Below are 288,358 nucleotides of genomic sequence, written 5' to 3'. Positions count from 1 at the left end.
GCGATTTTTCAGGGAAGACTTATGCGAAATAAAGTTCTAAAAAGTAAAAATTGCTGGCTTCAGGTTTTATTTAGATTGCTCCTTAAAACTTGCCTAGCAAAAAGGAAGAGTTTTCATGTAATAGTGACCGTAGCTCCATTTACTGAGTATTTACTATAGGCCAGGTACCGTGCTATTTAATTTTACCTGCCAACAGCCCAGTGAAATAGATATTATTCCTAACTTACAAGTCAGGAAACTGAAGCTCAGAAAGGCCAAGGAACTGTTTAAGGTTTCTCTGGGAAAAAGTGGCCGAGCGAGTGTGAATCTCATACTGCTCAGAAACACTTAGCCACTGTGCTATTCTGTATGTAAAACTGTTTTGTTTTGTTTTTTAACAGTTTGGTTTTTGTAAGTTCATAAATCAATTAATAAATACTTATAAGACAGTGAGGGCCCTGGTATATAGATCAACCTTTAACGTCTCCTCTTACATCTGTTAAGAAGTATTTATTGACCTGACTGTGTGCAGGGCACAAAGCTGCTAGGCTAAGGCGGACAACCCAGAGATGAGGAAGTCTTAGCCCCCCATTTGGTTCAGGGCTTTGCAGCAGTGTCTCAGCAGAGGAGAAAGACATTGCCGGGAGTTACTGGATAAGCCGGTGCTTTGAGACAGATGTTGTCTAAGAGCCACTTGGGGGAGGGGCAGACTTCAAGGAGAAGTGGGCTTTGGAAGAAGACCTTGAAAGATGAGTAGGATTTCCGCTGGTAGAGACAGGGAATGGAGAGGCTATTTCCTCTTGAGGATGAGTGTGAAAGGAAGGCAAGGAAGAGAGAGTAGTGGGGTATTGGGCTGGAAAGGAAAACTGCTCTAGAAGGGAAAGTGTGTGAGTGCCAGGTTGAGTGACTTGAACTTTTTGCACTAGGTAATTATATGTTCATTAGCATTTATCAAGCATCTCTTATGCTCAGTCGCTGTTTTTATATTAGGAAATCAATAAACTATTGTTTTTAGGGTTGTATAGCTTTTCTTCTCACTAAGGAAGGCTCTTCAATAGCCTTTATTTAGGTCAGGATTTCTTTCATTTCTAAGGTCTTGACTTTTGTCCTTGGAATTAAACACTAATGGAAGAAAACCATCTTTTAAAGACAGGGACTAATTTCTCTGTTTAATTTTGATACAGTTTCAGGTGCCATATAGTAATTAATCTGGCATTTTGAGCTATATTAGCCTGGAGAACTGCTCACTTGGATATTACTTTTTGCTTCTCTAATAAATCCCTACACCTACCACAATCTAGAATACTACAATACTAAATAGCAATTGCTCCGGGAGAGAAAATTGAATTGTGTGATATTTTAGAAGGTCCACTTTTCATTTTTTCTTCCTGTGTTGAATAATTTGAGACTCTTCTATATACTTAGTCTCAAAAAGTAATATTGTATGGACAACAAAGGAATTAAAGTGAATATAATTTGAAATTGGATAGTTTTTGGCATGGCCTCATCTTAAAGCTATTCCCTTTTCCTATATAGACTGTTGAGTCTGAATTGACTTGTTCTAAATTCCAGCAACTTGTGTTTGTTTTTTACAACTTGGTCTTTGTGCTTTGGCTTGTGATGGCTATTTCAGACTGGTGCTTTTAAAAACCCCTTTTAGACGATAGCCAGAATTCAGTGTGCGCTTTCAGAGGCAGAGATGGTAATCCTGGTTTTGGAAGTTTTGAGTGAGATCATTTTATTGTTACACATTTGCCAGTAATAACTACACATGAAAAAATGAATCAAATCTGTTACTTCTGTTCAGGAGGGATTCTCAAGCTTTCTGTGGAAGAGTAAATGGAGTTGTGATTGTAACCCAGAAAGCTACAATCTGTATCTGGAATGTACATCTGGAATGTTGGATGTAGCTTACACACTCAGTGTGGTTATTAACGAAGAAATGCCAGTGTCTCATTCTCAATAAAAGCATGAGCTTTGGCATTAAACATCTGACTTTGAACCCTGGCTTCTCCACTTCATAGCTGTATGACACTGGGCCAGTTACTTCAGCTTATCTGTAAGCCTCAGCATCCTCATCTTTAGAATGAGAATAGTGATAATATCATCTAGATTTGTGAGAGGGTTAAATGAACTAATCCATGTGAAAGCTCAGCACAGTGCCTGACACGTTAGGTTCTCAGTAAAAGTAGTTTTTAGAAATCACTGTGATCTTTTACTTGCATTTCATTTAAAATTTGGTGGATACTTTGTATACTGAGAGTTGCAGTACCACTTTCCTGTTTTAATGGTCATATTGTGTAAAGGTATGTATATACTCTGCAGATCATGACTGAAGGGTTATTGGAGGGACAGGTACTAAAGAATTACAGAATCTTGTGTTGTTGTTGTTACAAGAATGCATAATATTATTGCAATAAAACAACCAATATTTAACTATTGAAAGCAATGTCAGTTGTTTTTCTTCGTCATTTTGACATAACTTTATTCTTCCCAGTGCATATTTGTCTTTATTTTTAACATAATTATAGTGAGATTATGTGCTATGATTTTAACATAATTATAGGGGTTATAGTGTTGTATCTTCCCATTTAATGTTATGTCTTAAACTCAACACAATTTTGAATGGCTACACAGAAACATCCCACCAGATGGAGCAGACCATTCTTACCTCCCTATTGTTCTTTCTCCATCAAATAATGTAAGAGGCAACGCCAGGCTCTTGAAATAGATCACTGTGATGGACATTATATATTACTGAGTAATTTGATTCTGCTGTTTCAATTGATTTTTGGGTTTTTTTTGGCGGTACGCGGGCCTCTCACTGTTGTGGCTTCTCCCGCTGCGGAGCACAGGCTCCGGACGCGCAGCCTCAGCGGCCATGGCTCACGGGCCCAGCCGCTCCGCGGCATGTGGGATCCTCCCGGACCAGGGCATGAACCCGTGTCCCCTGCATCGGCAGGCGGACTCCCAACCACTGCGCCACTAGGGAAGCCCCTTAATTGATATTTAAATGTTCTTGATGAGCCAAGAAATCTGTCTCATTTATAAGAAGCTGAAATTATGAAAAGAAAGAACATTTACTTAGACTCAAGGATTAATGATATTTTTTTGCAATGCTGAGGCTATTTCTCTAGTAACTCATTTTGAGCGTGTCTTATAAAAAAGAAATATTTACACTTTAACAAAAGAAACATTAATGAAATGTTTTTCTTCCTGTAAAATGGGGAATTTTATATTGTTTTTAGCTCCTGGATTTAATGCAGTATAACTACCTTAGCATTTTAATTGTAAAATGTTAAAATTAAGTTAACTTAGATGATATGAAATTCTGTTTTAAAGATATTACTTTTTTTTTTTTTTTTTGCAGTGGTTTATCTGTCTTAAGAATAGCCAAATCTGTTGTGGTATAGAATAAAGCCTTTTAGAGCCAGTTGCAATTTTACAAAGTTTTAAAGAAGCCTGTGTAATCATGCTAATGAAAACAGACTTCTGACTTGAAGTAAGCCACTTAAATTCTAAAAAGTGAAGATAATTTCCACTTTGGTAATAAAAGAAAATTAAAGCAGCAAGATACCGGTTTTTGCCTAATTAGCAAAAAAAAAAAAAAAATCTTTAATGGTAAAATTCAGTGTTGACCTGGGTATGAGGAGAAGGGCACTCTCACTGCTGCTGGGAACTGACACACCCTTTCTGGTGAACATTTTTGTTTGGGATTCCTGTGATTATTCTTCTAGTCATCTTTCCTGAGGACATGGTCTAACTCAGACATAGAAGTGTGCACAGAGATGTTTATCAAAGTATTATTCAACCAGAAAAATATTGGAAACAATTCAAATGACCAACAAGATATATCCAAATGATGAAATATGATGTAGCTATTAAAATGATGTACTTAAGCATAATTAATAACATGGGAGAATTGTCACAGTGTGATGTACATTATATATTACAGTATTATACCAATTTTGTGATAGTCAATGTATTTGCACAGAAAAAAATTTATAGACTTTACAGAAACAAAGTAAAATGTTGTTAAAATGTCCTCAGTTTTTTTCATGAGCTTTTTATTCTGTAAGCAGAAAGAAGTGAATAAACATTAGTATAAAATAATGATTTTGAACAAATGGCCCTAAGTGGGTTCACTTTAGATGGCCAGAGTTTTACTATATAGATCACAATACATTATCCTTAATGGAAGAACTATTTGGTAGCATTTAATAATTAATGTTTACCTTTATCTTGGAGCCATTCATTAAAAAAATGAAAGATTTCACATTTAGATGGCCCAGACAAAGTCCTGAGAGCTTGCATCAGCAAGCAAGTGGCAAATCAGTGTAAGTGAACCCTAAACTTTGATGAGAACTTTGGCAAAATTTCATCAGTTCTATGAAAATACTTCTGCATTGCTGAGTAAATGATATGAGGAAGTAACATGGGAAGAGGACTAAGTAAGTAGCTCCAAAAGGGGAAAACTTTTTAAAATAGAAAAAAAAAAAAGTCCCTGTCTTTAATTTTTTCCCCCGTTACAACCACCCCCTTGCCTTGGCCTAGCTGGAATGCACAGTAACATTAAGTGATCCCTTTCCCTTGGACCAGCTCTCTTGGTTAAAGTTCAGATAGCCATCTAGTGGAAAGAAGACTCTTGAAGAATGACTTTCCTCTAGACATCCAATATCATGTTTGTTCAGTTGGCTTGTCCAAACAATTTTTCTGTGTTTTCACCAGAGAAGGATCAACTTAGCATGAAGATTAAAGCTGTTCTCCATCTGCTTTATCTGCCGTTCTTAATTAGAACCTGATGACAGAAATCGACTTGGATTCAAGGCTGATTGTTCCCGAAGAATCTCATTATTATTGTAGAAATCTTTTTTATTTTTTATTAACCACATTGATTCTGAGCATCTGTATGACAGAAATGTAGGGGAGAAAAGAGAAATAATTTTCTTCATTTAAACATTCAGCATCTTCTATTCAAGATGCTGTGGGGCATATTAAAGTTGCTTACAGTGTGGTAGAGAAGGTAAAGCAGGCACGGAAATAATCTTAATCCACAAAGAAGATAGTGTTTAAAGAGACAAACACAAAGTGTGTGGAAACTCAAAGAAGGCAGTTATTTCTGGTCACAGAATCATATTTTTTGAGTCTTCTTTTGGAAATTAAGCAAATAAACCATTGTTTATTGCTTTCCTTTACTTTAGGATAAATGAAGGAAAGATGCAAATGTTTGGATGCCAGTCTTTTAGGTAAGGAACCTCAGAGAGGCTTAATGGATTTTAAAAAATATTCTACAAATATTTATTGAGTCACTTCTCAAGGAATTTGTAGTCTACCAACTGTAATGAAATGTAATTTTATGCATAAAGTAATACTGAAAGTTACTTATAGAAAATGTTCACTTAATTGGCTAATTAGATGTTTTAATGGAGAAATCAAGAGAGTAGTATTGGTGTCAGGTGTCCTGTAATTAATTAACTGGCAATGAGAGCTAGTTAACCGCACAAACTGTTCAGCTTAGGGAGGTGGTGTGAGATGGTAGGAAAGACAGAAACTTCGGTTCTGCTACTTACCAGCTTTGGGCCTTGTTAAATTTTACTTTGCCTTTCTGTTCCTCAGTCTTCCCCTCTTTAAAACACCTCGTAGGAGTCTGGTTAGGATTACATGAGATATTATATGTAAAGCACCTGACACATAGTGAGTTCTCAATAATTGTGGTTCCTCCTCACTCTGTCTGGGCTTGTTTGGAGCATCAGCCATTAAAGGATGCAAAGTTAAAAATGCTTTCAATATTTTTCCCCCTCTTACTCCCATATTGGGATGGCTTATGTTTATTTAATAAAATCACAGATAGTACTAGAGGGTTTACACTTACTACAATCACAGATGTTTAAAATAGGTGTCTGATTATTAGCAGGTCTGAGTGAAAAGGCAAGTGGCACTAGCTACTGTAGCCACTTTTTCACTAGCTGTAGTTGTGTGCCTCTTTCCCAGTGGTGTGTAATCACTTCAGACTATCTTCACAGTTAATATTTGCTATTTGACTGGAGACTGAACATCTTAAAATCTCAGATTTCTTTCTTGAAGATTACCAGTAGACGGTTTTTAGTCCCTCATAGCGTCTGCTTCACTGTTTTAAAGCTTGTTTTTCTAAAATCTTGAGTCAGCTTTTTTATCCTTATCAGTGTTTGGCCTTTATGTACTCTATCTCAGTGCATCATTTTGGGGAGAGTTAAATTCCATCTGACGCAAGTTGTGACTTTAAAAAGAAATTGCCTTGTCTTACCTTCTTTGAAAATAAGAGCAAATAATTTTCAGAAGTCACTTATATATGAAGTTAAATAACCAAAGGCCAGTGTTTGAGAAGTCGTAGAGTTGCTAGAACATTTCTAAACTTCAAGGTCTCTGTGTTGTCTGTTTCAGGCAAAAGTGACCAGTGAAACCGAGTCCCCCTAAAACCGAGTTCCCCTGCCGAGTTTATGATTAACCTCTCTGTTCAAAACTTTATTCTCTTTCTTTTCCCTCCCCCTATTCTCCTCAGGATTGAAGAGTATCAAAGAAAAGGGGGGACTGAAACAACGCTGGACCCTGCAGGGCCCTCCCGGGTACAGAAGCCCCTCTGGGTCCCCATTTCTTGTTTGTAGAAAAAGACTTTGCTCTCTTAGGCCTTCCCTGAGTTCCAAAGAGCAGACTCAAGCAGTTACTAATTAGGGAAGTGAGGGATGCAGAAACAAAGGAAAAGCAGTGGAGAAACAGTAGTAGTGCAGTGATAAAACAGAGTCCTAACTCCCTCCTCAAGGGATGTGCATAGCAATCTGACACTTATCTTTGAGTTGTTCTGCTGGAACTAAGGCCTCCCCACCCCCACCCAGGTGAAGGATGGTAACTACATGCTGAGCACAAGCACATAGACCCCAGACTGGTTGAAACCAGTTTAGGTCGATTCCTAAAACACCACGTGTTACCTCTAACCCATCAGAAGAAAGTCATGCGCCCTGCGGCTCTCACCCCACGTTGCCTTTAAAAACCCTTCCCTGAAAGCCGTCAGGGAGTTCGAGTCTTTTGAACATGAGCTGACAGTTCTCTTTGCTGGACCCTGCAACAAACACTGTACTTCCTTCACCACAACCCGATGTCAGTAAACTGGCTTTGCTGCGAGGCAGGCGAGCGGACCCAAGTTCGGTTTGTAACACCAGTACTAACACTTCTTAAGATAAAAGGTAGCCTCTGTCACAGCTGAGGATCTTCGTTTCAACCAGGATTTTGCCAGAAAGGCTTCTAAAGATATTTTTTTCTAGTTTGGGAATTTTATATGGGTTGAAATTTGTATTTGGTTGAGGTATATGGAACCATATTTCCTTGTGTCTCATTAAGTTTTCACTGACTTGCAGATTTCATGCCTGGCTGTCAAGTTTGTTTGTGCTCAGCATTGAAATGTGATTCGTGATTCCTGTATTTGCTTGATTAAAATGGAAAAGTCTGGAATGAGCCTACTAGAAATGTTTTCTGAACGATTGGAAGGGATATAGATAATGGTTTGCTGAAGGAGGGTGGGGGAGGTAGGAGTATGAGTGAGTTTTAAAGGTTTAGATTTTTGCCACTTTTCATGCTAACGTACAGGAGGGTTTTGTTTAGCACCTAATCCCATAGATTTTGTGACTCAATATTACAAATATTCATTGAGTGCCTGCTCTGTGTAGGGTGTAATTAAGAATAGATAGATGAATGACACACAGTTCTTTCCTCAAGGAATTTATCACAGAATAAGCGGTTAGGACTAAAGGTGACTAAGATAAAAGGTCTGAGCACAGAGTGCTGGGAAGAGTCAAAGCAGCAGCCACCTCCTTGGGAGTGAAGTGGGGGTGGGTTAGAGTTTCCAGGAGGACTCGGTTAAGTAGGCCTTCCAGCTCCCAGAGCAAAGGCACAGAATCAGGGAAGTGCCTGGGACATGCTGAGAGCTGTGAGCCACCTGGTGGGTCCACTGGGCTATCTTCGGTCTCTCTCCCCCATTTATTATTCTACTTATTTACTTTTTTTTATTTTTGCGGTACGCGGGCCTCTCACTGTTGTGGCCTCTCCCGTTGCGGAGCACAGGCTCCAGACGTGCAGGCTCAGCAGCCATGGCTCACGGGCCCAGCCGCTCCGCGGCATGTGGGTTCTTCCCAGACCGGGGCACGAACCCGTGTCCCCTGCATCGGCAGGCGGACTCTCAACCACTGCGCCACCAGGGAAGCCCTATTTATTTATTTTTTAGGTGCAAAAGTCAAATTGACTCTATAAAAGTGAATTTGTAGAGCTGTGTGGCCATCATCCCAATCTAGCTTTGGAACATTTGCTTTCTTCAAAACCCCGAAGTTCCTTCCTGCTGGTTTACACTTAATCTCTGCTTTTGCCTCCACAAGGCAATCACTGATCTGCTTTCTGTCTGGATAGATTTGCCTTTTCTAGAAATTTCATATAAGTGGGAGTCATATAATGTGATACTGTGATGTATAGTAAGAAATAAATAGTTGGTCTTCATCCCGTTTCTGGCTTAGAGCTCCTAAAACTCTTGGAATTTCCCAAGTGATAAGAGTGTTAAAGATGTCTGGATATTCATAACTGATCCCTCTCAAACACACCTGCGTTTATGTTAATGACGTGACTTCTGGAAAGCACTTAAGGATGGGGGCTGGTTGCCGGGGGACCAACTTTGTGATTGGAGGGTTGAAACTTTCAGTTCCACCCCCCTCCCCGTACCTCCCTCTAGAGGTTGAATTGAATTGGTTGGAGATGGAATTCAATCGCCAGCTGCCAATGATTTAATCAATCATGAAGCCTCCATAAAAACCCAAAAGGATTGCGTTTGGAGAGCTCCCGGGTTGGTGAACCAGAACGCGCGCAACCTTATGCTGGGCCCTGAACCCCTCCGGTACAGAAGTTCCTTTGTGTTTTTTATGTATCTCTTTATCAAGCTGTTGTTGATTTGTGTCTTTTAATATCCTTTGTAATAAACTGGTAATCTAGGGAGTAAACTACTTTCCAGAGTTCTCTGAGCCACTCTAGCAAATTAATCGAACCCACAGAGGGGGTGATGGGAACCTCTGATTTATATAGCCAGTTGGTCAGAAGCACAGGTAACAATCTGGACTTGTGGTTGGCATCTGAAGTGGGGCACAGTGGAACTGAGCCCCAAACCTGTGGAATCTGCTACTCTCTCTGGGTAGTGTCAGAATTGAATTGAATTGTAGGACACCCAGCTGGTGTCAAAGAATAGCTGGGTGTAGGGGTAAAAAACTGACATGTTGGAATTGGGTACTGAATACTATATATTACATAGTCCTTTATGTCTGGCTTCTTTCACTTAGCATGTTTTGTTTAGCCATGTTGTTGCATGTGTCGGTAGCTTGTTCCTTTATATTGATTAATTGTATTATACTGTGTGGGTAAACTCCGTTTATTATTTGCTAGTTGATTGCAGTTGTATAGCTTCTAGGTTTGGGGCTATCATGAGAATAACACTCCTATGGACATTTGCATAAGTGTCTTTGTGTGGACGTATGTTTCCGTTTCTCTTGAATAGATGCTTAGGAGTGAAGTTGCCAGATCATATAGTAAGTATATATTTAACTTTCTAAGAAACCACCAAGCTGTTCTCCAAAGTGGCTGTACTATTTTACAAACCAGCAATATTTGAGGGTTCTGGTTTTTCCACATCTTCAACATTTGGTATTGCTAGTCTTTTGTATTATAATCATTCTAATGGAAGAGTAGTGATACCTTATTGTGGCTTTAATTTGCATTTCTCTAGTGACTAGGAATCGCTTTTAATATAAATTCTGTCAGCTATTTGAGAGAAAGCTCCTTTTATAATAGTGGTAATTGGTACTGTGGTTCACTATTTGTATTTAAAGCTCTTGAAAAAAATTTTCTCTAGTAAAATACTGTCTGGATTTTTTTACATAGAATTGTTTGCTTGTTTTTACTCTTTGAGATTTGTAAAATTACTTTCTAATGCAAACTACTGCCTGTGGCCTACCACCTGCTTTTGTATGTCTGCAGAGTAATGAATTTTTTTCACTTTTAAATGGTTGAAAATCAAAAGAATAGTATTTCATGACATATGAGAACTATATGAAACTAAGATTTCAGTGTCACATTCTGATGGGAACATAACCAAGCTTATTGGGTTAGGTATGATCTCTGATTGCTTTGGTACTATAATGGCAAGAGTTAAGTTGTGATGACAGAAACTATGGCCTGTAAAGCCTAAGATATTTACTCTGGTCTTTACAGGAGATGTTTGCCAACTTCTCGCTCACCTGTTCCATCTCTTGCTTGGTCTCAGAAAAGATTTTACTACTGACTGTCCTTCTTGTTCAGTTCTTGTGTTGGTTCTGCAGTTTGTTACTGAAAAACCCAAGTCCATTTGCAGACTGTTGCCCTGGAAGGGAAAAGAGACTGAAATATTGAAAGACTCATTTGTTAATGAGCTCTTTCCTGGCAGGTGGCTCTAGTTAGAAGGGTTAAGTTAGAAAAATCACCCAGAAAACAAAGGGGGGAAGGGACAGGAATTTTATAGATGAAGGTATCACGTTAACTGTTTGTATTAAGTTTGGAAAGTGATGATTTGCAGCTGATACGTTTTCATTAATTGGGAAATTAAAAAAAATTGCTTATTGTAAAAATTGAAACAATAGAGAAGTACAATATATAAAGTAAGAGTTAAGTCTATCACCCACCCCCTCACCTTACTCTTTCTTATTGGTAATTACTGTTAAGAATGAGGTCTGTTTACTTTTAGACCTGTTTCTGTATGGATATAAACATACCCAGTTGGATTTTGTGGTTTTTACAAAAATGAAATTGTAGTATACATATTTTAACTTCAAAGTGTTTTTTTTAGCTTGGCACAGTCTATGGTGGCCATTTTTTCCACATGCATACAGGTTTGCCTAATTTAGCACCTGCAGAGCTTTGTATGATTCTACTATAATTAACCATTGATGAATGTTTGATTCTTCTATAGATAATGCCTATATGCTTCAGGTAGCCTTACCAAGCACTGGCTGTTATTCATCTTTTAAAATTTTTGCCTATTTGATAAGTGAAAAATAGCTTATTGTTACTATTTGCACTTCTTTAGTGAAACTGACCATGTTTTCTTGTATTTATTAGCCATTTGTACTTCAAATTGCCTATTGCTTTGCTTATTTTTCTTCTGGGTTTTTTCTAATTAATAGGTCTTTATATATTTTGGCATTAACTCAATCTGCAAGTATTTTCTCACAACTTATTTTTCTTTATGGTGGTTTTTTTAAAATCTATTTATTTTTGGCTGCACTGGGTCTTCCTTACTGTGTGTGGGCTTTCTCTAGTTGTGGCAGGTGAGGCTGCTCTTCCTCGGGGTGCACGTGCTTCTCATTGCAGTGGCTTCTCTTTGTTGTGGAGCACGGGCTCTAGGTGCGTAGGCTGCAGTAGTTGTGGCACACAGGCTCAGTAATTGTGGCTTGTGGACTCTAGAGCGCAGGCTCAGTGGTTGTGATGCGCAGGCTTAGTTGCTATGGTGGAGTTTTTCCTTACAGAAGTTTTATATTTTTATGTTGTCAAATTTGCCAACCATTTATCACTTTTAGGTTAACTCCTTTTAGGAGTTAAGCTTAAAAAGAGTTTACATGCTTGAATATTTTAAGTGTAACTATCTTTTAATTTAGTGGTTCCTAAACAGAGGAGCAGCAGAATAACTTAAGGGAGTTTTTCCAGTACACATGCTGTGATTTCCTACTAAGATATTCTTACTTGGTAGATCAGGTGTGGGGTACAATTCTGTGTTATGTTTTGAAGGGAGAGGAAGAAGCTGCCTCATGATTGATGTCAAACCCTGGTTAAAAATCACAGTACGTAAAGCAGATGTCTTTTCTTAGAATGAAGGGAGTGGTACTGGTTGGTTACTTTCACCTAAATCCATTGAATTCCTGTGACAGGTCTGGAGATTTAGTAAGGAGAGACTTTATGTGCTTGATAAAAAGAAAAACTGCTGTGTATTATATCCTGAAAATAAGCAAGTTTCTTGATCTCGAGCCAATTGTGTTAAATCCAAAACTGTAGGCTGTATTTCATTGTAAATGTACATTTTTTTTCAGATTTTAACATCTATGAAATTGGGAGGATAGCGTGTCATAGTTTACTTGGCAACATTTTTTTAGTTGTACATAAAGTAATGGTGCATTTTAAAATCATCTTAGATTCAATGAAATATGGATAATTTTCTATTTTCACTTTTGGATCTATCGTACATCAATACAATTTTTTTCTCTGTTGGTCTTCATGTTCCCGAGTGGTCTGTTCTCTAGTATTTCTATTTCTCTAGTTAGTTTTATACACTGCTTTCAGCTCAATCTGCTCAAACTGTGATTCTGATTAAATCACTACTTTACGCAGTAACTTTCAATGGCAAACAACTCTAGCAAAGTCTAGCCTTCTTAGTGTGGCATTTTAGACCTTCTGAATGAAATATTTGTTCTTTTGCTGTTCTCTGTGTACTCCAGTTTTTAGTCACTAAGCGAACAGTATCTTTCATATGTACTAGTTTTTGTCCTCTCTATACTTACTTATTGAATCCTTATGTGGAATTGCTCCCTACAGCCTTCCAAAATTGCTGTGTTTTAAAATTCTACTCATCCTTTACAGCTCAGCTTCTCTGTCACCCATGTCCTTCTTGCAGTTGTTGCTGATACATTATTGGGGGTGAAAGATAACTATTGAAAAAGAATGAGGAAACTTTAAAAAAAAATTTATTTTCAAAAATTTTATTAATTTTTTTGGCCACACCACTATGTGGTTTGCAAGATCTCAGTTCCCTGACTAGGGATTGAACCTGGGCCATGGCTGTGAAAGCTCAGGATCCTAACCATTAGACCACCAGGGAACTCCTGGGGAAACTTTTTTAGGAGCGTTGCAGTTAGAAAGACATTGAAGGGACCAGGTAATACCATTTCCTCGCCTCTTCCTCTTGCTGATTGCGGTTTTGAAGAAGAGCTGAATTCCAGGTGAAAATGTTTGAAATGATTTCTTTTTGGCTTGAAATGGAGGGGTTGGAAGGGATGTTTAGGTTAGTATGTGTGAGCCTGAAGCTAGGTCATCTGATCAGTCCTTTACTTTGAATGGAAAGGGAGAGAGAAAAGCACAAAAAACAGATCTAAGATCTAGAGGACATGTACATGTCCAAATTGGAATTGTCATGTTTTTGCCAAAATAAGTTGATGGAGTGGTTAAAATCAGATGAAATTTAACTTTTTGGCCCATAAAGCCAATTGTATAAGTAAGCACAGGAGGGGGCTTCCCTGGTGGTGCAGTGGTTATGAATCCACCTGCCAATGCAGAGGACACGAGTTCGAGCCCTGGTCCGGGAAGATCCCACATGCTGCAGAGCAACTGAACCCGTGTGCCACAACTACTGAAGCCTGCACACCTAGAGCCCATGCTCTGCAACAAGAGAAGCCGCCTCAGTGAGAAGCCTGTGCACCACAAGGAAGGGTAGCCCCCGCTCGCCGTAACTAGAGAAAGCCCATGTGCAGCAACGAAGACTCAGTGCAGTCAAAAATAAATAAATTTATTTTTTAAAAAAAGTAAGCACAGGAAGATGTTGAGGGATACGTGGATGATAGTAGCACTTTGGGACATCGGTCAACAGCTGAGTACTAGTCAGTAGTGAGGTGTGGCAACAAAAAAGTCAACCTCAGGTGCATTATTAAAAAAGGAACATCTAGAATTGGGGGAGAAGATAATTGTATTTTATTCTGTACTAGAGTGGATACAACTATTGAGTCCAGGTCCATTTTGGAATACAGATTCTGGAATGTGTTCAGAGGTGGTAGACAAGATGGCGAAGGGACTACAAGCCACATACAGAAGAATGATTGAAAGAATATTTGGTTCGGAGATGAGAGAACTTGGGGCATGGGGGAGGCCACAATCAAACATTTGTAAAGGAAGAGGGTTTGTACCTTGTGCTTCCAGGGGATAGAACTAAGGCCAGTAGATGGAAGCTACGGGAAGAAAGACATAGCTCAATTTAAGGAATAATCAGTGAAAGCTGTCTAACGATGGAGTGGAAGATAAATTTCTGTTGCTAGAGGTGTGAGGGCGTTGGTTGACCAAACACTTGGCAGCCATGTTTTAGGGGAATTTAAGTCAAATTGCTAACAGCTGCTCACTCTTAAAATTGAAAAGACAATAAACATCCAAAGTTTATCATACTCGGATTTTAATAGGCTATCATGACATAAGGTTATCAAGTTCATTGATTATTTTGCAACTGATAGTAATGCCTTTAGAGAGCATGAGCCAGCAGGTGCACTTCAGCTTTCTTTGAGGCCCTGCTCAGTTCAGTGTCAATGAGTGAATGGATAGCAGGTTTACCTAAGTGGATTGTGTGGGCTGGAATCTTTACAAAGGCCCTCCACAGAGTTACAGCCTTTTCTCATCACTGACACAATTATAAGAACCTGCAAGTACATGTGCATTGAGGAGGCAGGAGGAGCTTTATGCCAAGGTCTTCATAAAACTGAATGAGTGAATTCTTCACATTAAAATTTGAGTGTCTGTGTCAGCAGGGCCTGTGAAGCACTTCTCTGGAACAATCTGCAAACCACGGCAATAACTGATCTCTAAGGACTCCTTCCAGTTGTAAAATTCTTTGGTAAATGATCTTGTAATAAATGTTAGGCAGTAGTTTAGGGTTACAGAGTAACAGAAGCATAGCCAGTTAAAATTGAGGAAAATGTAGGTGGGTTGTAATTGGCTCTTCTGGAGTTTGGCGACAGCTCTGGGAATCACAATTACAATGAAGTCAGCAGTTTGAAACATGGCCTCACCATAGGGGAGAAGGGGATCTCCTTGCGGTAAACGCCTCTCTTGGTTCTGTGAGCCACTTCCAGCCTGAAGTGAAATTCTGCTCCCTTCTTGGGAAAGAACCTTACTGGGTATTTTCAGCTGAGAAACCTCGATGTTCTTAAGAGAAGGGGAGAGAAATTTGGATGATTAATGAAAATAACATTTGGTGAGTATGAGCTCATTGAGCAGACCGAAGGGCTTAGAAGCTGAAAGATCTTGAAGCAGTCTCAGCCCCAAATAGACTAAAACATACCTCCTTATGCTAATTTTCTTTCAAGTTCACAAACTCTTTGGAGGGATAGTGGATTTAAAAGGAGAAAAAGCACAGTGCGTGGAATCTTATGACTAGTGAAAGAAGAATGTAGTAAAGAGTGATGCAGAATTGCTGCCCTCAGCAAATTCCTCCTCATCCTTCCTGTTTTAGCCTTCTCCCAGCCTTCGAGTCTGGGTTAGGTGCTCACCTGGTACTTTACTTAGCCTGTTATAACATGTCTTACACTACTTTGTAATTGGCTGGTGGTTTTCACACCCCCTAGACTGAAAGCTTCAAGAAGACAGGGACCAAGCTTGTGTCTTCGGACTCTAAGGGTTGGTTGGGTGTATGGGAAGCTTTGGTAAATGTTTGTTGACCGAATAAATAGGAGCCCGTTTACCTTTTCTTTCATTGTGCTGCTTACTTGGCTTGGCGCTTCACTGAGATGTTGCTGGTATCCTCATCGTGCAACTTGTCTTGGCCGTTAAAACTTAACCTTTGCAAGCCAATAATTGGTCAGGTGGAGTGTTGGGTACAGGGGGGCTCATTGTATTATTCTCTCCCTAATAAGATTTTAAAAAGACATTGACCCCTGTGAAAGTAATTTTCTGAAGAGCTATTCTCATCTGACTACAGGGTGGAAAGCATCTGATAGCTAAATTATAAGAACTTATTAATTACTCTCTCATGGCTATTATTTTCAACTGGGAATAGTTTGTTTCTCAAGCTAGAGTTCTCTGATGGTTTGGGAACTTACTCTCAGGATCCTTGTTGTCTAAAAAAAAAAAGTTAATTTCAAGAATCTTTCAAAATTAACATAAATGTAATATGGACCTTCTGGACGATCACATTGTCATTGAGCCCTGGCACTTCATTTTGGGTCTGTACCAGATTATGCTGCCATTATTATTGTGTGTTAATGAGAAAAGGTCTTAATGGAATGCTGTCTTCCTGCCTAATGGCTGTAAAGACACACTGTACAAATGAGGATTTTACAATTGTTTGACTAGAGGAAAGTGGCAGGACTCTGTGCTGTGTAAGCTGGTACCATATTCACATTGTGAATGGTGGTTTAGTTTTAGGAGGACATTCCTTATCTCACTAAGTTTATATCATTAATTTGGATATTTTTATTTTTTATATTTGTAAAGAGTTTTTTTTATATCTAGTTTATATTGAACACTTGGAATCTTCTTTCCTTGTTTAAAAAAAATTCACATTTGAGAAATCTCTCCTTGAATTCACAGGCATCAATCTCTTAGTGATCTTTGAGGCCTAAGTTAACAGGCAGATTAGTGAGGGAGGTCGTTTGGACCAGGAGGCTTAGATCCTTTTCCAGTTTTACTGTGTAGGTACAGAGAGATAGGAACCAAGGACAAGTGCAATCTGACTTCAGATGTTGGTTTTTTTCTATTTTTTTATTGAAGTATAATTGACTTATTAGTTTCAGGTGTACAACATAGTGTTTTTTTTTTTTTTTTTTTTTTGCGGTACGCGGGCCTCTCACTGCTGTGGCCCCTCCCGTTGCGGAGCACAGGCTCCGGACGCGCAGGCTCAGCGGCCATGGCTCACGGGCCCAGACGCTCCGCGGCATGTGGGATCTTCCCAGACCCGGGCACGATCCCGTGTCCCCTGCATCGGCAGGCGGACTCTGACCACTGCGCCACCAGGGAAGCCCCAACATAGTGATTTGATATCTTTTTTTGATTTAATATTTTTATACATTACAAAATAATCACCAGAATAAGTCTCGTTATTGTCTGTCACCAGTTATTACACTATTGCTGACTATATTCCCTATGCTGTATATTACATTCCCATGAACTTATTTTACCCCAGATATTTTTTATTGGAGTATAATTGCTTTACAATGTTGTTAGTTTCTGCTGTACAACAAAGTGAATCAGCTGCATGTATATACATATCGCCTCCCTCTTGGACCTCCCAGATGTTGTTTAAAGTGGTTCTAGGACCAAGATAATCACGGAGAGTCAGAAGTATCATGGCTTATAAAGGGTAAAGGGTCAGGAAAAGAAAGGATCAAATAAGAGACCCTGAACTCAGATCTGTGCTGTCCAAATAGTAACCAGTAGCCATGTATGCCTATTTAAGTTTAATTAAAATTATATAAAACTAAAAATTCAGTTACTCAGTCACAATAGACACATGGCAAGTGCTCAGTCGCCACATGGGCCTTGGGGCTACTGTATTAGTCAGCCCAGGTGTAGAGTATTTCTTTTCATCCTCACTTAAACTTCTGTTGGACAGTGCTGCCCTAGAGGGAGCCGACTGAGTGGAAGCAAGGTCAGAGGCAGTGTGAAGGTAAGAAGGAAGAAGTGAGAAAATAGGTGATGGGAGGAATGAAGCTAATAGGCAGAATCCCCAGTTCTCACATTTTCCTTGTTTTTGAGGATCTTGACAGTTTTAAGGAGTACTGGTCAGGTATTTTGTAGAAGGGTTTGTTGGGAGTTGAGGGTTTGGGGAGGAAGCCACAAAGTGTCACTCTCATCACCTCGTATCATCACTTCATATCAAGGGTACATACCGTCAACATGACTTATACTGAGTGTTGATGTTAACCTTGATCACTTGGCCGAGGTAGGCAGTCCCTTGGTTTTAAAACTATGTGCTTGTGCTAACAACTCCCAAATTTATTTTCCAGCCCAGATTTTCTTGATCTCTGGATTTATACATTTATACATCCAATTACAGGTTTAACAGCTCTACTTGGACCCTTCACAAAAAAAGATGCTCACAAATAGACCCCCCCCACCATGCTCTTCAGGTCTACACTTTCTGTAGTCCTGTAGTCTTCTCCACTTCGGTTAAGGCACTTCTGTTTTCCAGTTGTCAAGGTAAAAAAATCTAAGTGTTGTCCTTGCTGCTTTCACTGTTCCGTAGAGTCTGTCAGGAAATCATGTTGACTTAAACTTCAGAGTATTCCCGGATGTGGTCACTCGACACCATCTCTACCTCTCCCACCTGAGCCACTATCATCTTATACTGGAGCATTACCCTAGCTTCCTAACTGCTCTCCCTGTTATTTCTTCTTTGCCTCCTTAGAATCCATTTTCCACACAGCAGTCGGATTCATGTTTTGAAAAGAACTTTACTGACATTGATATACACACAGAAAAGTGCACACGTTATGGGTTTGCAGTGAGTTTTCACAAGCTGATCACACCTCGAAGTCCAGCACCCAGAGCAAGAAGCAGCACATGACCAGCAGCTCCTCACATTCCCTTGCAGTCAGTGATCCCTCAAGGATGACCCCTGTCTTGACTTCTAAGAGCATAGGTTAGTCTTATCTGTTGTTTATGTAAATGACATCATACGATGTATAAGTTTTGAGTCTGGCTTCTTTTATGCAACATTATGTGTGTGAGAGTCATCCATGATGGTGCATGAAATTTGGTTTCTTCATTGCTGTGAACTATTCCATTGTGTTAATATACCCCAATTTATCCATTCTACTGTTGATGGGCATTCAGGTAGTTCCCAGTGTTTGGCTATTATGAATCATGCTGCTATGAATGTTCTAGTATGTGGCTTTGGGGAAATATATGTATATATTTATGTTGGGTGTATACCCCAGAGTGGGATTTCTGGTTCAATGTGTACTAGCCTTGGCCTTAGTATATGTCACCAATTTTTTTGCTAGTGATTGTACATCAGCAAGTGATCTTTTTTTTTTTTTAAATTAATTTATTTTATTTTTGGCTGCATTGGGTCTTCGTTGCTGCGCCTGGGCTTTTCTCTAGTTGCGGTGAGCGGGGGCTAGTCTTCGTTGCAGTGCGCAGGCTTGTCATTGCGGTGGCTTCTCTTGTTGCCGAGCACGGGCTCTAGGCGCACGTGCTTCAGTAGTTGTGATGCACAGGCTTAGTTGCTCCACGGCATGTGAGATCTTCCCGGACCAGGGCCCGAACCCATGCCCCTTGCATTGGCAGGCAGATTCTCAACCACTGCGCCACCAGGGAAGCCCAGCAAGTGATCTTTTAAAAAATAAAAGTTAACTCCTATTACTTCTCATTTGAAAACCCATCAATGGTCTATTAGCTCACTCAGGATAATAGCTAACGTACTTACAATGGCACATAAGGCCCTATATAGCTGGTTTACCAACTTGTCTTTGAACATGCTGAGGACAGTTACATCTTAGGGCCATTGCATTAGCTACTATCTCCATCTCCTTTGTCCTTCTGACACATCTGCATGGCCTGCTCCCTTATTAACTTCAGATGTCTGCTTAAATACCACCAACGTACATAAATAACCCTTCCTACCCATTTGTTTACTTTGCATTACTTTTCCTCTTACCACTTACTTCCTGGCCTATCTATATTTATATATTTTTTGATGTGGACCATTTTTAAAGTCTTTATTGAATTTGTTACAATATTGCTTCTGTTTTATGTTTTTTGGATTTTTTGGCCACGAGGCATGTGGGATCTTAGCTCCCCAACTGGGGATTGAACCCACAACACCTGCATTGGAAGGCAAATTCTTAACCACTGGACCACCAGGGAAGTCCCTATCTATATGTTTAATATATCTAAAATATTATGTGTGTCCCCACTAGAGACTTAGTTTTTTGTTAATTGCTTATCAAAAACAGTGGATATTAGTAGCTGTCCAATAAATAGTTGAATGAATAAATGAATTCAGGAAATAATTCTAGTTGTAATAGACATAAGGTGTCTAGAAATAGAAATTTGGGGAGAATGGAAGTAAGGCAAATGAGGTTAAAAATTGATTAAAATTTTAATTTTTATTAATATAAGAGCTTTAAAGGACACTGGGCTTATGATTAAAAGTTGCAGCCCTCGGGCTTCCCTGGTGGCGCGGTGGTTGAGAATCCGCCTGCCAATGCAGGGGACGTGGGTTCGATCCCTGGCCCGGGAAGGTCCCACATGCTGCGGAGCAACTAGGCCTGTGAGCCACAACTACTGAGCCTGCGCATCTGGAGCCTGTGCTCCGCAACGGGAGAGGCCGCGACAGTGAGAGGCCTGCGCACCGCGATGAAGAGTGGCCCCCGCTCGCCGCAACTAGAGAAAGCCCTTGCACAGAAATGAAGACCCAACACAGCCAAAAATAAATTAATTAATTAATTAAAAAAAAAAATAGCAGCCCTCTGTCTCCTCCCAGTTCCCACTCCCCAAAGTTGACTACTTTCAACTTTTTTTTTTTAAATAAAATTTTTTTAAATCATTGTGTTCTGAACTCACAGCATTTTAAAAAAAGTTAATTTTTATCTTATTTATTTTTGGCTGTGTTGGTTCTTCGTTGCTGCATGTGGGCTTTCTCTAGTTGTGGCGAGTGGGGGCTACTCTTCCTTGCAGTGCACGGGCTTCTCATTTTGGTGGCTTCTCTTGTTGCGGAGCACGGACTCCAGAGCACAGGCTCAGTAGTTGTGGCACATGGGGTTAGTTGCTCCACAGCATGTGGGATCTTCCCAGGCCAGGGCTCGAACCCGTATCCCCTGCATTGGCAGGCAGATTCTTAACCACTGCACCACCAGGGAAGTCCCAAAAGTTGAGTACTTTCAATGCTTAGCTGTTTCTTATGCTATTAAATTTGATATTTTAAAAATTTGTGGTTAAATTGCTTTTTTTTTTTAAATTTCAGTTTTAGATGTTATTTAAGGGCTTCCTACACTGGAAGATAACGATCTGCTTTTCCTAAACTTCCTTCCTCCTTCTAATACACAAACATCTTTCTCGCTATCCTCCCAGTATAATTATCCAAAATTTAAAGACATGCTTTCAGTTGGCTTCAGATGCCACTTTCTCAGGGAAGCATTCCCTAACTTCTCATATCAAACTAATGTTTAGTGTGTACATTATTATGAACATGTGAAAATTGTTCACTGTGAGCCAGATAATGTATTATCACATCTTATAGTTTTTTTCCTTGGAATTTTCCATAATTCTTATTTTTTTGCTTACTCTTCTTCACATCACTAGCTTATTAGCCCATGCTCGTTGCCAGAATTCTAAAACACATGGGGTCATGTATCAGTTCTTTAGGTTGTTCTGGAGGCATCTGTCCTAGAATTGCCAGCAGGAACTATAGAACTGTACAGCCTGTTGCTCTGAATCTTCCCTTCACAAACTAACCTAAAAATTCTCTTTATCTTTTTTCCTATGTTTAAATCCTTCACTTCTGGATCCCAACTCAGAGTCTTTCTTAGTAGGAAGAGTAATTTTTTAAGGTCTTGTATATCAGTTATCTGTTGCCATAGTAATGCTGCATAGCAGATAACTGAGAAGCCTTAGTTGCTCACAATAAGTATTCTTCACATTTCTGGGGTGCTCTGCTGACTTTGGGAGTTGTCTGGCTTTCAGCTGGTCTTCGGTGGTCTTGGCTGGGACGACTGGGGTGACCTAGCTCTGTTTCAGGTATCTCATCCTCCTTGGGGTCCGCCAGTCTAGCTAAGGTGTGGTCTTCACATGGTGATGGCAGAGGGCAAACAAAAATGCTTACGTGCTTTTCTTGTATTTTAAATATACCTGCTGACCGTTTTTTTTTTTTCTGATTTACCAACATATACTTTATTATAGTTTTAAAATGTAAACAACTATTTGAAGAAACAAGGAAACAGTATACATTGAAAGCAAAACCTGAAATTACAACACTAGGGAAATTTAAAGGTCATCTGTCAGTAGCTGTCTTTCTGGTTGCAACTGCAGAGACCTCTCCTTGCCCTGAGAAATCACTGATATGTGGGGCTTTTGCTAGGAGTATGACAATTTCACTTTATCCCTTGTCTGCCTTGATTGTCCCAGGAATGAGGCAGAAGCCAAGAGGAGTTATTAAGAAGGAGAGTTTTACAAGCAGTGGTGTACTGGTGAATGGGTTTTCCAAAAAGAAAAGCCCTGATTTGTAGCATTTGCCAGTTCCCATGGCCTAAATAGTCCCACCATGGCCAATTTCAAGGATGACTGTATTTAATAAACAAATTGTGCAATTTGTGAAAATTTAACAATCAGTTCTTAGGAGCTAGTACTGGCCCACTCCAGCACACTGCTGCTTAGTTCTAAAATGGGGTGTTTTTAAATATGCAACTTATTTGACCAAAAACAAGTATCTGTGCAAATGTGCAGAGAAAAAATTAAGATGAGTAACTTCCTTCAGCTGTCTGATTAAATGTCACTTTCTCCGGGGGGGGGGGTGTTTTTTCCCTTTCTATATTATGTAAGATTCTCCTCTAAGTCTTTTAACACTGTTATTGTTCTTTCACAGTATTTATCACACTGATTATTTGTTTCATATTGGTCTATCCCACTAGACCTTAACCTTCAGGGAAGATGGGGACCATATCTATCATAGGGTTAGCCTGGATCCTGCAATAGTGAAGTGTATAGTAAATGTCAGATAAACGAATGATTAAATCTCAGGAATATGAAATTTTTTTAGGGTTCTTTTTATTGAATTGTATGTGAATTGTGTTCCTCCTTCAAGGATTTGGCAGAAAAGAGAGGAAAAACATTACTAATTTGCGGGAGAGATAAGCTGGCTTCCCTTTGGGCTTTTTGCTGGCCTCACCACATTCCCCTGTGTAATCAAGGCTGTAAAGCTTTGATTAGTAGTATGTTGTTTGTGGCTTTAGGGCCTTCGGATACTAGTAATTGTTTTCATCAGTGTATTAGTTATGACTCTGGGACTTGTAAGCAGCTGGAAACAAGAGTGTTCCTACTGGTAAATATGAATGTTTATTGTTCTGAATTAGATGACAGTACTTTCACTGTTATTTCAGACGAGTGTTTGAAGAACATGTTTTTAAACTTGGTGACTGAGTTGCAGTACAGTTTTGTGATTGGTATTGCATTCAGTAAACTTCTGCAGCATGAAGTTTTGAAAGAATGAAAAATTAACATTAATTAAACTAACCTAAGTTATAGAAAGCCTTCTATAAATGAACTAAAAAACTAACTATAAAAAACTGTTTCTAAACATGAGCTTATGTAGGTTTAAATTACCGATCTATAATGTTATATTTAATCATTTCAGCCTTTTCATAATTTGGAAAGAGATTCACATATTTGTGACCCATTGTTTGGTCATTACAGGCATTGACTTTGTTTGGACAGGAACTTGTGATAGAGCTAGAAATTTGCTCCCCAGACTGAAGCAGACCTTGCTTGTGTGTGGTCTAAATATTTATATTTCTTAATGACAAGTTTTTGTCCTTTTTTTTTTTTTTAGTAATAGTCCTTTAGGAACTTTTTTTTTTTAATATTTATTGGCTGTGCTGGGTCTTGGTTGCAGCATGCAGAATCTTTTTAGTTGCGGCATGCAAACTCTTAGTTGCGGCATGTGGGATCTAGTTCCCTGACCAGGGATTGAACCCGGGCCCCCTGCATTGGGAGTGCAGAGTCTTAGCCACTGGACCACTAGGGAAGTCCCTGTCTTCTGCTTTTTTGATCCAATTAAGTGGTAAATGTAAGTGATCTTTTATATCATGAAATTTTAGGTCTTAAAGGGACAATAACATCTTAGTCTAGCCTTTTCATTTTGTATAGCACTTGGATTGTAAGTTTTATGAGACTGCTGTTGGCTGGCAGTAGTTGTCAGTAAATATTTGTTGAATGAGTGAATAAATGACTGTACCTTGTGGATAAAGAATGAAGACCAGAGAGATTAGAAAACTTTCATGCTTATACAATTAGTGGAATAGCCAAGGCTATTTAATGGCCATTTTAAGAAAGCTGAAGAGTAGGATGACTATAGACGGTGCTATAAATGAATAGATTTCAGAGAAACACTAATAAAAATAATTTCTACTATCATAGTTCCCAGTAACTATTAAGGGAATTCCAATATTTTAAGCTATAGCAATGGCTCCAAGTCTCTCTGTGTACGAGGTTGTTGCAGGAAAAAAATTTTGATGCGATTAGTGATTTTAAAGAAGTATGTGTAAAAAGCTTAGGAAATATTCTCTCTAGAACAAGATATTTCATTGACAATCCAAGCTCAGAATATAACTTAAATATAATTGTGTGATTACATTTTAGTCGCTGTTAGGGACTGAAAGACTAAATTTTACTAATGTTTTCTAACATGTAAGAAATATGAAAGAGAAAGATCTTTCTTTTCTGCAGCAAGTGGACAAAATTCTTGCTTTGTGCAGGAAACCTTGGCAGACCTTGAGAATTCTAAATTGCTGTTTTGCCCTTTTTTTCCTCAGAAGAATTTGAATAGTTTTTTTTTCTTCTATCTGAAACATGTTTTTCTTCTCCTCACCCTCATGTTTAACTTAATTAGGACTCCTCTTCTGTATCTACATATTTTTTTCTGATACAGCCAAGTCTTTTTAAAACATCATTGAGAGCTCTCAAAGCTTTTTAAAAAAATTTTATTTATTTTTGGCTGTGTTGGGTCTCTGTTGCTGCGTGCGGGCTTTCTCTAGTTGCGGTGAGCAGGGGCTACTCTTTGTTGCGGTGCGCGGGCTTCTCATTGCAATGGCTTGTCTTGTTGCAGAGCACGGGCTCTAGGTGCACAGGCTTCAGTAGTTGTGGCACACGGGCTCAGTAGTTGTGGCTCGCAGGCTCTAGCGTGCAGACTCAGTAGTTGTGGTGCGTGGGCTTAGTTGCTCTGCGGCATGTGGGATCTTTCTGGACCAGGGCTCAAACCCGTGTCCCCTGCATTGGCAGGCTGATTCTTAACCACTGCACCACCAGGGAAGCCTTAGAGCTCTCAAAGCTTCTTTTACTACCAAGTTCCTCATCCTCAGAGCTAGATATGGGAAGTCTTTCTTGTCCCTTGCTTCCAAGTGAATGGCCCTAAACAGACCAGAAGGGCACAGTCTCATTTGCATTCTCTTTGGTATTCTCTAGGTATATTCCTGGCAGACATGTCACCCTGCACTATTTCGGATTCTTCCTTGGGTTTTTACTGTCAGCTCTTAGTCATATTCCTTCTAGCCATCAACTCGTCCAACATCATGACCAAGTCATGAGTACCCAGAAACTCCTCGTGTTTAAGTAAGCCCTTTAGGGCTTATTCTACAACAGAGAGTATGTTTTTGTTTTGCTTTTAAATTGCTAGATCAGGTTGATGGAAAAGCTTTTTTTTTTTTTAATATCTTTATTGGAGTATAGATGGAATAGCTTTTTAAGCTAGCGTGTATTCAGTTCACAACATGTCATCAAGGGACCATCGTAAAAGTAGGATTGGGAGCATGGAGGACTTGCCTAGTTCCCTAACCAGAATGAACGCGCCCCATCAACTGAAGAGAGAACTCAGACTTGGTATCATCCATCACCTTAGAGATCCACAGTTTCTTATATCTGCTAGACTATGTCTTAGTCCTGGACATTGTTCTGTGCTTGCCCTGATTTACCTGTAGTATTCATTGCCTGTTTTGGTTTATAGGGTGCAAATTAGCTTTGATATTCACCTGCCCTATTTTACTTGGAGAAGGTCGTCATGTCTTGCCACTGAAACTCAAAGATTACAAAGATAGTGCATTTGATTTAGATTTGAGTGTGGGTAGTGAGACCTCAGAAGCCAAAACTAGAACCAATATGGAAATTACAGGGAAGTCAGTTTCAGCTTAATATTAGTAGAATTTCTAATAAGTAGAGCTGTTAGAAAATGCTCTGTATTGTTCCTAGATGTGTAGTTACTTTACTAAGGGTGATTCAGCAGAAGCTAGGTAAACAGTTGGAGGGTTTTGTGTGGGCACTGACAGTGTGGGTGGGGTGGGCTAGATGATACACCAGTGGTGAGATTTTTGACTCCGATGTAAATGTTCAGTGGTTATAGACTAATGCAGAGAGAGAACAAGCTGAGAAGACTTCTGGCAGTGGTTAGTCACTGAGCAAGATGAAATTGCCAAGGGAGGATGTACTTGGAAGAGCAGAAGGCCATACCTCAAAGCCCGTATTTAAAAGGTGGAAGCAGGAAGTGGAACTACTGAAGGAAAACACTGAGAGGAAGAAAACTGGAATAGTTTAGAGTACAGAGGCCAAGGGGAGAGAGATGGAAGGAGGAAGGAGGAATTCGAGAATAACATAGAAACTGGTTTACTCTAAGGCAGTCGTCCGCAAGGTAAGTTGCATGCACAGCCAACCACTAGGATGTAGTAGGACTCGCGTGTCTATTCAAACATAAATAGCTCGCAAAAAAAAACAAAAACATAAATAGCTTTATAGAAACACATTTATACTGATTATTCTTGAATTTATTTTTGAAGGTATTTCATGATGTACATAATGTATTAATATAGTAATATTTGTGTATAACTTATAAATACATACAGTATATTGGAGGAGGTGTGGCCAACATTTAACTAATAGAATACACAGTCAAAAAATGATTTGGGTCCTCTGTCCAAGAAAGAAAATGCTCTAGGTCTCTTCTATGCTTATAGGTATCCCATTTAGGTTTTTTAAAATTTTTTTTATTGTGTTAAAACACATAAAATTTACCATCTTAACTATCTTTAAGTGCACAGTTCAGTGGTATTAGATATATTCACATTGTTGTGTAACCATGACCTTCTTCTATCTCCATAATTCTTTTCATCTTATAAAACTGCAACTCTATACCCATTAAACAGTAACTCCCATTTCCCCCTACCCACAGCCCCTGGCAGCCACCATTCTACCTTCTTTCTTCATGATTTTTTTGACTATCCTAAGTACCTCATATAAGTGGAATCAGACAGTTTTTGCCTTTTTGTGGTTGGCTTAATTAGCATAACATCCTCAAGATTTATCCATGTTGCAACATATTACAGAATTTCCTTCCCTTTTAAGACTTAATAATATTCCATTATGTGTATATACCACATTTTGTTTATTTTTCAGTCCATGGACACATGGGTTGCTTCTATGTTTTAGCTATTGTGAATGATGCCGCTATAAACATGGGAGTACAGATAGTTCCCCCACACCCTCCTTTCAGCTTTTCTTTTTAGAATAGACCCAGAAGTAGAATTGCTGGATCATATGGTGATTCTATTTTTAATTTTTGGAGGAACTACCATACTGTTTTCTACAGTGGCTGTACCATTTTACATTTCCACCAACAGTTCACAAGGGTTCCACATCCTCGTCAACACTTATCATTTTCTGTTTTTTTGATAGTAGCCATCCTAATGGATATGAGGTGGTATCTCATGGTAGTTTTGATTTGCTTTTACCTAATGACTAGTGATGTTGTGCATCTTTTCGTGTACTTCATGGCCATTTGTATATCTTCTTTGGAGAAATATCCATTTAAGTTCTTTGCCCATTTTTAAATGGGTTGTTTTATTGTTTGAGTTTTGGGAGTTATATGCTGGATACTATTCCTTTATTAGATAAACTACTTGTAAATATTTTCTCCCATACTGTGGGTTGCCTTTTTACTCTGTTGATTATTATCTTCTGATGTACATCAGTTTTAGTTTTCTTGAAGTCCTATTTGTCTTTTTTTCTCGTTTCCTATGCCACTGGTGTCATATCTAAGAAATTATTGCCAAATCTAATGTTGTGAAGCTTTTGTCCTATATTTTCTTCTAAGAGTTTTATACTTGTAGGGCTTATATTGAGGTTCTAGATCCATTTTTTGAGTTGATTTTTGTATGTGGTGTTAGATAAGGATCCAACTTCATTCTCTTGCATGTGGATATCCAGTTTTCCCAGGCCTGTTTGTTGAAAATAATATCCTTTCCCCATTGAAGGTTTGGCACCCTTGTAAAAAATCATTTGTCCATATTGCAAGGGTTCATTTCTGGGCTCTTTAGTAGATTACATTTGTGTATATGTCTGTCTGTTCACTAATACCACACTGGTTTTATTACTGTAGCTTTATGGTAAGTTTTGAACTCAGGAAGTATATCCTCAAGTTTTGTTCTTTTTTAAGATTGCTTTGGCTACTTGGGGACATTTTGAGATTCCATATGAATTTTAGGATTTTTTTTTTCTATATCTGCCAAAAACATGATTGGGATTTTGGTGGGAATTGCATTGAATCTGTAGTAGCTTTGGGTAGTATGGACATCTTAACAGTATTAAGATTTCCAATTAATGAACATGGGATGTTTCTATTTATGTCCTTAATTTCTTTTGTCAGTGTTTGTAATTGTACAATCTTTTTCCTTCGTGGTTAAATTAATTCCATATTCTTTTTGATACTATTGTGAATAGAATTGTTTTTGTGAACAGAATTGTTTTTGTAGTTTCCTTTTCAAATTGTTCATTGTATATAGAAATGCAACTGATTTTTCTGCATTGGCTTTATATTTTGCTACTTTACTGAATTTGTTAGTTTTAAGTTTTTTTGGTGTGTGGAATCTCTAGGGTTTTCTTACATATAAGATCATATCATCTGCAAATAGAGAATTTTACTTCTTCCTTTCCAATTTGGTTGCCTTTCTTTTTCTAGCCTAATTGCTCTGGGTAGAACTTCCAGTACTGTATTGAGTAGAAATGCTGAAAGTGGGTATCCTTGCCTTGGTCCTGATCTTAGAGGAAATGCTTTCAGTCTTGGACCATTGGGTATGATGTTTCTTGTGAGTTTTTCACATATGGCTTTTATTATGTTGAGGTAGTTTCCTTCTATTCCTAGTTTGAGTGTTCTTATCATAAAAGGGTGTTATTCTATCAGATTCTTTTTCTACATCTATTGAGGGATCGTGTGGAATTTTTTCCTTCATTCTGTTGATAATGGCATATTACTTTTTTTTTTTTGTTAAGTCTGTTGAACCATGCTTGCATTTCCCACTTGGTTATGGTATTTAATCCTTTTAATATGCTGCTGACTTCTGTTTGCTGCATTTTGTTGAAGGTTTTGGCATCACTGTTCACAAGGGATATTGGTCTGTAGTTTTCTTGTTGTGTCTCTGACCAGATTTGGTATCGAGGTGATGCTGGCCTCACAGAATGAGTTTGGAAGTATCCCCTCCTCTTCAGTCTTCTGGAAAAATTAGAGAAGAATTGGTGTTAGTTCTTTAAATGTTTGGTAGAATTCATCAGTCAAGCCATCAGGTCCAGGGCTTTTCTTTGTTGGAAGACTTTTGATTACTGATTCAATCTCCTTATTAATTATAGGAATAGTCAGATTTTCTAGTTCTTCATGATTTAATCTCGGTAGATTTTGTGACTCTAGGAGTTTGTCCATTTCATCTAGTTATGATTTGTTGGCATCCAACTGTTCACAGTACTCCTTTTTTTTTTTTTTTTTTTTTTTTTTTTTGCGGTACGCTGGCCTCTCACTGCTGTGGCCTCTCCCACTGTGGAGCACAGGCTCTGGGCTCACGGGCCCAGCCACTCCGCGGCATGTGGGATCCTTCTGGACCGGGGCACGAAACCGCGCCCCTGCATCGGCAGGCGGACTCTCAACCTCTGTGCCACCAGGGAAGCCTTACTCCTATCCTTTTTATATCTGTAGAACCAGTGCTAATGTCCCCACTTTCATTTCTGATTTCAGTAATGTGAGTCTTTACAGCTTTGTTCCCCACCCCTTTTGGTTGGTGATGTCAGATAATTAACATCTTTATACATAGTACACTCAAAAACAAAGTTATGATTCTTTAAAATTATAAATTCAAAGTTATGATTCTTTCTCAAATTATGTAGAAAACAAGATTTGGAGTGAGAAACCTAAGTTACAGTAATACTAGCTTTTACACTGATAGTTTTTTTTTTTCTTTAAATGTATTGGTCTCTTAAGTCATGTAGAAAAAGTGTAGTTACAAACCACTGTTACAATAATACTAGCTTCTGCAATTACCAATGTACTCACCTTTACTGAGATCTGTATTTCTCTATAGGCTTCAAAATACTGTCTAGTGTCCTTTCATTTCACCCTGCAGGACCCCCTTGAGCATTTTTTTGTAGGGCAGGTCCAGTGGTCACATACCCCCTCAACTTTTGTTTATCTGGGAAAGTCTCGATTTCTCCCTCACTCTTAACAGTTTTGCCAGATATAGGATTCTCGTTTGATAGTTTTTTCTTCTAGCATTTGACTATATCGACCTATTGTCTTGTGGCCTCTGAAGTTGCTGACAAGAAGTCTGATAATCTTACTGAGGATCCCTTGTATGTGATGAGTCACTCCTATTGTGCTTTCAAGATTCTCTTTGTCTTTTGAAAGTTTGATTATAATGTGTCTTGGTGTGGGTCTCTGAGTTCTTCTTACTTGGAGTTTACTGAGCTCCTTGGATGTTTATATTCATGTATTTCATTAAATTTGGGACATTTTCAGCCATTATTTCTTCAAATATTCTCTGCCCTTTTCTCTCTCTCTTCTCCTTCTGTGACTCCCACTATGCTTATGTTGGTCTTCTAAATCATGTCCCATGGGTCCCTTAGTCTCTATTGGCTTTTCTTCCGTTCCTTTTTTCTTCAGACTCAGTAATTTCCATTGTCCTATCTTCAAGTTCGCTGAATCTTCTGTCTGCTGAAATCCGCCTTTGAATCCTTCTAATGAATTTTTCATTTCAGCTATGTATCAATACTCTTCAGCTCCAGAATTTCCTTTTGGTTCTTTCTAAGTTTTCTATCTCTTTATTGATATTTCCATTTTGTTCACACATTGTTTTCTTGACGTTTTCCATATCTCCCTTTAGTCTGTTGGGCGTCTTTAGGACAGTTACTTTGAAGTCTTTGTCTAGTGTATCAGCCGTTATGTGTTTTTCAGAGACAGCATCTGTTGATTTTTTTCTTTTATTTATTTGGCTGTGTGGGACCTTTCGTTGCGGCGTGTGGGACCTTTCGTTGTGGCACGTGGGCTTCTCTCTAATTGTGGCATGTAGGTTTTCTCTAATCTAGTTGTGGCACGTGGGCTCCAGAGCACGTGGGCTCTGTAGTTTGTGGCACATGGGCTCTAGTTGAGGGCTGTGAGCTCAGTAGTTGTGGTGCGCGGGCATAGTTGCCCCACAGCATGTGGGATCTTAGTTCCTCGACCAGGGATCGCACCTGTGTCCCCTGCGTTGAAAGGCAGATTCTTTACCACTGGACCACCAGGGAAGTTCTGATAGTTTTCTTTTTCTTTGAGTGAGCCATACTTTGCTGTTCCTTTGTATGCCTTGTGATTTATTTTATTTTACTGGACTTTTGAATTTAGTAATGTGGTAACTCTGGAAATCAGATTCCCCCCTTCCCTAAGGTTTGCTTGTTTTTCTTATTGTTTGTTTTTTGTTTTTGATTGTTGTAGACGGTCTCTTTGCTGAGGATCAGTCTGAGATGTAAGCTGAAGGTCTTCCCAGGTCTTTTCTGAGCCTTTCCCTGGGCGTACACAGTCACTTTCTAATTTTCTCCATATATGCAGTTGTTTTTAAATGTCCTAGTCTTTAAAGTCTGGCTCCAAAAGGGGAAAAAGTGAAATATGAAGGGGGAGAAGGGGTCTGGCCTTTTAATCCCCCTGGAAGTCATTTCAGCCAGAGGGAAGGGGCTGCAATAGGGTCAGGAAGGCACAGTGACAGTGGCCGCCCACCTTCTTGTCTGCGCTCTGTGATCAGAAGCAGCACTCAGAGCAGAGATGCCGATATTTGGAGGACAGGGTCCTTTTTGCCCACCCTAGCTCCCACAAGCTGTGGGCAGTGGTTCTAGGAAAACATGCACAGTTGTCTGCCAAGGGGCTGGGGATGGAGGATGGGTAGCTCCTACTGTGCTAAGAGCCCAAATTGACTGACATTCACCACAATTTACCATCTAAGTCTTCCTGTGGAAGTTGCAAGCCTTCAAAGTTCCAAAATGGTTGGATGAGACAGATTCTACCAATGCAGTTGTTGTCTAGGTGGGAGATAGATTCCTGGTGCTTCGTACTGCAGCATCTTCCCAGAATCCCCTCCCCCATTTAGTTTTATGAATATTCCCTCGTCAGATTTTGACTGGATGTTTCCTTTTTGCCTAACCATAATGGACATAATGAAGGCTTAGAAACATGCAGAAGATGCCACCCCTGGCTCTGGTTAAGAGCACTGTCTTGTTAAGGCTAAGCTGTTGCTGCCTAACAACAACTCCCCCTCCCGGCCCTCCAAATTTAGTGGCTTGAAACAACCCCCATTTTATTGGTCGTGATGCGGAAGTTCAGGAATTTATCATGGGGGGTGACCTCTGCTCCAGTGATGTTTGCTGGGCTCACTCACGGGGCTGCGTTCACTTGGTGGCTGGAAGGTCTGAGGTGGCCTCACTCAGGTGTCTGCGGCCTCATGCTGGCTGTCACCCGGAGCGCCACGGTTCTCATCCTCGGGGCCTTCTCTCCGCATGGCCTTCTCTCTGGCAGGATAGGCTGAGCTTCTTTACATGGTACCTGGTTTCCCAGGCAGCGGGAGCTGTCAGGCCTCTTAGGGCCCAGGCCCAGAACTGGCACCGCAGTCACTTCTGATGATTCTGCCGATCAAGTCACAGGGCAGCTCAGGTTCAGGTAGAGAGGAAATAAGAGTCTACCTCCTGACAGGAAGAGTAGTCCTATGTCTGCAGGTTTAGGAGGAGTTGTTGGTACCCATCTTTGCAGAAGATCTCCGACAGGAGTCTAGACAGTCACTTGACTCGATATAGACTCAAAACAACTCAATTATAATGAAGTTCAAATTGAATGTGAGATTTCCAGGGCACCCCCCTTCTCCCCTATTAGAATGTATGCTCCAGGCGGGCAGGGAGTTTTATCTGTTTGGTTCATTGCCTCGTTTCCAGCCTGAGAGCAGTGCCTGGCTTGTGATAGAGGCTCAGTGAGTATCTGTTGCCGGAAGGACTGCTTGATGGTGATGGTAGTAGCAGAAGGGTTGGTGTAGAACAGGTCCATCAGAGAAGGCTGCAGAGACAACGTGAATCTGCCGCCAAGTTTGCGAAAAGCGTGATGGACGTGAATCAGTGTCTCAGAGGTGGGGACACAATGCTTATTCACTGTTCCGCAACATTGAGGCCCGCCCGTGCCAGATGTGAGGGGGAAGTAAGAGACCTTCCCTTGAGGAAGGGGATCCCAACATCGCAGTGTATGACATGTGCTAAATCATAGAAAAGAGAGGGGTCTTCTTGGGATGACAGTGGGAGGCTTCAGCATGGGTGTGCTCGGATAGGAGTGAGTAAGGTGAGTGTGACTGAAACTGAGCTGAAGACACGACTAAAAAATGATGGTTATGGGGTGTGCATGTGACTGAAAAATTTCCAGAGGCTTGAAAACAGTCACCTTCAGGATATATTTTTACACCCTGAAATGGTAAGGGTCTCCCCCTCTAAGTCCTTAAACATGTGTTAATTGCTGAAAACTAGATTTGAGAGTTTCTGAATTTGGTGTAAAATTTTTTAATATCAGTGATAAGGAGGGACTTCCCTGGCGGTCCAGTGGTTAAGACTCCGTGCTTCCACTGCAGGGGGAACGGGTTCCATCCCTGGTCTGGGAACTAAGATCCCACATGCCATGCAGCATGGCATAAAACAAAAACAAAAAACAGTGATAAGGAGAGTGTCAAGGGAGACCATTCATTATTAGGATTGGTGAGTTAATTGATGGTGATTATTCACCTTACTGTAGTTTTATAATGCTTTTAGAAGTTTGCAGAGATCATTGCCAAATACATGTGCCACGGTGAAAAGCAAAAATATAAAATTATTAGTATGTAGTAGTATCTTCCCTCCCTCCCTCCTTCTGCCGGGGAAGTGATCTCAGCCCTTGTTTGTGGTGAGTGAACCAGGAGAGGAGATGGATAAAGGAATGAGATGAGCATTCTGAACATTGAGTTCCATTAGGTAAGCAGGAGTATTTTTAAAGTCCTCTCCCCTGAATCACTTCTGTCCATACAAACAAGCAAAGCACTGTCGCTGAACCTGTGGCAGCATGTCCGGATGAGCGGGGGAACCTTTTATTATCTTTTCAGTCATCTTGAACAGCTCCTGAAGAAAGTGACTCTTGCTTTCGTGAGTAACTTTTCCCTTGTCTATAACCTTAGTTGTGGTCTTCTTTTTTCTCGCCTTTTTCTCCTGAGGCCACTTCAGCAAATAAAATTTTTAAAAGTTGAGGCTTGCCTGATGTGCCAGGGAAGAAAAAATACTTGTTTTGTGTGAGCTCTTTGTTGAAATGAGTCATGTCTAACTACACTAAGAAAATGAAACACTTAAAGGCACTTTGGGTTTTTTTAAATGTCCTCTTCACTCGTTGAACTCTAGGGCTCCTGGCTCATTGAAGGTTATTAGTATGGTAGGAATAGTGTCATTTATATATTTATTTACTCTTTTGGCTGCACTGTGCAGCACGTGGGATTCTGGTTCTCCAACCAGGAATCAAATCCGTGTCCCCTTCAGTGGAAGCGTGGAGTCTCAACACCTGGACCACCGGGGAAGTCCCCCGTGTCATTTATAATAGCAGTCACCACAGCCCCTTACATTTCATGTCCATTGGGCTTTCAGGTGGACAGGGCACAAGGCCAGTGAGGGGGGAAGGAGAGAACAAGCCCAATTCCTAATCTAGAACACTCCTCACCAAAACTTTTTGTGTAAATTTTTTTTTTTTAGTTTACTAGCTCGTGTCCTTTGTTAATCAGTGTACAATTACTTGTCTTCTGGTTTCTTGAAACAATAGATTAGATCACATTTGCCACAATAGCGTCTGTCAAAGTGGCTGGCCGTGGAAACTCCAGCACCGCCTTCCTCTGAAGGGCACTCCCTGCGAAGGTGGCTGATTTTACCGTTCTCATCCACCTCACGTTATTTTAGGACAGCCAGCTTAGCCTTCTTTCTCTTATGCTTGCTTTTCTTGGGAGCGGTGTAAGACTTCTTCCTTTTCTTAGCACCACCACGAAGTCTCCACACAGATGAAGAGTGGACTCCTTTGAATGTTGTAGGCAAAGTCCATCTTGCAGTTGCTGGCCAGCAAAGGAGTCTGCTGATCAGGAGGAATTCCTTTATTTAATTTTTTTATTTTTTGCGGTACGCGGGCCTCTCACTGTTCTGGCCTCTCCGGTTGCGGAGCACAGGCTCTGGACGCACAGGCTCAGTGGCCATGGCTCACGGGCCCAGCCGCTCCGCGGCATGTGGGATCCTCCCAGACCGGGGCACGAACCCGCGTCCCCTGCATCGGCAGGCGGACTGTCAACCACTGCGCCACCAGGGAAGCCCAGGAATTCCTTTCTTATCCTGGATCTTGGCCTTTACATTTTCTGTTGTATCCCAGGGTTCAACCTCCAGAGTGATGGTCATCACAGTAATCTGCATCTTGGCTGCAGTTCCTCTGTAATCTTGGTCCTCTTTCTAACCCTTCCCGCTTTTTGATTTGTGAGGTGTGAGGGAATGTCTCTGTCCCTTCCTTAATGTGCATGCCTTGAAGGGTTGTTTGAGGGTGTGGAACTTTAAAGATCTTTGCAGAAATGCACCTTCTTGTTTTTTTTACCCCATCCTCCAACTAGATGGAGAATTTGCATTATTGTTGGAGCGTAAGACAAGATCTCTGTCTTTTCAAGACTGAGACCCGTCAGGGAGGAAGAAAACTCTCCTCTACCCTTCTAGGTTCTTCTGGCTGGTCTAGGAATTAAATTGACATGAGTCAGATCAACAGGAGAAAATCAAATTTAATTTTGGGTTGCCGGATAGGATGGGGATGTGGGGAGGGGAGAAATAAGTAAGGGATATTAACAGGTACAAACTTCCAGTGCAAAATAAGTGAGTCACGGGTTTGAAATGTACAATGTGGGAATATATGTAAATCTTTGTGTGGTGACAGATCATAACGATTTATTGTGGTACTCCTTTTGAAATGTCTAGAATTATCAAATCACTATTGTGTAGTATTAAACTATGTTAGTTCCTAGGTCAACTATATTTCAGAAACAAACAAATTCATAGAAAAAGAGATCAGATTTGTGGTTACCAGAGGCGGGAGGGAGAGGGAAGAGGAATTGGATGAGGGCAATCAAAAGGTAGCAACTTCCAGTTATCAGAAAAATAAGTACTAGGGATGTAATGTACAACATGATAAATATAATTAACATTGCTGTGTGTTACATATGAAACTTGTTAGGATTTACTATCAAGAATTCTCATCACAAGGAAAGAAACTTCTTCTGTTTCTTTAATTTGTATCTATGTGAGATGGTGGATGCTCACTAATCTCGTGATAATCGTTTCATGCTGTCAAATCATTATACTGTACATCTTAAACTTACACAGTGCTGTATGTATGTCAAGTATATGTCATTAAAACTGGAAGAAAAACATTTGTTATGTATGGGAACTGCATATACATGAGAGGCTGAGAGACAGAAAGGTAAAAGGAAGCATACATGCCATCCTGAACTAAGGAATGGGATAAGGGTCTGGGGCCTCCAAGGACAGGAGGGTCACTTACCAGACAAGAAGAGTAGACATCTGGTGATTAGATGTGTGTTCTCCATGTGGATGGGGGCCACTTAGATAAAATTTCTCAGATAATAACCTTTTCTAAAAAATAAATCTCCAATATAAATTCTTCTAGGTAGTTAAGGGAGGGATAGAGGTTTCTCCTGAACCTGCAGGATCTTGATTGCCTTTAGCTCAATTGCCTCATGCAAAAATGGCACAGTTTTGGGAGGCTTGTTCTGAACCCCTTTAGACCCAACTTTTTATATTTTCCATTGTGGTCCTAGGAAATTTGTAATTTTGAAAGAGTGTGCCCCCTTTGTTTACTCTTCTCCCTCATGAAACCCTTTCTAGCTAAAATGGGATAGAAATAATTGAAGAAAATAAAATATTGATTACAATGGATATTTTTATTCTTTGGGGTTACTTCGTTTTAAAATTGTGGTATATGGTCTCCGGATTTGAACTGTGACATCTAACGTTTTCCATTATGCTGTTATGCCACTTTCTCCTAATTGGTTTGCTTAGGTCTTAGAATTTTCATTACTTTATTTCTTAAATTCCATCATATGTAGTAAAGCCATACTAACTTGAGGGAGTAGAGGGAAGGCCAGTCTAAACTAGCTTAAAATCTTAAACACAGTAGTTTTCAAGGAATGTTATATTGTCATTTGTGTGTATGTGCACATGTACATGAAACATAAATCACATGTTACCTAGCATGATCCTTAAGGAATTTGCAATTACCTGAGCCTTGGTTTTGCATGTAAATGGATACTTCTAAGTGCTTGAGGCTACTTTGAAAGAGTTCTTAATAGTTTAACCAGTAACCCTTAAAGTCTTGGTTATACTCATAGTAAACTTAAAAAAAAATTCTCATAGCTAGGGTGAGAGTCCATTTAGCTCAGCTGTGAAGTATTACGTTATTAAGTAGAATGGCGCTACTAGGATTTTTTTTTTAGAGAAAATCTATACTGTTCTCCATATACATGTGCATTTACATGACTATTATATCTACTATACACACACTGATGTGTATGTGCACATGTATTACAATCCCTGAGCACACCACATATTTGCGGACAATTTGAGGACATGATCTTTGGGTATAAACTAGACTAAGCTTTCTGAAGGCAGAAATTGTGTCGCTTGGCATTCTTCTTCCAAAGTAAACATATCTGCCAAAGACTGTGCTCTGGTACCCACATCAGTTGCGGGCATCCTTTACGAGGAGCAGCTCCAATTCCTTTCTGCCTTTCTGTTTGGGTGCTAATGGATGGGAGGGGGGAGTATGTGTCGGGGGAAGGCTGGGAGGTTGAGCTGTGCACTGTCTACACACTTGTGAGTGGGAGTGTGATTCCTTGCCCGACCCTGATTCTCTTGCCTGCCACATCATAATCACAGTAGTTAATAGCACAGGCCCTGGATTTGAACCTTGGCACTCTCATTTTCCAGCTGTGGAATCTATCTAGAGCAGATCTAGTTGATCTCTCTAACCTTCAGTTCCCTGATCTAGAAAATGGGGATCATAATTGCACCCTCCCAGGTATAAGTACCCCAGGTTGGATTTTTGATAGTGGCAGATGGGTAATCCATGTGTCCCCCATCCGTGTATGCAACAAACTGGTGGGTATAAAGTATTCAAAAAATTTCCAGAAATTTCCAAGAAACAAAACTTATTTTTGCTGCTTGCTAGCAACTATTTACATAGCATTTATATTGTATTTACATCTGTTTACATAGCATTTACATGTATTAGGTATTATAAATAATCTAGAGATGATACAGAGTATCAGGGAGGATGTGCTTAGGTTATATGCAAATACTGTGCCATTTTGTATGAGGTAGTTGAGCATTCCTGGATTTTGGTACGGAGGGTGGTGTGCTGGAACCAACCCCACCCCCATACCAAAAGACGACTATATAACACACGTTTCTGTATCTCCTTTCTAGGTAGTCATTTCTTCTAGGACATTGTCCTTGGCTTATTTGTAACTGACTTATAGAACTTGATATTCAGAAACTGTTAATTGAATGAATGCGTACTCCCCTTTGAGCTTACCATACTATTTGGATTTTTGATAATTATATTTACTACTTGTGTGCATTAAAAAACATATAGTAGAAACACACCATATAGGATGGTGTGTTTCATACATTTCCAATGGCCAGAGTAGATTATTGGCCTGGTTTGGCTAGACGTTTGTTAATTCAATCATTCCTTGGTATCCTCAGGGGATTGGTTCCAAGACCGCGATGGATACCAAAATCCTAGGATGCTCAAGTCCCTTATATAAAATGGTGTAGTATTTGCATATAACCTATGCCATTCTCCTTTATATTTTATATCATCTCTAGATTATTTATAATACTTAATACAATATAAATGTTATATAAGTAGTTTAAATATAATGCAAATACTGTGTAAATAGTTGCCTGTGTGAAGGAAATTGAAGTTTTGTTATTTTTTTGCTTTTCTTTTCCTGAAATCTTTTTTTTTTAACATCATTATTGGAGTATAACTGCTTTACAATGGTGTGTTAGTTTCTGCTTTATAACAAAGTGAATCATTTATACATATACATATGTGCCTATATCTCTTCGCTCTTGCGTCTCCCTCCCTCCCACCCTCGCTATCCCACCCCTCTGGGTGGTCACAAAGCACCAAGCTGATCTCCCTGTGCTATGCAGCTGCTTCCCACTAGCTATCTATTTTTAAGTTTGGTAGTGTATATATGTCCATACCACTCACTCACTTTGTCCCAACTTACCCTTCCCCCTCCCCATATCCTCAAGTCCATTCTTTAGTAGGTCTGTGTCTTTATTCCTGTCTTGCTCCTAGGTTCTTCATGACCATTTTTTTCTTTTTTTTTTAGATTCCATATATATGTGTTAGCATACAGTATTTGTTTTTCTCTTTCTGACTTACTTCACTCTGTATGACAGACTCTAGGTCCATCCATCTCACTACAAATAACTCAATTTCGTTTCTTTTTATGACTGAGTAATATTCCATTGTATATATGTGCCACATCTTGATCCATTCATCTGTTGATGGACACTTAGGTGGCTACCATATCCTGGCTATTGTAAATAGAGCTGCAATGAACGTTTTGGTACATGACTCTTTTTGAATTATGGTTTTCTCTGAGTATATGCCCAGTAGTGGGATTGCTGGGTCGTATGGTAGTTCTATTTTTAGTCTTTTAAGGAACCTCCATACTGTTCTCCATAGTGGCTGTATCAATTTACATTCGCACCAACAGTGCAAGAGGGTTCCCTTTTCTCCACACCCTCTCCAGCATTTATTGTTTGTAGATTGTTTGATGATGGCCATTCTGACCAGTGTGAGATGATATCTCATTGTAGTTTTGATTTGCATTTCTCTAATGATTAATGATGTTGAGCATTCTTTCATGTGTTTGTTGGCAATCTGTATATCTTCTTTGGAGAAATGTCTATTTAGGTCTTCTGCCTATTTTTTTTCTTTTTTCGGGGATTGATTTTATTTGGGCTTCTCACAGTGGTTAGAGCCACTCCGTCTTCAGAACAATCACAGCACAGGAAATGCATCACCGAGACTGCCCAGAAAAGTCTGACCAGCTGAATCTTATTGCTTAAAATACACATATTCACAATAACTGACAAAAGGTGATGTGCCTCACACGGGAATGTGTTAGCATTTGCAAATCTTCCGACTGCAGCACCAAACCCTCGACCAACCCCTTTCTTCTCGTTCACCTGGAACACCAGACTCCCTCACATCTCCCCGGCCCCCTCCCGAGTCCTTCAGCTCCCTACTTCTGCCTTTCGTCACGCAGGGCAGCCTCGTGTAGTAGGGGCCAGACTGTGACGCTGGACTCAAGCCCAGCTCCACCCGTTGCGTTTTCTTCTTCTCGTGCCTTTTGGGTTGGATGCTGCAGTGAACCCAGCAGTAAACACGTGGACCAGTTCCCCACTCTGACTGGAGAAGGAATCCTGAGAGGGCCAGAATCCATCCCTTCGACCAGTTAACTCAAGCAGGGTTCATTTTGGTAAAACTTGATCTCCTTTGAGACACTTCAGTGAGTTGTTTGAGACAAAAACAAAAAACAAAAACCAAAAGGTGTTCTGCCCATTTTTGGATTGGGTTGTTTGTTTTTTTGATATTGAGCTGCATGAGCTGCTTGTAAATTTTGGAGATTAATACTTTGTCACTTGCTTCATTTGCAAGTATTTTCTCCCATTCTGAGGGTTGTCTTTTCGTCTTGTTTATGGTTTCCTTTGCTGTGCAAAAGCTTTTAAGTTTCGTGAGGTACCATTTGTTAATTTTTGTTTTTATTTCCATTTCTCTAGGAGGTGGGTCAAAAAGGATCTTGCTGTGATTTATGTCATAGTGTTCTGCCTATGTTTTCCTGTAAGGGTTTGATAGTGTCTGGCCTTACATTTAGTTCTTTAATCCATTTTGAGTTTATTTTTGTGTATGGTGTTAGGGAGTGTTCTAATTTCATTCTTTTACATGTAGCTGTCCAGTTTTCACAGCACCACTTATTGAAGAGGCTGTCTTTTCTCCACTCTATATTCTTTCCTCCTTTATCAAAGATAAGGTGACCATATGTGCGTGGGTTTATCTCTGGGCTTTCTGTCCTGTTCCATTGATCTATATTTCTGTTTTTGTGCCAGTACCATCTTGTCTTGATTACTGTAGCTTTGTAGTATAGTCTGACGTCCGGGAGCCTGATTCCTCCAGCTCCGTTTTTCTTTCTCAAGACTGGTTTAGCTATTCGGGGTCCTTTGTGTTTCCATACAAATTGTGAAATCTTTTGTTCTAGTTCTGTGAAGAATGACATTGGTAGTTTGATAGGGGTTGCATTGAATCTGTAGATTGCTTTGGGTAGTATATATAGTATCATCTTTAATTTCTTTCATCAGTGTCTTATAATTTTCTGCATACAGGTCTTTCGTCTCCTTAGGTAGGCTTATTCCTAGATATTTTATTCTTTCTGTTGCAATGGTAAATGGGAGTGTTTTCCTAATTTCACTTTCAGATTTTTCATCATTAGTGTATAGGAATGCAAGAGATTTCTGTGCATTAATTTTGTATCCTGCTACTTTACCAAATTCATTGATTAGCTATAGTAGTTTTCTGGTAGCATCTTTAGGATTCTCTATGTATAGTATTATGTCATCTGCAAACAGTGACAGCTTTACTTCTTCTTTTCCGATTTGGATTCTTTTTATTTCTTCTCTGATTGCTGTGGCTAAAACTTCCAAAACTGTGTTGAATAATAGTGGTGAGAGAGGGCAACCTTGTTTTGTTCCTGATCTTAGTGGAAATGGTTTCAGTTTTTCACCATTGAGGACGATGTTGGCTGTGGGTTTGTCATATATGGCCTTTATTATGTTGAGGAAAGTTCCCTCTATGCCTACTTTCTGAAGGGTTTTTATCATAAATGGGTGTTGAATTTTGTTGAAAGCTTTCCCTGCATCTATTGAGGTGATCATATGGTTTTTCTCCTTCAATTTGTTAATATGGTGTATCACATTGATTGATTTGCATATACTGAAGAATCCTTGCATTCCTGAGATAAACCCCACTTGATCATGGTGTATGATCCTTTTAACGTGCTGTTGGATTCTGTTTGCTAGTATATTGTTGAGGATTTTTGCATCTATGTTCATCAGTGATATTGGCCTGTAGTTTTCTTTCTTTGTGACATCTTTGTCTGGTTTTGGTATCAGGGTGATGGTGGCCTTGTAGAATGAGTTTGGGAGTGTTCCTCCCTCTGCTATATTTTGGAAGAGTTTGAGAAGGATAGGTGTTAGCTCTTCTCTAAATGTTTGATAGAATTCTCCTGAAATCTTTGATCCACAGTTAATTGAATTCAGATGTGGAACCCACCGATAAAGAAGGCTGACTGTATTATGTTGAGAAATTTTGCATATAAGTTTATAAGGAAGGGATACTTGTCTGTAGTTTTACTTTAGTGTTTTGGTCTGGCTTTGGAATCAGGTTGATGCTGGTCTCGTAAGATGCGAAGGGTACCTACCTCTTATATTTTCTGTAGAGATTATATATATTTAGTGTTACGTTTTTAAATGTTTGATAGAATTCACCAGTGAAATCATAGGGGCCTGGAGATTTTTTCTCCAGAATGTTGTTGTTGTTGTTTTTTTAACTGAAGTATAGTTGCTATATAATATTTTATAAGTTACAGGTGTATGATATAGTGATTCACAATTTTTAAAGGTTATACTCCATTTATAGATACTGTAAAATATTGGCTACATTCCCCATGTTGTACAGTATATTTTTGTAGCTTATTTTATTTATTTAAAATTTATTTTATTTTTGGCTGCATTGGGTCTTTGTTGCTGAGCGCGGGCTTTCTCTAGTTGCGGCGAGCGGGGGCTACTCTTCATTGCAGTGTGTGGGCTTCTCATTGTGGTGGCTTCTCGTTGCAGAGCATGGGTTCTAGGCACATGGGCTTCAGTAGTTGTGGTGCACAGGCTTAGTTGCTCTGCGGCATGTGGGATCTTCCCAGACCAGGGCTCGAATCCGTGTCCCCTGTGTTGGCAGGCGGATTCTTAACCACTGCGCCACCAGGGAAGCTCTGTAGCTTATTTTATACCTAACAGTTTGTACCTCTTAATTCCCTACCCCTATATTGCCCCTTCCCCACTACCCTCTCCCCACTGGTAACCACTAGTTCTCTATATCTGGATAAAGAGATAAAAACAGAAGGTTTTTATCTACAATTAAATTTTGTTAAATGTTAGGGTTATTTATTTCATCTTGGATGAGTTTTGCTAGTTTGAAGTTTAAGGAATTGGCCTCTTTCACCTAAATTGTTGAATTTATGTGTTGTAGCATTGTTTGTAGTATTCTCTTCTTTTAATGTCTTATTAACTTTTTAATGTCTGTAATGAAATTCCCTCTTTTCATTCCTGATAAAATTTGTGTTATGTTTTTCTCTTTGTTACTCTTGCTAGAGATTTAGCAATTTTTTTGACCTTTTCAAAAAACTAAAGTTTGGTTTTATCAGTTATTTTTTTCTGTTTTCAATAGTTAGAACAGTAGTGCCTCTACCTTTTTTTCATCTTCCCTCTTATAATTCCAATTTGTGGAGTCTTTTTACATTTTGTTATTAAAAGTAAAGGACTTTTATCAATATATTATCAAAGCTGGTGAGATTTTGATTTCATTCTGTAAGGTAACTACGGTTGTCTTAGATTCAACCTATATACAAATCAATAAATCACTTACATTATTATGACTGTATAAATACTGTTCACTTCTCATCCTAGTACTGTACCTTGATTACATTTCCTTTCTTGTATAGTGTCTTATTTTTTATTTATTTATTTTTGGCTGTGTTGGGTCTTCGTTGCTGTGTGCGGGCTTTCTCTAGTTGTGGCGAGTGGGGGATACTATTTGTTTTGGTGTGCGGGCTTCTCATTGTGGTGGCTTCTCTTGTTGCAGAGCATGGGCTCTAGGCGTGCGGGCTCAGTAGTTGTGGCTCGTGGGCTCTAGAGCTCAGGCTCAGCAGTTGTAGTGCATGGGCTTAGTTGCTCTGCAGCATGTGGGATCTTCCCAGACCAGGGCTCAAACCTGTGTCCCCTGCGTTGACAGGCGGATCCTTAACCACTGCAGCCACCAGGGAAGCCCTGTATAGTGTCTTTTTTTCTGCTTTTCTTGTTCTTTGAGGTGCTTGCCTTTATTATATTGTCAATTATTTTCAATCTCTCCATTTCATTATATAATCTACTGAGTTCTACTCTCCCTTCCTCCCTGAAACCTCCCTGGAGCCCATTGTTGCTCCAGACGAGACTGATTACTCTTTAGGCATTTACTTCTAGTTATCACCCTGTGAATTCCCATTATTGCTTTCCTTGCTTGTTTCCTGAATCCCGTATTTCCTCCTTTCTTGACATACTCCCTGATAATGATGGAATATATCCTTAAGGACCATCTTATTGAAAGATGTGAAGAAAGTACACTTTGAGTCCTTTTATTCAGCCTGTACATGTAATGGCTAGTTGGGTGTGAAATTCTAGGTTGAAAAAATTTTCCCTGAGACTTTTGATGGATTGCTTTATTGTCTGCTAGCATCCAGTCTTTTTTTAAATTTAATTTATTTTTGGCTGTGTTGGTCTTTGTTGCTGTGCGCGGGCTTTCTCTAGTTGCGGTGAGCGGGGTCTACTCTTTGTTATGGTGCTCAGGCTTCTCATTGCGGTGGCTTCTCGTTGCAGAGCATGGACTCTAGGTGCACGGGCTCAGTAGTTGTGGCGCACGGCTTAGTTGCTCCACGGCATTTGGGATCTTCCCGGACCAGGGCTCAAACCCATGTCCCCTTCATTGGCAGATGGATTCTTAACCACTGCACCACCAGGGAAGCCCTGCTAGTATCCAGTCTTAATGGTGAGGAGGCCAGTCTTATCCTAATTCTTGTTCCAATGTAGAGGACTGATTTTTTTTTTTTTTTTTTTTTTTTGCGCGGTACATGGGCCTCTCACTGTTGTGGCCTCTCCTGTTGCGGAGCATAGGCTCCGGACGTGCAGGCTCCGCGGCCATGGCTCACGGGCCCAGCCGCTCCGCGGCATGTGGGATCTCCCCAGACCGGGGCACGAACCCGTGTCCCCTGCACTGGCAGGCGGACTCTCAACCACTTCGCCACCAGGGAAGCCCTAGAGGACTGATTTTATACTTGATCTTGAAAGACTGCAATATGTCTTGACATAAATCTTTTAAATTTGTTGTATTGGCCATTGGTAGGCCATTTTAATTTGAAGATGCATGTTCTTTCTAAATACTACTTTGCTAGTTTTCTTCTCTTTTCTCTATTTTCTTTCTGGAATTCATTAACTGGGAACTCTATTACAGTTATTGGTTGCCGTGTAACAAAGTACCCTCAAATGTTAGTGGTTTAAAAAATAATCATTTTATCATACCCACAGATTCTGTGGATTTCAGACACGGCATAACAGGGATGGCTTGCTCTGTACTCCGAAGTCTAGGGTTTTAGCTGAGAAGACTTGAAAGGCAGAGTCAAACAGCTGGAGGCCAGAATCATCTGGAGACTTCTTTACTCACGTGTCTAGTGTCCAGGCTGGGATGACTTGAAGGCGCTGCTCAGCTGAAACTGCTGACGGGAGCACTTATACATGGCCTCTCTATGTAACTTGAATCTGTACGCCTGCTGGCTGTATTCTGAGAGGGAGAATCTGCGCTGGGAACTTTTGGAGATGGCCTGTCTAGAGATCAAACATCCCTAGAGAACCAGAAGAAACTGCTAAGGTTCTTCTGACCTAGTCTCAGAAATTGCATCAGTTCTGCTCATTCTTTTGTTTACTGGTAAGTCAGTAGGGTCAGCCTAGACACAAGGGGAAGGGAATTAGACCCCATATCACTCCATTGCAAAAGAGATAAACAGCACAGTGCTGGATTTCTAGTCTATTTGGAAAAATAACACCTTTGTATGAATATTGAAACATTAAAAATTTGATGATAGCTTCAGGTGAGTCTTTGTTCATGAGGGGTATTTTCTAGTTGTAGGGCCCACTCACGAAAATAGGTAGTAAAGTATAAAGAAACAGAATGACCAAATGATCCATTTAGGATAAGCAGTAAAAGTAAGGTAGTGGGAAAAGAGAAAGTAAAAGTGAGGTTGAGCATTTGCTAAGGCATGTTGTAGGGAAGTGATTGGGAGGGCTGCAGTAGCCCTAGGTTCACAGGGCAAAGGGAGCAGATTGTACAAACAAGCCCTGTTAGGAGCCGTGTGCGCCTGGCCTGGAGAGCTGATGCTTCAGTTAAGGAACATTGCACCATATTCCCTCAGTAACCTGTTATTACAAGGCAAATCCAAGTTACTTAATGCCAGGGGAAAGGAATGACTAGGTTTCAGGTTACGTTGTTGTATGTTTGTTCTTCATTTTGAAGCCAAATATTTCTTAAAGAACAGAGATGAGAAGTGTTCTTGTCACCTGAGTGGAAAAACCTCACTGAGCATCTGGAAATGTAGATGAGGTAAATAAATGTCTTCTTGAAAGTAAGAATGAGTGGGGTTTTTTGTTTGTTTTTCTTTTTAAATTTATTTTATCTTTATTTTTGACTGTGTTGGGTCCTCTTTGCTGTGTGCGGGCTTTCTTTAATTGCGGCGGGCGGGAGCTGCTCTTTGCTGCGGTGCGCGGGCTTCTCATTGTGGTGGCTTCTCTTGTCGCGGAGCACGGGCTCTAGGTGCGCAGGCTTCAGTAGTTGTAGCACGCATGCTCAGTAGTTGTGGCTCATGGGCTTCAGAGCGCAGGCTCAGTAGTCGTGGTGCATGGGCTTAGTTGTTCTGCAGCATGTGGGATCTTCCTGGACCAGGACTCGAACCCGTGTCCCCTGCGTTGGCAGGTGAATTCTTAACCACTGCGCCACCAGGGAAGCCCAGAAAATGAGTGTTTTCATGATAGTAAGTAATTGTTTATCTGACCATATACAATGAATCCACTGATATTTAATGTACCCCCAAATAGAAGATAAAGATTTTTATGTTTGAATTTGAAATACCATTGAAGAAATATAGTACAGGCACTCTGAAATACAGGAAGCGCATGACTCATGAACATCTTGCATGAACATTACCACCATGTGCTTATGCACATTCTTCAGTTTTGTTATTGCCGTGTGGTCATAGCCATAGCAAAAGGGGTAAAGAAGAAAAGTTGTGTTCCTAAAGTTTCAACTTACTTTGCTTTTTCCCCGTGAAGGAAATAATATTATTTATGTTTTTTCCAATTAACTGCTATTGTATTAGTTTACTTCTTTCTATGTTTTTTCTTAGCATTGACATTATAGACATTGAGGACCTCATCAAATCAATTTAAAAATGAGTGTGAACTACCAAATGTAAAACCGATAGCTAGTGGGAAGCAGCCGCATAGCACAGGGAGATCAGCTCGGTGCTCTGTCACCACCTAGAGGGGTGGGATAGGGAGGGTGGGAGGGAGGGAGACGCAAGAGGGAAGAGATATGGGGATGTGTGTATATGTATAGCTGATTCACTTTGTTATACAGCAGGAATTAACACACCATTGTAAAGCAATTATACTCCAATAAAGGTGTTAAAAAATAAATAAATAAAGCTGACCTGTAAGCTCATCAGCTTGAGATTATCTCAGCACTTGCTGTATAACCTATTATTCTTCCAAAGTATCCCTGAATTTATTTGTATTTCTTCTCAAAGCATTAAAAGACTATAATTAGATCTGAAAAAAATGAGTGTAAAGGGGGAACAAAAGTCAAATTATTTTTAAAATATCTTAAAAAATAATGCCTTTGCTAAGTATTAAAAATAACGTTCCATTTTATCACAATTAATGCTTAGGTTACTAAGCCCACAGAAGTTTATTGACTCAATATTATTGCTGAGTCCGATACTGTATTTTACATAGTAGCTTTTAGCAACTCTAATAAACAGGTTTTTATGAAAAATCTTATCACAATTTATGACATTATTCCTCTGGGAAATTTTACTTCTGATTTAGAAACATAGGAATACAACCTGCTTATAATTTAGATACTGAGTGTATGTAAAAGTTTGTTTCAAATTCTGATGAACAATTTAAATATAATGGAAAAACAGATGTGAAGTCTAGTGTTTTGGTTTTAATATTTACACGTGCAGCATCTAAAATGTAAATTTCACATGCTATAGACCAGCTGTATTTAAATTGTTTAAATATTTGTAAAGCATAATTTCTATGAAAAAGCAGTTCAGGAAAAAGACCCATATAGTATAGATGAAAGGTACCATTGTGTGATCCTGTATGAAGTTTCTAATCAATGTAATGTATTTCATCCAGAGATAAAGCTACAATATTAAGCAAGAAGGATATGCTTACTTTTCTTGGCAGTCCCATTAGATTTCTTGTTTTTAAAAAAATTATTTATTTTTCGCTGCATTGGGTGTTCATTGCTGCGTGCAGGCTTTCTCTAGTTGCGGTGAGTGGGGGCTACTCTTCATTGCAGTGTTCAGGCTTCTCATTGCGGTGGCTTCTCTTTGTTGCGGAGCACGGGCTCTAGGCACGCAGGCTTCAGTAGTTGTAGCACACGGGCTCAGTAGTTGTGGCTCGTGGGCTCTAGAGCACAGGCTCAGTAGTTGTGGCTCGTGGGCTTAGTTGCTCCGTGGCACGTGGGATCTTCCCAGACCAGGGCTCGAACCCTTGTCCCCTGCATTGGCAGGCGGATTCTTAACCACTGCACCACCAGGGAAGCCCCTGGCAGTCCCATTAGATTTCTAACATGATTTTATAGTTCATTTCCTCTCCCTTAAAAAAAAATGGCTGAGTATATCATAATATGTAGCAACTAAAAGAATAAAACACTGAAAGAATAAAAGAATAGTGACATTACCCCTAGACTACATGAAGGTTTAGAACAGATATCTCCTTGAGCATAAAACATCATATATTTAACGTGGCTTGTACTACACAGGACATATACCACCTTTATAGCCTTAGGTCAGCATTCAAGTTTTATTTTTTCCCCCTGCTTCTGGATATCTCTAAGTTATAGAGAGTTTGTAAAATCTATTTTGATGCCCCATAAAATTGTACCCACCTAGTTGGCTTTTAGAAAAACATTTTCATGAGTGCTTATGTAAAAACAAGATTATTTCCTTATTTATACTGAAGCCCCATTTGTGGCTTTCTTACTCATAATGCACATGTGACTTCAGGCAGTGGGATGGGAGCTCAGTGAATGCATACTTACATTTGCAGAGTAGTTTTACCAGCATCTAGAGCAAGGAAGCCCATCAGGGCTTTATTTAGTGTAGTAGCAAAGGAAATTAGAATGACCTGGCTAACTGCATCAATATGCATAATTGACAAGCTACTTAATACCCCTAAAGATAAGTACTTTCCACTCTTTTCTTTCGCTATCAAATGTAACCCCATGTGAGTATTATATTATTCCTAGGCTACTATTTTGTTCTAGAAATTAACATGTATCCTTAATGTGTGTATGCTGATTCAGAGTGAACAACTTCAAGGAACTTGAAAAATACTGTGTTGCCTCTAGGCAGGATGGTCTTTAAGACAGCTTATTCATCACACATTACCATCACATTAATATCTTTTTTTAAAAAATAAATTTTATTTATTTTTGGCTGCTTTGGGTCTTCCTTGCCGTGCGCGGGCTTTCTCTAGTTGCGATGAGCGGGGGCTACTCTTCGTTGCAGTGCACGGGCTTCTCATTGCGGTGGCTTCTCGTTGCAGAGCATGGGCTTTATGGTGAGTGGGCTTCAGTAGTTGTGGCACGTGGGCTCAGTAGTTGTGGCTCATGGGCTCTAGAGTGCAGGCTCAGTAGTTGTGGCGCATGGGCTTAGTTGCTCCGTGGCATGTGGGATCTTCCTGGGCCAGGGCTCGAACCCATGTCTCCTGCATTGGCAGGCGGATTCTTAACCACTGCGCCACCAGGGAAGCCCTCTTCTTAAAAAACAAAATATTTATTTATTTTTGGCTGTGTTGGGTCTTCGTTGCTGCGTGGGGGCTTTCTCTAGTTGTGGTGAATGAAGAGTAGCCCTTGCACGCAGCAACGAAGACCCAACGCAGCCAAAAAAAGAAAAAAATCAATGTGTGATGAATAATCTATAGCCCCTTGGGCTTCCCTGGTGGCGCAGTGGTTGAGAGTCCGCCTGCCGATGCAAGGGACGTGGGTTCGTGCCCCGGTCCGGGAAGATCCCACATGCCGTGGAGCGGCTAGGCCTGTGAGCCATGGCCGCTGAGCCTGCGCGTCCGGAGCCTGTGCTCCACGACAGGAGAGGGCACGATGGTGAGAGGCCCGTGTACCGCAAGAAAAAAAAAAAAAAAAAAAGAGGAATAATGTGTAGCCCCTAAAGAAGGATAAGGTAGGTACCCAGATTGGAAAGGAGGAAGTAGCACTATGTTTGCCGATGACACGATCTTGTATGTAGAAAATCCTAAGGAATCCACTACAGAACTATTAGAATTAATAAATGAATTTAGCGGGATGGCAGGGAGGATACAAGAGCAACAGTATAGGAAAGTCACTTGTATTTCTATGCATTCACAATGAACAATCAACAATGAAATTAAGAAAATTTTATTGACAATAGAATACTTAGGAGTATATTATATTTAACAAAAGAATTGTAAAACTTGTACTCAGTAAACTACGAAAAATTGTTGAATGTCCAGCATAGGCAAATCTGTAGAGACAGAAAGTGAATTAATACTTGCCTAATGGTGGGGGTAAGGGGTTGGGAGACATGGGAGTGACTGCTGATTGGTATGGGTTTCTTTTGGGGGTGATGAAAAAGTTCTGCAGTTTTAGATAGTGGTGATGGTCATACAACTCTATACTAAAAACCATTGAATTGTATACTTTGGGTGAAATGTATGGCCTGTGAATTATGTCTCATAGCTGTTTAAAAAAAAAGAGGGGAGAGGATAAGGTAGATTTTAAAATATTGACATGAAAAGATATCTATAGCTTAACAATATAAAAGTAACATATTTCTGGTTAAAATTTTTTCTAACACCACAGAGCTCAACTTGAGTCATTGAAATTTTGTTTGTATTTTCTCTACTAAACTAGCTGGGTTCCTCTTTTCTTTAGGAACTTTTTGAAAACTAGAAAACATTATGGTAATTCATAGAATAAATTTTGTTTCAGTTTGCCTTGTATGTAGGTGCCATAAATTAGATTTTAGAAGTAAAATGTTTTTATTCAGTTATAGTAAGAATTACTTAGTTTTTGAATGGTTTCCCAGTGTCACTGAAACCCTTGGGAGGTCACCACTAGGGATAATCTCCCAATCTTCCTCCACAAAAATTTGTAAAATAACTTATTAAATTAGTGTCCTTACTGGTAGAAAGTAAGAAATGAGAAACTTAGAAGAGTAAACAAAAGAAAACCATTATAAATCTTATCTCCCAGAGATAACTATTTAGATTTTAGTGTATTTCCTTCCAGAACTTAAAAAAAAAAACAAAACAGATTTATTGAGAGAGAATACATTTTCTATATAGTTGACCCATTTAACCTTCTGGTACTTCTTAATGAAAGTTTTAAAAAGTATAACATATATACAGAAAGTACACAAAATGCAAGTATATATACAGCTTGATGGATTTTCCCACCCATGTAAAACTATGCATATCAAGAAATAGTAACTAAGAGGGAATAATGGTCCCACGTCACCTAAAGGTCATAACCACTGCCCTGACTTCAGCATTGATAGTTTTTCCTTTTTTTGTATTTCATGTAAATTAAAACATACCAGGTGTATTCTTTTGGTCTGCTTCTTTTATGCAGCATTGTATTTGTGAGTTGTAGTTACGAGTGTTCCTTCTCATTGCTGAATAGTACTCTATTTTGTGATTACCCCACAACTTACTCTTTCCATTGTTCAGCATTGGGGCAGTTTTTGGTTTTGGCTATTAATAGTGCTATTATAAATACTCTTGTACATGTCTCTTGGTGGACATCTGTATGCATTTCTGATGGGCATATGTATACCAGTGAATGAAATTGATGGATCCTAGGGCAGTGCTTCTCAAACTGTCCTGTGCACATCAATCACCTGGGGGTCTTGTTAAAATGCACATTCTGCTTCAGTAGATTTGGGATGGGGCTTGCATTTTTAACAAGCTTAAGGGAATTCCAGCTGTACTGGTTCTGGACCACACTTTGAGTAGCAAGGTCTTAGGATATACTTACATTCAGTTTTAGTAAATAATGCCAAACAGTTTTCAAAGTAATTGTGTCAGTTTACATTCCTACCAGCATTTTATAAGATTCCTTTGTCTATGTTTGTTTGTTCTGTTCCACTGATCAGTTTCTCTGTGCCAGTACCATACTCCTAATTACTTCAGTTTTGTATGAGACTTGATACTTGCTAATATGCTAATTAAGTCCTTGAACTTTGTATTTCTTCTTCAACACTGACTCAGCTTTTCTTGGACCTTTGCATATTCATCTAAATTTTATAATTAATATCAGTTTCCACATACATGAACCTGCTGGAAGTTTCATTGGGATTGTATTGACTCCAGAGATCAGTTTGAGGAAGAACTGATGTCTTTACAACATTCAAATCTCTGAACATGGTATATCACCCTCTGTTATTGATGTAGTCTTTAATTTCTTTCAATAACACTTGTAGTTTTCTGTGTAGAGGTTTTATTTTGCTAGTTTATTCTTAAATATTTCATTTGTAAATGCTGTTGTAAATGGTTCTATTTTTGGAATTGTTGGTAGTTGATATGTAGAATAATTGACTTGTATATTGACCTTTAATCAAACATATTGGTAAATTCACTTAATTTTCATTGTTTATAGATTGTTGTGGATTTTTTGTGTGTGTGAACTCAATCATGTCATGCAAATAATGAGTTTTATTTCTTTCCTTTCCAAACTGTATACTGTTTGTTTTTTCGCCTAAATGTGCTGCTTAGGATCTCCAGTATAGTGTTGAATAAAAGAAATAATGGGTATCCTTGTCTTATTTTCCATTTTGGGGGAAAGCTTTTACTATTTCACCGTTAAGGATGATGTTTGCTGTAGATTTTATGTAGATATCCTTCATCAGATTAAAAAAGATTCCTTTTTTTTTAAATGGTACAGTTACTTTTTAATTTTATTTATTTATTTACTTTTGGCTGTGTTGGGTCTTCGTTTCTGTGCGAGGGCTTTCTCTAGTTGTGGCAAGCGGGGGCCACTCTTCATCGCGGTGCACGGGCCTCTCACTATCGCGGCCTCTCTTGTTGCAGAGCACAGGCTCCAGACGCGCAGGCTCAGTAGTTGTGGCTCACGGGCCTAGTTGCTCCGCGGCATGTGGGATCTTCCCAGACCAGGGCTTGAACCCGTGTCCCCTGCATTGGCAGGCGGATTCTTAACCACTGCGCCACCAGGGAAGCCCCATACATCATTTTACACTTGTGTAAGTTTATCTGTAGGATGAATTCCTAGAAATAGAATTGATAAGTCAAGGAATGTCTGCAGTTTTGGTAGATTTGGCCAAATTGACCTCCAGTGAAGTTAAAGTACTTAACACTTATACCAGCAATGTCTGAGAGATTTTATATGTTACAGTTGCCTAGGTATCATTGGAAATGTTTGAGAATTTTTTATGTGCCTACATTAGTGATCAAACTCTTGACATTGTGGACAAGGATAAAGTATATACTTTTTGTCAGAGGAATATGAGCTAAGACTTATTATAAACCATGTTCTAAAAACAATGGTTCAGTACAGTTTGGATGAAGTGCTGGGCATTAAGAAATATGAAACCTGGGCTTCCCTGGTGGCGCAGTGGTTGGGAGTCCTCCTGCCGATGCAGGGGACAAGGGTTCGTGCCCCGGTCTGGGAGGATCCCACATGCTGCAGAGCGGCTGGGCCCGTGAGCCATGGCCGATGGTGTCTGGAGCCTGTGCTCCGCAACGGGAGAGGCCACAGCAGCGGGAAGCCCACGTACCGCTAAAAAAAAAAAAACAAAAAAAACAAAAAACAAAACAAAACAAAACAAAAAGAAATATGAAACCTAACGGAGGCACCATCCTGGTCATATATTAAAATGAAGTATCGGTTTATTTATTACATCTGAAGTATCGGTTTCAGTTTTGGATACAATAATACAGGAAAAACATGATTGAGTTGGAAAAGGATAACTAACATAGTTAAGAGGATGACTTGGGCTACAAAGTATTCTTGTTTAGAAAAACAGATGACAACTAGTGAGGGTGGAATAGATCTAAACTTTTTAAAGTCATGAAAAATATGAATGTGATACACTTTTTGATCAACTTAGAATTTTAGAATTTAGGAGTATATACGACACTCAAAAGAAGGAGGTGGCCACCTCTTGGGCCAGAACAAATTGCAGGTAGATCAACTGCAGGAGAATACATTGTTTTTATACTTGTGATTGGAAGGCCTTTCTAAGATTACACAAAACCAAGAATTCATGAAGGAAAAGATTAATAGTTTTTGGGTTATAGCCAAATCTGTTAAAAGACAACCACAGATTAGGATAAATATTTGCAAAACAAATGATAGCACAAAATACTTAATTTACAAAGCGCTTTTAAATAAAACTTTAAAAGGATAAATATGCCAGTAGAAAAATAGAGGATATGAAAAAAAGAATACCAGTAGTCAAAAACATGAAACTATGTTAAGTCTAACCTAGTAATCAACAAGACATCATATTTTACACATTTCATTAAATGAAATGCGAAGATTGACTATCCGTTGTTAAGGGTATAGAAAAGTAGGCTTTCATTCTTCCTGGAAAGCAGTTGCATGCAATATATATCAAACTAAAATAAACCTTTCTTGTCTATTTTAAACATTGTCTAATAGAATTATAGTCAGTTTATACTATTAATATACAATAAACTATTTGCTTAGTAAAGTAAATTTTATATCAGTCCTTAATTAGGGAGATGTTAATTTATGTGATTAGGACATTATTTGGGCTCAATTTTGTGAACACCTTTAAGCTGCAGAATTGAGGATACTTTTGCACTTTTTGTGTAAGATTAGATTGCAACATACAGCTGTAGGTTTCAGGTCAGGAGTATTTAATAATACAATTTTCTAGTTGGAATGTTAAATTATTGAGCTCAATGAAAGTTTGATAATTAGTAAATACTGCATGAGTGCTCCTTGAATTCCCATTTTAAATTCTAAGCTCATTTGAAAAAACAAATACTTAAAACAAAACAAACAAAAAAACCCAACAAACCTTGCTAGAGATACTGTTATTAGGAAATAACCTGGTATAACTGATTTTTTAAGAGTTAAATTGAACATTGAACACTAGGTTGAATTTTAAAAATACTTTCTGTCAGTAAGAATTACAGAATGAGAGCTTCTAAAAATGAGTGCAAGTTCATCAATCAAAACTGGGCTGTTGCAGAATAGCATATATTTGGGTTTTGAGAGAAAAGACAGGTGACTTGACACATGTATTAAAAATAAAATCTTGGGGCTTCCCTGGTGGCACAGTGGTTGAGAGTCCGCCTGCCGATGCAGGGGACACGGGTTCGTGCCCCGGTCTGGGAAGATCCCACATGCCGCAGAGCGGCTGGGCCCATGAGCCATGGCCGCTGAGCCTGCACGTCCCGAGCCTGTGCTCCGCAACGGGAGAGGCCACAACAGTGAGAGGCCCGCGTACCGCAAAAAAAAAAAAAAAAAAAAAAAAAAAAATCTTAAGTTGAATTGCAAAAAATGGTTGAATTTATTAACCTGGAAGTAAAGCAATTTACTGAAGTTCTAAAGACATTGAAGAATGTTCTAGAAAGAGTTCAGTACTTAATGATTTCACTGTGATCCTAGTCAGTTTGGTATAATCTGTTTTATTTTTATTTTATTTTTTTAAGTTTACATTTTATTTCTATCGGACAGTGCCAGTACAGCTAATGTAGATGCTTTTCTCCCTTGCATCTGTGTTTCCCCCATACGTGGCTTTGTCACCTTTGATTTGCTCTCTGCCTTTATCCAATCCCCCTTCTATCTCTCAGCCGGAAAACCACCTCCTCCCTCCAGGAAACAGTATTTCTTTCTTCAAGGGGAGTTTTTTCCCTCTTGGTTCCTTTCCATGTTCTGGAGTACCTAGGAGTCTACCCAAATGAGCACAGATATTCTTCTCTGTTCAGTATCACAGGTTGGAAGGATGGGCTCTAGTCATGCAAATTGGAGTTTTAGGATCTTTGGGGTCTTGTTCATGTTCCTCATCAGAAAGGGCCTCAGGCTGGCACCGAGTCCAAGCTCGCTCTGCTCGCCCCATGACAGGCCAATGAATCAGAGACAAGGTGTAGAGATAAGGAATATGACTTTATTTGGAAAGTCGGCAGACCGAGAAGATGACAGACTAGTGTCTCTGATAAACCATCTTATCTGGGTCTGGATGCCAGTTTCTTTTATCTAATCTGCTGTTTTAAATAAGAGCTTCAGACCCTTCGGAGACAGAAGTTGCCGTAGCCTTTCCTTCCTTCATTTTCCTTCTTTTACAATACAAAATAGAACCTTTTCAGGCAGATTTTTCATTCCTTAGCTGAGAGTGGAAGGAGGTTCTATGAAAGGCCTTATTCAGTTGTATAGATAGCATAGCAAGATAATTAACAAGATGGATTTTGGAATCAATTAGAATTCATGTTTGTCTGTGTACTTCTTAGCTATAAAACCTTTGACCTTCCATTTCTTATAAAATGAAGACAGTAGTTCAGCAGGCCCTATTGTGTGTGAGGAAACGTTTTGAGTAATCTACTTAGAGTCCTTTGAAGGGAGGACAGAAACCCAGGGAATGTTAGTCTTTTTAAGTCTCAGTTTTGTGATTTATAAAATGGAATTAATATCTTCTTCATGGGGTTCTTGTATAATTAAATGAGATATACAAACACAGTGCCTAACATACACAGGCCCTCAATAATGACGAATTATTACTATTACTGCAGTCATGTGATGTCTGTTGATGGAATTAGAACCTCTTTGGCCTTAATCAGTACTCTAAGGAAAGGTAAATCTACTAACTTGGCGGGTTAGATGAAGCATGTTGCTTTGAAAGGTCATTTGTAGAAGGTAAGCACAGGGTGTACTCAATGAGGTGTGACTATGGGACGCCAAGAAAAATTGGGGTTTGAAGTAACAGCCCCCTTTATCCAAGCAGAAAACAGAGTCTGACGCAAGCACTGCTTTCTAAATGGCTATGAATGGAACAACCTACCAGGAAAATTTTCCATCTAGAGTACTGGTAATTAACCCAAATGAGACTAAACTGCTGGAAAATCCAAGAGCAATGGAAAATCAAAAGGGTGTCCCGAATTGAATGGGTTAAGGCTGTATTGTACTTTAATTCAGAAACAAGTTTTGGTGGTTGGAAAAAGTTAAAGTAATTTAATTCTACAGGGAACTGTTAGATTACATTTATTGTGGGGGAGAATCTCATTCTTTAGTGAATCTAGTGTAATTCTAGACTGAGGGTCTAGATTTTTTTTTTTTTTTTTTTTGCGGTACGAGGGCCTCTCATTGCTGTGGCCTCTCCCGTTGCGGAGCACAGGTTCCGGACGCGCAGGCTCAGCGGCCATGGCTCACGGGCCCAGCCGCTCCGCGGCATGTGGGATCCTCCCGGACCGGGGCACGAACCCGCGTCCCCTGCATCGGCAGGCGGACTCTCAACCACTGTGCCACCAGGGAAGCAAGGGTCTAGATTTTGATCCACTATTACTATCTGATCCCAATCAAACTCCCTTAGTACAAGGTAGACCTTGAGAAACCCAGAATAAATTTTTTAAATACCCAAGAAACAATATTTTTTTGACGGTATAAGATTTGGGGTCTTGTTTTTATTGGCCCTTTTATCTTTGCTCCTGCCATTTATCATGGTGGTTCCCTTAATGTGTTAAAGCTTGCAACCTACAACCTAATGGCTAGAATTTTAGAATTACTCAGTTAAATTCAGGCAATATTTATTGAGTACCTGTTGGGTACCAGGAAGTGTGCTAAATGCTGGAAATATAGAGACAAATAAGACATTGTTCTTGGCCTCAAGGTATGCGTAGCCTTGTCAGGTTTTATCAATAATGCTGATGATAGGGCTTCCCTGGTGGCGCAGTGGTTGAGAGTCCGCCTGCCGATGCAGGGGACACGGGTTCGTGCCCAGGTCCGGGAAGATCCCACATGCCACGGAGCGACTGGGCCCGTGCGCCATGGCCGCTGAGCCTGCGCGTCCGGAGCCTGTGCTCCGCAGCGGGAGAGGCCACAACAGTGGGAGGCCTGCGTACCGTAAAAAAAAAAATAATAATAATAATGCTGATGATAATAATTATAGCTAACATTTGTAGAGCACTTACAATTTTCTCTAGCTGTTTAAGTGCTTTATATGTGTTAACTCACTTAATCCTCACAAGGACTTTGGTGCGGGTGCTATTATTATTATTTTGTTTTTACAAATGAAGACCATGAGGCACAAAAATTCAAGTACCTTTTGCCTGAAGTGGGATAGAGGGCAGGAATTTGAATGTAGGCTCTCTGGTTCTACTATCCCAGGCAGCCCTTGAGTAACTTACGCTTTGGTCAGAGTTTAGCTTACTAAAATTATGATTTTTAAAAGCCTATTTTCTTTAAACCTTTAAAACACAACAAAAAGATAATAAATCCAGTAAAATAAAACAAGGTATTCCAGTCCCATCCTGATGTGTCCCCCCCTACCCACCTCCCACCCCCAAGATTAGAGTCAGATATTCTCTGCGGAGCCAGTAGCTTTTGTGGGAGAATAGTGTTAGATACTATTAGATATGTTAGAAATTTGATTACATATGAGATTGTTCTGTTGGATTACTGATACTGCTCTTTAGTGACAAAGATCTAAAAGATCTATTTTTAATGGGTCATGGAGTTTCCAGTTTAACTTTATTAAATCCTTAAAGTATTCTTCTAATTAAAAAGATTTTCCATCTCTCTTCCACTTATGCTTTGAGCCACCAGCTTGTTTCCCCTGTCATACACAGCAGCATTCACTTAGCAACTTCGATACATGCTTCTGTGTCAAACTGTGACGACATCAATGTTGTCTAAACTTTCTGTGGTGTGTACCTCATTAGATCCTGATCCCTCAGCCAGGCTTGATTTGTAATCCTTCTGTAATCACATGTTCAGTAGGGAAGATAGATTACCAGCACCTAGTTCCTAACTTGCCTTGCTCCTCCTCCTGGTATCGCCATGAATACCCCACCAGGCCTCTGCTTCCTTTTGCCCACTTCCCTAGTATTTCTTCTCCCCTTTCTTTTGTTTTCTCTGTTCAAAACCCACCAATCTCACTGCATTATGGAGCCTTGTTCCCCACCCCCCCTTTTTTTAAGTACTTACAGTACTTTGTCAAATAGTTTTATTTTCATTTTTTAAAAAAGCAGATGAGAAAAATAGGTGAATCAAAAAATACTTTTCTCTCCTTTATTTTTCTTCAAATCCAATATTAACCTGCCTCAGTGGAGTGGGTGGGTATTCCTGGGGCTCAACTGTATTTATAATGTTTTATTCCTTAAAGTAGATGATAGGTACATGGATGTTTGTTCTCTTTTATACTGTTTACGTCTGAAATATTTTGTAATAACACATTTTTTCTACATTGTTCTTGTCTGAATCTCTTGATTTTTTTGTGGGGGGAGGAAAAGATGCATCATTAGCCCGTAATAGACAAATACATGAAGATGTGTGGCTGAGGATGTGCAGTCAGTATTACTCAAAGATTTGGTACCTTTATGTGCCAGACAATGTTCCAGGCACGGAGGACACAGTGTCAAGAGGATAATGTCCCTGCCTTCGTGCATTCTGTATCTAAGTGGGGAGCAGACTAAGCAACTAAATATGAAATATAATATCAGATACTGATAAGTGCTACGTATAGCATAGAAAGAGGACCTTTGTTTTTAGATGGGATGGTGAGGGAAGGCCGCATAAGGGGTGACATTTGAGCAGAGACCTGAATGAAGTGGGGGACTAAGAAACACGAAAATCGAGAGAAGAGTGGTCCACAAGTGGGAACAGAGAGAGCAAAGATCCTTAGGCAGGAGTATGTTTGGCATATTCAAGGAACAGCAAGAAACATCTAGAGAAAAGGAAGCCAGGAGTGGTGGGGCATGAAGTTACAAAGGTCCGCAGGGGTCAGCAAGGCCTTGCAGGACATGGTGGGAGGTTTTTACTCTAAGTGCGACGGGGAGTTTTTGAGCAGGGGAGTGACAGAATCTTAGTGAACTTGAAAAGATTACTTTGGGTATTCTGCAAACAATTTATCGTAGAGAGTGAGAGTAAGGCAGAGAGACCAGTTAGTAAGCTGTTGCAGTTCAGGTGAGAGATAATAGTGGCTGGGACCAAGGGGGTCAGTGTGGGTGGTGAGAGAAGATCAAATTCTAGATGTTTTTCAGAGGATTAGAAGTGAGGAAAAAGTTAAGGATGAAGACTAGGTTTTTGGCTTGAGCAACTAATTTCGGTGAATGTTGGTACATCCCTTCCCCCACTAAAGGAGGAACAGATTGAGAGAAAGAAGGTTTCATATTCTTGGTAGACAGCCTGGTGGAGATGTCAGGTAGGCAGTCGGATATATAAATCTGGCATTCAAAGGAGTGATCTGGATGGAGATGCAGGTAGGCATGTTGGATGTATAAATGATATTTAAAACTTTGACACTAAATGAGATAATTACTCAAGTGAGTAAGTGTCCATAGAGAACAGAAGAGATCCAAGAATGAAGAGCAAGGGTACTCTGTCTTCTAGAGGTCGGGGGAATGAGAGGAACTAGCAAGGGAGCTTGCGATGGAGTGGCCGTTAAGGAGAGAAACCAGGGAAGTGTGTAAGCCAAGTGAAGAGACTGTTTCAGGAAAGGAGTAATCGAAAATTGAGTGAGATGAGGGCTAAGAATTGATCTTGGAATTTATCCAAATAAGAGGTCATTGGGGATCTTCATAAAAGTAGTTTCATTGGATACGACTAGTTTGGAACATATTGAATAGAACAGGAAAGATGAGGAAATAGAGACAGTGAATGGAGACAGTTCCGTTAAGGGTTTTGCTATAAAGAACAGTAGAGAAATGGAATGATAACAGGGAAGAGAGGGCATCTGGAGAGCTTTTTCAGTTTTAAAGATGGGAAATGTTTGGCGCCTTGAATGTGATGATGAGAATTATCCAGTTGAGAAGGAGAGCCAAGTGATGGAGGGGGCAGTCTTATTACATAAAACTCTGTGGGCCTTCTCTAAATCCTGTGGAGGTCAGGGAAGGGTAGTTTTCCCAGGAGGAAGCATCAAACATTATATGAAAGATGAAAGATTGGAAACAACTGTGAAATGTCTAACCCAGAGGAAATGAAATACACTGGATATCTAACAATTATGGTGATATAAAATAGAACTACAATTTACCCACTAAAAATCGTTATAAGGTTCCACGTTGATTGATATGCAAAGATTTTCAGACTTAAGTGCAAAAAAAGGTATTTTTTGTGGAAAATATGTAATAAACACTTCAGTAGAGAAAAATGTCTGAAAGATGGGATTTTATTGGTGATTTTTAATTTCTTCATTAGATTCTAATTGTTTTCCAAATTACTTCATCATGTTTTCTGTACAGTGAGCATATATTACCTGCATCTTTTAAAAAGTTATTCTGTGAATGTCAGTGAGCTAAACCCATTTATATCGATCATGAAATATTTCTGTATTTTGACTTTTTAAGCTATTTTATTTCATGTTTTCTGTTTGCTTATTTTTGCTGTCTTCTTCCTACCATCTATTGGCTAAATTTAATAGTCCTTCTGTTTGAAAGTTATACATTCTAGTTTTATTGTTTTGGTAGTTGTCCTTAACTCTTATTTTGATAATATATATACTGGTGTTTGTTCCTATTGAAAATCTTTCCCTATTTTAAACCTTTAAATGTGTGTATTCCCCACACACACTTCAAAAAAATACTAGTATCTTAGAAGTTTTCATCTTCCTCTCTATACCCTTCAGTCCCTACACCCCCCCCCTACCGGGCCCCCTCCAAAGTGCTTTGATTTTTAAAGAATTTTAGTTCTGGAATTGCTATGGGTTTACTTTTTGTTTTGTACCTTATTTAGACAGTAATAAACTTGATAAGTTATTTACTTACCTTTCCCATTTTTATAGTGTATTCCAGAATATGTATTTCTTATTTTTAAGTTTGAATTTTTTTTCCTCATCCCTTTGAACCTATCACTCCGTTGACTTCTTAAAACCAGTGTTGCTTTTGAGAATTCTGGAGTCAACGTGATTCGATTTACTTCTCTGCTAAACTTTAGTATTTTTTTTTTTTTTTTTTTTTTGGCGGTACGCGGGCCTCTCACTGTTGTGGCCTCTCCCGTTGCGGAGCACAGGCTCCAGACGCGCAGGCTCAGTGGCCATGGCTCACGGGCCCAGCCGCTCCGCAGCATGTGGGATCTTCCTGGACCAGGGCACTAACCCGTGTCCCCTGCATCGGCAGGCAGACTCCCAACCACTGCGCCACCAGGGAAGCCCAACTATAGTAATTTTTTTCTTTTGTTGTTCTTTCATTTCATTATACTGTGACTAGTTTTAAATTTTTCCCCCTCTTCTTTTCCCTTTTTATGGGTTTTTTTCAGTCCGAGGTCTTACATCTTTTTCTAAATTTGGGAACCCTCAGTTTTTTCTTGTTCAAATATTTTCTCCTTCTGATTTTTCCTCCTCCCTTTCCTCTGGGCCTCATGACATAGGTATATTGATGCTTCCACTTCTGTTCTCTACCTCTTGATGTTTCTTTTTTCCATCCTTTTTTCCCCTCCCTAATATATTCTAGGAGAGTTTCTTAACCTGATCTTTGGCTCTTCAGCCCAGCTATTGGGTTCTTTATTATTTTGGCTCTTAATTTTTCATACCATTAACTCTAGTTCTTATTTTAAAACTTCCTGTTCTTACTGCATGTTTCCAGTTATGGTCCCTCTTTGAAGATAGTTACTAATTTATTTTCCATACTGATCCATTAGCTTGATGTTGGCTGATATAGGTGCTTTAATTTTGTTTTTCTCTATAGCAGTTGTGTCCCTAAGATGAGCTCATCTGTCTTCTCTATGAATCCATTTTTTCTGGCTCTTTAACCATGTCATCTGTTGATGGATCCCTGGACTCCCAAGCAAAAACAGAGGCACTGGCTCGTGCTTCTGAGAGCTTTCTCTGACGATAGTCCTCATGTTACTCCGGCTGGGAAGGAGGGTAGGAAGAGGAAGATACACTTAGGGCTTTGCAGTTGCTTGTACGTATGTTTAACTGTTCCCCAGCCCAGCCCACTTGAGCATGCCACCCTAATACTGCTGGTAGAGCCAACTGGGCAGGAGAGTGCTATGAGCAGTGGGGGCCAAGAAAGCAGGAGCAACATAGAGAAAGAAACACAGGTAAAGAAACCTCTCTCTTCCTGGTCTCCTCCGTGCTACCTGCTCAGAGCCTAGCATGGGCCTCTCCTCCCAGCTGAAACCTGGCTGCTCTCTGTTCCCTGAGGTTTTTCTCACAGCTTTTATATTAGTGTGACAGTTTTATTAACCTGTCTCTGGGATCTCCAGGATTCTGTTGGGAGCCCACTCTAGTTTGACATCTTGTCAGAACCATGTATATAACATTACAAAAAAATCATTAAAGAGAGGTTGTAAAAAAAAAAAAAAAATAGGGCCGGAAGTATATACACATTATCTGCTTTTTTTAATGATGTCTCTTACAGCAAGAAGCAGTTTAATATTCTAGAAATAATGATACATTTCACTTTTAGTGTTTTCATTTGAATACTTATGTTGAGCATTGGATTTTATTATTTAAACCAGTCAAGAAATAATTGAGTATCATCCATTTATTGGGGACTGTTTTCAGCTTTGGGAATACAGCAGTAAACGAAGAAAATGAGAATCCTTGCCTTCATAGAGCTGTCCTTCTAGTGGAATAGAAGACAATAAATAAGTTAAAACATAAAATACGTACTATTTCTTAGATAATGAGTTGAATTTAACCCGGGTTGTTGTTTAGCCAAGCAAATAAGATGGAGAGGGGCCAGGGAGTTGAGGGTCTAATTAAAATGATTGACAATGGAATGAAGTAGAGCTAGATTAGGAGGGGAAAGAGGACAAGTAAGGGTGGTGGAAACAACGGATTGAAAGTAAGGCAAAGGATTGTTGGAATTGGGGTATTAGCAGGAGTGTCCTAAAAAAAAAAAAAAAAAAAGGAGATGGTGGTTGGAGAGTAGACGTTCGGAATTGAGATAATGAGGGATTGCAGTAATTGTGAATGACAAGGTCAAGGGAGTGACCGTGGAAGAAAGTGACTAAGTTAGGATGGAAAATAAACATTAAATGGAAAAGAGACTTCCATTTGTGCCTGTGTGGAGTAACAGGGACCAGATTTACCCTCCTTCCTTAAACAAGCAGAAAGCTGTACAAAGTATATTGAAATAGTGGTTTTCAGACATTGGACAGCAGGCAGTGCAGGAAAATGATCCTTGAGATAAGGTGAGCCCTTATGATTGCCCCAGCTTTCTACCTGGATGGAGGTCGCGGTACAAGGAGGGGCAACCTAAACAGAACCTGGCAGTCTCCCTGAGTTGAGGAGGCGGAGTTGAGAATTCAGGGAGGTGAAAGAGACTGGAATTCAGAGAATATCGGAGAAGAGAGAGCTCCACAGATCTCCTGAGTCTTCAGCAGAGTGCTATTGAATGCATGCGTGAGAGGAAACCACTTGAGGCTGGCAAAAAATAAGGGATGGCCTTGGAGTCCTGGGCTTCTTGTGAGCGGCGTAAAGGGCATGATGAAATTAGTTGATGATCCCAAGACAGACATTGGTGGAGAGGCTGCAGGTATTGAAGGGGAGACCGGGGAGTGGTTTTGCCAGAAACAGAGTTCTGGGGCTCCCACTTGACCTTGATGATGGAGGAGGCCTTCAGGGGGATTATTTTACTCCTAGGATTGCAATTCCATCTTGACTTCTGCTACTTCACTTGACTCCTGCCCGTGGAGGCACGGAGTCCTACAGAGAGTTGGACTCACCACTGCTAATCATCTAAGAATCATGTTTACGTGCTCCTTTTTCTATGGCCTTTTCCCCCTAGAAGAATACACCTCTAATTTATGGTTTCAAGACAGGATTCATGTAACAAAATGTATTTTCCATCAAATTTATGAGAAAATATTGGTTCCTTTAAGTAAGAATTGTTTCTACTGTTCATATATATAAATAGTAATTTTGGCCTAAAGATAGTTGCCCAAGATTAGATAAATTCCTAGTAAAGGAAACTCTGCAAAGCCAAGTTAGAACTCCTTAGAGTTGGAGAGAGAATTCTATTCATGTGTGTTCCCAGACCCAAAGACATAGAAGGCGCTCAGTAAATATTTGTTGAGTGAATGTATTTTGGAGTGAAATGTGGCATTCTGAGTTATTGAAGATTTCATGTGAATCTTATCATGGGTACTGATGAAGCCAAGATTCTAACTTTTCCACATATAAATAGACCTGTTAAACTGCAGTTTCTACCATGTCAGCTGGGCATGATGATTTGGAACTTTTCTTATTGGTTGTGGTTGTTGATTTTTAAATTCTTACATTAGGAATGATGGGGATGAATGCATAACTGCATGCATGTCAGGCTAGGGACTTAAGGTGAGAGAAGAGCTCTTTCAAGAGACCCATGTCCTAAAATTTATCGATTTCAATTTCATTTATATTTTGAATAAGTAATACATTCACATTTTTCAAAATTGAAAAGGCTCAAAGCAATAAAGTAGCTTCCTCCCATTCCTGACTACAAGTTGCCCAGCCATCCAGTTCTCCTCCCTAGAAGCAACCACCATATGACGTCTTAAAAAGATGAGATGACCTTTTAGATTATGCATCAGGTTAGAAAATAGTAGTGTAATAATAGTAGGAGGTGCTTAGTAAGTTAGTGATTCCTGTATACCAAGCATCACGCTGAATATTTGTATATAATTTAATACGTCGTCTTCTGTGTTCACACCTCTGTCTCCTGCCCCGCCTTGCCCCTTGTGGGCTGATGACCTTGCTGCTTTGTTTTCTGTAAACCATCTTCTCCCTCTCTCCTGTTATGGCTGGTATCCTTCTGTTATGATCTGGATTCAGTGGTGTTGGAACTGGCTCTTACTGGCTGGAAAGACCAATCGTGCTCATCTCTTCCCAACTCTTTGTTCAGTGACATCGTGTTGGTAATTTGGAATCAGTTGTGGTAAGAATATTCATACCCTGGAAACTAGCGAATGCTACATGCCAGGGCTGTTTTCCCCAGAGAGCTGGTTGTTATACATGTATGTATCAGCACCCCACGTGTGGATCCTCTCCCCTCTTACCTTTTAGTTGGTTCACTAAATAACAAAGTTAACTGAAATATGGAATTTAAAAAATTATATACATATCTTAAATATATTATTTTGAAAAAAGCATTTGCAACCCTTTGAAAAACTTAAAACTTTTGATTATGAAAATGTTCAAAAATACAGAGAAGTTAAAAACTGGTATAATGAATATTCATATACCTATCTCCTAGATTTGATAGTTCTTAATGTTTTTTTTAACCATTTCAAAGTAAATTGCCGACATCATGACAGTTGACCCTGAAATGTTCAGCATTACTTCTCGTACATCATCCTCATTCCATTATCACTAAGAAATTCATTGTTCCCCCAAGTCATTTACTACCCAGTCTATATTCGGATTTTCTAATTGTTATTTTCCCCAAATGTCATTTAGAATTGTTTTTTTCTAACATGGATTCAGTCAAGGTTTGTGCATTGCATTTGGTTGTTATGTCTCTTTTAAGCTAGAATAATCCCCCCCCTCAGTTTTTTCATGATGTTGAGTGTTTTCTACTCTTTATGTTTCGAACGTATATACAGAAATAGTAAAAATAGGCAATTAACCCCAATATAGTCATTGGTTCAATAATTATCAACATTTTGCCATATTTGCTTCACTTATCTTTTTTCTTTGCTTCTATTTTAAAAACAAATTCAAGACATGTCATTTTACCCCTTTCAACTCTTAAAAAAAAAAGACATATTCTTACGTAACCAAACTGGTGTCATAATGATACCAAACAGAATTAATAATGGTATTGACTTTTTATTTTTTTGCGGTACGCGGGCCTCTCACTGTTGTGGCCTCTCCCGTTGCGGAGCACAGGCTCCGGACGCGCAGGCTCAGCGGCCATGGCTCACGGGCCCAGCCGCTCCGCGGCATGTGGGATCTTCCCAGACCGGGGCACGAACCTGTGTCCCCTGCATCGGCAGGCGGACTTTCAACCACTGTGCCACCAGGGAAGCCCCAATAATGGTATTGACTTTTTAAAGAAACCAAGCTAGTTCTTCGGTAGAGTATTCTACATTTTGGGTTTCTATGATTGTTTTCTCATTATTATCATTTAATTTCTCTGATCTCCTGTATTACCTATACACTGGAAATTAGATCCAAATTCTTAAACACTTTTGGCAAGAATATAGAGGATGAACTGTACTTCACAGCACATCACATCAGGTGGCACACAGTCTGGTTGTTCACTGTTAATAATGTTGAATCACTTGACTAAGGTGGCAACTATCAATCGTCTCCACTGTAAAGATGTTTCCCCCCTTCCACGGATCATCGTGGTAATTCATGGAGTGATACTTTGGTACCACATGAAAATTATTTTCTCCATCAACCTTTCCGTTAATGTTTAGCAGCCATTTATGTTCTTTGCCTGAATCAGTTTTCAACAGGCACTGGAAAATAGTATTGCTTTTCCTTTGAATGTGGGCTGATTTGTGTTCCCTGTAATGGTTGAAGGAGACCATCTAACATCTATATTATACCTTCTCTCAATTCTCTAAGTTTGAGTTTTCTTTTTAAGTGGAATAAACCATACAAAGGATTTTTGAACAAACAATACAAAGTGCAGAATGATTAAAGATTTTTTTCCTCACTTTTCGTGATTCCCTTGCCCACTCCTAATTCAGTATAAGTTTTTGAGGTGTTTTTTTGGTTTGTTTTTTAATTGGAGTATAGTTGCTTTACACTGCTGTGTCAGTTTCTGCTGTACAGCAAAGTGAGTCAGCCATATGTATACATATATCCCCTCTTTTTTGGATTTCCTTCCCATTTAGGTCACCACAGAGCACCGAGTTCCCTGTGCTATACAGTAGGTTCTCATTTGTTATCTGTTTTATACATAGTACCATATATATGTCAATCCCAATCTCCCAATTCATCCTGTCCCCCCCTTTCCCCCTTGGTATCCATACGTTTGTTTTGAGGGTTTTTTATTTTTTATTTTTATTTATTTATTTATTTATTTAGGGCTGTGTTGGGTCTTCGTTTCTGTGCGAGGGCTTTCTCTAGTTGTGGCAAGCGGGGGCCACTCCTCATTGCGGTGCGCGGGCCTCTCACTATTGCGGCCTCTCCCGCTGCGCAGCACAGGCTCCAGACGCACAGGCTCAGTAGTTCTGGCTCACGGGCCCAGTCGCTCCGCGGCATGCGGGATCTTCCCGGACCAGGGCTCGAACCCGCGTCCCCTGCATTAACAGGCAGACTCTCAACCACTGTGCCACCAGGGAAGCCCCTGTTTTTTGTTTTTTAAAGCAACTTGGCTTTTACTGATTCTTTCCAGAGGATTCATTCTTTCCAGAGGATTCATTATAGTTTCCATAGAAACAGGAATTTCTTTTTATTGTCATGAGTTTCTATAATATTTAAATTGCAGCATCAAGTGCAGATGTCATAAATAGGTTTGGGAACAAAAATAACCAATTCTTAGTAAACATTCTGTTTACTCTATGTGAGTACAGTGTGCAGAGTAGTAGTTTTACTAGCCAGAAGCTTTCAGTGTGCTGCGGGCCTCAGTTGGTGTGTTTCACAGGGAGATTGGGTGTGTCAGTTAACCAGCAAGTTGCCACATGGAGGTCCCTTGAGAGAGTCTACGATGTTATAATTTTACTTGTCTTTCACACTAGGCTCTTAGTTCCTTGACTGTGAAGACTAGTCTTATTTTTATGTGTTTGTTTTAATCCCTCATGCTTAGGACAGTGCCTAGCATGTAGTGAGTGCTCAATAAAAATATTTATTGAATGAATCCATGACCAGCACCAGAGGAGACCATATTGACCTCAAGTCAATTCTGATCTTAAACATAGTAATCGTCACAGTGTTTTTGCAAACGTCGGGGTTGGCATGGTTGTTGTATATAATTTATTCTTTCACTGGCTTTTCCTCTTCACGTTCCCTCAGTCTTTGAGTCTTTCTCTGCTCTGTGCCAGCTTCCTTCAATTTATGGTGTATGGTAGGCTACCTGTGTTCATTATGATCATTTCCAGTTTCCTGATCAAGATGCAAAAATGTGTAACAGTTCTGCTGCAATGGCGCTATGCACAAAGAGAGATGAGATTTCTAGGAGAATACAAAGTAGTTCCTTAGTTCTCTATTCTAGAGCTTAACCAATCCCAGGAACTGAAGTCTTCTGTTTCTTCACAGAGGAAATATGACAAAGGCAGTGGCTGTACAAGCTTCCTTCATGGGCCGCCCTCCCCACTGCCTCATCCAGTAAGCGGGAGCAACTACTTCTAGAGGTGAGAGGGGAGGGAGGACAATCTCCATAACCCATTTGAATCCACCCAGCTGCGAAGTTTTGGTTTTGAGAAACAGAGTGAACAATTTGTGGGGTTGCTATGCTGAAGAACTTTAAAACTAAGCCTGCATAGGATTGAATGCTCAGGTGATGTAAATTACCCTTTTCATAGAAGCCCATAGCCTCTATTTTAAAACAAGCAGCTTGTAGCTGAATATTCCCAGTGATCCCAAGTTCCTATTTCTATAGATATTAATAGTATTATACATCTTCATTTGAGATGATTATTAGCTTCCGGAACCAGGAGAAAGTTCATCAAGAATATAATCATTATCGTTTATTGCATACGTGCTATAAGCCAGGTACTGTGTTAAATTCTAAACTTTTTCATTCAATTTTCATGGAAACTTGGGATTTTTATCTCTATTTCACAGATGATTGAAGTGAGAGGCCAAGAGAGGGTAATTGACTTGTCTTTGGTTACACAGCTAGTGTGTAGCAGAACCAAAGGATCCAAACCCAGATCTAATTTTAGTTTAAGCCCTTAGTCACTGACATGATTCTCTGGGGTCCCAGCACACATATTTGAGCTCTGAAACTGACTTTTTAGGTGAGGGATTAGTGACCAAGGATGACCTAGGTTTTTCTGAATGTTGTCAGGAACCAAGGTGATGTTCTTATCAGGCAGTTGTACCTACTCCCAGAAAGCTTAAGACATCTTGTCATTTTGACCGAGGGGCAGATACCTCAAAAGGTGTTTGAAGAATCTTTGTGTAAGCAAATGAATGTTGACTTCTTTTGAACATTCATTCATTTACTAAGCTAATTTCATTTCTTTCTCTCTCTCTCTCTCTTTTTTTTTTTTAACTTGACAAACCATCATATTTCAATATTTGAGTCTCGGTTTCCAGGCTGAATTCATGTTGTATATTTAAGAAGACAATGAAAATTCTTTGAAGATATTCTCAAGCCCAACAGGAAGGAGCACAGGGTTTGATTTGTACTTGTTTTTCAAGCTGGCTTCATCTGGGGACAAACTCTATTGTAACTTTTCTAGAATTTGGTGCCAATAGGAGCTGAAATAATAAAATCAGTAAAATTAAATTAAATAGGAAATGAGAGTCTTTTATGCACCAGGCCTTAGATTAGGTAAGAACAATTGGTCACTCTTCTGGGAAACTGTTGCTAAAAATTACAATCAACTGGCAGTCACTGATTGGCCTCATTTACTGCATTGTGTCCCAGGAAGAAAAACAATCTCCTCTTATGACAAGAGCTTGCAGAGATAATACTGTTTTTTTTCCCCTAATCTTCATCCCCCTTCTCATTTTCTTATGATTAATTTGAGCTATTTATTCAGCGTTTATTGACAGAATTATATACCTGGCACCTTGCTAGCTTATGAGGCTTTAGGTATAAAGGAGAACTCTTGCCTTCAAGAATCTCACAATATAGTACAGGAGAGAGAATATTATAATACAGGATAATAAATCGTCTGGTGGAGCTAATGAAGGCTCTATGGAAGTGCTGAGACAGGACATCAAACCCAATTGGCATAGGTGAGGTTAGGAAGACTTCAAGGATGAGTCGATAGTTGAATTGTGTCCTTGAAGGAGAATCAGAGTAAAGGAGCCAAGGGAAGGAAGGTGTTCTTGGCAGAGGGAACCGTAAAATAGCACAGGAGAGTGACAGAAAGTGTTCTCTGACATTGAATGACCAAAGATGTAGGAGATGTAGGCTAGAGAAAGAGCTAGGGATCATGTCATGATAGCTTTGTAGGCCATACTGAAGTGTTTAAACTATCCCAAATGCAATGGGAAGCCATTAAAGAATGTTAAGCAGTAGAATAACACATTCAGATTTGCTTTTAAGAAAGATTACTATGGCATCAGGGAGGTGGCTTTGGGAGATTACATTAAAGTTAGAAAGAGAAGTTAGAAGGTTATTGCAGTTCAGAAGAGAAATATATATATATTTTTGTATAAATTTATTTACTTATATTTTTTATTTTTGGCCGTGTTGGGTCTTCGTTGCTGCGCATGGGCTTTCTCTAGTTGCGGTGAGCAGGGGCTGCTGTTTATTGTGGTGCGCGGGCTTCTCATTGCGGTGGCTTCTCTTGTTGCGGAGCACGGGCTCTAGGCGCAAGGGCTTCAGTAGTTGTGGCACATGGGCTCTAGTTGTGGCTCGCGGGCTCTAGAGCGCAGGCTCAGTAGTTGTGGTGCACGGGCTTAGTTGCTCCACGGCATGTGGGATCTTCCCGGACCAGGGCTGGAACCCGTGTCCCCTGCATTGGCATGCTGATTCTCAACCACTGCGCTACCAGGGAAGTCCAGAAGAGAAATATTGAGGGCTTGTAACTAAGGTGAGCTGGTGTTGGGGATGCCTCGGAATATGGGAGCGATCCAATAGATATTTAGGAGGTGGTCTTAAATTTACAACTCAACAGCTTAACACAGTATATAACCAGTTTGCCATAGCAGGGTGAAACTAGAGAAAAAGGAGGAATCTAAGATGACTCCCACAGTTTCACACTTGATATATTCTGGTACCATTAGTCAGAAAGAGGAATGGAAGTGAAGGAACAAGTTTGGTAAAGAAGATGATAGATTTAGTTTGGGGCGTGTTGAACTTGAGATGCTCATAGGACAAGTGAAGAGGATCAAGTAGGCAATTGGAATATTTTTATCTCTGAAGTTTAGGAGAGAAGATTAGACTGGGGATGGTGGTAGTATATAGATTTGATCCTTTTCAGTCTTTGTGTTCTGTCTACTTTTGTTACATTTACTTGATTAGTATGTAGTGAAAAGCAGATTTACCATAAAACTAATTAACCTTAAACTTAAATGCTTCTCACATGCATGGGCCCTAGCCAGATGTGTTTATTTACATGGTCATGTGTTTTTGTAAAATTTGCAAAATCCAGATATTTTAACTACAATTGATCAAAATTTCTCTCTTGGCATTTTTAATTACCCTCTTTCACTCTTTGTCTCTAATGTTGGAATGGTCCCAGGCGTTTTTTGGAATCTAGCTGTGGGGAGGTTGAGCTGAGGATACATTTAGTTTGGGTTTGCAGTCACTTCAATGTATAGTTATTGCTAGCCATCCCAGTGTAGGAATGACCTCGAGAGATACTCCTCCACGGTGCCAGCTCACCTGGTATTGTGACACAAAGGTACAAAACCAGCATTGTATTGAGATACCAGTGCCAGAGGTGTTAAGACACATTGGTATCATGGAAACAGAAGAGGATGAAATGTACAAAGCCAGAAACTGGTCAGTAGAAAAACTTCTGATGGCGTCTTAGCCTGAACATTGGCCTGATACAAAGGCTTGTGTGCTGGGACGTTTATTTGGAATAGGATCCCAGGGAGCAGGAGTTCAGGACAAGGGAAGTGAAATGGGAAGGAAGGGAAGAAAATTCAAGGATGTGATAGTGTGTTAACTTCGGCTACAGGCAACAGGTGTTCTTTCCTACCTAGGACTTCTATTTTTGAAAATATTTATGTATTTATTTGGCTGCGCCGGGTCTTAGTTGTTGCACTCGGGATCTTTTAGTTGTGGCACACGGGATCTTTTAGTTGTGGCATGCAGGATCTTTAGTTGCAGCACACGGGATCTTTAGTTGCGGCATGTGAACTCTTACTTGCGGCATGTGGGATCTGGTTCCCTGACCTGGGATCAAACCGTGGCCCCCTGCATTGGGAGTATGGAGTCTTAGCCACTGGACCACCAGGGAAGTCCCCTACCTAGGACGTTTAAAGGAGCCTTGTGAGATGCTCTCAGAATGGTGCTTGAATACAGAGGGGGACGTATTTTCCCATGGGCATTATTTCCTTCTCGGTTTAGGAGGAGTCCCAAGGCAGAAGTGAGAGATGCAGTGAGCTGGGCCGTGAGCTGTATATGAGATGATGTCTGTTTGCACTGGTCACACGGGCATGAAGCCGATCTGAGCCTGTGTGGAACTGGTCGCTGTGGCAGTGGAAGGGGTGAAAGGGGGTGAGCAATGGGACCGAGAGGATTTTGAAGCGGTGCTTAGGGGGCATCTAATGTTGACAGAGGATTCTGTTCTCATTCATTCCTAGGCAAACATTCTCTCGTTAGAATTATGTACAGTAATGTAGTGCATGTGGTTATAAATCTCCATTCTTTTTTACTTTTTGATGACAATCACACAAAATAGACTTTATCAGAATTATTGTTTGTAGGACACAAACTTTTGATGGTTACAAATTTCAGTCAACAAGCTACTGTTAGCTGTTTCCCCTGTAGAACGTTTGGTCCTGTCCAAAACATCCTGAGCATATTTGGTCCATGCCAAATGGTTTTGGACAAGACTGAATATCAAGGATATCTTACGGGCATTTTGGATGGGACCAAACATCTGCTAACCAACTATTGCTTGCCAGAATTTTCCTATACATATACAATTTATACAAATAGGATCATACTATGTAAAATATTCCAGTTTTTTTTTCCTTAATCTATTTTGGGTAACTTTTCGTAACAATTTAGGGAGATCTACTTTGATCCTGTTTTAATGGCTGCATAGTATTCCATTGTATGGATTTACGAGAACTTATTCAACCAGGCTTCTCTACTGATGGATGTTTTTCCTTATAGAAATACAAAAACCTGGGACTTCCCTGGTGGTCCAGTGGTTAAGACTCTGTGCTCCCAATGCAGGGGGCCCGGGTTTGATCCCTGGTCGGGGAACTAGATCCCATATGCTGCAACTAAGAGTTAGCATGCTGCAACTAAAGATCCCTCATGCCGCAACTAAAGATTCCACATGCCACAATGAAGATCAAAGATCACGCATGCTGCAACTAAGACCAGGCACAGCCAAATTAATTAATTAAAAAAAAGAAATACAAAAACTTCTTTCTTTTGTCTCTGACACATTTTTAAGAGATACTGGGAGGAAAGATAGATAATGGGAGTGGTGAGAAGGAATTGTGAAGGAATTTTAAACAGAAAATGTTTGGTTTTTAAAGTCATCTGATGTATCTTTTTTTTTTTTTTTTTTTGCGGTACGCGGGCCTCTCACTGTTGTGGACTCTCCCGTTGCGGAGCACAGGCTCCGGACGCATAGGCTCAGCGGCCATGGCTCATGGGCCCAGCCGCTCCGCGGCATGTGGGATCTTCCCAGACTGGGGCATGAACCCGTGTCCCCTGTATCGGCAGGTGGACTCTCAACCACTGCACCACCAGGGAAGCCCTGATGTATCATTTTTTCTCTTCTGTGGTGACGAAGTGCTTGAGGTTTCTAGGGACAGGAAAAAGAAGAGTAAAATGCTAGGACTTCTATTATCTCAGGTCAGCAAGAAAAATACTCATTATTTTTGCTCCCTTTATATTTTTTCAAGTTTATTATTTGCTCAAAATTTGCAGATGGGATTAATGCACTGGATGAGAATTTGAACTAGATGACTTTTCATTTTTCCCTGCAACTCCAGGACTCAGTGATATTTTGATCATTTTGATAGCCCTTTCCCCTCATATCATGTGATTATTAACTATATGATAATACATAACTATTAACTTATATTAATTGTATAATAATTTAAAATAGCAATTCCATTTCCTCATTACAACTCGAGGTCATCAGGAAGGACTTCTGAAAAGAGGAGACTTTAGTAAGAAAAAGGGATAAGGTTTTCCTTAATAAAACCAGCCTTTAGTTTTCCCTTTAAGCAGGTTTTAAAAGAAGAGATGACCTCACCTCTCTCCTTAAAATGCCTGCTCCTAAGGCAAATGTTGTAAGGGGTGGTTTCGTCTGTAGTGTCTTTTGGCACGTCATCTGGACTTAGGTAATTTTTTTTTTTTTTGAAAAGTTAAAAATTCCTTAAGTTTTTATTCCTGGTACGACTACCACAATTTATAGGGCAATATACCTGATGTAATGAAAAGAAAAAGACAAAGCTACAACAGATAAAAGACCTCAGGAATGTACATCTAACTGACACTACATTGCATTAATCAATAGCTGCACTTTTTGCAAACTGTGGCTATGACAGTCCTGAACAAGAAGGGTTTCCTGTTTAAGCTGCAGTAACTTTCTGACTGTGGATCATCGTTCCTTCTGTGGCAGATTTTTACAGTTCCTGTAATGCATTTGGGACGACTGTCTCAAAGTAACCTGCAGCTTTCCTGACAACTCCTCACTCTCTCTCCTGCTAAGAACTGTAGCCCTTTTCTTCCGAGTTTTTAGAACTTTCTGCTACCATATCCATGGACTTAGGTAATTTTTATTCACTGTATAACAAGAGAACCATGTTTTTATGTCTGCTTTGTCTAATTACCGATCTTGCCTCCTTGTGTTGTAGAAATCATCCAAGAAATTAGTTCAGTTGATGTTAAGAGTTTTGGACTGCAAAGCAAAGTTCTAAATGTTACTGATCCAAAGACTAAGACCCACGGAAGGAACAGAAGAGCAAATCATAAAATTAAAACACTGATAGTTGGCCTTACCTTAGCAATGGAAGTATATTTCCCTTTTTTGAATCTCCTGTTACTGGGTTTGTTGGGCAATTACTAATATTTTGGGCTGTTACCTCACTAAGATGGTCAGTCCTTATTTATCATCCTTATGAAAGCTACAAGTCTAAAGGAAAGACAGAAATAGACTCATTGGTTCTAAAATAAGCCCCGCAGTTTTATAGAACTACTTATCTCTTGGGAAAGATGGGAAGGTTCCCATCATCTCAGCCTGAAAGCCATCCTTTGTCTTAGCCACGTTTTCCATTGCTGATCATTTACTAGGAAAACATTCCAGTGAGTGTACAGTGAGTGGTACAGACCACGAAAAAAGATGAAGTGGAGATGCCCGGCATGCCTCACTATTTATAAGAAAATATTTCCCCAAAAGATGGGAAAATCCAAGTCTTTAAATACTCTGGGAGAGGAGAATAATGGAAAAAACTCTTCAGTTTCTATCCTGTTGGTTCATAAGATTTTTCTCACAAATCATTTGGACAGGCCATTAAGCAAGTCACATAGTGACTGGAATCTTCTATTAATTGCCTCACTTTGGGTTTCTGGCTAACGTATCTGGCAGCAAGACTGAAGAACAAGCAAAAGAGAATGAACAGCTGGTGGTGGTGTGGGAATGTGAGGCCATCTATTATTTGTGGCCTGGAATCCTGGGTTAGGTGGGAGGACCACAGGGCTGTCCTTAATAGGATAATCCACGTGGATGGTTTAGTAAGTAAATGATTTGGCTTCTTGTCTTTAAATACAATCGCAGTTTAGTCTAGGTTAATTTTTTTGTTCTGAAAATTTAGTTTCCTTGCTATTTCTACCAGGAAGTTCATTCAGCAGGTCTCTCTGGAATTTAGTGCATATATTACTACATAATATTAGTTTGTCTTCCTAGACAATCAGTCACCCATGGTCTTGGGTTTGGGAAATATTACTTAGTCTAATCCTAGTCTAATCCTGGTTTTTCTTTTTGGCCACGCCACGTGGCTTGAGGGATCTTAGTTCCCCAACCAGAGATTGAATCTGCGCCCTGGGCAGTGAGAGTGTAGAGTCCCAACCGCTGGACTGCCAGGGAATTCCCTAATCCTAGTTTTCCTTTGGTATCTACCTTCTGAATCCCTTTGTGGTGTGGATCCTGAGTAGGTCAGTCATGTTTCAACAAGCAGAACCAGTAGAAGACAGATACCACATTCATTAAGGAATTTTCTTAAAAGGGGCAAGCTTATGTAATTGCAGAGGCTGTCTAAGAGAAAGTACAGAGTTTGTAAGGCAGGCCATGAGGGAGGGAAGGTCATGAGCAGGTGGAAACCCCACGGGTGTGGTCTGCAGCAGCTTTCGACAGGTGGAACGTCTCCTCTCTCTCTGAAAGCCTTCACCCTGCTTTTAAGGCCTTCAGTAGATTGAGCCCGTCCCACCCAGGATAGCTACCCTTAAAGTCGACCCATTAGGGACTTTAACTACATCTGCAAAATCCCATCCTAGCAGCACCTAGATTCACGTTTAATTGAATTACTGAGGGCTGTTACCTATCCAAGTTGACACGTCAAAAATCCATCACATTCAGAGAAGCCAGAGGAGCTGCCTGGAAAATACTGCCGCAGAGGTGCTTCTGCAGACATTTATTAAATCAGGGCTGGTATCTCTGCTGCTTTTTATAAGCAGTCCCATCTGAGCATTCACAGTTGTAGAACTGCCTGCTGTGTGCCTCAACCAGGGGAGCCTGGTTAGTTAATCTTGTGAGGACTGAAGCCCACTCTTGAGTTTTCAGAAGTTGCATGTAAAACAGGTTTTTGTTGACTGAAAAATGTTTTCCTACTGATCACCATTTTGTGAGTTTTAAAATATTTGTTTACACTTAAAAGCTAAAGCTTAAGAGCCACTGTCAGTGGAAAACTAAGCACTTACTTTACCAGAGAAGCTATTAACATGGTTTGTTCTGGGGGTTGGAAAGGGAAGGGAGTGTGGCTGTAAAAGGGCAACGGGAGGGGTCCTTGTGGTGATGGAAATGTTCTGTACGTTAGTGTGTTGATGTCAGTGTACTGGTTAAGGTGTGCTGTCACACAATTTGGTTTTGCAAGATGCTCCCAAAAGTATGTGGAATCTTGGGTGAAAACACATGAGACCTTTCTGTTATTTCTTACAACGGCATAAGAATGCACAGTTATTTCAAAATAAAATTCTATTAAAAATGATCCATTTTATAAGGCAGTCCTTTTATAATATGATTAATCTTTTTCTAATCTGTCTTTTAAAAATAGTCATGTTTTCTTAAGGAGGTAGACATGTATATATCTTAGCCCTATGCTCGAATAAACTACATACTCAATATATATTTGAGTGGATGAAAGTATGCCTGATGGGAAAATTGTAGGTGATAGATGATTTTTTACAAAACATTTTTATATTAAACACAACATAGAAGCTTAAATTCTTAGATGAAATATTGAGCATACTGTAAAAGACGGAGTCTTCACTCTGTAATAATGATGACCGAGAAAAGATGTGATTTACTACCTCAAAAAATAAGGCCAGACGTAACCTAAAACATAGGTCTAGAGGAAACTTCTAGAAATGTGCAGGAGGTAGTTAGCTGTAGGACAAATACTATTTTAGCCTGGAAAGTTGTATAGACTGAAGGTAAAACTACTTTCGAAGGATTCAGATAAGTGTGTGGATTCGCTCATTTAGTGAATATTTGCGTGCCTCTGAGGTGCCGGGCAGCTATCTGTAGTTTTCATGTATTTCAGGAACTTTTCCAGATGTAAATGCTGATGTCCTTGAAGGCAGCCACACCTTCCCCAAATCTCCATGGATACAGCTGTCAAAATCTGAGAACCACGTGGATTGGATTTTCTCAGTGTATGTTTCTAATCTTACTGCATCAGAGAGATTTATGGAGAAGTGAAATTCAACCAGTCAAAAATAATAGTAACATTCTAAAGATATCTACAAACATAATTCTTTTAAACATTGGTTGTCTTAAAAGATATGTTCAACCTAATGTTTTTCTCTTTCAGGTATTTCTTTTTTTTTTAAATATTTATTTATTTATTTGGCTGTGCCAGGTCTTAGTTGCGACACGCGGGATCTTCGTTGCTTCGTGCGGGACCTTTTTTTTGTTTTAGTCGCGGCATTCGGGATCTGGTTCCCTGACCAGGGATCGAACCCGGGCCCCCTGCATTGGGAGCATGGCGTCTTAGCCACTGGACCACCAAGGAAGTCCCTCAGGTATTTCTATTTTAGGGATACAGAATAAGAAACTACAGTTAAGAATGGGCAGGTGGGACCAAACTTAGTTTAAATGTTAAGAAACAGGTATTTATAGCAAATAGAAGGAAGCCTGGGACAATCAGAGAGGTAACCTCCAGGGAGCAGCATTGAGACTGGGCCCTAGTAAACTCAACCTAGGTGCTCCGACTCCTGGGGGCTCCCTGCTCTGTGCCCAGGTCTCTGCAGTCAACCTTCAGGGAAGGCATAGGCTTTGCTTCTGTTTTTTTTAAGTCCCTTAGAGGCTGAGCACCTCCGTGAATGATTGCCCTTCTTACTTTCAGAGCTTGGTCAACGAATTTCCCTGAAAGCGGTTATAATCTAAATTAGTAGATAAATTCGGGTTCTACCCAGGAAACGGCCCTATTAAGAAATACTGTCTGCATCAAAAACTCCTACCCTCACCCCCCAAAATTAGATTATTTTTTAGGAAACCATGATTCCATATTCCACCCTAGTAAACCTCCTGGCAGATGTGACCTAACTGGGAGTGTCGATGACTGAGGAACCCTACATACCTGGAGCTGAGAAGCTGTCCTGCTAGGGAGATCTGGTCAGCCACTTAGCTGGTGGCCACTGGAATTTTTAGAAGTAGTAAAACTTCTGATAAAAGAGGGCTTTTGTCTCCTGGAATAGCAACAGTTATCATCACTTAAAACCAGTGTATTTCTATATACAGCAAGTGCTTCTATAGATATACTCCTGAATTATTTATACAGGACTATTTTAAGATCTGTGTCACATTTTTCTGGTGTATTTTATGGTGGGAAAATTCAGTTGGAAAAAATGCACTTAGCTGTGGCTGGGATGGTGAGGTAAAATAAGTACTTAAAAAACATGAAGGTTGTGGGTTTTTTTTTTTTTAGCTTTAAACAGGACAGAAATAGCAAGGTGATAGCTCCCTGAATGAAATCGTGTTGCTTCTCCTTAAGCAAACTTTACCATTGTACTCATGTCATAATACTAGATCTATCACCGTATGAGTCAGTAGAAGATCTGCAAGGCATGTGTAAGAATTCATCCATGTATTCATTACAGAAATCTGTGAGAAAATAGCTGCTTTTGTGTACTATAGCTTGTTATTCAGGGTTTCTTTTTCTTTTGATTTTGCACCTGTTGAACTGAGAGGGCGATGGATAGGGTAAGGACCTATCTACTGTTAAGAGTAATGTGGGTGTAGAGACCCAGGCACTCCCCGGGCCCAGGTGTAGCTGAGGCGGGGCTGTGTTAGGGCTGTGTGTGCAAGGGTCGGGCTCCTGTGATTGCTGATCACTTCCCCTGAGGAGAGGCTCCTTCTTACCTCTTCTGTGGGGATGAGGAAAACCATGGAGGTTATGATTGGACAAAATCAAGTCATTTGATTGGCCGGGACAATGAGAGCATAAGAGGAGGATGATGGCCTTTGAACCCCACTCGAAGACGTTTTCTTTTAAATTTAGCTGTGGATGGGAAGTGAGCACTTTTTGAGTAATAGGATGATATGATTGTGTTGCGGTTTAGTAAGTATTACCTTTGTGTATGTAGGAGTGTTAGGTTATTATGCTAGGCTTGGTGGGGCCTGCGGATGAAGAGTAAGACAAAGATGAATAACACAGAGGTCCCTGTGGTCAAGGAGTTTATGATCTAAGCAGGGAAACAACTAACCTTGTGGTAAATGAGGTTCGAGTACACGGGCAGCGTTGTCAGCTGAGGAGGGGCCACAAGAACCAAATGGTTACTTACGTTTCAGAGATTTGAAGGCTGCCGTCCTGCCTCATCCCTGCCCAGGTTTCTCGTCTAGCTCAATGTCTCTGGCCTTCATTTCCTCCTCGTGTGCCACTGCGTATACATCTTACGAGATCTTGGTAGCTCTCGCCTCAGTTTGCCTCTTACAAAATGCAAGACCCAGACCTGAACACACTATTCCACATATGGCTAAATGTAGTAGGAGCATTGCTTCCCCTTTTCTGAGGTTGTATTGCCACTGAGTCATCATGAGATAATATGCTGCTGGACCACCAGGTCATCTGTTTTATGGGGACCTGCTATTAACACAGAAGGGGTTGCCGAAAGGTCCTACCTGGGAGGCCACAGGCAGGCCTGTATTCCCCTCGGAACCTGCTTACGTCTGCTTATCCGACTTAGCTGCTTCTCCTGTCGCGCTCTGGCGCCTTCCTGCCCCTGCCTCCCATACCCCTGAAGTCCCCTCTAGTCCCTCCTGGGTGGTAGTTCTGTAACTCCTTGAACTATGCATTTTCTTTCTTTCTTTTTTTTTTGATGTGGACCAATTTTTTTAAAAGTCTTCATTGAATTTGTTACAATTTGGCTTCTGTTTTATGTTTTGGGTTTTTGGCCGAAAGGCATGTGAGATCTTAGCTCCCTGACCAGGGATCAAACCCACACCCCCTGCATTGGAAGCGTGGAGTCTTAACTGCTGGACCACCAGGGAGGTCCCTGAACCGTGCATTTTATACACATTATTGCATGTAGGTATCCATCCATTCATTCAGTCTTCGTTAAAAAGGGAAAAAAAAAAAAAAAGGTGGGGAGAAATGGAGAGAAGAGGCAAAGGTGATTTAGAGTTTTAAGCCTGGGTGATTGGAGATCTAATGGCATCATTTCCAGAAGTGGGTATTCAGAAGTGGTGTTATTTGGGGGAGGACAAACCAGACTCTGTCTAAAGACACAGGCCTTTTTCTCTCCGGTGAAGGCTCCCTGGCAGAAGCAGGCCAGTGTGTGTCCCTGTTAGAAGTAGGAAGGGCTGTTCTAGAAATCACAGTGGATGGCACTGAGATGATAATCTTTGGATTCTTCATCTATGACCTTTCTTATCTTGAGCATCTTTTGTCACCAGAATCATCTTTCACAACCTTTTGACCACATATACTTTTGACTCTTTTCTGCTTCTTGAAGTGGTTTTTAAAAAGTTTGGCTTCCAAAACACTGTTCTCTCTATTCTCTGCTCACTCCACCGGCCCCTCCTTCTCAATCTCCTTTTTGGCTGTATCTCCACTTCCTGCCCTATGAGACATTGGCCTGCCCCAGGCTCAGTGCTGGGATCTTTTCTCTGCCCACACCCTCTCTCTCGGTGATCTCCTCCAGTGTCTGGCTTCACTAGCCGCTCTTCTCTGGGGGTTCTCGCTCTTCATCTGTAACCCACATGTCTCGCTCGCTCTCTCTTTCTCGAGTTCTGACGTAGCTATGTAACTGCCTGTTTGACATTTCCACTAGGATGTCTAGTAGGCATCTTGAACTTAACCTGTCTAAAACTGAATTGATTTTTTCCTTCCAGACGTGTACCTCCCACAGTCCTTCTTGGCAACTCTATCCTTTCCACGGCTCAGGCCCCAAAACCTTAGAGTCAGCCTTGGCTTGTCTCCTTCTCTCCCACCTACATTCAGTCCATCAGCAAAACCTGTTGGCTCCTTCTAAAATATATACCTGGAATCTAAGTACTTCTCATCCCCTCCACTGTTAGCATCTGGTTCCGGTCACTCTCTCCTCTCACTGGGATTGCTGAAATAACTTCCTTCCTTCCTTCCTTCCTTCCTTCCTTCCTTCCTTCCTTCCTTCCTTCCTCCCTCCCTCCCTCCCTCCCTCCCTCCCTCCCTCCCTCCCTTCCATCTTTATTGGGGTATAATTGCTTTACAATGGTGTGTTAGTTTCTGCTTTATAACAAAGTGAATCAGTTATAATTCAAAAAGAGTCATGTACCAAAATGTTCATTGCAGCTCTGTTTACAATAGCCAGGACATGGAAGCAACCTAAGTGCCCATCATCGGATGAATGGATAAAGAAGATGTGGCACATATATACAATGGAATATTACTCAGCCATAAAAAGAAATGAAATTAAGCTATTTGTAATGAGGTGGATAGACCTAGAGTCTGTCATACAGAGTGAAGTCAGAAAGAGAGAGACAAATACCATATGCTAACACATATATATGGAATTTAAGAAAAAAAAAAGTCATGAAATAACTTCTTGATTGGGTTTCCTTTTTCCCGGCTCTGCCTTTCCCGCTGCATCTTTCTCCCACCAGCGGCCAGGACTTTTCTCACCACAGCAGTCAGTGATCCTTTCAAAACAATACAGATCAAGTCACTCTTCAGCTCAGAACCCTCCAGGGACTTCCCATCTCCGAGTAAAAGCTAAAGTCCTTGTGATGGTGACATGATCTGCCCACTGCCCACCACCCCTGCTGCCCGCCCCCACCCCCATCTTTGATTCTTCCTCTCCTGCTCTCTGTTCCAGCCACACCAGCGTCCTTGCTTTTCCTCAAGCACGCCAGGCCTCCCCTCTTCAGCGCTCCATTGTTCCCTCCACCTGAAACATCTTCCCCAGCCCCTTACTTACTTCATTTGGCTGTTTAACGACCTTCAGCTCAATGTCCCCTTTCCCTTGGCCAGCCTAAATTAAATAATTCGGCCCCTGCTTTTTTGTTCTCCACAGCACATTTTATACAATCTGACATGCTTTCATACTATCTCTTTCCCTTAGTGTCTGTCTCCCCTGCTAGAATGTTCCTTGAAAGCCAGAGCTTTGTTTTGTTCCCTGAGGTATGAGCCTGGCACATAGTAGGCATTCAGTAAATGTTTACTGAGTGAATGAATGGATTTGTGTGACTATAGTTCATTGATACATACATAGCATTGTGTTTTCTGGATTATAAATTATGTTCATAAACATTAGCTCATTGATCAGTTTGTTCACTTTTTGTAAGTCAGACTAAATCTAACTCTAATGCTATTTAAAGTGTATTGACTTCCTTGATGACTAATATGCAAACTGGTTTCCTTGGGAGATCTTAAGTATGGCCATTCAAATCTATCCTCCATCCCGTTTTGTTTTAGTGATGGGGGCCCTGAATTCTGATTTACAGAGCATTTCTTTCTTTTATCACTAGTTCCATAGAACAGCGGTCCCCAACCTTTTTGGCACCAGGGACCGGTTCCGCGGAAGACAGTTTTTCCACGGACGGGGGTGCGGGATGGGGGGGTGGTTCAGGCGGTAATGCGAGCGATGGGGAGCGGCAGATGAAGTTTTGTTCGCTCGCCACTCACCTCCTGCCGTGCGGCCCGGTACCTGTCCTCGGCCCGCGGGTTGGGGACCCCTGTCATAGAACTCACTCTAAGGAACTTTATTCTTTTCTTTTCTTTCTTTTTTTTTTTTTTTTTGCGGTACGCGGGCCTCTCACTGTTGTGGCCTCTCCCGTTGCGGAGCGCAGGCTCAGCGGCCATGGCTCACGGGCCCAGCCGCTCCGCGGCACGTGGGATCTTCCCGGACCGGGGCACGAACCCATATCCCCTGCATCGGCAGGCGGACTCTCAACCACTGCGCCACCAGGGAAGCCCCTATTAATTCTTACTTACTGAGTTATTATAATTCTTTTGTTAGATAAACTGGGAAATGTTTAAAAACAAAGGCATATCAAACGCTTCATTTGCCCTACCCTTCTTTAAGTGAGGGGCCACGACACTGCACAACCTCAGGCGAACCATTAGGCCTTGCATTCTGTGCCCCTACAGTGGTGTGACACGGCAGCCATCGCAGATATAAGACGTTTGGCTTTAGTTTCTCATGGCTGAATCTTCTGTTTGTTTTCCTCCTGCTGTTCGAGTGGCATTTAAGACTCTGTCTGCCTTGCGCTTGCATTGTTAGGTCTCTTGGACTACCGCCTGTCACTTGTTATTAGTGCAGCTGTGTCGAGTTGTTCCTAATTCCATTCTACTTCATCTACCCTCTTGGCTTTCCTCCTTAGCTATTTCACTTACTCTGTCTACTGTTCCATTTCACTTGATTGACATCAAACTTGTATGATAGCCAACGAGTCCATATTTTCATCAGGCAGTTAAGGTACCCTTTGCCAGCCTAATCACTATCTAGTTAATTATTTCTATCAAAATACAAATGATATCTGTCATTCAGAATTCGAGCCTAGCGTCGTGGTAAGGTTAAAAAATGGGAGTGTGGCAACCTGCTACCATTCTAGGCTGATTCTCCAGAGAGAATAGGCAATACTTTGATTTAGGGAGCAGTGAAAGCAGGCAGAGGCAGAAATTCGATCCCAGTTTTACTGTGTAGATGATTTTACTTAGCATACCTCACAATGAAGACATGTTCTTGTAATTTCATCTGTGCAAGTGCCCTGTTTTGAGCACGTAGCAGTTAAAATCTAGGTGATTATTTCATAGTAACTTGCTTATGATACTGAATTTGAATAGAAATATATTGATAGAGCCCTGTACTCTGAAGAGAGGCCTGCATAGATTCTCTTAGGTCTGACTTAGTGATCCCTTAGTGATCTAGGACCAGACTACGTGAAGAGAGGCTATGGGTATAAAGTTCAGGACAGTTGGAAATGACATGAATACTGCAAGACCTCTTACAGCTAGCAAAAAAGGGCTGTCTCCAAGCCCTAATGTCTGCTTTATTCTGTATATAGTTAATCAAGTTTATTTGATCCATGTATATTTAAAAGTTTTAGTGCTACTTAATGCCTATAATTACATATTGTGCTGATTGCTGTGTTTTCATTCTTTGGAGGTTAAGAATCCAAAAAAATTCTAGTTTTTGGTTTATAAATGCCTTTTATTAGTTTCCCCAAAATTGCTTTGCTGCTTTCAATCCTGGCTTAATGCCTCCAACACTCAGGTTCAAAAGGATGCTGTTTGAGCTCAGTTTTTAAAATTTTTGTATTGACAGGTTTACATTTTCTTTTTGATTGCTCCATGGATGAGGCCAAAGACTGAACTCCCTGCAGCGAATGGTTAAGTGGGGGAAGAGGTACCTTGTATCGTTGTCCTCCAAAAGCATGATTAGGGAAGAGGGGTATCATTTTTTTTTTTGTACTGCTTAGTGGGAAGAAGGTTCAAAAAACAAGACTTCTCACCAGGAATTCCAAAGCTAAAAATATGTGGCTCTGGGGCAGATGAAGAAGTTTCAACATTGGAGGTGGGGGTGTGAAAGGGAACAAGTGAGCTTGGAAGGAAACTCAATAATTTTCAATCTCAGAATCCTACCTTACATGAATAATTTCTCCGAGAGTAAGGCTCTTTCCAGTCAGATCTGTTGGTGCTGCTGAGCTGGTATTTCAAGTATGTCCATCTGCATTTAAACGAATTGCTCCAAGACAATCTGATTATGCGGTAGTTACTTTGGTGAGAATAGCGCCTCAGTGGAATGGAAACTTCATTTTGAGTCTAATATTAGACCTTGCTTTGGAAAATTCCTTTTAAATGATCACAAGCTGGGAATAGCAAAAGAATTTAACTTTCGACAGACAGCATTCACCAAGAATTTTTAACTGCTTATGTTTGGGTCCTTGGGAAAGCAGATGTGAGAAACTGACGGGACCAAATTGACTAGACTAGAATCGACTTGAGCTGATGCGGTGTTTATATCTATTGCTGATAAGTTTCCCTGCTAGTCTCATTTGCTCAAAATATTTTCATTCTTTGAGCGTGAGCATGCTAAGGATGCAAATTGTTAGGAGGCCTAATTGTCTAACGATCTAAACTTCTAGGCCTCCAGACATTGTTGCGTATAAAGGGGTCTGAGGCAGAGCGGAAAAGGGCGGACAGGCTCTACAGAACCAAAGCCAGTTTCTGAGTAAGTGCTGGGAACTTGATCAGACCTGGCCTTCAGGATATTTTTAGTTTGTCTGGCTGATTGTGTCTGAGCAAACTCACCCAGTTTGAAGTTTTAAGTAAACTTTATTTAAAGGACACCCCCTCACTCCACCCCCCCCCCGCAAAACCCCCAAAACCTCACCCTGACATTAAAAAAAATAATATACGTGTTAACTGATCATGAAATTTCCAGATATCGTGTCTCCTTGGCGTAACCTAAGGATAAGTTTCAGATGCCTTGCATGCCTTGGGTTGGGAAAACCAATATTGGTGTTTGAGATAAATTTAATATTTTAAAAGATCTTTCTGAAATTGAAATGCATCTTTTAACCACAGTGTACATTTAGTGTAGTAGGGGTTTTTTTTCTTACTAAGCTGGCAATAAGTTGATGGTGCCTTAGAATTGAGGAGGAATATTAATAAATTAATAGGAGCTACCATATTGATCACCCAGTGGATCCCAGGCACTGTCTTTGCTAGGCACCAACATTATCTCTGACACTCACGATAATCCTGTGTGGCAGCGACTATCATGAATGAGCCTGGGTTTAGAGGAGACTGAGGCTCGGAAAAGTTAGGTAGTTTGCTCACGATCACACTGCTGGTGATGGCTAAAGTGGCAGTGCTGGAGTTCACATCCAGGACTGGTCAGCTTCACAGTATGTGTTCTTCCTTGTAGGTTATATCTTTTTGATGTTTACTATATTTGAAATTAAACCTGAGAAATTTTCAACATTTACTTATTCGTTTTTAAGGGACAATCATAAATCCATTACATGTTAACATAAACAACATTTTTATTAAAAATAACTTTTTTCCAAAACATAGTGTCATTGTTTACCTTTATGTGTATCTCTTTATTATCTAGCTAAATGGAAGGCAGCTGGATTCTCTTCTGCATTCAGTCTGTGCTGTATACTGTTTTAATTGAAGTATGTGAAGAAAATCTGGCCTCACACAAATATGTATTTGGAAAAGGGAGGGGTATTTTAATAGGCTTTTTGAATAATTGTGTATGTTCTTCCTTGATAATATACCCAAACTCCCCAAGTGATAGGTTCTTAAAGGTTAGTTGCAATATAGAATCTGAAACTATGCCAGTGGACTTTTGGTGCACTGTTACATTAAAATCTTTTGGTGTGGAATCTTCCTTACAGAAGAATTCTGAATAATGTGTGTAGCTACCCTCTGACTCCAGGAAGTAGAGCTTAATTCCTACCACTCACCCCTCCCTGGGGGTGGGCTAGACCTAGTGACTTGCTTCCAAAAAGTAGAATGAGGGAAAGGGAAAAATTAGTAACTTTGTAGTGGAGAAGAAACCTGGGAAACTCTACCTTAACCAAGTGGTGAAGGTGAACATTGCCTGTGATGTCATGTGGCTGCCATGTGAGCCCTGATGTGCTGTAACTAGAAAACTCATAATCCCAGTCTAATCGTGAGAAAGACATATCCAGATAAGAGGTCATTCTGCAGAGTACCTGACCAGTGCTACTTGATGGTCAAGCTCATGAAAAACGAGGGGGGACTGGGAATCTGTCACAGAACAGAGGAACCTGGGAAGACATGACAGCTAAATGCAATACGGTACTCTGGATTGGATACTTGAACAGAAAGAGAACATTAATGGAAAAACTGGTGAAATCCAAATAAAATCTGGAATTTACTGAATATTACCATATCAATGTCAGTTTCTAGTTTTGATGACTATATCATGGTAAAGTAAGATGTTATCAGTGGGGGAGAAATTGAGTAAAGGGTATACAGGGACACTACTGTCTGCAACTTTTCTGTAAATCTAAAATTACTGCAAAATAAAAAGTTTTTTAAAATCCACTGTTATGTATTGCATTCTGAATAAATCATTTACCCATGCGTGATTTGGTGACACCATGGCCATGGTCATTTGGAAAATACTTGTTCACAGAGTTATGCAGATCTTTGAAATGTTGACACATTTTATTGTTCAGTGCTTTCAAAATCTCATTTGTTAATAGCACCACCTGTCTCATCAGAAAAGTCTTTACTGAGAAGCTCTCAAGCTCATGGCGGTGGATACAAGTTTCCCAAAATTCTAATTTTCCCTTGAAAGCTCAGATGTTATCTTTGGCAGCAAACACTGCTGTTGTTTTCCTTAATGTAACAGGCTCATCTTGTTCATTTTCAAGAAAATGTCTGCCAAATATCCAAGTCTAAATAATCATAGTTTGTTTGGTAGCCATTCTTTCAAATAAAAAAGATGTTCAGTGGGAAAAAGTGGCTGATCCAACTTGCAACTCAAACAATTTGCATTGAGTCATTCTCCTTAAAACAATTTGAGTCCTTTTCCTCAGAACAGCTATCGTACTTGAGAATGCAACAGAAGTGTTCTACCGTACTTCGCAATTTGTCACATACAGTATTGAAAGACAGGTCCCGGGAATCAAGGTTTAATGAAGCTTATAACTTTTACTGCTTCATCAAGGATATTCTTTTTGTTGTTGTTGTCTGAAAAGAATTATTTTATTTTTAAATTTTTATTAAAATATAGTTGATTTACAATGTTGTGTTAGTTTAAGGTGTACAGCAAAGTGATTCAGTTACATATATATGTATATATGTATATACACACATATATATATTTATATACTTTTAAAAATTCTCTTCCATTATAGGTTATTACAAGATATTGAGTATAGTTCCCTGTGCTATACAGTAGGTCCTTGTTGGCTATCTATTTTATATATGGTAGTATATATATTTTAATCCCAAACTCCTAATTTAAGGGATATTCTTAAGAGGAACTAATTTTTTCCCCTCTCTGTGTGTGTGTGTGTGTGGAGAAGGCAGTGACCACTAGCATAGTGACCACCACTACCGCTGCCTTGATTTGTGCTCAGGCACTTTACACCATTGGTGCAAATATCAACACAGTGGAAAATTCCAGGAACATTTTAGTGTTCTAAATGAAAATAGTTTGACCTTTCTGACTCTCCTAAAAGGGTCTTGGGCACCCCTAGGGGTCCACAGACCACACTTTGAGAACTCTCCTAAAGTAAAGTAGCAGTTGCTAAAAGATCACAAAGGAAGAGCTGACATAACCGAAGACCAAATCCATCAGGAAGCAAGTGGTAACATGGTGGTACCATGTGTGTAGACGATGATGCTCTTCTGGATTAACTGGTCTTACTTTTTATGGCCCATGAAGCTTTTCCATTTGTTTGTCGTATTTCCAAACCATTTTTAAATGCTGAAAGATAGACTTTGATAATCTTGTATCTGTGTTCGCTGCTATTTTTACCGTCATCATTTATAAGACTTCATTCAGGAAATTCTGAAAATCACCTCTTTGTTTTCTTTTCTTTAAAGGTAAATCTCACCTGGCTATTGTGCAGCGAGTAAACAATGAGGGAGAGGGGGATCCATTTTATGAAGTTCTGGGAATTGTCACATTAGAGGATGTGATTGAAGAAATCATCAAATCTGAGATTCTAGATGAAACAGATTTATACAGTGAGTACCATCGCCTGAGTGTAATTTTCCAAAACCTTTGCTTTTATTTGTCATGTTGTTTGTGAGTCATCTGACATCTCTCCAGCTGTTGTCTGCCTGTTTCTAATTATGCACTGTGTGTGTAGGCTGGGTACCACCTACCAGTATATTCCAGTCACTTCATCGGAGAGGAAGAAGAGGCAGGTCCTGTAGTGTCAACTGGCCATGTTTTTTTTGAAAAGCCAACTGCTTCTAACTGTTGATTTGGGCATTGCTTGCCCTGAACAGAAAACTCCATTCCTGGTTTTCACATTTATTTTACATCTGGAGGGAGACTTGTTCTTTACTAAATTTTCATTTTACACAATTAGGCAAATTGTTTTCAGATAAATTTCTGTCTGTACCTATGGTCATAATTCAAATACTTAAAAAGTGAGGGGGGATTGTTAAATTGATGGATAGCAACTGTTGAAATGTCTCTATTCCAGGACCCATGGGCCAGGGTAGAGGTGAGGTTTGCAGGCATAGTTTTGCTGGGGCAGTGGTGGAGCAGCAGGGTAAATATAGAGAAAGCAGGACGGGTTAGGGTACACAATAAAAATTGTGTTTTTCTTGTTCTGTGCTTCTCTGCCTTTTGAGAGGTGGTCTTGGATCGGGGCAGGGGAAGGGAAGTATCCACACCTGTTTGCCCAGGAGTCGGCTTGATTCTGGGCTGAGTGTTGAACATGAATCTTGTCTCATTAAAGTCCACAACTGTTGGACTGTGGAGCTTAAACCCTCTTCCTCAGCCTTACTCTTAGCAAAGTAAGACTCTTTCAAGAGTTTCTTAATGCCAGAGGTGGCCCAAGGCCTGAGATGTTTGGGGCTCTCAAAGGTGGTATAGAGAAAGAGGATCTGGGCTCTTTTTGTCCTGTTTGGCTTTTAAAGCGTGACTTGGAGGGGGAAATGGACTGTTCAAATGGCCTGGAGCACCCAGGACAAAGCCAGCCTTGCTCAAAGCGGAATGATTTGTTTTCAGTCCCGTTAGAAGGGAATGTCCCTCATTTTAAAATTTAAAAAGTCTTCCATGCACCCTTAAAAAAATACATTTTATGTTTAGCTCTTGACCTCCTTCTGAAAATGTATCTTATTTTTTTCCTCACATCTGTATAGTGTTCTTTACAAAAAACACCAGTTCCTATGTGTTTTATCCTTTTGACTCTTGGAGAATAATCAGAGATTTCATAATAGAGAATATTGTTAGTATTGCGTTTACATTCTTTTCATCCTTCCTCATAGTGACTGTTTAATACCAAGTGTGTCTCTGCATATTTATGCGTTTCCCCAGGGGTAATCCTCATTGTAAGAAAGATAATCTAGACATTTATGAGCTTTTATGTTTACACTTCAGTTCACTTCTTTTAAACCTTGATGAGACTGATTTCATACATGGCTTCCTGAGATGAGATGCTGAACTTGTGGTTCAGGTATATTCTTGATTCAGATCAGGGATGATGACTACCTTTGTCATTAGAAAATTATTTAGGATGCTTGCATTGATTTATGCTGCCTGATTCTAAAGATAATTTGAGACAGGAAAATTACAGGTTGTGTTCACCGTCTCCCCAGGACAAGCCTAGTTAGTAATCACTCTGATTTGCCCTAGGCATGAAATGGTAATGTAAAGACTCATGATTCTTGGGGGAAAAAAAGGAAGCAATTAGGATCTTGTCTCTAACCTAGTTTTTTCTTGATCATTACTTTGTCCAGAAAAATACTTGAAGAAAGGTTTTGCATGAGACGCCTTCTAGATCAAGGATTGGCAAACTACAGCCCTCAAGAGCATGCCACCTGTTTTTATATGACCCAGAAGCTAATTTTTTTTTTCACATTTTCAGTTGAAAAAAATCAGAATAATAATTTTATTTTGTGACATGCAAAAATGATAAGAAGTTAAAATTTCATATCCGTAGTAAAGTTTTACTGTAACACAGCCCCGCTAATTCATTTACATATGGCTGCTTTTTGCTAAACAGCAGGGTTGAGTAGTTGCAACAGAGCATACATGGCCCGCGAGCCTGAAGTATTTGCAGTCTAGCCCTTTACAGAGGAAGTGTGCTGACCTCTATTCTGAATCACTTCCTTTGTATTTGGTTGACCTTGAGGATCTCATGGTCTGGGGTAGAAATGCAGCTAACAGTTATTATTATTAAAATACTGTTCCATGAAAGTGTTCTTGTTTGTTTCTTGAGATTGTGTGTGTGTGTGCGTGTGTGTGTGTGTGTGTTCTCTTTCAGCAGAGGCTGGGAGCCTCTTAAAGGCAGGGACGTGCTTCCATGTGTCTTTTGTAATGATTGTTCTTCACTGTGGTGTGGCAACCTCAGTAGCAGGAGCGTGTGTGCACTCCGGGCTACAGGCTCTGTTGCTATGTGGTTGTATAGACTCCACGAGGGGAGGATTCTTGTCCCCAGCTGCCCAATAATGTACTTAAAAGGGCTCTGAAGGTCCTCACGAAGTGTGTCGATAGTTGCTCCTCATCAGGTTGCCTGTGATTTCTTACTCTGGATTGTGTCACAGTCATGACTGTGCTGCACTGATTTAATGAGGATTCTCTCTCCCTTCCCCTTTCCATGTGGTGCTTGTATGTAGCGTGCCCACCATCTGGAGAGAGAGCCTAGCCTTTTCCATATATTATGTCATTTTCATTCGAAAAGAGCCCCAATCTAACGGAATGTATTTCCATTTCTCCCTCAGCTGATAACAGAACGAAAAAGAAAGTGGCCCATCGAGAAAGAAAGCAAGATTTTTCTGCCTTTAAGCAGACAGACAGCGAGATGAAGGTTAAAATATCACCACAGCTTCTCCTGGCCATGCACCGTTTCCTAGCAACAGGCAAGTGCAGCTTATCACAGTTTGAAATCTCTGCCAACCCTGGAGCGAGTTTCTCACCCACCGCTGACTGGGGTGGGCTGGGGGTGGAGACTGGGAAATGGGGTGATAAGTAATGCCACTTTTGTGTTTTGTTTTTTGTTTTTTTGTTTTGTTTGTTTTGTTTTGTTTTTTTCTTTTTAAATTCTCTCCTCTCCTATGTTCAGTGTCGGCATGAACCCTCTGAGACATTTACCAGGGGTGGACCAGTAACTTAAAATTGGTCTGAAAGGTAAGGATGAATGTTAGTGCCACACTGCATGTGAACAGTAGGCCAGGTCATCCGCTTCAGCTAAGTCCAGGGGAGAGCCAGCTGGCGGAGCAGGTGGACAGTGCAAGCCAGACACTACCTCGTTGTGTGTCGGACAATTGAGTAGTTCTCTCTTCAGCTTGCCTCAGAAGAACAGGTGGACATCGGTGGTGACACAGGTGCTATGATTTGCAAAGAAGAACAATAAATTTTCAAAATAAAATCTTTACCCTTTATGGTTTTAATGAAATCAGAAATTCTAAGAACTCTGACATGGATTTCTTGATGGCCTCTTCAAATCAGATTGTTAACTTGGGCCCATTCCAGGAGGCAAGTGTTCACATTATTAAAACCACCAACCCAGCCAGCACTGACTGCTCCAGAGAGGTCAAGGTCGAACGGACTTGAGAGACCGACTGACCCTGCTCACATCCCCAGATGGCTCTCTAGGCGAAGGGTGAGCTCTGTTGGCCAGGGGAAGTGTGAGAAAATCAGAGTACCCAGTGGCCTGTAGAAGACGTCTGTGTCCAAGATGGGCAGCCAGTGCCTTTCAACTGAATACAGTACACTTAAGATATTTTGAAAAGAATGCTAACGGCAGCCATGTGATGGAATGTTATGTACTCTTTAAGATCATGTTTTCAGATACCTGGACATGCTCTCACCATATAATATTTATGACATGGGAAAATACTCATAATTTAATGTAAGGTGAGAAGAAACAGTATAAAACCGTGTGTACACAAGATTATCCTTGTGTTTTTGTGTGTACACGTACACGGCACACATGCCTAGGTGAGGTATTAGAAAGAAATGCTCACCAATTGCTCAGAATGGTTACGAGTGGTTGGTTTATAGGTGATTTTATTTTCTTCTTTATTTTTTTCTGTGTTTTCCAAAATTTCCACAATGTACTGTCTAATTTTGTTATTACAAAAAAGTCACAGAAGCTAATGCAGAATTTATATCGCACATATAAAATTAAAAAAATTTTAAAACATAAACAATGTCTTTAACTTGCTTATTATTTTCTACTTCTGATAATATTGTTCATCATTTAAGAACCACAATTTAAAACTAAATGTTCTCCCACTCTGCCTCTGAGATACCATAAAGTCTACTTTCAGTCTGGCACCCTTAAGTCAGTAATTTTGGGTTTTGTTATTTTAATAAAATCAATATCTTTGTAAACTCAGATCAACATTACTTTTTTTTTTTTAATTAGCAAGTTGGAGTGCATGTTGATGTGTGCACGTGCCTTGCTTTTATTCTGAATCTCTACCTTCCTTTGTTCCCAGACTTTCTCAGGGTAGTTGAATGGGAGAATGAGATGTGGAGCACTGCGTCTGTGCACCTGGTACTAACCCACACCTAGATGCTTCCTGACCTTTGCTTCTTCCTTTGGCTGTTGTTGGACAGTCAGTCTTTTGTGGCCTGTTGCAGGGCGTCCTGGCAGTCATGGAGCCTGCTTCTGGTTGCTTTTCCTTTGTGTCAGTCAGAAAATGAGGGTATTTTTATGAGAACTGAAACCAATGACAGGTTGAAAATGAAAAGTTTTAAAGCAACAAACGTGAGAATTCAGCATTTTCTAATTTCTCCCAGGTAATCTGCCCCCAGAGGATCACCAAACGGAAGTCTCGTTAATCCATACTGTTATCGCTTCAATTCCAAGTATTCTTTTCTCTAAACACCTTAATCACTAGTATCATTTTTTTCCATCCATTTGAAGTGTAATATCAAGTTGTGTTTATATCTATAGAAGTAGAAGCATTTAGCCCATCCCAGATGTCAGAGAAGATCCTTCTAAGGCTGCTAAAGCACCCCAATGTCATCCAGGAGCTGAAGTATGATGAGAAGAACAAGAAAGCCCCAGAATACTACCTCTACCAGCGAAACAAACCTGTAGACTACTTCGTTCTCATTTTGCAGGTCAGAAGAATTAATCAACAGTTGTTTGATCTTATTGAGTACCCACCCTTCCAGTTTGGAGGAGACTTGGTATAGGTGAATGGGTGTCAAGGATATAACGTACTTAATAACTTCTGGGGTGGCCTTACAGTGGGAGAATTTCATCTCCCTGTTTTCGTATCTGCAAACAATTTCAATATAAAGCAATGTTATTCATTTAATTTCCAATACAGACGGGCACTTAGTGATTGCTGAGGCATTGAGGCATTCATTTGAAGAAGGGTGAATTCAGGTGTTTGTATTTTTTTTCAAGAGTTTGGGGAATTACCTGTGCATGTCTAAATCTTGGCTGGGCATTTGAAAATTAAGTGTTGTGAGTTCCTTGAGTCTTCTTTTTATCATCTTTTATTTCTTCCGCCCCTCATTAGGACTTGGTCTTGCACAGCTTCCTAGAGATGCCTTATGATCTCTTCCCTTAATGCCATCAAAATAATCCATTTATTATTGTTTTTATTTCTGATTACTACCAGCTTCTGTTTTAATGAGGAACTGATGGGATAATCACAGCGTCTCATGGCAATGGTAACTTACCTCCTTCTCACTGTAACATAATCCACTATATAAGGTGAGAAGGTCCATCCATTCTGAACCCTCTTAAGGGCCCTAGAGGGGCTTTTGTGCTTGGATTGACAGGAGGCCCTTATTATCTCACAGTTTCACGTGGTGGGGCACAGTTCTTGGCCTGGAGACCAAGATGAATAGTACAATGAATAGCATGCTAGTTTTATTGATTTCTTGGGTCTCTTTATTGAAGAATTACTTTTATAGGAATTCTGAGTGTATTTCAATATAAGAATACTAGCCCCTTAAGCATTCTCCTGTTTCTTGGTTACTTCCTAGGTAAGAATTGGAGGGATCTTTATAAGAGTATAATTAGCACTTGGTAGACCCAGCTACAATTTACGTTGAGTCCAGCAAGTCCCAATTATCTAAATGAATCAAGATGTTTCTTTTTATCTGAAAATAACTCTTATCAGATGTGTCTAGATGTTAGAAACTCTGGGAAGTGTTGTGTTCATGCCCTGTGTTTGGACTGTATAGTGAATTCCGGAAGCAGAAGTGAGGAACTGTAGAAAAGTCTATGGATTAACCAGGTATATGCTGCTTTCATATAGTGTTTCTTGGAAACTTCTGTTTGCAGGTTTTCTAAGTCAGTACCCTGATTATTCTACTAACCTTAGTCTCATTCAATCCTGAATTGTTTTTCTTTTTCTCTGGGGATAGACAAGCTTGAAACTCTGAGGGGGTTGGGAATTTATTTTATTTACTACAGCGAAGGAGTAAGGCATTCATGTTTCTCCTAAAATCTAGATGTGAATATTCCTTAAACCTAGAGAAACTGAATGACATTTAAGATAGTTTATTTAGAACTTTGAGGATTGATATTGTGAATTTCAGTACTATTAGAAACTCTGTGGCTTTCAATCGTCAATTTTTATATAGTTAGCGTTTATGAATTCTGATTCAGTAATGCTCTATTGGTATGTAAAAAAGCCATTTCCTGGCTGGTGGATCTAAAAATAGATTTTATGGAAGAGGGACTTCATAATTCTTGTCACTTTATAAGTAAATCTTTAAAGATATTTTTGATAAGGTTTTTATGTCCATGTACCTATATTTGAATACCTATGTCATGTTAAATATTTTTACAAATGTGACAAGTTCTTGGAACTGACGATGTCATGGGAGTTTTTTTTAATATTTATTTATTTATTTTTGGCTGTGTTGGATCTTAGTTACTGCGTGCGGGCTTTCTCTAGTTGCAGCGAGCGGGGGCTACTCTTCCATGTGGTGTGCGAGCTTCTCATTGCGGTGGCTTCTCTTGTTGCGGAGCATGGGCTCTTGGCACGTGGGCTTCAGTAGTTGTGGCTCGTGGGCTCAGTAGTTGTGGCTCACGGGCTCTAGAGCGCAGGCTCAGTAGTTGTGGCACACGGGCTTAGTTGCTCCGCAGCATGTGGGGTCTTCCCAGACCAGGGCTCGAATTCGTGTCCCCTGCATTGGCAGGCGGATTCTTAACCACTGCGCCACCAGGGAAGCCCCATCATGGGACTTTCATAAAGATTTCAAGGATTTATGGAGGTATTCAGACTGTAGAGTTTGGTGAAAATCATGTTCTTGAAGGCCAGGCAGTTACCTGAGGTACCCAGAGTATGACAAAATGAAATATCATAATACCCTGTCAGTCTAGTGTGCCATCACCATTTACAGAGTCTATTCCACCCTAAAATATCACTAATCCATCATTGGAATTTCATGCCAGGTTATTGAGCATGTTCTACTGCATTTCAAGAGCATTAAACCAGAGGAAAGCGGCTGTAGCTGCTTCCCTTCCTGGCCCCAGTGCCAGCGAGCTGCCGTCTTCAGACACTAGAAAAACTCTTTTATTAAGTAATTCATGTTTGGAATACAATTATAACTAGAAACAATCACTTTGAGTTTAAACCCTAGATGAAATAAAGTCTAATTTATTCGAAGCAAACCATTTAAGTAAGCTTACTTAAAAGAATATTCTATAGGTTATGGGACACATACTGCGTATGAATAAAAAGGCACTTTCAAGTTTTATCTGAGAAAGTAGATTTTTAAACTAGAATGTATTGTGATAAAAGCACAATAAATAGTGAAAGAAAACGTTATTGGCTCTACATGTCTTTAATAACTTAACAGAATACACATATAAAAGTAGGAATGGGTAGGAACATAATCTTGGTGGAAAATTTTTTCCACCATCATAAAAGAGCAAGAAAAAAAATGTTAGAGTTTTAAATTGTGTAAATAAAATTAACCAAGTTGAAGAAAATTAAATATAAAGCCAGGGAAATACACTTTAAAAAAAAAGTTTTATGTTACTTCTTCATAAAAATTGGTCATTTGCGCTGTCACATGTAAATTCTAATAAATTCAGAAAGATAGAAATTTCATAAAACTACCTGCATAGATCATAATGAAATAAAATTAGACATAAAAATGCATAATCGAAAAGTACTAAGCTATTTTAAAACTAATCAATTCTCTTACAAAGGTTTATACATAAGGTATAGAATAAAAGACTATTAAATAATATAAATACCGTATCCACAGTATGTCGAAGTTTAAAATTTTATTCCTCTAGGTATTTACATAAGAAAAAATATCTCTGATTTTCTATAATAGAAAAAGAGCAAAGCAACAAACTAAAAAGAACAAATTAAATAATAGTGTCATGAAAATAACTTTTAAAATGAAAACGTTTTACATCCCATAAATAAAGATTGGTTCTTCTAAAAGATTAAAAAAAACATTATTCTATTTGCATAATTAATGTGATAAGAGAAAAAAGAAAACTAGAAGTTCTCCCTTCCCCCCAAAAAAGCAGCTAGAATCAAAGGAATTGCTTGGGGAAAAAAAAAAAAATTGAGACTCTAAAGAACTCGATTTCTGTATTGTACAAATAGAACCAGATGATTTGATAGTTAAACGCATTCTTTACGACAGCATGGCCTAGTCTAAAGTCTGATAATGTTCTGGACCAGTCTCACTTGTCCACATTGATGGAGAATTCCTAAATAAAAAGGTAGCAGTTAGAGACCAATAATGGACCGAAAGAGCTATTCACTGTGACTGTGACTGAATTAGGATTATTTTAGGTATTCAGGGCTAGTTTAATAGAAGGACAACAAAACTAAAATATGCCGTGTTAATTAGGGAAGCAGTAAAGGAAAAAATCCCTATGCTTAAATCAATAGATATCAGGACAAAATTAAGCATCCATTCTCGATTTCTAAAACAAACCAAAAACAAAAAATCTTTGTAAAAATCCATGATGAACAGTGAACAAAAAGGAAAAGTGCTGTAAACCAATCACATGCTTAAACTGGCAGCTTCCTTTTGGGAATAAATATATAAAACCCCTCATATACATGCATTTCAAGAAATCTTTTTTTATAAAGCTTTTTATGCAAATAGATTTATAGCAAATAAATCTATCAATTATAATTAAAGTAGTAGAAATAGTCCATATGTCTAAGCTAATCAAATTTCAGTGTGGAAATAAATTTCAGTGTGGTCATAAAAGAAGTAGAAAGCATGTACAAAAATATGTCAAAAAAGATAGTGTGCCTGTAATTATAACTATTATAAACCATTTTTCTAATATAGATAGTTGATATTTTACAGTGAAGTATTTATTGGTCCTTTGGGGAGTAAAATGTCTAAGCAGATAAAAAAATATCATTGTTCTTACACAACATGTAATTAGGTTATGATTTTAGTAAATATAAAGAATAATAAGAAAACAAGAGGAATAGCTTTTTTCTTTACCGATTATGTAATCAATGGAAAGAGGGATGCTTTTTTTTCTGGGGTTAATTTTTGTTGATTTCATGCCCCAGATGTTTTGTTGTTCAATTGCCCCATCCACTCTTTTCCTTTAGGGCTTCTGACATAGATTTGAAAGGGTTTTTCCCCACGGAGTGAAATCTGTTCTTTTGTGGAGGTGGCAGGTAGCATCTTAGAACTAAACAGCCTTTGACAATATTTAATATCATTTCACTTGTTATTGGGAGAGAATTGAAGCCTTCAATACCAAACCTTCTCAAGGAGTTTTGAGTTGCAGGGTCTCCGTGTCCCAGTGAATAATGTTTCCTCACTCTTGAGTTGTGTACAGATAACACAGCCATGTTACAGAAAAAAATTATTTAGATACCTAGTGTTGCCTCTATTTTTTAAAAGTTAAATACGTATAAATATAAAACTAGCATGAGCTCCTTTTGAACCCTTTGAGCTGAGAACTCTTACATAGAACAATAAAGAAAACAAGTTTGTAATTAGTATTTTAAATGTGTAAATGACACTGTTTGGCTGATAGGAAAGTACCACTGGTCGCAGGATGGTAGCAGGGAGCTCTGGCGCTGGCTCTTGCATTCAGCACACTTAGGTCCCTGTGTGCCTGGCAAGGATGGCACCCTCCAGCCCTGTGCCCAGTTTGAGCTACTCTGTATGTTTGTACAGTGTGTTGTATTGTTATTTGGTCTCCACTGGGTGTGACCGGATTATTTGTATGTTTAGTCCTCCCCTGTTCCTTTCTCTTTGGCTCAGTGCTTCTCACACTTCAGTGTGCTTGGGAATCCCTTGGGGATTCAGTACGTCTAGGGTGGAGTCCGAAGTGCTTCATTTCTAACAAGCTCCCAGTTGGTTGAGTAGCAGGCCTTAGCCACGATGATTCACGTAGTAAGAACAACTTAACAGATTTGAGCGCTAAGGCAAATGCTGCCACTGACATCTGGTGGCAGCACTTGGTTAGAAGGTGGTCAGCCAGATAGCCTGAAATATATGTAAATTAATTTTTGACCGTCAAAAAAAATTTTTTTTTAATTTAAGTGTTTATGAAGCAAACTTGCTGAGTCCTAGGACTACATCTGTGGACTGCAGATTGAAAAATGTTGCTAGAGGATCTCTGGGTGGTGCATCCCCTCTTACTGGGCAGTGCTGGTGAACACAACCTAGCACTTGTGCCCCTGGCATTTCATTACCTCCTTTTAGGTGTCAAACCCTATTTTGTGATGGTGATTTAAAAAACAAAAACAAAATTAAAAAAGAACTCAATTCCAGAGTGGGCAGGAGACCAAGTAGATGCTCAGCGTGTGGGATCTGAGGGTCTTCAGCCTTGAGTCCACGGCTTCCACTGAGCGCTTGATCTAGTTTGTGCCAACGAGGATCGCTTAGGCTTCTGCCTTGAGGCCAGGTACAGCACGTGACTGCTGGGTACTTTGTGGATGCTGAGAAACTTTGAAAAGAGTTGTCTAATACCTTTTTCCAAAGGAAGGTAGGATTCTGTAGTAGTAACTTTACTCGGGGAGCCAGCTTTGCCTGGGACAGTGAGACTGTCTTCCAGTTTTGTCAGTTTACCAACATGAAGCCCTAGCTTCCTTTGGGAGTCTGTCCTGTCTCGATTTTTGTGTGTGTGTGTGATATACTAGACTAAAGCAAATTCGTGAATGTTTCAAAAGTAAAATTGATACGGAGCTCCTTCCCTATATGGAAGAAATTTATTTTCTGAGAAGACACCTGATTGAACTTGGGCCAGGCAAGCCGCTTCCTTATGGGGTAGCCCTGCTTTGTGTACTGGTAGGTTTACTCGAAAATGGTCACTTCTTTGAGACGCTGACACACATAGATGAGTAAAAAAAAAATGTGTTCACTGGATGTTTCTAAAACTTGCCTACCAGGAAAGCTTCAGTCCTCTAGAGAAGGAGATGGGGCTGGGCAGTTTTTAAACTTTTGGAATTGTAGAATCCCAGGATGTTAGAACTGAGAGAACCACAGGTCTCCTCTCCTTTGCTGCAGTTTTACAACTGCAGCAAAATTAGTCTAGTGCAGTGGTTCCTAAATGCTGATACTTGGCAAAGTTTTCGCCAGTTTGAGGCAAAATGAGAAAAATAAAAACAGTTGCAGTGAGTTCTTCATAAAGCTATGTGTATTCAGCTTAAAGACCTGTTATTCTGAAATTATATATTTTCTATATTTTGGGGGTTAAAATGTCTGGGCTTTTGGGGAATGATGGTCGCAGTAGATAGCTGTGTTTTAAAAATATCTTTATTTTATGAAATAAAAATGTGGCAACCCTCTCTCTGTTTCTGAAAGGAAGATGGATTTTCCTAGTTCTTGGAATCCAAGCAGCTGGGAACCACTGACCTAGTACGCCTGCCTGTAATCTGATGGATCTAGACTCCAGAAGAAAGATAGCGGATCCTCTCCACCACCTGCTGGCCTGTCTTGGGGGGCAGGGAGAGATCAGCTGAGGGGCTGCAGATCTTCGAGCAGCTGTCCTAATTTAATTTGCAGACTCACAGCTGCTGGGGGAGTCTCTTGAGAGGCCAGGGTGCACAGAGGTTCCAGAGCTGCCACCCATTTGCAGGGACACGGAACACAGAAGGCCCTGTAGCTTGTTTAAAAAAAAAAAAAAAATTAAAGGATCCAGATCAACAGGAGAGCCATAGAAGCGATACGAGGCTCTGCGGCATTTGATCCTTCCTCCTGATTCTCTGCGTAGAAATGCAGGTTACATGATGGCCCTACAGACACTTCCGAGCTTACAGTCACTGAGGCAGACATTTTCAGTTAGCGTATACGTACATCCTAGCTCTCTGATACAAAATCAGGGATTAGTCCATGAAGAAATGGATAAGTAACTGAAGGTATACACAGCGGGCACCTCCATTTCTGCTGCTCGTCGTCTCTGAATATTGTGTCCCTGCCCCCCTCTCTTAGGGAGCCTACATCCCATTCTTTCCCACCAGCTTTTGGCTTTTGCTCCCTGAGTTCCCACCTTCTCTCTCCACTAACTTTCCCCCCTTTCTGCTCCAATTTGCCTAATCCTAAACAGGCCTCATTTGACCCCAAGGCTGCTGCCAGCTCCCCTGCAGCCCTGCTGCCTGTGCTTTGTCCCTCTTGCCCTCCCTTCCCTTCCACAGTCTGATTTCTTCAGGAAAAGACTCCCTGAGGCCACAATGGCTCCCTCCTCAGTGGCCCTCTGACCATCCTTTTACTCTGAGGTACTTCCCTCTCCCAGCTTCTGTGGTGACAACAGTTGTCCGGTTCTACTCATATCCGTTTTCCCTTTGGTCCCATATTTGTTTCTTTTTCTCCTCCTACTCCCAGTCAAGGGCTGTAATTCCTCATTTTCTCTTCTCCTCTCTCAGACCCCCATCTCCAGTTCTGACCTTTTCCCTGACCTTCGTCCTTCCATTTCAGCCTTTTTGATGGACTCTTCAAAAGGTCTTGTTTTCTTAGAGGGAATTCGTCCCCTCTTCCTGGCCCCCATCACTGATGCATCCCCTTCCCAACATTTCCATCTCCACTCATGGGGTCCCCGTTCTTCAAGTCGCTCGGAGCAAACTTCTCTTGTGATTATTGACGCCCCTCCCCTCCTTGCGCTTCTTTCTCCCTTACGGTTTCACCAAATTATGTTGATTCCTTATCCGTAGCTCCTCTCATAGTGATCTTTCTCCAGTCCTGTGGTTACTGCTCTCGTGTACGTCTAGACTTGATATTCCTGAAACCGTATTCCTCTGCTCAAGAACCTGACCTCATTAGCCCATCCTTCAAGGAGCTCTGCAGTCTGACCTGCTCACCAAACTGCTTTTCCAAACCCATCTCCCCTTCTTTCCTGGCAAACCCACTGAGCCTGGAAGTCTGCTGTCACCCACCTCTGACCTTCCTCAACACTGTTCCCTTCCCTTGACTCAAATCTTACTCCTCAGTTTTTCCTTCCTGTATAAAATTTATCTTTATACAAGAACAGGAAGAATTTTTGTTTATTGCCTTGCATCGTTGAGTTTCATGTGCTCTCCCCTTTTCTGGACTGTGTGCTCTCCCCTTTTCTGCATTGTATGCTCTTGGAGGAGCAAGGGCTGTCTTCTCACAAGGCTGCACAGCCTCTCCTGAGGACCCTACATGGTCAGGGTTTTTAGTGCCTGTTGGTTTGCAGGTTGATTTTATATTATAGCAAGAGAATTGCTTGGAGATTGATAAAACTGATATTTTCCATTGAATGAAGGAAAACCCAAAAGAGAGACAACAGATTGTTTTCTGAAGAAGGGTTTTGAGAAAGGGCTTCCATAACTGGGAATTTGGTTTAGAATAATAGGGAGTGATCACAATGATGGAGTTTGCGTTCGTAGGTGGCACAGTGTAGCCACCTGGTGAAGAGTTTGTTCTTCGGTTACTTCATCTTTCTGAGCCCTGCTCTCCTGATTTATAAGAGGGTGGTAATTGTGTCTGCTTCCTAGAGTTGTGAGCATTAAAATGGATTCATAAGCACTGAATTGTCAGCACAGTTTCTCTTCAATAAATGGTAGCTTAATTTTTGTTTACCCATAGTAAAGGATGTACCATAAACGTATCCTCCTACTAGAGAGGCAATAATTATAGGCAAGGTGAGCAAGTGCTGTTCTGATCCTTGACTTGGAAATCTGGAATGCAACTTGCTTATGAGGGTTTTCCAATAGCCCGGAAAAGGATTATGGTGAACCGTAAGGCTAGAGGGATGAATAAGGCACAGTGTGTCCCAGAGGAAATGATGAGAGGGAAGACGTTGTAGTCAAGTTAGAGGAAGGAAAGAAAAGGGAGAACCTTAGAAGAGGTTTTGTCCTGATGGAACGAGATTACTTAAGGTGCTTTGCCGAGAAGTACCATGGTGTCCCAGTGCCTCTGGAGTGTCTGGATGACCAGGGATTGGCCTGCGACGTGTCTGCTCAGTTGGTCAGGACCCATGCTAGGGAGATAAGAGGGAGTTCCGCCGCTGGGAGCCGGTTTAGTCCTCCCTGTTTCATGGTGACAAACCATGTTGGCCCTTGACCCTGACTCTGCTCTGACTCAGGCTCCCGTGGAACTGCTTGGGTGACAGTCACTGAGCACCTTCTCAGCGTTTGTCCCATGGGTGGAAAAAGAGCCCCATCTTTCACTTACTGGGAGGACTCTCAACCCACGGACTGGGATGCTGGGAAATATTGAGTGGACTCGTGGAAATTAAACATCACACTGCTTTCACCTCTGCATCTCCAGCTAAATCCAATTTTTCATATTTAAGATGAATTAACCCTCTCCTCCATCTAAGTGGGAAAGATTATCTGAGGCTTTTTTTTTACTTCCTTGAGATTGTTGGGAAAGGAGTTTAGACAAAAATCTGAGGAAGGACTAAATCTTGCATAGAGTTTGCAAAGAAATTCATGTAATTGGACTGAACGTGCTCCCTTTTTTCTTTTCACAGGGGAAAGTGGAAGTAGAAGCTGGGAAAGAAGGTATGAAGTTTGAAGCCAGTGCTTTTTCATACTATGGTGTAATGGCCCTTACAGCCTCCCCAGGTGAGTTTCCTTCTCAGCCTCAGGGCAGGGCTAGGTTTTAGGAAGTAATGCCCTTGTATTGTCATCTTTCTGTACCTGCTGGCTAACCCTATTTACTTTTGAACTTTTTATTGAAGTGTATCATGTATACAAGAAATACTGCTCACATCATACATATATACCTCCATGAATTTTCACAAACTGAACTCTCTTGTGTAAACCAGCTCCCAGATCAAGAGACAGCACATCACCAACCCCAGAGAACCCTCCCCCCACCCTCCCCTTTAGTCACTATCTCCCCAAAGTAACCACTGTCTTGACTTGTAAGCATTGACTAGTTTTGCCTCTTTTTGAACTTCAGGTAAATGGAATTATACAGGACATATTGCATTGAGTCTGGCGGCTTTTACCCAGTGTTGTCCTGGTCACACTCATCTGTACTGCTGTGTGAGCTTATACTCTGTTTCTTCTCATTGCTGTACAGTGTTCCATGGTATGAATATACAGCAATGCATTTATTCTTTTCACTGCAGATGGACACTGGGGTAGTTTCCTGTTTGGGGACTACTCTGAATTGTGTGTCTGTCACACTGTCCGCGTCCTTTGGTGAAGACATTTCTGTTGGGTGTATGTGTAGGAGTAGAATGGCGGGGTCGGCGTTAATAGCTGCAGCCCCACAGTTTCCCAGGGTGGCTGAGGCCGTCACACTCCTGCCCGTGCTGACCGGGGTTCCAGTGGCTCCACGTCCATCACTTGATAACTGTTGACTCTTTTAGATGTTAACTATTCTGGACTTTTATTTTTTTTTGGACTTTTTTTAATTTGCATTTTTCTGAGGGTAGTTGAGGTTTTAATGTATATCCACTGCCTATAGCTGGCTCTTCTCAACTAGAGAGCTGGCCAGTTAAGTCAGCCAACTAAGGGTGGGTGTGCCACGGGGTATCGACCTAGTGCTCTGAGCACAAGATGCCAGAAAGCGGTGTCTGTTCTAGTAGGAACATGGACGCGGATACTTGGCTCACCTCTGGGATGGGACTTGAATGGTTCCTCTTTGCACCACTTGCTTTGCTACCTTATCCCCGCTGGAACAGGGCAGGCAGGTAAACAGGGGCTGCAGTACCACCTTGTGGCCAAAATACCAAATGACATGCTGTGCTAGGAAATAACCTTTTATAAACCTCAAACTTTAAAATAGCCGATCCTAAAAGAATGCTGTCACTTCTGAAAACCAGTCTCAAAAAGGGGAGGGGGCACCTGCAGACAAGTCTGTGTTGTGACGTTGGTCCTCATCTACTGCTCCACACAATGTCTCAGGTGCCCAGAGATGTTACAGTTAGAAAGCCAGGCAAATGTCAAGAATTCTCTGACATTTCTAAACCTCCCCTGTCCCCGATGCATCTGCTCACTATCCTGGTGCAGGTTTTTGAGTCACATGGGCCAGTGTCCCCATTGTCTAGCACCCAGTGTGAACAAAAGCCTGTCTAACCCCACTTAATTAGTAGGTGTCTGCTGTCAACTTCAAGGTGATCTTCTGTTTTCACTGCTACTGAGAGGACGGGGAGATTCTTAACGAGGCCAAGAAGACCTCGGAGACAGCCTGAGTTCCACTTATGGGTTATCTGACTGAGAAAGGCCCTTGGCTTCCTCGTTATGAAAAGGGTATAAGGTTACCTCCTGTGGCTGTTAGAAGAATAGAATGTGATGATACTCACATGAGTACTTTGTCACCTTTAAAGCACAAGAGGAGATGTTTGTATAACACAAGTAGGTGCTGAGATTGTGACTATTGCTTGGCAACCACCCTCCAGTTCGCCCCAGGTTGGCAGAGTCAGGTACGTAAGGCGGCTTTGAAAGGACAGCTAGAGGAGTGACTTGTACATGTTTACGCATCACTAGTTCTTGAACCCTAGATATTAGCCCAGTTCATATTAAACCATGGATTTATATAGGGTAAATCACACTCAGGAAAGGAATTGAAGAGCAGGCCTTCCATATAGGAAGTGTGTGGGGCTGCAGTTTCCTACCTAATGTGGTAGGAAATGCTCGGAAGGGAGAGAATTTCATTAACGGCATCTTATTTACTTCAAAGCCCAGCGTTTTACTTGACTTTACATTGAGGATTCGGGATTTTGTATATTCATTGAGATGTAATGATAAGTACAGTAATCCCAAGATAATGTTTCTATTTATTAATGTTGATTGCCTAGAAAGACCCTACAGTAATCAGTTATCAAGACCGGCCCAGTTATTTGTCAATTATACCTCAAGTTAAAAACAAAACAAAACAAAAAACCTGCCCAGAAAATATGACCCCTGCCTGGTAGGGCATGTTGATTGACTCTGGTCTGTCATTCCCAGGAAATCTGTATATGATATTCTTTATTTACCTTCCTCTAATACTTTGAATTGCTATGGAATACTGTGAAATTTCAAAGCATCTGGTCAAAGTTACAATCAGACCAATTAAGAATGTAAATGAATTGAATAATTTTTTGCCCCAGATAGGGACGCTGTAGGCTGTGCTGTGAACAGGTATCGAGGTGCTGGCACAGGCAGCTTGGGTCATGCTCTCGGGGCAGCTGATGAATCAAGCTCCCCTTTTGCGTGGCTAGCTGTGATTGAAGTCTTTGAGAGCACGTTTTGAGCTATAAACTGCAATGGGGTATTACTGGCTTAAGAGATTTCTAGGTTAGTAAAGAAGCATGTGAGTAGGATTTCTCCCGATTTCAGCCTCCCTGTGTTCCTCTTCCTGGAAAGCAGTGTGTGTTCAGGTGATTTATATAATATCATATAGGCTTCTGCATTTCCGGAACTGAACGCTCCTATGGGTAGAACAGGTATCCAGTCCTGTCCCCTGATTACAGAGAGCTCCTTTCTTGCCTTTTGATATGGTCTCACCCTGTTTTTCTCCATTTTTCAGTTCCTTTGTCCCTGTCTCGTACCTTTGTTGTCAGCAGAACAGAGTTGTTAGCAGCAGGTTCTCCAGGTAATTCTGCATGTTTCCTTTTCATAATTCTGATTGCCTCCGTTGACCCTACCAAAGCCCAGCTGGCCGGGTCTGCTCCCTTTATTTGGTCAAGGCCATTTTCAGTTCTTCTTTGAGCTCTAAAACTCCATGGTTCTGTGACTAATAGTGAGCTATCCAGGACAGCATAAGCCCACAACAGATGCGCAAAGGGTTTGGGAGATGGGAAGGGTATCTTGAAACTGGGAAGGGGAGAGTGGGTCTGACATGGGTTCCCTGCGTGACCCATCCACACTGCTGACCTTGGATCTTCGAGGCTGCCCTTTGGTCTTTTGGTGACCTCAGCAAAGTCACGGTGCATGGAATTTGCAGAGGCCCCAAACCCGAGGATTCTTCTGCAGAACACATTCAGCCAAAAGGCTGAAGGACTATGAACTTTTCTTGGTGAGGCCCCCAAATCTCTGTTTCTTTGGTCCTTTTTGTGGCATCCATGTGAATGAGGTACTTGTATTTCCACCCTTCCTCGGGCAGGTGGCCCCGCTTCTCCTGTCTCGCTGTCTTTGTTTTGAAATTAGTACTGTGCACATTCCTAACGAGCTGCTGATTATTGCCCTGCAGGAGAGTATGCTCATGCCTGGCTAATATGTCCGGCTGCTAAAAAAGAAAGGCAGAGGTTTAATCTCTCTTTAATTAAAATTGCTGGGCTTTCCTATTTGGTAGTACAACTTTTCTGTATTTATTTTGTTCCGTACAGCTTATATTTTAAAATCTGACTGATGAGATTTGCATTTCATAATCCAGCTTCTGCAAAACTCTTAAAATGCGGATGTTCGGCAAAGGAGGCAATACTTGTCTTAGAAAGAAGCTAATATTCCCTCAGGTCTTTGCTCTTTAAAAAAATTGCGGGTGTTTGGGCATAAGATATTACTCGTGGGGCTATTTGAATCAAATCCGCTGACAGAATATACATGTATACACATAGATGTATACATAAATATGTATTTATGTGTATGTTTGTATTGTTTCCTCCCTATTTTATTTGCTGGCATCTGCTACCAATTTAAAATGTCACAGATGCTGAAGTAAAGCGACTTTTGGCCGAAGCTCAGGGAAATGTCATTTGTGTCTTACTTTTTCCGTAGAACTTAGAGATTTCTTAGTTCTGCCCATTCCATCTGATCTAGTAATGAGAAAATCCACTTTGCGGGTCCAGGCCTTCGAGGTGCTGGCATTACAGTAATATGATACCTGATGAATGGGGGTTGAGCTACACCATTCATTTCCAGCCAGTTCCACTTGGTGCCTGGTGGCTCTCAGGGAGGAGGCTGGGAATGTTTCTTTATTGTGTCTTTCTAGCTTACTAGCAAATGAAAGCATCCCTAGGTAGGATGAATGAAATAAGCCAAGACCAAAAAACAAAGAAAACAATTCTGAGAAGGCATAAGAGGAATTAAAATTGTAAGTCTTTTTCATAATTATTGTCATAAAACCTTGGCACATAAATTTGGCAACAAAACATGACCTGCACTGGGAGGTGGCCACTTAAAGTCTTTGTCCTCCTTGGTATGAAGACCCGCACATCTCCCCACACGCCGATGAAAGCTGACTGTGCTGCTTCCTGTCGAGTTGCAGAAGAGGTCCTGGAAAACGGTCTGCTGCTCCAGACTGTGGCTGTGATGCTAGGCAGCGGGTTCCTGGCAAAGGAGAGGGTTTATCTCTCAGAAAACAGAGGGCAGTGGGTTGAGAGGAAGCTGACTGGGAGTCTAGATACTTTGGGAGACCAGAGAAATTGCCCTGTAATCCTCCTCAGGAGAAAATAACAGGAGATTGAGAAGCACTGCCTAAGGCCTCAGACGGCGATCTGGCCATGCACAGGGTCTGATCAGTAAGAAAATTGCCCTTTAAACGTTTTGTTTTTATAACCTTAAATTGTAACCCACCGAAGGGAACACCATTTCAGAAGTATCTGTAGATTTGGGGCTAAAGCCCAGGGATACAGTGGGATCCCTTGTTTCACAGACTGTTCCATCCATCCGCCTGTGGGAAGTTATCACAAGTACAGAGTAGCTTGATCCTGAGGGTAGGCGCGTGGTGGAGAGGTCTGGGATGACACTTATGGGAAAGAATATAATAATGTTAACAAGCCTCCTTTATCAGGCACTTACTGGGTGTCAGACGCCGTGCTAGGCACTTTATATACCTTATCTCATTTCGAATCTCCATAAGACCTTACGAGGTGGGTGCTATTACTGTTCGCCTTTTACAGACAGGGACTCTGAGGCTTAGCAAAGTTGGGTCATCTGATCAAAGTTGGGTCATCTAAATAGAAAACATCTGATAAATTAATTTGCCTTGTTCTCGTAGATAAGTGGAAGCAGCAAGAGGAACTGCTATTGAGTATAATTTTGACTAACAATGGAAAATTGGTTCATGACATGAAAATTGTAGGGAAAGTGGTTACATGAAAATTTTAGGAGAAAGGGGACTCGCCACATGAGGTTCCTTGAGTACTTGCCATGTTTTGTTCTGCATGTCATATTTTAAGAGGGACTTTGCTGGGACTTCCTTGGAGGTCCAGTGGTTAAGACACTGCACTCCCAATGCAAGAGGCACGGGTTTGATCCCTGGTTGGGGAACTAAGAATCCCGCATGCCGCACGGCGTGGCCTAAAAAAAAAAAGAACAGAGGGACGTTTGCTGAATGGACTCTCAGACAATGATGGTCAGGATGGGGTAAGGGGGGGGGATAAAACATGTGAGGTGAACAGTTGAATCATTTAGCCCGGAGAGGAAGAGACTTAGCTATCTTCAGACTTTTAAGGGCTATTCCAAGTAGCAGAGGAATGGAAAGCACTCAGTAGAGCTCCACAGAGTGGAGGAGAGTGAAGTTGGGGAAGCAGATTTTGATGGGTGTGATGACAGACTTTCCGATAGTTGAAGGGTGGGACCAGCTGAGAGCCAGTCAGGGATACATTGCAAAGAGGAGCCAACCATCAGGTGGGAGAATTGGTCCCCTTCAATCCCGTGACGTTGTGCAATTCAGCGTGGGCACCCAGTTGATATTTGTGCAATAGGTTTGACTAGAGAAGCAAAAATGGAAGAAGCCCTGGTGAGGGTGTGGGTTTTATTTTTAATGAAATTTATTAGAAGCTATGGTGAACATGCCTCTAAAAGCAGCAACACTTAGGCTCACCTGGATTTCCTTTCACTTTGTTTTAATGAAAGAGTACTGTCGATCTCATTGAAGACTCCCCCAGCACCTAAGGTGACTAATCAAACCGTCTCAGGGTTTGGTGTCTTCCAGGGTTCTTAACAATCCTGAGATGTCCTCGGGCTGCCTGACAGGGATTTTACTGGGGTCAGAGGCAAAGTTAACAGGTTTGGCTGCCAGGTATGGTATAAGCAGACAGAAGTGTTTTGATCCCTTTAAAAACATGTACTCATTTATGAACGTTCAAGAGTCCTTTGTTTTTGCTTCTGGCAAAATAATGCAGCGCTGCCTTCCTACAGCCCATGTTTCGTATCAAGTAGCTTCTGTGTCTCGGACCTCACCTCCCCGGCCTGTGCTCCTGACACAGTGTGCAGCCACGGGGTCTTTGCTCTTGGAAACTCGGAGGATTGGGTCTGTTGGCGTGGACGGGGGCCGGGAACGTGTTGCAGGAGAAGCCGTGAGCGTGCTGTAGGAGACCCTGCAGCTGAGCTGCATGGCCGAGGCGTCTGGCATAAGTTGATTGAGCTTGTCTATTCATTATTATTGGGAAAATAAAGAGCTTTGAGTTGCATTTACCTCACTTAAAAGGCAGTTGGGTTTCTTCTCCTTTTCCAGGTGAAAACAAGTCACCTCCTCGCCCATGCGGCTTGAATCACTCGGACTCTCTCAGTCGCAGTGACCGGATCGATGCGATAACGCCGACGTTGGGGAGCAGCAACAATCAGCTCAGCTCTTCGTTCCTCCAAGTCTACATCCCGGACTACTCGGTGCGAGCCCTCTCCGATCTCCAGTTTGTTAAGGTAAGAGCAGACAACGGCTTGGCAGGGCCCGGCAGGCGGCGGTCAGCTTCCACCGAGAGCGTTTGGCTCCGCGGCCTCTGCGCCGAGCCTGCCTCGGTCATTTTGCGGGTGCCCTGCCTCCAGCTCCTGTGCCCTGACTCTGGCTGGGGAAGAACATCGGTCTCCTTGGCTCTGTCCAGTGAGCTGCCAAGTCACATGTGGCTTTTTCAGGGAACGAGAGCTGGAGGGGGTAAGAAAATGAGTAAACGTTTCCAGCCGGTCTTCACAAGAGACGGAGCTCTTTTCTTAGGCTGAAATAAAGATAGCTTTGGGGGGGATGAGCCAGCTTTAGCTGATGGAAGCCATTTTCTAGTCTCTGTGAAATGTCGAGACAGAACTTGGAAATGGCTTATTATATATCAGCAAAAAGTGAATTGTTCACTAGAATCAACTTGAACTTTAAAAAGTGGCTCAGTTTATACTCAAGGATGGTTTTCTTCTAGAGCAACTGCTAGGGGCCCTTCGGGGGATGTAAGGTGTAATAAATACCATATGGAGACAAGAGAGCCTAAAAATAAACATTATCTCGGTTTGTTTTCTGTACCATCTCCTGGCCTCAGATCTCAAGACAGCAATACCAAAATGCCTTGATGGCATCCCGGATGGACAAAACTCCTCAGTCTTCAGACAGTGAAAACACTAAAATTGAATTGACTCTTACGGAGCTGCACGACGGGTTGCCAGACGAGACGGCCAACCTGCTCAATGAACAGAACTGTGTGACGCACAGCAAGGCCAACCACAGCCTGCACAGCGAAGGCGCCATCTAGAGCACCGGCCTCGGCCTCCGCGTCTGACCGTGAATCCCATTAGTGTGCGCTTGTGTGCCATGCTGCATCCTGCACCATCCTGAGACCAAAGACTTTGTCCCCTTCCTGGAAGCAGCAGAGGAGGCCGGGGAGGGCAGGAATGGAAACTGGAGACGTGAAATCGACAGCCAGGGCGTGGCATTCGAGATTATGGAGATGAATTTCTTCCGCCCAAATAGAATCATGTTTATTTTTTCAGCTGTACCTTTTATCATTATCCACTCTCCTCCTCCCTCGATTTGCATGAAGTTGAAAATTGTTGCGATTTATTTTTTTCCGAGAGATCATGTTTTTAAAAAGTGTCTTTTGCAGAGTTTTAAATTGTTCTGTCTGAACTCTGCTGTGACCCCATGATGTAACCTTAGAAGGATGGACTTGTCCCTCCAGTGGCCTTCCTTGGCCCCCGCCCCAGGGAGGGGCACCGTTCCTCTGTGCCCCAGTGGGTGTCGCTGTCGAACTTCAAGGATGAATGACACAGACCTGCCCAGGCTGTTGGCCCTGAAGGGTAGAGCCTGCACAGGGACCTGCAGCCTCTCTGAGCTCAGTGTTGTTTTAAGTTAATGTTTAACGGTGTCCCTTTCCCTCAGAAAGGTTTAACGTTTGCTTGGAATGTGATTTTGCTCCCACTCTAAGGAATTTTTATCACCAAAATGAATGTTAATGGATTTTAAACCTATGGTTTATCTTTGCAAGAGGCGAGGTGGCTTCACCCCAACATTCCCACAGCCTGGGGCCTCCAGCTCAGCCAGGCCTCTTCCGCCCCAGCTTACAGAGCGCCGTCACCCACTGCCCCGTCCTTGCTCTTGTTAACCCACGATGCTGCTACACAGATGCCAAATGGAAATCTTCCACAGGGCCCTCGAGTAAACTCGTGGTGTGGAGTCCATGCTCCTGCCCTTCCCGCTGGGATGTATGTCATTGTCAGAAAAGGAGTCGGACCTTCCAGCTGTGCTCTGTGCACCCTGCCGAGAAGGCACGTCTAGGCCCATGTGTCTAAAGGAGGGAACACTGGGGACTGCCGGCACCTGCCCCCTTCCCCTGTCCCTGGGCCCGCGGGGCCCAGCAGTGGCTGTGTCCCCGCCTGAGGACCTCTGTGTCTCCCACCTCAGACGTGGTCCACGCCAGAGAGGCTGCCCATACAGCCAGGGTCAGTTTGGCCCCAAACAGGGATTCAGAAACCAAATGTGTGTTGTGGCCATTTCATGTGTGTCTCTGTCTTATTTTACTATCAAATTCATCACGTGTAGTGAAATTAATGTCAGGAGGTATTTCTTGAGTGACTGAATTCCTAACTCTTTTATCTGTGTTTTAAGTGTTAACCCAAGGGATATGTGCATTTTGTCGGCAACATTCGTACACTGAAATGACTTCCTACTGACCACAGTTTTCGTATAGACCTGTCAGTCCTCGCTGCGTCCAGTCACTAGGTGAGAAGATAGCATCTTCTCCACTGGGTCTCACTGCACGAAGGGAAGCCCTGGGGCTAAGCGGCAGTTTCTTCTCCTTCCTCCAGGTAGGACTGTGCACCCCAGGCTGCGCGCTGGCTGGCGGGTGGGAGCTGCGGTTGGGAAAGAACCAGCAACACGCTGGGCTTGCCTCCCGGTGAGCAGCTCGGTGGCTCCAGTGTCATGTGCGCACCTGGCGCAGTGTTTCCCCTGGAATGTTGGTCCTGGAGCATCTTCCTCAGAAGGTGCCGTGCCCCTTAGTGAGGGAAGTACTGGTCTCACCTGGTAGAAGTCACCAGGTGCCCCCTCAAGGGGCTGAGTGGCCTGCTGCTGGCACCCAAATCAGAGCACCGTGGGATGGTGCTCCCACCGCAGAGCTTGACGTTAGTGGGACCCTGTACTGTGATATTTGCTTTTATAAACAAACCCATCCAAGTGTAAAGGTCTCACTTCCTTAAGATGCGTCTAGCTGAGCACAGCGTCAGTATGACATGACACAGGAACTGGGATTATCTGTAGGGGGTGCAGAAATGAGAGAGAGTTCCCTGTAACAGTGAAACCTGGGCCTTGCTAGGGGAGGAGGCTTCTGCCCCAGCCAGCACGCCACGCTCTGGGCCGGGACAGCAGTGCCATCCCTGTGGTCTGGTGCAGCCGGGCTGCCAAGCCGTGGTTCCTCTGGCCTCCCGGATCTTCTCCCGTCGGCTTCCCCTGGCCTATCTGCTTTGATCTGCCTCTCCACACGCAGTCCGTCTCCGGGCGCCTTGCTCCTGGAAGGAGCCTCTGGGATCACAGTTACTGTGCTGGATCTTTTTTGGAGCCCCACTGCTGCTCTGTGAATCCTAAAGCCCTTTTGAGAGGATTCCAGCTGCTGGCTCCTTGACTTCAGGGAGAAATGGTTGACGTTTCCATACTGCCTTACCTGCTCAGTGTGTGGCTTTTTGAAAAGTCCTCTCTAGAAAGGAGCTGGCACGGGGGGGCTTTGCAGTAGGGCTCCTGGAGGACGAAATCTTAGCCTCCCAAGTTCGTGTTTATTTTCTATAAACTACTCTTTACCTTTGATTTTTCACACTGTTTTATAACAACAGGGAGTCCCAAATAAGTCCTGTCTGGTCCCTGAAGGAATGAAGGCTAACATTTGGCTACAGTTATATCTGCTTTGGGCAAGGCCCGAGACCCTTCAGATGGTAACACTCAGTATCTGAGTGACAGATTCCTCTTTCAGGCCCCCCACTTTCCTTCTGGAAACTAACTTCAGGCTGTTGAAGGAGAAATGCTGGCTCATGGCTTCTGTGGGGCAGCAGGAGAATGATTTGGAGAAGGTCTATGCGGTTCATGTCTACAAAGTAAATGAGAGCAAGGCAGAGAAAGACCATCAAATAGTTGAGATCTTGATGTGCAGCGGCCCGTCCTCGGCACTACTGGTGGGTCGTCCTCTCCTAGGGCTGCTGGCTTCGTAAGCGTGGGGAGCGGGCTGCGGAGCAGACACAGGGCCCGGGGTCCTGAATTCTGTGGGAGCCCCGTTGTCAGGCCAGGGCCTCGCTCTTCTTTTCAGTGGCCCCTGCTGCAAGCCCTGGCTCTGGGGGACCAGACAGGGCCTCCCCCTCTCCTAAGCAGCCACTCTGGCATCCCGAAGCTTCCTCCTGGAACTGGATTCCTAGTATCCAAGTGTTCCTGGGACAATCTGCTTTCTCTTCATAAATGAGGGAGACTTTCTTCCTACTGCTTTAGAGGTTCCCTCCCTTTAATTCTCTGTTTCACGTGCATCAGGCAAGTCTAAAATCATATGTTTAAACTCTTAGGAAAACAGAACCTTAAGGTTTGTGCATGGAAACTGAGATGTTAATCAACTAGCTTAAGCCTTGGTTCTTACATAATTTGAATGTGAAAGGGCACCCCATGTAACTCTTTTTTCCCCTCCTTCCTCACCTCACTTCTGGAAGAGAGCTCAGTGCCCATGCTGACAGTGTTGTCTTCCCCAAGTGGGAGGAGTAGGGCATCTTGCCATTTTCTAATATTTCAAGGAGCTTTTGTGCAAATGTTGAATGCAAAACTTCACACTAATATGGAACATTAACTGTGAATATATTTACTTGTGCTATCCCCAGTACCACACAACTAAAGGTCCAGCTTTTCCAAGTCTAGGAAAACAGTGCTAGATACAAGTAGAATTGCATTTCCCTTAGGAAATGAAGCAACGGGAATTTGGGCTTAGCAGGGACCATGAACTTCTGTCCTCAAATTACCTCAGGTTGAGGAGCAGACCTAAGTAGGCCCTGGCCAATTGAACCTGTGTCCTGGCTGGTCAAAAACAAAAACAAAACCCAACCCTGTCATCTTCTGAAAAACCAGCCAGGGATCTGACCATCTTTGCCTTGCCTGGGCCAGGAGAGCAGGATTCCTCCAGTGTTCCCCAGGGCCCGGCCCGGGCAGAGGACTCACCTGGGCTGGCACAGGAAGGTGCTCACCTTGTTCCCTGGGATTCTAAGCAGGAGGCCACCAGGGAGGGTTGGCTTGTGCATGTCACATGACACAAGCTCCTTGCTAGCAGGAGAGCAGGAACTGTTCCCCTCTCAGCTTTGATCCCAGAGATGTTTTTCTTGCGGAGCGTTGAAGACCGCGAGGCTGAGCTGGCAGTTCAGGGAGCGGAGGCTTCTGAGGCTCTTGTCCTGGGTCAGGTGCGGTTCTATTCCAGCCTCTGGACTAGTGGTGCTTCTGTCCAGCAAGGGCATCTTGGTGGGTTGCAGGTTAGCCCAGAATTAGGAGGGATTTAGAGAGTTCAATATGGAAGTGATCTGGGGATTCAGAAACTTTTCCCATGTAAATGGATCAGTGAGCAACCTACTCAGTGGATTTTTATACCTCAGGGCCATTTGCAAATCTTTATCTTTCCACGTTTCTTTTGTATTTGCGTGGGCTGATAGGAGAGATGAGTTCGGAGGGTTCTAGGATGATGTTTGTTCATTTGCCTCGGTTTGCGGATGTGCGGGGCACCCGCACCAAGCTTGCTCAAGGCTGTGGCAGTGGGCCTTCCTCCTCCGGCACGCGTGGGCACCCTTCCTGCAGGGAGTGCTTACGTGCTGCTTCTCCTTCTGCCCTGCCTGAAGATGCCAGAGCCCCTGGTCAGCCCTAAGGACAGGAGGAAGATGGCAGTTCACAGCAGCTGCAGAGCTCAGAGCAGCTTTCCTCCCACTGTCTTGGGCTGGGGACCTTCTTCGCTCTTCAGACCTTTGCGGTTGTCTCGGCTCAAGTAAGCTTTCTCACTGTATGGGTTAGAGCCACTGAGGTCATCTCAGAAGAATTGTTTTAAGTATCAGGCTGTACTTGAAGCAACATGGAAACAAAGGTTCTAAATGGCAAGAGAGTAAAGTTCTAGGAGTTTGTATGCCGAGGTTTATATGTACACAGAGCCAACACGTACTATAAGACTTGAGTGAGTACATTTTCAAGTTTCCACACCCACTGGGTGTTAAACATAAACGAATTGGAAGAATGACTGGGAGTATTGTTTTGCCTCACTTGGCAGGGTATCTTCCAGCATTTGCCCACATCTGACCAACATGGATTCACTCGAGAAGTGATTTCTTTTGGGGCCGGCTTCCTCTTCAGACTCACCCTGGAGAGAACTATCAAATGGACCTGGTGGGCCTTGAGCGCCTGCCCTTTTTGTTGGAGACCCAGGCCCCTTGGATATAAACAGCTGGTTTCAGGCTCCCAGAGCAGAAGCGAGAGGGAGAAAAGTAAGGCCTCAGGACTCTTGTTCCCCAGAGAGCCCCAGCCTCACTCCTGATTCATTACTCCCCGTGTCTAAAGTCTACTGTGAAGGTGGAGTGTGTCAGTCCGTTGACTTTTCTTGTTTCTGGAGTCCTTTTAAGTCCACAAATGTATATGCTTTATTTTATATTATTATTTATTATGTACATATGCCTCTACTGTTAGTACATCGTCTATGACTAAGATGAGATCTGTTCTGGAGTCCCTCATCCATGGAGCCTAGGGTTCTGTTGTCTTTTAAAGTGGGTGAGAAGGAGCGGTTTTGCTTTTGTCTTAAACAGGTTGCTGCTCTTACGTTGGTCCTAGTGTCCCGGCCCCTGTTATTGGGCCCACCTCTATTCCTGATGGCAGGTGTTTGAGTTGGGCCCACCTCTATTCCTGATGGCAGGTGTTTGAGATGAGGATGGAGGCAGGTCTTTACTTCACGGCAGGGCCTCTCAAGTACCTCCGTGAAATACTTTAGAGGTGGTTTCCTGGTGACTGGGTCTATTCTCTGGGTAATGGTACAGCGTGGCTGTGAGGCCACAGCCTCCTTCCTCACTCCCACACTCCCAAGCCAGGTTGGTGGCCTGGTCCCACAACAGTGACGGTCTCTAATTCCCACCTTGGACTGCAGAATCCATCTCTCTGGACCATGGAAGCTGCCTGCCCACCTGGGCTTCTAATATGCCTTTTCTTGGTTTTGAGGCCCAATGCCAATGCTGCCTTGGCGCCTCAAATAAGACCCTGCTTTGAGTCTGATTTCCATCCTCCTTAGCCTTTACTCACTGTATCATAGTGTACATTTCATGCTTTGTAGCAGTGAAGTTTTCTGAACACAGTATCCAGAGCTGTGTATATAAACCTAAATAAGCACAAATGACATGTATCGGTTTCGTGAGCTGATTGTCATAATGAATGCATTTTATAATTCAAATGATGTTGTAGATTTACAATCTCTCCTATTTATTTTGTATCAATTTATTTGTAAATTTTGTGATTGTTTTAAAAGGTTTTTGTTCATTTCTATTATTCTGTTTAGATAAATGATTTCTGTTCACCCTTCTAGCGAATGTGTGTTCCCTCTTTCCCCTGTCACCTGTGCAACACTGACCTCGGTCCCCTGCCTGGTGGGAAAGCTGGGATTGGTGGTCGGCATGGCAACACAGCAGAGCGTTTCCTTTAGACGTACACCACCAAGTCTTATGTTAAAAGGGAAGCGGGTGCTAGAACTGAGCCTCCGACTTCCAGCCTGGTACAGCCAATGCCAGGGGTGTGTTCTCTTTTTCGAGGATTGTAATCTGTCCCCCATCAGTTCATTTTAGATAAAGATACTGGGGCTATCCACTCAAACTGCCCCAGACATTTGCCACTCAGTCACTAATAACACACACTTCAGCTGGCAAATCTCTAAGCTCTTTTTTCCTAGGCAAGACCAGAGGCCTCACTCAAGCCTCTCAATTGGCTCTTAAAGATGAAAATGGCTCTGCAGATCCTTCTCTGCGATGGGAAGCCTAGGAGAATGGTTGCAGCAGGCACAGATGGTCCACCCTCAAGTTAAAAACACTGGGCATTGAGTGTGGTGAGTCATGGTCAGATGCTCTTCAGGATTCAGTGGGCCTCCCACGTTCCCTAATAAGCCACATCCTCTTGCATTGTCCCTTCTATTCCTTCTACCCTCCTCACTCATGTGACCAGACTCTGAAGATCTTCCGGTCGAGGTTCACGGCCCCTCTGTGATCTATTCCTAGACCACATTCTTTTGGAATCCTTCTTCCCTCCACTCTTAGTCTCTGTTTTACATTCTTCTGAGAATTGAGCCTCTTGATGACTGGTCCCTTGTTTTTCCTACCATATTGTTTTAACCATGATGTTCTCGGTCTGTTTTACTTACACTAGTCCTGTGGATGGAGACATTTCAGTGAAGAACTGCTGACAAGACGGGCTGAGACAATTCCTGACCTAACCAGTGCTCCCACCTCCCCAGTCATCACCCCCAATTTCTCGAAAGTGGAACAAGGTAGATTACATTCCAGTGAAGTATTATCTTCTTGGGAGCCTTTTAGAAGCAGAGCAGAAAGCAGCACGCAGTGCCAGGAAAGGAATTCTCTCTCTAGCACGTCTCCTCCCAGTTGGCTGCTGTGCTTATTAGTTTTTCCTGCTTTACTCACTTTGTCTAGATGAGTCCTGAGCTCAAATCAGGAAACTCTCCAAGGGAAATAAAGGTGATTTTTCCTATTGTGAAGATGGGATTTGCCTAAGCCTTCCCTCTGCATCCATGGGGTTGCCCACATGTCAGTTCATTTCTCAGCTGTATCATGATAAAAGCTCTGGGGTTTCTATTCCGTCTAACAGATTATGCTCCCCAGCGCCTCTTCTCGACTCAGCACCTCTGAGGACACACATAGTGATCAGACGGTCTTGTAGAGAAAATGACTGGTACAAACTGAACGACCTTTTTGTAGCCTGGAGTTGATTTCTGAAAGCACACTCTTTGAAGGTAATTCAGTTTAATAGAGAGATGATTTCTTATTAAAGCCAAAAAGTTGAATTACATGAGATGGCTAATGAACATTTGGCTTCTTTGTATGATTGTTTTATCTTTTTCCCTGAGGTCCTCATATCTCTGCTCTTTCAAAAAGCCCCAGAACAAAGCAATGGTTATAGTGCCTCTCTGTGACATTCTGGTGGCATGCTATCTCCCCCGGTAGATGATTGTGAGGCCTAAGGACGCAAGGGGGAATCGGTTACAGGAATTCTTTGTCAGAGTGCTTTTCCTGCTAGGGTAGGAGCGATTGTGAAGCACTCAAACAGTAGCCAGCACATGGCAGGAATTTTAGATGAAGCCAGCTTCCTTGCCACAATTCTGCTACATCCTTGACTTGAGGGCAGTGGGTCCAAAAATGAAGTTACTTGCTTCAAAATATGTATACCCACAAGTTAAAGATTACCTTTGGTACAAACCCTCTCTCAAAGACTGGACATTTAATAAACATTTTTCAGTGGTGGGAAGGTTTGCGTGACAAGTCCTCTTGCCAAGTATCTCAGGAACTTGTGAGACTTGGAAGGACTATTGCTGTCTTTCGTGTGAAGACTGTGCGTGCACTCAGCTGCTTGGGCTCCAGTGTGTATGATGAGGTTTATCTTGGCCTAGACTCTCCAGGCCTCATCTATAGCCCTGGCCAGACACGGCTTTGGGAAGAGCACAATGGGAGAGGCAGTGCATTTGGGTGAATATTTGTACCTAATTTGACTCATGAACCAATCTGTCTAACCCATTTCTTTTCTAGTAATAAAATGGAGCAAAGGTATTTTATAGGAAGGAACATAAAGGGACCAGACCAAAAACTTCTGTCATTTAAAATTAGAAAACAGATTACTTACACTTGCAGTAAGAGTCGACAAGCTTGAGATGAGGTGTTGCGTGTTCAATCGGGAGGACTTTTTTCTGTTAAAGCTCTTTAGAGGGACTTAAACTATTGTTTATATTTTACTGCATACCTTTGTGGGAACAAGTCAGATAGTTGTGGACTTGGGATGAAGACATCGTGTCTGAGGCCAGGGGAGAAATGGTTGAGATTGTCGGGTTAAACAGAAAAGCTGCCTTGTTCATTCTGTAAACCAATGCATTCTCTCCGTAGATGACTTGCTTTCTGCTATTCCGACGTGCTCAGCTGTGAGAACAGCGTGCAGTGCCCCTTCTCCGTTCGTGGAGGTGTGAGATGGGACGACGTGGATTCCTGGAAGTCACCGGCTCTGCGTCCCGCCTGCTGTGCATGTGCACGTCCTCCCTGCTCTCTGGTGGCTGTGCACCGGTCCTTTTTTTCAAGGCTGCTCAGGTAGCTCCATGGTCTAGATTTCATTCTCAGGGCCTCCCAAAGCTGTGTATCATTTGAAATTGTTCCATTTGAGGAAAAACTTTAAGAATAGCTCTATGCTCTAGTCACCAAGAAAGAATGTCATGAGAAACCTAAGTATTGAGACGTAAATTGCTGAACTGAGGATCTGGGATTAAGTGTATGGCAATACTAGATCATAGTTACCATTTTTCCCACCATCAAAGAAAGGTTAAATAGTTTCCATAACACGGAATGTGGACAAGGCTCCTACTCTTAATGCAGACTTAGATATGCAGTTGTTTGTCTCAGGCTATTTGTGGTGAATAAGCAGAGTATTTTTAAATGCTCTGGCAGCCTTGGAAAAACTGCAGGGCTTTAAAGTTGCTGACAAAATATTTCTTAAATAAATAAATCTGATTTAGGAATATCTAAACATGGACAAAGTACTTTTAAATCTGACATGTCAGTGCAAGTGGCTTTTTAAAGTGGTTGCTTAAAAACAATACTATCATGTCTAAAGGATTTGTAGCTCTAAGTTTTTCTGTTAAGACCCACTTTTTCTAAACGCATCTTAGAAAGGGTATCTTGAAGGGCTTGTTTTCTTATTTTAGGTCTCAACAGAGCTTATGGTAGGAAATTTAAGGTCTGAACAGACGCTAAACTTTCTTGGCTTTCAGTAACTTTTCTAAAATACACCATCTGAGCTTTACCTGACCATCTCTGTAGAGAGGAATGCACAGGACAAGGCCTCTTGCAGAGGCTGGGCTGTGGTCTGCTGCGCCTCTGACCGCTGCTGGATATACTAGGGTGCCAGGGGGCCTCACAAAGTCTGAAACTAAGTAAGTGGTGTTTTCCAAATACCCAGGAAGGAAGTTCTGAAAAGAGTTGGGAGAGCTTCCTCTCAGTCTAAACACCTTAGGGTTTTTTTTTTAACGGAAAATTATAATTTTATGTTTCGCTTCCTTAATTATTAGCAACAGAGAGAAACTCATACTCATGTTTTAACAAGTCCAGTTACAGCTGCTCTGAGTCCCTGCCCAAGGACCACTTACTTCCCAGCACTCTTCTAACAGGAGTAATATGCAGGGAAGCAAAGGCTCTGCTCTGGGCCTTAGACTCCTATGGAATCCTAGCTCTTTAAAGTATATTTTGGTGATCCTAAAGAAAGCTGTAACCAGTAGTGGAATTCTTATTCCAGGTGTGTGCTTTTCACTTCTCAATCTTTGGACCCACTACCAGAGACTCATCTAGTTGAAAAGAAACTCTTAGATAAGATCTTATGTGAATAAAACAAAACAAAAGGGGTGGTAAATTAAAGCCATGTGATCATGTTGGGCCTTGCTCTAACAGGGGAGACATTTAAAGGTACTATTAAATTAGCCATGTAGTTGTGATAAGTCACTCAGATATTATTTGGCTTTGGGAACACTGAAGACAGTGTCAAACTGGGCAGCATCTCCATCTTGAATGAGAATAATTAATAGCTGGGGTGATCACAAACATATTTGCTAAAATTTAAAACAGGAGCAATATCTAATTGCTATAACAATTTCTTTTTTTTTCTTTTCTATTTATATACTTTGCCTATTTTATTTATTTATTCATTTTGGCTGCGTTGGGTCTTTGTTGCTGCACACGGGCTTTATCTAGTTGTGTCGAGTAGGGGCTACTCTTCATTGCGGTGTGCGGGCTTCTCATTGCAGTGGCTTCTCTTGTTGCAGAGCACGGGCTCTAGGCAAGTGCAGGCTCAGTAGTTGTGGCGCATGAGCTTAGCTGCTCCGTGGCATGTGGGATCTTCCCGGACCAGTGATCAAACCCATGACCTGTGCACTGGCAGGCGGGTTCTTAACCACTGCACCACCAGGGAAGTCCCTGCAATAGCATTTCTAACCTAATACTTTAAAAGTAGCATAAATTCCTAACAGATAACAGAATGTACATGTCTTGATGTGACAGTGTAAAGCCCTACACATTCAAAGTGGTGATGTAATACGGCCTTGGCTAAGTTACTGAGCTGTGTTCCCTACCTATAAAATGATTTTTTAAAAAAGGGGAAAAAAAAAAAGCCTCACCTCGTAGTCCTGTACCAAAAACTTTCCATGAAAAAACTGAGGCCTATTTAAGTGCTATAAATTTAGCCATTAATCATGCTAGACTATATTTCCTTTAAGAGAAAGTCAAATTGGTATCACTAAGTCAAACCTAAACCCACGGACTTCCCTGGTGGCGCAGAGGTTAAGAATCTGCCTGCCACGGCAGGGGTCACAGGTTCGAGCCCTGGTCCAGGAAGATCCCACATGCCACGGAGCAACTAAGCCCATGCGCCACAACTACTGAGCCTGCGCTCTAGAGTCTGCGAGCCACAACTACTGAGCCCATGTGCCACAACTACTGAGTCTGTGCTCCATAACAAGAAAAGCCACCTCAGTGAGAGGCCTGCGCACTGCAACGAAGAGTAGCCCCCGCTCACCGCAACTATAGAAAGCCCGTGTGCAGCAACAAAGACCCAACACAGCCAAAAGCAAATAATTAATTAAAAGAAAACAACAACAAAAAAACCTAAACCCACTTGAAGACTAGCAGTTACTATAGTTGTGCTACAGGAAGGGGTCAAAGTCAGTATTAGAAATATTATACTTTATTGACTTCTAGAGCAGCTAATCTACCCTCCCGTGTTGACAAATGACAGGAAGAATGGAAGAAACATATGAAGGTTAAAGTAAGAGTCTACACCACTGTGAAAAATGTTGTAACAACTTTCACTGTTCCGGTGAGGCAGTTATACCACCTTAAAGTATACAGTGATGATCCATTCTTGTTCTGAACAACAAGAAGTGATTTCGCTTGGGGTTCTGAAGTGAATTTATCCACGTTGATTGTGCCCTGTTTTTGTAACGGTTCTGGCTTACAGAGCCCTCTTCCCACCCTCTTATGCTTGAATTTGAAATACAGCAAAAGAGGATACAGAAGGCTGGAATGGGGTGGCATGAGCCACACTATATGGCCCACACTAATGAATTTTACTCCGTTATGATGTAATATAAGAAGGAGGTTCTCTTCTTTTCAGGTGGCTTGATCCTTTGTCCTCTTTCAGCTGAATTCTTTCTATAGATTTAGCCCAGATGAGAAAACGACTGTGTTTTTGGATAATAAACATTTTTGCTATCAATCAAAAACATGCAGAAGTGGATGAAGACTTCTGCCTCAAAATGAAATTGCTGCAGTCCATTCCAGACCAGCCCTACCTACAGCAAGTAGAGAACACATCTGCTAAGCCACTGACAGCAGCCTTACAATGGAGTCACTGAGGACACTTATAAAAGCTTGTAAAGGAACCTTGACCTTAACAGAAGACTACATTTGATAATGGAAATAATATATTTCTCCACTGATATACAATACTTATGCAATGCACTGAAAAAGATGGATTTTGGAATAAGAGCACAATTTGTACCATAACATTTTTGGATCACCTCTTCCCATTGTCTTCCTTGCTCCACTCTGAGACCCTTCACCACCCTTAGTGTACCTGGATACACTATGACATACCGATGATGAAACAAGACAAGGCAACAGTGTCACAAGCCACGATGGAGCCAGCTGCATGCAGTTCAGCCCAGCTTTACCCTTACTTTCCTCCAGTACAGACTCCATTACAATTCTGAACCATCTGCGAAGAGTGCAGACACACAAAACTAAAACAAGGACCCCCTACGATGAGAGTATTGTAAAGTCTTCAGAAACTTTCCGGATGTACCTTTGATGGAGCCCCCCCACCCCCCACAGGGACATCCTTTACTCCTGGGAGTCCTGCCAGAACTTGTTTAATGGGTGCTCAGAGTTTTGCTTTTCCTCCTCATTCTTCCTCTTCCTCCTCTTCCTCTTCATCATCATCTTCATCATGGCAGTGTGTAATTTCCTGGGGGGCCAGTGGGAAGAGGTTGGGGGGCTTAATCTCACTAATCGACCGTGTCAACTGGTGACGTTTGTAGTCGGTATCTTTGAAATCCACTGATGTACGGTTCCGGGTTGCAAGAGGGGACTCCATCTCATTGATATCTACATGTGTGTGTTCCACTGTTGACTCATGAGGCATCTACAACAAAGTCAGAGGTTCAGAAAGCAGGCAGAACAAAACAGCTGTCTCCCAGATCCTAATCCCTCTGCCTTTGTTAGATGGCTGTACAGAAGCACCTATAATGGACCAGAGGCCAAGCCAATTCAGATACTGAAGTATCTTCCTAGAACTTCCTAAAGCTGCCTATCCTCTTTTCTCTCCCACTCAGAACTGTGCCCACATTGTATACTATAGCCTGAAACTGGATAAGATGGGAGAGAAGAGATTATTATTTCCTATTTATTTCACAGCAAAAAAGTCTTGAAATATAGATCAGTATTGGAAAACTACACTTCTCTCATTTAGCACTAATAATAGAGGAAAGTCTTTACCATTCAAACAACTTTTAAACCAAGTAGTTTTCAAAGTAAAGTTAAGCTCTGTAACATTCTATCTTGCTCATACTTTCTCAAAAACTCCTTTTTGTGCAACCATGTAACCTGGCTCTGGGCTTTGCACATTAGAAAGAAATGATCTAAACTTTCCTGTGCCATGCCAGATAGCTAGTGGCAGATCTTGGCCTTAACAGCGTTATCTTAACTGCAAATAGTAGCCTTAGGCTATATAACTCACCAAGACGTGGGCAGCTCTGAAGAGGTAGCTGAACGGGTAATACAGCAGATTAATGAAAGATGCTGCATAGAGATCAGCATAGCGCATCACCTGACTGGCAAAGAGGGTCTGCCGGGAGCCACTGCGAAACAGGCTTCCCATCATCCCGTAGCACATGTCCATGTCATGAGTTACTTTCTAAAGCAAAGAACAAGATTAAGGCTCAGCTCATTCAGATAAATATTTACTGAACACTGGCTATGTGCCACTCCCTGTATAATATCAGAAATACAGAAATCACTTAAAGTTTATTTTCGAAGTTTTCTCCCAAATCCCATTTGGATACCTTAATACGTCTCTGGATGGAGCTAATGTCTGGGCGCTCATTGCTGCTGCTGTCAAGGTGCCTGGAGACAAGAAAAATCCAGTGAAAATCTCCAGAAAGGACGTCTCTTACATCTAAGTGACTCCTGAAGAGGCAGATGGTTTTTAGGGAAGAAATTTTTAGGGTCAGGAAACTTACTTGTAGAGTTCAGCCAAGAAAATATCCAGGCTCTGAAGCTCTTCGAAAAGTGCTAAAGTTTGGAAGAAAAAGGAAAATGTTTTAAGTAAAACAAAAATCATCTAGTTTTTAACTGTTGCTAAAACTAAAGTAAAAGGCTGCAGGTATGACTGAAAAGTAAAGCTATAGGTGAGTGTGTAAAATGACTTCCTTCCCCCACCTTCGGGAAAACCCACCGACACTGCTTGGAATCTGGCAGCAGATGACGCCAGCATTTCCTCCTACTTAAAACCACCCCCTACATACAACTTTCCTAACTGGATGCTGATTCTGAGCTTATAAAGTGCCAATTCATACCCCATCTCAGGTGTGTCAGCAAAGCAAGTGTTAACGGTTCCATCTTTAGATAAAAGCATAAGTCACAAGTCCAGAAAACAGAACCAAATCAACTAGATTTCTAAAATTCTATAGGTAGAAAGTTGAAAATGTAGATGAAAGGCTAGCCAGAAAATCCCACCAAGAAGTACAAACAATAGCAACAGCCACTATACGCTGCACGCTTTCTGTGTGTTCTAGCCCTTCTCAACCTGGGTTCCCCAACGAGAATCAAGCCATGATGTAGCCACTGTATATAACAAATCTTCTTTATCTACCATCTTTGGGAGAACGAGAGTCATTCAAATCATTTTGTCTGTTCTGTGGTTCAGATGAGGAGCCTCGGCTGAGAAAGGTTGTTACTTCTATCTCCTTTATGCAGGAAGCTTTATGAGAGTAGGTGTTACCCTCATTTTCACATATGAGGATACTAAGGCACAGGGTGTTTCAGTAACCTGCCTGAGGGCTGAAGATAGTAAGTGGGGGAGCCAGGGTCACTACCTGAGGCAGGCTGAGTTTCCAGAGGCAGGACCTTCCACCACGCTGTGAGTGATGCTAGCTAGGACTGGCTGGAGAACTTGTGTGTGTCAAACATCTTTACATAACTAGGGTCAAAGCTCAATTCAGTGCAGCGTATAGCTCAGTTCAGAGAGTGCCTCATTCTCTACTTCTCAGAAGAGCAAATAAATACCAGGTGATCAGCACTCAGAGCCATCAATGCCCCAGAATCACAGATATGAGCTGGTAGCAGAGAGACTGGAACTAGCAGGCATGATTGAACAAATAAGGGACTACAGAGAGGTAAGCAGAGTTCACTTTCAGCTGCTACTGTAACATAACGCAGACCAGTAATATTCTAACCTTTAAAGGGATTCAAGAAGAAGGCTGAACAAGATAACCTCAAAATTCTGGGCTTCTGTGAAGTATCTGGCTCTATGAGAAGGAGGTATCCAAATATAAGGGCCCATCTTTTGACCACCCCTGTCTGACCCCCTGCATACAAAGTAATGGTTCATCAAAGAGGACTGATTCATAGCTGGCCATTCAGATATAAACTAGCTACATCAAAGATTTATAAAGTAAGAATAATGGCTCCTTACAACTCTTATCAGTCCAGACATGCAGCTCCTGTGCAAGTTCAGGAATCACCAAAAAAGTTCGCCACCCTTGCCGTTTCTTTGATTTTAAAATGTCCCCAAAAATGTGATCTCCAATATATAAAATGTCTTTGCCCTTGGCTCCCAACAGATCACAGATTGTATCAGATGAACCTGAAACAATGGAACGAACAATGAGAAAACAATAAATGTCTCCATATTAAAAACCAGTGTTCCAAGTACCATAACCATTAAATACAATTAATTTTATTCTTTTAACTATGTGAGGAACACACTGAAAGGGTGCACCTTTCTTAAAGATAAAGACTCACCATTGTCTTTTTTCATCAACCTTTTTAGTGCCCCTAAGACAAGGCCTTTAGCTCCACTGTGCTCACCAGAGCTCTTGATCACCAAACGCAAGAGCAACAAAACTACACGTCTCAGCTTTAGGGGGGCATAACCCTTCAAAGTACCACTGCCATTTCTCATCACAGATCTGCCATTAGGTTGGCTTTGTTCCACTGCTTTTCATTCCAACAAAACACACATCTGTGTCCACAAGGGCTCCTAAAAACCCCTAGAGGACCCCTTGGGAACCACCCGACATGATTCCAGACACTGAGAAAATGCCTCAAATAGGCAAAAGGAGGATTGGAAAAAACTGATCCTTTTAGTGAAAATCAAAGGTTCACTAGGACATACTGACCACTTCTCAAAACCTTTCTCCCTGACTCCTATTGTATTAGTAGGTGATTGAAGTGTTTACCATCAGGAGACGATATCTTTAGAATTCTAAAGAGTATATGTGGCACTGTGCCAGGAGGACACCAAAGCTTTCAGGTCTCAGCAAAGGTCTGAGCAAAGACTTACACTAAATAAAGGGAAGTCTGTGACTCACCCCCAGAGTAGACAATGCCATGCTGCAAGGGGCCCGTGTAGGTACCAATCTTCAGCTTGCCAGTTTTCTGTGAGAAAAGAATAGGAACTTCGTAATGCTTTATCCTTCTATCACAATCTCCACCCAAAATGCTACTTGGCTAGGCAGCCAAATGAATGTCACTTCTGAATTATATTCATTTGAATTATTCTGCTATATCGATTAAGACCAAAAAACTTCAAAAGAGAGATATGGCTAATAAGTTAAAACTACCTGTTTCCGTAGGGAGAGAAGGAGTGGGGAAAGGAGAAACATTAAGGGTAATTGCTCACAGATACACCTTCCTCTCAACTTACAGTATCCACCTGACGCAGTACTGTGCCTTCTCCAAAAAAGAGTGGTTTCCGTGCGTCCACCAAGATGAGGTCAAAGTAGGACTGCCATGGTCGGTGGGAGCTCCCAGGCTGATAAGGGAGAAACAGCAAAAGCCGAAACATCACTCCTAACCTTAAAGCACTCATGTTTCATCTCAATCAGACGAAAGGAATGTAGAAATACTAAGTATAACCAGAAAATCCCACTGTTAAAAACATATTGTGGCTTATTATAAGCCACATCCTTTTGGAAGCAGGCAAAGTAAAAATATAAATAATGACTCTAACCACTATATTTTAAATCGTTTCACCTACTTATCAATTTATTTCAAGCAATATAATGTATGAAAGAAAGTGCTCACACTCTAAAAATGGGCTATAAGAGGCTCAAAGGGGCTAAGGAGAGTTGCAAAACAAATATGTACGAGACAGATTAAGAAAGAGGCAGATTAGGATCAGAACTGAAGTATACAACTGATGTGGAACTATTATTAGCAGATTTCATCAGTTATGTTCTCAGAATGATGGTTCCAGGTACACACTGGTCTTTGGCTTATATGGCAGGCTAATCAGCACTAATGTAGAAGGGATGCCCATTAACATTACTTCCATCCTGAACTGGAACCATGGCATTAACCTTTTAAGGTCAAGCCAAAGAGCACTGCATTACTCTGCTTTTAGGTGATCTCAAAACAGTTATGACATTTATTCAAAGAAGCCTAGTGACTAAATCGCAATGAGTATTCCTTAAATCTAAATATGGCCATACTACAGGAATGAAAACTTCTCTGCTAAATATCAAGGTTAGCTGTTCTTTTGGCACAGAACTCAGCAATAACTAACAGCAGAATCTAGACGTTGGCAAGAATATATACATTTTCTCTGTTTCTTTTAATTACATTATCTTCTTCAACCTGAAAATTCCTTTATTTGCCACACAAATGTAACAATTCTGTATAGAATTTCTTGGGCATAAAATTATTCTGGGGCTTCCCTGGTGGCGCAGTGGTTGAGAATCTGCCTGCCAATGCAGGGGACACGGATTCGAGCCCTGGTCCGGGAAGATCCCACATGCCGCGGAGCAACTAGGCCCGTGAGCCACAATTACTGAGCCTGCGTGTCTGGAGCCTGTGCTCTGCAACGAGAGGCTGCGATAGTGAGAGGCCTGCACACCACGATGAAGAGTGGCCCCCACTTGCCCCAACTAGAGAAAGCCCTCGCACAGAAATGAAGACCCAACACAGCCATAAATAAATAAATAAATAAAAATTAAAAAAAAATTATTCTGATCTCATCCTACTAAATACCACATGAATCTCTCTTATTTCTGTCTACTAAGTTTTCAAACTGCTAGCAACTTTAAATTACACTAACTCCTGGCATTACTACCTTTTTAAAAAAAATATTTATTTATTTTTGGCTGCACTGGGTCTTCGGTGCTGTGCACAGGCTTTCTCTAGTTGCGGGAAGAGGGGGCTACTCTTCGCTGTGGTGCACGGGCTTCTCATTGCCGTGGCTTCTCTTGTTGCGGAGCATGGGCTCTAGGCGCGCGGGCTTCAGTAGTTGTGGCACACGGGCTCTAGAGCGCAGGCTCAGTAGTTGTGGCGCACAGGCTTAGCTGCTCCTCAGCATGTGGGATCTTCCCGGACCAGGGCTCAAACCTGTGTCCCCTGCATTGGCAGGCGGATTCTTAACCACTGCGCCACCAGGGAAGCCCATTACTTCTAATATTAATGAAGATTTCTGGATGGCTCCTGACCAATTCCTTACCCTCAACATTCCAGGATATTAAATGCATTCATTGTTACTAAAGCAACAGTCTGTTAAGTTACATAGAGTACCTTGGGGCCATGTGGGAAATCAAACAGGTAAGTCATAATTTTCTGGAAAAAAAAAATCCAACATAAGGTCCATATACTACTTCTGCGAGAGATATATGACACCTAAATAAATCACACACAAGCTTTTCATAAGACATGTCTTTTTCAATACAAGATTCATCACATTCTTGTTCCCTCTAAAGTTTATGAAATCGTGGCAGTGGAAGAAGCCAGAAATGAATGCTTCATCATAGCAAACAAACGCAAGCTTCTGACATTCTCAGTAGAACACAGACTTCTAGATTTTTTTGTACAGATTCACATCCATATATTCCTATCCAGTTCTCCTAGAGGACTGGAACACGTATTTGGAGGTAAAGGGTATCTGAGATAAGGGTGTAGAGATAACTAATGACTCACATGGAAATAATATACCTTGGCCCTCTTACTACTGTTCCTAGACCAACCAAGCCAACTTACTTGCTTACTCCAAATCACCAAATTTCTAAATCAACATTTTACATAAAGAGGATTGGGGAGTGCTGAGCTTCCTGCTAGTACTGGGAACTTGTAACTGTCTTAGCAAAAGTAACATGATAAGGAGTTAAATCATCTTTTCTATATGCTTTAATCATGGCAAAAAATTTTTTTAAGTTAAGAGGTAGTAAATTTTGATGGCTAAGAGTCAAAACACCTTAGCACCATCTATTTCTGTCTGGCTCCCAACAGCAGGGAGGGCACATATGTACACATGTGCAATAATAAAGCGTGTACCTTCTCAAGTTTTAGAAATGAAGCACAAAGAGACAACGAAGACATTTTAATCAGCGCAAATGTTTTAAATAACCCCTAAGAGAAAACCTTCAAGTAGCCAATTGTAATGAGGGAAAATAGTCAAAAGAAATATTTAGAAAACTTTGAGAACCGCTCTGATGTATGCTATATATTTTTGCTTTTTTCATTCTGCTTTCAAAATGAAATGGCAATAAAATACCCTCACTTAGTAAACTATCTTCCTCATTATAGTCGCAGTTCTTTAGTCCAAAATAATTCCTTTGTATAAACAAATATGAATATTAAGCACTTACATCTGTGTATTTATAGTCACTGTTGGTGGCAAGAAATACTTTCCCTACTTCCTTCATCCGGCTTAGAAGCAAAGGCAGTTTTCCCTGAAATATAATTATGATGATGAGCGAAACACTAAAACACACAGATATTCCTCCACTTATGTTGGGGTTATGTCCCGATAATACACCAAACATGACAGCTAGCCAAGCCTACCTTAAACGTGCTGAGAACATACACTGGCCTACAGTTGGGCAAAATCATCGAACACAAAGCCTATTTTATAATAAAGTGGTTGAATATCTCATGTAATTTATTGAATACTGTACTGAAAGTGAAAAGTAGAACGGATGTTACCAGTTGTCTACCCCCGTGATTGCATGGCTGACTGGGAGCTGTAGCTCACTGCTGCTGCCCAGCATCACGAGAGTATCGTAGGGCATATCACTAGCCTGGGAAAAGATCAAAATTCAAAATTCCACATACAGTTGCTACTGAATGTGTACTGTTTTCACACCATCGTAAAGTCAAAAAATCTTAAGTTGGGGACCATCTGTATATATTCATTTACACTGTGGAGTAGTTAGACACTGGACTTTTGTCCACTGAAATAGGAATAGGGGATGCCCTTTAAGGGAGGGATGGTTGGTTGGTTGGTTGGTTGGTTTCAGAATTTTGCATTTATAAGACCACATTGTCACTATGCATGAGTTAAGTATCATGTATGTAGTGTATACATGGTGTATATATAATAGATTTATATATAAAATATATAAATGATTATATGCCTATTAAAAACATATCTCTAACTTCCTCATTATGTCTGCCTCAGGAAAGAGTTTAAATTACCTTGTAATCTCTAAAAGTAAGTGAATTAAGTGTGTGAGAGATGAGGAGAAGCTGATTTTTAAACATCATCAGCTAAATACTCTATGGAGAGTATTAGATATGGCTTCACTGTATATACTTTTATTTTAAGAAATACCTTGCAGAAGTGACATGATGTGTCATGAAGCAACCTAGAAATGTCCAGACCCACCTGCAGATACATGAGGAAATTCTAACTCCTGATGTGACAAGAAAAACAGCCTTTCCTTCTCTCACAGTAAATAGCTTCCTTCACTTAAATCCTCCTGAACCCCGCAGTGTTCTTTCTTGAAACAACAATCATGGGAGTGGGAGTGGACGGAAAATAGGAGGTACAAAGAATGAAAACAATAAGAAATCTTTACCAAAGAACTTTGAGAAAATAATTGCATTCTACTTTTACTCTGTAAGAAAAGGAAGAAGTATCTCATCTCAGTGCTGTGTGTGTCTGTGTGTACTTTTTATTTTGAAATAATTTCAGACTTACAGAAAAGTTGTGAAAATAGTACAGAGGGTTTCTATATATTCTTTATCCAGCTTCCCTTAATATTAACATCTTAACCCCACCATAATGATCAAAACTAAGAAATTAACATTGGCACAATGCTTTTAACTAAACTACAGATATTTAAAAATTTTATTAGGTTTTCCACTAATGTCACTTGAAGTATTTTAAAGCTTTCCTCATTATTCCCTGTTTATAGGTTAAAGACAATTTAAATAATAGTCACACATATGGTGGGGTTTTTTTTGTTTTTTTGGGGTTTTTTTGCGGTACACGGGCCTCTCACTGCTGTGGCCTCTCCCGTTGCGGAACACAGGCTCCGGATGCGCAGGCTCAGCAGCCATGGCTCATGGGCCCAGCCGCTCCGCGGCATGTGGGATCTTCCCGGACCGGGGCACGAACCCGCATCCCCTGCATCGGCAGGCGGACTCTCAACCACTGCGCCACCAGGGAAGCCCCATATGTACATTTTTTAGATGATCTAGCACTGTGGTTATGATTCAGGATACATTTAGGTGTGACTTTGGCTTTACTACTTATTCACTGTATGAACTTGGGCGAGTTATTTAAGTCCCCAGTTTCTTCATCTATAAAGCAGAGGTAACAGTAACTAACTCACAGTTATATGGAAGATTAAATGGGATAATGAATGTAATCACTTAGCACAGTGATGTGCGCAAAGTAACCGCTCTAGCTGCTGTTATTGTAATTAGAGCTAAAAGGACAAATGAAATACTGGGTCTTCTTGCCTAATAACAAACAAGAAAAACTAAAACACATGCTCTGGCTGAAAACTCTTGGTGATTATACTCGGAGTGTGTTAAACTGCCACGACAGAGAAATATCTTCTCTTGTCCACTTCATTATAAATAAGCTTGTTATTAATTTCCCTAATAGGTAAAGGAAGCTATCATGCAGATCTGTTTTTCCCTTTATTACTTACATCTTTGACTACATACTTCTCAAGATTTTCAACTGTCTTTTCCTTAAGGGAACCCTAGAGAAAGAAAAAAGGAAGCAAGAAGAGAAAAAAATCAATTTTTAAGTTTATTATAAAAACTGTGACTACTGTCAGCCTAAATGCATTTCTTAAGTATTTCCAGAAAAGTAGATAAACTAAACAAGGCCAGGATAAAGTGCCAGATGTGATGTGCTGCAACTCCACCTCCAAAATGTATTTAAAATATAAAACTATTTTTATTTTAAACTAGAAATCAAAAGGCATTTCATATTTTATTCAGCATAATTTATAATAAATGTAAACATAATATTACTTAGTTAATGTTATTGGCCAAGTGGGAGGTATTTGGAAAAAAACAAATGGACCATAATCATCCTGAAAGGATATGGTAAGTATAATCCTAATGCTAAAATCTCTTCCAGTAAGTTTGGGAAATGCAAACTGAAATAAGATCTAGAAGCCAAGCACCACCACTGAGGAAAGACCGGCATTACCTCTGTAAGCAGGACAGCCAAAGACAAGGACAGAAGTATTCTAGACAGCTATCACCAGCGGCAAATCCCACGCCCCCCCCCTTTTTTTAACAGATGAACAATTCTGCTCTATTTGCACTTGGAAAGTTAATGTCAGACCATAAAAAACACATGCCAGGCAGTGAGCAGGTGAAGAAGCAGCTCCTAGGTACCTTGTAATGAACCCAGTCAACCGCATCTCTTACATCCTGGAACATACTCCGGTAAGACATGAAGAGGTCCCCATCTTTAAATCCGGTTTCACAGCTACAGAAAGATAAAAAGAACATGACAGGGAATCCAAAAGAGGGTAAATAAAATGAATATCAAACATTGCCCAGGGGACCCAAAGGTTCCATTGTCACATAATAAAGGCCGTGTGGCTAATTTGGAAAATAATTACTCCCTAATGAAAACCCATTTTGACCACCAGAGATGACTACAGTGTTCAATGGAATACAATAACTGTGAACAGATACAAAGTGGTAGAAGAATATACTGAATGGAAGCTAAAAGGCCAGTTCCAAAAATATCAGGTCCTTTATCACTTTTAAGAAACAGGTTCCCATCAAAGAAACATTTAAAATTGGTAATTTAGGTTCTCTCCACCCTCACTTTTCTGACATTGTCTCTAGGTACTAAGGTATTGTCTATTTTCTGTTTATCTTAGTGACTTAGTGCTCCACCAAATTTAGTGCCTTGAAGTGGATAAGGCCTAAAGAGGATAAGAAGTTTGCAAACTCTGGCACATACGGCTGAACTTACAATTCTCCCTAGAAAGGAAAGGATAACTTTTTCAAGACTTAAGCAAAATTTTACTTCAGGGAGGATAAACAGTATTTACTACTCAATTAATCTTGCTGGGCCTGGGAATGAAACTAAATTACCATCCCTGAATGGCTCCTGGGTAGCTGCTGTGAAATGAGTTGGGGGGTTTTAGTGCAATTCTGCTTGGACAGATAATCATCACACAAACCTCCCACTCAGTTGTCACAATTAGCACCTCTGCTGGCCGTCTTCATTCCCAGGAGAAGCCAATCAGAAGTGGTCCCTTCCAAACATGGCTGCAGCACACTGGCAAGGAGAGGGCCGTGTGGGAGGTGAGAGCCTGCATGGAGCTGCTGGTGCTGTCCCATCTCTCAGGCTGGCAATGTGGCATCTTTCACTAGCACTAAATTCACTTCAGAAAAGCAGAAAAGACCTGCAGTGGCCAGTTCTCTAAAACCCTGTACATTAATTTTTTAAAAAAATCAATTGGAAAAAGAAAATTATAGTATATACATACCTGGTATATCTGGAACAATTAGTAAAAAAATCTACTAGGCAGGCCAACAGGTAGGTCTCTGAAAAATGAAGAATAGATATTCATAAGCTAGAAGTGAGATAATGAAATTTGTTTCATTATGTCCTTGCGCAAAGACAAACGATCATGGAAAGAAGGGAAAGCATCAGTATATATAAGCATAGAATAAGCATAGAATATATAATATATAAGCATAGAATGAGTCTACCTGGTAGGTTGAATAGTGTGTTCAGAATGTAAAATCTTTCAGTGTCATCTCGTTGAATAAATTTATTTGGATACTGCTCTCTAGTTTCTGGTCTGAAAGAAAAAAATTTAAATTAACTGACATTCAAAAATAACATTATAACTCTGAGACATATTCATCATTCAAAAATTAATTCAGATATTTTGGTGGCTATGTGCAAGGCAGGGTTCCAAATGATACACATGGCAGGACTTCCCTGGTGGCGCAGTAGATAGGACTCTGTGCTCCCAATACAGGGTGCCTGGGTTCTATCCCTGGTCGGGGAATTAGATTCCACATGCATGCCGCAACTAAGTAAGGGTTTGCATGCCACAACTAAGGAGCTCTGGAGCTGCAAGTAAGGAGTCCCCGTGCTGCAACCAAGACCTGGTGCAACCAAATAAAAAAAAAAAAATTTTAAAAACCCAAAAAACACATGGGTAGCTCTGAAAAGGAAGAAGCTTGGTTCCAGCCCCTAAAAAGTTCTCAGTCTGGTAAGGGAGGTGAGTCACATACACAGACAATTACAAAAAGGTAAAAAAATCACAACTACAAGCAAGGTGCGAAGAGCTATGAGAAAAGTGAAGAAGGGGAGACCATTTCAACTTAAGGGGTAGAGAGAAGTGAATATGGGAATGTGGAGAGGAAAATCTTGGAAGAATTCATGAAAATGGTAGCATATGAGCTGGCCCTTGAAAGCTAGATAGACGAATCCAGAAACTAGTCTGAGAAAAGGGAACAGAGAAAAATAAAGCTAGAAAGACGAATTGAGGCAATTATGCTATTGTTTTTATACTTCATTCAGGGGCAACAGTGCCACTGACAGTTTTGGGGTTTTTTGGCTGCATTGGGTCTTTGTTGCTGCCTGCGGGCTTTTCTCTAGTTGCCGCTAGTGGGGGCTACTCTTTGTTGCAGTGCATGGGCTTCTCATTGCAGTGGCTTCTCTTGTTGCAGAGCACAGACTCCAGGCGCGTGGGCTTCAGTAGTTGTGGTACGCAGGGGCTACTCTTCATTGCAGTGCATGGGCTTCTCAATGTGGTGGCTTCTCTTGTTGCAGAGCACGGACTCCAGGTGTGCGGACTTCAGTAGTTGTGGCACGCAGGCTCAGTAGTTGTGGCTCACGGGCTCTAGAGTGCAGGCTCAGTAGCTGTGGCACATGGCATAGCTGCTCCGCGGCATGTAGGATCTTCCTAGACCAGGGCTCAAACCAGTGTCCCCTGCATTGGCAGGCGATTCTTAACCACTGTGCCACCATGTAAGTCCCCACTGACAGCTTTTAAGCAGAAGGATAAAACCATCAGAGCTGAATTGTAAATATATTAAATTAGTAGGCGTTTTAGGATAAAACGGAGGAAGAAATGTGATGTGTTGCAAAAATGGCTACAAATTCTTCCTATCATTTTGTAATGTGACTTTGCAGTTTTTCTGATTAAGAGGCTCAGTCTATTTCTCCATCCTTGAATACAGGCTTGAATGGCAGCAAATGGGATCCAAGCAGAGACTTGGAAAACACATGTGTATTGGGGCTTGCCTACTCTTGCTGCACTTGGAACTCTGAGACTGCTATGTGAATGAGAGTGAGATAACCTGCTGGAGGATAAAAGGTTACATGCAGAAATGAGGTGCCCCAGCCAACAGGCTGCCAACTGCCAGACATGCGAGTGAGGCCATTCTAGATCAGCTGAGCAATCCCAGAATTGCCCAGCTGACTCTCAGAATTTTGAGCTAAATCAAATGGCCATTGTTTTAAGCCACTAAGTTTTGAAGTACTTTATTATGCAGCAAAAACTAACTGACACAGAGACAGAGGCCTGGGAAATCAGTTAGGGGATTACTGTAGTAGTCCAGTTGAGAGCAGGAGGGGCATGTCCTAGAGTGGGCGCAAAGGAAATTAAAGAGAAGAATTATTCAGGAGAGACTGCCAAGGTAAAATGAACAAGACGAGGCAACTTATCGGATGTAGTAGATGAGGAACATAAGAGCCAAAGATGATGATGCTCACACTAAGAGGGTGTCTCTGAGAGGGTGGTGGTACCATAAACAGAATCATGAAAACTAGATAAAAAGTAGATATAAGAGGAATTTTATTTTGGATATGTTAATCTAAAAGTAAACATTTTTACAGGCAATTAGAAACAAAGGTCAAGAACTTAAAAATAGAGATTCAAACTTGAGAGATAGCTGGGATCATCTCTGCACAGGTAATAAATGAAGTCAGCAAGACTATTAGAGCAGAAGAGGCCACTTAAGAGTGCAGAGAAAGAAGAGCAGACTGAGACTAGATCCACAGAAGACATTCAGACTTTAAAAGAAAAAGACAGTGAAAAAAAAACAGAAGTTAGAGATGCATGAGAACCTGAAAGAGTGAAATAAAACACTGCAAGAAGAGGAAGGGGATATATTATTAATAAAAATATTACAGAGAGTATATATAGGGGTGGGATAGGGAGGGTGGGAGGGGGACGCAAGAGGGAGGAGATATGGGGATATATGTATACCTGATTCACTTTGTTATAAAGCAGAAAGTAACACACCATTGTAAAGCAATTATACTCCAATAAAGATGTTTAAAATATATATATATATATTACAGAGAAACCAAAAGGGAGAAAAACTAAAATATAAAAATGCACAGTCCTCACAGTAAAATATGAAGATTAACTATTTTGAATAAAGGACACCAAACTTAAAGTTCATACTCAGAATAACTTGGGTAAATTCCTGCTTGTGTTTGTTAACTACAAATGGCATAAACTCTAGTTAGGGATATAAAATCACATTAGCTCCCTGTCTTAGTCACCCTTCTGAAATAAGTGTTCCCAATAAAGAATAACTTTATGGAATAGCATATCTTCTAGCCTTCCAAGATTTTCTGTAATGAAAATTAAGGCAGAAGGGAATAGTAATGATACGCTTTCCTCAGTCAGGTTTAGTAAGATGACCTTTTCATCATTAAAGAATAATTCCTTTACCTAGATATAGTTATTTATTAGGCAATTAGAACCCAAACAGACTTATAAATACAGTTAGTGATTACATTTTGTTTACTATATTTGTTTTTTTGGGTTGTTTATGTTCTTTTTTAAATTTTATTTTTGGCTGCGTTGGGTCTTCGTTGCTGCACATGGGCTTTCTCTAATTGCGGCGAGTGGGGGCTACTCTTCGTTGCGGTGCACGGGCTTCTCACTGCAGTGGCTCCTCTTGTTGCAGAGCACGGGTTCTAGGCACGCGGGCTTCAGTAGTTGTGGCACGCGGGCTCTAGACCACAGGCTCAGTAGTTGTGGTGCATGGGCTTAGTTGCTCCGCAGCATGGACCAGGGCTTGAACCCATGTCCTGTGCATTGGCAGGCGGATTCTTAACCACTGCGCCACCGGGGAAGCCCCTACTATATTTGTTTTACTTTTTTTTTTTTTTTTAAACGTTTGGCCGCGCCTCACAGCTTGCGGGACCTTAGTTCCCCGACCAGGGACCGAACCTGCACCCTTGGCCGTGAAAGTACGGAGTTCTAACCACTAGACCGCCAGGGAATTCCCTACATTTTGTTTAAATTAAGTGTCAAGTCATGCTAGTATACATTTAAAATAAAAATTAATTCATGGGGAGGTAATGTATCATAAAGGAAGGAATGCTAGACTTGGAGTTGGGAAGAAAACGCTTATAATACAGTACTGCTAACTATGTGTGACCCACAGAATAAAGGTTTGATCTCAATATTATCCTAGTCTAAAACTTTAAAAGCCTTTACCATAATCTGAAAAGAGGCTCCAACTCAATTGGCAAGGCATATAAGGTGATGCGTCCTGGAGCCCTAATTTTCCTTCCAACCTTGTCCACCACTATACTTCAATAATTATCTCCCTTTCCCTCCATCTTCATTCTGTCCTTCTCCATGGACTTTTTTTTTTTTTAATTTAACTCTAAAGACTGTACAGTGCTAATAAGTACTGTTTGAATGATTCTGCATTTACTCATAAATGACTTATTTCTGAAACAATATTAAATGTATTTCCAAAGGAGCTATTTGGAAACTTTATTGGCTTATTTGGGGGGGAAGAAAGGAGGTCTATGGATCTTGAGTTAGTAAATCTAATTGTAGTACTAATATATAGAATTTCTTCTCTTCCTTTTCTTCTCTGACTACACCCCTACCCAGTAACACAAAAGTCCATTTCAGACGTTCATAAATAGAACCTTGGTTCATCATCATTGGGATTCTGAATTGTAGTGACAATATCTATACATAAAATAGCTTGGGTTTTTAGTTTTATTTGCAGTCACTTCACATTCTAAATCCTGCCTTTTGATATTCATGAACTTGAACAAACCCCTCACGAGCGGAACAGTGAAAGGAAGATAGATATAACCACTGGTCTAACCAGGTGTGTCAAGGTAGGGTGTTCACTTCATACTGTTCTATGTACACTTGGAAATTGTTTAGCCTGTGTAATGCCAGCTGAAGAGTCTTGTAACATATGATTCAATTCCAAATAGGGCATTGCTGTGACCTCAGACTTAAAGGAAACTCTGGTACAGTTTCTGTTAGTTTGTGTCTCTTATCCCAAAATGTATTTACCAAAAAGACACTGTCTCTTTAACAACTTCATTGTAGACTGTGGTTTTTACTACTTTGCTACTGAAAATAAATAACAGACTGACACTTAACCCATTTTGATTTTAAGAGTTGCCGTGATCCTAATACAGTGTCAGTAGTAAATTAGGTAATATAACAGTAGAGAAAATCATATACTGTAATTGTAAAGCCACAATTATAGAAACTGTCATGTTATGGCACTGTGATTTTTAAAGAAAAAATTGAGATGTTTCACAAAAAAACACTAGATACTAAAGTTTATCTGCTGTTTATTACTGGGGTGAAAAGTCCAAATTAGTAAGAATAGTGGAAATATTCTAATTATGAAAATAAAACGTATCCTTATTTGTTTTAAATAGTGTCACTCTGTATTCATTTTTAACCCCATGTTTTTAAAAATTTTAACCACATGATCAAATACCTGAAGGTACTCATTGTAATATAAAAAATAATGTATTAGCTGTTAAAAATCTCATTTACATTGCTGTAGTTTTAAATTTTTCAAAGCACTTTTACATACATACCTCTTCTGAGCAGCTACCTGAGAACTGTATTACAAAGGAGAAAATAAAAATCTTAGAATTTCAAATAAGTCAAAGCCACTACAGTTCTTTTGGGGCAAGTTTCAAGATTAGCTTTGTTGTATGCTATATAAAATTAGAAGGCACTAATTGAAACAAAATGTAACTGCTAACTATATTTATAAGTCAGTTTGGGTCCTCACTGCCTAATAAATAATTTTTAAGTATCCTTATGTAAAGGAAATGATCTTTAATGATGAGGGAATAGGAAAGTATATTGTATTTGGGGAGACAATATCATCTTCATATTGTTTGACTATAAAAACACGAGAAAGAGGTTAAAGGTTCTTTGTACTCACCCCCTTATGAAGTTAAATCCATGTGCACAAACCAAGAGGTTTCCATAGGCATCAACTTTCAAAAGATTTCCGTAGAGTGTATCAAAGACAAGTCCCCTATGTAAAAATGAAGACATCACCAATCATGCAAAGTAATAAAGGCAATAATCTAATGGAGTATTTACTCCATCACCACAAACCAACCCTCACCTTATTCAGGTTTTATGGCAGCTCAAGTATGTCCCCAAACAATATAACTCTAGAGGCTAAAGTGAGTGAATAAAATCTTAAAAACGAATCTCAGAACAACTAACAAATATTTACTCTGTCCAGATAAATAATCACAACTGTTTTATGTGAGAAATAAGAGCTTAATCAAACAAGGTGTAAACAATAGTTCCTCTTAATACAGCTGGTTCTATCCTAAAACAGAGTCTCTCTTAATTTCCTTGGACAACTGAGCTGCCTTATATTTCCCTCTGTCACATGTTGTATATGGGACAGATATGATGGCATCTCAAAATAAGCATCATCTTTCTCTTTTTTTAAAAGAGTTTTTTGGTGTGGACCAATTTTAAAGTCTTCTATTGAATTTGTGACATATTGCTTCTGTTTTATGTTTTGTTTTTTTGGCCACGAGGCATGTGGTATCTTAGCTCCCCGACCAGGGATCGAACCCACACCCCCTGCATTGGAAGGCGAAGTCCCAACCACTGGACTGCCAGGGAAGTCCTAGCATCATCTTTCTTAGTGTCAAATCTTTCTTATCAAATCCAGGAATGCAAACTGCCAAGAAGCCTCCTGATTACCAAGTTAAATATATTAGCAAAACATGTAACCGCTCTCCAATAGCATAAGAGAAGAGCATCTGCGATTACTGTCCATCAATTTTAATAATCCCTCTACTTTCTCATAAATGGATCTTCTTTAATAACAATAAACTAAGTTCAAAGTTCAAGTCAGGAACACAAAATATATGGTGTACATGAAAGGTTTCATGGTCATTTCAGAATCAACACTAACCAAAAACAAACAAAAAACCCCCAAAGAATCTTTTGATGTTTTGTTGGTTTTTTGTTTGTTTGGGGGAAGTTTTTTGGTTGAGGATGCTTTTGGAATTATTAATTTTGGGGACAGAAGGAGGAGTCTTAATCCAAAAATAATCTTGAAATATTACCTGGTAGGGAATGTAGAATCATATGCAAAGCTGAGCAGCTCCTGAGGATAGCCAATAGAAACTAATCTCTCCACAGTAAGCTCAAAGCCAAGGGACTCATACTCCGGGGACTTGTACACTGCACAAAGAGGAGGTTCTCATTAAAAGAATAGCCACTTAAAATAGAAGGCAAATGAGCGAATTTCTACTTTCCCAATTCCTCTCTCCTCCTAAATCTGCCATTTTTCTTCGTTTCCTTCAAACTCCATGTTTTGTACCGCCCTGAGTAATCACAGAACTCAACTGTCAGTCTGTGGAAATAGGTCATATTATAGTAGGAGGAGCAGCAACAAAATGAATTATCAGGCATTTCAGAAGCGTTCCTTCATTCTTAGGAAACCTAATCCCCAAATTTTTTCCTCTTTATTCTTTCATGCCCACAATCTAAAGGCAGGTGGGATAATGTAATATGCACAGCTGTGATATTAACCATGAGAATATAATTAATATAAAACTAGATAGATCTATGTATGTTGAAGTCCTCACTGTTGTGCATGATTGGTGTAGGAATCCTTCAAAATTAGTTGTTTTTTCTTTTTTTAAAGACCAGTCTATTTTTAGAATTCCTATCTGGCTTAGTAGTTACTTTAAATTCCTTCTCCAATCAGCATGATTCCATTTGTTAGGATTTACTTGTTTTCTTTATCAGCCCTGACAATGTCATAGCCATCAAAATTGCATTTTGCAAATTATTAGTGCTAAAACAACCATAAGAAGACATGTCTGAGATAGGAAAATCTGGATATGAATTGGGAATTAGACATTGAAGAATTATAACTCATTTTATTAGACCTGATTATGGAAGAATGAGTACGAGCAAGTATAATATATATAAAATATATATACCTCCTATCTGCCAAAGAAGAAAAATGAGTTTTTTACAGGTGAAATAAAATGGATTTTGGAATATAGGGGTTTCTCTCTAATATTATATGTCTGAAGTTTTCTACAATGAAAAATCTTTTCAGAATCATCATTGCAGTTTAGTATAAAGAAAATGCTCCTTTAAACACATTTCTTCCAAATGAAAGATGTAGGTAGGCAACCATCCATCAGTCTCTAGGGTGGGTAAGCCATATTAAAAATAAAAATACCTGCAATCTTGCTAAATGCCAAATGAGGATTAAAAAACACCCCCAAACATCCTATTCTTTTGTCTCATAATAATTAAACTATTATTATTATTATAGTTCTACCTATAATTAACATATATAGCCTATGGCTCAAACTGATTCTTCATTGCAATTAGTCTGCCTATCCAAGTTAGTGCTAATGTTTTAATGAGTATGATTCAACTTTCCCTTTCCAAAAACAATCCTTTAGAATATTTCTGGAAATACATAAAAGAAAACAGCAATAGTGGTTTCCTCCACAGAAGGGAACTGAGTGACTAAGAGATAGGGGAAGGAAGAAGACTTTCAGGTACCTTCTTCTGTACCTTTAAAACTTGTGACATATTAATGTATTATCTATTCTTTTTAATTGAAATTAAAAAAAAAAACAAGGTGAGATTTTAAAATCCTTTAATAAACATTTGTCATATTTATAAGCCTCAAAATTTTAAGGTCCTTTAGGAGATGCTTAAGTCTCATCTCACCAGAACAATGCCAAAAGAAGCTGTCATTTCGTCTGTGGTCTCAGGGGTAATAATAATTTAAGGCTAATGCTAACCCCGGCTAACATTTTCAAAACTGGCTATATTTTTCCCCTCCCATCAATTCCAACCCCATCCTCACCCATCCCTGCCCACAAATTTTTTTGAATCCTCAAGTGTGGAATTCTTAAATTTGAATGATGTACACTGTGGTAAAGCAAGTGCTATATATTCATACATGCTAACAGAATAAGAGCTGGTGTATTATCATAAAACCAGGAAAGCATGGTATCCACTGATGTCAATTTGAATTATTTTGAGAGTATAAAAGAATATCTCACCCCACCTCGTGCTTCCACCTCAATTGAAAGTGAATTTCATTTTAACAAAATTTTCATAAAACAAAAATTACTTCTCAGTTCTAACAAAGCCCCACTTATGTCAAACAATATTTAATGGAACAAAATTCCAGTATAGCTCAGTAATTTGGATAATCCATTGACATTCATTCTCACAGGATTTGGCCCATATAAAATGTTTTCAATTATTAATTTTTCAGAAAGATAATTTGCTGGATATGCCTTAAGAATGGGAGACAGAAACAAAACTTAAACACCCTCCACCCAGGCTCGCCCCTAAATGAATAATTTTCCCTAGTTAGGGAAGTGATGGAGTAATAGTATTAAAATCTATTTCTATGAGACAATTCAGATTGAAACCCAAATCAATTTACTCAGAATTTTGGGTGAAAAAAAATGTGTGAGGGCAGAGATCTCAATTCCCCATTTTGCCACCATAAAGAATAGAATAACAGAAAATAAAACACTATACTCTTGTCACATTGTGTTTATTCCAAGGCAGAACTTCCAAGTGTTCAACTGAGATGGCTTTCTAGAAATTCCACCTACAGAAATAAATACTTTAAATTTCCTTTTTCTCAATGAGTTTAGGGTGCTTCCAAAAAATAGTGTTATTTTCCCCATTTGCTAACTTGAAGTTATACAGCATGTAGAAACATCAGCTGAAGCCAGAATTTCGGTCTCCCTGAGTCTCATCCAAAGCTTTCTGTGGTGGCATATAGTGCCACTGTTAAAAATGAATTTCTAGATTAAGTAGGCTATCAACATTTAAGCTTGGGTGTTGAAACACACTATTCTCCCTCCAATTTTTTCAACTAGTCCAAAAGAAACTGCTCTAATCACAGGTGGGAATGGATTTAGCAAAGAGAGTCCAAGTTCCACTCTGACAACACTATCTATTTCACTAAGCTCTATATTAATCAGTAAGACCTACAAGGTATTGACATTTTCTCATAAGGTTCCTGGATAATCATTTCAGTAACACGAACTCCCAGGTCATTAAATCAGCTGCTAGAGAACTGTACAGTACAACCAGGGCTGGAGAAGCAGAATTGCAGCTGCACAGAGCATGAATCTAGATGTTTTGTTCTAAATGTCCCTTGGGAAAAATCACAATTTGTTCTGACCTGGTGGTAAAAATGACAATTCCTGAACCCTACAAAGTACCATCATGTCTTAAATAAATAAACAGATAGATAGCAAAATTTCTTTTTTAATCAACCAGGCCCTTCAAAGCCGGCCTGGACATCTGTGGGGAATCATATATATCACCTCAGACTAGAGCTCTATATGCCCTCCACAGCTGCAAAGGCTCTAATTTCAGTTTGTCTGGCAAAACTGGCAAGTAAATGATGCATAGCTTCAAACTCAGTTCTAACAACTGACCCAAAACACTGCCAATAGCTTCAAGAGTAAACACAGCCTCACACATTCACTGCTTATTTCTCTTTCAAGAAGGTCCTCAGGCCTATTCTAATTTACCCAATATCCAAAGACAAAGGAAGAGGTTATTTTAAGGGCCAGAGTCCAAAAAAGAGGACTGCTTCAGGCACCAGGGCAGCACACAGTGTTCTCAGGTTACGTAACCAGACTATAAAGAGAACAACCAAAGCTTTGAAAGCTGAAGCTACTGAGAGCATTTAAAGATATTCTTTACTCCATAATCTGCGAGGGAAAAACAGTTCTTCAAAAAATATCAGCTGCATGTTGTGGGGGTGAAAGTTGTGGGCTGTTCTGAGTAGAATTTGTTCATACAAGATAGAATCTGGATTAGAGGAGACAGTCCCTTTAGGTGAGCTGAAAACTTTCTGCAGGGAAGTCTGGAATTCTCATGCACTTTTTACCTTTGCCACCAAGACACACTGTGTAGTAGTTTATAGATTTTAGACAAAGGAAGGGCAAACCTCTACAGAGGTTCCAGCCTAGCAGAATGCTGCTGCCAAAATGAGAACTCACATGAGGCAGATGCAGATGCAGAGTGTGTCACTCCAGTCTTGAAGGAGTTACACTGGCACTCCTGTTAAAAAACAAAACAAAGCAACAAAACAAAACAAAAACAAAAACTGGTTTTAAAACTGTTGTGATGGGCTGGAACAGAGAGATACCATTTGGAAATTGGTATTAATAGGAGTTACTGCCTCCTATTTAGAAGCCTCTGACCATCACTTAAATTCATCTAATTAGCCACAACAAAACAAGGGTATTGAAGATAAGCTTAAGTATTATACATTATTTAACTTTTCCAGTACCCTGAGCCTGGATTACAAGCCAAGTCTGATCCTGAATGTTAAGTCAAAAGACAAACAGAAAAATAAATTTCTTTTGTCTTAGTTTATTTTTTCTAGCACATTTCAGGTTTATATGATAGAAACTGAATGCAACTGGTAAACAGCGTTTAGAATTGAACTATAGTAAGTGAAACAGACTAATAAAGGATACAAGAATATACCAGAGCAGTCTCATCTTAAACTAAGTCTACCTGTACCTATCTACCTACTTTTCTACCCTTCTAACACCTAATTTTGTAATCTTGATAAAAATAAAAAACCAACATCACCCTACTAAAAATCTAACCAGATGTCTAAATATGAAATAGAGGGTAAAAATTTATTTTGATTCTGTGAGTGTATATTTGCCCTCAGTAAATGGAGTCATACTACTCTACTTTCATAAAGTTAAAGAAACTACCTAGTCTAGTAAGATAACTGACTTGAAGATACATAAATCCTTTCAAGATACTGATACTTTTTTTTTTTTTTTTTTTGCAGTACCTGGGCCTCTCACTGTGTGGCCTCTCCCATTGCAGAGCACAGGCTCCGGACGCGCAGGCTCAGTGGCCATGGCTCACAGGCCCAGCCGCTCCACGGCATGTGGGATCCTCCTGGACCGGGGCACGAACCCGTGTCCCCTGCATTGGCAGGCGGACTCTCAACCACTGCGCCACCAGGGAAGCCCAAGATATTGATACTTTTAAGATATGAATTGTGTTTAACTTTATAGGGAGTCATTTTTCCTCAAGACATTTAGGTTTTTGAAAACATACGGTTAGATTTCTCCAACTTCTGGATTTTTTGTGAAAGGGAGATGGTACTAAATGGAAGAGCAAAAACGACTAAATACAATGTTGAAAATTTCTAAAAACATTACAACTAGGAGAAACCAGCACTACCAATCACACTTTGAAAAGCAAAAATCCAACCCAACCACTCAAGAATAGTTATTTGCTTTTATGCTATGAATGTGATCAACATCAGTGTTCTCTATTTATTTAGGCTAAGTGATCTTAGCTCTCTGAGACTGTAACTAGCAAAGATAATAATTCACATTTTCATTAAGGAAACTTTATATTAAATCTTTCCATTCCCATATAAACAGACACCAGAGGACTTTTTCTACTTTTCACAACTATTTGAAAACCCCAACGCAATATTACAGACATAGTCAAAAATTTTCTAACATAAGAGATCATAAATGATCTAAAAAGAGATATTGAAAAATTCTAAAAACTACCTCAATTTTAATTTACCTAAAATACAAAAGCTAGATACCATTCAACACTTTCAGTAATATAAAATAAAACCAACTCCCACATGGCTAGACATGTAAATAAGTAAACAAGTAGAGTCTGAAAGACTGCCAGTCTCAATTTATTGCAAAAGTAAAATTAAATGGTAATTAAAAGATTTGTTTTAAAAATTACCAAGAGTATTAAAAGAATGTTTATTTTAAAATAAAATGAAAAAAATTACCTAACTCAAAATTTTCCCTCTGAGAACCTGTATGCTTACTAGGAATGTGTATTTCGGCTATTGTTTTCAACTTAAAATGCGGAAAACTGAAAATTATTGAAATAACTTTAAAAATCCTCTTTAACCAAAGAAGCTGCTTGTAATTAAAAAAAAAAAGAAATAGCTAGTATATAATTTTTCCACCAAATAAGAACAGATCATCACACTCAAATGCCTGTACTAAAGTTAGAATAATATACCAGACATTTGGATGCCTACTGTGTACAGGTACTAGATGCTAAGAACAGAAAACAAAATAACTCATGGTCTTTGGCCTGAAGGAGCTCGTAGTGCACTACAGGGATATACAATTAGATATTTATAATAAATTTTAGAAGATCCACAATACAATGTGACTAAGGAGGTACAGAGGGACAGAAACGCGGCCAATTAACCCAGCCCAGGAAGTCTTCTTAAAAAATATGCATGGGACTTACCTGGTGGCGCAGTGGCTAAGAATCTGCCTGCCAATGGAGGGGACATGGGTCCAAGCCCCGTTCCGAGAAGATCCCACATGCTGTGTAACAACTGAGCCCATGTGCCACAACTACTGAGCCTGCACTCTAGAGCCTGTGAGCCACAACTACTGAGCCTGAGTGCCACAGCTACTGAAGCCTGCACACCTAGAGCCCGTGCTCTGCAACAAGAAGCCATGCAATGAGAAGCCCGCGCACTGCAATGAAGAGTAGCCCCTGCTCGCTGCAACTAGAGAAAGCCCTTGTGCAGCAACAAAGACCCAACATAGCCAAAAACAAAATAAATAATAAATCTATTAAAAAAAATATATATATGTATCATTTACTCAGGATTATACGGATAATTCATTTTTATAACCAGCATCTCAAGGTACTATAACGTTTACCAAACTTTCTGAAACTCAGATTCAGGTAATATGTTCCAAACACCTCTATCAGGGTCAGGCAAGTTAATTAATGTGAGAAATGGTCTAAGTGTTGGTACATGTCTTGGCCTAAAGGGGGAAGTAGCTATCAGATGTAGCTGACTCCCCGGTGGGAATGAGAGCCGATTGTTGCCATTTATGTGATAACAACCAGCCCAGATTTTTATACTTGGAATCCCCCAATTTTTAACTACTGACTCAATTTAAAAAACCAACAAACTCTATTTGAGCCAAACTATGGGTCTGTGGTCTGAGGTGTGCCCATGGGTCACTGGTGTGCAACCTCTAGTGTATACTTGAGATTAGATACTTCCACATAAGTTCTCCATCTAACTGAAATGGTTTGACTGTCCTCTTCAAAGAGCCTTTTTTTTTTTTTTTTTTTTTTTGCTGTGCCGCACAGCTTGTGGGATCTTACTGATACTTCCCTGACCAAGGATTGAACCCAAGCCCTCAGCAGTAAGAGCACGGAGTCCTAACCACTGGACTGCCAGGGAATTCCCCTCCTCAAAAAGTCTTAAAGAAATAGAATTTAAGTACTTAATGAATTGGAAATCCAGGTGGAAAAATCCATTCTTCAACAACCACAGAGTATCCTAGATAATGTTGTTGTTCTATTCATCTCAAGGAAAAACTGAGGGGGTGGATAAAAAACATTTAGGAAATAAAGGAACCATTACGTAGTCACTTAATTTGGTCCCCTACCATAATGCTGTAACAATTATGCCATAACAATTATAATTATCTGAATCTGATTCTTTCATATGACTGTGAAAGCAAACAAATGTTCCCAGTGATTTAAAGAATCACAATCACCTCATGATCTGCCTAGGTAACCAACTATTAGAGTTCCCTGACCCAGCAGGTTTTATCCATTACGTTTAACCTAAATCTTCCCTACACAGCTTAACTCTATTATCATTTGTCTTGTTCTCAGTGGCCATTATCCCCATGGTAAAGCGAACATTCAGAGAATGTGTAAGCAGAAAAGAAATAATGAATCAAAGATAGCTCTTATGTTAGGACTATTTTGAAAACAAGTTTATCCATGTTGAAAATGGCGTGGGATATTAAAAAAGATTCATTTTAGTAATTTTACTGATGCAACTAATATTACATGATATTTAATCACACAAAAAATCTGGCTTACATTTGAATGCTTTTATGCCTGGCAATGGAAAACAAAGACCATAAACACTGGTGATGAATTATTTCTATCACTCACTGTGTAATATGGAGGACATGGAATTGGGTTTTATTAAGAAATCATTTAAATTTCCTAGTGATCTAGGAACAAACCATATATTACTGCAATTCAGAGGATGAATCTAAAATCAGTGAAAACTCTACTGGGATACAGAAATGACATAAAAGAAATCAAAGCTTAGAAACTAAGTGTAGATAAATAAATAGGCTGCCTAAAAGTAATGTATAAACCTAACACAGGTAATATATAATACAAATATATATCTAAAAATAACAGCCTTGAGAGTATTTATCTCAACTAATACAAAGAACTTTAATCCACAAGAAGATAATACACTGGAGTATTATTTCTTTTTTAATTCTTCCCTAACATACAGAGACCACTTCAAAAGTATGCTCGGCTGGGGAAACTGTATTTCATTTCTTGAGGGAGGTAGTGTAAGAAATTCTTAAGTTTAAGGAAAAGCAGTAAGAGGAGCTAAAATAAAGATTACATTCTCAAATGGAAATGAAAAGACTAAAAAAAGACCTTTAAATTTAAGCGCCCTTTTAAAAATAAAATAACTTTGTTGGTATTTGGTCAGTTTTCCCCATCTGATTTTTAAATTTAACTTTATTAAGGATTTTTTTAATCATACACAAAAGTAGATAGAATACTAAATGAGCTACTTTAAACCCATTAACAATTACCACTATTTTGGATTCTTGTTTCCTCTATCATCGCTAATTTATTCTTTTCCAATTGAGTAATTTTATCAGATGAAAAAGTTTTTAAACTGATCTATAACAGAATATTTAAATAGCACGCAAGTATCATATATATGCACCTACAGAATTATTTCATTACCTAGATCAGGTGATCCTTTAATTAAACTGCTTAAAAATCCTTCCCATTTAGAGGCCAATGTAATGCCAGAACAGTCTTTTTATCAGCAATAAGTTATAATAAAAGCCTTCCAAATTAAGGATTGCTCAGAAATATTTTAACTATACTATGGCTATCAATTTTATAGTCTTGATGAGAAAACCAGTTCTACCAAAAGCACTGATCTTTTGGTATTATAGTACTGGCTTAGTACTACCATGCATTAAAACTCTTAGGAGGGACTTCCCTGGTGGTCCAGTGGTTAAGAATCTGCCTGCCAGTGGAGGGGACATGGGTTTGATCCCTGATCTGGGAAGATTCCACATGCAGCAGAGCAACTAAGCCTGTGCGCCACAACTACTGAGCCTGCGCTCTAGAGCCCATGAGCCAAGACTACTGAGCCCGCTGCCACAAATACTGAAGCCCGCGCTCCTAGAGCCCGTGCTCCGCAACAAGAGAAGCCCGTGCACCAAAACAAAGAGAAGCCTGGCTCGCCGCAATTAGAGAAAGCCTGCGGCCCTCCCTGCAACCAAAAAAAAAAAAAAAAAAACTCTTAGGAAATCAGAGTTAACACATAGGCTGATATGTTGGGCTAAAGAAAATAGAAGTGTAAACATGTGAGAAAATTTTTATATTAGGGATGCCATCAAAAATAGCTCAATTAAAAAAAGGATAGCTTTGTTCAGTTAAAGAAACAAACTAATAAAGAAGTATTTCTACCTAAGGATCAATGAATCTATTCCTAAGTAAGTTCTCTCTAAAAGACAACTACCCCAAAACAACAGAAAAATAAACCAAAAACCTCCAAAACAAAACAAAACAATCCTGAAGTTAAAACAATCAAATTGTATTATGCCTTTTATTTTTTCCCCACCCTCTCCCCAAATAACACCTTTTAAAAGCAAATGTAATAAAATTTACCATCCAAGTGAGCCTTCTCCCATTCAAAACAATCACTCCCGAGGTAATATATATTGATACTTATTCCAGTAATGCAATCATTACTCAAAACGTATCTGAAATTCTTCTTTCAAAATTACTTTCAGAGTCAAGAGCACATTGTTCTAGATATATATCCTCCCTGGTGGCACATTTTCATCAACAGATGATGAATTTAATGTAAGGTGTAGGGGGCAGTTATTGAGAGCAACCAGCAACTAAAAGGGGAATTTGAGACAGGTTAAAAAACAGGTGTGACTACTAGAAGTAATGAAGCAGGTTTTCTTGTGGGTTTATAAACTGGCTGTGGAAACAGTTCCAAAGGAATTCCTAAAATTCTAAGAAATGACAGAGGTATTGCAGTAAGTTTTCCCTAATAAGGTGACTTTATGAAGGATAATATCTATTTAGCAGCGTATTTTCTTATACGCTTTCTTTTATAAACTTACTCTTTTGACCCATTTTATATGTGTTTAATTTTGCAAGGCACCTCAAATCTCTTTTGAGGATTTACATAAAAGTAAACTTTATTGCTTTATAGGTAGCAAACCTTCCAGCTACGTAAACCCATTCAACCATAGGCCTGTGAAGTTCAGTTTATTCTAACTGGATCCTTGATACAAATCACTGATTGGACTCTAATACTAATTATCACTTTTCATCTTCACAATTCTCTTTTATGGGTTGAGTCCTCATAATATATTCTAATTATATTTTTATTTTGCTTAGTTTTATGAGGCTGTTTTCCAATTTACTTTTATTGATAATTTTATCAACCACCATCCTTGTTTTTTTCTTTTATGGAAAGGGATTATCTCTTTTTGAAAAGGTTTCCCCCCCTTTTATCTGTTACCCTAGTTTCTCTGTTCACTCAGCTTATCCTCTTATTCTACTGTTTCAGAAAAACAAAAAAACCCGTTCAAAAGTTCTTTTAAGAAAAAAGATCACTAAGGGGGGATAATGAATGCATTTCACTTACTGAACTACACCTATTTTTAGATTCCTTTAATCTTCAACTGTGAACATTTAGATCCATTCACAAACTGATAAACCCCTCAAGAATACGTCAGAGGACACACAGGTTAATAACTTTCACTGACTTGAATGCAATCATTCACTAACACAAAAACCTCCTGCACACAGACAATCTGTTTGGAGGGCTGTGGAGTACGGTAATGTGCAAGTTCTACATTTTCCAAGTTATGAGAAGGATGCTCTGACTACTATCTCATGACCTAGGACAATGGGAATTTCTCTGGCCTTTTTTATTATCTTCCTTTTGGTTATCTTCCTTGGTTTGTACAAAAAACTTTTCAGGAAATGCGTTTCTTTAAGAGACTCTGTTGTCACACTAAGAACTTCAAACATCCATCCAGTTTATACACTATCCACAGTAAGTTCAATTCAACTGATGTTCCATATTAATTTAATTAATCACTATTGCAAGGAGCTCATCTTTCTTTAAGGAGAGATGTTGAAGCAGAGACATAGAAGTTTACATTGTCATATGTTTCATTTTTTAAAAAAGTGTTCTTGGGACTTCCCTGGTGGCGCAGTGTTTGGGAATCCACCTGCCAATACAGCAGACACGGGTTTGAGCCCTGGTCTGGGAAGATCCCACATGCCATGGAGCAACTAAGCCAGTGAGCCACAACTACTGAGCCTGCGCTCTAGAGCCCGTGAGCCAAAACTACTGAGCCCTCGTGCCACAACTACTGAGCCCTCATGCCACAACTACTGAAGCCCGTGCGCCTAGAGCCCGTGCTCCGCAACAAGAGAAGCAGCCACCTCAGTGAGAAGCCCACGTACCACAACGAAGAGTAGCCCCCGCTCACCGCAACTAGAAAAAGCCCGTATGCAGCAATGAAGACCCAACGCAGCCAAAATTAAATAAATAAATAAAAATTAAAAAATAATAATAAAGAAATTAAAAAAATAAGTGTTCTCTCTGCATATATGGTCAAATGATTTTTGACAAGAATGTCTAGTCTATTCAGCAAGGAAAGAGCAACCTTTTCAACGGTGTTGAGCAAACTAGATGTCCACATGTGAAAGAATGAAGTTAGACCGTTACCTTATAACCACACACAAAAATTAACTCAAAATGGATCAAAGATATAAATATTAAGAGCTAAAAACATAAAACACTTAGAACATTTTCATTATATTGGATTTACCAATATAATGAAATATTTCATTACATTTCAATGTATTTCATTATATTTCATCACGTTGGATTTGGCAATGACCTCTTAGATGTGAAATCAGCAAAAGCACAGGCAACAGAAGAAAAAATAGACAAATTAGACTTCATCAAAATTAAAAACTTTTCTGCTTCAAAAGACACTATCAAGAGAGTGAAAAAACAACACACAGAATGAGAGACAATATTTGTAAATCATATACCTGAAAAGGGATTAACATCTATAATACTTAAAGAGCTCCCGCAACTCAACAACTACAACAAAACAAACAACCCATTTAAAAACTGGAAAAAGGACTTTAAATAGATATTTCTCCAAATAAGATATACAAATGGCTAATAAGCACATGAAAGATGCTCAACATCACTGCCAATAGGGAAATGTAAATCAAAAACCACAATGAGATACCACTTCACACCCATTAGGAAGACTATTATCAAAACAACAACAAAAACCTGAAAATAACAAGTGTTGGCCAGGATGTGGAGAAATTGGAACCCTCTTGCATGGCTGATGGGACTGCAAAAACCTGAAAATAACAAGTGTTGGCCAGGATGTGGAGAAATTGGAACCCTCTTGCATGGCTGATGGGACTGTAAAATGGTGCAGCCACTGTGGAAAACAGTGTGGCAGTCCCTCAAAAAGTTAAACATAGAATTACCATGTGATCCAGCAATTCCATTCCAGGGTATAGACCTAGAAAAACTGAAAGCAAGGACTTAAGCAGACACTTGTACACCAATGTTCATAGCAGCATTAGTCACAGTGGCCAAAAGGTGGAAGCATCCAAAGTATCCACTGACAGATGATGGATAAACAAAATGTGGTACATAAATATAATGGAATATTATTCAGCCTTAGAAAGGAATGAAATTCTGAGATATGCTACAACATGGATGAAATTTGAAAACACTATGACAAGAGATACAAGCCAGACATAAAAAGACAAATATTCTACGACTCTACTATTTATATGAAATATACAGAATAGGTAAATTCACAGAGACAGAAAGTATACTAGAGGTTATAGGGACTGAAGGGAAGAGGAAATGGGGAGTTATTGCTTAATGGGTACAGAGTTTCTGTTTGGGATGATGAAAAAGTTCTGGAAATGGATAGTGGTGAAGGTTGCACAACACTGTGGATGTATGTAATGTCACTCAATTATACGCTTAAAAATGAATAGTAAATTTTACGTTATGAATATTTTACCACAAAAAAAAAAGGGAAGAAAAAAGTGCTCTACCTCATTTGAGATGTCTTCAGTGACAGTACACCAATACTATATAATACTTGTTACTTTGTTTTTCCTCACCCCTTTAAATGCCTCTAATGCCAATAAGTTTGGTAGGAATATACAATTGCTGACAGAAACATGATCTGAGTGCTCTGGACTTTAGTCCAAGTAAATACACCATGCAAAAAAATGTTCATTTAAATGTCAAGTGAATTGAGTCAATTCCAGTTAACAACAAAACAAGATCAGAATGCATCTACTATGCCTGAGAGGACAGGATGAGAGATCAAAAGTCCTGAGATGCTTCTGCTAGTAGCAGATTTACCAAACCCAAGGACTAGTTTCTCTTAATTTCTTCCTTGATACTCCTAATAGCTTTATTCTATCTTCTCTCCCCACTTTAGGCTTGTTAATGCGAAGTGCTTAGCTGTGGCATAATTAAATTTTATCCCCAGCGGCTAATGACATGGCCTAGAAAGGAGAGGAGGACAGAAAAATTCAAAAGGAGTCTAAAATATATTTTCAATCCCTCCCAAGATTTTTAATTGAAAAAAAGCATAATTTTATAATTCTAAAAATACAGTATTTATACAGTACTCTTAAGGCTTAAGATTGCTTCTAAAAATTAAAGAAAGAAAAATTGTGTAAAACTATAGCAGTCCCCCTTTATCTTTGGTGAATTCGTTCCAAGAGCCCCGGTGGATACCTGAAACCGTAGACAGTACCAAACCTTACATATACTATGTTTTTTCCTATACGTACATACCTCTGATAAAGCTTAATTTGTAAATTAGGCACAGTAAGAGATGAACAATAATAACTAATAATAAAATAGAACAATTATAACAATATACTGTAATAAAAGTTATGCATACTCTCTCTCTCAAAATATCTTATTGTACATATTTAATGCCTTTTCCATCTTAACTAAGTACTCATCACACAAACGGTGGCCAAACTTTTGTAGTTTGAGGTGACAGCGTAACTAGCATAAGTTTCTATTTCCTTCTTCACAATTTCGCGAATATTCATTCTTACTGTAGATTTTAGTAACCTCAGCATGATTGTTTTCTTTCCTTACGAAGTTGAGAACTTTCACTTTTTCACTCAAAGGAAGCATTTAAAGGCTTCTCTTCAGCAAATATGAATTGCCAGCATCACTACTCTTGCTCTTTGGGGCCATTATTAAAAAAAAAATGAAGGTCACTTGAACACAAGCACTGTGATATCAGGACAGTTGATCTAATAACTGAGAGGGCTATTAGATGACTAACAGGGAGGATACACGGGACAAAGGGATGATTCACATTCTCGGTGGGATGGAGCAGAAAGGTACGAGATTCCATCGTGCTACTCAGAGCAGCATACAATTTAAAATTTATGAATTGCTTATTTCTGGAATATTCCATTAAAAAAAATTTTTCTGACCACAGTTGACTGTGGGTCAATGAAACCATGGAAAGTGAAACTGTAGGTAAGAGGTGACTACTGTATCTGCAGTCTAAGAATGAGGATTACATTTAAATAGATGCAAGAGCAAGATGGATTTCGCCCTAGGGAGAATTCCTATTTTGGGAACAAAATGAAGGATGATCTTTTATGCTTATGAGTTTTTTTCTCTTATTAAGTTCTCATCTAGAGGTAAGTAAATAATTTCTATACTTTTGATAGCTGGGAGCAGCATGAGAAATGGAAACTGACCTGGGTTTAAATTTTAGCTATGAGTCTTAAGCCAATGTGCAAGCTACATACAGGTCATTTTACCTGTTGACTTGGTGGCCTTATTTGTAAAACTGAGCTAATAATCCCTACTTCAGAGGGTTGATATGAGGATTAAAAGGTACACTGTACATAAAGTACATTTTCTAGCTCATAATAATACATGCTTAATAAATGTTTATTCTCTTCCTGACAATTTTTCAGAAAAGATGGGGGAGACTAGACACTGCCCATGGCATCTGCTATTTCTGAAATGGTAACAGAAATAAGGAACTTATTGCTGGACTTAAATGGCTCAGAACCTGAAGGTGTTGAAGCTGGTAAAATACTGGAATGTGTCTCTTTGGGATCTTTGAGCCAAAGAGGGAAACAAACAAACAAAAAAACACCAGACTTCTTAATTGAAAAAAGAAAAATCAAGATGATTTTCTAAATGAACCAAGTTAGAAATAGTAATACATTTTCATAATCCTAAACCAAGAGTCACTCTGTATTTGTGAAGGGCATTAAGTAAATATTAACAAATCTGCCCCCCACCCAAAAATGCTGTACTACTCTCCCGTGGGGTAAAAACTTCCGAAAACTTAACAATTCTACATATATAATTTTGATGTTAATTCCATGGAACTTACTGCATGTTTAAGTCTTTCATGCAACTGCAAAGGTCAACTTGTTCTTTCCACTTAAAAGAGTCTTATTGTTGCAAAAAAGCAAATAACTCCCCTTGCATTTATTAGAAGCATATCAGTGATATCTTTGTCATAAGTAAAAATTTTTTTTTTTTTTTTTTGCAGTACGCGGGCCTCTCACTGTTGTGGTCTCTCCCATTGCGGAGCACAGGCTCCGGACGCGCAGGCTCAGCGGCCACGGCTCACGGGCCCAGCCGCTCCGTGGCATGGGGGATCTTCCTGGACCAGGACACGAACCCGTGTCCCCTGCATCGGCAGGCAGACTCTGAACCACTGCGCCACCAGGGAAGCCCCAAGTAAAAATTTTTAACTTAAGTAAGGATCCTTTCTCAGAAATCTATTCCTTCAGCATGATCCTGCTAAGAAATAACCCTTCACTGAAAACACTGCTTAATTTCTACAGAAACATAATCTGATGCCAAATACCTTGTCATTAAAAATTTACTCAGAAAAGAACTTTAACTTTCTGTTAAGTTTGTGATCATTTGCAATACTTAAGAAGAAGATTCAAAAGAATGATAAAATATTCCACTGCCATCTGTTTAGCACTCCAGGTTTTCCCACAAGATATAGGAGTACAAAACAAATGAGTTTAATATTGACACTTTTCTCCTTAGAGTTTCCCTTATGCTCAAGTTCAGTATATTAATATTTTGGTATCACCAGTCAGAGCAAGAAAACTACTTTCATTGCATTTATCATTTTATATACATTATTCCATTCAAAATTTATACCAATAGTTTATCCCTATACTCACTCCTTCCTTCATTTTGGATTAAATGAAGGAACTGAGATTCAGGCAGGCTAAGTAACATGCTGGTGGCCAAGAGCTAGTAAAAGGTAGAGCTGGGATCCAAACCCAAGTCTATCACACTCTGAGGTTTCTTCTTCTTCTCCAACCACATAGCCTCTAAGGTAAAGATGAAGAACAAGACTGGGCCTAAACTCAGAGTGTTATGGGACTTACCCCTCAAAACAGAAAGAGGGTTATTCTGGCTTTTTTTTTTAAATCACTTTTTTTATACCCAGATTACTCTCACTTAACAGCTATTGACTAGCATTTTGCTTGTTAAAGAAACCATATTTTGTAGATTAGCAGTCTGTCAGAAAGTGATGATCTGTAACTGTGAGGAGGTGATGTAAGTACATTATGTCACTCATTTCATCACAAAAGATTTTCTCATTTGAAACCTCAGCAATAAATTTCTGGGTATAATATTATAAAACTAAGTAACAGAATACTAAGAGTAATGGAAACCACAGGTCTTTTTATGCCTATACGTCACTTGAAAAATGAACAAGCACTAAACCTTAAAAACTCCAATCCTCCTTTTGTTTTCTATTTTCACTCTTCTGTCCACTCTTAGTAACAACAAATTCAGCAACATAACATTTTTAGGAGTCCTCTATGCAAACAAAATCAAAGAAACAAAATTCACAAATAGTATAGATTGGTCCCTTCATTCTCTGGAGAGGGAGTAACTGGGTTAAAAACAACTTTCTTGCTCTCTGACAAGTCCAAAGACCTAATCTTAGGTTGACTATCAAGATCTTTTTTGGCTTGATTTGTCCTGGAGAATGCACTTACAAGTCTGATCCATCTGTCTGTCCCACTTAAGCACAAAAAGGCTAAAGATCACTCTCAGAAAAAGACCACAAACAAATTCTGAGGTCTAGAAAGACCTACACTAGGGCAACTTAATAAAATAGGAAACCAGAGCACTCAACAGGTCTAATTAAGAGGAAGAGAAGCCAAGGGAAAAGAAGAACACTTATCTGTAGAGGAAGCCAAAAATGCAAAGGACCAGTTTCTGATATACATCATGTGGAAAGAATGTTGATAAAGTAATTGGGGTGAGAGAGGAATTATAAATAGGCCTAATAAGTACTTTTTATATAAAACATAGTCCACCATTAGTCAGTGGCAAAGCCAATATACAAGACTAAGTATGACCTAGATTCTAAACATTGACTTTCATATATAAACTAATCTGTACTTAGTAGAAAAACTGGTTAGACCATAATTAACGTACATAATCCCATTAGAGAAATAAAGTGTTAATCTACAGTATTACAGACATGGAGCTAAATAAATACCAATACTGGCATTAATTCTCTAGGCAGATTTCAGGATTAAAACTGATTTAGGTCCAAAAGTTTTTTGTTTGGGAGTTTTAATTTTTATTTATATAAAAATGTCAATCTTACATAGATATCCTGCAAATAAACTAATAAAAACAAAAATGTATAGCTTGCTTTAATTATAGGGATAGCTGATGATAAAAGGGATCATCTCTAAAAAACTGTTTGGGCTATGAGACTGACATTCAGATCAGATGAAGATAATGTGGTTCCCATCAGAATGGATTTGATACTGAACACTGTGATTCATTTCATTTAGGGGAATAAATGTACCAAACTGTAAGCAAAATCATAAAATTTTAAAAAATTAAGGCCATCAATTTCTCTTTTAATAAACTAAACAAACAAACAAAAATCACCACAACTTAACTTCATTCTACCAAAGGTCCATATAATTTACTTTTGGAAAATTACAAGTTTGGAATAATTATATACATACAGCTTAACATTCTTATAGAGTCCATGTATGTATTCCTCAATTATCTTCTTCCTTCTTCCTTATTAGTGACAAATCAAAGTTTTAAATGATTATTCATCACTAATTCTATCAACCCCAACATCTGACATGAATAACATGAGAATTATTCAAAGCCAATTTTCTTACCTATCAATATGAATTAAAGGCGAAAAATCAGAGCTAACCCAAACCATGACACCCCTCCTCCCAAAGGAGGTCTCCTGTGGCCATTTTCTAGACCAAAACCAGAACTGTTTCCTTATGAAAATAGCGTAAGTCTCCACAATTAGACCCCATACCCAAACACTTTCCATGAAAAAGACATGTATATTTCAAACATTTGTAAACAGGGGAAAAGAAACTTTGAGAAAACCTATGTAACTGTTTTCTGAGAAGAAATTTAGGCAAAGTTTACAGCATGATAAGGTAGGCCCTGAGCCAATAACCACCCTCTCTCACTGAATGTACCATTCCAAAACATGACTGCCATTTGAGATGTGATGTCCTATCCAGACACTTCAGAAGCATCAATCCTAGCCTTACTATCAATTTCACTACATTCTAACTCTGAAAACTAGTAATCCATCTATGCTGTAAATGATAACTCTATATCACTCAAAATATCGTTTACCAGAATAGCCAATTCACAGATTATGCTAATAGCAATTTTATAGCATATCTAATAATTTCATTTCATATAAAATGAACATTTATTGGCTTGTTCCTTCCCCCAATAAAGAAAAGCAAATGGTTATTGAACGTCTTCTCTAGTTAGGAATAGTATACACGAGGGTAGCTATTTATTGTAACTGCTACTATTTATTAAGCCCTTAATATACACTGAAATTATACTGAAAAAAAGTCTAAAACAACCAATTCCCTAATCCCCCGAACTCTAAAGTCAAAATATACAGGGGGAAAAAAATTGAAAGAAAGTGCATTGTGCCACATTTCATTCTGCACAAAGAATCAACATTTTCCAGTAACACCTGAAGCAAGAAAGTAGGCCAACAACACAAAAAATGTTAATGGTGCTAAGAGTTAGAATACAGAAGCAAGGGCTTCCCTGGTGGCGCAGTGGTTGGGAGTCCGTCTACCGATGCAGGGGACATGGGTTCGTGCCCCGGTCCAGGAAGATCCCCCATGCCGCGGAGCGGCTAGGTCCGTGAGCCATGGCCGTTGAGCCTGCGCGTCTGGAGCCTGTGCTCCGCAAAGGGAGAGGCCACAACAGTGAAAGGCCCGCGTACCGCAAAAAAAAATTATAATAATAAAAATTAAATCTTCCTCATTCTCATGCACTCACTGAAACCAAAAGGTGGTTCTTTGGGGGAGGACTGATAACACAGATAAACCTCTGGCTAGATTGATAAAGGAAAAAAAAAAAGGCATAAATTACCAGTATCAGGAATGAAAATAGGAACATTACTACAGATCCTACAGACATCAAAAGAATAATAAAAAAATAATTTGATGCCAATATATTTTAAACTTAGATGAAATGGCACAAATTATCAAAATTAATCCAAGAAGAAATAGAAACTTGCCCTATATCTATGTTTAAAAGTTGAATGTATAATTCAAAACCTTCCCACAAAAAGATAACTCCAGGCCTACATGGTTTCACTCCTATCAAATATTTAAGGAAAAAATAATACCAATCCTACCCAAGCTTTCCAAAAATAAGAAAATGAAATGGGGGAATTCCTTGGCAGACCAGTGGTTAGGCCTCTGTGCTCTTACTGAGGAGGGCCCAGGTTCAATCCCTGGTTGGAGAACTAAAATCCCACAAGCTGCGAGGCACCGCCAAAATACAAACAAACAAACAAAAAAAAAAAAAAAGAAAAGAAAAAGGGAAAGCGAAATGGTTTCCAACTCAGTATATGAGGTCAGCATTACCCTAAAGCCAAAATTAGACAGACATTACAAGAAAATTATCAACTAATACCCCTCATGAACAGAATGCAAAAATCCTCAACAAAATATTGGCAAATCAAATTTGCCAATAAAAAAAATAAATAAAAGGTACATGACCAAGAGGGATTTATTCCAGGAATGCAAAATTGGTTTAACATTCAGAAATCAATCAATGCCATTCACCCTTTTAACAGACTAAAAAAGAAAAACCATATGATCATCTCAATTGAGGCAGAAAAATATTTGATGAAATTTAGCACCCAATTCATGTAAAAAAAAAAAAAAACTCTCAGACAACTAAGAATAAAGGGGAACTTCCTCAACCTAACAAAAATCATCTACAAAAAACCTGCAACCAACATCATACTTAATAATGAAAACTAAACATTCTCTCTTTAAGATCAAGAACACCCAAGGAGGTCAATTCTCAACACCTCTATTCAACATGGTACTATGGTTTTAGTCAGTGCAATGAAGCCAAAATTTTTAAAATAAGATATATATAGATACGAAAGGAAAAAGTAAATTATTTGCAGATCATATGATCATATATGTAGATAATTCTAAGGAATCTACAAAAGAGCTCCTAGAACTATTGAATAATAAGCAAATCAAGCAAGTCACAGGACACAAAAATAAGCTGCATTTCCAAATGCAAATGACAAAAAAACAGAAAATGAAATTTAAAACACCATTTACAACTACATAAAAATATGAAATACTTAAATGAATGTGACAAAATATGTATAAGACCTTTACACCAAAAATCACAAAAAAATTGCTAAAAGCTAAGAAAGAAGATTAGGTAAATGGAATGATGTATTAATGTTCATGGACTGGAAGATTCTATGTAGTTAAGATGTCAATTTTCCACAAATGGAACAAGGGATCAAGACAATCCTAATCAAGATCCCACCAGGCTTTTCTGAAAAAGTGATAAGCTTATTCTAAAATTTATACAGTAATGTGAAGGACCTAGAATATCAAAACCATTCGAGAAAAGAATAAAGTTAGAGGACTTAACACTACCTGACTTCAAGACTAACTATAGGGCTTCCCTCGTGGCGCAGTGGTTGAGAGTCCGCCTGCCAATGCAGGGGACATGGGTTCGTGCCCCGGTCCGGGAAGATCCCACATGCCACAGAGCGGCTAGGCCCGTGAGCCATGGCTGCTGAGCCTGCGCGTCCGGAGCCTGTGCTCCTCAACGGGAGAGGCCACAACAGTGAGAGGCCCGCGTACCGCAAAAAAAAAAAAGACTAACTATAAAACCTACAATAATCAATCAAGACCATGTGATAGGCACTTAAGACCAATGGAATAGAATGTCAATAGACATACCAACATATATTGGTCAATATATTCAGAAGGTATATATCTGACAAAGGACCAGTATTCAGAACATATAAAGAACTTCTATAGCTTGAAAATAAAAAGACAACCCAATTAAACCATGCGCATTTGAATAGGCACTTCACAAAAGAAATACAAATAGCCAATAAGTACGTGAAGATTTTCAACATCACTAGTTAACAGAGAAATACGAAGTAAAATCACAGTGAAATAATACTACATATTCACTATAGTGGCTAAATTCAAAGGACTGACAATGTCAAGTGTAAACAAGGAGTGAAGCAACTAGAAATCGCATGTTTGCTGAGTAGAAATTTAAAACGGTATCACTACTTTGAAAAACCATTTGTCAGTTCCCTAGAAGGTAAACATAATCTGGCAATTACACTCCTAAGTATTTTCCCAGGAAAAAAATAAAAATATACATCCACAAAAAGACTTGTACACCACCAATGTTCTTAACAGTTTTACTCACAATAGCCCCAAACTGGAAACAACCCAAATGCTCATCAACAGATAAATAGATAAACAAATTACAGTATAAAAACAAAGGACTACTACTTGGCCTCCCCTCCAAAAAAAAGAGTAAAGTTTAAAGAGAAAGGAGAATTTCATAATTTTGACTGGTTAACATCACTAGTAGTAAGACCTATCAACATTATGTACCCCTGGTATCATGCTCTAAGAAGGGCACATCACTTCTGTGGTATTCTTCCCAAATATGCATAATACTTCAATCTATTCTATGAAGAAACATCAGACAAACCCGAATTGTGAAATATTCTACAAAAATACCTAACCAGTACTCTTTGAAGTGTCAAAGCAATGAAAGACGTAGGAAGTGTCACAGAAGAGACAAAGGATATACGACAACTAAATGCAATGTGAGATTCTGGTTTGGATCTTGGATTGGAATAAAGGACTTTAGTGTAAAAACTGAATAAAGTCTGTAGTTCAATTAACAGTACGGTACTAATGTTAATTTCTTAGTTTTTATAATTGTACTACAGTCAACCATGGTCAAGTAAGATGTTACCATTAGGAGAGACTAAAGGCAAACTCTTATTTTTGCAGCTCTTCCATAGGTCTAAAAATATTTGAAAATAAAAAGTTTAAAAAGTTAGGGGTAAAAAAAGAATGAACTGCCTACGGACAGACACACATGAATAAATCACAAAAAAAATTATGCTAAGCAAAAGAAGCCAGAAACAAGAGTACATTAGAATATGATTCCATTTACATGAAATTCTGGAAAGGTAAAATTAATCTGTAGTGACAAAAAGCCCTGAGGTAAAGAGTGGGGCCGGAGAGAGAAGTAACTTCAAAAAGGCAATGAGGGAACTTTCTGGAGTGATGGAAAAATTCTATATCTTGATTGTGGCAGTGGTTACACAGGTGAATACATTTTATCAAACTCAATCTATATACTTAAAATGCATGTATTTTATTGTATGTAACTTATTCCTCAATATAGTTTATTAAAATTTTAAAAATAAGTTCATATTTGAAAGTATTTAACTTGACTTATTAGTGTACATTTTATATTGGGTAAACTAAAATACTATGATTGATTCTTAAACTGATATATTAAAACTTATACACCCAAATTGTTCATTCAATAAATATTTACTGGGCAACTACTATATGTCAGGCTTTAGGCAACACAAAGGATATAAATGTGAAAAAGAAAGCCCTTACCCTTGAGGAATTCACAGGCCAAAGGGGAGGCATGCAAGTGAACAAAAGCTGCAAGTGACATACAAATTGCTCTGGGGAATGATATAGCAAGGTGTCAGCACTGCACAGAGAAGGCAATGTCTCAGAAAAGTCTTCAGAAAGAATACAGCCCCTTTCCATGAATTCACCCTGTGAGGCTATTACAGTTATTTCAGGGATATTTATCGAAGCTTTCAAAAAACACTTCTTTTAGTCTTGTCTCTCTACTTCATGGCACATTTTTCTGATGAAAAGTCCTTAGCACTTCAAGGGTGCAGTTTGTTTGTTAAAATTACCAAAAGTTATTCACAGACAAATTTAATGAATACCATTCTGGAAAACATGTGACAGGTATGAAGTCAATAAACTTGTTTTCCTACATGCTTTATGAAGTGAAGGCAATACCACAGGGTAGTACCAATGTTTTTCATCCAACATAGAACTGTTGGAAGAATATATAGTCTCTCAAGGGGGCTACTTTAAAGAGCTTTGCCCTTTTGAGTGCTTAAGTCTCGGTTTGTTTGGGGGGGGTGCTTATTACTTTGAAATTATACCTCACTATAAACTGTCAATATTCAAAATAATAATTTAAATTTATTATATACATATATATCATATACGTAAACACAATGCTTAATTAAGTTTGAATCGTAGTTCAGCTATATCACAGCTAAATGTTTTTAGACAAAGTCCTTAAAAAATTAGCATCTGCTGTAAAATGAAGACAATAATAGTAGTATCTACCTCATAGGATTTTGTAAATATTAAATAAGTGATGTGAATGAGATAATCTAAGTATTAAATGAAATAACCTATGTAAAACACTTAGAACAGGGCTTGGCATATAATAAGCACTTAATAAATGTTAATAATTATTGTTACATATAAGCAAGGTATATTAGTGTCTAGACTAAGAGTAAGCATTAAAATATAAAGTGGGATTACAAAAACAAAAAAAAAGCATATAAAAAGAAGAAACCGTAAGGTAGCTTTAAAGTTTAGAAACTAAGATTCAGTGACTTTTTTGTTAAACAAGAGAATTCTTTTTTAAATTATTCTATGGGAATATACATTTATCTTAATGTTCAGTAACAAAATGTGCCAGGCACATTACAGGTTTCCAATAAATACTTATTGAATTGAACTACTTCAATACAGTGAGACTGTCTTAATAACCAAGAAAAAAAGTTTGTCACGTTTCAGCCCCATTAACTTCTACTTCTGCTTTAGTTAATGTCCCTTTCAGCTGCCAAACTACCTTGCCATTCTTTTCCCTGGAAAGTAGAATTCTAGAAAGGAGAAAGAATGCAAGATTTTCTCCCAATTTGGACAGCAAGATCTACATTGAGAAAGTATAGCGCTTCAAACTGCTTTCTGACAAGTATACCTAAAAGTGTCTGTGTCCAATTAGGAAAATTTAAAAGAATCTAACTGCTGCAAAAACAGCTTTAAGGCAATAGAATACCAAATAAATAACAAAGAATACAGAGGGAAGAAAGAGAAATTCAAATCAAGTCAGTGTATATTTTCAATATAGAACTTGTTTAGTAAAATATCATACCCACATATATGTGGCAAGTACCTATAAACTACATGTGTTCATTTTTGTACATTTATATTATTCACTTATATTTATAGCCTAAATTGAACATCAAATTGAGATTTGTTTAATTTGAGATGATATAAACCTTCTAATAATGTTATATAAAGTTTCTGAACATAAGTGAATTAATACATCTTAATTTTTTGTGTACTTAAAGACAGTATTTTTTAGAGAAAATTTCTGAAAGATTCTTTTCTGAGTGTCACAGTTGTATACATGTGCGTGTACATACATATATGCACATGTGCTCAACTCAGTTCTTCATCCCTACTTTTCTTTTTAGTTTTTTTTTTTTTAACTGAAGTACAGTTAGTTGATTTACAATGTTGTGTTAGTTTCAGGTGTACAGCAAAGTGATTCAGTTATATATATATATATTCTTTTTCAGATTCTTTTCCATTATAGGTTACTACAAGATACTGAATATAGAATATAGTTCCCTGTGCTATACAGTTGATCCTTGTTCATCCCTACTCCTTCTTAAATTAAATGACATTTTTGTCAGACTGCAAATATTTTAATAAAAAACAGATGCTGCACCTATTGGCTAATATACTGAGTATTTCAAATATATCTCAGAGATATGAAGGGAAAAACAGCAGAGTGCTGGTGTTTAAGGTCTATTTGATAATGAACAAAGTAATAGCTCTAGTTTTTAAAAAGTCTTTACATAGTATATGTGCAATCACTTCAATAGAAAATCAACACATTTTTCATTTGTCTTAAGAAAATATTAAAAATTTTAACTGATAAACGTTTACCGGTGGTAGAGAGATACAAAATTCCATCCCTGAAGAACAACTTAATAGAGTAAAAGCCAAAAGTGCCCAAATATACACAGTAATGTATAATTTCATCATATCATTTCTTACCAGGGTCTCTAAAATAATTTAGCACTTGTTCTACCTATCTCTACCATCTAGATCTCAAGGACATCTGGTAATTTCAATATTCACAAATCTCAGTGAAAAAGATTGAGCTAAATATATGACTACATCAACAAGTGTTTATTGAATGGCCTACTGTGTTATATCCAAAGTAGTAGTTCTTAAGCAATCAGAAAGTGCTACTTACCAGCAAGTGTATAATCCATATCAAAACCAAAACACTTTATTTTTTCCATGGCTAAACTTCGGTTCACAAACACCCTAAAGAAAGGAGCAAAAAATGATATCTCAATTAACACTGAAACAACAACAAAAATTAAGTTCAATGGAATTATTTGTCTATCTTTCTAGAATGCATTTAAATACCAATATTAAGATTCATAATATAAATTATTCAAGTCCTCCTTATACCATAAGTGACATCAGATATTATACAAAAATACGTAAATTTCCTTATTGTGTCTTGATTTTAATGATGTCATGTACTCAAGTTTTCAGAGAATCAGCTCTCCTTTTCTAAGTCAGACCCCATAAAATAAGCTTATTTCTGAGATTTTATAATTCATTCACTCATTCATTTAGTTTATTTAATAAACAGAGGTTCATTTAAAGCCTACCATATGCCAGACACTAAAGACACAAATATAAACAGATTCATGTGACAAATACTTACTGAATGCCTACTATATGCCAGATACTGTGATATGGAAGAGAACAAAAGAGTACCTGCCCTCATGGAACTTATATTTTAACTTACAATCTCTATCCTTGAGGAATTCAGCATAGCAGGAGAGAGACTTAAAAGCAAATAATTATAGCAATTCAATAAATGCTATAAAATAACATGCAGGAGAGAAAACAAGTTGTTTAGAGACCAGATGAGATGTCTGAGCTGATTTTAACAATTAGTAGAAGTTTTCCAGTAGGACAAAGCAAGAAGGGCATTCCAGACGGAATGACAAAGGAAAGACAGGGTTTGTAATGAACCAAAAAACATTTACTGAGGCTGGAGCTGGGTTTTCTTTGGTTTTACTTTTGTTTGTTTTTGCAAACGGAAGTTTTCCAGAGGAGAAGGGAAAGAGGCAACAAAGGTTATGAAGGTAAAAAAAGGATAGCAAGGGTCAAATTAATGAAGACTTTGTATGTCACATTAGAGAGTTTGGACTTTATCCTGCAGGCAAGAACAAATTAGCAGATTTTGATGAAATGAAATAATCAGATTCAAATTTCAGAAAGATCGCTATGAAGACACAGAGAAAACTAAACATATAATAGTATGGTGGATCATCACCATGATGGTGCTTTGTGGCAAGTTTTAATCATCTCTGAAAATAAGGATACCTCCTCCATCTGATCCCAAAGTATGGTGGGCAAAATTACTGAATGGTTTATCCTCTTATTACCAAACCTCTTCTTTGCCTTCATTTCATAAGTAGCTATGAGAAATGAGAATGCTACAAATCACCCAGGAAACTTGGTAGAAATAAAGATACCTGGGCTGGGCTTCCTGCATTAACAATATAGGTCAGTAGTCTCCAAAGAGGAGTGACTGCACCTGGGGATACAGAAAACTCCACTGGGATACAGAAGAAAATATTACAGCTTCTACTCAAATTTATCTCATCATTTTAAAATGTCTAATTTGTGTATGTTTTCTACTACATACAAGTAAGAATAGTAGTATAGGTAATTTGTAAATAAGCACACACAGGGATGAATGCTCCATATTTTAACTGTGAAATACTCAAGAGTTTGGAAACCACTAATCTAGATAATGACTTTTTAAAAAAACTTCATCAACTCAAATATTACTGTTTTAAACTTTATTAGAAAACTTTTCCTCTCATCTCAGAATGTATGTACCAATTTTATTTTATTATTTTTTTTAACTTTTTATTTTATATTTGAGTATAGGCAATTGACGATGTTGTGATAGTTTCAGATGCACAGCAAAGGGACTCAGCCATATATATGCATGTATCCATTCTCCCCCATACTGCCCTCCCATCCAGGCTGCCACATAACACTGAGCAGAGTTCCCTGGTATGCACTAATTTTAAATGCAGACAAATAATCAAATATTTGCTTAAAAATATTTTAATAGGGCTTCCCTGGTGGCGCAGTGGTTGAGAATCTGCCTGCTAATGCAGGGGACACGGGTTCGAGCCCTGGTCTGGGAGGATCCCACATGCCACGGAGCTACTAGGCCCGTGAGCCACAACTACTGAGCCTGCGCGCCTGGAGCCTGTACTCCGCAACAAGAGAGGCCGTGATAGTGAGAGGCCCCTGCACCGCGATGAAGAGTAGCCCCCGCTTGCTGCAACTAGAGAAAGCCCTCGCACAGAAACGAAGACCCAACACTGCATAAATAAATAAATAAATAAATAAATAAATAAACAAACTCCTACCCCCAACAACAAAAAATTTATTTTAATAGGGGACTTAAAAATCAATAGGTCCTTGAATTCAGAAATGTTATCTTCTAAAAAATATGAAAATCATTACTTACCTCATAGTGCGCTATGCACACTAGATTAGCTTTATAAAACTCTTAGTTCCTGAGAGAGCTGTTATATAAAACATCTACACTTTCTTTCCCTAAGAAAACCTGGTATTCTGTAAAATCAACATTTACTTTGATTAGGTTAATAATGGACGGGAGGGGAAGAGTAGGGAATAGCTGAAAGATACAGGGAACTAGAGGATAAATGACACCTACCCAAATCTTTAAAAAAAAAAAACAAAACCCAAACTCCAACTATATCACCATGACCCTTCTACCACTTCATCAAACTTCACTCTATTTCTACTGATTGGAGCATCTACTTTATTATCACCTTTTTCCAGTTATATAAATCCTTATGAAGGCACAAGAGAGGGAAAAGACACCGAGTAATGGTTTTAACTCTGGAAACACACTGAAGCTCAGGCTTTTCAAACACACTCTCAATTCAGGCTAGCGGGCCAACGGGATCAAATCCTTGATCAGAGCCCAAACAGCTGACATGCCTAAAATATTCTATGGGAATTCAGGCAGGAACAGACTGGGAAGATTTTTCTTTCCAGGAGAGATATATGTGGAGCCACATAATAAAAGAAACAGTTTTGATCCTGATAGAAGAATGATGCAAGCTGGTTTTAGGCACAGCTAAAATCACAGAAAAAAAAAGATACTTTGCTCGTATCACTCAATCACTGATAAAGGTAGAAAGAAACTATCAACAGACCCAGTTAGATAGTTTACCTGTTTCTTTCTCATCCAGAAGAGAGGTTAAGCCTGTATTCCTTTTCATATTTTTTAAGGATATAGAGATCATAATGTACCTTAGGTATTATCCAGAGAAACTCTGGGAATGATATATATCAGGAATAAGAAAATCTGTTTTTTCTGTGAAAATAATCGTTGCTAAATATCCATCAAATCACACTCTTTCCTTGTTGACTAACTGGTCACTTGATTCAATCAACACATTTGTTGAATGCTTATTACAAAGCAAGTACCATTTTATGACATATATCCTAGAAGCTGTCCTTTAGGGAGTAGCTAAAACTATCAAAGACTTTCTAGGTGTCTAAAATTAGAAAATAACACATTTTTCTATGAAACCAAATATCCTTTATCTTTTCATTTTCATTTAAAATAAGTACCCTCACCCACAGAAGCAACTCCTGAATTTAAAAAAGAAACAATCACTCCTGTTTCCCCATCTAATTTATTCCTATTATGAAACAGAAAGAAAAACCTCACATATATTCTCATCTCTCCTTTTCTTTCCCTAATTTACGCTACAACATGGGAGATGGGGCCAACAGGGAATTAAATCTAATTCGTACATGAATATCTAAAGTGCATAAGCAAAGCTATGATGACAAAATGGAACAGCTGCATTATAGAGAACTGTAGTAATATATATGCTACGATTTACAAAGATAATAAACATGCAAATGCTGAAAGTATGCACTGACTTCAGCAGAGAGGCAGCCTTGAGCCAGAAATACCACGTCTCCAGAACATAGTCTTAAAGAGAAACTGATCTCTTGGCCTCAAACTCATAACTATTCTTTAGTATTATAATAAAAGAAAGTGTTAGGTACTATATCAATTAAAAGACTGGCTCACTGTTCCACCACACATTTAAAATGAAAATATCCTATCTGCTTGGGGAATCCAAAACTTTCTATTGGTCCCGGGACCCTGACTGTATCTTTGTCAATGCCAGTCAACTTGTGTCACTTTTCTAAATTATTAACCAGTGGAACATACTCCACCTCTATCTTCAAGAGCCTGAATATATTTGTGAAACTTTCCGAAGCTTGCTTTAAATAAAGCACAAAGTTGCCACCCTAGAAAGCATGACTGAACTAAGCATCCAACCTTAAAATGCAATTATCAGCCAGAAATTCCTACATACTAAGTCATTTGCAAGATATAGATTTGAGCATTAAAACAAGAGACACAATCTTTAGGAGACAGACCCAGAAACACTATAAAACCAGGCACAGACTTCAACACAAAGACAAATGTAACCGTTTTTACTATCATATAACACTGCAGTAAGGCATAAAACTTGAAGAAATGCTATCCAAATAAATATAGATATTAATCAAAAGAAACAGGACTATCAATATAATGTGCTTTAAGAACAGGGATCTAGTATTCTTACACTTAATGAACATGCAATTTACTAAATTTGGAATTTTGTAAATAGCAAACTCTTAATGGTTTTGAGATTTAACTCATAATTCAAAGCAGTATTACCTCATCTGTCACTGGTTGCCGTTCTGCAAAGTGTGCAACTATCAGAGTCAACTAGTTCTTGAAGTCACATAACAAAATTCTTCTTCAAGACCCTAGTATAATTTTTTGTGTGTGACTTTAACCTTACTTCAAAAAGACTGTTTTAGTCTGAACCAGGCCCCCTCAACAGCATGTATCTTCTGTGACAGTGTTGGAGAAAACACCTCTGTGTCTAATTTAACTTGTCATTGGATATCACTGTTGCTCCACACAAATCCATTTGGAATAGAATTTCTTTGGCACTGGTGAACTTTATCCCTAGCTCCTCCCCCTGCCTAAGAATCACAAGTTCCTGGCCAAAGGCCCAATAACAGTTACTGCAACAATAAATGAGAATAAGGATACAAGTAAAAAATCTTCCTAGGCATGTTTTGGTTATGGGTTTGTGTAATTATATTACTCAAAGTTTGTTGCAATCAAAGAAAAGAAAAAGTTACAATGCTTTCTGGAGACTGCCAAATTTAGATTACCAACCAAATGGTGTGTGTGTGTGTGTGTGTGTGTGTGTGTGTGCGTGTCTGTGTGTGTGAATTAACAGAAAAATGCTATAATGTGAATTTTTGTTTAGTATCTTTTCTCCCCAACTAATTTCTATTTCTGCTATGGCACTCTCATTTTCCCCTCAAGCTTAAAATCTAGTTAACATCTTTTGATTCTTTCCTCTCCCTCAAATCCATATCATCTCACTTGCCTTCATTTAAATTTCCAAATGTCTCTAATCCAGATCTTCCATTCAACTTAAACTGCTAACAATTTGTCCAGGTCCTCATTAACTCTCCAGCAATCATCTCCCAATTGCTGTGCCTGCACACTAATGCCAAATTAATTGCTTTGAAGTAGCGCTACTCAAAGTGTGGTCCACAGACTAATGCTGGTTTGTGAAGTGCTGTTAGTAATTCAAGAAATTGCAAGTATTTAGAAACTTTTATAGCAATTCGACAAAAAACTTTTGTTTGTTGAACACAGTAACAAAAAATGTATACTTACATTTTATGTTTTCATTTTTCTAGTAATTCATTTTTATTATAAGTGTATCAATTTGAAACAGAATAGAATTAAAAAAAAAAAAAAACTGGTCCTCTAACATACATGAGAAGCACTGTCCTAATGCCCAGCTCTATAATCACCTACTCAATAACCTTTAGACATTCCTCACTACCTACCACCAGACTAATATATTACAAATTTTTGTATCTTCAAGGAGTTCAAAGCCTTGGAAAGATGGCGATCTTTCCAAAATCAGTTTTATCTCATGTTGCTCTACATCATGCACCATTTGCTCTAACAATCAAAATGAACTACTTGTTATTTCCTAAAAGTGCCCTGAGGTTTTGTTTATACTGTTCCCCATACCTGAAATGACCTTCTCAGTTATCTCTATCTTATTTTTCAAGACCCAGCAATTTCAAGTGATTTCTTTAAGAAATTATTCTGGCCATGCCAGAGAACTATGTAACAGTGATGCCTCTGGGTCTCAGATTACATTTTAGTTAATGAAAGAGATTTCACCAACAACTAAAATTCTATAAAGTTGTGATCCGTGTGAGCAGTATGAATACTCAAAATCATTTATTTCTATATTTTATCATATACATAAAGTATGTGTTTAATTCTCTTATTCTTTACTGGATTATAAACTTTGAGGCCAGGATTTATTGCCTTCCCAAAAACTAGCATAGGGCCTGGTAAAGACCGGACACAGTATTTAATAGAACTAAAAATTAAATTTAAACTAAACCCTTAATAGCAATTAGTGGTTGCCAGAGGCTGTTGGGGAGAGGGAATGGGGAGTTTCCCTTGGGGGAATAATAAAAAATGTTCTAAAATAAGAGAGTGCTGTTGGCTGCACAACTCTTGTGAATATACTAAAACCACTGAATTCTACTCTTTAAAGGGTGAACTGAATGGTATGTGAACCATTATATCTCAATAAAGCTGTTCTTTAAAAAAACATAATGGCAAGACCTCATTCTGCCTTTATGTCTCCATTCTTCAGTAAAAGAATGGCAGTGATTAAAAAAAAAAAAAAAAGAAAAAGAAAAAGAAAAAGGGGGCTTCCCTGGTGGCGCAGTGGTTGAGAATCTGCCTGCCAATGCAGGGGATCCGGGTTCGAGCCCTGGTCTGGGAGGATCCCACATGCCGCGGAGCAACTAGGCCCGTGAGCCACAACTACTGAGCCTGCCCGTCTGGAGCTTGTGCTCCGCAACAAGAGAGGCTGCGACAGTGAGAGGCCCGCACACCGCGATGAAGAGTGGCCCCCGCTCGCCGCAACTAGAGAAAGCCCACACACAGAAACGAAGACCCGACACAGCCAAAAATAAATAAATAAATTTAAAAAGAAAGATAAAAACTTTCTAATTTATGAAATGGATTCTTAAAAATTCAAAGTTTAAATACCATGGATATACAGACACAACAAGAAATTTTAGACATTATAAAAACAAAAGTCATTTAAGCATAAGTTTTTGTCTTCATAAATTTGCAGCCAATAACTTCTTACTAATTTGTCTGAATATTTTCTCTGAGGATCATCCTCGGGGGGATACATTTTGTTTATCAGATTATATCATGAGAATAGTACCCTGTACTTTCAAAGTCTGAACAAGCATATTATCATTTCTAAAATAATATGTGAATTAATTATAATATTAATTTTTCTCAAATACTCAATATAAATAAGTTCCAGTGAAAAGAAGAGAATGTGGAGGCATGCACAGAACAAAATTAAAGATGATTAAAATTTAAGATGCCATCAATTGTAAAACTCACCCATATTATATGTCACTAGCAAAGGGCAAGGGGGGTAGGTGGGAGGGATGCCCAAGAAAAGTCAGCCTCATAAAGCTAGGATTATCAAAGGGCAATACCCATAATACAAGGAAAAAGGAGAAATAAACCTGCAACAAAGAAAAAGCATATAAGGACATTTGTACATCTCAGCCTTGACAGTGAGTCCAAGGAAGGGGAAAATCCTCCCCCTGAGAATTTGAACAATTAAGTCAGGTAGGTTTGTGGTCTGAATTTACACTACTAGGGTAGTTAACACTGCCCCTAAGTGACTGAGAGAAATAAAATCTTTTCTAGAAGAAATCAACTTAATTCTAGGTGGTATATTGCTAGATGTAGCCCAAATTCAGAGATGTCTAAATGTGAAAAAAAAAATGTGTATCTTAAAAGCGATAAAAGACTAAGAGTAGTGATCATGCTATCTTTCCCCCAAAGACTTCAAAGCATACTTTAAGGAGATTCTCTTTAAGAAATAGACATTAAAATTCCCTTCACCTTCAATCTCAAATGAAGAAACTGCAGTAATGAGAGCAGAATGGTGGGGAATAAAAAAGAGGACTAACAAATGAAGAATACATAAATTAAGGGAGAAACCAGAAACAATGTCAGTACTTCTGAAAATAGATTTACTGTTCTAAAATCTCAGTTGAATTAAAAACAGGTTTTTCCAATCTTTTTTTTCCTATTTCCCCCTAAATTCTTTTTTACTTTTTCTCCCCAATTTTTAAAAATAAAAACCAGTGTATAGAAGATAATTTATAAAATGCAGCAAAATATTAAGGTTGAATTCTGTGGGATAAAAATTAGAGAAGAAAATATGTTTATCCATGTTATCATTAGGTCAAATTAACAAGTGTACTGACTGTACCTATAATGGAAAAGAGAGGTCAAAATCTAGAATTTAAAATAAAAGCAAATGCCAAAACTGATTCTGGCCTCTCATTTAAAGGACAATAACTCTAGTAATAAAAGGCTTTCTAACAGCTTTAGAAGACTAGAGTTCAATCATGACACTGAAAGGAGAATGCATTTTTCCTTGCATTACACATCCTAGGGCACCTGTATCTTCCCAAATATATTCCCCTGAATATACATAAACAATAACTGTTTTATTTACAGAATTCTAAATAAACAAGTTGAGGTATATACTTTATTGAGGTATAATTTACTTAAAGTGAAATTCACCCATCTTAAGTGCGAAGTTTGGTGAGTTTTGGCAATTGTATACACTCATGTAACAACTACCCCAATCAACCCAAAATATTCCCTCATGTCCTTCTGCAATACCCGTCCCAACCCATGGCCCCAGACTACCGCTGATCTATGCTTTCTGTCACTAGAGCTTTCAGATAAATGGAATCAAACACCATGTAGTCTGTGTCTGGTCATTTTTCTTAGCACAATACTTCTGAGGCTCATTCATGTTGTTAGATGTATCAAAAATTAGCTCTGACTTCCCTGGTGGCACAGTGGTTGGGAGTCCACCTGCCAATGCAGGGGGCACGGGTTCGAGCCCTGGTCCAGGGGGATCCCGCATGCCACAGAGCAGCTCGGCCCATGCGCACCACAGCTGCTGAGCCTGCGCTCTGGAGCCCACGGGCCACAACTGTTAAGCCCGTGAGCCATGAATGCTGCGGCCCGCGTGCCTGGAGCCCGTGCTCTACAACAAGAGAAGCCACTACAATGAGAGGCTCACACACTGCAGCAAAAAGTGGCCCCCGCTCTCCCCAACTGCAGAGAGCCCGTGCGCAGCAGCAAAGACCCAAGACAGACAGACAGACAGACATAAATAAATAAATTTGTTTTTAAAAAAATTTGTTCTTTTATTCCTGAGTAGTATTCCATTGCATGGATATACCACAATTTGTTTACCCATTCAGTTAATGCATATTTTGAGCTGTTCCCAGTTTTTGGCTATTGTAAATAATAATGCTATGAACACTCACGTACAAATCTGTGGGTATACGCTTTCATTTCTCTTGGAGTAAATACCTAGAAGTGGACTCATTAGTTCATTAGTAAGTATATGTTTAACTTTAAAAGACATTGCCAAAATGTTTTTTTATTTTGCATTCTCATGCAAAATGCGTGAGAATTCCAGTTGCTCCACGTGTCAGTGTTTTTAATTTTAGTCATTCTAGTGGGTCTGCAGTGATATATCACTGTAGTTTTAATCTGTATTTCCCTAATGACTAATAATGTAGAGCATCTTTTCAAGTGCTAATTGGCCATGTCTTTTTGTGTGAAGAACCATTTATAAACCGGTTTGTCTCATTATCGTGTTATAAGAATTCTTCATATATTTTGGATAAAGTAAGTCCTCTATCAGATACATATGTACTGAGAATATTTTCTCCCAGTCTATGGCTTGCCCTTTCATTTTCCTAACGTTGTCTTTCAAAAAGCAGAGGGTTTTAAAAAATTTTTGATGAAGCTCAATTTATCAATTTTGTCTTCCACGTTTTAATTTTTTTACGTATTTTTTCTGAGAAGTCTTTACCTAATTCACAAACATTTTCACCTACACTTTACTTTTAACTTTTATATTTAAGTCTATGATCCTTTTTGTGGTATTTTTTATATACGGTTGAGGCAAAGGTTGAGGTTCATTTTTTTCTATATGAACGTTTAGTTGTTTCAGCACATCTGTTACAAAGACTAACCTTTTGCCATTGAATTACCATAGCCTCATTACCGAAAATCAATTGACTATATATGTGTGGGTCTACAAATTCCCTATTAGGTTTCATGATCTATATATATCTATCCTTACACTAATACCACACTATCTTGATTACCACAGGTTTACATAAGGCTCAAGTATAATTTTTGATGATTTAACTCTATTAACAATCCTTTCTCATTACTATTAGGGAAATATTTTATAGATATCAAAATATCACACATACCAAAATTCTGAATATATGAATTCTTTTCATCCCAAAGTAGAAGATTTATCCATTTATTTCTAAAGGTAGCAAAGGAAAATAAAAGCTAACCCATTTCATATATATGATCCATGCATTTCAAATGCACTTGTTCATTACCTATTCAGGCAGTATAAGAACTGCCCCATGGGCCCCTAGAAATAAATCTTAAAAGAATATCTCAGGCCTTATGGTGTCCTCTGACTTATACAGAGCCCTTTCTAAATAACCAATTCTAGCATATGTTTTACCATAGGGGAGAAAGTAGTACTAATTTTGATTGCATCTAGAAATATAGTTCTTCTTAAATCTATAAACCAGCTTTATAAACAACCACTGGTACAAGCCTGACAAATATTACCAGCATCCATGATAATACTTATCATAAAAATTGTTTAACAAAAACTGCAAATTTGTAGCCAGTGCTGGAAGGAAAGAAAACATACAAACCTGAAGAGGCAGTCCTCTCATAATTTTCACATTTAAAGAAACCTTAAAATTCTAGTGATGTCATGAGAGGTCTAAAAATAATACAGAATTATTTATACCCATGGCTGTTCTCTTTACCCAATAATGAGGTTTTAAAATAGCAGTAAAATGGGCCAATTTTATTCTGCTCATAATCAATACATGATTAGATTAAAATAAATTCTAAACACGAGGCTATGAAACTATTTCAAAATTTCTATTAGAAAAAAAATTAAGAGCTTCAAGAAAATAAAAATTTAAATTGCACTGTATTCTTAAAGACTTATTTTTGAGGGAATCTATGTCCTATGTGATCAAAGGGAATGTCTCTCTAAAATTAACCAGGTCTAGTTATGCTTGAAGGCTAGAAATGAGAGAATTAACAGTATGCAGCTATTAACTGACATGTCACCTATTATAGTGGTCACAAAAAGAATATCAATAATAATTCAGACTCTGAAACATAAGAGAAAATAATATAAAGACAACAATAAAACCTAACACAGAACTATTTTATATTGCAAAATAAAGAGGAATAGGGGATTCCACTTGAAATTATTTTTTGTCTACACTGCCCAGAAAGAAAACAAAATCACTGGCTGCTTTTCAATCTTTCACACCACTTTCTGAAGGTACAAATTATTTTAAAATGCATTTGAATTTTTAAACTTCATGCATTTCTATGTAAAATTCTTTGGTAAGATACTACTGCTTGCTTCCAATCTTCAAAAACACTTTCTACTGAAAAACAAAATGAGTTTACCACAGGGTAAACAGGGTGCTTGTATCTCACTAAATTTCTATTAAGATCATCCATCCTCAATGCAGTCTTTCAAAATAGCAACAGTAACTTTACAGTAGATTACATGTGAAACACTAACAATGTAAACTTTCAGCTGAATTTCTTTCAATCTCTCACCCCCCCATCTCCACTCTCAGACTGGTAGCACTGCTTATTAATCTCCCAATTCACTCAGATGACTAGAACATCTCTTCACTGAGAAAAATGAGGAGAAAAGAATAATAAACTCACTTACCCTTCCTTAGACATTCTCAAAGATCTACTTCCTCTGGAAGAGAATACAGGATCAACAAACAAGCTTCACTGATCTCTAGAGAACTGTAGCTCATTTGTTAAAGCACAGAGAACTCAGGCCCTGAGAGGCCCAACAAATTTGGGCATGATGCCGAACCCTAACCAGGCAATATCTCAGAGACCAATATCCTCAGCTTTAAATACTTGAAAACCAAAGAATAATAGGAAAAAATTGGAGAGCAGGAAAAATAACTAATGGTCTGAACTGTGTAAGACTGGCCAGTTTAGGAAGGAGACAATCCAAATGGTAAGTTCCCGTAAGAGACAGGAATCGTTACTGGCAAACACACAGAAAAAGCAAATTTACCCCCTAATGAGGCCCGCCAACAGTACGCAAACAATGTGAGTTTCACAGAACGGAGCAGCCCTAGTCAGTCCAAATCATTTAGTTTACTCTGGGAGAAAAAAACAAACAAACAAACAAAAAACCAACATAATACTATGTTTTAATTATCAGTTTAGTTATTTCCTCCCCTTAGAAAATGAACAATGTTAACTACAAGAGAAGGAAGTATTTATGTGCCGATCATATTACAGGAGGAACCTAAAGTATTTCCACACTGTGGTCTTTTTTTCTGATCATTAACTGCTTTTAAGGAAAACATCTGTGTTCACATATATTTTACCCAAACGTCTGAAAATTTCAGCCCATGTGAAAAGAAATTTACAGATCTTTGGCATGTGGGGGATATACCCAGAACATTCTAAAAGTTAATTCCAAATCTTAGAGCAAGCTGAAGCTCGAAAGAAAAACATCTGCAACATTCCTGCCTCCTGACCAATATAATGCATAGGGATTATGCAACATGGGAAGAAATAAACAAGTGTGTGCTAACGTCTAAGAACACTGATATGGCAAATAAATCCATCTATTGATGATTCAAATTAAAAATAAAATATATATACCTTAAAGAAATACTAGTTGAATTTAAATTTTAACTTTAAAAAACTTTATCTTTAAATAGTATCTAAATATCTTACCATAAAGGTTTCTATTAGTTACTAAAATGTTTAAATAGTCACCAAGTAACTAAAAGCACTACTAAATACTCTAAATTCAAACTAAAATTATTTTCAGTGTATTTAGAAAAACAGTATGGTGTAATGGAAACAGAACGAGCACCAGAGCAACTAGGTTTGAATTCAGCTTTCTGGCTGAATAAGTTAATTAACCTAAGCCTGAGATTTTTCATCTATAGAAGACAGATAACATCTGGTAGGGTTGTTGTCTGTCATTGGTAAGCACTCAAAGAACTATTGTAACTTGGGGGGTTGGGGTACAGGGAAAGCAACTCGACTGTCAAGCATTATCTCACCAAAATATCCCTTGAGAAATACATTTTAAAAATCCAATTCTCAAATTATACATGAATAAGAACTTTCACTATCCTCAAACCAAATTCCACAAATACAAGAATACAAACTGAATATGGAAAAATGATCTAATCCCTGAGAGTGCCAAATTCCCATGGCTTCCCTGTATTTCCAGCTTGTGGCATCACAGCTCAGTGTGGTGGAAATAAATGTAATTACTATTTTAAGATTTTACTACTTGTAAAGAGAAAGGAAAACAAAAATCTCACTTGAACGGAGGGTATGCACACTTATATGAGCTTCCTGTGCAAAAGAGACTGCACTGCCTAGCTATTTCAAACTCATATATTTAAGAAATATTTACTAAATATCTACGTGCCAGTGCCTGGTACCAGTAATACAGAAACAAACATGACAGTCCTTGATTTTAAGGAGTTCCAAGTCTAATGGAGGAGACCCACTCAAAATCTGTGAAAAAGTCGTGTGTAACTGTAGTATCAGAGATATGCACAACAGAGAGGTGCATCTATATTCTCCTCAGTCTTAACTGAAAGACAGGATGCCCAACTTGTTGCTGTTAAACTGACACTGTGCTAAGCACTTTATATATTTATTATCTCATTTAATCTTCAAATAACTCTATGAGGTAGAAATTATTCCAATTTCATAGATGACAAAACAAAGTTCACAGCAGTTAAATACTGTGATTCTAAAGAAATTAAACAAAATAATCCAAAATGTTAACCCAAGGCCCAGGTTCCTAACCACCACACTAAAAAGATTAGCAGGTGTTAATCAGACTAAGAGGAAAAGAGGGGTGGAGATCATTCCAACAGAAGAGAAACTATGAACGAAAAGCAGAGTGACACAGACATTATGATGTGTGGAAAAAACCTAGATTCAATTCAGAGTTGATGGAATACAGAGTTTGAGGAAGGGAGCTGCTCAAGATGAAAGTGCAAAGGAAAGGATTAGTCCTCACAGGGCCTTCAATGCTATATTAATGGGCTTAGAATTTATCCCATAGCATGCTGGATGTGATGCCACTAAAAGTCTTAAGCAGAGTGATAAACAGGATTAACAAAACAGATCTGAAGAGGACAAGGCTAAAGGCAGGGAGACCTAATGGGGGATACTTTTGTAAACCACAACAGTGATGACCAGAGCCTGTACTAGCACCATCAGGAATGAAAAGAACAGGCCAGAATCTAGAAAGATTAGGAGGCTGTATTAAAGTGCACACGTGTGCATGTGTGTTTAAATGTATTGAAAGGGGACTAGCAGAATGATCTCCAAACTACTGACAGTGTTCATCTGTGACAAAGAGGTGAAAGGGTAAATGAAGGGGAATGTTCATATTTTACTCTACATATTTCTGTATTTCTGAATATTGCACAGTAAGAATTTATTTGTGTATTACCTAAATAATTTCAAACACTTTAAAAAAAATAAATAAGAGATTAAAATTTGGGATTGATGATTGTATTACTCTCCATTTCTTGGATCTATGGTAGTTACATTCAGAGATGGTTTGTCTTCCTAACGGGAAGAGTAACAATTACAATTCTCTTTTAAAAAGCTTTGAAAAGGAAGTGGTTGGAAATAGAGCCAGGAAACTTCAGGTGTTTTTGATTCTTAAACCAAGTTATTAAGATTTAAATGTTTAATATATAACTGGAAATACAAAAAGTAACAGAGCATATTTGAAAAAAGATTCCAAAATGAAATTCTGAAGAAACTAAAAAATAATAAAAACTAAAATTAAAAATGTGATGAATACAAAAAATCTACAAACAATAAATGCTGGAGAGGGTGTGGAGAAAAGGGAACCCTCTTGCACTGTTGGTGGGAATGTAAATTGATACAGCCACTATGGAGAACAGTATGGAGGTTCCTTAAAAAGTTAAAAATAGAACTACCATATGACCCAGCAACCCCACTACTGGGCATATACCCTGAGAAAACCATAATTCAAAAAGAGTCAGGTAGGGCTTCCCTGGTGGCGCAGTGGTTGAGAGTCCGCCTGCCGATTCAGAGGACACGGGTTCGTGCCCTGGTCTGGGAAGATCCCACATGCCGCGGAGCGGCTGGGCCCGTGAGCCATGGCCGCTGAGCCTGCGCGTCCGGAGCCTGTGCTCCGCAACGGGAGAGGCCACAACAGTGAGAGGCCCGTGTACCCTGGTCCGGGAAGATCCCACATGCTGCGGAACAACTAAGCCCATGCACCGCAACTACTGAGCCTGTGCACCTAGAGCCTGTGCTCCCAACAAGACAAGCCACCACAATGAGAAGCCAGCACACTGCAACGAAGAGTAACCCCCACTTGGCAGCAACCAGAGAAAGCCCGCGCACAGCAACGAAGACCCAATGCAGCCAAAAATAAAAATAAATTAAATAAATTTTAAAAATAAAAATTAAAAAAAATAAAATAAAACAGGTAGCTAGTGGGAAGCAGCCGCATAGCACAGAGAGATCAGCTCGGTGCGTTGTGACCACCTAGAGGGGTGGGATAGGGAGGGTGGGAGGGAGGGAGGGAGACGCAAGAGGGAGGGGATATGGGGATACATGTATACGTATAGCTGATTCACTTTGTTATACAGCAGAAACTGACACACCACTGTAAAGCAATTATACTCCAATGAAGATGTTAAAAAAAACTGTGATGAACAGATTCAGGTCAGACCCAACCAAAAAGAGAATTAGTGAACTGGAAGGTAGGTCAGGAAAAACCTTCCAGAATGTAACATGGAGAGAAAAAAGGATGGAAAATACAAAAGAAAGGATATGAGAAGAGAGGAACACAGTGCCAAAGTCTAACATATGCTTATTAGAGTTCAGTAGGAGAGGAGAAAGAGAATAGAGCAAGTACAAAAATGAAAAGATAATGGCTGAGAATTTATAAACCACTTAAACACAAGCATAGAATCAAAAACTCCAATGACTCCCAAGCATAATAAATAAAAAGAAATCCAAAGTTTATTACCTACCAATTTTGGGAGGAATATTAGTGAGAGTGACATTTCTGATAGGCCTTTTGCATATTTTTGACTTTTGAGAGCATGTTACTATTATATATAATAATATAGTTGACCCTTGAAAAAGGAGGGTGTTGGGGCACCAAACCCCAGAGTCGAAAATCCACATATAACTCTGCAGTCAGCCCTCTATTTCCTTGGTTCTGCAAACTAGGAATAGAGAGGGACCTCAAATGAGGGATAGAAAAGAACTTCCTCACATGGAAACAACCTAAATGCCCATCAACAGCTGAATGGATAAAGAAGATGTAGTATGTATATACAATGGAATATTACTCAGCTATAAAAAGGTATGAAATTGGGTCATTTGTAGAGATGTGGATGGACCTAGAGACGGTCATACATTGTGAAGTAAGTCAGAAAGAGAAAAATATCATATATTAATGCATATATGTGGAACCTGAAAAAATTGGTATAGACGATCTTATTTACAAAGCAGAAACAGAGAACAAACATATGGATACCAAGGGGGGAGAGGGGGTGGGATGAACTGGGAGATTGGGATTGACATATATACCCTACTGATACTATGTATAAAATAGATAACTAATGAGAACCTACTGTATAGCACAGGGAACTCTACTCAGCACTCTGGTGACCTAAATGGGAAGGAAATCCAAAAAAGGGGGGATATGTGTATATGTATAGCTGACTCACTTTGCTGTACAGTAGAAACTAACACAACATTGTAACGCAACTATACTCCAATAAAAATATTAAAAAGTAAAGAACAGAACTTCCTCAACCTGATAAAGGGCAGCTATGAAAACCCTGCAGCTACCATCAAACTTAATCATTAAAGACTGCAACCTTGGGACTTCCCTGGTGGCACAGTGGTTAAGAATCCACCTGCCAATGCAGGGGACACAGGTTCAATCCCTGGTTCGGGAAGATCCCACATGCCGCGGAGCAACTAAGCCCATGCACCTCAACTACTGAGCCTGAGCTCTAGAGTCCGTGAGCCACAACTACTGAGCCCACGTGCCAGAACTACTGAGCCTGTGCTCTAGAGGCCATGAGCCACAACTACTGAGCCTGCGTGTTGCAACTAATGAAGCCCGCAGGCCTACAGCCCGTGCTCCACAACAAGAGAAGGCACCACAATGAGAAGCCCGTGCACTGCAATGAAGAGTAGCCCCCGCTCGCTGCAATTAGATAAAGGCCACGTGCAGCAACAAAGACACAACGCAGCCAAAAAAAAAAAAAAAAAAAAAAAGACTGCAACCTTTCTTCCCAAGATGAGGCAAAAGAAAAGGATGTCCACTCTCATGAGTTTTATTTAGCACGGTACTGGACATTCTAGTCAAGGCAATCAGGCAAGAAAAGGGGTTTCCAAACTAGAGAAGAAGAAGTAAAACTATCCTTATTTGCAGATGACATGATCTTATATATAGAAATCCCTAAAGAATACACACACACACACACACACACACACACACACTTAGAGCTAATAAATCTGGCAAAGTTGCAGGATATAAGATCAATATGCAAAAACCAGTTGTATTTCCATAAACTAGCAATGTACAATCCAAAAATAAAATTAAGAAAACAATTCCATTTACTATAGCACCAAAAATCATAGACTAATTAGAAATGAACTGAACAAAAGTAGTGTTAAGACTTATATACTGATAACTACAAAAACTGTTGAAAGTGATTAAAGAAGGTCTAAACAAATGTAAAGACATCCCATGTACATCAATCGGAACACTTGATATTGTTGAGATGATGATACTCCTCAAACTGATATAGAGTCAATGCACTCCCTATCGAAATCCCAGTTGGCTTTTTCACAGAAATTGACAAGCTGATCCTAAAATTCTTATGTACATAGAAGGTCCCCAGAATAGTCAAAACAATTTTGAAAAGGAAGGAAAAACTAACTGTAGGACTTACATCACAATTTCAAAACTTAATACAAAACTGTAGCAATTAAGACTGTGTAGTACTGACATGAGGACAAACAGACCAATGGAATACAGTGGGGAGGCCAGAAAGAAACATATATCTCTGGCTAACTGATTTCTGACAAGAGTACCAGATAATTTAATATGGAAACAATACTCTTTCAGCAGAGCTAAGATAACTGGATATTCACGTGCAAAAGAATGAATTTAAACCCCTATCTTGCACCATATACAAAAATTAACTCAAAATGTATCCAAAACCTAAATATAAAACATAAAACTATAAAACTCTTAAAGGAAAATATAGGTGTAAATCTTTGTGACCGTAGGTTAAGCAATGATTTCTTAAACATGATGACAAAAGCACAAGCAACAAAAACCATAGATAAATTGGACTTCATCAGTATTAAAAAACATTTGTCCTTCAAATGACATAACCAAGAAGGTGAAAAGACAACCCACAGAATGGGAGAAAATGTCTGAAAATCATATACCAGACAAAGGTTTAGTATCTAGAAAACATGAAGAACTTATACAACTCAATAATAAAAAAATAATCAATTAAGAAATGGGCAAAGGATCTGAAGAGATATTTCTCGAAAGAAGATATACAAATGGCCAATAAGAGCATAAAAAGATGCTCAACATCATTAATCATAAGGGAAATGCACATCAAAATCACAATGAGATACCACCACACACACACTAGGATGGCTATAGTAATTTTTAAAACCCACTAACAATAACAAGTGTTATTTTGAAGGGTGTAGAGAAATTGGAGGCCACAAACATTGCTGAAGGGAATGAAACAGATGCATTTGCACTGGAAAACAGTTTGATAATGTTTCAGTAAGTTAAAGTTACCATATGACCCAGCAAATTCTACTGCTAGATATATAATCCCCAACACTGAAAACATGTCCACACAAAATGTATACACAAATGTTTGAAGGAGCACTACTCATACCAGTCAAAATGTGGAAACAATCCAAATATTAAGCAACAGATGAAAAGATAAACAAAATGTGGTATATTCAGACAATGTAATATTATTCAGCCATTAAAGGAATTAAGTATTGGCTCATGCTACAATACGGATGAACCCTGAAAACATTAAGTGAAAGAGATAGAAAGAAAAAAAGCCACATATTTTATGATACAATTTATATGAAATGTCCAGAATAGACAATTCCATAGAGACAGAAAGTAGATCAGTGGCTGTCAGGGATTGAGGAGAGAAGGGAATGGGGAGTAACTAATAATGAGTGTGGGGTTTCTTTCTGGAGTGAAGAAAATGTTCTGGAATTAGATAGTGGTGATGGTTACATAACTCTCGATATACTAAACCCCACTGAATTGTATATTCAATAGTGTTCCTTTTTCCGAGTTATATTTCATTGTGTGGATGTACTGCATTTTATTTACGCATTCATCCACTAAAGGATATTTGGGTTGTCCCTTGTTTGAGGCAATTATAGACTGATATACTATAAACATTATTCATGTACAGTTTTTTGTGTGAGCATAAAGTTTTCCTTTACCTAGGGCAAGTATCTAGGAGTAAGATCTCTGGGTCATTGGCTAAGGGTCTCTAACTTTACAAGAAATTACCAAACTGTTTGGCAGAGTAGCTGCAGCAATGTATCAGAGCTCCAATTGCTCCACATCCTTGACAGCACTTGCTATCTCCAGTATTTTTTATTTCAGCCACTGTAATAGGCATATACAATGTGGTTTTAATTTGTATTCCCTAATGGCTAGTGATGTTACAAATATGCGTGTATGCCATCCATATATCCTCTGTAAGTGACATGTCAGTCTTTTGCCCATTTCTTCATTGGGTTGTTTTCATATTATTGAATTTTAAAAGTTCTTCATTTATTCTGAATACAAGTTCTTTATCAGATATGTGATTTACAAATATTTTCTCAGTCTGTAGCTAAAAACTGAAAAAAGCCCAAAGGTCCATTAACAGAAAATGAATCAACAAACTGTGGTATAATGATACAATGGAATGCCAGATAGTAATAAAAAGAACAAATTACTGATATACACAAAAACATGGATGAATCTCTCAGACATTACACTGAATAAAAGAAGCCATATCCAAAAGAATCCTTGAGGGAGTTCCCTGGTGGCCGAGTGGTTAGGATTAGGGGCCGTCACTGCCATGGCCCAGGTTCAATCCCTGGTCAGGGAACTGAGATCCCTCAGGCTGCCTGGTGCAGCAAAGCAAAACACACACACACACACACACACACACACACACACACACACACACACACACACACACACACACACACACACACACACACACACACACACACACACACACACACTCCTTGAAGGTGAAATACACTATCTAAATATGATTAACATTTCCTCAGCCTGAGTATCTTACTGCAGGATTTCATTAAATCAAAGATCTGCTATCATTTATTCTTTCTCTTCCTTGATGCCACCACCACCGCTACTTCCTGCTTCATTTTACTCTTAGGTATACTGCTTTGGGAAGAAGCACAGAGGGAACGGTAGCAGAGAAACAAATTGAGCATGTTTTAGGATCCAGCATCTTCTTTTGAACAATAAAGTTTAGAGAATTTGTATTCCATAAGTAGTATCACTGATCATTATAAAGCGTACTTGTATCTAGAACAGACAAAACCTATGATGTAAGAAAAGGTATGTCACTGAGAGAATTTTTTAAATTCAACTTTTTACGTTGAGATAATTGTAGATTCACATGCAGTAGTAAGAAATAATACAGAGAGATTCCCTACACTCTTCACCCAGTTTCCCCTCAGTGGGAACATCTTGCATAAACATAGTACAATATCACAATATCACAACCAGGAAACTGACCTTGACACAATCCACCAACCAGATTTCACCAGTTTTACATGCACTCATTTGTGTGTGTGTAGACTCATGTAATCACCACTCGAGTCAAGATACAAAACAGTTCCATCACGAGGATTCCTTGTACAACTTTTTATAGCTACACCCACCTCCCACCACCCAAGCCAATCCCTAACCCCTGGCAACCACTACTCTTTTCCCAATCTCCATAATTTTGTCATTTCAGGAATGTTAGAGACACAGAATCATACAGTAAGTAACCTTTTGAGATTTGCCTTACTAACTCAGCATAGTTTACCTGACCTGTATTAAAGTTGTGTGTATCAATAGTTAATTCGTTTTTATTGCTGAAGAGTATTCCATCGATCAAATGTTTTGGGTCAAAATAAATAAAAATTTTAAATCTTACCAATTCCTGAATCCCCATTTGTCATTCCTTAGGAATATGAAACTCTAACCAAAGCATTAGAATGATACACTAACAAAAAAATTTAGTACAGTTCTGATACTCTAGCTCACTTTTTAAAACATTCTTTTTTAAAAAAATTTATTTATTTTATTTATTTATTTTTGGCTGCGCTTGGTCTTCATTGCTGCGCACGGGCTTTCTCTAGTTGTGGCGAGTGGGGGCTACTCTTCGCTGCGGTGTGTGGGCTTCTCATTACCGTGGCTTCTCTTGTTGTGGAGCACGGGCTCTCGGCACATGGGCTTCAGTAGTTGTGGCACGCGGACTCTAGAGCGCAGGCTCAGCAGCTGTGGCACATGGGCTTAGCTGCTCCGCAGCCTGTGGGATCTTCCCGGACCAAGGCTTGAACCCGTGTCCCCTGCATTGGCAGGCGGATTCTTAACCACTGTGCCACCAGGGAAGCCCCTCACTCTTATTCTGACAAGATGTATGTACATTATTTAAGGATGGCTCCTTGGCATTCCTGAGGACCTGTATTTCCATGTGATTTTCAATTTATAATATGGCTACTGAAATGTTAACAATTTATCCATTTGAATATTTGAAACCATACTGAAATGGCAGGTTAATTCGGCTTGATTGATGACACAACTAAAAAGCTGAATGACATTCATGTGATATCGATAAGTGGTTGACAAAAAAATTAAAATTTATCAACCTGTAATCTTTGCATAAAACCTGATACCTACTTTTAATTTGAGGTTAAAAAAAAAAAACATTTCTACTTCTACTAATGTGCCAAGCTATAGGTACTAAAAAATAATTTTATATAGGCATGCAAATTCCTTTTTATTACTTAAACATATATAATAAACTTATTTTGATTGGAGAATTATTATTCAACAGATTTAAATAAATACTGGTATGAAGGCCAAAATTTCAATTTAAAAAAATAATTTCAGATAAATATATAAAGAACTTTAAAGACAAAGTAACTGCAGTGTCTTTCAAAATAAGGCAAGGGAGGGTGGGATGAATTGGGAGATTGGGATTGACATATATACACTACTATGTATAAAATAGATAACTAATGAGAACCTACTGTATAGCACAGGGAACTCTGTGGTGACCTAAATGGGAAGGAAATCCGAAAAAGAGGCGATATACGTATACATATAGCTGATTCACTTTGTTGCTGTACAGTAGAAACTAACACAACATTGTAAAGCAACTATACTCCAATAAAAATTAATTTAAAAAAATTAAAATAAAAAAATAAGGCAAAAGACTGGATAACCAAAAATTCACAAGCCCAATTACTTACCAAATTTCAGTTCAACATGATAAAAACCACTGATAAATTCATAAGCTGTGTTCATAAAGAAAGAGCAAATTCACTTACAAAAATTCTTTCGTACTGTAATCATCGAAACTTTAAAAGGATAAAACCAAATACCTGACTTCAGCATCCTGGACACTGTCAACAGGGAGAGCAAACGAAAATTCTAATTGTTCCATTCCTGGATATGGTAGATACAAACTGTGATCTGTACTCATCACTCAGATTTTAAACAGGATACTATTTAAGAGGTAAGTGTCTAACCTGCCTCCTTCAAGCGACGGTAACATATGAGCAGCTCAGCCTGTCTCTGACCATACACCAAAATATATTCCAAAGAAGGGTTTGGCCTGATGATTAGCTCCAGCCTAGAAGACTCAACAATCATAATAAGGAAATGGAAGAAGAACAAGTCATACATTCTGAAGGCCAGTTTCTTAATAGTGACACATGACCATTATTTCCATATTGAAACTTGGAAGACCAATATTAAGCAAGAAAAAAAGCTAGAAGTTAGATATTTATTTACTTAATTAAAAATATTTAGCTTCTTCTAAAAGGGAATTCTAAAGCATCACATACAATGTACAGTTATGATAAATGATCATCACAGCCTGCCTAATTTAACCAATGATAAATTAGCAACCCCAATAAATGTCTTTAATAAAAAGCCCTGAAAGAGAACATTCTACAAATTGACTTAACTAGAAAACTAAAACAAATTTCTTTTAAATGCTTTCTATTTAAAAATTTTAATTAACAAAAGCAAACACTTGCAAGAGTTCAAGAACCTAATTTTTTATATTAAAAGGAAATTCTGCAATATGCTACAGCATGGATGAATCTTGAAGACATCATGCTAAGTGAAACAAGCCAGTCACAAGAAGACCAATACTGTATGATTCCTTTTATATGAGGTACTTAGGGTGGCCAAAATCATCAAGACAGAAAGATAATGGTGATTAGTTGCCAGGGACTGGGGTGAGAGGAGAATGGAAAGTTATTGCTCAGTAGGTGTAAGGTTTCAATTTTACAAAATGAAAAGAGTTGTGGGGATGGACAGTGGTGATAACTACACAACAATGTGAATGTATTTAATACCACTGAACTGTATACTTAAAAACAGTTAAGATGGCAAATTTTATGGTATGTGTACTTTATTAAAATTCTATTTTAGTAAAAAAAAAAGGGGGGAAATAGGGGAAAAAATAGAAAAAGGGGGAGGGAGTTTTAAATGACTTAAGAATTCAAACCCTTCAAGATGCTTTTTCTATTCTTTCTATTGTTTCAGATTCCACTCTACTATATGAAGAATGTAGGGTACAGAGCCTGTCCAGAATCTTCCAGGAAGTATCATTCTAAATGAGTCAGAAGTGCTCTCAGGCTGTGAAATATTAAATACAATTAGGACACTTGATGTTTCCTAGATGATCTCTCTTCATTGCATAATTCTAGCCCTTGTTTCCACTGATAAATACATTACATCACAACCAAACGTATACTCCATGAATATAAAGACTGAGCAAATAATTGAACAGAAAGTATAAAACACCTCTATATTTTATCTCTTCCAAATGCATGTTTTATGTGTTTTATTTATACATACACACATAAACACTCTGTTTTATATTTTAATTCCCACGCACATCTAGCAACACGTCTCACACGCTGCAGGGGATCATTGGTACCCACTGATTGATTCTGAGTCTTCATATCTTAATGGGAACCTGAAATGTTTTTACTCTTTCAGGGTTTAAGAAAAAACAGCAGCCTAACATCTAGAAATGCTACATAGCCAGCAGATGTTTCTGCTTAATAGGGTTAAATCAATTTGTTATGGAATACTTTGTTTCCTTCATATAAACACATTCACCAGAGAACTGCCAAGAAGGTAAAATCACAACCTGCTGGGCCAGTGACTGGGAGTTTATTCAGTAAATGCTCAGCTTGTTTTCACTTGTGGATCAGTTGATTAAAGACTCTTATATGTAGTGTGTAACATAAACTCCCAAGTAAGCAATTATTAATTAGCAATTATTAAGTTCAAAGCAACAAACATTTATTGAGCATAGAATTTTTAAAGCTAGAAGAAGACTTAAAGATCTTCCTCTTTAATCTCATCATCTTATAGCTAAAGAAACCACCACCCAGGGAGGCTAACTGGTCTCCCCAGGATCACAACAAAACCTGAACCCAGCTCTTCCAACTCTGACTCCAACTGTTTACTTCTTTTCCATTGCTTAGAACAAATTTCAGAGACAGCATTATAAGCTTATATTTTGTCATCTTCACTATGTTCCTAGGTCCAATGTATCATAAATATACAATGTATTTGATTCCTAGACATTTACATTTTTAAAGTAGATCACTTGTGTACATTTCTTTTTGATCTTGATTATTAAAATTATGTACAAATATTCAATATAAGTGTTTTGGTTCCTTGAAGTATACTACTAATATAAATATGGCTTATTTTTCTTTCTGGTAGATTTGTACCACCAAGTGATCAAAATAGAAAACTTATGGGGGCCTAAAACAAGGTAAATGGGTACTGCCTACAGTGGGATGGACTGGAGATTCCACCTTGCCAAGACAGAGATTTCCTGTCAGCTCCTGTGCTTAATTTAGGTCATACTGAGCTAAGGACTATGTAAAATATAAATATGCATTAAATGAAACTGACAAGAAAGGACAGTTTATATTGCATGAAGCTGTTGTTCAACAAATACTGGATGGTAAGAGAACATAAAACCCCTCTGACCAAACCGAACCAAGAATGTAGAAGAAATGGGTGTTCCCAATGAACATAACAAGCAAACAGAAAAAGCAGAATACAAGACTTGGAATTTTGAAAAGGCAGTACCCATGTTTTAAACTCAGAGTACAAAAATCAGCACATTTTGTGAGATTCAGGATTCATCCTTTGCATCCTTCTAAGAATGTGACACCAGCTGGCAGGCAGGTGTGTTTTTCACCTAAAAGTGATAAAAGTTTGTGTATATCATAAATTAAATGATTTGAATACAAACCTTTTTGCTTTTGGAAGTCAGTTTTTAATTTTTCATCTTGAACTCTCTCCTGATATGTTTCCAAAATTTTATTCTTTAGTACAAGTAGTATTTACAACGTTTGTTTTTACATTAACTTTTTTCTTAATGTAAACATTAATGAATTGGAAAAAATGCTACCTAGTGACCTACCATCAGGGAAATATCACCAACCTACTTTAAAAACCAACTATTGATGCAATGATTAACTTTCAAAATATTCAATATCAAGTAACTATTTTCTTCAAAATATTAATGCTTACTGAAGCACTAAAATGTTACCTAATTCTGACCTAGCTTTCCTACACAGAGAAGAATGGAATCGGAATTATTTTTTTGTCTGCGTACAAGAACTTATCTGTATAAACTAGTTTAACCATCCCAGAACAGATGAGTAATGATGAGTTGTTGTAGACTTCCTGGAGTTCCTATGCAACGTTTCTGCACTACCAGTACACCAGCATTTCCACTTTTCCTGGCTTTCCCAGGACAGAGGCAGAGAGAGTTCTACTAGGGCCCAGATCTTTCTATCCTACAGGTATAAACTTCTAATTTCTGTCTAAAACCAAATGATTCCTAACTGCACTACTTCCAAGTATCTCAGCCACTTAAGATTCAGGTAGCCATTAAGATTTAGAAGCAGCCATTTAACTGAATCTATTAAAACTGGCAAATGAATTGAAAATACTTACTTTTTAAACTTTTAAAGGAAAAATGATTTAGAGAAAATATTAAAGCCTTAAATCAATATAAGAAAACACTGCTAAGACCCAGAATTATCCACATTCAATCTAATACAGTAATCAGCAGGCACAATTCTAAAACTATTTAAAAACTATAATCAGTTCGTGGCAAATGGAAATTAAAAACTGCATTATTGAGAGGACAGACAGCAGAAGCAAGAAGAACTACGATCTTTCAGCCTGTGGAACAAACACCACGTTCACAGAAAGACAGACAAGATGAAAAGGCAGAGGGCTATGTACCAGATGAAGGAACAAGATAAAACCCCAGAAATACAACTAAATGAAGTGGAGATAGGCAACTTTCCAGAAAAAGAATTCAGAATAATGATAGTGAAGATGATCCAGGACCTCGGAAAAAGAATGGAAGCAAAGATGGAGAAGATGCAAGAAATGTTTAACAAAGACCTAGAAGAATTAAAGAACAAACAGAAATGAAAAATACAATAACTGAAATGAAAAATACACTAGAAGGAATCAATAGCAGAATAACTGAGGCAGAAGAACGGATAAGTGACCTAGAAGACAGAATGGTGGAATTCACTGCTGCAGAACAGACTAAAGAAAAAAGAATGAAAAAAAATGAAGACAGTCTAAGAGACCCCGGGACAACATTAAACGCAACAACATTTGCATTATAGGGGTCCCAGAAGGAGAAGAGAGACAGAGAAAGGACCAGAGAAAATATTTGAAGAGATTATACTTGAAAACTTCCCTAACATGAAAAAAGGAAATAGCCACCCAAGTCCAGGAAGTGCAGAGAGTCCCATACAGGATAAACCCAAGGAGAAACATGCCGAAACACAGAGTAAGCAAACTGGAAAAAATTAAAGACAAAGAAAAATTATTGAAAGCAGCAAGGGAAAAACCACAAATAACATACAAGGGAACTCCCATAAGGTTAACAGCTGATTTCTCAGCAGAAACTCTACAAGCCAGAAGAGAGTGTCATGACACATTTAAAGTCATGAAAGGGAAGAAGCTACAACCAAGATTACTCTACCCTTCAAAGATCTCATTCAGATTCAATGGAGAAATCAAAAGCTTTACAGACAAGCAAAAGCTAAGAGAATTCAGCATTACCAAACCAGCTCTACAACAAATGCTAAAGGAACTTCTCTAAGTAGGAAACACAAGAGAAGAAAAGGACCTACAAAAACAAACCCAAAACAATTAAGAAAATGTTAACAGGAACATACATATCGATAATTACCTTAAATGTGAATGGATTAAATGCTCCAACCAAAAGACACAGGCTCGCTAAATGGATACAAAAACAAGACCCATACATATGCTGTCTACAAGAGACCCACTTCAGACCTAGGGACACATACAGACTGAAAGTGAGGGGATGGAAAAAGATATACCATGCAAATATAAGTCAAAAGAAAGCTGCAGGAGCAATACTCATATCAGATAAAATATACTTTAAAATAAAGAATGTTACAATAGACAAGGAAGGACACTACATAATAATCAAAGGATCAATCCAAGAAGAAGATATAACAATTATAAATATATATGCACCCAACATAGGAACATAAGGCGACTGCTAACAGCTACAAAGGAGGAAATCGACAGTAACACAATAATACTGGAGGACTTTAACACCTCATTTACACCAATGGACAGATCATCCAAACAGTAAATTAATAAGGAAACACAAGCTTTAAATGACACAATAGACCAGGTAGATTGAATTGATATTTATAGGACATTCCATCCAAAAACAGCAGATTACACTTTCTTCTCAAGTGAGCATGGAACATTCTCCAGGATACATCACATCTTGGGTCACAAATCAAGCCTCAGTAAATTTAAGAAAATTGAAATCATATCAAGCACTTTTCTGACCACAACGCTATGAGATTAGAAATCAATTACAGGGGGAAAAAAGGTAAAAAATACAAACACATGGAGGCTAAACAATACGTTACTAAATAACCAAGAGATCACTGAAGAAATCAAAGAGGAAATCAAAAAATACCTAGAGACAAATTACAATGAAAACATGACAATCCAAAATGTATGGGATGCAGCAAAAGCACTTCTAAAAGGGAAGTTTATAGTTATACAAGCCTACCTCAAGAAACAAGAAAAATCTCAAATAAGCAATCTAACCTTACATCTAAAGGAACTAGAGAACGAAGAACAAAAAAACCCCAAAGTTAGCAGAAGGAAAGAAATCATAAAGACCAGAGCAGAAATAAATGAAATAGAAACAAAGAAAACAATAACAAAGATCAATAAAAATAAAAGCTAGTTCTTTGAGAAGATAAACAAAATTGATAAACCATTAGCCAGACTCATCAAGAAAAAGAGGGAGAGGACTCAAATCAATAAAATTAGTAATGAAAAAGGAGAAGTTACAACAGACACCGAAGAAATACAAAGCATCCTAAGAGACTACTACAAGCAACTCTATGCCAATAAAATGGACAACCTGAAAGAAATTGACAAATTTGTAGAACGTATAACCTTCCAAGACTGAACCAGGAAGAAATAGAAAATATGAACAGACCAATCACAAGTAATGAAATTGAAACTGTGATTAAAAATCTTCCAACAAACAGAAGTCCAGGACCAGATGGCTTCACAGGTGAATTCTATCAAACACTTAGAGAAGAGCTAACACCCATCCTTCTCAAACTCTTCCAAAAATTGTGGAGGAAGGAACACTCCGAAACTCATTCTATGAGGTCACCATCACCCTGATACCAGAACCAGACAAAGATACTACAAAAAAAGAAAATTACACACCAGTATCACTGACGAATATACATGCAAAAATCCTCAACAAAATACTAGGGAACAGAATTCAACAACACACTAAAAGGATCATACACCATGATCAAGTGGGATTTATCCCAGGGATGCAAGGATTCTTCAATATATGTAAATCAATCAATGTGATACACCATATTAACAAACTGAAGAATAAAAACCATACGATCATCTCAATAGGTGCAGAAAAAGCTTTTGACAAAATTCAACACCATTTATGATAAAAACTCTCCAGAAAGTGGGCATAGAGGGAAACTACCTCAACATAATAAAGGCCATATACAACAAACCCATAGCAAACATCATTCTCCATGGTGAAAAACTGAAAGCATTTCCTCTAAGATCAGGAACAAGACAAGGATGTCCACTCCCGTCACTATTATTCAACATAGTTTTGGAAGTCCTAGCCACGGCGATCAGAGAAGAAAAAGAAATAAAAGGAATACGAACTGGAAAAGAAGTAAAACTGTCACTGCGTGCAGATGACATGATACTATACATAGAGAATCCTAAAGATGCCACCAGAAAACTACTAGAGCTAATCAATGAATTCGGTAAAGTTGCAGCATACAAAATTAATGCACAGAAAGCTCTTGCATTCCTATACACTAATGATGAAAAATCTGAAGGAGAAATTAAGGAAACACTCCCATTTACCATTGCAACCAAAAGAATACAATACCTAGGAATAAACCTACCTAAGGAGACAAAAGACCTGTATGCAGAAAACTATAAGACACTGATGAAAGAAATTAAAGATGATACCAACAGATGGAGAGATATACCATGTTCTTGGATTGGAAGAATCAATATTGTGAAAATTACTATACTACCCAAAGCAATCTACAGATTCAATGCAATCCCTATCAAATTACCAATGGCATTTTTTACAGAACTATAACAAAAAATCTTAAAATTTGTATGTAGACACAAAAGACCCCAAATAACCAAAGCAGTCTTGAGGGAAAAACATGAATCTGGAGGAATCAGACTCCCTGACTTCAGACTACACTACAAAGCCACAGTAATCAAGACAATATGGTCCTAGCACAAAAGCAGAAATATAGATCAATGGAACAGGATAGAAAGCCCAGAGATAAACCCATGCACCTATGGTCAACTAGTCTATGACAAAGGAGGCCAGGATATACAATGGAGAAAAGACAGTCTCTTCAATAAGTGGTGGCTGGGAGAACTGGACAGCTACATGTAAAAGAATGAAATTAGAATACTCCCTAACACCATACACAAAAATAAACTCAAAATGGATTAGAGACCTAAATATAAGACCGGACACTATAAAACTCTTAGAGGAAAACAAAGGAAGAACACCCTTTGACATAAATCACAATAAGATCTTTTATGATCCACCTCCTAGAGTAATGAAAATAAAAACAAAAATAAACAAATGGGACCTAGTGAAACTTAAAAGCTTTAGCACAACAAAAGAAACTACAAACAAGACAAAAAGACAACCCTCAGAACGGGAGAAAATATTTGCAAACGAATCAATGGACAAAAGATTAATCTCTAAAATATATAAACAGCTCATGCAGCTCAATATTAAACAAACAAACAACCCAATCCAAAAATGGGCACAAGACCTGAACATTTTCCAAAGAAGACATACAGATGGTCAAGAAGCACATGAAAAGCTACTCAACATCACTAATTATTAGAGAAATGCAAATCAAAACTACAATGAGGTATCACCTCACACCAGTTAGAATAAGCACTATCAGAAAATCTACAAACAACAAATGCTAGAGAGGGTGTGGAGAAAAGGGAACCCTCTTGCACTGTTGGTGTGAATGTAAATTGATACAGCCACTATGGAGAACAGTATGGAGGTTCCTTAAAAAACTAAAAATAGAATTACCATATGACCCAGCAATCCCACTACTGGGCATATACCATGAGAAAACCATAATCCAAAAAGACACATGTACCCCAATGTTCACTGCAGCACTATTTACAATAGCCAGGACATGGAAGCAACCTAAATGCCCATCGAAAGATGAATGGATAAAGAAGATGTGGTACATATATACAATGGAACATTACTCAGCCATAAAAAGGAACAAAACTGTGTCATTTGTAGAGACGTGGATGGATCTAGAGTCTGTCATACAGAGTGAATTAAGTCAGAAAGAGAAAAACAAATATCGTATATTAACGCATATATGTGGAACCTAGAAAAATGGTACAGATGAACCGGTTTGCAGGGCAGAAACTGAGACACAGATGTAGAGAACAAATGTATGGACACCAAGGGGGGAAAGAGGAGGGGGGGGTGATGAATTGGGAGATAGGGATTGACATATACACACTAATATGTATAAAATGGATAACTCATAAGAACCTGCTGTATAAAAAAATAAAATGAAATTCAAAAATTAAAAAAAAAAGATAGTGCCTGTTTCCCCATATCTATACTAATACCTAACCTTTTGAATCTTTGACATTGTGATAAATTAAAAATATATCTCATTTTAAAACAAAAAAAACAGAAAAAAACAAACTGATTAATAACTAAGGCACAATTTTCTAGCAGCTGAAGACTTTCTGCTCTTAAGGACTTGTTTTAGTAGATATAAGAAGCAGTAAGAATTTTTTTTTAAAAAGCACCAACAGTGTGGTTGTAAAATTCTGGCAATAAAATTCTGGACTTTGGACTGGGTTTGAACCATGAACCAGCTATGTGATCTAGGGTAAATTGCCTAACCACTCTGCACGTTAATTTCATCATGTGTAAAATGAAGATATTATACGCCCACTTTATAGAGCTGTTTTGAGGATTAAATAGACAAAATACTTACCGATGATAAGCTTCTCGTCGATACTTTTTCAGGAAATGTTTATCCATGTTAGCAGGCATATCTGCTGCATTTTGTAACCGATCACTCCAGGAAGTTGTCATTTTATTTTATTTGTATGCTCTCAATTCTAGAAAAGAAAATCAGTAATTTAGTAGATTAACATCTGTATATTGAAATCAGATTTTTTTTTAAATTAGTAAAACTCTATCTTGCAAATTGTCTGATACAACTATTTAAATATATTGAATGTGGAAATATACTGAAAAATTAAACTAACACTTCTAAACTATGTAAATTTAGGAAAATAATTTCATATAGTAATTTCTATCCAGAAAGATCATATATAACACTTTCAAATAATTAAGCATGATTGCCAGTAACAATTTACTTTAATCCTAGATTCTAGAAAAGGGGCTGAGACCACAGACATGTGAAAATATATAATTTTCAGTTAATGTATGTTCAAAATATGTAAAGTAAGCAACTTTTTAATTCTGATAAACATACTAAACTCAATCAATGGTAGTACAAATATGTATGCGTATTTGACTTCTAATTATATTATGCTTTTATATTTTTCAATGACAAATTATCTTGCAGCTAGTATTACAGACTGAACTAGAAGAAGAAATAAACTAAAACATTTCATCTCATTAGAATAAACATCTAAAACGAGGTGAGCAGGTGTCTTTACTGTATTTTTACTATAGGCACTGTTACAGGTTTCACTTCTATTTTTGCAGTTTTCATCTGCAGCTTTAAATAAGGATGAAAAATAACCTTTTAGAGTTAAGAAGTTTATTCACATTTTATTAAAATACCAATGTTTGTAAAAACATCTGCATTCTAACTTATTTCCAATTTTGAAAATGCTAACATTGTTTATCACATTATGGCAATTTTAAAGTAAGCTATCTTTGTAGCTTTTTAAAATAATAATTTACTGAGGTGAAATTCACATAAGAAAACAAACCATTTTAAAGTAAGTCAATGGCATTTAGTATGTTCATAATATAGTGCAACCACCACCTCTATCTAGTTCCAAAATACTTCTGTCACTCCAAAGTAAAACCCTTTACCCATTAAGCAGTTTCTCCCCATTCTCCCCACCCCACGGCCACCCCGACCCCACTTCTGCCTCTTCGAGTTTATCTATTCTGGATATTTCATATAAATAGAATCATATAGAATGTGAGTTTTTGTATCTGGCTTCTTTCATTTAGCATGTTTTCTAGTTTCATCCATGTTCTACCATGTTTCAGATACTTCCTTCCTTTCTATGGCTGAATAATAAATATTCCACTGTGTGCATGTACCACAATTTGTTTATCTCTTCATCCGCTGACAGACATTTGGACTATTTCCACCTTTTGGCTACTGTGAATAGTACTGCTATAAACATGTATGAACAATGTATTTACTTGAGTACCAGTTTTCAATTCTTTTGGATACATATTTAGGTCTGTAATGTTTCTGAAATAATCAAGATTTCCAAACACTGTTTAGATAACAAAAGTACTGGTACTTGCAAAAGACTCTAGTTAAGGGACTTCCCTGGCAGTCCAATGGTTAAGACTCCGTGCTTCCACTGCAGGGGGCACAGATGCGATCCCTCGTAGCGGAACTAGGACCCCACATAACTTAAGACAAGTTATTTGCTAGGCTACTATAACTGAATCTAGATACGCTATGGGGTTTTTTAATTTTAAAAAATTAATGTGGCAAATCCAGACTACTTTGTGGACCAAAAAAGTGTGAAATTTTGAAAAGTAAAGAATTATAATGGAACTTCAATGGTTTTCGGTGGGGGGAGGAGTGGAGGTTGAGGGAAGGACCAGGACTATATCTTACATAAGTTTAAATAAGACTCAGAAATGAAATTTGTACTCTATGACGAATTAAATCAGAATAGTCATGCTATTAAAGAAAAACGTTAACTTGAGCTCTACTGCAATTATAGTCCATATAGTAAAGTGTAAGAAATAAATTTTGTTTATTTACTGTTAAGGCCTTCAGTGAACTCCAACTTTTAAAAAACCTCTAATAGTATTCACAAAAGTCTACCTCTTTTTATTTTTAAGAAGTTAAGGAGGGATTCCCTGGTGGCACAGTGGTTAAGAATTGGCCCGCCAATACAGGGGAAGCGGGTTAGATCCCTGGTCTGGGAAGATCCCACATGCTGCGGACCAACTAAGCTCGTGTGTCACAACTACTGAGCCTGCACTCTAGAGCCCGCAAGCCACAACTACTGAGCCGGTGTGTCACGACTACCGAAGCCTACACGCCTGGAGCCCGTGCTCCACAAGAAGAGAAGCCACCACAATGAGAAGCCCGCACACCGCAACGAAGAGTAGCCCCCACTCGACGCAACTAGAGAAAGCCCATGCACAGCAACGAAGATTCAACACGGCCATAAATAAAAAAAATTAAAAAAAAAAAGGGACTTCCCTGGTGGCGCAATGGTTAAGAATCTGCCTGCCACTACAGGGAACACGGGTTTGAGCCCTGGTCTGGGAAGATCCCACATGCCACAAAGCAACTAAGCCCATGTGCTACAACTATTGAGCCTGCGCTCTAGAGCCTGTGAGCCACAACTACTGAGCTCGCATGCCACAGCTAGTGAAGCCCGCACGCCTGGAGCCCAAATTGGAAAAAATTAAAGACAAGAAAAATTATTGAAAGCAGCAAGGGAAAAACCACAAATAACATACAAGGGAACTCCCATAAGGTTAACAGCTGATTTCTCAGCAGAAACTCTACAAGCCAGAAGAGAATGGCATGACATATTTAAAGTCATGGAAGGGAAGAAGCTACAACCAAGATTACTCTACCCTTCAAGGATCTCATTCAGATTCAATGGAGAAATCAAAAGCTTTACAGACAAGCAAAAGCTAAGAGAATTCAGCATTACCAAACCAGCTCTACAACAAATGCTAAAGGAACTTCTCTAAGTAGGAAACACAAGAGAAGAAAAGGACCTACAAACACAAACCCAAAACAATTAAGAAAATGTTAACAGGAATATACATATCGATAATTACCTTAAATGTGAATGGATTAAATGCTCCAACCAAAAGACACAGGCTCGCTAAATGGATACAAAAACAAGATCCATACATATGCTGTCTACAAGAGACCCACTTCAGACCTAGGGACACATACAGACTGAAAGTGAGGGGATGGAAAAAGATATACCATGCAAATGGAAATCAAAAGAAAGCTGCAGTAGCAATACTCATATCAGATAAAATATACTTTAAAATAAAGAATGTTACAACAGACAAGGAAGGATACTACATAATGATCAAGGGATCAATCCAAGAAGAAGATATAACAATTATAAATATATATGCACCCAACATAGAAACACCTCAATACATAAGGCAACTGCTCACAGCTGCAAAGGAGGAAATCGACAGTAACACAATAATACTGGAGGACTTTAACACCTCATTTACAGCAATGGACAGATCATCCAAACAGAAAATTAATAAGGAAACACAAGCTTTAAATGACACAATAGACCAATAGATTGAATTGATATTTATAGGACATTCCATCCAAAAACAGCAGATTACACTTTCTTCTCAAGTGAGCATGGAACATTCTCCAGGATACATCACATCTTGGGTCACAAATCAAGCCTCAGTAAATTTAAGAAAATTGAAATCATATCAAGCACTTTTCTGACCACAACGCTATGGGATTAGAAATCAATTACAGAGAAAAAAAGGTAAAAAACACAAACACATGGAGACTAAACAATACGTTACTAAATAACCAAGAGATCACTGAAGAAATCAAAGAGGAAATCAGAAAATACCTAGAGACAAATGACAATGAAAACATGATGATCCAAAACCTATGGGATGCAGCAAAAGCAGTTTTAAGAGGGAAGTTTATAGCTATACAAGCCTACCTTAAGAAACAACAAACATCTCAAACAATCTAACCTTACACCTAAAGGAACTAGAGAAAGAAGAACAAACAAAACCCAAAGTTACTAGAAGGAAAGAAATCATAAAGATCAGAGCAGAAATAAATGAAACAGAAACAAAGAAAACAATAGCAAAGATCAATAAAACTAAAAGCTGGTTCTTTGAGAAGATAAACAAAATTGATAAACCATTAGCCAGACTCATCAAGAAAAAGAGGGAGAGGACTCAAATCAATAAAATTAGTAATGAAAAAGGAGAAGTTACAACAGACACCGAAGAAATACAAAGCATCCTAAGAGACTACTACAAGCAACTCTATGCCAATAAAATGGACAACCTAGAAGAAATGGACAAATTCTTAGAAAGGTATAACCTTCCAAGACTGAACCAGGAAGAAATAGAAAATATGAACAGACCAATCACAAGTAATGAAATTGAAACTGTGATTAAAAATCTTCCAACAAACAAAAGTCCAGGACCAGATGGCTTCACAGGTGAATTCTATCAAACACTTAGAGAAGAGCTAACACCCATCCTTCTCAAACTCTTCCAAAAATTGTGGAGGAAGGAACACTCCGAAACTCATTCTATGAGGTCACCATCACCCTGATACCAGAACCAGACAAAGATACTACAAAAAAAGAAAATTACACACCAATATCACTGACGAATATACATGCAAAAATCCTCAACAAAATACTAGGGAACAGAATCCAACAACACACTAAAAGGATCATACACCATGATCAAGTGGGATTTATCCCAGGGATGCAAGGATTCTTCAATATATGCAAATCAATCAATGTGATACACCATATTAACAAACTGAAGAATAAAAACCATACGATCATCTCAATAGGTGCAGAAAAAGCTTTTGACAAAATTCAACACCATTTATGATAAAAACTCTCCAGAAAGTGGGCATAGAGGGAAACTACCTCAACATAATAAAGGCCATATACAACAAACCCATAGCAAACATCATTCTCCATGGTGAAAAACTGAAAGCATTTCCTCTAAGATCAGGAACAAGACAAGGATGTCCACTCCCGTCACTATTATTCAACATAGTTTTGGAAGTCCTAGCCACGGCGATCAGAGAAGAAAAAGAAATAAAAGGAATACGAACTGGAAAAGAAGTAAAACTGTCACTGCGTGCAGATGACATGATACTATACATAGAGAATCCTAAAGATGCCACCAGAAAACTACTAGAGCTAATCAATGAATTCGGTAAAGTTGCAGCATACAAAATTAATGCACAGAAAGCTCTTGCATTCCTATACACTAATGATGAAAAATCTGAAAGAGAAATTAAGGAAACACTCCCATTTACCACTGCAACAAAAAGAATAAATTATCTAGGAATAAAATTAAAAAATTAGCAGCATTCCAAGGAAAAGGAAACTATGATACATAACGAGGAGAAAAATCAACTGAAGCAGGAACTTACCTGGTGGTCCAATGGTAAAGAATACACCTTGCAATGCAGGGGACACGGTTTTGATCCCTGGTCAGGGAATTACAATCCCACATGTCATGGGGCAACTAAGCCCACGTGCCACAACTACTGAGCAGGCACGCCTCAACTACAGCCCACGTGCCACAAACTACAGAGCCCACGCGCCCTGGAGACTGCGTGCCACAACTAGAGAAGCCTGTGCACCACAACGAAGAGCCCGCACACCTCAATGAAAGATCCCGCATATCTCAATGAAGATCCCTGGTGCCTCAACTAAGACCTGATGCAGCCAAAAATAAATAAAATAAATAATGAATAAATCTTTTTAAAAAAATCAACTGAGGCAAACCCACAAATGACACAGATGATAGAATACTCAAAGACACTAAGTTATTATAACTGGACAAAATTCAATATATAATATGCAATTCAAATAATATATCATTCAATATATAATTGATAATTGAATGTATTTCATATGTTCAAAAAACTAGAAGACTGAGAATGTTAAGTACAGAATCTTTTTAAAAGACCCAACTCAAACATCTAGAAGTGACAACTTTTTAAAAGACCCAACTCAAACATCTAGAAGTGACAACTACAATCTGAGATGAGAAATAACACTGAATAGATTAATGACAGATTAGACTTTAAAGAAAACATTAGTAACTTGAAGACATAGCAATAGAAACTATCCAAATTAGATCAGTGACCTGTGCAACAGTTTCAAGTGTATTCTGATTTCTAATATATGCATAATTGGAGTCCACAAAAGAAAAGAGAAAGTGAGAAGACAGAAAAATTATTTAAAGAAATAGTGGAGGGGGGGGGAACAAAAAAAAAAACAAAGAAATAGTGGGGGAAATTTTCCAAACTTAATGAAAATTATAAATCTACAGGTCCAAGAAAACTCAGTAAACCCCAAGCACACAAAACAAGAAAACTACACCAAGGCACATCAAAATCAAATTACTTAAAAGGAGTGATAAAGAGAAAATATTAAAGAAGCAGCTAAAGAAAGAAGACATCATATAGAGAAGAAAAAAACAAATTCCTCATCTGAAGCAGTGAAGCCAGAGAAAAGTGGAGAAACACCTTTAAAGAACTGAAAGAAAATAAGTGTCAACCTAGAATTCTTTCCCTGACAAAAACATCTTTCAGAAATAAAGACTTCTTCAGATGTACAAAAGCTGAAAGAATTCATCACCAGCAGACTCTAAAAGAAATTTTAAACGAAGTCCTTCAGGTAAGAGGAAAACAATACCAGATGGAACTCAATCCACACAAAGGAATGGGTAACTATAAAAGATTTTTCCCTACTATTAAGTCTTTCTAAAAGATAACTGTTGGAAGCAAAAGTAACAGTAATATATTGTTAAGTTTTAACATATATAGAACTAAAATTATGTGACAGTAATAACCCAAAGGTGTGTAAGAAGAGAACAGAAGTATACTACTTTAAGGCTCCTATAGTACACATGAAGTAGTGTACCACTTGAAAGCAGACTGTGATAAGGTAAAGATGCATACTATACACCTTAAAGCAATCACCACAGTAACAAAGTTATAGCTAATAAGGCAACAAAAGAGATAAAATGGAAACAAGAAATAATCAACCCAAAACATGAGGTAAAAAGAGAAACGGGAAACAAAGCAAACAAAAAAATAGCAAGGTGGTAGAATTTTACTCAACCATATTTTTAAAATTACATTAAGTTTAAATATCTACCCCAATCAAAAAAACAAACAAAAAAAAGCTGTAGGACCTAAATATAAGACATGACACCACAAAGCTCCCAGAAAAGAACATAGGCAAAACATTCTCTGACATAAATTGTACCAATGTTTTCTTAGGTCAGTCTCGAAGGCAATAAAAATAAAAGCAAAAATAAACAAGTGGGACCCAATCAAACTTATAAGCTTTTGAAAAGCAAAGGAAATCATAAAATGAAAAGACAACCTACAGACTGGGAGAAAATATTTGCAAATGACGCAACCAACAAGGCCTTAATTTCCAAAGTATATAAGCAGCTCATACAACTCAATAACAACAACAAAAATAACCCAATCAAAATATAGGTGGAAGACCTAAACAGACATTTCTTCAAAGAAAACATACAGATGGTCGATAGGCACATGAAAAGATGCTCAACATCGCTAATTATTAGAAAAATGCAAATCAAAACTACAATGAGGTATCACCTCACACCGGTCAGAATGGCCATCATTTAGAAGTCAACAAATAACAAATACTGGAGAGGGTGTGGAAAAAAGGGAACCCTCATACACTGTTGGTGGGAATGTAAACTGGTGCAACCAGTATGGAAAACAGTATGGAGGTTCCTTAGAAAAACTAAATCTAGGACTTCCCTGGTGACACAGTGGTTAAGAATCCGCCTGCCAATGCAGGGACATGGGTTCGAGCCCTAGTCCGGGAAGATCCCACATGCCACGGATCAACTGATCCCATGCGCCACAAGTACTGAGCCTGCGCTCTAGAGTCCATGAGCCACGCTACTGAGCCCACGTGCCACAACTACTGAAGCCCACGCACCTAGAGCCCGTGCTCTGCAACAAAAACAAGCCACCGCAGTGAGAAGCCTGCGCACTGCAACGAAGAGTAGCCCCCACTCGCTGCAACAACAGAAAGCCTGGGTGCAGCAACAAAGACCCAATGCAGCCAAAAATAAATAAATAAATTTATATTTAAAAAACCCAACAACACGAAAAATAGGGAATTCCCTGGTGGTCCAGTGGTTGGGACTCCACGCTTTCAATGACAAGGGCACAGGTTCAATTCCCTGTCGGAGAGCTAGGATCATGCATGTCACACGGTGTGGCCAAAAAATAAATAAAGTGGTTCACATAAGTTAATAAATAAATAAATAAAGTCTGTCCTCCATCCTGAGGTTTAAAAAAAAACCAGAAAACTAAAAATAGAGTTGCCATATGATCCAGCAATCCCACTCCTGGGCATATATCCAGAGAAAACTGTAATTCAAAAAGATACATGCACCTCAATGTTCATAGCAGCACTATTTACAACAGCTAAGACAAGGAAGCAATGTAAATGTCCATTGACAGATGACTAGATAAAGAAAATGTTGCATATATATACACAATAGGATACTAGCCATAAAAAAATGAAATAATGCCATGTGCAGCAACATGGATGGACCTGGAGATTATCATACTAAATGAAGTAAGTCAGAAAGAGAAAGACAAACACCATATGATATCACTAATATGTGGAATCTAAAATATGATACAAATATGATACAAACAGAAACAGACTCACAGACATAGAAAACAAACTTGAGGTTACCGGAAAGGGGATGGGGGCAGAATAACTTAGAAGTTTGGGATTAGCAGATATAAACTACTATATATAAAATAGGTAAACAACAAGGTCCTACTGTATAGCACAGGGAACTATATTCAATATCCCATAATAAACCAAAATTGAAAAGATGAAAAAGAAAAAATATATATATTTATATATATATAAAACAATCATTTTGCTATACATCAGAAACCGACACAACACTATAAATCAACTATACTCTAATAAAAAAATTTTTTTATTAAGTTGGCATGGTTACATTAACATTAGACAAAGTATACTTTAGATCAAAGAATATTACCAGGTTTAAGGAAGCCCATTTCTTAATGATAAACAGGTCAATTTATCAAGAAGACATAATAATCATAAATGCTTATGTACATCTAATAACAGAGCTTCAAAATACATTAAGCAAAAACTTGTAGAACTGCAAGGAGGAAGTGACAAAACCACAATTATAGCTGGAGATTTCAGTAATATTTCACTAACTGATAGAACAAGTGGACAAGATGTCTGTTAAGGATAGAAAAGACTTGACCAACATTATCATCCAACTTGACCTAACTGACATTCATAAAACAGTCCACCCAACAACCACAGAATACACATTCTTTTCAAGTGCACATGGAACATTTACCAAAATAGATCATGTTCTGGGCCATAAAACAAGTCTCAATAAATTGAAATTGAAAAAGAATCAAGTCTTACAAAGTATGTTCACTGGCCACAATGAAATTAAATTAGCAATAAATACAGAAAGATACCTGGAAAATCCCCAAATATCTGCAAATAAATGAACACACTTCTATATAACCCAAGGGTCAAAGAAGAAATCAAAGGAGAAATTAGAAATTATTTTGAACTGACTCAAAATGAAAATACAACATTATTAAAATTTGTGAGGACTTTCCCTGGTGCACAGTGTTTAAGAATCCACCTGCCAATGGAGGGGACATGGGCTCGAACCCCGGTCCGGGAAGAGCCCACATGCCAAGGAGCAACTAAGCCCATGTGCCACAACTACTGAGCCTGTGCTCTAGAACCCACAAGCCACAACTACTGAGCCCGCACACCAGAACTACTGAAGCCCATGCTCCTGGAGTCTGTGCTCCACAACAAGAGAAGCCACAGCAATGAGAAGCCTGCGCACCACAATGAAGAGTAGCCCCCTCTCGCCACAACTAGAGAAAGCCCCTGCACAGCAACGAAAACCCAACACAGCCAAAAAAAATTTTCTTTAATTACAAATAAAATTTGTGGGCTTCCCTGGTGGCGCAATGGTTGAGAGTCCACCTGCCGATGCAGGGGACGCGGGTTCATGCCCCATTCCGGGAAGATCCCACATGCCGCAGAGTGGCTAGGCCCGTGAGCCATGGCCGCTGAGCCTGTGCGTCCGGAGCCTGTGCTCCGCAACGGGAGAGGCCACAACAGTGAGAGGCCCGCGTACCACCCCAGAAAAAAATTAAAATAAAATAAAATAAAATTTGTGAGAATGGAATCAAAACAGTTCACTAAAAACATCAACTAAACACAAAAGGCGGCAATAATGGAGGAACAAAAAGGGTTTAAGTCATTCAGAAAACAAATAGCAAAATGGCAAAAATAAGTCCTTCCTCATTAGTAATTACTTTGAAGGCAAAGTTTCACAGAAAGGATTAAAAAGACATGATCCGGGACTTCCCTGGTGGTGCAGTGGTTGAGAATCTGCCTGCCAATGCAGGGGACGCGGGTTTGAGCCCTGGTCCAGGAAGATCCCACATGCCGCGGAGCAGCTGAGCCCGTGGGCCACAGCTACTGAGCCTGTGCTCTGGAGCCCACGATCCACAACTACTGAAGCCTGTGTGCCTGGAGCCCGTACTCTGCACCAGGAGAGGCCACCACAGTGAGAAGCCTGCACACAGCAACAAAGACCCAGCACAGCCCAAAATAATAAATAAATACATTTATTAAAACTAATATTGATAATGATATAGAGGTCTTGAACAAGTATAAACTAACTAAACCTAGGAGACACATATAGACCACTCCACCCAACAACAGAATATACATTCTTCTCAAGTGCACATGGAACATTACCCAGGATAGACCATATGTTCAACCATAAAGTAAGTCTTAATAAATGTTTAGGGACTTCCCTGGTGGCGCAGTGGTTAAGAATCCACCTGCCAATGCAGGGGACATGGGTTCGAGCCCTGGTCTGGGAAGATCCCACATGCCGTGGAGCAACTAAGCCCATGTGCCACAACTACTGAGCCTGCACTCTAGAGCCCACAAGCCACAACTACTGAGCCCGCATGCCACAACTACTGAAGCCTGCGCACCTAGAGCCCGTGCTGCACAACAAGAGAAGCCACCGTAATGAGAAGCCTGCGCGCTGCAACGAAGAGTAGCCCCTGCTCTCTGCAACTAGAGAAAGCCCACGCGCAGCAACGAAGACCCAATGCAGCCAAAAATAAATAAATAAATTTATTAATGTTTAAAAAATTGAAATCATACAAAGTATCTTCTTCTATCATAATGGAATAAAGCTAGAAGTCAATAAGATAAGGAAAACTACAAAATTCACGAATATGTGGAAGTTAATCAACACACTCTTTAACAACCAACAGGGTCAAGTAAGAAATCACAAGGAAAACCAGAAAATAGTTAAGAGACAAAAGAAAACAAAAACACAAAACACCAAAAACTTATGAGATACAGGGAAGGCCGTATGTACTCAGAGGAAAATTTACAGCTGTAAATGCCTTCATTAAAAAAGAAGAAACATCTCAAATCAATAACCTAACTTTATACCTGGAGGAACTAGAATGGCAAGAAAAAGATGAACAAACTAAGCCCAAGCCCAGCAGAAGGAAGGTAATAACAACAATTAGGGAAGAAATAAATAAAATAGAGAATAAATAAACACAGAATCAATGAAACCAAACGTTCATTCTTTGAAATGACCAACAAAATTGACAAACCTTAACTACAATGACTAGGAAACTGAGATAAGATGCAAGTAACTAGAATCAGATGAAAGCAGGGAAATTATTACTGATCACATAGAAATAAAAATCAAATCCAACAATATTTTAAAAGAATAATACAACCAAGTGGAGTCAATCCCAGGAATGCAGAGATGATTAAACATGCTAAAATCAGTCAACGTATTAGCTGACTTAAAAAAAAAAAAAAAGGAAGAAGAAAAACTGTATGATCATCTCAATAGATATAGAAAAAGTATAAGACAAAATTCGACATGCTTTCCTGATAAAAACTCTCAGCAAACTACTTATAAAGGTAACTTCCTTAGTATGATAAAGTGCATCTACCAAAAACCTACAGGTAACATCATACTAAAAAGGTGAAAGACTGAATATTTTCCCCCTAAAATCAGGAAAAAAGAGATGTACAGTCTCACCACTTCTACTCAAAATTGTACTGGAGGTTCTATCCTAGCCAGTACCATCAGGCACCTCTCAGCATATACAAAAATTTATTCAAAATGCACTGTAGGCCTAAATGTAAAATCTAAGACTATAAAACTTCTAGGAGAAAACATAAGAGAAAGTCTTTGTGAGCTTTGGGTTAGTCAAAATTTCCTAGTTCCAAAACCTAAAGCACAATGGATAAAAGAAAAAACTTGATAAATTAGATTCCATCAAAATTTAAAACTTCTGCTCTTCAGAAGACACCAATAAGAGGAGGAAAAAACAAGCGACAACAGAAGAGACAAATTCTCAACCTCATGGAGCCTACATCTTAGTGGAGGAGTAAGACAGTAACCAAACACACTGTGTCAGGTAGTGATAAGTGGTATATGGTATAGGTAAAACAAATAAGGTGAAGAGATAAAGAATGACAATGATAATATTGTAGGAAAACCTTGGAAGGTATCTATAAGGAAACAATATTTGTTCAGAGACCTCAGTAAAGTGAGGGGATGATAGATAAAACAATAAATCAACTTACTACTAGGTTGGCATTACAAGTCATGTTAATCTGTTTTGCACATTATGGTTTATATGGTTTTGCACATTATGGTATACGAGTGATGTAAAAACATTTAAAATATTTTACTCCCTTAGGAAGTTTAAATATTGTCTCTTCAACCTTGTTTGTATACTCAACTTGTCCCTTTTCATGGCTAACAGAGGAATATAAACAAAACAAAATTGTATTTTCACATTATGTTTCCATTAAAATGTTTTCTATCACTCTTTGGGAGGAAAAGCGGAGGAGATAAGCTACAGTCTGGGGGAAAATATTTGCAAATCACACGTCTGATAAAACAACATGTATCCAGAACATATACGAACTCTCAAAACACAAGACAAAGAATCCAATTGTTAAAATATGGGCAAAGTGTTTGAGTAGACACTTCATCAAAAAAGATATATAGATGGCAAATAAACACATGAAATGATACTCAACATCATTTATCAGCAGGGAAATGCAAATTACAACCATAATGAGATTCTACTACATGCCTATTAGAATATTTAAAATTAAAAAGTCTGACCGAAGAACTAAGATCCCGTGTGCCGTGAGGTGCAGCCAAAAAAAAAAAAAAAAAAGACTGACCATGCCAAATTTGATGAGGATAAAGAGCAACTAGAACTCCAATACACTGCTGGTGAGAATATAAAAATGGTACAAGCACTTTGGAAAACAATTTGCCATTTCGGTTTTGTTTTTTTTTAATGCGCTGCTGGTCTTGCAGGATCTCAGTTTCCTGACCAGGGATTCAACCAGACCCATGAAGTTAAAGCCCGGAATCCTAACCATTAGGCCACCAGGGAACTCCCACCATTTCTTTAAAAGTTAAACGTAACATCTACTCTATGTCCCAATCTTTCTACTCCCAAGTAATTGTCCAAGAGAAATGAAAGCATATATCCATATAAAGACTTGCACATGAATATTCAGAACAGCTTTGTGTGTCATAGTCAGAAACTGAAAACAACCCAAATGTCTATGAACAGGTGAATGGATACATGTTGTGTCATATCCATACAATGGAATATGATTATGCAATAAAAAGGAATGAACTATTGATATACAACAAGAATAAATCTCAAAATTATGCTGAGTGAAAGAAGACAAAAAAATGAGTGCACACTACATGATTTTGTTTACATAAAATTCTAGAAAATGTCAACTAAGCTACCGTGACAGAAAGCAGATCAGCGGTTGCCCAGAGTGGAGGCGTGAGGTGGGGAGGGGCCCAAGGAAACTTTGGGGTGTGATATGTTCATTACCTCAATTATGGTGACTGTTTCATGGTTATGTACATATGTCAAACTTATTGTACCTTCTAAATATATAGTTTGTTGTATGTATTTATACCTCAATAAAACTGTTTTTTAAAAGTCAGGCTTTTCTTTCCCTCTTTCCTTACAAATTAGAGATAGTAATTACACTAAAAAAAAGATTTCCCCCATATATTTTAACTTCTTTTTGTATTACTTTCTTCAAATTATTTGTAGGAAAAATTCAAAGCACTTTCTTGGATCATTCATGAACTAAACAGAATACATTTTATTTTAAAAATTCAAGTTACAGAGTCTCAGCAAAGATAACACAAGATTTTATTCTGCTAAAAATGTAAACATAAATGATTAAATAACCATATTATCACTAATATGAAATAAAATTTGCCATGAAGTCTATATAAGTTATGTGAAGGTACAGGGGTGAGATTTTCTTAAATCATCATCTTCAAAAAGTTCCTTATTTGGTTTTCCTATGATCTTATCTAACACATGTTAGCATTACTATGACAGACTTTTGGACTCTATTCACAGAGTCAGTCTATCTAATGTTTATTTTTTACAGTGACAGTAAAATTATAGACATTATCATCTGGCAAAAAAAAAAAAATGTTCCAATAAGTAGGTAAACATTTTATTTGTCACCTGTTTACAGTGTCAAGCTTAAGAGTAGTTTTTTCAGTAAGGTACAGCAGTGACTAATGCTGAATAAAAAGCTCAAATTTTAATTCCTTCCAAGCAATAGTGGTACAGTTTATATTGAAACAGTCCTTTGTTTCAATATAAAATATCCAGCCTGCAAAGTAGTTGTATCTGGAGAGTAACAACTGAAATGAACTCTCAGGCATTTAAAATATTTTAGTTTCACACTTTAAAAATATTTCATAGGCAAAACATACATAGTTCCCTTCACCACTAACATCATCCTCCCCCAAAGAAAGGGAAACCAGCTGCCCCAAAAGCTTCAGGTAACTTCTGAAAACAGGAAGCAAAGAGTAACTGAAACTGCAGAGTAAGCCTGGTGAGCAATCTGCAGCCTGGTTAGCAAGGCCGTTTTAACGTCTCTTTCAGGTCATGTCAGTAGCTCACTTAGAAAGAAGTAAGTAGCACTTAAACACAGTATGTAGCACAGGTCCATCAGGCAAAGTGTTTTACACACATGGCAGTTTGAACCAAATATTCATCTTTCAATGGGATTAGTGTGTCACTATAGATAATAGGGTAATGATAACAGTTAAGTAAATATGAACACTCAGTGTTTTACTAAACTTCACTGGAATTTATCTTGTGTTTGAAATACAAAACTAGGAATTTATAAGTTTTATAATCAACCACTGTCATTCTAAGAACAATGAACACTGCTCTGAGACTTGAGTGGAAAGGATAATTTTGAATGGCTTTTTTGAATTTTCTCACCAGCTGAAATTTATTTTATTTTCATAAATACAACTTTACTTGCATATGACACTAGTCATATTAAACTAGTTTACTTTATGGGAAGAGAAAAGTTAAAGCTGTATCGTCTATCTGTATGCCTGGTATCATTACGCATAGCCCCTGATAATCCTAATCCTTGACAGATGAGCAAGTAAAACCAAGAAAATACAGAGGTAAATTAGATGGTTATATCATTATGTTGCCATCAAGGGTCCCCTCTGTAACAAGACCACAAACCAATTTACTTACAAATACATTCCCTGGAAAACAAGGGAAGTCAGATCTAAATTTAGATTAATTTGTCTAACAATACTGCTGAAAACCTAAGTCACAGTATCTGTAGTTAATAGGGTCACCCCTAACTCAAAGAACAGCACTTTGAAATAAAATTTAGCTTTGAAAGTATTCTTGTAACCTTTGTTCCTTCTAATCATAAAATACATGAAGGAAAATAATCACATAAAATATTTTAAAATGGAGGAATATTAATTTTTCCCAAAAAGTAAGACTCCTAAAAGTGTGTTACATATAAATTGTGTTAAATGTTTCATTAACTCCTATCTTTTAGTTTATGAGGAACAGTTTTTTGTTCATTTTTCATTTCATTATTTTCATTCAGAGTTCTTTATATCATTTGCCCCAAGTTATACTATACATTTGTGTAAAAGACCAACATTCATAGTTTACACACCAAGTGATACAGATGGCTAACAAATTCCAACTAATAAAATCGCACTTACCTATCCACACATATCACTTGCTATCCTCTCACCCCATTTTGTTTTTCTTTTTTGCACATTTGCACTTCCAGACATAATGTATTTGACAGTTTGGTACTATCAAGTCCTTTTCTCTAAAATGTAAGTTTCATGAGGGTGAGACTTGTTTTGTTCGCTGCTGTATCCCCAGTTCCTTGAACTACAGACTTGATATATACAGGCAGAAATAAACTCCTAAATCTCTACACTTGGAGCGCTTTGCTTTCCAAAAGCTAAGTTCTGTATAAGCCTGAAAATGCAAGAATATTACACAAGTTCTTTTTAATGCTCTAAATGAATCTTCATGAAATCGTACTCTTGGTTCAGAAAACGAATAAGATTCTTAGCTTGATTAATGTAGTATTTTGCTAACATTTCGACACCAGGCCTTGGAACAAAAGGTTCCTTGTTCTCTGATAGAAAATAACAAAGCTGAGAAGAGATCTTGTCAAATAAGAAATGTAATACCTGTTGCCTGGACAATTTGTTTTTCCTCTTCAAGCAACAACATGCTCCAATCTCTAGTTTGAAACTGTAACTAGAAAATGTAAATTTATTGCATACGTTCCTAAAGTTCCAAAAATATACAAAAAAGACCCGAATTTTATGTTATCCTGAACACTTTACTGCTGCTACTCCTAGAATTCCATTACCTCTGCCATATCACACAGAATGCAATATTTGTTCTACATCTGCATGAAGGTTGCTTCCAACTGAATGTTTTGAGTAATACCAGACCTTCAACAATAACATGGTTGTTGACAAAAAGGAACAAAAGAGTATGTAAAGAAAACATTTTAAATGACTGGGCTTGAGAATATGTAGTACAGATCTCCAGTGGATGCCCGAAACTGTGGGTAGTACAGAATGCTATATAAACTGTATTTTTCCCTATACATACATACATACACATGATAAAGTTTAATTTACAAATTAGGCACATAAGAAGCACATTAACAACAATAACTAATAATAAAACAATTCCAACAATATGCTGTAACAAAAGTTATATGAATGTGGTCTCTCTCTCTCGAAATATCTTATGCTACTGTACTCATCCTTCTTGTGATGATGTGAGATGATAAATTGCCTACGTAATGAGATGCAGTAAGGTGAATGGCACAGGCACTGTGATACAGTGTTAGGCTACTATTGACCTTCTGACGATATGTCACAGGAGGATCAGCAGCTTTGGGCGATCCTGGATTACTGAGCCATGAGGATGTCAGTGATTGTGGATCCCAGGCAGGATGGTGCACGATTTCATCACACTACTCAGAAGAGCACACAGTCTAAAACTTATGAATGGTTTATTTCTGGAATTTTCCATTTAATATTTTCAGACTATGGTTGACTGCAGGCAACTGAAACTGTGGAAAGTGAAACTGCAGATAAAGTGGGACCACAATATGACTTTTATTTCTTCAAAACATTGCTATAATTAACTAAGCTATAATTAATTAATTATAATTAAACTATAATTTCAAAAGCATAAAGGTAACAAAGCTGAAAAGTTTTTACATTCAGCTAATATATAACACTTTGCACCTTTGGTAATCATTCTTGAATACTCTTTTAAAAAGCAGATAAAAAATTCTGCTTTATTTCAAAAAGAACTCATTCTCTTACCAATGAGCTCCTGGTTCACCATTCAATTTTGTTTTAGCTGTTATCTTTCCTCTTTCAAAATAATAAAGAGATAAAAACCAGAAAGGCAGAAATAATCACCATGGTATTTCTACTTTTTTATATATATACAATATTTATGGCATACTTCACTTATTTGGTAAAAATTCAGAGATACGCATAAGTTCAATGCCTTAGTAATGCTAACATAATAATGGCTAACATTTATTGAGTGCTCACTTGTTTTCATGTATTATTCTAAACTCTATACATATTTTATCTAATTAACTTCTCACAACAACCATATGAATTAGGTACAATTATCTTAATTGTACAAAGAAGAAAACGGCATAGAGAAGTTAAATAATTTGACCAGGATCACAGAATTATACTTGTAGTGAAGAGTGCAGATTCTGGAGCCATTCTGTCTGGGTTCAAAACCTGGCTCCGACACTAATTTAGCTCTATGTTTGAGCAAATTATACAATCACTTCAGTTTCTTCAACTCCAAAACGGTCAGAGTTGGAACAAGGATTTAATGCATTAATAAGCGCAAGGTGCTAAGAACAGCGGCTGACACAGTGCGTAATAAATTTTTATTTATTATACTAGAGCCCACAGTGTTTACTACTTGCGGCCTCTACACAATGTAGGGGCCTCTGCACAATGTAGTACATTATGTTTGGAGGAATGTTATAATAGGTTTCTACTTTCAGAGTCAAAACTTCAGAGTGTCAATTATGTGGCAAAGGTTATACAATTTCACACATTTTTTCATGTCAATGTAAGTATCCTAAATCTAATCTTAATCTACTATCTGTAGGTTTCTTTCCTTCCCAAAAGCTTAGTTCCACATAGGATTATCTCATCAAACCTACTGCAAAAGTCAATAATCCAAGGTTAAAAATATGGCATTTACTGATTTCAGATTTGTGAAAGATCCTGATGTTTCATCTTGGTCTTATTTACAGCATACCATGCTTAAATTCTTACAAATATATCTTTATTTTTACAATTTTCACACAGAATATTTCAGCTCTACACCTTTAGCATGATCAGATAACTCAGAATTTTCACAATTTAGTGCATAACAAAAGCCATCCAGTCTTTATGAATTTACAGAGTAATTTTATGACAAACACAATGGTAGAAAAAGAATGTGTAACACAAATGCTAATTGAACACCACATTAAAGGTACACTAAGCAGAAAAAATAAACAGCATTTATAAGCCTAAATATAAAAAAAAGCAAAACCATACAACTTTTAGAAGAAAACAGAGACGAAGAGCCCTATGACATCAAGGGAGGGAAGGTTTTCTTGGATAAAAGACAACACAAACCATAAAGGAAAAGATAGACAAATCTATGTTAAAATTTAAAGCTTCTTCCTGCCAAAAACATTTAGTCTGAATTTAAACATCTAAGGAAATGATCAGACAAATCCAAATTGAAGGACATTGTACAAAACAACTGACCTGGACTCTTCAAATATATCAATACTATGAAAACAAACAAAAGTCTGGGGACCTGTTGTCGATTAAAAGTAACTAAAGGGACATGGCAACTAAATGCAACTCATGATCCTGGACCAGGGGTGGGGTTGGAGATTAAGTATAAAGGTCATTACTGGGACAATTGAGAAATTTTTAATATGCACTGTATATTAGATAATAATACTGCATTCATATTAAATGTGATAATTATACTGTAGTTTTGTAGGACATCCTTGTTTAAGTATATCTTTTAAGAGATGAAGTGCCACGATGTCTGCAAATTACTTTTAAATGGTTTAGGAAAAAAATGTATATATGAAATAAAAAGTAAATATGGCAAAATGTTAACAGTTGGTGAATCCAGGTGAAAGATGTAAGTGTATTCATTGAACTATCACTGCACTTTTCTGTAGGACTGAAATTTTTCAAATAAAAAGTTGGAATAAAAATGTAAAACTTATGCACAACAAAAAGTAAAGAGCAACCACTGAGAAGATTTTTGCAACATCATAACTGAGAGAGGATTAGTATAGAGATAAAGAGAGCTGCAAACTAATGATGGAAAAGAAAATGAGCCAACAGAAAAAGAATGAAGCAATTTATAGAAAACAAAACCTTACAATAAATGGATGCAAATGGAATAAATCCTTACAATAAATGGAAAAACAAATTAAAATGAAATTTAATTTGATTTTAAAATTTAAGAGTCTGGCAATATCAATGTTTGTAAGGATATGGTAAAAAAGGAACTCTCACAACCTGCTGATGGGTGTTTTGTGTTTAGTATTTTGGAAAATAATTCAGCTTTATTTAATAAAGGTGAAGATCCTCATATCCTACCACCTAAGAATTCCCTAGGCTTAGAATTCTCACACATGTAAACAAGATGAAACATCCAAGAATGTTTATTACAGCACTGTTACTAATAGCAAAAAAGGCAGAAACCCCTAAATATTCATAAACAAACTGGCTTATTCATATAATGCAATATTATAGAGAAATTAAAATGAATGAACTAAAGATATATCTACCAACATGGATATGTAGCAAAAACAATGTTAAATAACATCACTAATTATTAGGGAAATGCAAATTAAAACCACAAAGAGATATCACCTCTCACCTGATAGGAAGGCTACTATCAAAAAAACAAGAAATAACAAGTGTTGGTGAGGATGTGGAGAGAAGGGAACCCTCATACACTGTTGGTGGGAACGTAAATTGGTGCAGCCACTATGGAAGATAGTATGGACACTCCTCAAAAAATTAATATGATCCAGCTATCCCACTTCTGGGTATTTATCCAAAGAATATGAAAACACTAATCTGAAAAAAGATACATGCACCCCTATGTTCATCCCGGCATTATTTACAATAGCCAAGATTGGAAACAACCTAGTGCCCATCAGTGGATGAAAAGATGTGGGGTATATATACATACACACACAATAGAATACTACTCGGCCATAAAAAGATGAAATCTTGCCATTTGCAACTACACTGATGGACGTTAAGGATATCATGCTAAGTGAAATAAGTCAGATGAAGAAAGACAAATACCACATGATTTCACTCATGTGGAATATAAAAAACTAATAAACAAACAATAAATAAACAAACCAAACCAAACAAAAACATAGAACAGAGTAGTAGTGAGCCACAGGGGAAGTGGGAGGGGGAGGGCAAAATAGGTAAAGGGGAGCAACTGTATGGTGATGGACGGACACTACATTTTTGGTGGTGAGCAAAGGGTATACAGAAGTAGAAATAAAACACTGTACTTGTGAAACTTATATAATGTTATAAATCAAATCAATGTTACATCAATAAAATAAATTAAAAAAAGAAAGAATAGCCCCAACATTGGGACAGACTTGGAAACACAGGATGGGCAAGAAGTTAAACACTGCCCACCTCCCCCCAAAAAAATCTTCATTTGAGCTTCTTTCACCAGTGCTTTATCATAAAATCATATCTTCAAAAAAAATAAAAACAATGTTGAATAAAAAACCAAGTTGCAGAATCATGTGCATAATACATTAAACAAAAGTATATGCACTTTCAGGGATATATACATATTAGTAAAAGTATATAAACATAATGGAAATGATAATTACTCAATTCATGATAGGGAAAGAGAGGGTAATAGGATCAGCAAGGATTCATACAGGCCTCAACTGTATCTGTAATTTTATCCCTTTGAAAAATATAGTCAATTGAAAAGAGAGACTACACAATTAGAAAATGGGTAAAAAAACCACAAAATAAATATGATGGTCTATAATTAAGATGATCATTACATTATTTCCTGTATTTTGAAATATTTCATATTTTTGAATAAATTTAAATTAAAACATTAAAGAAACCACATTAAACTGAACCAAGGAGCATTAAAAAACATATACTCCACTGGACATTGGAAACAGAAATACTAATACAGCGGTCACTCTGTATCCGTGGGGGTTGGTGCCAGGACACCCCCCCAATCACAGATAGCAAAATCCCCGGATGCTCAAGCTCCTTACATAACATGGAGCACTACAGTCGCCCCTCTGTTTTTTTCCCCTGCTCTGCCTCCGGATACGACGGGCCTACTGTACCCAACAAATTTACTGAGATGTATATTCTATATGTATATAAATATATATGTATATATATTTATATATACATACACACACACGTATTTTTAGCCATTAAACTTCAGGCACCAGATTTCAGTCTTCTCTTTCCAAGGAGATCCTGACACAGCAGGCTTTTTCATCTCACACTCCTGATAATGCTTCCCAACCAAAAGAAACACACAAAAGATAGGAACAAATAGTTCAACACTCTCCAAGGCAATTTAATCCTTTGGAGTATGTATTCCACCTAAAAGGGGGGCTATTTTGCTGTTCTGCTGGCAATTTTGCTATTTGGTGGGGGGTGGGGTGGGGGTGGGAGTTGCTGCTAAAGTTGTTTTCCACAGAAAGGAAAAGAAAAAACAGCCACTGCAAACCTTGGTAACCAATCATAGAACACAAATTTCAAATGGTAAGAAGTCATATAAGATTTACTGTGTGGCTTCCCTGGTGGTGCAGTGGTTAAGAATCCGCCTGCCAATGCAGGGGACATGGGTTCGAGCCCTGGTCCGGGAAGATCCCTCATGCCGCAGAGCAACTAAGCCCGTGAGCTGCAACTACTGAGCCTGCGCTCTAGAGCCCGCGAGCCACAACTACTGAGCCCATGCACCGCAACCACCGAAGCCCACGCACCTAGAGCCAGTGCTCCTCAAAAAAGAGAAGCTACTGCAATGAGAAGCCCACGAACCGCAACGAAGAGTAGCCCCCGCTTGCCGCAACTAGAGAAAGCCCAGTCGGCGCGCGGCAACAAAGACCCAACGCAACCAAAAATAGATAAAATAACTCATTTTTTTAATGCTTTAAAAAAATTATTTTAAAAAAAAGGATTTACTGTGTCAAATAACAAGGACCTTAGCACTGCATAACAATTTGCTATCAATTTCCTTAAAGCAAATAATTTTTCAGGTCTGAACTTAAAAAACGAAACAAACATCAGCTACTCATAAATACGAGCTGTCTTACTTCATTAATTCTGTTCTATCTGCAAGAAACCCATGTAGCATATCTTGGAAACAGTTTACTAGAATTTCTCTCTCCAGGTTTTTTTTTATTAATCAATTTATTTATTTATTTATTTTTGGCTGTGTTGGGTCTTTGTTGCTGCATGCTGGCTTTCTCTAGTTCCGGCGAGGTGCATGGGCTTCTCACTGCGGAGGCTTCTCTTGTTGCAGAGCATGGGCTCTAGGCGTGCAGGCTTCAGTAGTTGTGGCTTGCAGGCTCTACAGTGCGGGCTCAGTAGTTGTGGCTCACGAGTTCTAGAGTGCAGGCTCAGCAGTTGTGGCGCACGGGCTTAGTTGCTCTGCGGCATGTGGGATCTTCCCGGACCAGGGATCAAACCCGTGTCCCCTGCACTGGCAGGCGGGTTCTTAACCACTGCGCCACCAGGGAAGTCCTCCCTCTCCAGTTTTATCTCATAGTATTGCTCTACCAAACCCTTTGCTTTAGTGAGAACAATCCATTCAGTAAACCCTCAATATGCCCACTTTTGCATCCTCTCCCTACTCTCAAGTGTCACCTCCTCTATGATGTTTTCCCTGATCCCGCCAACCTACAGTAATCTCTCCACTTTGAATGAAAAGAAAACAGTAATAACAGCTAACATTTATAGAGAATTTAATGCGTGCCTGTATTGCTTCAATGGAATTATCCCATTCACCTCACACAACTCTGTGAAATTTGAAATTTGTTCTATTTTCCCCGTTTTCATGGTGAGAGAAACTGAGTGAAGCTCTCTACGGTTGAGTTCTCTAAGGGTGCATGGATGCTAAGTGGCAAAGCCAGGTCTCAAACCCAGACTCCAAAACCCAGGTCCTTAAACATATGTGATGCTGCCTCCTGGCTCACGTGCCTTTGCATTGATGGCCTTTACTGCTCACATGTCATTTAACATATGCCTTGTGATATTTAACATTTTGTGTTCCGAGATGTCTAAGCAGCTCAAAATATTACATTCATTCAACAAAAATTTACTGAGAGCCTGTATGCCCGGCATTGTTGACTACTGGGCATAAAAGCATGTTACAGAGTTTCCGCAAATGAAAAGTAGATGAATTCTCTAGACACATGGACATCCCCAAAATGTGCGGAACCGCAAAATTTTAAATATGTACACAGCAATTATAACTACATAAAAATTATATGTACATAAGAACTGGAAAAGATATGATATTTATTTATCATAAACAACATGATAAAGTTGTTTTTTTTTTTTTTTTACTATTGAATTTAAGCTTTTTGGTAAGAGAGGTAAGCAATAAAAAGATGTACTTTTTTAGGGCTTCCCTGGTGGCACAGTGGTTGAGAGTCCGCCTGCCGATGTAGGGAACACGGGTTCGTGCCCCGGTCCGGGAAGATCCCACATGCCGCGGAGCGGCTAGGCCCGTGAGCCATGGCCGCTGGGCCTTGCGCGTCCGGAGCCTGTGCTCCGCAACAGGAGAGGCCACAGCAGTGAGAGGCCCGCGTACCGCAAAAAAAAAAAAAAAAAAAAAATGTACTTTTTAAAAAAAACATGTTTTGTGTTCTTTCTTTCCCCCATTAAACAGTAGAAATAGCCTAGAGACAGATGAATGAACATTCCTCCTAACATTCTACTGTAATCTGGCTTTCTTTAGGAAGATACACCTGATATCACTAGTAAGGTTTGCAGATACCCTATGTAAATATCTATATAAATCTTCCTACAATTATAAACTTTTGGAAACTTGAGGCTGATTGTAAATTTGCAAACAATGCAATCAAATCTTAGAACGGAATGAACCCTTGCAAACAACTCCTTTGGCCCTCTCATTTTACAGATTAGCTAATCACTTAACTCTAAATATCTAAAGTCTAGGGACTTTCCTGGTGGCGCGGTGGTTAAGAATCCGACTGCCAATGCAGGGGACACGGGTTCGACCCCTGTTCCAGGAAGATCCCACCTTCCTTGGAGCAACTAGGTCTTCGTGCCACAACTACTGAGCCCCCGTGCTGCAACTACTGAAGCCCACGTGCCTAGAGCCCGTGCTCTGCAACAAGAGAAGCCACAAGGAAAAGCCCACGCACCGCAACGAAGACCCAACACCGCCAAAAATAAATTTTTAAAATGTATTACAAATTAATTAAATAAAATTTAAAGTCTGGGTTGATGAGAGTAATGCAGCACCTATACCGAAATGTAGTGGCTTACACTGCAATAGAAATGCATTTCAAAAATAAAAAGTCTGTGTGTGCTAGCATCAGCCCAGCGTGTAGAGTTCTGCTTTTAATTACAAGCTGTGTCTTCTTGAACTTAACCTCTTCAGGCCTGGATGTCTTCATCTGGATAAATTCTAACCAGTGTTGAAAAGTGTCGAGGTAAATATCTTAAAAAACCTCAATAACATTACGTTTCCACGGTAAATAGCACTGTTTCACATTACAGTTACCAGAGTTTGCATCCGCTGCCTTAAGAGGCAAAATGAACAGTATATACGCATTACGAAACAAGTTCAATCAAGAAGAACCTGTCCGCACCCGAACACGCACAGACGCACACACACAACCCTATAATGGTTACTAATCACTGCAGAGCACTGCACTTAACAATGCATCCTCAAAATAACGGCCCAAAGCCGGGAAAACACTACGTCTGACATCCAACTCCACCTATGGCCTTTATTTTTATTTTTTTATTTTTCCTACTGCCTTTAAAAGCTAAGGCCTACCGAAGTAAAAGCCCCCAAACGTCATGCTTACAACTAATGGTTTAGGCCTCAGATTTGCATCTCACTCTCGGCTCTCGAGGGCTTCGGCGTAACCCAGGAAAAGGAAAGGAATAGACTGCCACCGGACAGTTGGCCCCTGACTTGGGAGCCATTGGGAAACAACTAGCACGTTTTTTTGCGGCGGCCTGCAATTCGGTGTGAGCTTTCCAGGAAGTGCTGCAAACGACGAAAACTGGCATGTGGGCTTTCAGTTGGCAATTTCTGGTGGTTCTTGCTACAACGCTGTCAACCTTGCATCCTAACACAGCGGCTAGCTAGTTCCTCGGGGTTGACCGGGAACGCGCAAGGGGTGGGGAGGTTCATTAACAGGGCGGAAAGGCAGGCTTCGGGTGCGGACGGGAGGAGGCCAGGTGTCGGCCGTAAAATATAAGCACAACTGAGTAAAGAGGCGTCCGTCCGAGGCGGCACGGGGGCTGCCACCAGCGTGAGGGAAAAGCGGGGCACCGGGCCGGAAAGCGGCGAGGCGAGGGGCCGCGTTCCGAGGGTAAGGCGGCTCCCAGCGAGCCCAAGGCCAGGAAACAATGGCGCGAGCGTGACGTGGGGCTGGGGGCGTCGCCGCGGCGCGGAGCAAGGGGCTGCTCCGAGGCGGGGGCTACCTGGCGCTGGAGGCGTACGGGGTCCGCGAGCTCGCAGGCGGGCGCCCGGACGCGCGGGGCCTGAGGGGCGTAGCGGCCGGGTAGGGCAGTGGCGGGGGCAGGAGGGGGGCCCTGGCCCAGGTCGCGCGCTCCACCGCTCACCCCTCCCTCGCTCCTTCGCCCGCCCGCTCCTTCCCCTCCCGCCCGCGGGTCCCGCCGCACTCACCGGCCCCACCGCACGGCAGCAAACCCAGAGCGCAACTGCCGCAGCCGCCCGGGCGCGCGCCCTCCCAGCCCCCACCGCCCCGGCACCGCCCCCGGCTCGCGCCCGGCCAGGGACCAGCGCGCTGTTCCGTCCCCCAGCTCCGCCGCAGAACCCGGCCTCCGCGACGCTCCCTGGCCGCGCTGCGGGAGTGGAACCGCGAGGCGGGCCTGCGTCTCGGTCCCTTGCGTGGGTCTGGGGATCTTCAAACAACAAAACATTGCCCGCTGCTGAGCTATGGGGTGACGCACGTTGACAACCCTTCCATGTCCTTTAGGTGTCCATCCCTGGGCCTTCTGCAGGGCCCTGGACTACCTCACTTACACTCCTACGCTTTCTCTTAGGGGGTTGGGGGCAACCGTTTTCCCAGCCACAGAATCTTACAGTCGAACGGACCTCAAAAACCCTCTGGTCCATACTCCCATACCACGCCTGAATCCCAATGATGACTGAAAGTACCGGCTTTGGAGTTTGTCAGAAAGGGTTGGAACCCCAGTTCCACAACACGCCAACTGTGTCACTTTGGGTGATACACCTGACTTCATCATACCTAGTTCCCTCATCTTCAATATAGGGATGGATAACAACAGTACCTACCTCATGGGGTGGTGACAGGATGAAATAAGATAACAGAGGTAAGATCCTCGGCACAGTCCTGGCACATGGCACTCAAGAAATGTTCATTATTATATCAACTCCCACCCACCCACCACCAACTTGCACCTGAAAGAAGACTCCTCAGTGACAGAAAGCCACTATTTCCAGAGCAATGCATTCCTTAGTCTCGGCAGCTCTGACTAGCCAGAAGGTGTTTCTTAAGCGTCCACTCTCTAGCCCAAGTCCTATCCCTTGGTGCCTCAGAGAACAAACAGGTCTAATCTCTCTCCCACCTTCCACTTTTCAGATACTTGAAGACTTCTGCCCAAGGTCTTCTCTCTTCCAGACCAGTATCTCCCATTCCTTCCATTGTTTCTCCTTTGTCCTCGTTTTGAGGGTCTTTGTCCTCATTCTTTTCACGCACCTACTCGGTTTGATTGTGGTTACTTTAGAGTACATTGCCCAAGACTGAACCAAATGTTTGTGGTACCATCAGAGCAGAGCAGGACTGTAGCTTCCTCCTTGTACTGCCTTGCATTCAAGCAATAAAGTTCTTGGTACCTGCACTACTGACTCATTGAACTTACAGTCAGCTAAAACCTCCAAGACTTTTTAATACGTGCTCTGCTGGAGCATTTCTACCCTCTCGTGTTTTTGAGCCAACTTCAGGTCGGCTGAGGACAGGGCTTGGGGCTCTCACCTACTAGATTTTTCAAGGATATGTGGGGAGAAGAAATAGGAGTTGGAAGGTAGTCTGACACTACCTTTAAACCAAGGGCACATGGAAAAAGGCCAGAGTTTGTGTCTAAAGACCATGGCACTAAGCAAATAGAAAAAATATATATATGCAATGTGATCTCATCTGGGCAAAAACTGTGCATGCACGCACACACACACAAGACTAGAAAGAAATATGTAAATAAGTATGTTCATAGTGGTTTTCTTTCAGCGATAAGACTTGGGGTGGTTTCTTTTGTTCTTTATACTTTTTCATAAATTTCCCAGATTTTCTACATTGTTTATATTACTTTTTTTTTTTTTCGAGGTACGTGGGCCTCTCACTGTTGTGGCCTCTCCTGTTGCGGAGCACAGGCTCTGGACGCGCAGGCTCAGTGGCCATGGCTCACAGGCCCAGCCGCTCTGCGGCATGTGGGATCTTCCCAGACCGGGGCACGAACCCGTGTCCCCTGCATCGGCAGGTGGACTCTAAACCACTGCGCCACCAGGGAAGCCCTGTTTATATTACTTTTATAATCAAGAACTTTGTTTCCAAATGAAAGAAACCAGAAAAAATTTTTTTTTAATCAGAGAGATGAAATAACTTGAAAAAAATGGGAAAAAATGTTAAGAGATAACAGACTAGGAGAAAACATTTGTAATATATAAAACAAAAGATTTGTATGTGGAACATATAAAGGACTCAACAAATCAATAAGAAAAAAATTCACTAGAAAAATGGGCAAATGTAAATAGGCAGTTCACAGAAAAAAATATATAAATTGCCAATAAGAATACAAAAAGATGCCCAACCTCAGTAGTAACCAGGGAAATGGAAATTAAAACAGAAACTGGCAACAATTTTCAAGCTTCATGATATCAAAAGAATGTAACTTGTTACAGCCATTTAGAGGCCAATTGGACAACATCTATTAAATCCGTGTCTCAGCAATGCCACTTCTAGTTATCTACCATAACTCCATGTTATGGAGGTATGTACAAGGATAATTACTATGATACTGCTAATAAAGAAAATTTGGAATCAGCCATAATGCCCAGCAATAGGGGAATGGCTAAATAAAATGTAGAATACTCATAAAATGGAATTCTGTAGAGAATTTTAAATAAATGATCTTGATCTATGTATGTTAATATAGATCTAGCTCAAAAGCATATTGTTTTTTTTATTTTTATTTTAATTTTTTTAACATCTTTATTGGGGTATAATTGCTTTACAATGGTGTGTTAGTTTCTGCTTTATAACAAAGTGAATCAGTTATACATATACATATGTTCCCATATCTCTTCCCTCTTGCGTCTCGCTCCCTCCCACCCTCCCTATCCCACCCCTCCAGGCGGTCACAAAGCACCCAGCTGATCTCCCTGTGCTATCAAAAGCATATTGTTGAATGAAAACAGCAAATTGCAGCATGAGATTGATTGACTGATTTGATATTTTTAAAAAACTCTCCCCCAAAATGAATAACTTTAGTTTAATCATGAAAAATCATCAGACAAGCCCAAATTGAGGGATATTCTACAAAACACCTGACCTGGACTCTTCAAAAGTGTTAAGGTCATGAAAGCCAAGAAAAGACTGAGAATTATTACAGACTGAAGGAGACTAAGGAGACAAGACAACTAAACACAACATGGGATCCTGGATTGGATCCTGGAAAAGAAAAGGGACATTAGTGGGAAAACTGGTGACGTTCTAATAAAGTCTGTAGTTTAGTTAATAGTATTGTTCCAATGTTAACTTCTTCGTTTCGATGACTGAACTGGAGTTATGTAAGCTGGTAGCACTAGGACAGGCTGAGTGAAAGGTACACTGAAACTTTCTGTACTATCTTTGTAACTCTTTTGTAAATCTTAAATTATTTCAAAATAAAAAGTTAATATAAAACACAGAAATACCATTATTTCTTATCCTCCCTGCTATAGACAATATTTGTGTCCCCTCTAATTTCATATGCTGAAACCTCATCCCCAATGTGATGGTATCTGAAGATGGGCCTTTGGGAGGTAATTAGGTCGTGAGGGCAGAGCTCTCATAAATGGAATTAGTGTCCTTATAAAAGAGATCCCAGAGAGCTGCCCACTCCATTCTGCCCTGTGAGGACACAGCAAGAAGACAGCTGTCTCTGAACCAGGAACTGGGCCTTCACCAAACACTGAATCTGCTAATACCTTGCTTTTGGGCTTCCCAGACTCTAGAACTGTGAGAAATAAATTTATATTATTTATAGACCACCCAGTCTCTGGTATCCTGTTATAGCAGCCTGAACTAAGACAATTACATATTAAGTTTATAAAAGATTTTCAAAACAGATTGTAAGGCTACCTGCCAAACTCTTTTATCAGAGGTTATCTTTAAGACAGGGATAAAGGACCAAGATTGTGGATAATGTTCAAAGGGGGTATTAGCTTTAGTTTTAATGTTTTAGAAGATAAATGTACTCATGCATTGCTTTTTTTAAAAACATAATAAATTTATTTATTTTGGTGGTATTGGGTCTTTGTTGCTGCGCGCGGGCTTTCTCTAGTTGCGGCGGGCGGGGGCTACTCTTCGTTGAGGTACGCAGGCTTCTCATTGCGGTGGCTTCTCTTGTTGCGAAGCACGGGCTCTAGGTGCACGGGCTTCAGTAGTTGCGGCGTGCGGGCTCAGTGGTTGTAGAGCACAGGCTTAGTTGCTCCATGGTATGTGGGATCTTCCCGGACCAGAGCTTGAACCCGTGTCCCCTGCACTGGCAGGCAGATTCTTAACCACTGTGCCACCAGGGAAGTCCCATGCATGGCTTTTTTAATCAAAAATTAATTTTACAAATGCAAAAGGACAAGATACCTGGTCTCATGACTTTCAGGAGTAAGACAAGCCATGCCAACTACGAAACAACCTTCTAACAGAGGGTTGGGGAGCCTGAGGAAGCAATGAAGAGCCTTAAGTGGCTTGCTTGGTGTCTCTGACTTGACATTGGCAGAAGGGCCCAGGCAGTACTTGGCAAGAAAGGCCATCCCACTGTGGCCTTGGATGGCTTCTCACCAAACTTCCTGCCCAAGCACCCACATGGCTACCCTACCCCTCTGATTAACACAATTTCCCCCTAGAATACCATAAACTCTGAGTCACCCAGAATGTGAGCTGCATTTACAGGTCACTCATCAGTTTTCTGCTTCTTGGCAGAATCCCTTAGAGAAACGCAAGCATTGCTCAATACCCTGCCCTATGGCCTAGAAACAGCCTGCCCCCAGATCCTTCTCCCAGGAAGTATTCAGTCATAGCTCCAATCAGCCACCTTGGAAGTCTCCTCTCTTTTTCATCCATCTCTCTAACAGCATAGGGTCAGCACTTACTGTGATAATGCATTATTCGAGGAGACAATCAGAAAACATTTAGTCCAGTTAGAAACATCTAGTCCAATTTGAGAAACAGGACATCCATGTAAGACTTAGGAGCACCTACATGTCTTCAAAAATGTGCACTGAACTCCTTCCATATGTCTAACACTGATCAATAAAGACATGAGTTTCTGCCCTCATGTAGGTTTCTGACTGCCTGGAAAGATGGACTTTAAACAAACAAATAATTATTTTACTACAATTAGTAAGTGCTATGCAGGAAAAGTAAAAGATGCTTTGAGGGAGAACAAAATAGGGGCTCGGCTTTGGGGTAGGGAGAGGGTCAGGAACATCTCAGCTGAGCCCTGAAGGATGAATAGGACTTTTTTAAGTAAAAAAAAAAAGTGAGAGAGGGGCTTACTTGGAAGAGTAGAGAATCCCTGAAAAGGGGACCAGTTGGCACAAAGGCCCTGAAGTAGGGATGAGCCTTGTATTATCTGCAGAATGATCAGCACCTAGAGGGAAAGGGGGAACGTGGCAAAAAATAGTCCGAAGGAGGCAGAACCAGACCTCACAGGGCACTATAGACCATATAAATCATCTGCAGCCTTATCTTAAGTGCAATGGAGAGTACTTGACAACATAAAGCAGAGGAGTGGCAGAGATCAGGTCTGCAGTTCAAATGAATGGAATGTAACCAACCGATCAATTGCCTCATATACTCATGAAAATTAATTCATTTGAATCAAGCAAAGATCTCTGAGGTGCCTGTTGGAAACTTCCACTGGGTGTTTACAACATGAGAGAGATAAGATCTGCAACCTCTATCACAATTGTTCTATTTATCAAACATCTACCAGGTAGTAAATACTGGAAATCTAAATTGATCCCCCGGGGCTTCCCTGGTGGCACAGTGGTTAAGAATCCGCCTGCCAATGCAGGGAACACGGGTTCAAGCCCTGGTCCGGGAAGATCCCACATGCCGCAGAGCAACTAAGCCTGTGCGCCACAACTACTGAGCCTGTGCTCTAGAGCCCATGAGCCACAACTACGGAGTCCATGTGCCACAACTACTGAAGCCCGTGCACCTAGAGCCCGTGCTCCGCAACAAGAGAAGCCACAGCAATGAGAAGCCCACACACCGCAACGAAGAGTAGCCCCCGCTTGCTGCAACTACAGAAAGCCCGCGCGCAGCAATGAAGACCCAACGCAGCCAAAAATAAATAAATAAATAAATAAATTGATTCCCCACCCACACTTTACCCCAGAGTTGCTGAATATCTATTTAGGAAATTAAACCCTTGGGCAAAAGATGAAGGCAGGTCGTTATAAGCCCCATGCCAGATTAGTGGTCCCGAAAAACTTCCGAGTTTCAGAATAGATGGATTCCTGAGGAGACAGAAGAGTTAGAATCGAATATACAGAGATACTACTTCATACCTACTTTAAGGAAGAAAAAAAAAAGGAGGTAAGTGTTGGCAAGGATGTAGAGAAACTGGAATCCTCCTGCATTGCTGGTAGGAAAGTAAAATGGTGCAGCCTCTGTGGTGGTTCCTCAAAAAGCTAAATATAGAATTACCATATGACCCAGCAATTCTACTTCTGGGTATATTCCCCAAAGAACTGAAAACAGGGATTCAAACGGACACTCATATGCCAAGGTTCATAGTAGCATCATTCATAGTAGCCAAAAGGTGGTATCAACCCAAATGGCCATCAACACATAAATGGATAAACGAAGGATGGTACATCCATACAATGGACTATTACTCAGCCATACAAATAAATGAAGTTGTGGTACAGCTACAACATGGATAAACCTTGAAAACATTATGCCAGGTGAAATAAGCCAGACACAAAAGGACAAATATTATATGATACTACTTTTGTGAAGTACCTAAAACAGACAAATTCATAGAGACAGAAAGTGGATCAGAGGTTACCAGAGACTGGGGCAGTGGGGAGGAATGGGGAGTTATTGCTTAATGGGTCCAGAATTTCTGTTTGTGATGATGAAAAAAGTGTTGAAACAGGCAGTGGTGATGGTTGCACAACACTGTGAATGTACTCATGCCACTAAGTTGTACACTTAAAAATGGCTAAAATGGCAAATTTTCTGTTATATATATTTTACCACAGTAAAAAAAAATTCAAGGGAGGGTGGGCTGGAAGTTTGGGGTTAGCAGATGCAAACAATTACATATAGAATGGATAAACAACAAGGTCCTACTATATAGCACAGGGAACTATATTCAATATCCTAAGATAAACCATAATGGAAAAGAAAAAAAATAAGTGTTTATCACACAGATAAAAATTTTTTTTAAATAAAATGGAAAAAAAATTAAAAGAAATCAAATACATAAATAGGACCATTTCCTCCATGTTCACTGAGCTTCTTCCAAATTGCCACTTTTCAGTTGCTGGTCCCCATGTCCCTCCATAAAAGCTCTTTTTACATTTGGACTCTATTCATCCTTTCGGCCTTAGCTCAAATGTAACTCAGAGAGGGCTTCCCAATCTCTCTACCCCAGTATTCTTTCATGTTGCCCATACCTTCCCTTCCCTTCCCTTCCCATCCCACAATTGCAATTAAATAAATATTTGTGTGATTATGTCTTTAATATCTGCCTTTTCATTAGGTTGTAAGCTCCAGAGGAGCAGGGACAGTCTTGTCCACTGTGTCTGTCTCATCCCCTGAGAGAGGATACAGCACCTAGCCCAGGGTCTGGCACATCGGGGATTCCATATGTATTTTTACATAAATTAATTAATAACTAAATGAATGTGTGGTAGGATTGTTTTTAATTTTAATGCCTTTCACAATGCTTTGAGTTTGATTAAATTATTTAAAAATAAAAAAAAAGTACATCAGGGCTTATATCCCTGTGTTCTACCTTGCGAAGTCGTCAGCAGTCTCTTGGAGCAGGAACCTGAGTGAGACAGTAGTACAATTCGTTTCCAGGTAGATCTGCTACAACACCAACCATTCCAATCTTGGTCTCTAAGTGGTAAGTTGTTGGGCTTACAATGGAACCGCTCTTCACTGTGGGACCAGACCTGCCAGCCCCCTATAGACCATTTCACGTGTTCAGGTTAAGCAGCATCTATATTAGGACCAAAAAGTAAGGCATACTAATGTCAGAATGAGAAAGAACATTCACTCGTTTATTGGGAAAGCCACTTCTTTGATAAGCCTAGGTAAGTTTAGGCTTTATGCCATTAGTCAATGAAAGCACTTCCTACGTCAATGTCCCCATCTTAGCACTCTGCATCAACCTCAGTAAACAACATTCTGTGCTAAAAGGAAGCTAGACACATATAATTAATTTTGAGACAAGAAATACAAAAAGAAACTGATTTAATGAATTTGTCTTCTGGATGTGGACACCTGTGGGAACTGAAAGGCGTGATTATATAGGAAGAAGCACACAACTCACAACAGCTTTTATATAAACAAGTTTTGTCCCACAGATCATTATTCTCTCAGCCCACAATCTAATCTTCTTTCTTTTTACTTTTTTACGTGTTACATATAAAATGCATAAACCAGAGAGTACAAAGCAAACAAGCAACTGTAGACATTAGGAGATTTTTTTGACCATAAGTAACAGAAAACCCAGTTAAAACAGGATTAAACAATAAGAAAATCCAGAGGTATTGTGGACTCCAGGGTACGAGATTCAGTCACTGACATTGCCACAAGGAACAGGTTTCATTTCTCTGTCCTGCAACCTTCAGGATTGCCTTCATCCTAAAACATGTCCCCCTCATTGCTTGTAGGATGGCTACAAGTATCCTTGTTTGTGTCAACAAAAGATTCTAAGTCCTTCCCTTCAACCGCACTGGGATGAATTAGGATACATGCAGACCCCCAGGACCAATAATCATTGCCGAGGAAGGATCATACACTGATTAATCAGATTTGTCCCTGGGTTTTGGGGATGGAGAGGATATCTGAGCAAAACTGGGATTTTTGACAGGGAGAAGGGGTGGGGAATGGATGCTAGGTAGGCAGTCAAGAGTGTTCACTACAACTAGCAAATCAGAATTTGCCCACACCTTGAGTTACAAGTATTGCAGTAGTATTAGAGAAATATAAAACACTTTGAATTTCACACATCCACTAATCCACTTGTTCTTAACTCATGTAAGGGATAAGAACACATTCTCATCAGCAACAGTGGCTCATGACATCAGTGATTCTTGGAAAAATCAGGAAGCCTGTGTGGTGTTCTTTATGTATACGTGATAGTCCCACCTTCCTAGAGAAAGAATGGTATCTCTCCATCATATTAGAGGCCCAGTCCTGCATCTTAGCCATCCTCTCCAGTCCTGGGTTCATATCGAAACCTGCTTGGGTCCCACCCTAGTCCTTCCCAGTGATATTGAACAGCATTTCACCCATTTGGGAAATTTATTTTGGGAGTCCCAAAGTATATTTTGACATGACTAGTTCTGTGAGATGTTACTAGCTGTTCCTTGGGGAAAAAAAATAGTTCCATTCTTGCAGAAATCATGAAAGGATTATTTAAACTCTTAGCACTTGCAAAACTTGGGCATTTGTCATTATCAATTCCTGGGACAGCACATCTACTTTGTCTTTTGAAGATTGGGCCTTCGTAAGCAAGAAAGTGACTCTGGTTTTCACAGCAAAGAGGTGAGGCCTCATCCAAGGATATACAACAAGGGTTTATATAGGGACTTGTAACAGGGATGCATTATTTTCTTCAATCAGTGGTTCTTAAACTACAATCAAGAATAAGGGTTGGGCTTCCCTGGTGGCACAGTGGTTAAGGATTCGCCTGCCAATGCAGGGGACACGGGATTGAGCCCTGGTCTGGGAAGATCCCACATGCCGTGGAGCAACTAAGCCTGTGTGCCACAACTACTGAGCTTGTGCTCTAGAGCCCATGGGCCACAACTACTGAGCCCGTACACCATAACGACTGAGACCACGCACCACATCTACTGAAGCCTGCACACCTAGAGCCCGTGCTCTGAAGCAAGAGAAGCCACCGCAATGAGAAGCCCGTGCACTGCAACGAAGAGTAGCCCCTACTCGATGCAACTAGAGAAAGCCCGTGCACAGCAACAAAGACCCAACACAGCCAAAACTAAAATAAATAAAAATAAATAAATTGAAAGAAAAAAAAAGAATAGGGGTTCCCTTTCAAAAAGGCAGATTCCAGATCTCATCCCAATCTCTGGCTGTGCAGCCTGGGAATTCATATTTAAACGAACTCTCCAGGTAATTCTGATGCAGGTGGTCCATGTGTTCTCTGAAATTGCTATCTACCTACCACATGCCTGCCTGTGACAGTAATCAATGTTGCCACGGCAGCAGCCAGTCTGAGCCACCTCCTGCTGCCTGCTGCCTGGGCAACAACTGACTTTTTGGGTCTCTTCCTTCTCTGCTAGTCCAAGGAGCCACTGTGAACAGCAGTTTTTCAATACTGTGGAAATTATTCAACTGACCCAAACAAAGAAACTGACTCATACTTGTACGATCAGGGATTACAAACTATGTCACCTCACCTTCAGAGCACCAGTCTTTTAATCCCCTTTCTTGGCTCCACTTCATATGTCAGATACTAGCCCTCAATGATTACATTTCATTGGCACGAAGAGGGTGCAGTCCCTGAGGCCCACACAGCTTTCCAAGCCTGTCACAAACTGGGGTCCTCCCTTATCTGGCATCTATAGCACTCTTGTAACAAGTGTCCTATTGGGTTAAAAGTAAATAAATCTCTCATTTGAGTGACGGATAGTTGAGTTCATTACTTTTACTTTCAGCAAACCCAAAACAATTATTTTCAACTAATTTTTTGGTCAGATGCTAACTATCTGAAAGAAAACCCATGCTAATAGAAGAGAGAATAGGTTAAGTACTAGGATCTGTATCTAATCCCTTAGCAGGTGTGGTAAACAGAATAATGGCCTAATCCCTAGAACCTGTGACTGTGTCGCAATTATAGAGCAAAGGAGAATTAAGGTAGCAGATGGAATTAAGTTTTGCTGATCAGCTGACCTTAAATAGGGAGTACATGCCGCAGGGCAACTAAGCCCAGGCACCACAACTACTGAGCTCTCGGGCCTCTACTAGAAAGCCCATGTGCTGCAAATTACAGAGCCCACATGCCACAAATACAGAGTCCATGCACCCTGGAGCCTGCGTGCCACAACTAGAGAAGAGAAAACCAGTATTCCACAACTAGAGAGAAGCCCACGCACCACAACGAAGGATCCGGCGTCCCTCAACAAAGACCCCCGTGTGTGCAACTAAGACCCGATGCAGCCAAAAATAAATAAGATAAATAAATAATAAATAAATCTTTAAAAGAAAATAAATGTAGAAGAGGGAAGGACAAGAGTCAGTGTCAGTGATGCGATGTGAGAAAGAGTTAGCCGGCCATTGCTAGCTATGAAGATGGAAGGGGACCATGAGCCAAGGAATACCTGCAGCCTCTAGAAGCTGAAGAAGGCGAGGAGACTGATTTTCCCCAAGAGCCTCCGGAAGGAACGTAGGAACATAGCTGGATAAGATCTTGATTTTAATCCGCTGAAACCCGATTCAGACTTCTCTGATCTCCAGAATTTAGGTAATACTTTTGTGTTGCTTTAAGCCACGAAATTTGTGATAATTAGTTACATCAGCAATAGGAAACTAGTACACAGGGAATTAGGAATGAAGACCAGAAACAGATACAGACTAGAGAGTCAAATAAATGTGGGCCTCCTTGCTCAGTGCATACTATAATACCTTTTCTCTAGTGGTGGTCCAGGGGAAACCCTTCATCCTATGAGTTTTCCAGGAGGCCTGCCTTTGAACCAGATAACCTGATTCAGAGAACCTGCAGTATTAAAAAATATATATATATATTTTTTTTATGAGTTAAATTCATGTACATTTCTTTTTTTGTCCCTTCAATGTTGGTATTTCGTTTGCTTTTCCCTTTTTTTTCCTGAAGCATAACATAAACATATATATATGCAGAAAAATGCACAAATCATTTTCACTTACGTAACCACCACCCAAATCAAGATATAAAATATAACCAGAAGCTTCAAAACTCATCTCATGGCCCCTTCCGTGCACTATGTCGCCTCCCACCTCATACAGTATACATGCCTTTGTGTCTGGCTTCTTTCACTTATTAGTATAGTAGTGAGATGAATCCATATGTAGCAATTGTTCGTCTATTTTCATTGCTCTATAGTATTGTACTGTGTAAATATAAAATGATTCACCCATTTTTTTTCAATTCATCCACTTTTTTAAGAGGAAAATCGTGGATTCAAAGTGGTTTCACCCCCTTCCAGATTTTTCAGACTCTTTACCCGCTAATAAGTAACTGTAAATCACAAAGCAAGGATGAAACAACCTGGGTTTCCCAAATGTATTTGACCATGAAACTTTTTTTTTCCTACAAAGCATCTTACAAGACTAATATTTTGTAGGACACGCTCCAGGAAACCATGGTCTGGAGCAATGGTTTTCAAACTGTGCTCCTCAAAGCTCTAAGTTCCCAGATAGTGACTCAATACTGCATAAGGGATCAGAGTAAGATCAACTGGATCCCTACTTCTGCTTCAACACACCCTCCACTTGTATCTGCTTTAAGAAGGGATTTCACATAGATGGGGTGTATGTGTATATGTATTAACTGCCCATGTGTCTATGATTGAGAAAAGTGTTTGGTTGCTTTAAAAAATGTGTTTGAGGGGCTTCCCTGGTGGCGCAGTGGTTGAGAGTCCGCCTGCTGATGCCGGGGACACAGGTTCGTGCCCCGGTTCGGGAAGATCCCACATGCTGCGGAGCGGCTAGGCCTGTGAGCCATGGCCGCAGAGCCTGTGCATCCGGAGCCTGTGCTCCGCAACAGGAGAGGCCATGGCAGTGAGAGGCCCGCGTACCGCAAAAAAAAAAAAAAAAAAAATGTGTTTGAAAACCACATGTCTAAGCTCTAGGGGACCTCTCAGAAGGCCTTTGCACAGACCCAGGTTCCAAGCTACAAGGACTTCCTGACCTTATCCAAAGTTCACTGCTTTCACAGTTGCTTACTTGCCAGGCTCTGTCCAAGAGCCATCTGCCCACTGCTTCTGCCAGTGGTGTTGTGGAAGGGCTCAAAAGAGATCACTGACAGCTGCTCAATACAGATCAGGCAGCTTAGTCCACAGGCAGCTTCTGGCTATGGAGTCAGAAGCTGAAAATAGATCATTACATGCCACAAAAGTCTGAAATTGCTTCTAACCAGGCAGCATGGTTTAGGGATTAAGAGCATGGACTCCAGAGCCAAACCCCCTGGCTTAGATTTCTGGCTCTGCCGCTAAGTAGCTGTGACCTTGGGCAAGTTTCTCAATGCCCTCACATTTCAGTTTCCTCATCTTTAAAATGGAAGTGAAGATAATAATAGCATGTACCTCAAAGGCTTGATGAGGATGAAATGAGATCATGTTTGTGCAGCACTTGAGACTGGGCTGGGCACCTAGGAGGCAGGATGTAAATGTCTGTTAAATAAAACCAAAGTGGTTCTGCGAACTTATAGGTGGCAAAGCCCAATTCCAGGCATTTTACTTATTTTACTGTTCAATTTTTACCACCGCCCTCGAGGTGAGGCGCTCTCTGTGGCCCCCCACGCCCCTGAAGAGTTGAGATCACATGGCCCTCCAAAATGGCGAGTGTTACCAAACTCAGGATTCCTTGGATCAATAACATTTCAAAAGCAATTTTGGGAATTCACGTAGGGTGGCTGTTTTAACTATGCCACTCAGGACATTAAAATAAACTGCTATCTACCATTACCACTATTTTATGAAAGGTAATTTTAAGACCAAAAAAAGTAGGGAAGACATAATCTCAGAAAAAAAAGACGGGGCTTTAAATTAAATTGAGCTTAGTTAAAAAAAAAAATCACTACCCTGTTCTGGTTTTTCCATTTCATCTTGAGCCAGTGGCCAAGGGCCAACCCCTGTCTGTGACCCAGCATTTGCATTTGACTAACAGTGCTCTACAGGCCCTTGTGAGTGTCCCTGAACACATGGGCCATTATAACTAAACACCTCCCTGAGTGTCCAAGCCTCAAAGCTAGTACTGAACACCCCAAACTGCAGAACTGAAGGCATTTGCTAATGATCCCATTTAACACTGCTATGCTCAGAGGCGAGGGATCACAGGGGAATTGGGCAGAGTTATGTCAGTTGTTCGCGGTAGCATTTGATGGGGCCTTTTAGAACCACAGCTCCAACTCCAAGGAACCAAGAAAGACTGAGCTACCTGGGTGTTTTAGATAAAACCTCAGTCTTTCCACCTGTGTTTCATTGCTCTCACACCACTACCACACTCACAACACTTCTGACACCACAGGTGTGGGGTTTTCCCCCACGCCAAGCAATTCTCTGTGACACACCAGGGTGTTCTACAATTTAACTCAATCCTGACACCATCTACTAGAGACAGCGTCAGATCCCACAGGTTAAGGGCTCAGTCCCACGAGACTGCCCCCTCCCTCCATCCCCACAACCAAGATTCAGATGCCAATCACAAGTAGTAGGCCACCAGGATACCCACATCTTCTGTCTGACTTGGCTACAAATTGGAGGCTCCCATGACGTCTTCCTCCTTGGATTCAATTATTTGCTAGGGTAGCTCACAGAACTCAGAGACACACTTACTTACATTTACCAATTTATTAAAGGATACAGATGAACAGCCAGATGAAGAGATACATAAGGTGAGGTCTGGGAGGGTCCGAGCACAGAAGCTTCTGTCCCAGTGAATGCAGGGTGTTTCACCCTCTTAGTACTTGCATGTGTTCACCAAACTGGAAGCTCCCTGAGCTCCATACCTTTGGGATTTTTATGGAGACTTCATCACATAGGCATAGCTGGTCATTAACTCCACTACCAGCTCTTCTCCCTTCTTGAGGGAATGAGAGGCAGGGCTGAAAATTCCAAGCTTCTACTCATGGCTTGGTCTTTCCAGCTAGGTCATCCAGGAGCCACTCAGGACCCCACCCAGAGTCGCCTCATTAGAACAAAAAGCACTCCCATCACCCAGGAAACTCCAAGGGTTTCGGGAGCTCTGTGCCAGGAACCAGGAGAAGAGACCAATATGTGTTTTCTATTATCTCACACTGGGTGTGCAGACATAGTGAGAGAGGCCAGCTTGGGGAGTCAGGACACAGGGGCTGTCATGCTGGTCCTGCTGCTAACTCAACCGTGTAATTTTTGGTGAAGTCCTCAACCATTTAGAGACTTGTTTTTCTCTCCTACAAAATGGGGGCAGTAATGCCTGCTTTGTATTTCTCAAGGTTGTCCTGGGAATCATATAAGTAATGGCTGTGAATGTGGTGTTAAAGCACCCTAAAGGAATGCATGTTTGTGACTCTCAGCCTCCACCCCCTTCTAGTCAGGGCCCCAAGTTTCCCCACTAAGTTTATACCAAGGATCTTTCCCTCCAGCCTGACAAGGACTCCACAGTACGACATTGCAGGGTAGACTCCAGGGCCTTGGTTTAGAGCAGTGGGGTAAGGAGAAGCCAATTTTTTTCCTTCTCAGAGTTCTGGTCCCCCAGGTCACTCCAGGATGGAGGGAGCTGCTAAGTATAAACACTCAGGAATCCACAAATACTCTTGGAATTCCAGCTTAGTGAGCCTGTTCAGTAATGCTTCCTGCTAAACTAACAAAGAGTGATAGCAGAAGAATGCTGGGAGACATTCCATCCCCTGGCCTCCAAAGAATCCTGGCAGCTCCACTTGTTATATCAACGTGTTATATCTGGAAGAAACTTTAGATCAGTCGTTCTTAATTCTGGCTAAACATTAGAATCACCAGGGGAGCTTTTAAAAGATACCCTTGCCCGGCTGTACCTCACACCAATTAAATCAGCATATTTGGGAGAGGGACCTAGACATCAGTATTTTTAAAGCTCCCCAGATGATTGCAATGTGCAGCCTAGTTTGAGAACCACTGCTATAGAGGATCCAGGTCAAACACCTCACTTTACAGAAGGAAAAACTGAGGCCCTGGGAGTTTAAGGATTTTGTCGGAAGTCATACAACTGATTAGAGCTTGAGACATCAATTCAACAAGTTGATGATAATAACAGCTCTTTCTTTGTTGAGCTTTTACTCTGGGCCAGAGTAAGCACCAAGCGCCTTACAAATATAATGTCAATAAATCCTAATGATTTTATGAGAAAATTGAGACCCAGCGAGTTTAACTAGTTTTCTCAAGGTCAAAACAACTGAACAGTGGCAGAGATTCCAGTTCAATTGTTCAACTAAGTTTGAGCAGCACGCAGATGACAAGACAGGGATAGGGCCCTGCCCTTAAGGAATTTACAGTCTACCTGGAGGGACAGGACACAGGTGAGCCAACATTTAAAACACATTCTGATAAGTGTTACAGTAAAAGTCAACAATGGAAAGACAAGGAAGGCACCTAACTCTGGGAAAAGTCAAAGAAGTCTACTTAGAGGAGGAGGTATTGAAGAAGTCTTAAAAGGTGAATGAAAGGTAGTTTAGTGAAAAACGAAGAGGGAGAGAAAGTGGAACCAGCCACTGTAAAGAATGGTGAATGCTCAGAGCTATGCAGTAATTCATAGTGACTTGATAAGTATATTTGGGTGGAGCTATTGCCAAGAGGTGAGATTGAAGAAGTACAGAGACTAGATCATTAAGGAGTTTAAAAGAGGGAACCATAGCAGGATTATAAACGGACAGTGGAAGGATATAAATGTATGTATTTAAAAGGTTATTGGAGGATATGATACCAAAATCACAGGCAACAAAAGAAAAAACAGATAAAGTGGACTACATCAAAATTGAAAACTTCTGTGCATCAAAGTACACTCTTAACAGAGAAAAAGAGCAACTCATGCAATGGGACAACAAAAAACAATCTGATTCAAAAATGGGCAAAGGACTTGAATCGATCTCTCTCCAAAAAAGATATACAAATGGCCAATAGGCACATGAAAACATGTTCAACATCACTAATCATTAGGGAAATTCAAACCAAAACCACAATGAGGTATCACCTCATAGCCAGTAGGATGGCTATAATCAAAAAAATAGAAAATAATAAGTGTTGATGAGAACGTGGAAAAATTGGAACACTTGTGTACTGCTGATGGGAGTGTAAAATGGTGCAGCTGCCGTGGAAGACAGTAGGGCAGTTCCTCAAAAAAGTAAAAATAGAATTACCATATGGTCCAGCAATTCCACTTCTGGGTATGTACCTAAAGGAATTAAATGCAGGGTCTCGGGCTTCCCTGGTGGCACAGTGGTTGAGAGTTCGCCAGCCGATGCAGAGGACACGGGTTCGTGCCCCGGTCTGGGAAGATCCCACACGCCGCGGAGCGGCTGGGCCCGTGAGCCATGGCCGCTGAGCCTGCGCATCCAGAGCCTGTGCTCCGCAACGGGAGAGGCCACAACAGTGAGAGGCCCGCGTACCGCAAAAAATAAATAAATAAATAAATAAAATAAAAGCAGGGTCTCAAAGAGATATTTGTCTACTCATGTTTATAGCAACATTATTCATAATAGCTGAAAGGTAAAAGCAACCCAAGTGACGAACGAATAAATAATCAAAATGTGGTGTACATATATACAATGGAACGTTATTCAGCCTTAAAAAGGAAGAAAATTCTGGTACATGTTACAAGGTGGAACCTTATTGTGGTAAGTGAAATAAACCACCCACAAAAGGACAAATACTGTATGAAGTACCTAGAGTAGACAAATTTACAGAGACAGAAAGTAGAATTATGGTTACCAGGAAGGAGCCAGGGAGATGGGTAACGGAGAGTTACTGTTTAATGGGTACAGAGTTTCAGTTTGGGAAGATGAAGAAGTTTTAGAGGTGGATGGTGGTAGTGATTTCATAACAATGTGAATATACTTGATTCCACTTAACTGTATGGGTTAAAATGGTAAATTTTATGTTATGTGGATTTTACCACAAAAAAATTATGTCAATAGCATTAAAAGATTAGCAGGTGAAAACTCAGTGAGGAGACCAGTTAAAAAGCTAATGCCCAGGGGCAAAGAACCCAATAGGAGCCTGATAATGTAAGACAGTGGCAGGGGAGACGTAGGGGACAGACACTAGAGATCTCTAGGAGGTGAGTGGCTAGCTAGATGGGGCGTCAGGAAGAATGAGGAGCCGCAAAACGCTACTCCCAAAGTCCTGACCTGAGGGAGTGATGAACAGTGGTGTCCATCACCAAGACAAGGCCCACAGAGTTGGTGGGGGAGGAACAGGTTTCTGAGAAGGTGGTGAGTTCAGCTTTGAACAAGCTGAGTTTGAAGTACCTGGAGAATATCCAGGTGGCAATATCTTAAAGGAATCAGATACACTACAAATTGATCTCAGAAGGTTGGATATTTTTTTAAGTATGATAATAGTATTATGGTTATTTTTTAAAGTTTGTATCTTTTGTAGAAAATATGGCTGAATGGGGCAGGGCTGGCCATGGGGCAATGGTTGTTAGGGCTGAGGCATGGTACACAGAGATTCTTTATGCAATTCTGTCTACTCTGGGGACCAGTCAAAAATCACCATAATAAAAAGTTTAAAAAACAATCATAGCCCTGCTCGCCATTCCCGTAATGGCTGCTTCCTTGAAGGTGCTGTCACATGGAACCTCTTAGCCTCAGCATCCTGAACTGATAGAATTAAACAAATACCACTTTCTTTGAAACCTTCAGCCTTTAAGAACCAGTCACCTCAAGATCTCAACATCATGATCTCAGTTTCAACACAATTGTTCCTAGTTCCCTTTTCATTGCTTTTGGTGCTGCCTGTTGTGGAAGCAGTAGAAGCCGGAGATGCAATCGCTCTCTTGCTCAGTGTGGTTCTCAGCATTACAGGCATTTCTGCTTGTTTGGGGGTGTATGCATGAAAGAGAAATGGACGGATGAGACTTTGAAGGGCCTCCTGAATCAAACCTTGCCCTGAAAACCTTTGTGCTATTGAGGTTCAGAACTGAGTTTTGGTCACTGAAAGTTCCCAAGAAACAGTAAATAGGGTAGTTCATAGTCTTGGTTATTTCCCTATAAATAGGAACAAACTGATATACTATGTTAAATGGAAAACAAAACGTTTTCTTCACAACAAATAATGCACTGAAAAATGCCTTAGAAAGAAGGTCAAAGAAGTGAGATGGCTGAACTCTGCATATTTCATAGTTTCAGAATTCTCAATAGGAAGAAGAAAGCTCTTGCCCAGAATCCTGGGAAATTGCCACTGTTTAAGTTATAATCACTGCCTCCTGCATCATTGAGGAGTCTTTTCTCCATATTTTTAATGGATTTTTGTGTTGTTGTCTCCCAAGTTAATATTGTACCTAGATATTAAATACAGTTGGTCAAAAATTAAAACTTATGTCTTTGGGCTTCTCTGGTGGCACAGTGGTTGAGAGTCCACCTGCCGATGCAGGGGACACGGGTTTGTGCCCCGGTCCGGGAAGATCCCACATGCCGCGGAGCGGCTGGGCCCGTGCGCCATGGCCGCTGAGCCTGCGCGACCGGAGCCTGTGCTCCGCAACGGGAGAGGCCACAACAGTGAGAGGCCCACGTACTGCCAAAAAAAAAAAAAAAAAAAAATCTCTTTGTGGGGGAAACGTTTAGAAAATGTATTCGATGTATCTAACGTTGAAATGGAGAAAAAATTTAATGTAAAAAAAATACTTTATATTGACATTGAAATGGAGAAGAGATTTAATGTTTAACAAAACCAAAAAAATCTTTATATTAACTGGTAACATCTCCATGGTGAGAAGTACTATATATCAAATATAAACCCATTAGGTAAGTTAAAAAAAATAATAAAGAGAGATGTAAACCTATAGGGCAGAGATAAAGACATTATTTTATTATTAACAATAATAATACAAAGGACTACCATTTAGGGAGTCTCTACTCTGTGGCAGGCACTTTGCTGAGCCCTTTGCATGCCTATGTTATACTTTTCATGACAACTCTCATTTTACTAAAGTTCAGATGTCTTGCATACCAAGTGGCAAGCTTCAGATTATATGAGGTATATCAGAGGGAACGAATAAAACAAGAAGCTAGAAGGGCTAAACAAGGAAAGGTATGGACTGCTGACGTCTGAGAATAGGAAAAGGACCCCATAAAGACAGTGGTAGGTAGAGTGCTTTGCAAACCGAGGAAGAACAGAGATTCAAGAAGAAAGGAGTGGCTCCTTGTGTCAAATACCACACAAAGTGCAGGCAAAATAGCAACTAAAAACTGCTCAATGAATTTTACAGTTAGGAGGCTGGGAGTACCTGGGGTCTTGGAAAGAACCACTAGAATGGTGGGGACAGAAGCTGGGCTGGGAATGAGTGGGTAGCAAATTAGGCCTACTCTTGATAAGCTATGCTGTGAAGGGAACTTGAAAGATTGGTGTGATATTGTGATTTATAATAAGAAATATATATTTGGTCTTCATATGTTTCTGGCAGAGCTTCTAAAGCCCTTGGAATTTCCTAAGTGATGAAAGTGATAAAGATGTCTTTTGTTAATGAGGTCTCTTGGACCACACCTAAGGATGGGGCTGGCTGCCAGGAGGATCAACCATGTTTTTAGAGGGGTGGAAACTTTCCACGCCCCTGACCTCTGGGGATGGGAGAGGGGCTGGAGGTTGAATCAATCACCAATGGCCAGTGATTTAATCAATCACGCGTATACAGTGAAGCCTCCATAAAAACCCAAAAGGATGGGGTTTAGAGCACTTCCAGGTTGGTGAACATCTCTTTCTATCTGGCTATCCATGAGTTATATCCTTTTAAAATAAACGGGTGATCTAATAAGTAAAATGTGTCTCTGAGTTCTGTGAGCCACTCTAGCAAATTAATCAAACCCAAGGAAGGAGGGGGTCATGGGAACCTCTGACTTACAGCCAGTTGGACAGAAGCACAGGGCACAACCTGGGCTTTCGATTGGCATCTGAAGGTGGGTGGGCAGTCTTGTGGGACTGAGCCCTTAACCTGTGGGATCTGATGCTATCTCTGGGTAGATAGGGTCGGAACTGAGTTGAATTGTAGGACACCAGCAAGAATTGCTTTGTGGTGTGGGGAAACCTCCACACAATCAGAACTGGTCCCAGACCTTAACTGACTAATACCTAGAGGAAGGTAGCCACAAAGGTGAGAGGAGCTTGACTGTGTTGATGTGTGGTAGGAAAACAGCAGGGGAGAGACTGAAGATGGAGGAAAGGGAGGTGACTACACGACGCAGTGCTGAGGGATCGGGAGGGATGCAGTCCAGCGCCCAGACGAGGGATTGCCTGGGATGGGAGGAGGGGCACCTCCCTGTGGAAGGGGAAGAAGAAAGGAGGCTACTTGTGGGTTGGGGCTTAGGAAAGAGATCAGGGAGTCATGATGTCAGAGAGCAGGTGAACTGGGAGTGGCGGAAGTGAGTAAGCTGAAGACAAGGAAGGTTTGGCCAGAGACTGGCATGGTGGCATTTCTGAGCTGAAGCAGTCATGACAAGGTCCGGGGTGTGCCTGGCTGAGGTGGCAGGTATGGCACTAGAGTTAAAAGGTCAAGAATTATGAGCTGGATGACCCTGAGGAACAGATCTGAAGTGGAGAAAAAGTCCGGTGAGTTCTATCCTCAAAGCAATCAGGAGAGAGCAGTTCCTTGGCTTAAGACAGAATCACATTTTGAAATTTAAAAAAAATAGTAATTCTAAGTCTTAACTCATGGCTAATCTAAACAGCTCTTGCCAAAACGTAAATCTGTAGCTTCCTCAAGAGTAGACCAAATATTTAGACCAAGAAACAGACTGAAACTGTGAAGCAGGAAACCTGCATGATTAATCCTGACTCTGTCAGTTACAAAATGGGTTAAATATAACTTTCTGAATTAGACTGGAGCCTGGTCTCCATTCATTCACATTCATTCAGCAAACATGCTTTCTGTCTGCCAGGTACTTTGCTAGGTCTCGGGAATTCAAAAACGAATTATCTATGGTCTTTATGGAACTCACAAACAAGCAGAGGAACCAACCCTGACAGTATGAAAATTCTAGGGCAGAGGTAGGTAGAAAGTGCAGTGGGGTTGTGTGGGCACAAAGAAAGGAACCTAGATTTGGGGTGAAGGAGCACAAAAGAGCTAACGTGAGATAAACCTTAAAGAAGGAGCAGAGTGCACCAGCCTGGGAAGGATAGGAAGGGCATTCTAGGAAGAGAAACAGCATGAGAAAGGGCACTGAGGGCCCAGATAGTCATGAAATAACAATCTGGTTTGGCAGAGCAGTAGTTCTTAAATGGCAGTCTGCACAAGAATCAGCCTCGGTATCATTAAAAAGCAGGTTCCCAGGCCCCGGGAGCAATGGATCTGGTAGGCCTAGGAATCTGCATTTTTAAAAACAAGTGTGCTCGGGCTTCCCTGGTGGCACAGTGGTTGAGAATCCGCCTGCCAATGCAGGGGACACGGGTTCAAGCCCTGGTCCGGGAAGATCCCACATGCCGCAGAGCAACTAAGCCCGTGCGCCACAACTACTGAGCCTGCGCTCTAGAGCCCGTGAGCCACAACTACTGAGCCTGCGAGCCACCAACTACTGAAGCCAGCACTCCTAGAGCTCGTGCTCCACAACAAGAGAAGCCATGACGATGAGAAGCTCGCGCACAGCAATGAAGAGCAGCCCCCGCTCACCGCAATTAAAGAAAGCCCGCGTGCGGCAACGAAGACCCAACATAGCCAAAAATAAATAAATAAATTTATTTTTTAAAAAAACAAGAAAACAAGTGTCCTCGATGCTTCTGAAGACAGTTCATGCTGCAAAACCCTGGGCTAAACGAAATTGAGCTATTTGTAATGAGGTGGATGGACCTAGAGTCTGTCATACAGAGTGAGGTAAGTCAGAAAGAGAAAGACAAATACCATATACTAACACATATATATGGAATTTAAGGGAAAAAAATGTCAGGAAGAACCTAGGGGTAAGACAGGAATAAAGACACAGACCTACTAGAGAATGGACTTGAGGATATGGGGAGGGGGAAGGGTAAGCTGTGACAAAGTGAGAGAGAGGCATGGGCATATATACACTACCAAACGTAAGGTAGATAGCTAGTGGGAAGCAGCTGCATAGCACAGGGAGATCAGCTTGGTGCTTTGTGACCACCTAGAGGGGTGGGATAGGGAGGGTGGGAGGGAGGGAGACCCAAGAGGGAAGAGATATGGGAACATATGTATATGTATAACTGATTCACTTTGTTATAAAGCAGAAACTAACACAACATTGTAAAGCAATTATACTCCAATAAAGATGTAAAAAAACCCTGGGCTATAGTACAGGGTACCTGGTGGGATGAAGGAGTGGGGGTTGTGATGAGGCAGAAATTTTGGTCAGGACCACATTGTGCTAAGGATGACAGCTCAATTTACAAGCAGTGAGGCATCTTTTGGGAGTGCCCTGATGACACCTGTTCTAGAAATCCCAGTCTGGAGATGGCACTGACAAGAGCCTGCAGAGAAGGAGGGTTCCGTATCCAGACAAAACATGAAGGGCTTCTTCAAGGGAAAGTACATTATTTAGAGATGAAACCATAACGAGGACCCTGGTCCTACCACCCACTTATTAGCTGGGGGTGGCCAGGACATCCTCGGGCTCCTAGGAGACAAAACCTCCCCTCAGGAGACCTACAGTAACAGCCACGGTGGCCCACATAGTGTGCACAGGCCTACGCAGAATCCAGGCTGCGGGACACTCCCTGTGGTTCTGAGGCCTGTGCTGAGTCACCTCTCACTGCAACAAGCTTCTCAGAGCCCCTGGGATCTTGCTTCACATGGTGCAGCTTGGATTCCCCTTGGTTTCCAGCCCAAGGACGGAGAAAGAATAAATATCAGCCAAAGGTGTTGCTAAGGCTAGGTGCCCAGAGCCCCTCCCCTTGCCTCTCTCCCCACTCCCTACCCTAGAAGCTAGGATAAACAGCTGATTTCCCAGTTTCACGATCCTCTTGTCTGCTCCTGCAGAAAAAGGGCAGAGGCGAGCGCCTCTCAGAACAAACCCAAGGCTGGAAGGGACTTGATGACAACCTGTTTTCTGGGAGAGGCCCCAGGCTGGCTAATGTGAAGCTCGATCATCGCCACCCAGGCCTGGCCCCAGGGGCGGGGCTCTCACCCCCAGACTCCTTCTCAGGGTAACTTCCTGGCTGACTGACACAAAGGGTGACCTCGCACAAAACTACTCCCTTTCTTGGGCTTTGGCTTCCTCTGTAAAATGATGGAGTTGGACTCAAAGAAGCTTATCCAGTCCTATCATTCCTGGACTGATTGGGCTAAACTGATTGGGACAGAATATCCTCCCTCTAACGTGCCCAGGAGGGCCAGGAGCTATTTCAGGTACTCTCAAGACACATCGATCCATTTACTTATTATTTTCTGAACACACTACTATGTGCAAATAATAAGAACGGCCATCATGTTCAAGTGCTTACTATGTATCAGCATTATGCTAAGCATTTTACACTTCTTTGCCCATCACAACAACCCTAGGAAGAGGGTACTATTATTATCTTTATTGCATCAATGAGAAAATTGAGGCTCAGAGAGATTAAGTATCTTGCCCAAGAACATTCAGCTGGTAAAGCAGCAGAGCCCATATCCGCTCCAGGTCGGTCAGTTTCAAAGACCATGGCCTTTCCACTCCATCACACTTGAAAATGCTGGTCAAACAAGGATTAGTTAGGTGCAGATCATAGCCTATACTGGAGTTGTTGTGGAGGAGGGAGGGAGGAAGGACAGACCAAGTGATGAAATTATTTTATTTATTTTTTGGCCGCACCGCACAGCTTGCGGGATCCTAGTTCCCCCAGCCAGGGATGGAACACATGAGAGCGCGGAGTCCTAACCACTGGACTGTCAGGGAATTCCCGAAATTCTTTGTTAAATGGGAATAAGAATAGTACCTGCCTCAACTCGTGGTTGTGAGAATTAAATGATTAACACCTTCATAAGTGCTTTAAAAAGACAGCTACTAATATATAACATTAACTACTGTTATTAATGAATGTTTTAAAATTGTGGTAACATATACATAACATAAAATTTACCATTTTAACCATTTTTAAGTGAACAGTTCAGTGGCATTAAGCACATAACATACTGTTGTGCAACCATCACCACTATCCATCTCCGGAACTTTTTCATCTTCTCCAACTGAAATTCTGCCATTGGTTTTTAATAATTATTAATACAACTCATTATTATGCTAAATATCTATATGTTCCTATCCCCTTGACAAAAGGCTGTAGGTTGTAGCAGAGGGCACGGGTTGGAGATCGTAGCCCTGAGTTTAAATTCAGACTCCCTCACAGTCGGTTTGAATTTAAACCCCTCAACATCAGTTCCTCCATGGGGATGAGACAAATACACGGAGATCACACAGGATTGTGATTAGTATTAGATGAGATCACCGAGGAAAAGGTACATTGCAACCTCCATGCAAAGAGCTCCACAAACGTTAGACCCTTAGATTGGTGGATAGATACTTTTAAGCTCCCAGCTCAGCTCCTGGCACAAAATAGGAACTCAGAAAAAGTTCTAAACGAACCGGAGAAGCTCTAAGTTGTTGAGCCATACTGCCCCCTGGTGGTAGCCCAAAACGGTGCAGCGTCTCTGGCCTCCCCGGTGCTCTTTGGGGCTAATTGGGTAAGACCACGGGGCCGTCTGGGAACGCGCGGGAAACCAAAGGTTACTGCCTGGAGGGGCTTTTCCTGAAGACTCTCGTTATCCCAAGACGTCCTCCAGGCTCAACTCTGTGTTCCAAATGGGCTGGTCTCCTTTTCGTACTGCTGACTTTCTCTTACCGCTTTTGCTCATGTTGCACCACCTTCCCACCGGTGGCTCTTTCAAACCCTAAATCTCCCTCAGACCCGCTCAAATCTCACCTCCTCCAGAAGGCCGCCCTGTAGAACTCCAGCCAGGCTCTCCTTCACTCCTTTTTTTAACCTCTACAGAACTCACAGCCTGTACTTAATTATGTGCTGTGTGTATTTCTCTCCAAACTTTGGTTCCTTGATATAATTTCCTTGTTTTCTAATGTTTCCCAGGTCTACAGAGCAAGAACTGAAGTGATGGATAGAGCTCCTTAAAAGCTATATATTTTTTTGGAGATACAGTTGATTTACAATATTAGTTTCAGGTATGCAACATAGTGATGCAAAATTTTTATAGATTATACTCCATTTAAAGTTATTAAAAAATATCAGCTATATTCCCTGTGCTGTACAATATATATCCTTGTAGCTTATTTATTTATACATGGTAGTTTGTACCTCTTAAGCCCTTGCCCCTATCTTGACCCCTGCCTTCCCTCTCCCCACTGTTAATCACTAGTTTGTTCTCTATATCTGTGAGTCTGTTTCTGTTTTGCTATATTCATTCACTTGTTTTATTTTTTTAGATTCTACATAGAAGTGATAACATACACTTTTTCTCTGTCTGACTTATTTCATAATACCCTCCAGGTCCATCCATCCATGTTGTTGTGAATGGCAAAATTTCATTCTTTTTTATGGCTGAGTAGTATTCCAGCGTGTGTGCATGTGTGTGTGTGTATCACATCTTCTTCATCCATTCATCTGTTGATGGACACTCAGGTTGCTTCCATATCTTGGCTATTGTAAATGATGCTGCTATGAATATTGGGGTGCACATAGCTTTTCAAATCAGTGTTTTTGGTTTTTTTCAGATATATACCCAGGAGTGGAATTGCTGGATCACTGGGAGTTCTATTTTTAGTTTTTTGAGGAATCTCCACACTGTTTTCCATAGTGGCTGCACCAACTTACATTCCTACCAAGAGTGCATAAGGATTCCCTTTTCTCCACATCCTCACCAACATTTGTTATTTATTGTTTTTTTGATGATAGCCTTCCTGACAGATATGAGGTGATATCTCATTGTGGTTTTGATTTATCAATACATTTTTCTTATGATTAGCAATGTTGAGCATCAAAAGCTATACATTTTTGAGTTCAAAATACAGACCAGGTACAGCACTGGGTACTTGGTACTTTTACAAACATAACAATCCCATGATAATTCTAATGCAACTCTAGTGCAAATTACATATTATTTCAATTTATAGGTAATAAAACTGAACCTCAGAAAGGTTAAGTGACTTTCCCAAAGTCATACAGCTAGTAAGTGGTAGAGTATGGGTTTGAACCTATGTGTGCCTGCTTACAAATTCACAGAATAAATTTTATCTCCCCTGTTGACTCCTCTCAGGTTGTTGGCACATGCCTGGAACAGTGACTTGGGAAAGAATTCAAAACACCTAGGCTTGGAGGGTTACATAGTGGGCTTGATTAGCAATGTCTGCCGTGAGTGATGAATGATGAGTGGTGATGTGTGCACCTTGTACTTGCCATCCTTCATTACCCCATGCTGGATGGGTCTACGTGAGGATACTCCACCTTATTCTGAACATCGTTTTAAGAAGGCATACTATGTTGAATAAGCATGTGCTTTAAAGTAAGACTGACCTGTATTAAAATTAAGCTCCATCAGTTTCTGGAACTTTGAAACGTTAGTTGGTCCTTTCTTTATGCCTTAGATTCCATATGTGTGAAATGTTTATAATAACCCCTGAGTTGTTATGAGGGTTTAATGGGATTAATTCTGTAAACACCCTTGGCATGGTGTCTGGAATACAGTAAGTGCTCAACTGGTGTTACTTCTCTCTCCCTTCCTATTAGAAGTAGAGAGCCCGATTCCACTTAGGCAGTAGTTTGGAGGGCACTGTCCTTTCTAGGAAATAATAATTGTATGTCAAAACTGTCACAGAATAAATGTTTTAACCTGATGAGACCATCTGGTATCACTAGCCTCCAAACGTGATGCACCAGGAAGGACACAACATTGTCTATGTAGTACTCCTGCCAAAAGTGTCTAACTTGAATCTAAACACAAGGAAAGAATCAGACAAAGATAAAACAACTGGCCTAGACGCTTCAACAAGATCAATGTAAGAAAAAAAAAAACAACAACGTTCTAGATTAAAGAAAATATAAGAGATATATTAACCAAATGCAATGTATGATCCAAAACCAAAACAAAACAAAACAAAACAAAAACAGCTATAAAGGACAATCAGGGGAATTAGAATATGGATATATCTTAAATATAGCCTTGCATCAATGTTAAATTTCCCAAGGGTGATAATTATGTTTCAGCTACATAGGAGAACGTCCATGTTCTTAGGAGATACTTGCTAAAGTATTTGGAGTGAAGTGTCATGCCTACAACTAACTCAATGGTTTAGGGAAAGCTGTATGTATGTATATGTGTCTGTATAAACAGTTAAAGCAAATATGGCAAAATGTTAACAATTTAATCTTAAGGAAAGGGCATCCAGTGTTCATTGTATTACTCATAATTTTTCAGAAGATTTGAAATATTTCAAAATAAAAAGTCAAGAATAAAATATATATTCTAGTTAGCAAAGTTTTAAAATTATAATGCTTCATGTTGGTCAGGGTATGGCAAAATAAACACACTAATAAATTCCAGATGATACACTAGCACAACCATTTTAGAAAACAATTTTGCAACAGATGTCTGTGCACTTTAACACAGTGAGTCTACTTCTGGGAGTGTGCCATTTAACACAGTGATTCTGCTTCTGGGAGTCTGCCTTAAGTAAGTAATTGAAAAGAAAAAAAAAATGGGGAAAAGTATTCACTGCAGTGTTTTTTACAATGGTAAAAACTGAAGAACAAAAAAACCTAAATGTCTAGCTATTGAGGAATGACTAAGTAAACTATACCAATCTGATGGGCTATAATGCAGCTATTAAAAGTGAAAATTATGAATAATAATCTTAAAATATTTGAAGACCATACAGCAACATGAGAAATAGGAAGTACAAGTTAAATTTTTAAAAAGCAGAAGAGAGAATTAGAACAAAGAAATGGGAGGAAAAAATAAACTTTTGTTCTTTTCATAAGACTGGGCGGAAGCTCAGTTTGAGACTTATTTCTCTAATTATCACAAGAGCCCTGGGAGTCCCCCGTGGTCTAATGGTTGTTAGGATTCTGGGCTTTCACTGCCGTGGCCCCGGTTCATCCCCTGGTCAGGAAACTGAGATTCCGCAAGCCACGTGGCGCAGCCAAAAGAGAGGAAAAAAAAAAAAAAGCCCTAATTCTGAGAGAATCTTTGAAGGAGTAGCTACAATCTACTTATGACTTTGAACCTATTTTTATGAGAGAGAGAGAGGAAATACATTGTTCTAAATGAAGAAACAGAGGGGAAAAAAGCTCTTGAATTAAAGCCTGACACTGCCTGCATGTGCAGGACTTTAAATGCACCAAGTCATTAATCGTGAGCTCCTAGAGCAGGAATAATCCATCCTAATTAATTTCTTAAAAAATGAATTTATTTGAGCAATAGAAATGATGGATCACTAAACATTCATTACAGGCCACTAAGCATGTGTCCACCTATGGGGACTGAGAAGAAGCAATGAGGATGAAAAGGCTGGGAAGCAAACTGTCTCAGATGATGAGAAAATCACATCCGTGGTGAGTGGGAAGGGGGCGCAGTCACATTTTACCAGATACTAAGATACACGGGGGCAGTCCTCTCTGAAGGATAAGGGCCCTTCTATTCACTTTAGAATTCTGGTTTTCCACTATCCTAGCCCTGTTCTCCGAAGAAACAAGGAAAGAAATAATGACAAGAGATACGAAGCAACTGTGTCTCAGAAGCCCAGCTTGAATTTATGTAACCAGCATAACCTGAAACAGCCAGAATCACCAGCCTGGAAGACACATAAGGTCACATGTTTTCTACTTTTCAAAAGAAAACCAGCTTGATTACCCACATGCCAGACAAACAGAAAGTCCAATATCCCTTTCTCCCTTTGAATTGTCCTGTATCCCTGGTTCTACACAAACCAAAGTGGCCAGTGTTGCTAAGGACAGAGAATGGAAGACACATTTCCATTCACCAGAGAACCTGTTTGGGGGAGCAGCTGCCTCTGTCACTGCTACACGTGTGGCTGATGAAAACCCTCCATGCACAGCCTGACACATGCCTGCCTCTTCCTGCTGCAGGGAGCTTGCTGCTCCGGATTTCTGTGGTGTTCCGTGCCGGGCTCCCAAGGTCACCCTCACATACTGAAGTGTGCACCCCTTCCCCACAATTCATGTATTGAAGTCCTAACCCCCAGTACCTCAGAATGTGCCTGTATTTGGAGATAGGATCTTTACAGAGGTAATTAAGGTTAAATGACATCATTGTTGTGGGCCCTAATCCAATATGACCAGCCTTCTTATAAGAAGAGGAGATAATAAAACAGGGACTCATACAGGGAAAACAGAGGGAGAAGATAGCCATCTACAAGCCAAGGAGAGAAGAAATCTACTCTGCCAACATCTTGATCTTAGACTTCTAGCCTCCAGAACTGTGAGAAAATACATTTCTGTTGTGTGAAGACATCCAGCCTGTAGTATTTGTTATAGCAGCCCTAGCAAACTAATACAGGTCAGCTTTGTCCTTTTGTATGCATCTATACAGTAGACCCAAAATCACTTGTTGAAAAGACAATTCTTTCCCCATTGAATTGTCTTATCAAAATCAAGTGACCTGAGATGTATGCGATTATTTCTGGACACAATTCTAGTCCACTGATTTATAAGTCTATCTTATGCCAGTACCACACTGTTCTAGTTACTGTAGTTTTGTAGTAAGTTTTGAAATAGGGAACCATGAGTCCTCCAACTTGGTTCTTCTCTTTCAGAATTGGTTTGGCTATTCAGGGTTCCTTGTAATTTCATATGAATTTTAGAATCAGTTTGTCCATGTCCAGCTGCAAAAAAGGCAGCTGACATTTTGATAAGGATTGCATTAAACCTGTGGATCAGTTCAGGGAGTATTGCCATTGTAACAATGTTAAGACCTCCAATACATGAACATGGGATATCTTTTCATTTATTTAGATCTTTAATTTCCTCCCATGATGTAGTTTTCAGTGTCCTGAATTTCTTTTGTTAAATTTATCTCTAGGTACAGTTGACCCTTGAACATGGGTTTGAGCTACATGGATCCACTTACATATGGATTTTTTTCAATAAGTACTACAGTACTATACAATCCACAGCTGACTGAATTTGTGGATGTGGAACCCCATGGGGCCAACTATAAAATTATACATGGATTTCCAACTGTGTGCTTGGGGCAGGGGTTGGCACCCCTAACCTCCATGTTGTTCAAGGGTAAACTGTATTTATTCTTTTTAATGCTATTATAAGTGAAATTTTTAAAATTTAATTTTCAGATTGTTCATTGCTGGTTTATAGAAGTAAAAATGATTTTTGTACATTGATCTTATATCCTGCAACCTTGCCAAACTTGTTTAGTAACTCTAATAGGTATTTTGTAGATTCTTTCAGATTTTTCATATCTGAGATTATGTCATCAGTGAATAGGAGTAGCTTTACTTCTTCCTTTCTAATCTGAAGGCTTTTAAATTTCTTTTTTCTTGCCTAATTCCTTGGCTAGAACTTCCAGTACATGTTGGATAGACATGGCAAGAGTGGATATCCTTGTCTTGTACTTGATCTTTGGTGGAAAGCTTTCAGTCTTTCACCATTGTGATGTTAGCTATGAGTTTTTGTAGATGGTTTTAATAGGCTGAGCAAGTTCCTTTCTATTTCTAGTTTGTTGAGTATTTTTATCATGAAACGGTGTTATATTTTGACAAATACTTTTTCTGCATTTATTGAAATGATCACATGTAGTTTTTGTCCTTTATTCCATTAATGTGGTGTATTACATTGACTGATTTTCATATGTTGAGCTACCACTGCATTGCTGGGATAAATCTCACTTGGTCTTGAGGAGTAATCTTAATGTACTGCTTGAATCAGTTTGCTAGTATTCTGTAGAGGGTTTTTGCATGTGTATTCATATGGGATATTGGTCTGTAGTTTTCTTTTTATGTGTTATCTCTGGCATGATATCAGGACAATACTGGCCTCATATAATGAGTTAGGAAGTGTTCTCTCCTTTTCTATTTTTTGCAAGAGTTTGAGAAGAATTAGTGCTGATTCTTCCTTAGATATTTGATGGGACTCACCAGTGAAGCCATTTGGTCCTGGGATTTTGTTGTTGTTAAGAGTTTTTTTGATTACTGATTCAATCTCATTATTTATAGGTCTATTCAGATTTTCTATTTCTTCTTGAATCAATTGAGATAGTTTGTGTGTTTCTAGGAATTTTCCCAATTATTCTAAGTTATCTAATTTGTGGGCATACTCTTGTTCACAGTATTCTCTTAAAATCCTTTTTATTTCTATATAGTCAATAGTAATGTCCCTGCTTTCATATCTAATTTTAGTAATTTGAGCATTCCCTTTTTTTCTTGGTTAGTCTAGCTAAATGTTTGTCAGTTTTGTGAATCTTTTTGAAGAACAAAATTTTGGTTTTGTTAATTTTCTCTGTTGTTTTTCTGTTCCCTATTTCATTCAAGTCCCCTGTAATATTTATTATTTCATTCCTTCTGTTGCTTTGGGTTTAGTTTGCTGTTCTTTTTGTAGTTTATTAAGGTAGAAGTTTAGATTATTGATCTGATATCATTCTTCTTTAATGTATGTATTCACAGCTATAAATTTCTTTCTGAGAACTGCTTTTGTTACATACCATAAGTTTTGGTATGTTATGTTTTCTTCTTTGTTCATCTCAAAGGATTTTCTAATTTACCTTGTGATTTAGTTTTTTGTTATTTAGGAGTGTGTCATGTAATTTCCACATATTTGTGAATTTTCCAAACTTCCTTCTGCTATTGATTCTAGCTTAATCCTATTATGGTTGGAAAAGATAATTTATATGATTTCAATTTTTTAAAAATTTACTGAGATTTGTTTTCTGGCCTAACATTTGGTCTATCCTGGAGAATACTCCATGTGCACCTGTCTAGTTGTTCTATTCATTATTGAAAATGGGGATAATAAAGCATCCAACTATTATTATTGAACTATTTTTCCTTCCAATATGGTCAATATTTGCTTCATTTATTTTGAGGCTCTGTTGTTAAGCGCATATATTTTTATAAGTGTTATATCTTTATATCATTATATAATGTCCTTCTTTGTCTCTTGTAACAATTTTTGTCTTAAAGTCTATTTTATATGATGTTAGAATAGGCATTCCAGCTCTCTTTTAGTTACTATTTGCATGGAATATCTTTCCCATTCTTTTAGTTTCTACCTATTCCTGTCTTTGAATCTAAAGTGAGTCTCTTGTAGATAGCATATAGTTGGATCACTTTTTAAAAATCCACTATAGCACTCTCTGCCCTTTCATTGGAGTTACATTTAATGTAATTGGTCATAAGGTAGGAATTTTATCTGTTATTTTTCTATTTGTTTTTTATATGTTGTATATCTTTTCTGTTTCTCTTATTTCTCCATTACTGTCTTCTTTCTTGTTGATTAGCTATGTCCTAGTGTACCATTTTAATTCCCTTGTTTACTATATTTTTGGGTTAATTTCTTAGTCATTGTTGTTTGACCATGGACAATGTATAACTGGACAGTTATAATTGGAATTACAATGAACATCTTAACTAATAACAATTTGGTTCTGATTAATGCCAACCAATTTCACTATTATACAAAAATTTTGCCCCCATATACCTCTGTTCCCTCTCCCCTTCTTTGTACGATTATTGTCATACAGACTACACTCTTAATATGTTGTGTGCCCATCAATGCAAAGTTATTATTATTGCTTTATGTAGTTATCTTTTAAATAAGATAGTAGAAAATAAAGAGTTACAAAAAATACGTTTGTACTGTCTTTTTTTTTTTTTTTTTTTTCCTTAAACAATAAGGAAACATTATTATTTCACATAACAAGAAAGCAGCTCCAGAGTTAGTTAATTCAGTGACTCAAAGATTATGCTCTCTCCATTAATTCTGCTCTGTGTTGGGCTAACGGCCCTTATCATCACAGGTTGACTGCTGCAGTTCCAGGCTTTCCATGTAGACACATCCATTTCCAAAGGAAGAAAAGGAGCCATTTCTTCTCTGTGTTTCTTTTCATCTTGAGGAAACTTTTCCCCAAATCCCATGGCTGCCTTCCCTTCACATGTCATTGCTAAGATGTGACTCGGTCATTGCTAAGATGTAACTAATTCATTGCCAAAACTGTCACAAGTCCCTTCTTAAACCTATCACACACAAGTGGAACTACATTACCTAGACTGGTTGAGGCTAATGGGGGTTACATTATATACCTATAAATGTTATTCTAGAAGATAAAACAGATCAATGAAAAGTTGGAGAAACAATGCTCATTTAGGTCACACTGTGCATCTCACGTTTTTCTTGAAGAACGTCATTGGCCATGCACATTGTATCCTATTGTTATGAACATTATTTGAATAAGAATAATGCAATTTCAGTTTCAGTTAGGTTGGTAACAAATGTTCTAAATTTGTATTTAAAAATCGAAACAAATATATAATGGTCATTGTCACCTTTGGCTGGATATCATACAATCTTGGTGTAAAAAAAAGAACACAGTCTTGCAAAAGAATCATTTAGAAAATAATATATCATTATTTAAGAACAAGAAATTTATCAGTATCTGCAATAGACATCACATTGACATTTCCAAGATTACTTTGTAATATAAAGAACAATACATAGTATTCATCTGAGTCATACATTTAAATTTTAAGTGGGTTATATAGATTAGTACTTAAGTAATAATGTGATTCAGTTTAAATCATGGATTAACATAAGGTTATTGCTTTATTTGAAAGTGAAGGGCTATTTTTTTTCTCTCCAGAAAGTGCAATCATTTCATCTTTATCCCATTTTGGTGCCAAGATATGATGAATTGAAAGCAATACAGGAAATCCTTCTCCTTTACAACTGTATGGGCTTTACCTATGGAGTTACCTTTAATGGTATTCTTTATTTTTTCATGTGGTTTCAAATTAAGGTAAGTCCTTTGAGCCAATTCTTGAGGGAGCCACCAGATAGGTCAAAACAAACAACCACAATTTCTTGTGAATGAGATCCATTCTGTTCTTTCTGTTCCCAATACCTGTACGGGGAATGCAGCTATTTTCTTCAAGGCCACTGCCAACCCTGGATGGGACCAGGATAAGTTAAAACACCACAAAGGGGCTTCCCTGGTGGTACAGTGGTTGAGAACCCGTCTGCCAATGCAGGGAACACGGGTTCGAGCCCTGGCCTGGGAAGATCCCACATGCTGCAGAGCAACTAAGCCCATGCACCACAACTACTGAGCCTGCGCTCTAGAGCCTGCAAGCCACAACTACTGAAGCCCGCGTGCCTAGAGCCCGTGCTCCACAACAAGAGAAGCCACTGCAATGAGAAACCCACGCACCGCAACAAAGAGTAGCCCCTGCTCACTGCAACTAGAGAAAGCCCGCACGCAGCAATGAAGATGCAACACAACCAAAAATAAATAAATAAATAAAAATAATAAAATAAAATTTAAAAAACACCGCAAAGGGGCTTCCCTGGTAGCACAGTGGTTAAGAATCTGCCTGCCAATGCAGGGGTCACGGGTTTGAGCCCTGGCCCGGGAAGATGCCACATCTCACGGAGCAACTAAGCAAGTGCGCCACAACTACCGACCCTGTGCTCTAGAGCCCGCGAGCCACAACTACTGAAGCCCGAGCGCCTAGAGCCCGAGCTCCGCAAGAAGAGAAGCCACCGCAATGAGAAGCCCAAGCACCACAGCAAAGGGTAGCCCCTGCTCGCCGTAAATAAAGCAAGCCCAAGCGCAGCAATGAAGACCCAACGCAGCCATAAATAAATTTAAAAAGAGAAACACCACACAAAGCTTGCTATTCTTACTGAAATTCATCTGGTTTTTCTTGAAAACGTTCCCGATTGTTGGAGGCTTTTAGTTAGTGTCCAATGTTCTGAAAAAGTTTTTGCTGCATTTTTTGTTACTATTATGAAGGGATCAACTTTTGGTGTTCTTCCTTTGCTGCTCTGCTGACACCACTTCAATATGACTTATTACTGGCAATGTTAACCTTGATTACTTGGTTAAGGTGGGGTCTGCCAGGTTTCTCCACTGCAAAGTTACTATTTTTTCCTTTCCATGCACTATTCCAGAGGTCAGCAAACTATGGCTGGAAGGCCAAATCAAGCCCACTGACTGTTTTTGTAAATAAAGTTTTATTAGTACACAGCTGCACTCATTTTTTTAAAACATATTTTCTGTGGCTGCTTTCATGCTACAACACCAGAGATGAGTTGCTGTGCAAAAGGCTGTATGGCTCACAGAGACTAATATAGTTCCTCTTTGGTTCTTCGCTGGCTCTTGCTCTATTTGTTAGAAACATATCACTAAACCTAGCCCACATCCAAGGGGAGAGGAATTAAGCTTTACCTTACTGAGGGAGCAGTATCCAAGCATTTTTGGACATATGTTAAAATCAAGATAATTAAATGTTTGGGAGTCTATACTTTGAGGCCATGCAAATATCATGTTTCTCCTTAAACTTTTGCTCACTAATATTTCCTTCATCAGTAGGTCTCACCTACAGCAATTATTACTGTGGTGCTCTAATCATGATTTGCTGTTTCTCTCATTCCTTTTACATGTCTTAATTTGAATTCTTCTGTAAGGGAGATTTGTTTCTTCTTCCCCACTTATTTATTTACTCAATCCTTTAATTACATCAGTATGGGCTCACAGATACTTATTTTATTCTTTGGGTCATAACCATTACTATCATAATTTACTTCATGGCATGGGAGTTGAGGTACTTTCTCTTGTTGGAGGTTTTATGTTAGAACCCTGAATGTGATTTTTAGGCAAGTCCCTTGACCTCTCCTTCTTTTTATCATCATCAGAATAAAAATATTAATAGCCACCTCACAGCATTCTTGTGAAAATGCTGTTTGAACTAGGAGATAGGATATAAATGTTAGATTCTTTGGTAATGTACTTCCTTTACTCCCATTTCCTTCTTCACTTTCCTTCTCTCCCTCTTTCCTTCCCCTTTTCTCATTCCTCCTTTTTCCTCCTCAGCCTGTGTGTTGCACCCACCAGGGGTCCCCTGTGGCACTAGGGCTGAAGCCAGTGGGGTCTGAGTCACAGCACTTCTTTGAAGGAGGGCTGTACCAAGCTCAGCCCAAATAACCAGTTTCCCTTTGCTGTGTCCCCAGGAAGCCACTTCAAGGACTCCTTTGCTGTTCTAAGCAGACCTCTTCCTGCACACCTGGGCCCTGCACCCTTCATCCCCTGGAGGGCAGGGACCTTGCCTTACACCTTTCATAACTTCCTTACATCCCTTACTGCACAATGACTTTCAGATAGTCTTTCATCAACCTTGAATGCAAATCTGAACATACACATAGTCTGCATGTTTCCACCATGCAGAACATGGGCGTGCTAACTGCCAAACATCATCACTGAAATTCACTGGGCTGTTTCTATCACTTTCTTAGGGTTTCATTCCTAGTTTGGAGATATTTGATGTTCTATGTCAATAGTCATTAACTGTGTGGGAGGCTATAAAGTGAGTCAGACATGCATGGTTCTGAAACTCAAGGAGCCCACAGTACACTTACGGGGAGAGAGCTCTGCACAAATAACCAACCATAGATAATCAAGGACTTCAAATGTCAGACATCACATGGATTTTGTTCAGTAGGCAGTGGGCAGTTAGTGAAAGCTTTTGAGGAAGAAGATGACATAATCTATAATGAAAAACTAGGAAGGCTGAAATGCATGAGCCTGGAGACATGGGTGGGGAGGGGGCAATTAGAAGGCTTTTGGAATGACCTGAGTGAGAAATAATATACCTCAATGGCAGTAAGAATGGAAAGAAATGGACAGAAACCTCTCCCAGGAGAAGTCAACAGGACATGGTCAGCTAGCAATCAGAGAATCTTAGAAGGCGACCTTTGAGACTATCTGGGGCAAGCTGAAGGTTTGTGGCAACCCTGCATCAAGCCAGCCTACCGGTGCCATTTTTCCAACAGCATTTGCTCACTTCATGTCTCTGTGTCACATATTGGTAATTCTCACAATATTTAAAACCTCCCATCAGCAAAAAGATTGTGATTCACTGAAGCCTCAGATGATGGTTAGCATTTTTTAGCAATATATTTTTTATTACTTTATTTTTTAAAAATATTTATTCATTTATTTGGTTGCACCAGGTCTTAGTTGCAGCAGGCGGGCTCCTTAGTTGTGGCTCGCTGGCTCCTTAGTTGTGGCATGCAAACTCTTTGTTGCGGCATGCATGTGGAATCTAGTTCCCTGACCAGAGATCGAACGCAGAACCCCTGCATTAGGAGCACAGAGTCTTAACCATGCACCACCAGGGAAGTCCCTAGCAATTTTTTTTTTTTTTTTCGGTACGCAGGCCTCTCACTGTTGTGGCCTCTCCCGTTGCGGAGCACAGGCTCCGGATGCGCAGGCTCAGCGGCCATGGCTCACGGGCCCAGCCGCTCCGCGGCATGTGGGATCTTCCCGGACCGGGGCACGAACCCGTGTCCCCTGCATCAGCAGGCGGACTCTCAACCACTGCGCCACCAGGGAAGCCCAGCAATATTTTTAATTAAGGTATGTACATTGGTTTTTTTTTTAGACAAAATGCTATTGCACATTTAATAGACTACAGAATAGTGTAAATATAACTTTTATATGCACAGGAAAACCAAAAAATTCGTGTGACTTGCTTTATTGTGATATTAGTTTTAGATAGTCACTTTATTACAGTGTTCTGGAACTGAACCCCCAATATCTCTGAGCTATGCCTGTATATTCTAAAAATATGTGTAGAAATATCTGCATAGTACACATTAACCCAGACATTTACACCTCTGATCCATGACTTGAGAAGTCACAGAAGTAGATGCAGGCCATAGGGTTTAAGTACAATAGACAGCTCCACAGCAGAGTGTGGGAGAGCTGATGTAGAAGAATTAAGTCAATGATTCTCTGGGTGCCTGCCTGCGGTGCTCTCAACCTCCTCCTGAGAGAGGCAGGGCTTTACCATTAAGAACCATATTTTAATAGCACGTGACTTATCACGCTGGCCACAAGTGATCAGAGCAGGGGAAGATGCTTGACTCAAGGGCAGCTAATTTCTGGGCAGGCAGGTGGCTTATGAGATATGAGATGATTGGAGACTAACAAGGCCAACAGAAAAGAGAATCGGATTTTTGGAGAAAGCTTGTCAGTTGACAGTGGGCACAGAAGATGAAGGGCACAGAGGGATAAAAGATAGCATATCACTGAAGTGGTAGAAATCTGGAGTCAGCAAAAGCCTGAGCATTGCTTTTCAGAGAGTAAGCAGTTGGTGGTTTGTAGTGCCAGACCATACAGGAGCTGTGGAAGCAGATTGCTAAGATGGCAAAATGGCCAAGTATCAGAAAACAGCAAACTCCTGCCACTATCGGGGCAATGAGATATTTTGGTCCCTAGAGCTGTGCTGATCAGATCCTAAATTGTATTTAAGTCCAAAGTAAGCCCAGCCATATGGCTGTTCCTGAACTTCTAGCCTGTGGCTGAGATTTCTGTCTTCCTTAATTCTATAAGGTTGCTTACAATAACGTCTCATTACTTCTGGTGGCCTGAGTGAATCTGTCCTTTGCAACCACAAGACCCTATTAGGCCATAAAAAGAAATGGAACTCTGGTGACTGCTACAACACTGATGAACCTTGAAAACAGGTACGAAAGAACAAATATTCTATCATTCCACTTATATAAGGTACTTAGAATAGTCAAAATCAAAGAGACAAAACATAGAAGTTACCAGAGACTGGAGTCTGGGAGGTGGCAGGGGGAGTTATTATTTAATGGTTACAGAGTGTCTGTTTGGAGTGATGAAAAAGTTTTAGAAATAGATAGTTGTGATGATTACACAACACTGTGAATGTAATTAATGCCACTGAATTGTACATTTTAAAATGGCTAAAACAGTAGAATTCATGTAAAACAGTAAAGTTCATGTTATATATATTTTACCACATGCACACAAAGACCCTGTTAGAGACGCAGTGTGATGGAAAGAACACCAGCTTGGAGTCAGAGAAACTGAGTTCAAGACCCAGCTCTGCATTTTCCAGCTGTGTCACTTTGGGCAAGTTACCCAACCTCTCAGGGTCTCAGTTTATTCATTTGAAAAATGCAAATAATAAAACCCTTTCTAGGGTTTCCCTGGTGGCACAGTAGATAAGAATCTGCCTGCCAATACAGGTGACACAGGTTCGATCCCTAGTCCGGGAAGATCCCACATGCCGCGGAGCAACTAAGCCCGTGTGCCACAACTACTGAGCCTGCGCTCTAGAGGCCACGAGCCACAACAACTGAAGCCCGGGTACCTAGATTCCGTGCTCCGCAACAAGGGAAGCCACCGCAATATGAAGCCCGCACACCACACCAGAGAGTAGCCCCTGGTCGCCGCAACTAGGGAAAGCCCGTGTGCAGCAACGAAGACCCAACGCAGCCAAAAATAAATAAATAAATAAATTTTAAAACCCCAAACAAACCCTTTCTAAGTTTATTGTGAGGAACAATGAAGACAAAAATGCATTAAACCATTACATAAATATCTTTTGAAAAGGAGTCTGGTGACTTTTGCTATGTGTATTTGGAAGAGGAGACAACAGGCCTCTGTATTCTTCTTAAGAAAGTGTGAGGCTTCTCCTTGGACTGTGTTCAGGGTACACTTGGGGCCAACAGTGTGAAGCTCACCACATCTGCCCAGACTTCTCTGAATGCCTCTCTTCTTTACTTCCTCCTGCCATTTCCTCTCCAGCCCCTTTTGGGCTCCCAATGCTCTGGGCTCTCTCTTCCTTTAGTACCCTTGGAGACAAGCCCTCAGGAGGGATTATTTTCTCATTCAAACTTGAGTCCCTTTGTTTCCCTTCCCACAGCATATCTGTATTTAGGCCATACCTCTTTCCAGGGAGGAAAAAGCTTGATCCATATAATTTTGCTGAGTTGAACTGAAGGATTTTTTTAGGCATCAGCAGACATGTAGGTACAGGAAATGCCGGGGGTGTGGGAGCCCTCCAACCCCTTTGTATCTCCCACAGCCAGGCAGTTAATAATCCTGAAACATTTGCTGAGTGGGATCCTTTCTCTAGGCATCATCAAAAGGCGGGGGTGGGGTGGGGAACCAAATGGCTTCTCAAACTTGATTGCGTTCTGACGTTCTGTGAGGTCTAAAAAAGTAGGCGCCCACACCAGGAAGGCTGAGGAGCTGTCCTAGGTCCTGAAGTGCAACTGAGCGGGCAAGCCTCCCTGTTTCTCCTAACCCTGGGGCTCTGGCAACTCTGGTTCAGCCTGAACTCGGATTTAGAAGAGGTAAACAAAGAGCTAATTCTGGGAAGGGAGAAAGGATGAGAGAGAGAAGTATGTAAACACACAGAGCCTTCTGGATCAGCTTAAGCATGGAGAGACTGCTAAGGCCAAAACATAGAAACTTTTGATTTTATTTTTAAATTAGAATGGTCACCAAGAAACCTCTAAGCAAACATATGGAACAAGTGCAAGGGGACAAAAAGCTGTGCAACAAACAATGCAATGCAAAACTGTGTAAACACCAATTTGTAAGCAAAACTACAACCACATAGATTGACGTGTCACCATCAACTGAGCCATACCAAAGGACTCAGAGCTCTTTTGCCTTTTCTTGTAGATAGAAACAGTTTAATTTTTATGGACAGAGGACAAATAAGCGTATGACTTAGCTTGATGTCATTCATGCTCTTTCACATGTCTTTGTTAAAAAAAATTTCCCGCTTCTCCAGAAAGTTTGGGGCATAATCCTCCCCACCTGCCTAATGACATGCTCACGCAAGCATGTTTTCATGGGGCTGAAGAAACTAGGCTGAACAAATATTACTAGTATAAAACCAGACACAGAAAAGGGGTGGGCTTCTAAGTACTTAACACACATGGTCTGCAGTCAAATATGCCCTGCCTTATCGTAGTCCATAAGTTAGGACCTCAAATTAGCCATAACTCTTCAACTTCACTCCTTAGAGGTAGTGACCACATCACATGTCTTTTCCTACACAAACAGACACAAGCAGCAAAAACATTTAACTAGACACACAGTAGGTGTTCAATAAATGTCGGTTGGTTGGCTGTTTAAGGCAAAATAGACGTGGAGGCTGGATTTCACTCAGGTAATATATTTTTTTTTCTTTCAGGTCATGTATTTTTCTTTTTAAAAAATTATGGTGTTTTTAATAGTGGAAAAATTAAAAACAATATGAGTCCAACACGAGATTGATTAAACAACTTATAGCACATCCATATAACTGCACACCACACCGAACTGTAAAATGAAGTAAATAGATCTACATAACTGATGTGGTAAACGGCTACAATTTATGAAGTAAGAAATGAAAGCTGTAGAACATATATAAAATGTGTATGATTCTATATTTACTAAAAAAAAATTAATCTGAGAAAAGGACACTTTTTATCACTTCTAGCTATATTCATTGCTATAATTCCAGCAGCTGGCACATAGCCAGGATTCAGTAAATATTTGTTAATTAGCTATGGTAACACCAAGGATTCAGTATAGCACTTAAAATACTCCCAACAGAGTGTAAATTCTGACCTTTTTTTTGTTGTTGTTACTCCAGAACAAGCAGGATTTTCCTATTGTTGGGCAGGAGGGGAGTGGGGAGAGCACTTTGTAATTAGACAAAGCTGGTACAGCATTAGATTGAAGGCTCTGGATAATACACTCTTTTTTGCTTATTTTATCTTTCTACCTATCTATTAATCAATTTCCATAACTTTTTATTTTGAAATTTCCAAACCTATAGAAAAGTTGTCAGACTAATACAATAAACATCTACATTCACCAACTGTTAACTTTTTGCCACATTTGCTTTATATCCTCTGCATCTGTGTGTGTGTATGTGTGTGTGTACTATTGCCAAACCATCTGAGAGTACATTATATAAATCATGACATTGCAAACCTAAATACTTCAGCATATACCTACAAAGAACATTTGCCTATTTTTGATATGTATATAATTTTCAAAGAACAATTTCTTACTTTGAAATAGTTTAAGACCCAAAAGAAGTTGCAAAAATAGTACAGAAAGTTCCCAGGTACCATGAATGCAGCTCACTCTTCATGATAATATCTTACATAACCTTAGTACATTATCAAAAACAAGAAAATGACACTGACACAACAAATTAATTCAACTACAGACTTTATTTGGATTTCACTAGGTTCCTCCCTCTCTCTCTCATTCTATGAATTTTTATCACGTGTATAAATTTGAGTAACAGAACTCAAAGTTACAGAACAAAACAACCTTCATGTTACCCCTTTATAGTCGTATCCTCCCCCTAACCCTAATCCATCAACCATTGATGTTTTCAATCGCTACAATTTTTTCATTTCAAGAATGTTACATAAATGGAATCACATAATATGGAGTACTTTTTCACTCAGCATAATGCCTTTGTGATTCATCCAAGTTGTTGAGAATTATTCATCAATAGTTGATTCTTTTTAATACAGATTAGCATTCCTTTAGATGGACGTATCACAGTTTGTTTATCCATTCACCTGTTGAAGGACACTTAGGTTGTTTTCTGTTTTTGTCTATTATAAAGAAAGCTAATGTGAACATTCGTATACAAATTTTTCTGTGAACATAGGTTTTCATTTTTCTAGGCTAATTATTCAGGAGTGAGATTGCTGAGTCATACAGTAAGTGTATTTTTAACTTTATAAAAAACTGCCGAAGTGTTTTCCAGAGTGGCTGTACTGTTTTACAGTCCCACCAGCAGTGGATAAGAGATCCAGATGCTCTGAATCCTTGTAGGCACTCGATATTGTCAGTATTTTGTCTCTGCCACTCTAATAAGTATACATCATTGTGGTTTTAATTTGCATCTCCCCAAAGGCTAGTGATGTTGAACATATTTTTCGTATGCTTATTTGCCATCTGTATATTCCCTTTGGTACAATGTCTGCTCAAGTCTTTTGTCCATTTTCTAATTGGAATGTTCATTTTCTTACTGCTATGTTTAGAGTTCTTTATTTACTATGGACATACATCCTTTGTTGGATATGTGATTTTCAAATACTTCCTTCCAGTCTGTGGTTTGTCTTTTCATCTTCTTAAATGGGTCTTTTACAGAGCAAAAGATTTTTTAATTTTTATGAAGTTGATTTCCTTTATGGATCGTACCCTTGGTGTCATGCCAAAGAGTTTTCCCAAGTGGTTGTAGAGGAAAAAATGCAACCATCTTTTTCTCCTCACATGTGTTTAATACTGTGACGGATGCTGAGAGAGATACATAGAGGTAGAAGTTGTGCTCAAGGAGCTTCCAGTTCAGATATACAAACACACAAATAATTACAGCAGAAGATGGGAGGCAATTATGTCATGTGAACACTACAAAGGCTGTGGGTAGGAGGAGGAGAGTTCATGAGAGGGAAGAATCACTTTACATTGGAAATATCAGGAAGGCTTCATGGAGGAGGCAGCATTTGAGCCTTAAGGATTTCAACAGCTGAAGTGGGGGCACAGGAAAAAATTCCAAGGAATTTCTTGAGCATGCACATGGCAGGCACTGTGATACCCACTTTGTATACATAATCACATTTACACCTCATAGTAATCTCATGAGAGAGAGGTCAAGGGTTCTCAAACCTAAATTCAATGAGTCTGGGGTAATGCCTGGGAATCTGAATTTAAGTTCCCAGGTACTTCTAATGAGCAGTCAGGTTTGGAGACCCCTCAGGTGGATGGTTTTATTGAAATTTTACAGATGAAGAGACTAAGGTTCAGCAAATAATAGCAACTTGTTCAAAGTCCCATGGCTAGGAAGAACTGTGATGCAAAACTAGAGCTCTTATGGACAGAATTTTATCACAAGGCTCCCTGCCTCTGGGAGGCATCATACCTAAAAAAGAATTTATGAGGGAAGAGCAGAGGCCAAAGACTAAGTCCTTGAAACCCAGGAGAGTAGTGAGCACTGCCAAATGCAGAGGCCACAGAGGATGTGGCATGAAGGAGAACCTGGGGATAACTGAACAATGTGTCTGCCTGAGTCTGACATTACAGGAAGATGAATACACACCCCTTGCATAGGGCAGGGCACTCCCTCAGGAGACCTGGCCAGCTGGAAGGAGTTGTGGTTTGAGACTCAGCCAAGATCACTCCTTGGTAGTACAGCTTTGTGCTAAAATGATTAAAGCCAAACATCTGGGCCTACGGAGTGGTATGTCAAGAAAGGGGAGGCAGGGAGACACAAGTCTCACTGGGGAATCTCAGCATGGAATCTCGGGTAAGCTATTCAGAAATTGCAAAATGCAGCCCACTTTAGATTTTCCAGGGCCACTACCCCTTTGATGGATTATTCAGGCCTTTTGCCTCACCTCCTGCTCTATGTGTGTTTTGCCTTCGGATTACTGCTTCTATTGGAGGATGGAAAGGAAAAGAAAGGTGAAACTCCAACTAGGACATTTTGCTGATTTTTGGTAGTCCTGATAACATGGTTAAAATGAGATCGGACCAACAGCCCAGATGTAAGATCTTCTAATGATCTGTGGTTGTTTCCACTTAGCCACACTCATGTTGGTCCCTGGTAGCACAGTCAAGTGGGCTGTATTCTCACTCCCAGGGGGAAAGCCTGGAGGCCTGTGCAAGGTTACTGTGGACAATTCCATCACGAAACCCAACTCATTTGCTGTTGACAGTAGATGCAAAGGAATGCCTGTTATTTGAAAGAGGACAATGATGACAATAACCCCTTATACCTGAACAAAGCACCTTCACATGCATCAACTCAGTTTTTTATGACCTTGGCGAGGTGGGCGTTGTTATCCCCACATGCTTAGGAAGTGGCAGGAGCCACAGTTCAAGCCCATCACCTCTGATTCTTTGAATTACAAACCAGCCTGCTACTTTGTTATTGGCCAAAACTTTCCTGAAGTCTACTTAGCCTTATTCTGGCTGCATGGAAATTAATAAGACTTCAAGAGTCTCATTTTTCTAAGAAGTAGAATTATGCAGTGAGGAAAGAATGTATGTTTGCTTGCTAGTGACCTTATGCAGAGTGCTGCAGCTAAGCCTTGGTTTCTTATCTGTAAGATGGGGGTAAGGGCTACCTTGAAGAGTGGCCAAAAGGAGGTAAACCTATGCAAAATTCCTGGCACAAAGGCTGGCAGAGAATATTCATTCTGTGATGTTAGCACTCTTCCATCCTTCACATCACCAGGAATTTCTGAGCCCACTGAACTCAGCATTGAGTCCCTCCAGCTCAGGTCTTGGTCTCTGATGAGGAACCACAGAGACAGGCTGTGGCAGGGCCTGACCATCTTACATGACATAAAGCACAAAGCCAAGAATATGCTCCAAAGTCCCATAGGCCTCTATTCCCCCCCTTCCTTTAGTGGCCTGTCTCAGGTAATATTTCCTCCATGAAAGTAAAACATCCTAGAACTACATCCTTGAGATTCCAAGATCAAGAAAGGCCTTCAGTTTGGAATTCTGGAATCTACTAAAAAGTTCTTCATCCTCTCTCTTCAAAGCCATAGCCACATCCTGAGAGATTATAAGTTTGAAGACCCCACCCGACCTCCTCCCAGCCTTCATCTTTACAGATCTCATTCTTGGAAACCCACCACTGTGTAGTGAAGGAGGCCAGCTCAGTCATCAGCACTCTTCCCCACTTTTGGAGTTTAATCTGTTTGCAGGGACCTCTTTTGTCCAAAGACAGATCTCCACAAGAAGGGGCCCTCCCTAAACCAGATGAACATTTACACAGACTGAAATCTCAAATGCCTGCCTACAGGGCGAGACAGGTAAAGTAAATGAATTAAGAAGGTGGAGGTTATTCAATGGAGAGTGGCGGGGGACTGTGGTGAACAGGAGAGCACGCTTATACAAGTGGCAGGGGCACCTCAGCTCTGTCCATCGTGGCCATCCCAGCTCTTTCCTCCGCTTCTCTCCAGTCTCTGCAACTCAGGCCCACTCCCTTTTCCTTCCTCCCCTCTCTTCCCGGGCGTCGCAGGCTTTCAGCACAGCCACCCAACCCCGGGCGCTCCAGAGAGCTGCAGAGGAACAGCTGATGAGATGCTCTCTGACGTAGACCCACTTCTCCCCTGGGAACCCCAAGCGGGCAGAGGGAGGGGCCAAAGCCGCGCCCTGAGGGTCCACATTCTGTCTGGAAAAACAGGGCCTCACGCTCGGGAGCTCCAGGGTGGCGATGAGCGTACAGCATACCTCCCAGAAAACACTAACCTCCCAGTGGAATAAAGGGGGCAAGGAGGACAGGGTCAAAGGACGCGATGGAGCCGTGTGGTTTCCGGATGGGAAACCCCCATCGTTTAGGCACCCTTCCGCACAAGTCACTTCCAAACCAGATAACTCTCGGGGACGGGCGCTTCAGACAGGCGGTGGCTCCTACGCAAATGGCTCTGTCCCCGCGCCCTCGGTCCGTGACGCGCGCAGCTGCGGTAGTCACTGCGCTTCCCCGCCCCCGCTCCTGGATGCCCCCCCTCCCTCTCTCCGCCAGGCCTGGAGCAGGAGCTCCGCCCACAACGCGCCGCCCCAGGCACCCCCCAACCCCGCCACCCCACGCCTTAAAAGCCGGTGCACACTGCTCCGCCGCGTCCCGGCCGGCTCACCTCTCTTCTCCTCGTCAGCTCCAGCGCAGCCGCTCCCCCGGTCCTGGTCCCGGCACCATGAGCTTCGGCTCGGAGCACTACCTGGGCGCCGCCTCCTCCTACCGCAAGGTGTTCGGAGACGGCTCGCGCCTGTCCTCGCGTCTCCCCGGGGCCGGCGGCGCGGGTAGCTTCCGCTCGCAGTCGCTGTCCCGCTGCAATGTGGCCTCCTCGGCTGCCTGCTCCTCGGCCTCGTCGCTCGGCCTGGGCCTGGCCTACCGCCGGTCTCCGGCGTCCGACGGGCTGGACCTGAGTCAGGCGGCGGCGCGCACCAACGAGTACAAGATCATCCGCACTAACGAGAAGGAGCAGCTTCAGGGCCTCAACGACCGCTTCGCCATGTTCATCGAGAAGGTGCACCAGCTGGAGACGCAGAACCGCGCGCTCGAGGCCGAGCTGGCCGCGCTGCGGCAGCGCCACGCCGAGCCGTCGCGCCTCGGAGAGCTCTTCCAGCGCGAGCTGCGCGAGCTGCGCGCGCAGCTGGAGGAGGCGAGCTCGGCGCGCGCGCAAGCCCTGCTGGAGCGCGACGGGCTGGCGGAGGAGGTGCAGCGGCTACGGGCACGCTGCGAGGAGGAGAGCCGAGGGCGCGAAGGGGCCGAGCGCGCCCTGAAGGCGCAGCAGCGCGACGTGGACGGCGCCACGCTGGCCCGCCTGGATCTGGAGAAGAAGGTGGAGTCGCTGCTGGACGAGCTGGCCTTCGTGCGCCAGGTGCACGACGAGGAGGTGGCCGAGCTACTGGCCACGCTGCAGGCGTCGTCGCAGGCCGCGGCCGAGGTGGACGTGGCTGTGGCTAAACCAGACCTGACTTCGGCGCTGAGGGAGATCCGCGCCCAGTATGAGTCCCTGGCCGCCAAGAACCTGCAGTCAGCTGAGGAGTGGTACAAGTCCAAGTTTGCCAACCTGAACGAGCAGGCGGCGCGCAGCACCGAGGCCATCCGGGCCAGCCGCGAGGAGATTCACGAGTACCGGCGCCAGCTGCAGGCACGCACCATCGAGATCGAGGGGCTGCGCGGGGCCAACGAGTCCTTGGAAAGGCAGATCCTGGAGCTGGAGGAGCGTCACAGTGCCGAGGTGGCCAGCTACCAGGTAAAGGTTGGAACGCTGCGTAGGGAGGGGAGTCCTGTTCTCTCCCGCGCATACTTCCCGCACAGTTGGGGCTCTAGAAACCAAGGAGAGGATAAGGGAGGGGACAGAAAGAGCCCCGCCTGGAGGCATTAGCAAACAAAAAGCCCTGGAGCCTCTCTCGCTAATTTTAGGGGCCTGGACGCCCTCTTTCCCTGCCCCTCACTTAACGTCCCTATCCAAGCCCTTCTAACAAAGAAGCCCTCAAGCTTCTGTTCTTCGGAGTCTTAAAATCTACCTCATGCCTCCCTGTCAGCAAGTGGGCATAAACACGCTGGCGACCTGAAGAACAACACCCACCCAAAGTAGGAGTGAGCCCAACGGGGGTGGGTCACAGCCTCTCCATGGCTCGTGGTGCTGTTTCCGCTGTCTGGCTTGTTTGATTGACTTTGAAAGGCTTTCTGTGCGCCCTGAAAATAGTCCTGCCCTTGGGTTGGGGGAAGAATGAGGGACTAAACTGGGAAGGGTTCTATCCCATTGTCTTGACTTTTGCCCTCAAAGGAGTAGAGATTGGGAGCCAACAAGATGAGTGATTGGGCTAGTAATAACCGCTCTGCTCTGTCCTCCCCCAACACAGATACACGGTTCCCTCCTCCACGGAGTAATGTTACTACTTCCTAAAGAAAGCTTTGCAGTCGTCAGCAAATGAGAGTGGTCGGTCGCTGTCCTCGGTGCTGATCTCTCGTTCTTCTCATCTCAGAATTTCCCTCTTGTCTCATGTCCCAGTTATGAGTCTCTAGACAATTAACTGCTTTGATTTTTTTTTCTTCTGCAACACCAACACATCAGTCTTGGCTACCTGCAATCAAAAAGGTCACCTCGTGGACAGCATCAATTTTCACTTTCATGGATGGCTTAGCACTTAACAAAAACCACTTAATCTGCTCAGCAGCAGTGAAATCCCACTCGAACATGCCCATTTCCTTAACATTCTTCCATCCTAAGTGCATGTGATAAATCACAGAGATGGGTTCATCTTTGTTATAGGTCACTTATTTTTTTTCCTTCTTTGCCTGTCCTCTAAGCCCCTGTGAAGGTATCGATTGGCTCTTTCCTCCTTTTCTCTACAAACAAAGGCCACTGCCTCTTCAGTTTTACCACATAGAACATTCTGGGCTTATGACCACAAAGGACACAGAGGCAGGAGGAAAGTGTAGAAAAGAATCTAAATAGTGTGGTTCTGTTTCAAGGTGCAATAAAAATTCCATGGGATAGAATGCTAATAATTCGGAAACTTGCAATAATTCATTCTAGCCAAGATCAAAGTTTACATTTGATAAAATTAATGGGGTTTGGGAACATTAATAAAATACAATCAAGAAAGGAGTGAAACCTCAAAATGCTATTTGAGTCTGGAGCTATTGATGTGCAGTATTTGCTGTTCATTATAAGTTACTCCCTTTGATAAAGGAAGGAAGCTTGCTTAGACCATTTGTTTTGGTGTTTGGAATTACAGTAATATTCAAATACTTCTATTCCACTTCAATATCTGTAACTTGAACTTTTCACTCTGTGGCCTAGGTCCCAGACGGCCTGAACTAATCACATTTAGTTAATTGAGACTTCATGTTTTCTTCTAGAAGCTTCAAAGGATGAGTTAGGTGGTCTTCTGGAGGGCTAGCCCAGTATTTCTCTAAAAAGGATAACTTACCCACAACCTCCATCTGAATTGGGCTTTGCCATGTCCTCTGTTTGCTCATTATAGCCCTTGTATTCTGAGAGGTAGTGACAGTATTGTCTGGCTTGTTTTGTTTGCTTTAAAAGGCTTTCAGTGTTAGACAATAGTAGGGTCATGGAGATGTAGTCTGCAGAAAACAAAAAACACCAGAAACTGCAGCCTCTGCAGCTCTGCAGTGCTGCCCCCGTCAGCTTTAGCCTCAGAGCCTCAGTGGACCTGCTTTGAATGGAAGAGAAGATCAGACAACATATATACATATATATATATGTATATATGTATGTGTGTGTGTGTGTGTGTGTGTCCTACCTACCTCTTAGGACCTAAGGCTGAGGTGGGGCTCACATCTTCACCTAAGGATCCTGAAGTCCTGAAGCCACAAGGGAGTCATCGGGCTATTCTCTGCAGCAGTCTTAGCAGTGCTGACTGAGATGAAAAGCCTCCTCCACAGTGAGATTCAGCCATTGTTTTCTTGCCCTCTAACCCCCTCCCCCTCCCCTTTCACTGCAGTAATGGAGGCTGTTCTTTCTTCTGCTTCAGAGATTAGTGGTAGGCTCATCTTCTTTTGCAAGTTTGCCACCCTCTTAGAGGCAGAGGAGGGCCCCATTAAAGTCACATTTTCCCTGCTCCTGAGAGCTAACAGCCTATTTGAGGAAAGAAAGCTTATCACACTTTTGAAAGGGTGATGAATGATTCAAGGTGACATAGTAAGTATACAGTGGTGTATGAGAGAGCCTGAATAAGGTAACAGGAAAAATTATGAGGAGTTAGGGCTGTTGTCCTCAGAAGCCAAACAGAGCCACCCTCTTTAGCTGAAGGTTTTCCATTTCTGACACAGGGTGATTCTGGTTCCTGCATAGCTGCTTCACCACCATTAGAGTTCTTGCTCTGCCAAAGATGTCGAAGGACATTTTTGCAGGGTACTGGGGGCCCTGGCCCTATACTGTGGTCAGTCTTGGAAAGCTGAAGCTTTCCTTGAAAGACCTTGCTGAACAATCAAGATCACACCATTAGTTAATGCTCTCCAGGGAGATGAGCCAAGTCTGCCCTCTTCTCTCCAGTATGAGATTGGAATGCAGCCTAATTAAATAGGAGGAAGGGGCTGGCCCCTTGGAGATTGGGGGTGGCAGTGGCTGAGTACAAATCTATAGCTTGATAGATCCATTTCTGAAATTAGAATTCAAGAAAAAAGCTTCATTTGGTCCCTCTCTTTTTTTTTTTTTCCAACTCATCCATGTGCTTTTTGCTTTCTTTTGTTCTGTTTTTGCCCCCTCTACCTCACTGTATTATTGTCACCTGGGCCATCCTGATAGAGCCTTTACAGAAAAAAAAAAAAATAGTGGTTCCTAAACCCATTGACCCACCAAGGTTACTTGGGCGCTTAACAGAAAGATTCTCAGGCCCACTCCCAAAGATAGGGATTCAGCAGTTTGCAGGTGGGGCCCAGGAATATGCAATTTCGATAAAAGCACCGTCATTCCTCAGACTGATTTGGGTGTGCATTGACTTAAACCACATTTCCCAGTGTAAATCAGCCTATAGAAATACATATAATGCAACATTTTAAAGTATGGTAGGAAATAAAAATATGGGATGAAGCAAAGATAGGTGTGAGAAAAGGCAGCACAGTGACCTGTGAGTGTACCATATATAGAAATCCTCTCTCCCCACCTTCATTTATCAGGCAGAGCAGTAATTCTGAACAGCCTCTTTCAATCAGTGAGTGCTGCACTCATTACTGCTCACCTGGCTGAGGGCCCCTCAAAGTGATGAAACCCACAGCACTGTCTGTTGTTCCTATGCTCCACTGCAGATGCTAGTGTGGCCAGTTCTCTCTCTTTACTCCCAGCCCGCATCCTTCCTTCCGGCCCTGAGGAAGATGCTCAGCACTTGGTTTAGCCATTCCAGGAGAGACCCCCGCTGGAGCTGGGAGTGCCTCTCTCCCACTCCCTCAGGCTAATCCAGCAGTAGCTGCGTGGTTGGGGGAGGGAGCAGTCTGCAGCGCTCTGCTCACATTCCGAGCTGGAGGCCATCTTTGGCAGGGCTTTTGAAGGGCAATGCAAGACAGCCTGGTGTGGGGAAGAGAGTGCAAACAAGAGACTGGACACTGAGGAGCAGTGGTCAGCAGTCAGCACAGTTCCTTCTAACAGGAGCAAAGTCGTGCTTTCTGTCTACACTGATCCATAAAATAGACGTGAAATGTGTAACAGAAAAGTTTAAGGAAATTTCAGCTATCTGGAACTCAGGTCCCCAACAACCTCTCATTCAGAAAACACAGCTGTGAAACAAAAATAATTTTTTTAGAAAGGACCTAATTAACCTGCTGATGTGACAAAATGTCTATCTCTAAATCACATATTGGGAAGTTGGCCCTTTTGCTGCTCCCAGCCTGTTTATTGTTAACTTTACATGATTCTAAAGTACTTTGCTATTTGGATTTCAAGCCTGCAGCAAGATAAAGAAGAGGAGCCACTGGAGTCAGGCATTGTCAAGAATGAGTAGAAACAGATCAGTTAAACTTTCAGGACAAAGAAAACCAATACATAGCAAACACTAACTCAAACACTGCTCTATGAATTGGGAGATTGGGATTGACATATATACACTAATATATATATAATAGATAACTAATAAGGACCTGCTGTATAAAAAATAATAAAATTTTTAAAAATTTTTAAAAATTATAAAAAATACTGCTCTAAGGGGCCATTTAGGATAGAAATAAACAGTCTGATATATCTTAGTTGACCTAAAAATCACATCACAGTATTATAGAAAAATAATTGATCATTATCTTAATCCTTAGTTGCTGAGAAAGGTTGCATTGTGTTTAGTGTCCTAGGTAAGAGTACTACAAACCACTTTAGAAAGGTTTTTATTTAAAATTGTGATTTTTAAAAAATCTGTTACAGAGATGTACATCTTCGTGAAAAACAAACAAAAAATAATAACGTGGTGCTTTAAGGGGTTTGCCTCCAACTCTCCAACATTAAAATTTTATTTTACGTTGCCTTCCTTAGTTATCTAAAGGGTTGTAGGGAGGGCTCGTGATTAATTTGTCCATATCATTATAAGGGTAGAGAGTTAACAAGGGTAGAGATATTAACAATATTAAAAATCACTAAAATTTATTGAGCATTCCTAGGTGCCAAATGCTGTTCTAATGCCTATTATCTAATTTAACAGATAATGGATTCATCACATAATAATGTGAGGTACATTAAATTGGCATCCTAACCTGAGGATCTCAGAACACCTCAGAAAAGAATAAACACTGTAATTTCCCATATACAGAAATGGAAGTTTCAAAGAAACTAAAATATAGAAGACTGACTGAGGTATGTTAGATGTTTGTGGCAGGGCAAGAAATGCAACCCAAAGATCCTGATGAAATCCTCTTTTTTTCCTCATGTAACATTTCTCTTGCTCCTTTGCATAATGAGTATACTCCCTCCCCTTTCTCCTTTTTCCTTCACCCTAGATGCTTTTCCCCCTTACCACAATAATATTGATTCTCTTACCTCTAATGCGTCACTAGCAGACTTGCTTGTAGGCTAGTTTAACCTCAAATATAGCAACCATCCAGTAAAATTTCTTGGTAAAAATCCTTTTAAACTCTCATGATCTCTTAACACACTTTGGAATATTTTCATCACTGTCCAGTGTATTATGTATTTTCCCCACTGCTTATCATCCCTTGCTCTGTACCCATCAGTTAATTGAGTTTCTTCTTTGTGGTATTCCTGTCAATATTTATAGAACAGGTAGGTGGTATGAATTTTTGTTCTTTCTGCAGATTCTCTTGATTTGGAAGTTTGTACCCCCAATGTGTCAGCCCTGCCTTTCACCATTGCTTCAACATCCCCACAAGGGAAGTTCAAAGGTTCCTCAGCTCTTACTTTCTTGAGGTTTCTGATATTTTTATCTGCATCACTACTTCATAAAAATAACTCTCAGTCATTGTGCTCTTCATGTTGACAGAGTTGCAACTGAATTATATAAATTATTTGCTCAGAATAAGAAAATAAATGCTTATGTAGCATCATTCATTCATTCAACAGTCATTCATTGAGCATCTACAGTGTGCATTGTGCTAGGCTGTGGGCTTCCAGAGGTGAACTAGACAGAAGGGGTCCAGGTTTCCATGTAAATTACATCCTGGTTCAATTGTTCTCTAATAGTGATTCACCCTCCCAGGGACGTTTAGCAGTGTCTGGAGACATTGTTGATTTTCACAACTGGGAGGCAGGGCACGTGCTACTGGCATCTAGTGGATAGAGGTCAGGGATGCTGCTAAAAATCCTACGTTCATAGGACAGCCCCCCACAACAAGGAATTACCCAGATAATGAGAAGAGCTAAAAAGCAGAGTGGGGACTTCCCTGGTGGTGCAGTGGTTAAGAATCTGCCTGCCAATGCAGGGGACACGGGTTAGATCCCTGGTCCGGGAAGATCCCACATGCCACGGAACAACTAAGCCCGTGCGCCACAACTACCGAGCCTGCGCTCTAGAGCCCGCGAGCCACACCTACTGAGCCCGCGTGCTGCAACTACTGAAGCCCACGCGCCTAGAGCCGGCGCTCCGCAACAAGAGAAGCCACCACAATGAGAAGCCCGCACACTGCAACGAAGAGCAGCCCCCGCTCGCCACAACTAGAGAAAGCCCGCGCGCAGCAACGAAGACCCAACGCAGCCAAAAATAAATAAATAAATCTATTTTTTACATATAATAAATAAATAAAAATCAGAGTGGCCAGTTTCAAGTGGGGGCTTTTTTCTAAGTTGTCTTCCCACTGGAGGTGCCTTTTTCTAATTTACACAAAGTTCCTTCATGGGCTAGCAGCTGCCCTGGTTTAAGGTAAAATCACGTGCTAGATCGGTGTGGAAAGGGTACTTAAACTGGATGCTGAGGAAGACTGTCTGAGTAGAGGGCATTTGAACTGAATCTAGTATGACATGATGTCAGTCATGTGAAGACCCACCACAGAGCATTCCAAACAGAGGAAATAGCTAGCCTGAAGGGCCTGGGATAGCAATGAACTTGGTAAGTTTAAGGAGCAAAAGAGAAGGCCAGGGTAGCTGAAACACATTGAGCAAGGGGAAGAGTAGAGGCCATGCTGAGGAGTTTGGACTTAATTCCAAAGCTGTTGGAGGGTTTTAGGAAGATGAGCAATGGGATCTACTGTGTTTTTAAAAGATCCTCTGGTTTCTCAAGAATCACAGATTTAAAGCTATTTTTCTTCTGTGCCTGGGTTTGCACCTGGAGGAACTTAAAGCAAAAGTATTATATGAACTTAGTTTCCTTTTAAAAAAATATTATAATTTCAATCTGCCATTTGGATTAAAAAAAAATTCCTTGGAGTGTTTATGCTTCCTCCTATCTGTCATGAAAATGCTTTCAGTAAAGTGATTGAGTAGCAGACTTCCAGGAAACCATCAAAACAAATGGAGGCAGAGAAGACTTGCCATCCCCTCTGTGCTGTCCACAGTTGGAATTTTCTGAATCTGAGCTCCTAACCTGAGCCTTTGGTTTGGGAAAGTACATGTAACAACTGAGTGATTCAGCAGTAATACAACAAGCAAGGGAGGGACGGTAAGTAAGTAAAAAATAAATATTTCCCCAGTATTCAGTTTAGAACCATGTGCTCCGTGGTAGAAATGTATCCAAATCTCCTGGGGACCTTTATGAAAAAATGCAGATGCTGGGACCCCACCCTAGAACAAATGAATCAGAATCTGGGCTGGGGGACAGGTCTGGATTTTTAATGTGTAGGCAGGGTTGAGAATCCTTGCTTTCTCAATCTCAGTCTCAGTCTCCATGAATGCCAGCTGCTTTGGCCTAAATATGTTGGACATGTCTTGCTTTTCAGGATAACATTGGGCAGCTGGAGAATGATCTGAGGAACACCAAGAGTGAGATGGCCCGTCACCTTCGGGAGTACCAGGACTTGCTCAATGTCAAAATGGCTCTTGACATTGAGATAGCAGCTTACAGGTATGTCACAGGGCATGCTCACCCAAGCAGATCCCATCACCTGGGGCATCTCTACCCAAATAAGTGGTTTTAGTCTCTCTGATTTCTGATGGGTGAGGGGGGGGGGTTAAGGAAAAGCATCACGGGCTCCTTCCAGGTGAGCTGACCCTTATGTCCCTCGACTTGGTTATATCCCAGCTCCACCTTACTAGGCCTGGAGTAGTCTACCTACCTCTGCAAGGATTTAAGGGGATAATGTGAGTGCACAGAGGTTGAAATAAAATCCATCAGACTCTAACTTTAAAAATAAGGTTTGTGTAACATAGAAAGTCCCAACAGGTGAGGTATCCCCCTGGATTCCTACTCAAGCAATATATAAGTGAACATTTACCTCTAAAAAAAATAAATACAGGGTGGTGGTGGTGGGGGTGTGATGAATTGGGAGATTGGGATTGACATGTATACACTAATATGTATAAAATAGATAACTAATAAGAACCTGCTGTATAAATAAAATAAAATTCAAAATAAATAAATAACAGCAGCTACTATTTTTTGAATGACTACTGCGTGCCAGGCACTATATTAGATACTGCATATAAATTATCTAGGTATCAAGTCATATTATTCCCATTTTTTCAGATGAGAAAACTTGAACCACAGACTGTGCAACATGCTCAAAGTCACAGTGCTGGTAACGGAAGAGCTCAAACTCAACCCCAGATCTGTCTGAAAAGTTTTTCTTTTTTTCCTTACACTATGTATACTACTTCAAAACAAAGCTCCAAGAGGAGTTGATAGTGTTTTGAGTTTCTGATTTTTAAAAAAAAATGATAAAAATTATTAGAGTTATGAGAAAAAAAGGTATTGGGGCCATGCTTTTATGATGCTGTTTAAGCCAGGCTGGGAAAAAGCTTGGTATCTGAAACAGTTTAATTCACTGGTTTCTGTTATTGCTGATTCCATTTCCTTTGTACCCCTACACGTTGAAAAAAATACAAATCTCAAGTTCAGGCTGATTAGGCAATTCCTTTGTGGACTTCTTACCTTCTTATCCCTGTTGCACTTAAGGTGTTAATTAGTAAAATTACTTCTCCTTAGAGCTTTGTAGACTCTAAGTGCCAAAAATGGGTGTGATGAAACCAAGGGGAGTTGTAGGGTTTTTTTAAATGTATTTGCGAATAGGATAGGTTTCCCCTTGACAGTGCTTTAAACGCAGCTTGTGCTAAAGATTTTTGAGTGTGTGTGTGTGTGTGAGTGTGTGTTTGAGTGTGTGTGTGCACGTGCCGGATAAAGTCCAGGTCTTTGAGCCTTGAAATTCAACATTTATTGGCCTCAATCTCATGAAGAAACTGCGAAATCTTTCTAATCTTTCTAAAATGAATAGAGGCTGGAGGGTTAAATTCTTTAAAAGTTTCAAGTTGACTTCCTGAGAGTTTTTCTCTGTTGGATTTACAGGAAACTGCTGGAAGGCGAAGAGACACGTTTTAGCACCAGTGGATTAAGCATTTCAGGGCTGAATCCACTTCCCAATCCAAGCTATCTGCTCCCTCCTAGAATCCTCAGTTCCACCACCTCCAAAGTCTCATCCACTGGGCTGTCTCTTAAGAAAGAGGAGGAGGAAGAGGAGGCTTCTAAGGTAGCCACGAAGAAAACCTCCCAGATAGGGGAAAGTTTTGAAGAAATATTGGAGGAGACAGTGATATCTGCTAAGAAAACCGAGAAATCAAATATAGAAGAAAGCACCATTTCAAGCCAAAAAATATAATTCTGTTGCTTGAAAAAAGTTAATGCTTAAGAGGGGATAATATGCATTTGACTTGTTAAACAGCCTATTCCTGATCCAAAACACCTGTCGCCACTATACAATGTTTTCAAGGCTTCAGTCTCATATTTAGCATTGAATACTTACTTTCTCTAATAAGAAAACCACACCTTAGATTGGAACAAACCACAGTCCTAGAGCAATCACAGAGGAGTTATCTAAGAATGCAGCTTTCTCACCTAAACCTTAGGCTTCACAGCAATAGATGATTCAGGTACAGAGGAAGTACAAACTAAGGTACTAAATCTGTGATCGTCATCATTTTGCTGTGAATTGAAATTAAAACCTATATTCACTCACCATACCCAGCCATTACCCAGCTATTTAATCTCACTCTAGATACCTAAAACATAAGGTCACTGCCAAAGATAAACCCACGGTCCACACCTGACACCACTCTGATAGAACTGTTTCACAAATGATAGGTGTTTGTTTAATGGACTCTTTCCCTCCCATCCCCCCTCAATTCCATATATCCTTTTCTTCCATTCAGAAGAAAAAAAAAAGGCTAGTGTAGTATTTATCCCTTTGAAATACATTTCGGTTCTTCTCAAAAGAACTTACCCCCTTTAGCTCTCTCTGCTCAATAGGTAGAATTAGATGCATGCTGACCATTTCTGTGATTTGTGTAGTGACTTCTCCCTGTCCATTTCATGTCCTTCTATTGCTATAGTTTAAAAGAAATGGCAGTGATAAGTTTTATGGGTTGCCCCCAACAAATAAAATATTGAAAAAAGTCCCTAGATTTTAGGCTTTTAGCTTATTCAAATCCACTTAATCAGGAAAAAGGAATACTTTATTGAGTGTAGCTTTTCACCTTAACTTTAGAAGCACAGTCATAGTTAATCCCAAACTGTGATTAAGCTGACCTTAGATTTAGTAGTATAAGCTAGAAGAGGTATTTGTATGAAGGGGAAAAGCCAAGGTCTCATTTATCTGTGGCAATTCATTTGTGGTGATAGAGAATTAGCTGTTTCATGCCTTTACCCTTAGACAGAATCCACATATTCCCCTTCCCACTAGTCTAGGTCCTAAGGAGGCCTTGGTTTCACTCTTATGCCTTTTAAGAGTGCTAAGTATAGATTATGTTATCACCAGGACACAATGCTCCTGCCCAAAAGTAAAAGAAGACACTTCTGGTCAATCAACACCACCAGCGAATACAAAAAAGAAATATTTCTCTTTTCTAAAAGAGTCTTGCCCAAACAGTTTTCCCACTGCTGCATGGTTAGTGGGGTCTCCCTTCCCTGCTGGAGACGAAGAGATACTCAGACCAGAGAAGAGGCACACATGCTCCTACTCACATGCTAGGAAGTAGATTCTGGAGAGTTCAGTTTTCATCTGCCCAGCTGTGTAGCAGCTGCATTGCCCAGTCTTCCATGTGTGCCAAGTTTGATGCAGAATTAATTCTCTGTTGGAGTCACTTGCACCAGATCTAAAGAGTTGCTATATCTCTGTCACACATCTCCATTAGGAACTCTGTGGTGAAAAGGACATGATGCTTTTACTGAACTTTCTTATCCTAGCACATGCTTCAGTCGTTCACGAACTTGAAAGAATACTTTTCGCTTCTTCCTTTCCCTTACTCCACCCCATCTTTACTCCCCACACTTACTGTAAAATGTTAGTAAAATGAGAATTAAAAGTCACATGAATCCCACCAACATAACTTGTGTTTCGTGGTTTTTGCTGCTTTAACTGAGAGAAGCACTGTTTTGGTTCAATGAGACAGGTGTACCCCCAAGTCATTCAGAAACCATATGTTGTCTGTTTCCTGCATCCACATTTAGTTTCGTTTAATGTTCTTTTGTTTGTTTGTTTTTTCCCTGCCAAGGCCTTCGGGCAGTCTGCAGACTGTCTGGTCTGAAACACATAATGCACTAAGTGGAGAGTTCATGGCAGGAAGTGGGGAAATCAAATCAATCAAATGATGAAAGACAGTGTATTCTCTACCTGGATAATAATTTTTTTTGAATTTTATATTTTTTTAAACAGGTTATTAGTTATCTATTTTACGCATATTAGTGTATACATGTCAATCCCAATCTCCCAGTTCATCCCACCACCACCACCACC

At 39.8% G+C, this 288,358-nt stretch overlaps 4 protein-coding genes and 1 pseudogene across 11 annotated transcripts in view; 3 read left to right on the top strand and 2 right to left on the bottom strand.

The window, feature by feature from the left end:
• Positions 1-114,440, top strand: part of CNNM2 (cyclin and CBS domain divalent metal cation transport mediator 2) — a 139,737-nt gene extending 25,297 nt beyond the window's left edge. Inside the window, exons 2-8 of one of the 3 annotated variants that reach the window (XM_030865501.2) lie at positions 90,171-90,314; positions 93,027-93,164; positions 95,210-95,379; positions 105,167-105,260; positions 108,160-108,225; positions 112,030-112,214; positions 112,814-114,440. In XM_030865501.2, coding sequence (XP_030721361.1) covers positions 90,171-90,314; positions 93,027-93,164; positions 95,210-95,379; positions 105,167-105,260; positions 108,160-108,225; positions 112,030-112,214; positions 112,814-113,023 — 1,007 coding nt within the window. In that variant the 3' untranslated portion in view covers positions 113,024-114,440. Of the gene's footprint in view, positions 1-90,170; positions 90,315-93,026; positions 93,165-93,367; positions 93,433-95,209; positions 95,380-105,166; positions 105,261-108,159; positions 108,226-112,029; positions 112,215-112,813 lie in introns of those variants that run through there. The other 2 variants (XM_030865502.2, XR_009559359.1) reach the window with 2 other exon arrangements.
• LOC132593626 (ubiquitin-ribosomal protein eS31 fusion protein-like) lies at positions 34,582-35,244 on the bottom strand (annotated as a pseudogene).
• Positions 114,441-124,718: 10,278 nt separating the features above from the next.
• On the bottom strand, positions 124,719-276,004 carry NT5C2 (5'-nucleotidase, cytosolic II). Of its 6 annotated transcripts, XM_070043913.1 has the most exons (19): positions 275,652-276,004; positions 235,883-236,092; positions 201,822-201,948; positions 169,680-169,753; positions 143,884-144,001; positions 142,728-142,823; positions 137,238-137,329; positions 137,012-137,069; positions 135,900-135,993; positions 135,197-135,250; positions 132,902-132,985; positions 131,835-131,876; positions 129,976-130,083; positions 129,641-129,707; positions 128,743-128,913; positions 127,289-127,340; positions 127,112-127,172; positions 126,787-126,963; positions 124,719-126,192 (listed from the first exon to the last, which is right to left on the bottom strand). In XM_070043913.1, the coding sequence occupies exons 3-19, from the start codon at positions 201,920-201,922 to the stop codon at positions 125,953-125,955; spliced, it is 1,689 nt and encodes a 562-aa protein (XP_069900014.1). In that variant the 5' UTR covers positions 201,923-201,948; positions 235,883-236,092; positions 275,652-276,004; the 3' UTR covers positions 124,719-125,952. The 6 variants fall into 6 exon arrangements, with proteins under 6 accessions (XP_069900014.1, XP_060142564.1, XP_069900013.1 ...); XM_060286581.1 differs by lacking the exon at positions 235,883-236,092; XM_070043912.1 differs by lacking the exons at positions 235,883-236,092; positions 275,652-276,004 and adding an exon at positions 228,297-228,395.
• LOC115857961 (small integral membrane protein 30-like) lies at positions 246,733-246,891 on the top strand. Its single transcript, XM_030865509.2, has one exon. It carries the CDS (start codon positions 246,733-246,735, stop codon positions 246,889-246,891), a length of 159 nt encoding a protein of 52 aa, XP_030721369.1.
• Positions 275,434-286,610, top strand: INA (internexin neuronal intermediate filament protein alpha). Its single transcript, XM_030865508.3, has 3 exons — positions 275,434-276,773; positions 284,354-284,478; positions 285,916-286,610. The coding sequence occupies exons 1-3, from the start codon at positions 275,436-275,438 to the stop codon at positions 286,223-286,225; spliced, it is 1,773 nt and encodes a 590-aa protein (XP_030721368.2). The 5' UTR covers positions 275,434-275,435; the 3' UTR covers positions 286,226-286,610.
• Positions 286,611-288,358: the final 1,748 nt, after the last annotated feature.

The sequence above is a fragment of the Globicephala melas genome, chromosome 16 (genome assembly GCF_963455315.2).
Source record: "Globicephala melas chromosome 16, mGloMel1.2, whole genome shotgun sequence".
In the NCBI taxonomy this organism is placed as follows: Eukaryota; Metazoa; Chordata; class Mammalia; order Artiodactyla; family Delphinidae; genus Globicephala; species Globicephala melas.
The sequence above is the reverse complement of the archived record's forward strand: the minus strand, read 5'-3'. Positions and strand labels throughout refer to the sequence as shown.

Bases quoted from the DNA above. Each gene is read 5' to 3' on its own strand.
- NT5C2 (XM_070043913.1), bottom strand. From the start codon at position 201,922: ATGACAACTTCCTGGAGTGATCGGTTACAAAATGCAGCAGATATGCCT. The intron at 137,070-137,237 runs GTAGACTCATTC...TTCATTTTTCAG, and splicing joins CACACTATTCAACCTACCAG to AGACCTACCTGTTGGCCTGC. The intron at 135,251-135,899 runs GTACCTAGGAGC...TTCTTTCTCTAG, and splicing joins TTGACTGGGTTCATTACAAG to GGTTCCCTTAAGGAAAAGAC.
- INA (XM_030865508.3), top strand. From the start codon at position 275,436: ATGGCTCTGTCCCCGCGCCCTCGGTCCGTGACGCGCGCAGCTGCGGTA. The intron at 276,774-284,353 runs GTAAAGGTTGGA...CTTGCTTTTCAG, and splicing joins CCGAGGTGGCCAGCTACCAG to GATAACATTGGGCAGCTGGA. The intron at 284,479-285,915 runs GTATGTCACAGG...TTGGATTTACAG, and splicing joins ATTGAGATAGCAGCTTACAG to GAAACTGCTGGAAGGCGAAG.
- LOC115857961 (XM_030865509.2), top strand. From the start codon at position 246,733: ATGATCTCAGTTTCAACACAATTGTTCCTAGTTCCCTTTTCATTGCTT.